Source organism: Lontra canadensis, unplaced genomic scaffold (assembly GCF_010015895.1).
Source record: "Lontra canadensis isolate GAN:19392208 unplaced genomic scaffold, GSC_riverotter_1.0 scaffold57, whole genome shotgun sequence".
In the NCBI taxonomy this organism is placed as follows: Eukaryota; Metazoa; Chordata; class Mammalia; order Carnivora; family Mustelidae; genus Lontra; species Lontra canadensis.
The window spans coordinates 12,885,549-13,121,997 of NW_022631051.1; the positions used below are offsets into that span (position 1 = coordinate 12,885,549).

At 49.4% G+C, this 236,449-nt stretch overlaps 5 protein-coding genes across 55 annotated transcripts in view; 1 reads left to right on the top strand and 4 right to left on the bottom strand.

Moving 5' to 3' along the window:
• BCR (BCR activator of RhoGEF and GTPase) overlaps window positions 1–12,477 on the bottom strand; it is a 114,896-nt gene extending 102,419 nt beyond the window's left edge. The window contains exon 1 of the mRNA XM_032876041.1: window positions 11,134–12,477. Within this exon, the coding sequence (XP_032731932.1) occupies window positions 11,134–12,445 (1,312 nt within the window). The 5' untranslated portion in view covers window positions 12,446–12,477. The remainder of the gene's footprint in view (window positions 1–11,133) is intronic.
• A 5,345-nt stretch (window positions 12,478–17,822) lies between these two features.
• RAB36 (RAB36, member RAS oncogene family) lies at window positions 17,823–38,469 on the bottom strand. Its single transcript, XM_032875661.1, has 13 exons — window positions 38,311–38,469; window positions 38,216–38,267; window positions 37,446–37,528; window positions 34,309–34,400; window positions 32,161–32,226; window positions 31,630–31,731; window positions 29,551–29,615; window positions 27,967–28,018; window positions 27,026–27,107; window positions 26,629–26,719; window positions 24,271–24,390; window positions 23,144–23,769; window positions 17,823–17,837 (listed from the first exon to the last, which is right to left on the bottom strand). The coding sequence occupies exons 1-12, from the start codon at window positions 38,467–38,469 to the stop codon at window positions 23,705–23,707; spliced, it is 1,029 nt and encodes a 342-aa protein (XP_032731552.1). The 3' UTR covers window positions 17,823–17,837; window positions 23,144–23,704.
• On the top strand, window positions 38,455–117,888 carry RSPH14 (radial spoke head 14 homolog). Of its 2 annotated transcripts, none has more exons than XM_032876044.1 (7): window positions 38,455–38,470; window positions 43,850–44,058; window positions 44,724–44,826; window positions 47,369–47,487; window positions 113,686–113,911; window positions 115,684–115,820; window positions 117,597–117,888. In XM_032876044.1, exons 2-7 carry the CDS (start codon window positions 43,860–43,862, stop codon window positions 117,833–117,835), a joined length of 1,023 nt encoding a protein of 340 aa, XP_032731935.1. In that variant the 5' UTR covers window positions 38,455–38,470; window positions 43,850–43,859; the 3' UTR covers window positions 117,836–117,888. The 2 variants fall into 2 exon arrangements, with proteins under 2 accessions (XP_032731935.1, XP_032731934.1); XM_032876043.1 differs by lacking the exon at window positions 38,455–38,470 and adding an exon at window positions 41,943–42,019 and having other exon boundaries at window positions 43,801–44,058.
• GNAZ (G protein subunit alpha z) lies at window positions 56,167–85,300 on the bottom strand. Its single transcript, XM_032876042.1, has 2 exons — window positions 84,476–85,300; window positions 56,167–56,865 (listed from the first exon to the last, which is right to left on the bottom strand). The coding sequence occupies exons 1-2, from the start codon at window positions 85,196–85,198 to the stop codon at window positions 56,521–56,523; spliced, it is 1,068 nt and encodes a 355-aa protein (XP_032731933.1). The 5' UTR covers window positions 85,199–85,300; the 3' UTR covers window positions 56,167–56,520.
• Window positions 117,889–227,543: 109,655 nt separating the features above from the next.
• The window catches only part of LOC116878497 (immunoglobulin lambda-1 light chain-like), a 115,419-nt gene continuing 106,513 nt past the window's right edge, over window positions 227,544–236,449 (bottom strand). For 23 of the 50 annotated variants that reach the window (XM_032876049.1, XM_032876053.1, XM_032876050.1 and 20 more), the window contains 2 exons: window positions 229,267–229,300; window positions 227,544–228,003 (listed from right to left, as the gene is read on the bottom strand). In XM_032876049.1, the coding sequence (XP_032731940.1) occupies window positions 227,684–228,003; window positions 229,267–229,300 (354 nt within the window). In that variant the 3' untranslated portion in view covers window positions 227,544–227,683. Of the gene's footprint in view, window positions 228,004–229,266; window positions 229,307–229,548; window positions 229,556–230,987; window positions 230,996–232,994; window positions 233,005–235,079; window positions 235,085–236,449 lie in introns of all 50 variants that reach the window. The other 27 variants (XM_032876064.1, XM_032876066.1, XM_032876054.1 and 24 more) reach the window with 7 other exon arrangements.

The window sequence follows — 236,449 nt, forward strand, 5'->3', positions numbered from 1 at the left end:
AGCCTGCCTCCCCCCCCCCCCCCCCCCCCCCCCCCCCCCCCCCCCCCGCCACCATCTGCCTCTCTGACTACTTGTGATCTCTGTCAAATAAATAATTAAAATCTTTAAAAAAAAATACATTTCCAGTAACAATCCCATACCTCCAAATATGAATATAGACACATTCACCCATGTTCCCACAGGAAAGTAGAAAGCTTTCAGAAATCAACATTCATGAAAGAATCACATTTTCTGGTCTAGGGTCTAAGATTTAGGCAAACACAAAGACCATTTTTGCACACGACGGCTGGCATGCTCCCACTCCCCCGCCCCCAAGAGAGTGAATGTGATATGCTGAGGATCAGCCTAAGATAACTTACAAGTCAGGCCACTGGGACTTCCAGCCGACTGGAGGATGGTCAAGTCCACTGTGGCGACCACCTCTCTTTGGAGGAGTCCAAGCATTGCTAGTCCAGCCTTTGCATTCCCCTGCCTTGCATCACAGCCGCTCTGTGACACCAGGCAGGGTCACGAGACAAAGATCCCCCTAACTATTCAAGTACAGAAGAAGTCCAAACAAGCAGATGGTCTTGAGTCTTTCACCTAAAACCTCAGCCATGGGGGTCCCTGCTACTTGTCCACAGGGGCCCCTATGAGAGAAAAATGCAAAACTCGGCAAATGCAGCAGATCCCAGAGCACCGGCTGCTCTTCTCCCTTGAGCGGAGGCCTCAGTCAGCTCAGTCTCTGGGGGGCTTGCTGTCTGTCCAGCTGCCACCCAGGCCTGGCACCAAAAGGCTTAAGGAAGAAACTGAAAACACTGTGCTCTGTGAAACAAACCAGACACAAAAAGACAAGTGCTGTATGAGTCCTCGTATATGACATCCTGGAGCAGAATACTTTCTGAATGATGGGTGCCAGGGTTTGGGGGTTGGAGGGGGTGGGAAGCTATTGTTTAATGGGGACAGAATTTCAGCCTGGGATGATGAGAAAGTTCTGAAGATGGATGGCAGTGATTATTGAACAGTGTGAAAGTGCTCAATGCCAATGAACTGGACACTTAATGGTTTAAATGATACACTGTATGTTCTAATATTTCACCACAATAAAAGGGAGGGGCACCTAGGGGAAGACCACAATCTTCAAGGTCTTTGAATGGAAAATACTGCCTCTGAACAAGCAGGTTCCTGATTGACAGACTATGACATGGAGCCTCAGGCTGGAGGTTGAATCAAGTTCTGGTGAGGCCAGCCAACTCAGCCACAGCTTGGCTTCTGGCATCCCATCCCCCCAGGGCCCTCCCCCAAGGAAAAGGAGGCTCCACCCATCCCTCCAGAACCTCCACACACAGGCCTCTCAGGCCTCAAGGTCTGACCGGGACCCCCATGAGCCAGTAGAGTGTGCCAGGTACCAAAATACCTTCTGGAATATTATTCGGCTACCAAAAGGAAGGAGGTGTTGATGCATGCTACAACAGAGATGAGCCCTGATACCTTATTCTAAGTGAAAGAAGCCAGATAAAAAGGCGACATGTTATACAATTCCATTCATGTGAAATGTCCAGAAAAGGCAAATCTAGGGATGCCAGGGGGGCTCAGTTGGTTAAGCATCCAACTCCTGGTTTTGGCTCAGGTCATAGTCCCAGGGTTGTGACATCGAGCCCTAAGTCCGGCTCTGTGCTCAGTGGGGAGTCTGCCTGAGATTCTCTCTCTCTCCCTGCACGCACGCTCTCTCTCTCTCTCTCCCTCTAAATAAATAAACAATAAAATAAAATCTTAAAAAAAAAATAAAGGCAAATCTACAGAAAGTAGACTACTGGATGCCAGAGGCTGTGGGAGAGAGGGGGTCATGGTACCTGATGGGAGCAGTCTCCTTTTGAGGTGATGAAAAATTTTTCTAAAATTAGACAATGGTGATGCTTGCATAACCCTATGACTATGCTAAAAAAACACTAAGTCGTACACTTTAAATGAGTGAATTCTGTGGTGTGAATTCTACCTCAGCCATTTTTTTTAAAAGACTTTAAGTGCGGAGCCCCATGCAGGGCTTGATCTCACGACCCTGAGACCATGACCTGAGCCGAAATCACAAGTTGGATGCTCAACCAGCTGAACCACCCAGGCACCCCTCTACCTTGGTCATTTAAGAACCACCCCCACAAGGTGGGAATGCAGCTCCTGGTTTACAGGGGGTCAGTGAGGGAAACCAGACAACCACGTGCCCACCATCCCAGGCACCAGATGGGATGGAAACTGCATTTGCCCCCAGGTCTTCAAGCAAAAGACTTTCTGGAGCTCTCAAAAGGAGCATGTCCCCAGTCATGCTGCAGGTCTGATGGCCCCAGCCTCTCAGGGATGGGGTGAGGTGTAGCTGGGGAACATCGTGGGCCACCCTGATTCCCCTGACGCTCTGGGGAAACCTCACACAGTTCTTCCCCACGTCCCATTGCTCACCATGGGGGCCAGCTCCTCACCCCGCCCACCTGCCCCAGGAGCTGCCCCCCCACCTCAGAGGCACCCTGCTGGGGCCATGCCCAGCTCTCCAATATCCTCCCCAACTATATACACCAGGCAACGCCCTCTGGTCTGTAAAGCCTTAGGAAATCTGCAGACAGAGCCTGTATATGCCAAAGCATTAGTAATTTCCAGAGCTTCCCATCTTCCTCCTTTTTTTCCTATTAAAATAAGAAAGTCTGCAGTTTTTATTTCCTCTCTTGAGGCTTTACAATCACTAAAAGTGAGAGCGATGTGGTTCTAAGCCTTCCCTCCACAAACTTGATGAGGGGGGTACTCTAGGAGAAAAATCAAGAGGTCTCACTTTTCCTCCAGTCTCTAGCTTTGAGGGCCCCCAAAGTCACAAGGCCTTGCAATGGGGAACACTGCAAGGGGAAGTCATTCTATCCACCATGGGGGTAGATATGTCCCAGAAAGGAGGGCTCAGCAACATGGGTGTGCAGCCCCAGGTTCTCTGGGCTGATGGAACCTCACACCTGGGGCCTTGAGGCAGAAAAATACATGCTGCATATTGCATATGCAAGAACTCCACTCAACCCCAGACGACACACTATGAGAAGGAACAGAGGGGGCTCACGGCCATGGCAGACCCCTGGGACCCCTGGAACTCATATTGGGCACTCTTGCTGAGCCAAGTGGGTAAAATGGCCTGCCCCTCCTGAATTATGCATTTCTCCTTTAGAATCTCTTGCTAAGTGGTATGCAATCAACCAGCATTAGATGCCTGAGGGGGCAACTCCATAAGACCAGACAGGGGGCCAGACCCCCGGGGACCATCCACTCTGTGCACTCAAGTTCCCTCAGAGCCTTCAAAGGAGGGGGGTCATAGTCTTCGGGCCACAGAATCAATGCCCTGCACAGGACCACACCCTGGGTCTACCTTTATCGTCTGCATTCTTGCCCCAAACTAGGCTGCCGTATGTTGCCTCTAGATTGCTTCTAGAATATCCACTTTGTCACTTACAAGGATATGTGCGTAAATATCATTCCTGCTCTACTGGCATTCCAACTAATTCCAGCAGCATACATTAAAAGGAATAGGTCAGGCCATTAAAATGAGGTGAATCTTCAAAGGCTCTTCTTAAACCAAAAGAGGGAACTTGAGTGAAGGATCCTCCTTGGGCTCCTCCAACCCTGACTGCAGCAGCAAGTCTTTCTCCCTCTTCTTCCACGGTCCCCTGGAGCCTCCTGGCCAGCCAGAGACAATTCCTTCCTCGTGCTCCCTGGGCCATGTACTGACCCTCCGTGCATGTGGCCAGCCGTCTCTGTCCCATCCTCCCAGCTGGGCCTTGTCCCTCTGTACCTCCTGGAACCTGCTCCCAGCAGAGCATCCTCCAGGCTCCCCCCCTCAGCTCTTGACCACTGGGTGGAAAAGGCAGACAGATGAGCAGCGTCCTCCAACGTATTTGTCCTCTTGGTCCCCTGCTGATACCTTCCTGGACCTGCCCAGAGGCTGGAACCGGATGATGCCTATCACAACATTAAGGTTTATGTGGCTGTCTCCCCAGCAGACCGAAAATGACCTGCTGGGAAGCCTGTCTCCCGACACTCCGTACCATTCCTGTCTGAAACGTATTTGCTGAACGTCCCTCCACCTACTGGGGGTGGAGATCACTCTGTGCCCACACTCCTGTGATTGGCATCACTCTACGGTCTGAGGAGAAAGGCCAGCACCAGCCCCTCCACCAACTGCCTGATCTTGGGCGGGCGTGTCTGTCTCACACCCGCTCAGACCCAGTCAGCTGATGGCATATAATTAAGTTAATGATCTTGCTCTAGCCATGTCATAAGAATGTTTCAAGGGCACATGAACCAGTCTCCACCAAAGTTGTAGTTACCACACAAGTGGGGCCTCAGTCTTCCAGCAACAGCACACCTTGGCAGGCAGGCGCAGCTCTGAACCAGCCAGCCATGTCTCCCTTGGGCACCAGCAGCCATCCCTGTGCACAGTCATTTTGCAAGGTCACCATTGCAAGTGCTAGAAGCCAACACAGCTAATTAGCAGGCCCCCGTCTGAGGACTCGGGAAGCTCACTAAGGTTGAGCCTGGGAAGACCAAGGCTCGGCAAAGAAGGAAAAACAATCTTCAGATAATTTCCTTCCTGGGCAAGTGGTATCACTGGGACCCCGAAAATCTGATGTTGATTATCTGATGGGGTTGGGGGAAGCAGGATTAAAAAGAACCAGAGAAGGGTCTGAGCAAACAGAGACCCCAGAAATGGGGTCTCATCCTGTCTTTGACCCACAAACATCCACAATACCCAAGACACGGGCAGACCCACATGTGCTCAGGACACCGCACCTCACACATGGTTAAGAACCTAGAGTGAGGCACATCCTAGGACACCGAGGAAGGTAGGATCCTGTCTTAAGGCTCTCACTTCCCTGGAGAAGGAAGCCAGTCAGACACAGGATTAACAGGAAATCGCTGCAAAAATACAATGAAAGGAAGATACATAGGGAAGATACCAGGACATCATAAAGGTTTTTTATTTTTGTGTGTTAGTTTTTATTTTACTTTTTTTCTTAATTAAACAAATTATTATTATTACTATTATTATTATGGTGCAGGTGTGTTAGTTTAAAGACAAGGCCCTTTGGAGATTAGCCTCTCCACAAATCCACGAATAAAGGCAAGAGAGAACTTCCACGGAGACGAGGTCTGGCACACAGTAGATACTCAATGAACACTGCTGGGTGACTGAATGGGGAGAGGTGGTTGCCTTGCTAACAGAAAAGTAGGTAAAGATGAAAAATATGGAAAGCACCATGTTCCTAACCTAGAATTTTAAAGGGAAAAAAAAAATCAAAGAATTGAAGAAAAGAATCCTAGCAATGACAGGGTCCAACCGCTAACTTCTTCGGCAAGGCGTGATGTATGGTAACCGTGAAGCAGGAAGACACAGTCCTCCTGATGCCAGGCTTTGTTTTCTTGGCTCCGCGAGGCTGCCGTAGCACCAAACAACATATCCCTCAAGTACTTCCTAAAACATGGCTGGTGAGGCCAGCACAAGCACCATCTCTCTCGGTCACAGCAGCCTTTCCGCAGCTGCCCAATGAGGGACTCACTGAGTGTTGTGGGCTTAACTGTATTCCCCCCAACTCCAGATCCATATGCTGAAGCCCCAATCACCAAGTACCTCAAAACATGACTGTATTTGGAGATGGCAGGGTCTTTAAGGAGGTGATAAAGTTAAAATGGGGTCATTATGGTAGGCCCTAACTCAATATGCCTTGTGTCCTTATAAAAGGAGGACATCTGGGACAGAGAGACACGAGGGGAGCAGGAACACAGAGGGATGACCATGGAAAGAGGCAATGGGGGAGGAGGGGACAAGCAGGGAGGCATCTGCAAGTCAAGCCAAGGAGAGAGACCTCCGAGGAAACCAACCCTGCCGACATCTTGATCTTGGACTACTAGCCTCTAGAAACAAAGGAAAAATAAATTCCTGTTATTTAAATCACTCCGCCTGTTGTGTTTTGTCATAGCAGCCCTAGCAAACTAATACCTGGGGCCACTTCAAAACATGGGTGTGAAAGCCAAGGAAGTAGCACCATGACTAACAGGTGTTTTCCTAAACATACCTATTAAGGACCAGAAATGGGAATTAAGGATGAGAACACTGCTCCTGGCAACTTCAAAACCCTACTTGAGTGAAATCAACCAGACACGGAAGGACAGCTATTATGTGACTCCACTGACATGAGGCACCTAGAATAAGCCAACTCACAGGGACAGAGAGAAGAGCGGTGGCTGCCAGGGACTGAGGTAGAAGGAAGATGAGTTAGCGCTGAGTTCAGTTTCCCAAGACGAAAAAGTTCCGGCCATGGACGGTGGTGATGGTTGCATAACCATGTGAATGTACTTAATGACACTGAATTATAAATTTAACAACAGTTAAAATGACACATCTGGTTATGTATGTTATACCCCAGTAAAGAAACACAAACCTATCATGTTACATAAGTAACATTTTAACTTAATTTACTCCATTGTTTTCAAAGCAAAACAAAACAAAATAAACAAAAAACAAAAATCCCCAAAACAAAATCCTATGTCATAGTATCCTAGTCAAGGTGAGGGACCCTAGTGGGACTATAATTTAATTAAACGCACCACCACTACCTCCTGAACCTTGATCTAAAAGGCAGCCGTGGGGCGCCTGGGTGGCTCAGTGGGTTAAGCCTCTGCCTTCGGCTCAGGTCATGATCCTGGGGTCCTGGGATCAAGCCCCGCATCGGGCTCTCTGCTCTGCGGGAAGCCTGCCTCCACCTCTCTCTCTGCCTGCCTCTCTGCCTACTTGTGATCTCTGTCAAATAAATAAATAAAATCTTAAAAAATAAATAAATAAATAAATAAATAAATGGCAGCCGTGGAGGTGCCTGGGTGGCTCAATCAGTTAAGCATCTGACTCTTGGTTTTGGCCTGGGTCATGATCTCAGGGTCATGGGATCGAGCCCTCTGTCTGGCTCTGCACGCAACTGGGAGTCTACTTGACATTCTCTCTCTCCCTCTCCCTGTGCCCCTCCCCCCACTCGTGCACCTGTGCTCTCTCTCCAAAATAAATAAATAGATCTAAAAAAACCCCAAAAACCCGGGGCAGCTGCGTCAAAACTCAGGCCTGTTGTTTGACAACCTGAGTACACCTGAAAATGCCTATCCATTCACTGTGAATGAGGAAGCCCCCCAAACCACAATAGTCAGCTGCACCCTGGGCCTCAAGCATTGCCATGTCCTCTCCGGACTGGACCAAGAATATGGCTCACACAAATGCTTTGTCCTAGTGAGGGCCGCAGTCACATAAACAGGCCCACAGGACTCCCAGTCAAGGAGGGGAGGTGGCTACTGAAGTCAGAAGCAACAAATGAGGTAAAAAGGAGGAATGGGGAAGGCACGTTGTCCTGGACCCACACAAAGCAACAGCACTCCCAGCTAGCTCCTTCCTTAGTGAAGGGTTCCAGAATATTTCATTCTGTTCCCCAAACAAGGAAGCCATCCATTCTGGAATCAGAAAACCCTCGTAAAATTTGAACTAGACTCCACTTCCACCCTGTTGATGACTTAACGGTCTCAGACTCCACTTGGTTGGTTCTGTCCACCCTGCGTCTGTTTATGGAAAGGAGACTATAGTCAGTTCAAAGGGGACCACAGGGTCTGATTTAAAGAGATGATCATCAAGCCAGTGCAAGGCCTGAGTGACCTTTTCTTGGCCCAGAATTACTCAGTCTAACTGGTGGCTGGTCCATTCAATCACCCAAGGGAGAAACAAAGCACTGATCATTCTGGTCACTACACACTGGCGGAATTCAAAGACCAAATTAAAGTGCTTAACAGAGATGTGAAAACACAGGGCAGCAACTTGTATGAGAGCCCATAAAGTAACACAGGATCTGGGGTCCGGTCTCATGACTGATACTTGGAAAGGGACCGAGGGACAGCTGGGACACTGAGCGTTCAGATCAAGAATTTCTCAGACCTGTAGGGCACCTGGCTGGCTCAGTCAGTGGAGCACAGGACTCTTGAACTCGGGACTGTAAGTTTGAGGCCCATCATCCTGCCTTCAAAACTTGCAGAGCCTGTGCTACCATGTGGCTAACCTTGGGGAGATGCTGCTAAGTGAAATAAGCCAGATACAGAGAGACAGATCCTGTATGACTCTGTTTATAAGAAGTACTAAGAGTAGTCAAATTAGGAAACAGCACAGTGGCAGTTTTCAGGAACTCAAGGAGAGGAAATGGGAAGCTGCTGTTCAGTGGGGACAGTTTCAGTTGAAGAGGAAAAAAAGAGTTCTGGAGACGAGGGTGGCGATGGGCACACAACGGTGCGAATGTACTTAATGCCACCGAGCTGCACATTAAAAATGGCTCAAATGGGTTAAAATGGTGAATTTTGTTACATATTTTTTATTACAAAAAAAAAAAAAAAAAAGCAGTTCAGAGCCACAGGAGCCTGACATGGGCGCCCCCTGAGCCTTTGCTCACACCAATCTCAGGGCGTTCAGCTTCCCCTGCCTGCTGCCGCTGGACGTGTGCTGACAGGCAAGCCCTCTCTCCAGCACAGCTGCCTCCGGAAGCTTCCCTGATCTCACTCCCTCTGAACACATAAGTGCTGTGTGTGTTCCTGTCTCCCATCAACGTGGAAGGTCCCAGATGGCAAGAACCATACTCCCCTTCTATGTAGCCCGCAATGTAGAAAGGGAAGGGCTTGCACACAGCAGGGCTCACAGCTGATGGATCCTGAGTGTGCGGAGGGGAAGGACCCCCGGGCCAACCCAGTCAGGATTTTCAGGTGCAATGCAGGGCGATTCAGAGTACTCTCAGGTGGCCATACTTGGGAAGGAATGGATCTGCACTCCCACAGGGACTTGGAACCCCTGGAATCCCAGCTCTGCTACTTCCTGGTTTTGTCCTTACCTATGGTTGGGCAGACCCACCACGGGGTGATGGAAGAACCTGTGAGGGGCCCTGCATGAAGGCACGCTGCCACCATGCCTGGCACACAGAGGTCATTCCAGCTTCTTCCCTCCAACGCCAGGGGCCCTCAACTGAAATACACGAGAGCACCTCATCCAAAGGGATTCTGAAGCCATGAGAGCTGGGCCTCCATGTCTGCTGCTGTGAAAAATTAGGGTGCTTCCACTCCCTCCCACACTGTGGTTTTCCTTACTGTTCCTCTGCAGGGCACAGCCCTGGCCAGCAGGTCCCACAGCCGTCTAAAGAACATCAGGAAACAGTCCAGAAAGAGACAGAAGGCTTTGCCAGCACAGACTCCCTTCCTTCACCTCCAGCCACAACGCTCAGAAGAGTGCTGAGTACAGAGCTGAAAACCAGTTTTTAAAACCTAACAGGAGAGAGAACATGGGGCCTTGAGGACATTCAGAGAAAGATCCAGAAAATCCTAAGAGTGGGGTCCAAGTTGTAAAATTCACCCCTGGGCCATTTCCTGAGAGCTTGCCCTGAGTTACACACAGATCCAGGGTCCCACGCCTGCAGCAGCTTTATGAGAGGCTGGATGGAGCTGCTGATGAGAAGGGAAGAGGGACTGAAGGGCAACCTACCAGAACACATTTGGTCTGACCAGCCCCCACTTTCTGGAAACTCAGAATTCACAATCAGCAAGAGAATACCATTTCAGATTCTAGGTCTCCAGGAAAACCTCTCATTTTCTCTATTTTAATAATGCTCTCCCACGTCCCAGCATTGAGGGCCAGTTCAAGCTGGCTCACTCAGTCGACAGCTGGCCAGGCAAGGATGGTGCCCAGTGACCACAGGGCAATCCTCCAGACCCCAGGGGAGCTAATGTGCCTGTAAAGCAGGCTTCTAAATACTACAGCCTTCCACCCCCCAGTGAGGGACCTAAGGGATGCAGCTGGGTCAGGCCACAGGTCTGAGCAGCAAGCCATAGCCACCCCCAGCTGGAAACATAAATCAGTAACTGGATGTCTCTAAAACACACACAAAAGACCACCAATCACAAAAAGGCCACTTGACAGAGCCAAAAATAGCCTTACTTGTTTCAAGAGGATTCTGATGATGGAAGCACGTACAACTCCATCAGCAGAAAAAGAAAAATCAATGGAGCAGAAAACTGGATCAGCCCAAAAGGGACCAGGACTCCAAGAGTCCTCCCACAGCCTCACATCCAACCCCTGACCAGCCCACCGAAGCCCCACACCCACCCACCCTCTCCTTACTCCAATCTTACAAACCATGCCTGGACCCCAAAACCCATCACCCCAGAAGTTCTATACACAACCCCACAGGTTTAATCTTAGGGCCAAGGGTCACACCATGGATTAGGAGGCCAAAATGAGCACCACTGTACACACATCCCTGGGAAGACAAGGAGGCAAGAGTGCATGGAAGGATGAGAAAATGGAGCTGGGGTAAGAGGCACACAGGAGACTACAGGTGAGTAATGATGGGTATGCCTCCCATCAAAGCCAGGCAAATCAGAAGAGGTGTGGCTCTGCTTCAGCCCTGGATAAAATCTTCACCCCCGTGAATTTTCAGGGGCCCACTGAGTCAGAACTGCCTGTCACCTCGCTTCCTCCTAATTCTTATTTTTACCTGCTCTGACTTGCATTTGGGAGGCTGGTTAGCAAGCAAACCTGACACTTCTATGCCTTGGGAGCAGCTACTAACATCTTAGCTTCCCCATTAGTGTCTTCCAGGACAGGAACAGTTGGGGCGGCGGGGAATTCCCGAGACACAGATCAATCCCCACTGAAAGTACCTGATCTAGAAGACAGAGATGGCCCCCTCTTAATACGACCCCCACTGCCTAGATGGAGTGATCAAAGGGTGAGGAGATTACTGCCCAGGGCACCCTGGTCTCAACCCACAGAATCATACAAGAAGCACACCGCTCTAGAACCAAAGGAACAGCCACCTACCATGCCCACACACTGCCCCTCCCAACCCAATCCCAGTCCAAACACTGGGAATCTGCATTCAGGAGGAAGTGGGGGATGGCCGTTTGTTCAGGTGTAGGATCAGCAGGAATCTTTCCCGTTCACAACAGCACATGGACAGTCCAAAGAAGTATCTACCTGTTCCTCCCCGGGTCATCAGACCCCTTTTCTTTTCAATGGTTTCCAGCCAGGGTGCAGGTGTGCCCACCCAAGCTGGTGGAGGTACCCACCTGTGTCTCCATGGAAGGTGCCATCCTGAGGCAGCCTGCCGGACAAGCTGTCCCCATCACTGGGCCAGATCTGCCCCGTCTTGCGAACACCCACGATGGTGGCCTCCGACACGATGACCTGGCCCTGCCGGTGCCGCTTCTGGCACTGCGGGGTCGGGGGACTGCTGCTGTCAAAGGACTGCTGCGAGTTCTGCGAGGGTGAACGGCTCTTGTCTCGAAACATCCGGTAGGTGGTGGGGCTGGGGGACACACGGCTGGACTGGCCGGAGGAGAAGTCCTCCTCACTGGAGGTGAGGTTCTCATTGGAGCTGCAGTCCGGGGTGTAGCCACCTCCACTGTCCTCAAAGCTCCGAGGGGAGTAGGACCTGCGGGGCCAGGTAAGGCGTTTCTCCTGCTCCGAAGTGCTCTGGCTGCGCAGGAGGGGGCCCTTGCCTTCCCCTTCCATCATCATGCCCCCGACGTAGATGCTCTGGTAGGGCTGGTACTCCAGGGGCGGCCAAGGGGGCCTGCTGCCGCCATTGGCGTTGATCAGGTTGTCCTTCAGGAAGTGGGGGTTCAGCTCCGCGTCCTCGTAGTCGCCGTCGAAGCCGCAGTTGCTCTCTGAGGATCGGCCCCGGTAAGAGGGCCTGGGTGCGTCCCCCAGGCCCGGCCCGGGGCCGTGCTGGGACTTCTTACGTTCCATCTGCATCGCCTGGCTGCCTAGGGAGCTGATCCGGTCCGACACCTCTTTGTCGTTGACCTTCACTAGGCCGCGCTCGTGGTGAAACTCGACGTTCACGTAGAAGGGCTTCTCGGCGTCCGCCGCCCCGGGCTGGCCGTGGCCCTTGCGGATTCTCTCAAAGTTGGACCTGAGCGCCGCCACGCTGGTTGGGGGGCCCCGGTCTTCCCGGTCTGCGGCCACGGCGGCCCCTAGCCTGCGAGCGGCCGCGGACCTGGCCTTGCTCGGTGAGCCCTCTCCGTCCGGCCGGGCCTCGGGCTCCTCGGCGGGCGGCGGGTCGGCGCCGTCGGCGGGCGCGGGTAGCGGGCGCTGCGCGGACGCGCGGGGCTCGGCGGCGCCGTCGGGGGGCTGAGCGGCGCGTCGGAAGCCCCAGCGTTGGCGGTCGTAGCTCTTCTTCTCCTTGGCCAGCAGCGTCTGCAGGTAGATCATGCGGAAGCGCTCCTGGTTCACCTCCTGCTCCAGGCGCCGAATGGAGGCCTTGCAGCGCTCCAGCTCCTGCTCAATGTCGCCCACCGAGCGCAGCTCCATGCGCGGCGGCTCGGAGTCCGGGAACTGCGCCCTCCACGCCTCGGCGAAGCCCACCGGGTCCACCATGGCGCGGCCGTCTTCACCTGCGCCGCCCGGCTGCGCACGGGGCCCGCCTCAGCGGCTGAGAGACCACCTCTCCAAGCCCGGCCCAGGGCGCCGGGCGGCCCCCATGGCCCCGCGCGGCAGTGGCGGTGGTGGCGGCAGCGGCGGCGGCCGGCGAACAATGCCCGCCCCCTCCCGGGCGGCAGGTGAGGCGGCGGGCTTGGCTCCCCCCGGCGGCGCGGGGCGCCGAGGAGGGCACGCGCGAGGGGGGCGGGCGCGCGCGAGGACGGGGGAAGGGCGCGGGGCTGCGCGCGTCGCTATTGTGTGCGGGGCTCCTCCGCGCGCCGCGGCGCGGGCGCTGCCCTCCCCTCGGCCCGGCGCCGCTAGCCCATGGCCGCCGCCCGCGCGCTCCTCTGGTCTCTGTCCCGCGCCGCGTCCCGGCCGCCGCCGCCTCCCGGGCGCCGCGCTCTGCCCGGCCCGCTCTCGCCGCACTCCCGCCCGGCCCGCACTCGGCGCCGCAGGAAGGGGAGGGCCGGGGGGCGGTGGCCGCGGCGCGGCTGACGGAGCCGGGCGGGCCTCTTAAAGGGGCCGTGCAGAGGGCTCCGGGTGGGAGCGGGGTGGGGAGGTATGGGGGGAGGGGCCGCCGGGAGGCCGCGCCCCCACCCGGCCACTGCCCTCTCTCGGTCTCCGCGCCCTGGGAAACTCAGTCCCCCGCGGTGGCGAACCCGGCCGTCCGACGCGGAGGCCCTGGCGAGTTCTGCACTCCTGGAACAGGAACACCTGGATCCTCACGTCTCCACAACCCGGCAGCCGCTCTCCAGCGTCAGGGCTGAGAGCTCTAGGGGCCATCCGCCGGGCCACGTCCGCACACGGGAGCCGGGGAGGGGCGGGTGATCCAGGGAGGCAGGGAGGACCAGGCTGGGCCACCAGAGCCAGTAGCGACTGTGTGCCAAGGGCCCCCAGCGCTGTGGTCTTGGAGTGACTGATGCAACAGCTGCCACAGGGCATTGTCGCAGAGATAATTAACAGGAATTTCTCCCGCAGGTCACTGAACACCCGCACCGCCCTCCCTGTGGTCCTGAGCTGTGTTTGTCCACTGGCCTCTCCTGAGCTTCAGAGGCCAGCCTAGTTTTTCCCGATTGCCTGACTCAGAACTTAGGTGTTTAGTCTCCCGCTGAGACGGTGGCCAGTCTCCACCATAAGCCTCAGGACTGGGTGGAAGACAGGACAGCCCAGGGCCGGCAGTAAAACAAAATTATCTCTTGTACCCAGGGAAGCCCAGAGATGGTAGGCACACAGCAGAAACGAAATACCCAAACGAAAATGCCCAAACCAGGCTGCTGGATGAGGAAACAGGAAACAGGATTTGTCAGCCAAAGAACTGGGCCTGAGTCCTGACCACCTCTGCCTCTGTGCCTCAGTTTCCTTTGGCACTGAAATGAGAACAAGGATACCTCTCTCCAAGGGCTCTTGTCCCTGCATGGATGTAAGGGGTTATATTGACCTCCTCCCTGGGTCCAGTCCCACCCAGAACAGATGCCCCAGCATCTAATCTAGAAGGAACAGAGCCCAGAGCTATCAGCCAGGCCAGTCTGGCTCTGGTTCAGGTCTTCCCCACTCCAGGTTTTGTGACCTGGACACTTCCCTTTCCTGCTCTGAGCCTCAGTTTTACCCTTGTATCTAAAAATGTGAGTACCATCTCTAAAGCACCCAGTTGGGGCAGACATGAATCACATTATGATAAATGGCATGGGATGTTCCTCCCTTGATTGCGTGTTAAGGTCGTGCTCTGAAAGGTTCCCTGGGAGGGTCACAGGAAAACTCTTGGGTCCCTGAGCCAGACACTTCCAGGCACAGCTCACTGCCGCCCTCTGCAGGCCTCTCCTCCCTCCTGATGCCCAGTGTTGCCAGTATCCCAGCTCCCTTATGTTGCAGACGCCCCCCCCCCCCCACCACTTAAGGCAGGCAAGCCTACCCCACCCCACCCTTCAAAACCTGTTTGGCAGGCGAAGAAACAGAATGAGTTGATGCCCTGACTTTGAAGGTGGACAGCTGAAGCTGGAATCCCAGCACATCCTCAGTGACCTTTTCTTTAAAAAGGGTGTAAAGTCCTGACCTCACAGGGTGTGGCATGTAGCGGCCTGTGACCAGTATTAGCTGCCTTCCTCAGATGACCCGCTCAGGTCACCCAGTGGGTTGGGACAGGCAGGCTTCCAGAATTCCATTGTCTGGTTGTCTCCAGAGAGAATTCCAAAAGCACAAACTGCTTTTTTCCCTTGCTGATGGAACCCCTCCACTCCCAGGGCAGGGAATTATGGGCTCATCCGGGATATCATCATTAATCACCTGGGAAAGAAAAGGATACTTTGGGAGGGGAGGCTTTAACTGTTAGAGAGGTTTCCCTGGTTCACTGGCCCCAGTTTAGCCCCACCTCAAATGTATACATAAGCGAACTTAATTCAGAAACCGGAAGATAGTGGCTATCTCCCCTGTGAGATAACTTCTTCTGGCCCCAAGGACACTCCTCTCATCCTTGGTGCTTTCCTAAAAACAATCCCACCCTGGGTCTCTGGTCTTTTCCTGCGGAGTTTTCTTATCATCCATCCCTCCCCCAGGGAGGAAGGAATGAGGAGGAACCTGGGGACCAGATACATAACACTCTCAATCCCCCATTAGGTGTGTGTCCCCAGCTAGATCTAAACTCCCAAGGGATTGGGGCAGCTGTTTGTCTCGTTCCTGACTGACTCCCCAGTGCTCAGCACATAGTAGGTGCTCAGCCAGTGCTGGCTGAAAGAAGAATCGGACGTGTGTGTGGCCCGGAGGAGCACACAACCCAGAGAGAAAGATGGACATGAGTGGGGGGAGGAAAGGATAAAGCTCTGGGTGTGTTTCAAGCACAGTTGGGTTAGGAGATGAGGCTGGCGTGGGTGGCAGGAGGTGACATCAGAGGCAAGGGAGGGCCTTGTAAGAAGGCTTGTAAGACGTTTGGCTTTTATTCTAAATGCAAGGAGAAGCCTCTGGAAGGTTCCAAGCTTGCATTGTCGGATAGAACCCTCCGCCATGATGGACATGTTCTACACTCCGCACTGAACCAAACAGTAGCCACTAGCTTCCTCATGCGACTCCCAGGCACTCAAAATGTGTGTGGCTGCTGCAACCAAAGAACTGGAAAAATCTAGTTGGATTTAAAATTCGGTTTGGGTCGGGGCGCCTGGGTGGCTCAGTGGGTCAAAGCCTCTGCCTTCGGCTCAGGTCATGGTCCCGGGTCCTGGGATCAAGCCCCGAGTCGGGCTCTCTGCTCAGCGGGGAGCCTGCTTCCCCGTCTCTCTCTCTGCCTGCCTCTCTGCCTACTTGTGATCTCTGTCTGTCAAATAAAAAAGTCTTAAAAAATAAATAAATAAAAATTTAAAATTCAGTTTTGGGGTGCCTGGCTGGTTCAGTCAGTGGAGTATGCGACTCTTGGTCTTTGGGTTGTGAGTTGGAGCCCCGCTTTGGGTGTAGAAATTACTTTAAAATCTTTCAACGTTGAATAAATAAATAAATTTTAGTTTGCTTTAACTTTAATTAATTTAAATTCAAATAGCCCACAGTATCTGCCATAAGCAGTGGGGTGACTTGCTCAGATTTGTTTTGTGGACAGGTGGGAAGTAGGGGGTGGGAGCAGGGTAAGTAGGCGGGGACTGTGCCCCCGGTCCAGAAGAGGGCCACTGATATCCCAGAACTAGACTAGGGTGGAAGCGAGGCAGTAGAGAGAGGGGGTCGTATTCCAGGTTTGTTCTGGACATATAGATGGATCAGCTGTTGAAGGAGGAAGGATCAACTATGACATGGACAGTGGGTCATTGAGTGTGATGGGGAAACTGGGGTGCCCATGTGAGAAGGTTCAGGTGCCCATAGCCCATCCACAGAGAGTGGGATTGGGGCACCAAGGAGCTGTCAAGACCAGAGACCGAAATGGGAGCATTCTTAGTGAATAGCTGGTATTTATGGCCATAGGGTTGGAGATTCTTCCTGGCTTCCCAGTGGTACTGAGTGAGGAAGGGTTAGGGGCTGGACTAGGAGGGAAGTAGAGGCAGAGAGACTGAGAGGCATTGGCCAGAGAAATGACAGGGACCCAAGAGTCCTGAGGGATGCAGACACAGTGAGGATGGCAGGGCCCCTGTGAATGACAGCCAGACTTCACCAGGGCCTCCATGAGCCCTGAAGAACAAGTGACATTCATTTTCTTTGTCGTTATGCTTTTCTGAATTCTTTATAATGAAAATGCCTATCTTTTGTGATGTAAAAATATTATTTTTTATTTTTTTACAGCTTCATTGAGATAGAATTCATGTGCAATAAACTCCACATATTCGAAGTGAGCAATTTGATGAGTTTTGACATTTGTAACACACTTGTGAAACCATTGTGATGATCAGATAACAGACATTTCCATCACTCCTAAGAGATATTGTTGTTGTTGTTCTTCATCTAAGAACTAAAGGGGGAAAAAGAAATAAGATTATTGGTGATGTCTCCCTCAATTTCTTACGTTTTCTGGGATGTAGTTATATGGGTCTAAAGTTTATTTAGAAATCAAACACACACAAAACATTTATCGTGTTTAAAAAAAAATCACACACACACACACACACACACACCACCACCACCACCACCACCACCACCACCAACCGCCCCCCCCCCCTCAGGCAACCTCAGCCATCCCTGAACCCAGAGAGAGATGCTGGCAAACCCCTCCCCAAGGCTGCCCTTTCCCGTTGTTGGAAGAAGCGGCTGGGACCCAAAGCCCCCTCTCCTGGATAGAATGCAGAACTTCCAATGCGTCGAAACTCGCCCTGTAAACAGCCCAATGTCCAACAAATGAATTGTCAATCGGAATGCGGTATATCCATACAATGGAATATTATTTGGCCACAAAAAGGAATGCAGTACTGATACTATAACATGGATGAACCTTGAAAAACTTCTGCTAAGGGAAAGAAATTTGTCATAAAAGGCCACATACTGTATGATTCCATTTAATGAAATGTCCAGAATGGACTTATCTCTAGAAATAGAAAGTAGGTTGGTGGTTGCCGGGGATAAGGAGGTAGGAGGAATGGGGAATGACTGTTAAAGGTCATTGAGTTTCTTTTTAGAAATGTCCTAGAACTAGATAATTGTTCTAGGTTTTGCACAACTTTGTGAATATACTAAAAATTATTCCATGATACACTTGAAAAGGGTGAATAGTATGGTATGCAAATTATCTTAATAAAGCTGTTCCATTAAAAAACAAAAATCATGGAGGATAAGTTAAGCCAGTCCTTGGGTCCCCGGCCTGAGTGAAAGCAGCCCCTGATCCTACTGACCTAGAGGTAAGGAGGAGCATTTTTCTAGCATCTTCTGAATGCTCCCAAGAGCCCAGGGATTCAACCTCACTCCACACACCACAGATGAGGACATATTTGCATGTCACCCAGCCTTTCAGCTGTGGGCAGGCTCGAGATCATCTTCCAGCTCCATAGCCTCTGTTCTTTCTGTCGTTCTGAAGTCAGAAGGCCCCACTAGTGTGAAACCAGGAAATTTCCATTTGTTCACTATAAAATGGACTGGCCACCCCTTCCCTTGGGGACTTCCTGAGCAGGTCTGCCAGCTACAGTTAGACAGGATGTGCACTGCACGAGGGCACACATCAAAGGAGGCATGGTTCCCCGCTTAGACCTGGTAGATATGAATATTGGTGGTGACAGCAATTGTAAAAAGGTGTCTTTTCTCACAAAATCAGTTTATAAAAGCAGTTTTCTAACATATGGATATCAAATGCCATGAGCAAGAAGGGCTATTTTTAAATTGAGGTGAAATTCACATAACAAAATTAACCATTTTAAAGTGAACAGTTCAGAGAGATCTAGTATATTCACAGTGTTGTGTAACCATAGAGCTTGTATCTAGTTAGAAAATATTTTTGTAACCAGGCGCCTAGGTGGCTCACTAGTTGAGTGTCTGACTCTTGATTTCAGCTCAGGCCATGATGTCAGAGTTGTGGGATCAAGCCCCATGTCAGCCTCTATGCCCTGCATGAAGCCTGATTGAGATTCCCTCTCCTTCTCCCTCCGTCTCCCACCAATATATATGTAACTTTTACATCACCACAAACTAAAAAGAAATGCCACACTCATTACGCAGTGGCTCTCCATTTCTCCCTCCTTCCAACCCTAGACAATCACTAACCTTTCTTTCTGTCTGTATAGATTTACCTATTCTGGACATTTCATATTAATGGATTCAAATAATATGTGGCCTTTTGTGTTTCGCTTCTTTCTTCTAGCATAGGGTTTTCAAGGTTCAACAATGTTGTAGCACGCGTCAGTACTACATTCCTTTTTAAGACTGAATGATATTCCGGGGCGCCTGATTGGCTCAGTGGGTTAAAAGCCTCTGCCTTCAGCTCAGGTCATGATCCCAGGGTCCTGGGATCGAGCCCCACATCGGGCTCTCTGCTCAGCCGGGAGCCTGCTTCCCCCCCGCCCCCCGCCTGTCTCTCTGCCTACTTGTGATCTCCGTCAAATAAATAAATAAAATCTTTAAAAAAAAACCAGACTGAATGATATTCCATTGTATGGCTAGACCACATTGTTTGCCCATTCATCTGTTGGTGGACGTTGGCTTGTATGTATAATGCTGCTCTGAACATGTATAACATGCACTTGAGTCCTTGTTTTAATTCTCTGGTGAATATTCTTAGGAATGGGATTTTCGGATCATATGGTGATTCTATGTTTAACTCTTGAAGGAAGTGCATGGGTACCTGTTTCTAATTAACACAAAGGCACTGCATGGGTGGGCGCAGTGGCATTGCCCATGAGAATTGCACAGCCTTCCATCCACCCAGCCCTCGCCAGCTGCCCAGCCTGGGGCTTAGGGGCTCCATGGATGTGACTTGTTTCCCCCCCTCATAGCTATCATACTGGCAGGAGGAAGAGAGAAGGGCTGAGAGAAAAAGACAGTGACTCCTTAGTCGCACAGCAGAAAGGGGGGGGGCACAGACTTGAGCCCAGCCTGCCCAAGTCCCATATTGGTGTTCCTGACCACTATACCATCAGGTGTGATTGTTAGAGGTGGCATTATAAAGACCTACCTAAGACCAACTTCACTATCTGGGCCTTTTCTTGCTCTTTCCTTTCTCCTGTCTGTACCCTCATCCCCACCCACTTCGGGGCCCGGAGACCAGAGGAAGGCTCCCTTCAAGTGGGATGTGGCCATGTGACCCCTTTCTGACATCTGTCATCCATCATCTGTCATGTATCAGCCCCAGGGAGCTACAGGCAAGATCAGAAAACTAGGGCGATCAATACAGCTTTCTTCAGTCTGCTTGTGTGTGCTGTGCTGGACGGTGCCTGGCTGGGCACCTCCTCCAGGCCGCCAGCCCCAGGCCCAGAATGGGGAGCATGGATCTATCTCAGTGGGATGTCCTTGGCCAAGGGCTCCACATGAGTGAGTGTGTGGGTCTTTTCTCCTAGGGCCCCCTCAGCTGGAACTCCACCTGCCTTCTGCAGGATCAATTATTGATGAGGCCCCTACAGCCAGCAGGAGTGGGGGGGTGGTCCTGGCTGCCATTTCCAGCCCTCACAGAGAGTGAAGGGGTGGGGACAAGATGAACTTCTTCCTGAAGGCATGGCCTGTGAGATGGTCCGGGCTGTGGCTTCTAGTGGTCAGTAGCCCAGAGCACCCTCAGGCCAGGGGGTACCATCCACCCGTGGGGCAAAAGAGAGCCCTGGGGCTGCTTTGCTTCCCAGAACACCCACCATGTGTCCCTGGAGACAGGATGGGGAGCAAGCAGAGTGAAGGGCCTGTAGACAGCAGGCTGGGGCGCAGGCTCAGACAGGTGGCTGGTGGTCCTGAATGCTGGGAAGGCGCCTGGATGTGGGGGTGGAAGCTGGGAAGGATCTAGGCTGCCTGGAAAGAGGTGGAGGCGGTGTGACAGCCACATTTCCCGTCTGCCTATCAACTTCCCTCAGGGGAAGGCCCGACATATGGGAGGTGACATGGAGAGGCCACAGCAGATGGCAGAGGAGCCCAGGAGCTGCTGGGAGGGTGTTATCCTGGGGCAGTGCCTCAAGTCCTGGGCTTCTCTGGCGACTGTGGACCCAGAGGCCCCCAGTCTTCAGGAGCGCCTTCTCCCTCAGAAGGGGAGGGCCCTCTCTGAGCTGTGTGCTGCTTCTTCTGAAGGTTCCCCTCACCCCATGCCTCCTCTCAGTCCCTGCTCTGGGCCTCCATGGTTGCCATATCCCTTTGGCAGGCTTGGACCTGCTTGTGACCCTGGGCCTTTCCTAGGTACCCTAATTCTCATCTGTGTGAATGGAAGTGATCCTCTGTCCATCTCTCTGTTCCAGTTACCTAGATCTTAGGTAACCTTGGGTCTCCCCGCTTAAGACGCCCTAGGTCTCTCTGGAGAGTGAGGTTCATCTGGGGGTGGCTCCCATCTCACTCCACTGCTGAAGTCAGAGTTGAATGGATCCTCAGCCTCCCCTCTCCAGTCTAGGGGCCCAAAGAGGGGCTGGGGCAGGGGGAAGTGAGTTGGTGCCCAGGGCACTAGATTAAGGAGGCTGGGAGCAAGTGGCCCACTCTGGGTCACTGGGGAGTCTTCATCACATGTCACCTGGCTGCAGGGCTGGGGACTACTAAAACCGTGGGGGCTCAGGCAGGAAGGGGTGACAGACGAAGGAATTGAGTTAATTTCCTGACTCTGCTGAGGACTCTGAGGAGGGTTGGGTGTGGTTGGGGCTATGTGAATAAACCTATTTTGGGGTCACAACCCTGGGTGACAGCGCACTGGGACTGCCTGACTGGGGTATAGACATATAAGGGACATAATGTCCCCTGGGCAAAGCTGCTTGGCAGGGATATATGGCTGAGGGACAAGCCTCTTCTGAACCATTTGCATCTAGTCCTGGGTCTCTACCCCAGAAATGACAGCCACATTTTGAGGTGTTTGAAGAGAACCTCTCTGTTGATGTGTTGATTCTGACAGGAGACTTTATCAGCTGGTGGGAAACAACTAAGCATGCACAGTGGACAACACAGGGAGAGTTTAATAAAGGGCTACTTACAGAGAGTGGGTGCACCTGAGACACTGTGTTTCCAGCTCAGCAGCTATTAGCAGGTCCTCATTATTACCCCCTTTAATCCGGGGACCTGAAGGCATGAGGAGAGGGCGCCCTTGGAGAGGCCAGCCCACTGTGGCTGGGCTCCTCCATCCCATGACGTTTCTGTTGTGTGCCACAAACCTGGTCCTGGTGCAGCCTGAACCCCCCGACCTCCCGCTCCAAGACTGTGTCCAGTGGACCAAGCTGGGCCACCAGTCCTCAGAAGGGCCAGCAAGTTCTCTTTGGGAATCCCGAGTGTACACAGCTACAGCCATAAGGATGGTCACCACAGTAACTTCGGTAAAAGGTTGAAGCTGGACACAAACCTCATGTCCCGCTCAGAGGGCAGGGCACTTGGGACTCTGGTCCATCGCCCAAAGGAAAACTGGCAGCTGCTAAAGGAACAAGCCAGGTCCATGTGCGCAGAGGGCTCCTGCAGGTCAACCAGAATGCAGGCTGCCAGGCAGCATGTGTGGTGAGAGATCATTCTGGCCAAACAGCAAATGAGACAACATACGTGGCAATGCTGCTGAGTAATCATCTGGAAGGACTCCCACAGCTGTTAACAACAGTTACTTCCAAGGATGGGAGTTGCGGGGCTGGGGGCGGGGGTCTTTCACTCTGCATACAAAGCCTTGTAGTGTCTTGTTTTGGGTTACAAAAAACAAGCACAGAATTCCTTCAAGAGTGATATTTGTAAAGAAGTGTTTTAGATCTGTAAAAAATGAGCACTAAAATATGGTGAAGGGGGACTGAATAGAAAAAGATGCCGGTGTTTTTCCCCAACCAGCATCTGGCAATTGCTGTGGGCCAACCAGCATGCGCTGGGCCCTCCCAGTGTGCCAGGCACTGTGTGGGGGGGGCACTGACCAGAGGAGCTGTTTGCAAAATTCCTACCATCTCAGAGAAGCAGGTAGGATATGCCCCCAAGGAGCCCACCTCTTTGTGGAACGGGGTGGGTGGGGATAAGTGGGCTCATCCCGCGGCTGCGGGGGAGGGGTGGGGGGGGAGTTCACAGCCCCCACAGAAGAGCAACACGAGGGGCCAGAGATCGCAGGTACTCTGGGTGGGAGCTGGGAGGGGAAGCCTGAATTGTTCTTTCCTGTTCTGGATGAGCAGGACGGGGTGGCATAGATGGGGAACTGGCTAGACTCTGGAGGGCCTCTGACGTCCTCCAAAGATCCACGGATGCCACCATGAAGGTCCTGAGAGGCACACACCTAGCATTTTCTCATTCTCCAGGCCTTTCCTGTGCAGGTCAGAGGGAGAGAGGGGCGGCGAGGCAATGATGGGCACTGGCCCAGAAGCATCTGGGTGACTATTGCCAGTAACCGCACGACAGTGCCATGCACAAGGCATGCAGCAGTAATTCACCCCAGGGGCAGCTGGGCAGCCTCCTTCCCATAGCACAGCTAGAGAAATTCATTGTCCAGCTGGGCCAGAGAGGCATGAATGGCCTGCCTGGTCCATCCTTGTCCACTGACCTATAGGACAGGATCCCAGGAATCAAGGAGAAGCCAAAGATGATCCCTTGGCCAGAAGGAGCCTGAGAGACCCTCTTGTCTATCCTCCACCAGAGGAGCAAGGCTGCCACAAATCTGTGGCAGAGGGACAGTGGACAGTGAGGCCTGGGGCTCTGAGGCCTAGGACTGCAAGTCCTGTTGATTATAGGAAAGGCCCAAGCAGGGATGACAGGTGGGTTTTCCCTCACATGCTGGCTTTTTACAAGTCCTGCTTGCCCTCACCACTGAGAAGACGAGGATCCTGAGGCTGACCCAGGAAAGTTGGCAGAGTGCCTGCGTGGGCAGCTCATGTGTGCCAAGGGCGAGAGAGGCGGGCCATGAGTCACCAGGGTCTCATGTCTGTGGTTCTGAGGACTTTTGAGGCTGGGCGGTGAGTGTCTGGCGACTCTGTAGGCGACACTGGCCTTCCAGAGGATCACTGCAGTGCACCCACCAGCTGGGCTGTGGGGGTGCTCCTGGGCAGCCAGTGTGGGCCTTTCCTGGCTCCCAACCTGCTAAAGAGCAGAGGCTGAGCTCTGGGGCTCAGGATGGTGGGTGGGCAGACACAGATGGCTTCACGTCACCACTCCATGGTCGTGGAAGGCACTGCCCATGTGTGTGCGGCAAGTAGAGGCTTCTGGTGAAGGCTCCAGCTAACAGCAACCCAGGCTGGAGGATGTCGTGCTCTCCTGGGTCTCGGGTGGACTCCCCTCCATTCCTGTAAGGAGAGGAGAAGTCATGTGACCCCAACTAACACCTGCAGCTGACATGAGGCAGCCTCCCTCCCCTGCCACTGGCACCTTCCAGCGACTCTGCTGGTTAGAGCTGAGCTTGACCTCCCAGGCCTCTCAGTCAAGGCCTTGGTGACCTGGCACAGGCCGATTGTCTGGGAAGTATTCCAGATGGTGGAACAGCATGGGGAAAGACAGAGATGGGGAGAGCCAAAGCCGGGACACATTCACGCAGCTAGGGATACCTAGTCTGGCTCATGAGGAAGCTGCCAGGAGGGCAAAGAGAGCCAGGGAGTGAGTCTGAGCTGGCAGGAAGGGTCAGGAAGGCTGAGGGCCTGACATCAGAATCATGACAAAAAGAGTTCCCCAGAGAGGACTGCACGGGAGAACAATTTAAGGGAGTGGCCTCTTGGGACAGGAGGCTGGTGGACTTGAGTTTTAGGGTGCAAGCCTGCTCCCCAGCCCCCGACCCTGCTGTCTGTACGCACGGATGAGGTCTCCATCGCCGACCTGGAGCCGGGTGCTGTTCCTCCTCTCCAAGTCCTGTAGAACCGACTGCTCGAATGCCAGGGCAGCTACGCGGCTGAAGAATGCCTTCACGTTCTCCCCTGTGGGCCCAAGAGATGGCCCTGACCCCACTGCCTCAGCCCTTACCTGGAGATGAATTTGGGAGCCAGTGGGTGTGGATGCCAGGGAGGCCCACCTGTGGGGCTGCCTTGGGTGGCACAGTGCAAGTGATTGGGGCTGGCCAACCTGGCTTCCCACCTCCGGGGGCTCTGGGGCCCCCAGCCCCGGTAGCTCCCTCAAATCTCTGAGCCTTAGTTTCCCAGCGTCTTCTCTTCCAATTAATAAGCACTGAGCATCTCCTGTGGGCCTGGCACTGGGATGTGTGGAGATCAGAAGGGTGTCTGTTTTCCTGTCACTTCTGAGTACCTGTCCAGTGGGCAGCTGCTGTCAACTCCCACATAGAGCCTTTGTGCATCCTCCTTCAGATATAGAAGCCCAAATGATGGAGAATAAAGAAGCTGAGAAAAAGATAAACAACTACTGGATCACGAGGGAAGAATTTGAGAGATAAATGATCCCATTAGATGAAACAATATTAGAATAATTGGGATCCCAGAAGAAGAAAAAGAGAGAGGGTCAGAAGGTATACTGGAGCAAGTTATAGCAGAAGACATCCCTAATTTGGGGAAGGAAACAGGCATCAAAATCCAGGAAGCACAGAGAAAGCCCCTCAAAATCCATAAAAATAGGTCAACATCCCCTTATCTGATAGTAACACAAGTCTCAGAAACAAAGAGAAAATCCTAAAGGTAGCGCTGGACAAGAGGTCTGTAACCTAGAAAGGTAGAAATATTAGATTGGCAGGAGACCTATTCACAGAGGTAGGCCAGAAAGGCCTGGCCTGATATATTCAAGAAATATATGAAAAATCTGCAGCCAAGGATACTATATCCAGGTAGGCTGTCATTGAAAATAGAAGGAGAGATATATCCTTCATATCCCACACATCCTTTGTGCTGAATATGAATGTCCCAAACCAAAGAGAGGTGAAGAGGGCTTTGGTCCATTAGCTGGATGATTCTCAGCAGAAGCAGATGACCTCCCAGAATTGGTCATGTTACCAGCCCCCTTGATCAGGTCTCTGCCCCAGATAGCCCCAGGGCTATCCCTTCAGATAGGGCTGGAGAAGGCCACCCGTCTGGGCACAGGGCTAGGTTCCAGCACCCGACCTGTGTACTACCCTTGGGCAGCTATACAATCTATACAACTGCACAGGGCAATCTTGCTTGGCCCATAGGGAACGCTCAGTGAATCTTCCGTTACTCAAAGCGGGGAGGGGGTGGGTCCATAGGGCATGGGGATTATTTCAGGAAGGAGCAGAGGGAACTGGGTATGGGTGCTGCCATCCATGATGGGCTGGAGGTTGTGCTTCCCCCTTGCCTCATGGTGCCTACCCTTAATACTCCCATCCTTGCCTCCCCTAGTTCTTGGTCAGATGTCTACTGTGGTCCCTTACCTGGGGTAAGGAACACAAGGCATAATTCCAGGGTCCCCAGAGCTGCTGGGTCCTTCTATGAGCCAGAAATAATTGCATGTTATTTCATTTCACATCCCCCACCGCAACCAACAACTTGTGTTTTTTAAGTGCGTCCTTTGTTTCTCTGCATTTTCTAATTTTTATTCAGTGAATACATATGGCTTTTGTAATTTAAAACATGTTTCGTAGTAAAAAATGAAATGATATGGACAGCATCACCCCATTTCCCAAATAAGGATACTGAGGCGGAGACATTAGGCATCTTGCCAGGGCTGGAGTAAGCAATGGCCCGTGGGTGAGGGCAGCTCAGGGCCTGGGGACTTCGTGTGGCTGGGGGCCCCATGTGGCTGGAGGACAGACTGGTGGGCTATGAATGAAGGTCAGGGGGTCACAAGCCATGTTGCAGTGTTCTCCACGATGACATCAGGCAAGGTATGGGAGACCCCAGTTACTGGGTCTTTCTTTGTGCCAGGAGGTGCCTCTTACCCAGCTACCTTAGGATGGGTGGGCAGGATGGTACAGTGGTTACAGGAGAGGGCTATATTCCAAACCCAGCTCTGCTGCTCCCTGGCTCTGCCTCAAGGAGGAAGGGGGATGTGTCAGAGAACACGGGCATAGGGCCAGGTGTTGCTCTTCCTGCTGGCCATGCTTCTGGTCTCCCCCTAGAGATGAGAAGACTCCTCTCAGGCAGTGGAAGGCCCTGCATGGTCACCAGCATAGCTGGCTGTGACTCAAGCATGCCACAGAGCCGCCGAAGGAAACTGCCAGTGCCCACTGGGGCACCAACCCCGCACCCACTCACCCGTCTTAGCTGACACCGACCAGTACTCCGCCTTCATCTCGTTGGCCAGATGCACAGCCTCCACTTCTGCCTGCTCACATGCAGCCCCTGACTGGGAGAAGCAGCCCTCTTGACCCAGCTTTTCAGGCCCTCCTGTTGGGGGCACTCCCCACTGTGCCTCTGCCCTCTCCAGCTCATCCCTCCCCAGCACATGGGCAGAGGGTATTCCTTCCCCAGGGGTGAGATCCCAGTGATTCCTCTCTGATGAGGTGAGCATGGGTGCCCCTTACTTTCAGCTCTGGGTCTTCCAATTTCCATCTAGGCACATCAGCACCTCCCCCTCCCTCCCCAAGCTTGGGCTGAAAGCGGCTGCATTTTCCCGAGGGCCATGCCAGGCCTCTAGCTCTGGTGTGCTCACCAGAAGGTCCTTCTTTGTTCCCACAAGGAACACGAAGCAGGAGCCCGGCTCATTCTCTCTTAGTGCGTCCTCCAGCCACTGCCTAGAAGGCACAGAAGGGAGACAGGCTGATGGCATCCATCCACCTAGAGAGGTCTGAGGAAGACCAGAGGATGGGGGATGCAGATGTGGGTCTGCTCCAGGGCTGGGAGCACTGAGTCTTGAGTTGCAGGGAGGGCAGAGTGGGTTGACCAGCTGGCTGAGTGGGGCGCTGGTCCTGCTACCAGCTGAGCTCTGGCTGGACTGCAGGTGGGCAGGGACACAAAAGTACCGGTCAGGGGAGGTAAGGACTCTGCCCTGGTTCTGCCCTCACCCTGTGTCACCTTGGGGGAGTCCTGCCCTTTCATCCACTTGAACGATCACCCCAACCTCCCTCACAGGGCTTGGGAGAAATGGGATATGAATGTCCCAAAGAGAGGTAAAGAGGACTTTGGTCCATTAACTGGGTGATCCCCAGCAGAAGCAGATGACCCCCCAGAACTGGTCATGTTACCAGCTCCCATGATCAGGTCTCTGCACCAGATAGCCCCAGGGCTATTCCTTCAGACAGGACTGGATGTATATATAATTTGTAGGACCCAGAGCAAAGTGAAAATGTGAGGCCCCTCAACCAGCAATGATTAAAGCTTTCAAGATGGTGACAGCAGAACTTTAAAGCAAATGCAGGCCCTCCTGAGTCCCAGCTCCTGTGTGACGGGCCTGGCTGTGTACCCTGAGCTGGTCCCGCCTTCAGCAGGTGGGTGCAAATCTTAAGGGATAATACGGTAACTGGACAGTATGTGGTCTTTGGGCAATCAGTTCTGACAAGCAAGTATGGTCCCTTGCACTGCCCACGGGGGGCCCAGCTCATGGGAGATCCCGAACCAAAGGGGACCAAAAAGGCCACAGAGTCTCAGACTTGCCTGGTGTGCTCCAGGGTCTGCACGTCAGTGAGGTCAAAGGCTGTGATGATCACTGGACATAGGGAGAAGCCAAGAACCGGTCAGCAATAGGTGAGACAAACATGGTGTACAAGGAGGGGCTCCCCTCAGGCAGCTCCCTGCTCCCAAAGAGAAACCCAGAGAGGAGCCTGGCTCCCGCAGAACTGCTGGAGTGGTCCTCCCAGGCAATCAGCCCTAATCCCCAGTATGGAGGCTAGGAAGGACACACCCCATGGCTGTCTCTTGGGACCTCCCACCCACCACTCTCTCTGACCCATATCCAGAGGCCCAGCCCCAGAGGACATCCAGGGACGCAAGATGAGCTCATGGGCTTCTGTGTTCAACTCTCCCTTCTGCCACTTACAGCCAAGAGAGCTCAGGTGAGGGCCTTAACTGCTGAGAGCCTCAGTTTCCCCATCTGTGAAATGGTGAGAACAATACCTTAGGCTTTCAGGGGTGCTGTGAAGTTTAAGCAAGAACAGCTATTTTTACAAGCTCGGGTCTAGAGCCTGACATAGGACTTTCGACCAACAGCAGCTATGGTTATGAGGGCAATTAGCAACAACCAGCTTTAGGGGAACAATGGCTGAGGAGCTGGGTGGTTCTCATCTCTGGCTCCACCCAGGTTCTGTGGTGTCCAGGATCCTGCTGGAGTCCTGAGGGGAGTCCCATGTGGCTCAGAAAGGCCGGCTCTCTACTAGGCCTGGGGATGTGAGCAGAGCCAGGCAGAACTTTACCTGCAGCTTGGCTGAAAGCTGCAAGAGGCCCCCTGAGGCAGAGGGGAATGAAGCTAAGGAGGATACTGAGAATAGTGACAGTGGCAGGCCAGGCTGCAGTTCCCAGGGTTGTACCAGGTGCCTAACACCTCATCTTCAAGGGGTGTTGTCCCCGTTAGAAGACAGGCCAGAGCTGGAACTCCAACCCAAGGCCAAGGGACTCACGGTTTATTTCCTGGTTTTGCTTTTTTCCCAAACCTCAAATGGCAATGTTATGATTTCTTTTTACCAGTATCGAGTAGATGTAAATGGGTCTCATAACGTGAGCCTGGTTTTGGATACTGTGAATGGCTCTCATGTCTCCCACTGAAACCCCTGGGGGAGCTGGGTTGGAGTGGGGAGCTTGTCTGCAAGGCCTGTCCAGTACCTGGGCCACCCCTTGGCCCCCCACTGGCAGGTGCAGTCCTTCTGTGGCCCCTCTGCTCCTCCCCTCCAGCCTCGCCTCCTTGCACCTCCTCCAGGAGTCGACTATGCTCTTCTTTTCTGGGGTCTCTGGACATGCACCTCCCCCTCTGAGCATCCTTCTGAGCTGAAACTGGCTGAGACTCCCAGGGAGCATCGACCAGCACAGGGTCCCTGAAGGATGTGACTGTCGAGGCCAACCCCAGGCCCGGCTGGCTCAAAGGCAGTCTCCTCAGCCCCGAGGACTGGCCAGGGATTTTCTTAGTGGTTCCTGGAGGGCAGATTTGGTACCCGTGTAGAGGACCCGGACTTCTTGCTATGAGCCCAGTGGGAGCCTCCTGCTGTACGCGGCTGAGGGCCCCACCATTGCTATCACCCGGATGCTCACCCTGGGCACCCCGGTAGTAGGCAGATGCAATGCACTTGAACTTCTCCTGCCCTGCTGTGTCCCAGCTGTGTGGTGGCAGAGACAGAAAGGGAAAAAGAGAGGGGGCAGATTAAGCAATTGCAGTGGTCTGAGCCAGCAGGCTGGTGGGGCTGTGGGCAGGCAGGCCTGAAGGCTTGTGCCAACTACCAGCCAGAGGTCCCCACCCACAATTCCTCACGATTTCCTTCCTAAGGTGCCCTATGGGGCAATTCCCTGACTGGATTCACCGTGGGGGAGGGCCATGCCCTAGTTCTACTGCCTAGATGAATGGAGGGGTGGCGGTGTCTAACAGGGACCTGGTTTGTATCTCCTGGGTGACTCTGATCAGGTAGCTCTGGCTCTCTGGAGAAAGGGAGCCCTGGTTCTATGGAAAAGAATGCAACAACTGGTTAATGATATCTGCCATTGGCACAGTATAGGACAGGGGACACACATACTGAGATCTACTGGCTCTGCTTTAGAACCAGGCAGGTGGTCACTGTGCAGAGCTGAGTCTGAAAACCCATCCCTTTTTTAAAATTAACAGATCAGAATTAAACTTTCTGCCATAAATGGAAAAGCAGACAAGTCATGAATAAGAGCTCAATAGTCTGCAATTTTTTTGAAGTGATTCAGCATGACGCAGAACTTTTTGGCCCTATTCTGTCATTAATTCATTCATACTGTCTTTTGCTTCTGAAGATCACGCTGAGTGGGAAGCTGGGAGGGTGGCTTGGAGATGGTGCCAACTGGGTAGCTGGCAGTGGAGGGACAATGAGAAGGTAAGCCAGGACAGTGTATCTGTTCTAGTTAGATAAGGCTGGTGGCCACAAGGAGGAGCCCAGCACAGGCCGTTCTCTGCCCGGCTCCACCTTGGCTGTCCCATCAGCTCTGTGTGCCTTGTTCTCTTGGCTTCAGAGCCCCTCGGTCCTGCAGCCCTGCAGCCCTGCATTTTCACGGCCTCTTCTGCTCTGGTCTGGCCCTGACTCTCCCTCGGGCAAGATTCGGTGGTGCCATCTGTGTCTAGGACTGCACTGGAGCTGTTCTCAGAGAAGCAGGCATTATCATGACAGAGTTAAGAGCTGAGGCCATGAGAAGGTGAACTCCATTCTGATGACCATGGATCCCCAGGGTAAGCCCAGGCAGAGCTTAGAGGATTGAGGAATGAAACCAGAGGAGCAGGTGTGACCCCCCAGAGAGAGAGAAAAGAGAAGGGGAGGGATCAGGACAGAGGCAGCAAGCAAGAAGGGTATAGGGGCAGCTAGGAGGAGAGCCTAGGAAAGGGAGGAGGCCACACAGGAGAACCTGGAAGGGCTAGTGACACACAGACAGACCTGCTGTAACTTCCAGGTGCCAGAGGAGATGGACAGCTGGGTCCAGGGCCCTGGTGGGAAAGTGTGAGCCTGGAGGAAAGACTCTGGGTTGTTCTGAGGAAAACAAGAGGGGAGGGGCTGAAGCCAGCAGGCTACCAAGAGGCAAAGACATGGGGTCTGGCAGGGAAGCAAACAGAGGGAGAGAGACAGGGGGAATGGAGTCAGAGCAGAGGGGTGAGGAGGAGGAGGAGGGGTATGTCAAGCCTGGGGAAGGCACGTGGACTAGGTGGTCTCCACCAGGCCTTAGCATGCAGGGACCATTTTGGGCTCCACTTTCCAGATGAGAACAGATGCTCAGAGGTCTGAAGTGACTTGCCAGAAGCGACCCTGCTGGCCTGATGAATGGGATCACTGAGGGCCAGGCAGGCCAGGGGCAGAGACCTGAAGCCAAAACGTGAGCGGCAGGTATCGGGGAGGACAAAGGTGGATGGGCACATCAGGCTGTGAGGACTTCCCCAGGTCTGATGACCAACGTGAGACACCCATGGGGGTGAGGGAGTATACAGGGCTTTGAGGAACTGGAAAAGCCCAGGGTCATATACCCATCCCTGTTTGTCCAGACAGGTCCTCACTGAACACCACAGGGCACAGTCCAGAAGGAGCTCACTGCGGCTTTCCCCATGGGTCTCCCTCCGCAGAGCCCACCCATGAGCCACACAGGAAATGGTGTGACATGAGGGCAACTTACATCTGCAGGCTGTAGGGGATGCCAGCGATCTCAAAGCGTTCAATTTCAAAGTCTACCCCGATGGTGGCCTTGTAGTCACGGTCAAAGACATTCTTACAAAACCTGTGGGAGTCGAGGAAGTCATCAGAGAGGCTATGTGTAGAAGCTTTGCTCATGACAGTGCAAGTCGGCAGGCAACAAAAAGGCCACCCATAGGGAATATAAGGAGATGATGATGGTCCACGAAGATACAGAGAAGACAGACAGAGCTGTCATTGAGAACTGTGTTGGGGAAGAGGGGCTGCGGCAGCCTGGAAGGCAAAGGTCAGGGCCAGTGAAGTCTGAGCCCATGGTCCTGGGGGATGGTGTCATGAATGCCAGGGTCCTAGGACGCTGCACCCCTCCGCGCGACCTGCCGCTCCCTGATGCCTTGTATCCCCTCTGAGCTGTGGTTTCCAGAAGCCACACAGTTTTAACTATGACAATGTTAACGGGGCCTCCCCGGGGAAAGGCGTGACAACCAATGCCAAGAGGTGTGGCCAGAGGGCGCACCTGTGGATGAGGCTGGTCTTGCCCACGTAGAGATCGCCAACGACAACCACCTTGGAGAGTCGCAGCCTGTGAGGGATATGGTTGTGTTGCTTACAAGCATGGCCACAGAGCATCTTCACACGTACAGGCCATTCCTTCCCTGAGCTCCCCACTCATGAGCCACGTCTCAATCCATGACAGGGTACGGGGCACTCTGGGATGTCTCTCTCCATCCCTGGCACTCAAGGGGAGGGCAGGAGGGCCTGCATTTGTTCTTGGGACTCTGCTCTCCCTGGGGCTATATACTCTTGACCCCAATGGGCCCAAGCCCTGTTGTGAAGGTCAGAACTGGGCGCGAGGGGAGCCTGAGTCTTGTTCTGATGGAGAAGACGGAGAAGTCCCAGGTGCAGCTGTGTCCAAGCTGGGGGCATGCGCAGTAAGGAACCTGGAGCATACCAAGGGTGCAGACACCTTTGTGTCTGCCAAGGGGATACAGCCACGGGGACAGAGCACCCGCACCCTCCGACACATGCCTGGGGCTGCACGGGCTCCTGCTTTTTGCAAGCAGGATACCTCTGTCACCTATTGCCTTGGAAGTGTCTGCAAGGGCCACGCAGCCCCCACGAGGTGAGCAGTGGACAGGACTCAGGCCAGGACTCAGCTCTGGGCTACGGCTTGAGGTAAACTGGCTGTGAGGTTCTTGGGCTCTCCAGGGACCTTGCTCACTGAGAGTAGCCACCACCCCAATCCCACCCTGTGTGTATCCTGCACTCCCTGTGGCACCATGCCTGGGACTGTGGGTGGAAGTTTCGGCAGCTCATGCCAAAGGAGCTCAATGGGCAAACCTCTGAAAAGGTACTTCCTCTGCCTGCAGACAGCAAGAAGGCACCTGTGTCACCTGGTGACCTGGTACAGCTCCCCTGGCCATGTGTGGGGGCACGGAGGTTGTATCTTCTCTGCTCCCAGGGGGCCTCTGGTCCTGGAGCAGGGTGGACCTGACTCCACCTGCCAAAGTTTTATGGGGGCACCCACTGTGCCTCAGTTTCCCATCTCCCAGAGCCATTGTGAAGGGTCAGAGAGGTAATCTGGGTGAATTACCTTGTACAGAACCAGCCCTCCCTAACTGGGAGCCTGTGTTCTCATTCCGTGACCATGGCTGGGATGGCCATTTTGACCTGAGCCTGGCCTCACTCTGCACCCCCTGGGGAACCTCCGAGCCGGGCTTCCACCGAAAGCTCACCACACCTGTGTGACAGCTGGGAGTTCCTCAGGAAGAGAGGCAAAGCAGGCCCCGGTACATGCGTGTTAAGTGAAGGAGTAACTGAGGTGCCAGGGTGGCTCAGTTGGCTAAGCATCTGCCTTCGGCTCAGGTCATGATCCCAGGGTCCAGGGATCGAGCCCTGTGTCGGGCTCCTTGTTCAGTGGGAAGCCTGCTTCTTCTCCCTCTCCCTCTGCCTGCTACTCTGTCTGCTTGTGCTCTCTCTGTCAAATAAATAAAATCTTTAAAAATTTTCAAGAGAGAGAGAGAGGAGTAACTGCTGCGAGGTCCCTGTGCTGGCAGGGCTAGGTGGCGCCAGGTGCTACTGAGGTGGGATCAGAACAGACACAACCCTTGCCCTCACAGGCTGGGTCTAGTGGGGAATCCAGAGAGGCAAACTCATAATTCTGTGAGATAAGTGTCTGGGACCCAGGGGGGCACCCTGGCCAACCCAGGCTGGGGCATGGGGGTAGCACGGGACTCCCCTTAATGCTCTGTTAGAGAGGGACTGACCTTCCCCATGCTCCTGCTTTATTTCTGGTGATGAATGCAGGTGGGGAAATGTGGGTGTGGACAGGGTGTCTGGAGAGTAGCGTACACGGGAAAGGCTGGTGAGCGGAAGGGTAGGAAAGACATTCCAGACAAAGGAAGCACACATGTGCCGAGCCCTTGGGCTGAAAATCAGCCCCGTGACTTACTGAGAAAAGGGAAAGCTCTTCTCTATGGCAGATGTTCTCTATGGCAGCAAAGCCAGACAAAAACGCCGATCGGCTCCAGGCCCGTACTGGACTGTATGGGTGTGGTCTGGGTAAGTGTTTCACTTGTTCTTCATACATTCATCCATGCATTCACTCCTTGCCGCTGCCTCCCCCTGCCACATTCTGTGTCCCCTGGGTCATGGGGTCACTCACCCCACGGTCCCTGTGTTCCTGCGCTGGCAGGTGGCGCTGACCTGTCCATGGAAGTGCTCCTTGAGCTGCAGGCAGGCATCAGGCGTGTACCACTGGAAGGGACAGACAGATGGGCATTTCATCCTGCGAGGCTGCAACTGCATCACCAAGCGGGGCAGTGAGGTGGTGACTTGCCTCCCAGCATTCCCTCCCTCCTGAAACTTGAAACTCCGGTTCGTTAGTTTTCCCTGACCCCCCCTGTCACATCCAACCTTTGTGCCCTCAGTGGCCCTGACTCCAAGCTCCTATGAGTCCTGAGGACCAGCAGCAGGGGCCGTGCCAGACCAAAGGCCCCAGGTGGCAACTCAGAGAGCGGGGTCTCGCCAGCAGCAGCTGCGTCCTTGCTGTGGGCATGTGGCAGGTCTCTGTCCTCTCTGGACCTCTTTAGGTGAGAAGAGGGGTGGGCTGTACGGGCCCTTTTAACTCCAAGATCCTTCCATGCCTCCGGTGGATCGTGGATGCCATTTTTGCTTTAAAAATGTGTTGTCTGTGTGTATGGAAAATGTCTTGGAGGGCTCTTTGGGGTCTTCCACAGTTCTTGGAAAGCAGGTCTGGGTTATGGTTGAAGAACATGACCGTAGGCTCAGGAAGACCTGTGTCTCCCCTTAGCTGCTGTGTGATCCCAGGCAGCTATCTAATGTCTCTGAACTTTAATTTCCCCATCTGTAAGCCGGGGGCATAAAATGAAATGACGCTTGTAAAGCCATTAGTGCAGACCCAGCCTGGCATATACTAAGCACTCAACAAATGTTCGTGGCTATTAAGATGTTACAACATATGTTGAACACACATTTGTTTTGTAATCGGAAAAGATGATATTAAGGAAACTGAAGGCGACTGCTGTGTTTTGCCCTCAGATTGGTGGAGGCTGGGGGTGGAGTGTGGTAAGGATGTGGGGAAAAGGGCATTGTTAGAAGCTGTTGGTGTGCTCTGCTGTGATATGGCAGTGGTCCCCCGGGGCCACCTGTTCTGTCCTTTGGGGCACTGCTTGAACCCATGGCTCCCCTGTGACAAGGACTCCACCCCCACCCCAAGCCGTAGTGTTTCTTCTGAGTTTCCAGGCACTGAGATGGGCTCTTTCCTGTCCCATCTGCCCCATCAGGCATATGTCCCCCAGGCACGGTGGAGGCAGCAAAGACTAGAAGAAGGAGCTTTACAAAAGGGCAAGTCACAACACCTCAGTGAGCCCATTTCCTCATCTGCAAAATGAGGACACTCATAACAGCAGCTCTTCATGTGGTCGTTGGAAGATCAAATGGGTAATGCAGGTGAAGAGCTTAGCTTCGCAGCCCACATTCGTGTATAACAGTGTCAGCTACCTCATGAGGAAGCAGGCTGCTTTCTCCTGTTAACTTTCATGTCAGCTTCAAACTGGGGATAGCCTGGTCATGGTGGTGGTCATTGGAGGAATCCCACCATTTTGGGTGCACTGAAGAAATGTAGTAGGGAAGACTGGGCAGAAAGTGGGAGCTGATTTTAGAAACAGGGAAACTGAGGCACAGAGTAAGAGAAGGGACTTGCCCCACCTGACCATGCATTTCTCAGGTCTGAAGTGTGTGGCCCTGGGATAGAGGATGAACTGCCACACACAGGATGGGGGAGAATCTCACTCTGGGTGAAAGCACGATGGATGCCCCAGGCTGCCTCTCAGGGTAGGGGAACATTGGAGCCCTGGAGTCAGACCCAGGTCAAGTCCTGGCTCTGCAGCACCCAGCTGTTGACTCCAGGCAGCCCTCCTTACCTCTCTGAGCCTTGCTGATCTGTTCCGGAAATGGAGTCCTCTGTCCCATGAGACTTGAACTCTTTTATGCCGATCACACTTCCCTTCCTTTCAGCTCACTAAACATTAGGATCCATCATCCCTAGTGACCACAGTCAAGCTCTCTAGGGAAGCAATTTGTTTGGTCCTCTGTGGAGATGGAAAATTCTGGGGGAGCTGTCCCCAGGTCCGAGGCACCACTGCTTTCTCTGTGGTGTGTAGAGGCAGAAAAGGTGAGAAGGTATGACTGCAGACCCAGATTACCCAAAGTCTGCAGTCACCTCCTTCCTCCTTACCAGCCTGGGCACAGAATTCACAAGACAGAGAGGTCATTCCATGGAGAGGATTTTTCCCTCTATACCTGTCCCAAGTCACATGGAGGCAACCACTAATGGAAGGATCTTCTGTGTCCTTCCAGAGATATTTTTGGCAAGTATAAACAAACACATACATTTGTTTTCTCCCCTCTCCTTTTTCCACCCATGGGAGTACGCTAGGCACACTGCTCCTTTCCTCGCGTTTTTACTTAATTGACTGGCCTTCACTGCACATCCACTCCTGAAGGGAAGCTTCTGTCTCTTGTGGCAGAAGTAGCATTTTGCTGTTGAAGCAGCCCCCCCAGAGGACATTTACATTGTATCTGACCTGCTTTATGAACTGCTCCAAGGCCTGGCCTTGAATGACTGGATCAGAAGGCAGGGGCATTGCAATGGTGGGAAATATTGTCCCACGCCCCATCTAGGGGTTGGACCAATTTGCATTGCCTGATGCAATTAATACTAGATTTTAATACACATGGAAGAGCCCTGTTTTCAGCAGGAACCGGAGGTGGAATGGTAAGGAGAGAGGAGGCTGGATTTGGTGTCAGGAAACTAGAGTGCTATTTTGATAATAGTAATAATAAGGAAAAAACAGCAGTGAGCACGACTCAGGTAAGGGATTTCCCATTTACCAACAGCTAGGAACCCAATGTGTTTTTATCCTTATGTACCAGCAGGTCTGAGAGGTTGAGTAACTTGCCCACAGTCACACAGCTTAAAGACAGAGTCAGAATTCACACCCAGGACTGTCTGACTGCAAAGTTTGTGCCTTTAATCTCTGTGCAACATTGTCTCCTGCTGTCACCCTTAACTTGCTGGTCCACCTTGGGCAAGTCAGGGCCAAGTGTCCCTGTTTCTAAAGAAGTCTAGTAAGTTCCCAGGGTCTGTTAGAGAGGGACCGACCTCCCCCATGCTCCTGCTTTGTTTCCAGTGATGAATGCAGGTGGGGAAATGTGGGTGTGGACAAGGTGTCTGGAGAGTAGCGTACATGGAAAAGGCTGGCTAATGACCCTCTCTACCTTAGGGAAGCTGGTGATGATGCGGTCCCTGCTCACGGGCGGCCCCAAAGGCGTCAGCGAGGACCTCATCCTTGCAGAGTATCCTGTGGACCAACCAGGGGACAGAGAGTTAGGGAGCTGCACAAATCCCTGGGGACTCAGTAGCTATAAACACTGATCCACACCTCTTTCTCTGTCAGGGAAACTGGCCAGAGGCCATATTTTTCCATCTGCAGGCAGTTTAGCTGGTGTGGGCATGGAGAGGACCCAGCTTTCCCCGCCCTGCCTAGAAGTCAGGGAGACCTGGGTCTCCTCCTGCCAGCTGTTTAACCAGGAGTGGTCCCTCTCCGACCTTACCACAAATGCCAAGCTGTGCATCATCACAGCCCAGGGGGAGGAATCGGAACTGGAGTGGTCCCCTGCTCTTCCTCTTCGAGGTCTGAAGGCTCTGGGTGGGTGAGGGGCCTTAGGTTTCAGCCATCAGGCATTTCCCCCTGTCGCTTTACCGCACCCAACGCCTGGCCCCTTAACCCCTATTGTGCAGCCCTGAGTCTCCTGTCCTCCTCCTCTTCCCACTAGGTTGGACTTGGTCAAGTCCTTAACCAGGCGTACCGTCCTCCCGGACCTGACCCCGTCCTCCTTCAGGACCAACACAGGCCTGACCCAGGGCAGGCGCTCAGGAAATGAGGAGGCCCCAGGGCTGCAGGCCGTGACGCCCACCCAAGCCGGACCTCCGGGACGGGGTCGCAGCGGTGCGGACTAAGGTGGGACAGAGTGGGAGGCGGACTCACCCGCGGAGGTGGCAAAGGCTCTGGAAGCTGAGCGGTCTGGTGGGGCCTGTGGCTGTGATCACCATAGCAACTAGCGCCCCGCGGGACCTGCCGACATCTGACGAATCCCGGGCGTCGGGGACGGGATCTGGGCGGGGCTCGCAGCGGAAAGAGTCCCACACGTAGTTCGGAAGGGCGGTCACCGTAGCAACCGGAGCCTCTTGGGGGAGCAGCAGGGGCTTCCAAGACACTGCGCCACCGCCGGCGATCACCATGGTAACGAAGGCGGGATCCGGCAGGCGGGCGGTGGGCGGGGGCAGGGCGGCCAGGAGGCGGGGCCAGGACCCCAGGAGCGGGGGCGGGGTGGAGAGACTCTCGCACCCAGCTTCCATTAGAAAGGAGGTAGTTTAATCGAACGGGTAGGGATTACGTGAGGTGTTTAAATATTTATTTTCATAATATTAAGTACGATTTTTTCTGGTTACCTAAATAGTTCGTGTTTTTCTTTATATATTGGTATGGAGGGATATCCAAGATCCCTTGACTTCTTTTTCTTACATCCCGTATCTGATTTATCAGAAAATTCAGTAGTTTCTATCCTGAAAATTTGTCCAGTATCCTCTTACCGCCCGCCCCTTCCACTGGTATTGCCCTTGTCCAAACCATCATCTTCTCTCCCTCCAACTGGTCGCCTTGCCTTTACCCTTGCCGTTAAACCTATTCCCAGTTCAGCGCCCCAGGGCTCCTCCTGTTAAAACAGATCAGATCACCGGCAATCTTTGGCTCCAAACCGTCCAATGCCTCCTCATCTCTTTCAGATTAATAAAATCCTTACAATGGCCCAAGAGGTTTCATGTAATTTGCTCTGGCCTTATTTCCTCTTATCTTCCACCGCTTACTCCCCATCCCCACATCCCACACAGGCTCCGCTGGCCTCCTTGTTCCTGCAACACACCAGGCACCGGGGTGTTTGCACTGGCTGTTCTCTAAGCCTGGAATGTTTTTCCCCCAGATCTTCACATTGCTCTCCTCCTTCCCCTTCACATCTGCACAGATAACACCACTAGATAAGGCCTCCCCAAAGCAGCCCATTTACAATAGTAACATCCTCCCAACCCCTTATTCCGCTCTGTTTCTCCCAGGCACCTACTATTTTCTAACATACTGTAAAACTTGTTGTTTATGTTGGTTGTCTATCTCCCCCCACTGGCTGCAGCAAGAGCAGGGGTGTTTGTGTTTATTTCATCCATGTAACACACGGGTTAAACAGTGCCTGGGCATAGCAGACATTGAGTGAATGTTAAGGGAGTGAATGAATATTAAGTGTTTAAAAAGAAGGTAGAGAACACTGAAGTATGCTGCTACAATAAAAAGTAAATGAATCATATTTACTTGCATAAGTTTAGCTTAGCTCTGTAAAGATACCAGTGGTGGTTGTTACAGGTCAGGACAACCTGTTGGCTGGGGACTGAGGAGGGATGGAGACATTTTACTTTCATACTTTCTAGATTTTCCTCTATGGGCATATATTGCTTATTCAATAAATAACTCAAATGAAAATAAACAATTTGGAAAACAGATGATAAATAACATCTCCCTATCTCTGGCCTTGCCAGATCAGCCTTGATGTATTTTGGCGTGCTTTCCTCCTTCAAGTCTCTCCCACAGACACCTCCTCTTCTCAGCAATCATGGCATAAGAACTTTTGCTGCACCATTGGCCTTTGATTGGAGCCCAGTCCCCTGCAGTGGCCTACTGTTCATTAACCTTAATCTGCATAGTTCTGAAACTAATGATGCCTGAATATCATATGTCTGGCTTCTAGAGCTCATTTTATAAAATTAATTTCTGTAATTAATGGCTGTTTAAAAGCTGACCTGTTGCTGAGCTCCTATAAGCTAGTTTCTGTTTGAAGAGTGAGGCGTGTGGGCTAGATGGCCTCTAGAGGCACTTGTAAGACTGTGTAATCATAAAATGAGAGAGTAGTTAGCTTTGGAGAGGAAGATGGACTATAGGATAGGGGAAGAGGATGCAGGCATTCAGAATGTTCTTGGTGGTGAATTCACACATAGTTATTATATTTTTATGTTTCATAATTAACATATATACCTATATAATGTTATGTGTATCATTAAAAGTTAACAAAAAGAGATTGAAAAATAATAAAACTGAAGGGTAATTAAAAAAAAAAGGGGGGGGCGCCTGGGTGGCTCAGTGGGTTAAAGCCTCTGCCTTCGGTTCAGGTCATGATCCCAGATTCCTGGGATCGAGCCCTGCATCGGGCTCTCTGCTCAGCAGGGAGCCTGCTTCTCTGCCTGCCTCTCTGCCTACCTGTGATCTCTGTCTGTCAAATAAATAAATAAAACCTTAAAAAAAAAAAAAAAGGACTCTAACCAGATTCTGAGAGGCCCAGGGTTCCCAGCTTTGAGTATCTACTCGAATCGGCTCCCTAATTTCACAGACAAGGCACTTAAGGCTCACAAAATCAAAAGAATTTGCCTAGTGAGTTAGAACTAGAATTCGAAACCAGATTTCCTGACTCCTACTCCAGCACTCTCCACACCATCTTCCTAAAAAAGCTAGGAGGCTCTGGGTTAGAGATCCTTTATAACTAGGTCCTTTAAAGAACCACAGTAGGGGGCAGATCTCCCCATCACAGTGTGGGATCCTGGGCACACAGATCAGAGTAGTGATCTTCATTCCAAAGCTAATTGTGCTGGAGGCTAATACCTGGTGCCTTTGTTAGTTAAGTTTCAGTGCTAAGGCTGCAGGCTTAGGGGATGGACTTATGTGAGTTGCTCTACCTCTTCCTGTGCCTCAGTTTACTCAGCTATAAAATGGATGTGACTATCAACTTCAAGGTTCTTTGTGAAGATCACACAAGTTGGTGAAAGTGCTTTGTACATTATAAATCTTGATTCAAGTCCATTAACCATTCGTTTATGCTACATTGACTGAAACTTCTAGTATATTCCCGGCACTGGAAAAGCAAGTAAACAGGACTGACAAGGCCTCTCCATCCTCCGGGAAGTTGGAGTGTGCTGGGGGAAACAGAAATAGAGAATTAGAGGAGGAAGTGTGCCTGTGGGATAATTAAATTATGGGGTTATTTACTACTTTGGAGTTGGGGAGAGAACAGGATTCATGGAGGAAGTGTACACTGAGCTGTGTCTTGAAGGGCAAAGAAGTGGTTAGTGTTACAAGCATCTCAGCCGGAAGGAAAGAGTTGACCATTTGGGAAATTAAAAGAATCCAGCATGGCTGAACGAGGCCATGACCCAGGGCCTTGAGTAGCAGGCTAGGAGTTTGGACTCTGTCCTGAGACCAGGTGAAAGTTTTATGCAGGTGATGGCTGGGTCTGGCTTGCTTTCAAGAGCAATTGCTCCAGCCAGCAGTGTGTTTGCTCCACTGCGGGGCTGATCTTTGTCATTAGCAGGTAATCAGATTGCAGATCAAGGAGCATGAGCCAGGGCTAGACAGTTCAGGGATCAGACCAGGGTAATTTAGGGGAAGCTACTGAACCTTTCTGAAGTTTGTCGGTAAACTGGATGTTATCACTTCCCGAGTTTACTCTGAGGATTAAAGTCATGCAGGGTTCAATTCAGAGTACAGTCACTTCGCTTCCCTTCTGTACCATGAACAAAGCTGAGCCGCCTTTGTTCTTCACCGTAACCCTGTAAAGCATCATTGTCCGCACTTTACAGCTGGTCCCGGCCCCGGGGCCCTTCGCGCCTGCGCGATGGGCGCTGCGGACGCCGTGGGGGTAGCCTGGCAACCGGTCGCCGGGCAACGGGCGAGCGCTTCCGGGACCGCGGGCTGAGGCAGGTGAGCCAGCGGCCGCCAGAGGGAACAGGATTGGGGGGGGTCCCCAGATTCTCCCCTCCCTGTTCACACCGGGCTCTCGTCCTCTTACCTCCCTAACCCATGCTCCTTAAAAGAGGGCAGGACCGTGTCCCCAGCACCCACTACTCCTAGCTCGGAGAGCCCAGAAAAGTCCACATCCCTCCTAGCCAGGGCCCCTCTCCTCTTGCCCCAGGCGGTCACTTGGTGCCCAGAATCAGAGTCAGGCTCACCTCCTTTACCAAGCTGAGCATTCCTACAGGGCTGGGACTATCACTGGGACTAATTGCAGGAACCACCATCACCCTAACAGTAGCCACAGAGGAGATATTCAGAGACTGCTGTGCCAGGCTCCTGGGTAGCAGCAGTTCCTATAACCACTCTGGCAGGGAAGGAAGGAGGTGCTCTTATCACTTCCCTTTTGCAGCAGTAGAAAGACACAGATAGAAGAAGTAACTTGTCAAGGGCCACCCATGGCCTAGGTCTGGACCCCGTTCTTAATTACAGTTGACCCTCGAACAACATAGGGGTCAGGAGTGCCAACACTACCCTTCCCCCACAATCTAAAATCCACTTATAACTTTTGACTCCCTCCTTAACTATTACTAAGACCATTGTTGACCAGAAGCCTTACCAATAACATAAACTGTTGATGACCATGTATGTTATATTTATTGTATACTATACTATATTCTCACAATAAAGGAAGCTAGATTTTTAAAAATGTTATTAAGAGAGGTATCAGGGAGAGAACACATTCAATAGTATGTAAAAAATATGTGCAAAGTGTAGTGTGTAAAAAAGGTACCATTTTATAAAAAATCCATGTGTAAGTGGACCCGTGCATTTCACACCCGTGTTGTTCAAGGGTCAGTTATACTGAGCCACACCACCTACAGTCGCTCCAAGTGTGTATGTGTGTAATAAAATTATATCACACTTTAAGCTTAATTCCTTTTTCTGTGGATGTGTCAGAAGAATCTGAATGCTATCCTATACGGTGGCTATCTGAGCATAATAAGAAATACTTAAAAAGAAAAAAAGGAGAAGCAGCATCTGAATATGGGTCCCTGATGGATGAATGAACTAGACCTGGATTTGAACATTGGCTCCTGGTCTTATCAGTTCCATAACCTGAAGCCATCTCTTACCCTCAGCTACTTCCTTTGTAAGACTGGGATAACACAAATCCTGGAGTAGTTGACTTAGATACTAGGTGTTGCTGGCGTAAGATAAGCACCATCTGTGGTGACCTTATTCGTGTTTGCTGGTTTGGTTCGTTTTGTCTTTTTGGTGCTTTTGGCCCAAGGACCAGCCTGTAAAGCATTGGTGGTCCCTCTTTCATTAAGCATGGGAGAGCTCTGGAGTTTGCAATTTGGGCTGCTATTTACCTTTATTGTGACCTTGAGCAGATTCCTTCATTGCTCTCAGCCTCAGTTTGCTAAACCATAAAATGAAAGTAAAGGGGGTGCCTGGGTGGCTCAGTTGGTTGTTTGTCTGCCTTCGGCTCAGGTCATGATCTCAGGGTCCTGGGATCAAGCCCCGCATCGGGCTCCCTGCTCAGCGGGGAGTCTGCTTTTCCCTCTCCTCCTGCTCTCTCTCGCTCTCTCTCCCTCAAATAAATAAATACAATCTTTAAAAAAAAAAAAAAAAGAAAGAACGTAAAGATACCCATCTGACTGCCCTTACAGTTTCAAGGATCAAATGAGAAGTAGCTTCTAAATCCCAGTGGTAATAATGACACCTTTTTGATTTCTCTTAATCAGTGGTTCTGCAGTGCTTTTATTTTGAGAGCTAGAGAGCTGCCCTCTGCAGGCGTGGAAGGATGGCCCATGCCCGGATCTCCATGTACCTGCCCCCTGACATCAACCCTGCCCAGGCCTCCATTGCCTATGGCTGTTGGGCCTTGCCCAAGCTCAACGAAGAGCTGCAGTCGGAGGACCTGCTGACGAGGCAGAAAGCCCTCATGGCTCTTTGTGACCTCATGCACGACCCTGAGCATGTCTACGTGGCCATCGACATAGGTGAGTATGTCACAGCCCAGGTGACCATGACTGGGGTCTGGATGGACAGACACAGTGGCCAGAAGTGGGAGGGGCTGAGGTGACCTGGCCCCTTCACCGTGTCCCTCTGGGTTTGTCAGTCCATCCTTGCTCAGACACACCAGCATCCCACCGAGAGCCACAAGTCTGTCCCCTCTGCTACAGCTCAACCAGGTGGCCACAGATCCACCAAACAGTGCTGTTTATCATCCATGAGACTGTCACAAAAGATAGGCTCGCACCTTACTAAAACCACACATGTATCTGGGAACTATGTCCCTTGTGTCCCACTCTGCTAATTATCAAAATAAGGCTTGAGGTGATTTTCATGACATGGTCACACGTTTCCCAGATGAGGCACATGATGGATGAACTGCAGCTTCTCCTTCCAGCCTTAGTACTGAAGGGTCAGTTGATTCCAGATTTGGCTGTGGTTCCTGGAACCAGGGCCTAGGACAGTGGGTAGAACTTCAGTACTAAGAGTCGCTGTGTAATAAGCCTGACTCTGGGCCAGCACCACCGACACTATTCCCCCAGCCCCCAAAGCAGCAGTAGTCTCTTGTTGCCCAACATTGGCTCACTTGTTGACTTCCAGGTGAGTTGATTTCTGAGACTGGTAAATGTTCAAAGATTTTTGTGCCTTGTAGGCTGCCTGGAGAGTCTGAAAGCTTTGCTGAAGGATAGCAATGACATGGTGCGGATAAAGACCACCGAGGTGCTCCATATCATGGCGACCCATAACGTGGGCAGGTGGGCAGCTGTCTCTGGAAACCCATGTCATGCTTGGGAGCCACACCCCTCCCCTGGGTGGCAGGCCCTTGGATGACCCTGAATCTCTGAATTTTTGTCTGTCAGTCTGTGTGTGTGTTGAGGGGAGGGTGGAGGTGCTTTCCCATATCCGTTCAGTTCACACTCTTGACTTGGGATGACTAGTTTTACTTGGTGCTGCAAACAGCGCGGATAATCACAAACAGCCCTGGAGCCCTGCCCAGGTGCTGCTGCCCTGGGTGCATGCACCCAGAAAGAAGGAATCAAGGGCAGGGTGCTCACTGTCTTCTGGCTGCTTTGATGTAAACAACAGATGTCCCTTTGCAGAAGGTAGAGATCTTTCAGGGGTGTCAGGGCATCTCACGAAATGTAAGGTTGCTCAGTCCCGCCTCTTCCCCAGCTCTCGGTACCTCATTGTCCTCGTCTGCACCTGCTCGTGGGTGCAGGGGGTTAAATGTGTTGCTGTGCTTACCTGAGACAGACCCAGGACAAGTGCTTTAATACTTAGGAGCATCGAGGCCTGAAGAGCCTCTCCTTCCTGCTGCTCTTTTCTCTCTTTGACCTGATGAGGACATTAAATGGTTAGCCCACAAGGGCTGACGGACACTGTGGGGAAAGGTACCTGGAGCTTGGGCAGGTACAAGGAACTTGTGAGCCTAGTGGGGGTGCCTGTCAGTTTGTTTCGTGGCAGTAGGAGGTTGGGGGGGTGCGGATTCCTGGACATGGCCACGGTGGGGTGACACGCAGTGAAGCAAATATCACTGACCAAGGACCTGCTCTGGCCTGGCCTGCATTGTCCTTCAGCGTCTGCCATCCCTCCCACTGCGACCTCTAGGTGTGAGGAGGAGAACCAAGATACCAGGGTCCAGGGTTCCCAAACTGTGGCTTGCTCCACCATAGCACAGTAGATGAAGAATGCAAAGGGCCCAAAGTAACAGAGGCTGATTTCTGGAGTTTGCCTGAGTTCTATGGTGAGCCTATAACTTAAAGCCAGTAGCTTGTGGATCCTGGCAAGCTCTAAGTAACTGGTCATGTGGAAACTTTTGTACCTCTTGTACCCATACAGGCAGCAATAGGAAGAGAGGATGGGGGCAGTAGCCTGGGGCTTGATGTCTTGTCACCTTGAGGAGTCTGTCGGTATAACAGCCCAAAAATGGAAGAGCCTTCCAGGAGGCCTAGCTGCCCTGGCCTACCTCTAGCTCACTTGCGGGTGAGGGAGGCAGATGCCCTCAAGGCAAACACTCCAGCCTTACAAAGCAGGAGTGACAGGGAGTGGGTGACCAGAACTGGCTGAAGAGGCCCTCTCATGATGGGCAGTCAGGGAAGTCCCCTGCAACCTGGGTGCCCCGCTAGGATTTTCTTGTCCCAGAATGACTCAGAACTCACTGTAGGTTAAATCCTGGCCGACAATGGCATGAGCATGATTGGTTGGGCACTTCCTGTGTTAGGTCCTGGGCAAGGGCATCACACTGAGTTCTCACTGAGCTCAGCCCTGAGAGATATGAGCTCAGAAGCCCTCACACCACATGTGCTTGGCCCCAGCAGTGAGTCAGTTATTAAAAAAAAAAAAATTTCATAAAGCCAGCAATTGAAGAAATTGTACATTCCCTTTAAACTGTTCATTTTAACCCCAGACACAAATAATTCGGCATTCACCAATCCTGGTGTGCCACCCAGACCTCTTCTTGGGTGTGGACCCACTGGTTGATGTTTCCCATCATCTTTTTTTTGCTTAAACCACACCTATAATATCATCTAATTTGCAGCTTGAGTTTCTCTCCAATAGAGCAGAGAACTCAAAAGACATTAATGGAGTAATCTGCATGTAAAAGCCTTCTAGAATTTATAGTCATCTCACTTTTTTTTGAGACTCACTTTTGAGTCTTCCCAAAGCAATCAACTTTGTTTTCATAAGGAAATTAAAAAAAAAAAACAAAAACCAACAAACCTCTTCTCACATCTAATTGGCTTATCTAATAGTTAATTAACTTATATAATTATCACAAGCAGCGTAACAGGCATACCCAGGCTTGGAGGCAAGCCCCTGGCTATTGGCAAGCCCCCCATTCAGCTCGGGAGAGAGGCAGGGGCTTCGAGGGACAGGGTTTGCAGAGCCTGGAGCATCGGTGGGTGTGTGCCCTGGTGGGTGGGTCCCTGAAGTTCAGGGTAGGCCAGTTGTGGGATTCTGCTGCCTCATCCCCATTTTACAGATAACAGGACTGACACTCACAAGAGTGAAATGAAGGATCCAGGGGCACGCAGAGCAATTGGAGTCCTAGCTAAGGAAGGCGCAGAGCTGTGTGATTCCAATGTGTGGTTTCTTCAATTGGCACACAAGCCACACTGTTCTCATGGCCTCTAGGGATGGTGTAATGGCTTGCCCACCTCTGGCCTTTCTCTTTTCCCTGGAAGCCAGAGGAACGTGGTCCATGCCTATTGCGGGTGGGCAACTTCTTCCTTGGTCTTACTGGATCCTCTCTGGGCATGGTCTTAACTGTGTCTAAATCTGAATTCTTTTCCCCAGAGAGGGCTTTTTAGAGCACGATGTCCTCCTTGCCTTGTCCTACCTGCTGAACGACCCTCAGGTAGCCTGCCGAGAGAATCTGCACCTGGCTTTGAAGCACGTGGCCCAGCTGCCCTCAGGTAGGCTCTTTGTGGGCACTCAGGTGGCCCCTCGGTCTCCACTCTGGGTCACTCATGCGCCATGCTGCAGGTCACAGTCTAGAGCACGTTTAAAAAAAAAAAGTCATGCTTTTACTAAGGTACAACGTACATATCAAAAAGGCACAAATTGTACATGAACGTTTTATTAAGTTGTACTAAGTGAACATGCCATGGAATCACCACACAGACTGAGAAATTTCTAGAGCATCGCCACCACTCTAAAAACTTCCCACATGCCCCAGACCAGTTACTACTCCTCACCCAAAGGGAAACAGTATCTCCTGTACATGAGATTGTAGGTTGTTTTATGCCTTTTCTTAAATTTTACCTAAGTGGAAACATCCATCCTGTAATATCTGGTTTCTAGCTTTCTTTGTGCTCAGCATTTTATCTCAGAGATCCATGTATGATTTTTGACAATTTGCGCTGGACTATGGTATTCACGTTATATGAGTACACTACAGTTTCTTTACCCACTTTGTTGCCAATGGACACTTGAATTGTTTCTAGCAAATGGCTCCCAAGAACAGTGTCCATAAACATTCTTGTGAGTGTCTTTTGATGGGTGTAGAGATGCGTTTCTTTTGAGACATACCTGGGAGGGGACTTGCTGCGGCTAGGACAGCTTTATGTTCAGCTTTAGAAGCTACCACCGATGGTTTTCTAAAATACTTACACCAGTTTGCACTCCTACCAGCCGCACACGCCCTTGATCCTCACCCAAACTTGATCTTTCCTGGCTCTTTATTTTAGCTATTTTGGGGGGTGGGTGTTTGGTCTCATTTTGGTTTTAATTTGTGTTTCCCTGATGATTATAGCCCTGTAAATGTCCTCATTTGTGAAGTGTGCCATAGCATGTTTAAGGAAAAAAGAAAGCTTGCCCCTCCCGCACCAGGCTTGAGGTCCCCCTTGGTTGAGTGTTCCTGCTTAGATTTAGATGCAGAGTCCAGGGTGACAGCCACCCAGCCACTGCAGCTAAAGGGTTCAGACTTGTGTCAGGTTCACGGCCGCCCTGTCACGTGGTGCAATGAACATGTTTTTAAACAGGGAGCTTATTCAGAGAGGAGTGATATCAAGGCCTTAAGGGGGTGACTTAAGTTAAAGGTGGGCAAAAATGTGTCATAGCCTAGGATTGAGATGGCCCGGGGTTCCCTCTGCCTTTCCCCTGGTTCCTTGCCTGCCCCTGGATAGGGAAGTGAGGGCAAGTGAGAAGATGCTCGCCAAGCGTGTTGCACATCGCCCTGCATGAAACGTGGCATAAACACTCACCTCCATGCGCGAGCTCTCGCTGAGTTGAGGGCCCAGAGAGAACTGACTACTGGGATGAGGTTCAGCGAGGTAGGGCAAAGGAGTGGAGCCCTTGGGGGCCCAGGATTGCTGCCCATCCGGGAAGCAAGACTTCTTCCAGCTGGGCCAAACTGGATGTTAGGAAACACGTTAGGCCAGACCGCAGAACCCTCTGGTGGTCTTTTGAGAGGCCGAGCTTATCCCTGGCCCTATCCCAGGCCAACAGGATCTGTCTCTGGGAGCTGGCACATGTAACTTTCTCAAACGCACCTTGGCTGGTTCTCTCTTGAGGCCATGATTGAGGGCCACTGGGAGAGTGGGGTGTCTGTGAAGCACCGGCGCTCAGGGCTCAGGTGAATGAATGCCCTTTGCTCACCACACGGGAATGCTCCTTCTTGGGGTGTAGAGCTCCCAGCCAGCTCTCTTAAATTATTGCGATCTGTTTAAGCCTTCAGAGAAATACAGAGATAATGAGAGTAAATATCAGGTACCATCACAGATTTGCTAAGTTTTAACATTTCACCATATTTCCCATTTTCTTGTTTTTGTTTTTTTTTTTTTTAAATAATAGTCCAAGCACCCTGTGAACCTCCCCACCCAGCACCTTTTCTCCTGCCCTCCCTGGAGCCCCTAGTAATTTCTGACTATATCCCTAATGTACGTCTTTTATATGTTACCAAGGATGTAGTCATACAGAGATCTCGCCCAGCATGTTTTAAAACTTGATGCCAATGGATCTGGCTGAATGCATCCCTTTGCCACTTAACCTGTTAAATGTTATAATTCTGAGATTTAGCCATGCCGTGTCACAGGCTCTGTTTGACTGTTTTAACTGTTGCATACCTTTCTGCTGTTTGAACGTAATGCTGACATTCAATACACTTACCCCTGGTTGGCTCATGGGTCAGGCTGGTTGTTTCTGATGCCGACTGTTCCTGCTCAGATTTTCCTGGAGTCCCTCCAAGGCCTCTGCTGGAGGACAGCATCCTTGTGGAGGCGGGAGATGCACGGCCTTCAGCTCGGCCAGATACTGCCACTGCTTCCCTGCCCTCCCTCCTCTAGGCAGGATAGAGCCTGCTGTGCATCCTCAACAGCAACCTCAAGGTGTGCTGTGCTGTTGCACTGTTGTATGGCTTTGCCGTCCCCCGTGGCTGGGAGAGGAGGCAATTTTCCTCTGCCTGGCGCCACCCGGATCGCCTCTCCTGCCAGGTGCCTCCCTGGAGCCTGAGAATTCTGTTGAGTTGTTTTTCTATTTCTTATTGATCTGAGGGAACATTTAATTCATCCTGGATTCCAATCCTTCGTTGGCTATGTACACACATTGCAAATGACATTTCCTAGGCTGTTGCATGGCTTTTCACTGTTTTTTTTTTTTTTTTAAAGATTTTATTCATTTATTCATGAGAGACAGAGAGAGAGGCAGAGGCAGACAGAGAAGCAGGGTCCCTGCTTGAGCAGGGAGCCCGATGTGGGACTTGATCCCAGGACCCTGGGATCATGACCTATGCCGAAGGCAGTTGTTCAACTGCCTAAGCCACACAGGCACCCATTTCACTGTTTGTTTGTTCATTAGGCCAGCAGTTTTCCATTTGGATGTAGTCGGTTTCATCAGTCTTTCCCTCTGTGTGTATGTGTTTGTGTGTTCAGTGCTCATGAAGATATTCTGCCCTATTTTGTTCTAGAAGTGTAAGAGTTTTGCTTTTCACATTTCGCTAGTGAAGGTACCTGGCCTGGATTTTTGTTTGTTTGTTTGTTGTTTACAGGTCTTCTTGTCTAGACCTTGCCAGTCTGGTCTTAGCTACAAAAGCTCTATGGTAATCTGTGTTCTGGTGGAGAGGGCCTGGTTCTATCTCTTTCCTGCAAAATTGTTCTGGAAGCCACAAGCACTGGGCACATCACAAAGAGCAGGGGGGCCGTGGTTGGGACAAACCTTACCAGAGGCCCCAGGAGCAACATACCCTGAATCACAGCCTTCCTTAGATGCTGCTCATTGTGAGGTGCTTACAAGGGAGGCCTGGGATACTCTGGTGAGGGATGTGTAGCAGTGGTTGGGGGGGGAGAGAGAGACATAGGCTAGGGCAGATGCCCCAAGAAGTCTGCCTGGGGGAACTCTGAGCACTGTGGCTTCTGGTGTGGTCAGTGTGGATGTGTCCCAGGTGGTGTCCTCACTGGGTCTCAGGGTGGGGTGGGTGCGTCTCCTTCGTGGGTGTACTTGTAACCAGTGTGTGATCTTGGGCAGTAGTTCGGCTTTATCACGGGGCATGGGAGTCTGGGTGCCTGTGTAAGGCATAGCCTGGGCTCAGCTGGCTCTCCAGCTGGTGGTCATCAGTACAGGTTTTCTATCTGCTGCCACTCCAAAAGGCACCCTCTGCACCTAGCTGCGTGCCCGGCACTCAACAGATATTGGTGTGAGCAGCCTTTATGCCATATTTTAAAGGATCATTTTTTTAGTTATTTGTGGCAATTAGCTCCCTCCCTCCTTCATCAATTCAACAACCATGTTGGGCCCTTGATCTGGTCCAGCCACTTTGCCTCAATTGCTCTGTCCGTGTCCCTCTGTAGTATGAGATAGCTGCAGGGGAAGTGGGGAAGGTCCTCCCTCTTGAGTCCTTGGGCCTGGAGGGATCTGGTGAGCTGTGTGGTTTCCCAGAGTAACCAGCAGGGGGTGCCATAGGACCAATGACTGCCTGACCCGGCCTGGCTCTCATCTCAGGCCCTGGGGTGCTGCAAGTCAGGCGAAGGGAAAGCAGGATTATAGAGGCAAATGCCAGGCAGAAGCCTCCAGCCCAGGTTCCCTGCCAGGCGGGCCCTGAGTAACCGCTGGGAATTCTGGGGGAATCTCTGTCGGCTCCCTCATTTTTGCTAACCACACGCAGAAATGGGTCTTGTTTTGTGGCTGGCGTTACAGGAGAGAACTCTGATGTCAAAATTGAGGATTCTTCTGTAACTGGATTTTGGGAGGCAGCCGAATAGCACCAGGCCCTAGAAGTGTCTCCCTACCAGCCCCACTGGCCACTGCCCAGGCCCCTTGGGCCTTCTGATGGTGGCCTGGAACCAGGGTGACTGGGTGCACCTGTGAGTCTGGACCGAACTCTGAGCTGCTGGCCCAGCTGTGGCAACAGCACGGTGCAGGGACTGTTCTGTCTCTGACACACTGTAGGCAGCCTTGGCAGGCCCGAAGCATGTCCTCAGCCTGACAGTCTGTGCCCCCTTCCCAGACTTAGCAAAGGATGATGCCCACAAACGATGACTGTGTCCACCTGGTTCCCAGCCTGGTGCACCTGCCTGAAGCCTTGTCTCCTCTCACCCTCCCCATCTACTGGCCTTCTCCAGACAGGAGAGCCTTTCCCTGTCTGGCCCAGTCAAGGTAGGTCACCATCCCAGCAGCTATCCCTCTGGGCTCTCTTGGAGCAGGCAGTCTTTCTCAGCCCTCTCCACAAGGCTTTCATATTCCCAGGCAGTTGAGGACAGCTCATTACACAAAGCGGGTCAAGTCCTTCTGGTGCCTGCGCTGGGCAGAAGCAGCTGGCCCCTGGCCTTGGACCTACATCAGCACTGAAACCCCTCACCCAGCTCATCTCTTAGGCGAGCGCCCAGGGTGCCGTCCAGCCTTGGTGGAGCCCCCTGTCCTCATGGGGGACTGTGGCCCTTCCCGGCACTTGCCCCTGAGGCAGCAGACCCTCACCCCATCTCCATTTGTCCTAGATGGCCAGGGCCTTGCATGGGCTCCAGGGAGGGTGGACAGACGGAGCACTGGCCCTGGGGACCCAGACCTGGTCAGGTCACTTGTTACACTATGTGATGCTGGGAAGTTATCCCCCCTCCAGGTCTCTGCCTTCCCCTCTATAAAACAGAGCCAGTAATCTTGGCGTCTCAGGAGCTGGGGAGGATTGAATCAGATGACTGCATACCAGGTTCAGCCCAGAGCCATGCGGTGAGCAGTCACCAAGGAGAGCTGGGATTATTGTCAGTGACCCATTGCTCTGTCTCAGGTGACCACAAGAGCTATAGGGGCAGATGGCGATCCCTCAGAGCCCACATGGTAGGTGTGCCCTAGGAGAGGGAGTCTTTGGCTGCATCATGGGACCTGGGCTGTTGTTAGTCACCTGCAGATGGCGAGGCTGGGCCAGCTCCTCCTGCACAGGGTAGACCTCTCCTCTTAGGCTTGCCCTCCTGCCAACTCTGGCCTCCTCTGGCCGACCCCTCTGCTGCTGGTCCCAGAGCTCATTTCCCTCTGACTGATGGTGGACCTTTCCTGGACCTTTAGCTTAGCAGGTGACTTCTCCATACTGGGTATGGTCTGGGCACAGTAGAGGAAGAAGGTGGGCCAAAGCCCCTTCCTACCTTGCCCTGGCATGGGTGCTTCATGCAGGGGAGTGTGGGAGGGAGGGGACATCAAACACCTGGAGGGCTGGGCCCCAAGAGATAGGCCATCTTGGACTCGAGCATGGGGAAGACATACCTGGATCATGAGCAGAGAAAAAGGGGGATGTTGCAGTCCCACCAGAGGAAGAACCAGCACAGACAGAGGGTGACTAGACTTCTCATGGGGATCATTTCATAACACATATTGAAGTACTCAATATGAAGTACTCAAACTAAAAGGATGGGATGTCAATTACACTTCAATAAAAATAGGCAACGTACGACATGAAAAATGAAAGGCACTTGGTCTCCGAAATGTTGTGGAAGTGGAGAGTATGGGAAACATACTTGTCAGAGGGGTCAGTGAAATGAGGCAGGGAGGGGCAGTTCATGTAGCAGATCACAGAGGTGTAAAAGGAAAAAAAAAAAATGGAGTGCAGACAGATTGCAGTGGAGATGGGGCCCTGGGAGAGTCGGCTGACGGACTCCAGGAACTGGGAGCGCTGGCCCAGGGAAGCCACCTCCTACCCCGAGCACATCAGGAGGGAAGGCAGAATCCTCCTATTTTCCTTCTAGCTATGTATTTTTGGGTGAAGGATGCTCATGGTGAAATTACTGCTCTTTTCACAGTTGGCATTAAAAGCGTAAAATAAGTCCCCAAGATTTTAAGTCACACGCTATTTCTTCTTATACAAAAGTCCCCTTGGGTTTTTGCTGTTTGGTGATGTGGGAAGGTGTGAAGGGAATCCCCATGAGGGCTCGGGGTGGGGAAGGGAGAGAGACTGATCTGTACTTGTGTCCCTGTAATGTGTATCTCCCCACCTGCTGGTCCTCACTCAGAGCTTTGTGTAGGTCCCGGATTTGAGGAGGAGGTGCAGAGTGGCTCTGTGCTTCCCTGTGGGACGCTGTCTGGGTGCAAAATGATCAGGAGCAGGGCTAGGCTGTGGGAAACACTCGCCTCTCTGCTCCACCAGTCCCTGACCTTGACTTGAGCGCCTTTTCTCATCTGTAAAACGGGTCACAGCTGACAACCTGCTGTGTGGTACAGGTGTTAAAATAATGTGTAAGGTGCTTGGTGCAGGGTGAACACACTTACTCGACTCCTAATTAGTGCTCTCCAGCACATGGAGATGCCCCTAACCACACAAGTCAGCGCCAGCAGATGGGAAGACGTGGGGGACCCCTCCGCCTTACCCCCTGCAGGACCCCACCCTCATGGCTGGGCATTATTGGCACCCTCCAGGCTGTCTGCCTCCTGTACTCTGGCAGAGGTGTCTTTAGGCTGGGAGGGGTCTGGGGGATGCTGCAGCCTGGGGCAGTGCTGGGTGGGGGTCTTGGAGCCATCATCACCCCCAAACCTCAGCCCCTCCAGACACATGGGCCTGGCAGGGCTCCCTTCTCTTACACTTTCTTTCCTCACTTGAGGTTGTTTATTCTTTTTTTTTTTTTTTTAAGATTTTATTTATTTACTTGAGAGAGAGCAAGAGAGAGAGCATGAGAAGGGGCAGGGTCAGAGGGAGAAGCAGGCTCCCCACTGAGCAAGGAGCTCAATGGGGAACTTGATCCCAGGACTCCAGGATCATGATCTGAGCTGAAGGCAGTCGCTTAACCAACTGAGCCACCCAGGCACCCCAAGGTTGTTTATTCTTGATGTTCATTTCAAAGTGATTGTGCCTGAATGTGTAGATCAGGGGAGAGGAAAATGCAAGCTGGGCCTGGATGGTGTCTCCGGGCACTGTCCTGCAGGTCAGCCGCTCACACTCACAGCACGGCAGCACGAGGCTCAGCTCATTCAGGTTATTTTATTTTCTTAAAGTAGACAATCTTTAACTTTCATACAATCACCAGCTCCTCTTTCCCTCTGTACATCTCTTAAAGTCCTTGGCTGTGATCCTACACACTGACCTTGGACATACGGGTACCGAACAGAGGCTGAGAGAAAAGGAGATTTGGCAAGGGCTCTGGCGGTGCCTTCCCTCTTGATGGCAGGGGTTTCATATTTACATGCAGCCCTGGGCCAAGGTCCTTCCATGGTGGCAGGTGCCACAGGCCCTGGGACAGGCAGGGCCAGAGTGCAAGGTCCCAGCAGGGCCTCCCTCAGGCTACAACGCCGGCTGAGCCTTCACAGGAGTCAAAGTAGCTCTCGGCCCATCTCGGGTGCAGGGCATGCAGGGGCTGGGGCCCCATCTCTCGCTTCCCCTTTCTCCACTTGCAAAGCCACAAATAATTTACTCTTTAAACACCAAGACATTTAGCTACTGTTTGTTCGCTCCTCGGTGAAGAACCTTCTTGAAATACATCACGTTTATTTTCTGAAATAAAAATGAAGCAGAGACCGCACCGGAAACAGGAGGACGCTGCATGGGCTTATGTACAATGCGGCCCTACGAGGCTGCCACAGGGTGGCCGTCAGCCCCAGTGTCGCTCGGGAGCAGAGGGACAGGCTCATCCACGTAACAACTTTTACACTCAGCAAGCCAGACACAAAAAGGACCACCTGAAAAAAAAATATGTTTTGAAAATCTGCATTTTAAAAAAGAATACTCAACTGCATTTGAAATTTTCCGTATTTCTGCGAAACACCACGAGATTTGGCCAAAAAGAAAAAAAAAAAAGGATGTCAGAGAAGAAAAACCAGGGTTTGATTTATAAAACATCAGACTGGTAGAAGAAAAGCTGGAACCCAGCTGGCCGAGTTCGAAACAAATCGTGCCACTCCTGTTATTGTGTGGATTTTTGCTGCATATTCTGAAGCTGTTTAAAAAGAGCTGTGAGTGGCTAGAGGTCTGATTAGTGGTGTCATCTGGCCTCGCACCCTGGTTCCAGAACAAACATGGTACAGAGCAGGCCAGCAGTAGGCGTGGCCAGCAGGGAAGGCGCATGGACCCTGCTCTCGTCCTCCCTTCTGGTCAGTAGCAAGGTCCCCAGTCCGAAGCTTGGGCAGACCTGGTGTTCCTCCAGATGAACCAGCTGCCTCCTCCTAGTCCCACAGGGACACCTCCCCCCCTCCTCCCATGCAGAGCGGGGCTGACTCGGGAAGGCAAGGTGAAGGGGCAGGAAGGGCTTGTAGTGAACTTGGTGACAGCTGCTTAAGTCTTCAAGAGGCTCCAACACTTTGGGGAACTTGGCCATCTCCAGACTGTGTGTGTGCGCATGTGTGTGTGTGTGTCTACCTACCTAGCAATCTATCCATATATATTTATGTTTGCGGAAACGTGGGGGCCAAGGAGGTGGAGGGGCGGGGGGGACATTCATCAGGCCTCCCCCGTTTTCTGCCCCTGGGCTGGGTCTCCCTAGCACGAGTGGGGGTGTGTGACACCCCAGGGGTTTCGCCACAGGCAAACTGGCCAGCCTGGCTCCTCAGCAAAGGCCTATGTACTTGAGATTGTTCTGTATGATGACGTCTGTCACCGCATCAAAAACAAACTGGATGTTACTGGTGTCGGTGGCACAGGTGAAGTGGGAGTAGATCTCCTTGGTCTCCTTGTTGCGGTTCAGGTCCTCGAACTGCCGCTGGATGTAGACAGCGGCCTCCTCGTAGGTGTTCTGGCCCTTGTACTCCGGGAAGCAGATGGTGAGCGGAATACGCCGGATCTTCTCCGCCAGCAGGTCCTTCTTGTTCAGGAAGAGGATGAGTGAGGTGTTGATGAACCAGTTGTTGTTACAGATGGAGTCAAAAAGGCGCAGGCTCTCTGCCATCCGACTCTGTGGGCAGGAAAATGCTGGCGTTAATCAGGGGATGCAGCATGGAAAGGCTCTAGGCTGGCGGCCCTGGTGGGAGGAAGCCCCCCGTGGCAGGCAAGCCCAACCCGGCACTGGCCCCGGAAATACCACCCTCCTGGTGGGAAGTCCTTCCTCTGCCAGGCCAAGTCTGTCTTTGCCTGCCTCCTACAGGCTCTGGGGCCCCTGAAGGGGCTGGTCCCACCTGTGGCACCCTGACATGTCTTTGTAAGGGGATGTTCTGCTTCATCAGACCCTCTTCTGCGGCCTGGGGCTGCTGCACAGCGTCTGTTGGCCGCAGGGACCCGGGCAACTCCGTACTCACAGCTGAGGGCCTCATCTCCTGCTAGCTCAACGCGCCCGAGCTGCCATCACGCCTCCCTCAACCTGAGTGTGGCCAGCCTGCCCGGCCAGCAGCTCTGGCCCATCCTCCAAGCCTCAGTGCTGTCACATGGTACCATCAGTCCTCAGCCAGATCTGTGAGTGGAGAGCCTGTGCTTCCTAACCAAAGGCTCCACAATCTAGAGAGTTGGGGAAGGCTCCGTCCCCTCTGCCCCTGCCAGGACCTTGGGCTCATGTGAGAACAGTGGTCCAGGAGGCTCAGTGACCCCAGTGGCACTGGCCCTTATTTACCCCCATCTGAGGACCTTAAATGGGTTGTAGTGACTGAGTTTTTAATGAACATAACGCATCTGTGTGACTCCCAAACCCACCGTTTCCACAGAGAACCGATGATTCTAGCTTCTAAAAGGACTGCTGGTGAGTTACTATGGCAAAAGCTACCCTTCATTTCAAAATAAAACGAACAAGCCAAATGTCCAAACAAAGCCCGGAACTGGTTTAGTTTAGATCTGAGGTGTCGGATTTCAGGACTCTCTGACCAGATTGTATCACCAGTCGTGTGGGAATGAGGAAGGAAGCCACAGCTGGTGCTGATGGTGTGGCCATGGCATGCCAGCTGGTTCAGACCTTGCACCTTCCTGTTCCCATTTTACAGAAGAAGAAGCTGAGGCTTGGGGAGATGGGAAATGTGCTCCAAGTTCCATGGCCAGGAGCTCAGGCTCATTGCAGCATGGATGGGCAGCACTGTTAGCCTAAGTGAGGTCACCCCAGATGGGGGTGTCCAGGAGGATGCCTCAGTGAAACTCTACTCTCCTGGAGATTTGGAACGGTCTGAGGTACATAATGGAACAGCACCAGTGCTGAGAGGGAACCAGCTCGAGTGGGGAGAGGAAGCTCAGAGGTACTTGTCATGACTCTCCCACCTCAGAGAAGCTGCCCTGGGATTCCATAGACACCTTGGAGTTCCTGTTTTCCAAAACTGATCTTGTGCCTTGTTTAGAATGAGCTCAGGAATACCAGAAACTCTGGAAAGTGAGTGGTTTGGGGTCTTAGGAAAAAGGGGTGGCGGTGACCTTTCTGTAGAAACAAGATACAGGAACCCCAGCCCCAGCAGTGCCTGGAAGGAGCCCCACAATGTTCCCAAATGTGAGATAAGTGGTGGTCTAGGAATGTCACATTCTACTGGGGAGTAATTAGCTCTAATGGATTCTTGGAAGCCACACTGTAAAGCCCAACAGAGCTATCAATTCTCTTAGGAATGATGTCATAATCAGGGGCTGTGCTTCTGACCCCAAATTTCGCATCAGATAAATAACAGATGGAGTCGTTAGCACGCATGCATTAATTCATTGAGCAAACACTGGCTGAGCATGCCCTAAGGACTAGCGATAGGTCCCAGCTTTCATGCAGGTGATAGAGCCCAGACAGAGGTCTAGGACTTGGGTGTGGGGGATGGGTTGGCCACCAGCAGGTGGGACCTAGCAGGCCAGTCCCCAAGGGCTGGGCCCTGGGGGTTGAATTGGGGTTCACGGATTGGGAGCCAGGCAGAGGAGTCAGGACATGGCCAGAATGGGTATCTGCTGGGTCCCTGGGGGTGAAAGCCAGGGGCGCTCTTATATCCGGTCTGAGCCCAGCAACTCTGGGCAGGCTGTGGAGTCCAGGCAGTGGAGGGGCAGAAGGGCATCCCCAACATGCTGAAATAATGCATATGTGCTGGCCAGCGCTCACACTGAGGCCTCCGCTGGTCGGTCCCTTGAGGGCAGGCCCTCTGTGGCACTGGGACAATTAACAGGCCACATGACCCCTCCCACCCCACAGCCACCTCAGCCACTCTTCCTGCTCAGCACACAGCCCGGGTTCCTAACTTCAGCCCCAACTGACCAGTCCTTCCTGTCCCACATGAACCTCTACCTGACTGACAGTTCTTGGCAGGCTTTTTGGACCCTAGACATCTCTCCAAGCCTCATGTTCATTACTTGGGAATCTGGGAACTCAGGCACTTCCTTACAGGCAGTCATACCCTTGGTAGTGCCTTGCAAAATGCTGAGAGAATCGCTACTGCCTAGGATCACAGAACAGGAGACTCCCTCACGTGGGGCCCTTGTCCCGTCCTGGGGCTCTGCTCGATTCCCTGGCATCTGGGGGCTCAGGTTTCCTGCTGCTCTCTCTTTCTTGGGACAAACCACAGGTAACCACACTGGCCATTATTTACACACCTGGGAGATGATGGGCATCAAAGAATAACCACAAAATCTGTCTGTGTAGACACTGTGGCTGTGCGAGTGCTGCCAGGCGGGATTCTGCACTGCCTGGGGGACACACTGACCAGAGACCGGCTTGTGGAAACATACACGAGCTTCAGAGCTTAGGAAGCACTGGGCTAAATGCTTTGCTCCACCAGTTACCCCCTACTGCTGCCTGGGTGCTCGTGGCCTACACGTGTTGACGCTGTGCCAGGCTCCTCTGCTGAGGGGGGCCCAAAGCCAGGAGATGGTGCGTGGGAAGGGTGGGGCCCTGGGGCCTCAGAGCCCATGGTGCTACTGTCACTGCGGCACATGCATTTCTGCATCCCAAGTGGGCAGAGCAGTGTCCTGATACCTCAAAGCACAGAGCATTGCAAAAGGAACATGCTGTTTTGGGCAGTAACTCTTGAAACCACGTGAGTGTGAGTTTGGGAGGAATGAGTGCCATGGGTGCACCTCTCTGCCCCACCTCTGCGTCTTCCTTGTTCCACTCACCCTCTGCAGCTGAGCTGAAGACCCCTTCTTCCCGGAAGCTCCCCTGACTTCTCCCACCCCCATACCCCTGTTCACCTTCCTGCAGCACATGTCTGGCTATGCACCCTGTACCAGGATAAAGTCCCAGCCCCTCAGTCTGGCCTTTAGGGCCTCTCCTGCCCATTCCCCTACCCCCCGGCCCTTGGTGTGTGTGCATGGCTTGGACACCAGCTATGGCCCCATTCTTCTCCTCCTTGGCCTGGATGGGGTTCCCCCTGCCACCCAGTTCCCTTGTGACTCTGCCCACTTGGTGTCATTAGCTGTTGCTGAGGGCCCCAAAGGTGGTAAGCCAGGGTTGGGCACCATCCTGTGCAGTTCAAGCAGGCTGCTGGGCCCCTAGGGCAAATGAAGCCAGGGGCAGCTTTGGAATCATTGCTAGCACATCACCCCCTTGTCCTGTGAAACTTCTGTTAGCCTGACACAAACAACCTCTTAGACCCCGAATCCGAGAAGCCTGCAGGGCATGTCTGTGCTGCAAACAGGGGTGCTACCCATTTTACACATTGGGAGATGGAGGCTTGGAAAGGCCAACTCCCAGGGCTCGGCTAAGAGCCCTGTGTCTCTATCAACATGTTTTCTTCCAGCAAGAAGCCCTCCTTGCCTTTACCACTCTAGCTGCCAGCAAAGCAGTGGTCATAGGTAGCTCCCCTAGAAGAAAGCACACCCACCAGTAGCCCCCAGCAGTCCCAGCCTGGGGCTCTGATACCCAGCCAGCTCTCTCCAGGGCCTGCTCACCAGCAAGATGGCCCTTTCTAAGAGTCTGGGGTTTGTCTGCACATTCATTCATATAAATAACATGGAACAGACAATTCCTATCAGAAGTGTGGGCAATGGTGGGAATCACACAACCCAACGGAGAGAAATCAGTGATCTGTAATAAGCCATGTCAGACAGTGGGGGGGCAGCTGGGTGGCTGGATGTTGTCCCTGGAGTGGTAAAGAAATCATTTCTTGGCCATTTGCCAAAAAAAAACCACCCAAAAACAAAAAAACCCACAACTATTCAGACAGGTCCAAATACACTCAATGCCACTGAATAGGCTTTCCATCAGGTGGCCTGTGGATGTCACTGGGCAGGACCTAATGTAATGACCTGTTCCTTTTCTTTCTTTCTGTCTTTTTTTTTTTTTTTTTTAAGATTTTTATTTATTTATTTGACAGAGAGAGAGAGAGAGTGAGAGAGAGGGAACATAAGCAGGAGGGGTGAGTGGGAGAAGGAGAAGCAGGCTTCTCACTGAGCAGGGAGCTCAATGTGGGGCTCAATCCCAGGACCCTGGGATCATGACCTGAGCCAAAGGCAGATGCTTAACAACCGAGCCACCCAGGTGCCCCCCCCCCACCACTTTAAGGTTTTATTTATTTGAGATAGAGAGAGAGAGGGCACAGCCAGTGGGAGGGGGAAGGGGAGAGGGAGAAGCAGATTCCCCGATGAGCAGGGAGCCTGACATGGGGCTCAATTCCAGGACCCCAGGATCACAGCCTAAGTCGCAGGCAGATGCTCAACTTACTGAGCCACCCAGGTGCCCCTAATGGCCTGTTCCTAAGGAGCTTGCTGGCCTGTGAGTGTGGAGTCTTTGCTTAGTGTTGAACTTGGCAGCAGAGGCCTTCACCTGGCATATGGCTACTGTCAGCACCTCTGGTGGCCTGGAGTGGACCAGCTTCATTTTGACGCCCATGGCCAGGGTGAGCTGGGGTGCGAAAGGGAGCCTGCATTTGGTGAGAGGAATGTTGCCCCTCAGTTCTGATTCTCTACGAAGGCTCTCCTGGTGTCACAAAAGTGCTATCCCTGTCCCTGGTTATAAGCACAGGGTCTGGGGCCAGAGGCCTGGTGTTTGCTGTCACCATCAGTTTTTGATGAACCTTGAATAAGTCGTTTCTCCTCTCTGGGCCTCAGTTTCCTCATGTACAAAATAGGATGGTCATGGCATTCAATGTCAGGACCACTGCGAGGAGAAAGGAAGGTGTTGGTGTGAGGCCGCTGCTGCCCTGTGGGTGCTCTCCCATGCCACTCACTGCCCTTGCCCTGGCACAGGGGGTCTGTCATCTCCTCTCAGCTCTCGGCGGCAGGCCCCCCTCCCTGCACTGCCCACACAGAGCTGCTCTGGGATACCATGGATCCCAGTGCAGGAACAGCTCCTTGGGCTGGAGGGAGAGAGGCCTCTCTGCAGACCTGGGCTCAGCCAGCCAGCCTGACAGGTTCCTGGGCCCTGCAGCACCTCTGTTCCCACCTGGTTCCTCAGATCGCCTCCTGTGACTATTCAGCCTGGAGATTCGATGGCCATCTGGCCCTGCCCTCACTGGCGTGAGGCTTACCTCCTCACAGGAGGTTCCCTTAGCTTTTTAATGGTGCACAGGACAGCCCCAGGTGCCAGGCGGAGCACCTCTAGTGACCACAGCTCCCCGATTTGATAGGTCAAGCCCAGGAGCTATGACATGGCAGGGCTGCCTTTGGTTTCTCTGCACGCTGGCTGGGTGGCAGAGGGCTGGTTCCCAGAGACCCAACTTTGAACCCAAGCACGGACACTCAAGGACAGCCCTTGCACTTTGCAAATGAGTGGAATGGGCCCCACAACAGGCAAAGGGGTTGGTCCAAACGTTTCCTGCATGGCCTCTTCTAGCATGTCTGACTCCCACTGATTTGAGAATTCATTGGCCTGCCTGAGCGAGAGGGGCCAGCAGGTCCATGGTTCTTGGGTCCCTCTCTGAGTGAATTCTGGCTCCCTCCATGACTGGGGGGAGCACTGCTCAGCCCTCCCAAGGCACTGTAGTTTCTAGAGAAAGGTAGGGGAACAGGTAAGGGAGGTGGCTAATGACTCCCAGGCTACCAGCCTGCCGTGGGTCTTTCTAATCTGTCCTTCTTGGGGGCTCATTTCAGTCTGTAACCCTCCTTCCTCCTTCCAAAGCCTGTACCAGCTCCTCGAGCATCATGCAGCTTGCTTCCACAACCTGTAAGAGTATGCAGTCTGGGGTGCAGCGTATCTGCAACTTTACACGACTTTGGGGCGCACTAGGGGCGGTGGCCTGGTTTTGGAGCTGGGGACCCTTCAGCGTCTCTTTACCATAAGCCTAACAAACCTGTACAATAATGTACACGTCACTTTCTGGCAGCCCCGAACTGTGGGCAGGCAGGTGAGAGAAAGACCTCCATCCATTGCACTCCTCCTGAAAGACACCTGTTGCTCAGGGTGCCCAGAGGGCAGGGTCCTTCCTGTTTTCTCCTCACAGGCCACCACGGGTGTTCTGTTAGGACACAGGTCCTATTTGTGGTGACTCACTGACCACCCCTGGACGGAGGGCCAAGCTATGGGGAAGGGGCATGAGCATGCTCTGAAACCCTCTCCATCCTCAAGTTTCTTTACTGAGCTCCTGGGGCAAAATCAGGAACCCCTCACGGGGCACAATGACTCTGCATGATCTGGGTGTTCCCATCCTCCCAGCCCCTGCCTCTATGTGACTCCCTGTTTCTGGCCCTTACCTGCTCTGAGATGCCTTGCACAGACTGCCTCTAGACTGTGTCACTCTGGGCAAAATGCCTGCTTCTTGGCGCCCCAGCCCCGTATCTGTGAGGCGAAGACAGGGATACCAGCCTCACAAAGGCTGCTGGCTTTTTTTTTTTTTTTTTTTAAAGATTTTATTTATTTGTCAGAGAGAGAGGGAGAGAGAGCAAGCACAGGCAGACAGAAAGTCAGGCAGAGGCAGAGGGAGAAGCAGGCTCCCTGCCGAGCAAGGAGCCCGATGTGGGACTCGATCCCAGGACGCTGGGATCATGACCTGAGCCGAAGGCAGCTGCTTAACCAACTGAGCCACCCAGGCGTCCCGTGGCTGCTGGCTTTTAATGGAGAAAATGTACACAAAGACTCACACTCCTGGTTTTTGTCATTTGTTATGGGGCCTGGGTCCTCTACCTACCTCTTGGGCCTTGAGTCCCCATCTGGCACAGGCATGCTATGTGGCACCTGTCCAGGTGTGCCTGGCCTGACGCAGGTGCACAGCCAACCCTGCTGGCCTGTTACCATCACACGGGTCCCCCACTGTCCTATTCTAGGAAAAAGCAGGCTGTGCGGACTCTGCTCCTTGCTCCCTGTGGGGCCCCCAGGAGGCCTGGGCACTCTCCAGATTCCCTTGGTTTCCATACCAGCTCCCGGCTCTGTAGTCCTTATAGAACACTAGTTCAGTCCATCCTGTTCCCAACATCATGTGGACACGCATTCCAAGGGTGATGGGACCAGTACCTGTCTACCCTGCAAGGTCACACTGGTTTTGGGCAGCCGTATGCACATGCCGACTCATGCTGAACACACCATCAACCAGGCCTTTGGAACACAGGAGAGGCCAACCGGGGGGCCTGCCCTCTACTGATGGGCATATTTCATGGAGTGGGGGATGGAGTGGGGGATTGAGTGGGGGATGCCAGGAAGAGGTAGCATGTGATATGTTGCATGGCTGGGCAAGGCTCTGTACTGACCCATTCTGTGTCCCTGTCTGCTCCCTCTCCACCAGGTTCCCACCCCCCAGGGTCCGGTACAGGGCTCACTGTGGTCACAGCACAGGGCAAGGCAGCTGGCCCAACCAGGAGTCCACAGGGGTCTCCAGCCTTAGACCTCACATAAAATGCTGATGACATCAAGGTTTCAACTCCTCCCAGCACCCTGGGGTCCAGGTGACTTGGAATTCCAGCCTGCCAACACTTCCACACTCCTTCCTTGCTGAGCCCCTGCATTCCTCACTCCTTCCTTATCTCCCTGGTAGACCTTCTCCAGGGGCTTTTCTGCATGAGATGCTGTTCTAAGCATAAGGGTTATGGAGAGGTGAGCCAACAGCCCTGTTCTCAGCGAGCCAGTCCTAGGGAGGATGAAACGAATGAGGTGGTGTGGTGGCTGTAGAGTGGCCAATGAGGGTCAGAACCTTGATCTGCCAACCACTGGCTCTTAGCTATCCCAAGCCTGTTTCCCCACCTGCATTGCCCCCTCTCAGGGTGGCTGAGAACTAAAGTGTGATATTCAGGGAAAGCTCAGTCCTCATGGCTGTGGTGGCCATCATGGGTATGACTGAGATAAAAAGGGAGACTTCCTGGAGGGGCCATCTCTCCTGGGCCTTGTGGGGGGTAGGGCAGGGAAAGGCACTAGAGTAAAGATCAGCAAAGGCATGGAGCTTTAGTGTGGACAAGCTGGTAGAGGGGATGGAGGGGATGCAGTGGGGGGCCAGGGCCTTAGCACTGGCTCAGCTGGGGCTCCAAAGCCTGGGGAGGCTCTGTCCTGCCCTGGGACTCAGTTTCCTCATCTTTAGGATGAGGTGTCAGTCTTGTTATAACCTGGGAAGCTCAAGTCTGTGCATTGTAGAAAAGCCTGGAGTGTTTGTTCCTGGGAACTGTGAATTCAGCTTTTCACACTGGAAGCAGGGCTGGGAGGCTGGGCTATGCACATGAATGAGTTCCATTCACAATGGATGGAGCCAGCCCTGTGGCCACCCACCCCATAGCTGGGCCACCGGGCCTGGCCCCGGGCAGCAAAGTGCCAGGTTCCAAGGGCACTGAGAGCAGGACCAGGGCACGGAGGCTGCCTGGCAGCACCATGGTTGGATGGGCCAAAGGGGAAGTTTCATTTGGGGTTGGACCTCAAAACTGGCACCCTTTACGAAGTAACAGCCAAGCCTCTGACCCCTCGGGGCTCCCTCTGTGGTGGAAGCTTGGGGGCACCAAGGTCTGGGAGCTGCCCGTCAGCTGGCGGGGTGTGGTCTGATGGGTGGGGGAGTGCTGACCCACTGAATGGCATGTCCCAGTGGTCAGCCTGGCAGCCACCCTCATTGCAATGCCAACTGCCCCTCCCCCGACCAGGGGAGGCAGGGGAGGCCCAGCATCCTGTACCCTGGGCCTGGTAGGTGGAAGGAGCCTCCAAGACTTCCCCGGCCCATCCTGAGCCCCACTAGGGCTTTGGTGCCCCCAGACTTCGCCAGAGGGAGGAGGGCAAGCGGGCCCCACCCTCAGACCTGTGCCCTGAGTCCCTGGCAGGAAGGAGCGTGGGGTGGGCGGGACCTGTGTTAGACATGTTTGCAGCTGTTGCCCGGGGTGAAGACAGACAGGGTTGTGCCTCGAGAGTAAAATCACTTCAAGGATTATGTCAGTCACCCAGGGAAACAGCTTATTCTTTGTCTCCAAGGAAGTAGGGGGCGGGGGGCAGGTCTTTGGGGGCGAGAGAGGAGTATGTGTATATTTCTCTTCATGTAAAGCTGCAGAGAAGTCTAGGATGGCCTAGGGGTGCTCAGGTGGCCTTGCTGGGTGGCCACGGGAAGCTGGTGGAGGCTGTTTGTGGGGTGCCCCAGCCTAAGGCTCCGGGAGCAAGAGGCCAGGCTGGGCCCAGACTGCAGGTTGCTGGTGGCCCAAAGCCCTTTGCTTCCCCAGCCAGTCCACTGAGGGTCCTCATCCTTCCAGGGTTCAAGTCTCTTTTGGATTCCAGCTTGTCCATGGGGTGCTCAGAGGTACAAAACCCTGGACTGTATCTCCCTGCAGGTAGACAGGGTGGTGGTGGCAAGAAGCAGAGTGCAAGCCCCAGACTGGGCTGGAGGCCTCCTTGAACTGTGCCTTGGGGTGGGGTGGGGGGCAGTTCCCTAGGGGAAGCAGTGGAGGAGGGAGAGGTACTCTGAGGAGCAGGAGACAGGGTAGGATTTGGGTGTGAGAAGGATGCTACGACCAGCAGAGCCTCATCTGGGCTCAGGCCTTGTGCTGTTGTCACAACGTTACGATACCCTGCTCTCCTTTTAGAGCAGCTATGGCCAACAGTGAGGAACTGTGGTCAAGCAGCCTTCTTGGGCTCCAGGACACCCTTTGCCATTCACCTCTGCTGAGAAGCACCTCCTGTCAGCCTACTTCCTGTCCCCTTGTGCCACCACACCCCAGGCAGTGCCTGAGACTTTCTGGGGTTTCCCTGGCTGCTGGGCTGAGTTCACCTTGCCTTGCCTCGCTGGAGACTGGAGATTTGTGGCTGCAAATGCGAGCTGCATCCTGGACCTGTGGACAGATTGCTGTGCTCCAGGGCGGGCCTGCCACTCTCCTTTGAGCTGGAGTTGGGGAGGGGGAAGCACTGTACACACCTGTCTGAATGTGAGGGGCTTGGGACGCATTTGGGAGACAGCAGAAGGGATGGGCAGACAGGCAAAAACCACATAGGGAGCAGCAGTGCTGCTCCTCGGCAGAGGCCCACTGCGGGAGCAGGTGGAGGAGGCCTGAGTCATGTTGGCTTATGCCTGCAGGGACAGGGACAGGATGCTCGGAGCTCCCCAGGCAGCCCCAGCTCAAGGCTGTCGCCTGCTGGAATCTGTGTTTCCCCACTCTCTTCCTCTGCCCCACAGTATGTGTCCCCTCACTGCAAGTGTCTCCCGGAGGGCAGGGCCTGTGTGCTCAGCTCACTCATGCCTGGACAGAAATCACCATAATCCTGTGCAGACAAGAGGGCCGATGTGGTTATGGCCCAGCCACCCACAGGGAGACAGCAGGCAAGGAGTTCTCTGAGTTGCCCTCTGGGCTCACCAGGCTGAGGAGCACCGCAGCCCCTTGGGTCCTTCCAAATGCTGAGCTGCTGAGAGTCTGTCACAGCAGCTGCCGCCCAGGGTGGCTGCTCCCCTCCTGCTGTTGAGCTGAGTACTCAGATGCTCAGCAGACTCACTGCTGTTTCCATGACAACTGAGGAGAAAGCCTCCACCCTCAGAGCCTCACACCGCAACACAGACCAATGGCAGGAGGAGGCTGCTGATCTTGAACTGGGCCAGGCGTCGCTCCACAGGGGCACACAGGCCTGGCCCTGGCTGGCCGGCCTGAGAAATGTTGGCTATAACTACCTCCTTGTTGGGGTGGAGGGGAGGGGAGGGGGTCTGGGAGTTGAGGTGACCCTCAACTGTCCCTTCCTGAGGGACAGGGTAGTGGGCAGTGGAGAAGGGAGGTCCTCCCAGTGACCTGCTCCTGGCTGAAGCACCCCTGGGTGGAGGGGGCCTCCCCATGCAAGAGGAGGTTAGATGCTGGCAGTGTTACTGAGGGACCACTGGATGGTGCCTTGCCCTTGGCAGTGTTAGCCTGTGGCTGTGTTAGCTTCAACTTTTGCCCCTGATGGCTCTGGACCTTGCTTCCTTTGTGTGGAGGGTACCATGGTGCCTGCATGTCCAGCTCCGTTCATCTCAGAAAAGAGGCTATAAGGGGATCTTCCCAATATTCCCATTTTACGGATATAGAAACGGGCTCAGAGGGTTTGCCTGGCCTGCCTAGGCCCAGGTCCTAGGCCTACCACTCCCATCCCAAGGAGAGCCTCAGACAACCACAGCCACCCCTCCACTGCTATTGGTACCCTTCCCACTGCTATTGGCCCCAGGAAAGGGGGACATGTCTGGAGACAGAGCTGGAGACCGGGGTCATTTCCAGACCAATCTGGTTAGCATTTCCCACTTCTTCCTCCCGCAAACCTAAATGCTGCCTTGCCAGACTGGAGAACTGGATTAATGAGGCTAATGAATAGATGAGCCCCTGACTGTCCCTGGAGCCATCTGCAGGGACAGCACAGAAAGGAGAGACACCAAGGCAATGTGGGGGAGCCAGGAAGGACTGTCGCTCACCGTTCACTCCTCCCGGGCATTCAGGGCCTCTGGGGCGAGCAGCATTCTCCCTCAGGACAGCCCCCACTTTCCACTGCTGCCTAGGCCCAGGTCAGCTGCCCATCCTCCAAACCTAGGTCCTCAAGGCCGTGGAGATATGCTGGTCTTGTAGCTGTGGTTAAGCCCTCAGGATGGCCAGGCTGAGAAAGACGGACACAGCGCTGTCCATGCACAGGGACAGCAGCTCCTGCCACTCTCTCCCCTCCATCTGTCACAGCCATGGGGGGCTTCCTCTCCTCTACACCATCCATACTCCCACTCCATGCTTTCCTATCACACTCTGTTCTTGTGGCCCCAGGCCCAGTCCCAGGCCTCCCCAGTGTAGGCCCTGGCTACCCTTGCTCTCTGACCCCTGGTCAGGTGTCCACTCAGATCAGCATCTGACCCCCCTTTTCTCCCTGGCTTATTTCAGCTCTAGGGCTCCCCGGGTGGCATGTGTGGGACAGTCTGGGAGGGTCAGTGGCTGATCCCTTACTGAGGCAGGAAGCAACCCTATAGGGTGGGGGCCTGGGTGCGGGGCTCTCAGACTCCGTTCTGCTTCAACAGGGCTGCCCACCCACTGTTTGACCAGACCCATGGAGGACTGCCTTGGTTCTCCTTGAACTTTGCTCGACAGCCCCGGGTCCAGCTAGCCAGGAGACGGCAGTTACTTTCAGCTCTCATGCAGTGAGTCACAACAGAAATGTGGTCAATAGGCAACAGCGTGAGGAAGCTGGACACCCAGTACCCCCCACTGAGCACCGCTGGCCACAGCACCAAGATGCAGGCCCACCTCCTCCCCGCGGCTTTGGCTGCCCTTCTAGTCCCTTTTCTTTGGACCCCAGTTGGTCACTTGGCTCTACCTTAAGCTCCCACTGAGTGTAGTGCAGACTCCTGCTTCGAGAGAGAAGAGCAAGGGGCAGTCCTGGCTTATGAGAACGGAGCCCCCCTAGGGGAAGGACACATATGACACTAGCTGTCCAGCATCACACCGTGCAAGCTGGAGGACAGGTGGCACAGGGCAGGGGGCATGTCTGGGCTGGGCACTGATGAATGAGCTGACTTCTGCCACCAGAAGTCACCCTAGCTGAGGCTGGGGGAGCAGGTGGCTGTGGCATGCAGAGGACCCCATGCCAGGCTGTGGGCTCTGCCTGCACCCCGTCCCATTGATGGTACCTCCAGACACAACTGGAATCCGTCTACAACTCTCCCTGAAGTGCTCCCCCTTTATCTCTTGCTAGACTGTCTCCGGACTTTCTGCTCTGTGGCTCTCCCCATGACCCTACCACAACCAAGCCTACCCCTTCCAGTTGCTTCTATCGTAGACGGTGATAGGGTGCTTTCCCCCAGCTCCCTGACTCATCCTTCCTCTCCCTGCCTGAGGGCCTCCGCTATGGCTGTGCTGTTCCTTCCCTGGGGTTCTCACAGAGAGGGTCACTCTCCAATGGCCTCCCTGACCCCCCCACTTGAAGCACCCCTAGTCATGACCTTAACTGTCTGTTAATTTGTGACACAGCTTCAAGCGCCATTGGACCTTGTCGTTACTGCTCATCATCTGCTGTGAGCACAGTGCCCTGTCTGTCAGGGGCATTGGTCTCTTCAGCACCCGGCCAGGGCGGTCTGCTGAATGCGGGGTGACGGCAGCAGGGCCAGATGGCGCACGCTGTTGGCGATCGATCGGTGTGACAGCCGTGAATGAGGGGCTCAGGCGGGGTGGGAGGAGCTACTGGCACCAAGGGCCCTGCCCTGCCCTCCTGCACAGGTGCACGGCCCTGGGCCTGGCCCACAGATGGCCTCACCCTGTTCCCAGCCTCCTCCCCAGCCCAGGACGCTGATGGCAGGGGCCACTAAGGATAGCAGGGCCAGGCTTCCCTCCCCAAGACAGGCCTTGCGTGGCCCTGGTCTTTCACTGACAGCTGGCCTGTGTTCTTTCTCACTTGAGCTCTGTTGTTCAGTGGATCAATCCAGCAAAACGGGCTGAAAAGGCATTTGATAAGCAGGAGCTCTTCTGGCTCTCAAATGATCAGCAACTACCTGATCCTGTGTTTTGGTGGATGCAGTCTCAGGTTTTATTTTCCCATTTCCGCCCCCCATGGCTAGCCCCTGGGGGTTTTGCGTAGAGGCGCCAGACCCCAACTCTGCAGGCCGGGGTGGGGGGCCTGCCTGGCTCCTGCTCCTACCTCCTCTCCCCCTACCAGCCTGTGCTGCCACCAGTGGATGAACAGCCCTGAGGCTGCAGGACTCCCTGGCTAGAGTGGAGATTAGCATGTGGCACATAAAGATTAGCAACTCAGGGTGGCACACCTCATGCCCTTGGACAGTCCCAGGTTTTCATGGGGCCCTTGACCTTCCCACCACCTTCTCTCCTTCTTTCTCAGGTCCCTTCTGCCCCAGGCTCCTGCTTGCTGCACGCCTACGCAGGAAGGGAAGGGGACGGGAGGGTTAGGCGTGGCCCATTTTAAAGTGCTCAGCCTTGTAGGCCTCGGGCCAGCAACAGATGGGGCATCTCTGCAGTGGGGGTATGCTCCAACCAGTGCAGAAGTCAGAGTCACTGCCTGCCTGTCCCCTTGTCCCCCAATCCAGTGACAGTTGCAACGTTCATAGTAACAGCACGGGCTAGGCCTGTCATTTAAACAGCAAAGTCTGTTTAAACAAGATAACAGGCTGTTGGTAAAGCTGAAACTCAGGTCCTAATAGCCTAAACCCTTCTGAACGTGCCAGAGACAGGGGAGAGCTACTTCCTGCCTCGGCCAGTTTAGCTTTGGACCACCTGCCTCTGATGCCTCCCACCAGCTTGGCACCCACCTTCTGTGGGCCATTCTGTTTGCTGGTCCCTGGCTTCCCCATGTGTACATGGAGGGTGACTAGGGGGACCCAAAATAATAGCAAGGGTGGCAGCATCTCAGACCCCCTCTACCCCCCATGGCAGGGTAGAGCCAAGGTCCTCCTCAGAAGGTGATGGAGGGACAGGCTGGGCCACCTGGGGAACTTGTTCTTAGAACATGAATTCCCTCATCTGTATAGTGGGCGGCACACCCTGTGACGATGGGGGGCTTAGAGGTTTACACGCAGGGCCCCATGATGGCGTCTGGGGGTCTAGTCTCTGTCCTCTGCCCTCCTTCGTCTTCCCAACCTGGATGCCAGCCCCTGGAGAGGAAGGGCTGAGGCCTGGTTACCACCGACTCTCCCACGGTACCTGGCACAGGGCTGAGAGCCAGGGCACCTCAATACAAGTGTGGTCACTCCAGCTCAGCTTCCACTTGTGGCCAGCCACGGCCCACACAGCCATCTGAGCTCTGAGCTGATGCTGTGCCCCAGCCCTATGGACTGCCTGGACTCCTCAGGAGCTGTGCAAGGGACAAGGGGCCTGGACTTGGGGAGCCCAGGCCACACAACACCCCTGGGGTCCCAGCTGACTAAGCTCTCCCCCCAGGAGTCTGAGTTGGCCAACCAGGACACCAGCACCCCAAGTACACACCTCGCTTGGTTTTGCTTTCTGGTTTTACTGCACCTGAGAATCAATGATGTATAGGATCTTAGAGATGGAAAGGACTATCCCACTCCTACAAGCATCTGCACAGCCCTGGGGAGGCAGAGCCCTGGGGTTAGTGCCACATGGGTGGGGGAGCATCCTGTCACTTGAGAAGGTAGCTTAGGTATTTGGGGCAGCAAATTCTCAGGACAACATGGAAGCATCTGCTTTGAAAGGCCCTGGAGCTCCCATATTCTGCTCCCCCAATTCATGTCCAGGCCCAGAGAGGGCAGGTGCCCCTGGGCCACCCAGCAGGCCACTGGCAGTGTTGGATGGAGTCTAGGCTGTGGCCCCGCCTGCCCTCACCTTAAGCCCCACCCACAATCCACCGCCTCAGGGAGGAATGCTTCTCTCAGAGCCTCAATCAGTTTCTGCTTCTGCTGAAATGAGAACTGTTTCCTATTTGTTTTTATGTTAAAACTTGCCAGCTTGATCCAAGTCCCCCTGCTGTCAGTCACTGACGGGAAATTAGCAAACAGCAGGACACAGGTGCATGCAGACTGGAAGCTGGAAGCTGGCAACACAGATTACAGGCCTGGCCCGGGACTTGCAGACCATCACTGTCACCAAGGGAGGAAATGGTGGTGCAAAAAACTCTCCATATTTTCAGCTCCAGGGAACCCCCCTCCCCCCCAAGAACCCACTAGCCTGACCCTGTTCAGCAAGGAGCATGCTTCTGTATTCCTGGGCACAGCCCTGGGCAACACCTCCAGGAGCAAAGGCTGCTGAAAGCGGTGGCAGCCAGTTCTTTCAGGGACATGGGAAGCTGGGGACAGGGAGGGCAGAGCTATCTTAATGACGAACCTTTGTCTACGGGCCGTTAGTGCCCTGACCCTCGCTTTTCCATCTGCAGGCGGCGAAGGAGGCTAGTGCAATCTTCTGGGGTGTCATCTCCAGTGAGAATCTGATCAGTGGCAGAACCTCTCCCAAGGACTGCCATGTGCATATTGGTGCAGCCACACAATAGGGACATGATTTAGGGAATTCTGCACGCCGTGGGACGCCCCATGGATCCCAGGCACTGCCACGACAGGGACCTCCAGCCTGGGAGTGGCTGTTGCTGGCCCAGTGCCAATCACTGCATTTGCCCAAGGTGGTGGTGCTGGCTTTATCCTGCCCAGGATGCTGGTACTGTCATCGACACACCCCATACCTTGCTAGGTTCTCAGCAGCAGACAGTGCTTTCCTGGTGCTCGCTCTGGCCAGCTCTGTCCCAGCCTCTCAGCCTATTCACAGGCAGGGCTGGGAGGTGAGACAAAGTGGGAAGGGCCCCATTTCTGGCCTCAAGCCCTTGTCTTCACTTGGGAGAAAGCCTTGGGCTTCAGGATGTGCAGCTCAGGAGTCACTGCCTCCTGCGTGGGCCCCCAAACACCTTGACCACCTCTTCCTGTCCCCACCTGGTTCACTAGGGCTGTGCCAGTGCATCATCCCAGATAGGCAGTGTTGGGGGAGAGCATGGGGTGGTTCAGGGTGATGCCCAGGCTGGGCCACAAGTGGGCAGGACACTCTGGGTTGTAGGACTACAGAGCCCCAGCAGCTATGCCTGCAGACAGAGTGCTAGGTGGGAGCAGGAACAAGATTTGGGGGGAGGGTGTGCCAGAGGCCAGCTGATCAGTCATGGCCTCACTGCCTACAGGCTGGACTCACACAGTGGGACAGCCCCGAGGATCACTAGGCCTCCAACCTCCACAGGTTCCTTGCTGGCCAGAAGAGACCTCCTGCCCTCCCCACACCACTGTAGCTGGGGGACTAGAATGCCTCCTGGGAGGAACAGGTCCTGGCCCAGGCCTGGCAGTGCCACAGTGCCTTTGCTCTGAGAGCCCCATGCCAGGTCCCCTGGTCAGCTGGGCTACAAAAAACCAGTGTGTCTGAGTGTCAGAGCAGACCGTGAGAGCCCTGTCCAGCACTGCCTGTGCTCCATGATGTCACATCATAGCCTGCGGGGCACTTACAGCCTGGCCCTGCGAGGCATGTGTGGGACTGGGGCGGGGGGTGCAGTAGGCAGTATGGCTATCGTAGGTTCCCTGGGGAACAGATCACCCTGGGGAATCAGTCTCAGCTTAGGCCAGGCATGGCCCCAGCCTGCTCTGTGGTAGGCTGACCTTGGCCTTGGGGGACCTTAGCTGTGTGCAGGCTCAGCCCACATGCTAGTCCAGGGGGAGCTCATGGCTATCTCCTGTGAGAGGAAAATGAAATGGCAGGAGGGTACCACACTCCTCTTAGGCTTGTGCTGACTCCCGTACCACCTTCCCTGTCACCCACACCAGGCAGGGTCACAGGGGAGGCCATGGGGTCTGGGAGAGGTTCCCCGTCCTACTGATCCGCCCTGGGTCTAAACTCCCAACACCTGTATTCTCTTCCATCAGAGCACTAGCCCCACAGTTCCAGGCCCTGTGGGCACCAAGCACAGGCACAGGTAAAGGCAGAGATGATCAAAACCATGTCTTGTCCTTGAGCTGAGGGACTGCCCCACTTTACAGATGAGGAAGCCAAGACTGGATCCGATCGTCCATGCGGAGGCTGCACAGGACCAGGGGTCCCATGTGGCCAGGTACTGCTCCCTCTCGTCACCTGGGGTCCTGTCCTTGGGCAGTCAAGGCTGAAAGAGGAGCCACAGGGGGTGTGCCAGGGAGCCCGATGGATACTGAATAAAGAGCATTGGAGTAGAAGTCTCCCCTTAGTGCCTTTCCTGCTGGCCCAGGAGTGGGAAGCCATCCAAGACTAAAGGTTGCCTTGGTCAGCCCAGGGCCTTTGGCTGACTGTGATTTTATTAACGAAATTAGAGAAAGCACATGAGCCAGGTGAGATGCCTCACCTGTGGGTGAGGAAGGCAGGATTAGGGGGAGCTGTAGCCTTGGCTCCCAGGCCAGCCAGAGCTTGATTTCAGGGCCTGAGGACACGTGTCCAGTCGGGAGCCATGCACAGGGAGTAAGGGTGCGTTACGCTCTGCTCTGTCCTCAGTGTCCCCCTCAGATGCCCATAGCCCGCCCCTCCCCCAGTTGATGGTTACTCTAATCTTCCCAGAAACACTAGACCGTCAGAGCCAGTGGGGCCTCGGGTACCCTATCGATGGGCAAAGAGGAGTGCCACCTGGAACTGGTTAGCACAGGCCCATTTCTGGTGTTATTCAGGGCAGTTGTGGGACTCCCCTGGATGGCAGACCTCCAATGTCCCCATCTATGCCACTTAATGAAGGTCCCCAAGTCAGCTTGGCCCCCCACTGCTCTTAGTCTCCTCCCTACACTCTGTTCTTGGTAAGTGGACAAGCTGTTTTTCAGTTCTCGGATTATAGAAATCCCTTAAAACAATAATAACCTGTATCTTAAAACCCAGGCCTGTTTTGATGCGTGCGTAAAGAACTAAAGTGCAGGGGAAATTAACTACCCCACTGGCTGGGTGGCTGGGTGGGATGGAGGCTGGCAAGTTCCACTCTGCAGCTCCCAGTGAGCACAGAATGGAGATGTTCTGCGTCAGTGGAAGGGGCACCCTCTAGAGCAGATCAGGTGGCAGAGGGGGAGGTACACAGATGGCAGGAGACACAGCTGCCCCAGCGAACCCCAGTTCTGCTGTCCCCAGGTATGCAGGCACCAATGTCCACCATAGCCTGACGAGGATAGGATGCAGCTCCTGGAATCCTGCCCCTTCGGCAGGGCAGCTGGGGCCCTAGCTTTCCACACCCCGTCCCCCGAGAGCCCCTTGGTCCTGCCTTTGCTGGCTGCTCCAGTGCCCAGAGCCAGGCTGGATTCTGCAAGGTCAATGAGCACAGATCATTACTCCCACCTACATCCTAATCTACTCAGGCCCCTGATACCTGGGCCCCCCCCCCTTCTCTCCTGCAACTTGGTCTCCGGGGCAGAGCATGCCCTCCCAGACAGCTGCTTCACAGGGGTGCCTTGAAGCCGGCCAGAGAGCACGGGGCCAGTGGGTGCTGGCAGAGCCACCCCAGCCCTTTGGGGCTATGTGAGGCCTAGCTCATCTGACGATACGGGAGGAGGAGACATAATCATTTCTGTGCCTAGATGGTGAGCTCGCTGCACACAGGAGGTGTGTGAGAAATGCTTCCTGAATGAGTACCCTAAGGGCCTGTCCTCTCAGGTGGAGAAGAACACAGGACGGGCCCGAGCTTGAGCAGATGGTCTCATGTTAGTCTGCTAACGTGCTGACAGAGAGAAAGCAAAACTACCCAGCTCTGAGTCTGCTTCCCTGTGTAGAAAGGCTTCTCATAAATCTGCTTGGGGAGAGTGGGAGGGGGGACCCAGGATGAGTGTGGAGCCACTCTGGCCAATCACTGTTCTCTAATGGGATGAACGTGAACAGAAAATCACACCTGCGGTCACAGGGCCAGAGCAGGGAACTGCTGAATCTGAGAAAGAGGGACACTGCTCAGCTCTCCAGAAAGATGCAGGCAGCGAATGCTGTAACTCACCTCTCAGTGAGCCTGCCCCGGCACAGGCCCTCCTGGCTAGGGTTTGGGGTCACTGGCTGCAGTAGGGTGCCGAATGTTTAACAGCCAGCCAGGAGGGGGCTGATTTGTAGCATTTGCCAATTTCTGTCATGTGAATACTCTCTCCTGGATGAGTTTAAGCCACCAACACGATGGCGACCAGCTCAGAGTTTCTAAAACTCGAAAACCTGGCACTTGGGAGCTGGTACCCGCCAGCTCCAGCCCTCCAGCCGGCTGGCGGCTGGTGTGCAGACAGGGATGCTCTGCCGCTGCTAACCTGGCTTTCAGCAACCCTGTAGGCAGGTGGGGGGCCGGCTCTGTCAGCACAGTGCAGAGAGCACCTTCCTGCTCCCCTCCCCGCAGGCTTGTCAGCGCTAGGGCAAGAGGCCGACCCCAGCTTGTCTCTGAGGGAGGCCCACACTGGAGCCCGAGCTGGTTGACTTCCTGTTTGGGGAGGGCCACCAGGCTCAGAGATCTGAGGAACACTATGGACATCCCCATGCAGATTCTGCCAAAGCGCGTGGCAAAGTCTGTTGTGGGGGAAGAGGCGAGCGACGGGGATGATGTCCCAGCTGTGCTTAGTGACAGCCTGTGCCTGGGGGGGAAGGGAACTCTAGTGATACAGCAGGAGGTGACTACCATGGAAGGGTGGCTGAGATGCTCCAGACAGTGCTGGGTCCACAGGATGAGGAGGTAGGGCTAAACGGAAAGGCAGTATTAGGATCCTGAAGCTCCCCTATGCAGTGTGGAGCAGGAATGGAAGGGCTGGTCACACTGAGCAGCAGGTGGGCCTGAGCCCAGAGCATGGCCTCATCCTTCTGTTTGGCAGATATCTGATGGAGGACTTACTCAGGGCAAGGAGTTAAGCATAGAGGTAGACAGGAAATGGGAGCCCTTGGAAGCTTCCAGTGCAACAGGGAAGGCGGAACAGAGGAAACTGCTATTGACAATGGCCTCAGTGGCCTCACGTCTCCCTGGGAAGAGAGGGAAGAAGGTCTCAGCCAGAGGAACTGAACTATCAGTTGGCAAGTGCTAGGGGTCACATCTAGGCATCAGGCTGTGCTGTGGGGGAGTGACGGCTGATGGCCACTGCCTTCTCCGCCCTGTCTCCACTCTGCCCTTGCTTATCACAGGCTGGAGCCGACACCGCATGGGAATTCACACCAAGCCCAGGGCCCTGGGGGAGTGAGTACCCATTGCCACTGGCCACTCACTGAGTCGGAGCAATGGGCTCACAGCCAGGGTCCGTTGAGGTGAGAACCAGGTGGCCTTCGCCCTGTTAGTGCTAGGAGAAGGGCTGGGCCACAGAGCAAAGGACCTTGGATGGGCGCAGGGCCTGAGGAGCCCACATGGAGTTGGGGGGCGGGGACTGTTCACAAGTACCGACAGCACCTCTGAGCTGACAGCAACCCGTTTGTGAGTACATGTGTGCCCTCCTCCTTGCAGCCAACCACAGAGAGAAAGAGTTGGTCTACACTGTAAAGGGGATGCCGCTGGGGAAAGTATGTGGCCAGCCGAGCCCCGTGCCCGCCTGTACCTGCACCGTCATGGCCTGACCCTCTTAATGCCTTTGCCTCAGCAGAGCAGCTCAGAACTGTGCCTGGGACTGTCCATTCCAAGGACCGCTGGCCCCTCTGCCGGCCAGGGCCTGCCTCCGGGGTCTGGTCCAGGAGGTTCCTGATATCCCAGGATCATCTGCGATTTGCAGAGGTTGCAACAAACTGGATGTGGCCCTGGCACACCATGAGATCGGAAGGAGAGACTCAGGGAGACCCGTGCTGTGGTGGGGGGCATGTGGGGGGAAAGCTGGCGGCCTCTATGTGGGTCGATGGCATGCCTTCCCGGCACAGACCCAAGTCCCCATGGCACAGTTCCTGGATCTATGCCCTCGACTGGGTCAGGAGCAGGAGGCAGAGTGGGGGTGTACTCTGCTTGGACTGCCTGTGGTCCTGCCACTGATGGGGTGTGGGGGGGCGGTGCCAACCCTGACTCAAGTCCCCTGAGCCCAAGGAGGGGAAGGCAGTCCACCCCATAAGGCTCTCCCCGGAGCACCCCTGTACCTACAGGATGTGGGAGAATCCCTGAGGGAGCAGTGCCAGCTCCCCATCCCCTGAGAGCCAGATTCAGGCCTGGGACACACATATCTCTAGGACACACACATGATCTCTAGGCCCCATTTTCCCCATTTGCAAAGCTGGCTGGTTAGGACACTAAAGGACAAAACTAAGCTGGGGTATCACCCACATCTGGTTGTTGCCCATTCTAATCACCTCCTTTGGCCTAGCTCTGTGATCACCAGCTCTGCTAACCATAGATAAAAGCCTGTCTTACTGCAATCCACTGTATCACCTTCAACATGTCATTTCATGACACCACGCCACCACCAAGCTCCCTTTAGGGCTGAATGACAAAGCAGTGCTAGGGTACGGGGACAGTTTGTAGGACAGCCTTGAGCAGCCCCCTCCTCTGAGGCACACTGCACATGACCCCCACTTAGGGCCCGGCCCTTTCAGGGGCTTCCCAGAAGGGCTGAGTGTCCCAGCAGGTGCATACCCAGAAGATGGCCCTGACCTCTGGCTCTTCCCCTGCCTGCATGCTTCCTGCCCAGTCCAGTTTGCTAAGCACCACTGTGTGCTAGCCCTGTGCCCACAGCACATGCCATAGAGACTAGGAGGATGATGGAGCTTTGGGCCTGGCCTCACGGGGTGGGGGGGCTGGGACCTGTACTGAGGTCAGCTCCCCTGGGAGCTGAGAGTCCCAGGATGAGGAGGGGCCACTGCCCAGGGCTGAGCAGAGGTTACAATCACAGTCTGGAGTCTGGTTATGTAGCACCTGCCAGCTGCAGAACTTGACGCCCTAAGGGGCGGGTCCTTGTGTCCTACCCATAATCCCAGGGACCCTCCTCAACACATGTCAGTCAGGTATCTGTTGGATAAGCAGTGGGGACACCGTGCCTCCCCTAGAGCCTTGCTGTGGCCCAGGCCACACCTAGCTGTGGCCACAGTTGATCCTGCATGAAAGCAAAGCAGGGGACACCCCTGGGAACTGCCAGGTTCTGAAGGAGGGGGCAGGTGTCCCAGGACAGCATAAAGTTTGTAGAAATGATACCACAACCGTGCAGCATGTTTGCCCGCCCCCCAAACCTAGCTCCTTGTGCTGTCGGGAAAGTTGGGTTCACCTCAGTGTCTGGCCTCTAGTCCAGGCCTTGCATCTGCAGAGCAGGTACACAGCAGGTACACAACAGGCCCCTTACAGGGGCGGGAACACCAACAGCTCCACCAGAAAATGGGCAACTAGTGAGCTCCCTGTGGGTTTTCATGTAAGAACACTTTGATACTTTATACTTGGACCTTTTCATCTGTCTTTTCTGAAGAATCTTCTACCTTTAAGCAGCTGCAGAGTCCACTAGCAGATCTGCAGGGGTAGAGGTTGGGGGGCAGGTGCCCACCCTCCTGTGCCTCCCAGGGGTTTGCAGCAGGGTGCTGGGGCCCCACCTGGTGGGGTACTAAAGGGGCGGGGGCAGGGCCTGGGGCACACAGCCTCTTGGGACTGTCACAGTGGGATGGGTGGCTAGCCAGTATGCTTCTGTGCCCGAGTGGGGCAGTGGCCGAGTCTCTGAGTTTAAAGCCCTCTCTCTCTTTACTCCTGGAAGAGGCCATGGGACAGGCCCAAAAGGCAGGCAGAGCTGCCAGGAAATGGCATTGCCACAAAAGGTGGGCCAGAGGCAGGGAGTCCTGGCTTGGCCCCAGGCAGCAGGTGTGGCTAAGGGAGGGACCATGACTGTCCTAAGCCTGGGCACCCCCACCTGTCCCCCGACCCGTGACCAGGACAACAGGCACAGCTCCCGCCGCCCCGCAGGATCAGTCAGGTGACCCCTGGGATGTGGTCTAGCCTCCTGTGCTCTCTGAGGGGGCCCCATGGCGGATAGTAGGGGCCCACCACGGACTCTGGAGCCCCTAGGTGCCTGCCGGGGCTGTATGCGGCGATGGGGCCCCAGGCAGGCCCAGGACCCATTAAATCCTTCCAGGATCAGGGCGGGGAATCATTATGAATGCCGGGCATGGCTCCTTGCATCTGCTCATTGCCGTGGTCCATGGACAGCCCAGAATCTGCCTCCCCTGCCCAGGTGCTGTCCTGTGCTTGCTGCAGCCCTCCACGCCCAGGAACCTAGAGATCCTGACGTTACCCCTGGCAACGTGCTGACGCAGATGCCAGCGGGTGGGGGATGGGGGGAGGTGGTGGTGGTGGCTGTGGCTCGTTTGCCAGGCATGGGGGCGGGGGGCTCTGCCAGCCCACTGACAGAGAGAAGATGAGGACTCAAGAGCCGAGAGGGAGAGAAGACCTCTGAGGAGCTATGTCCAGAGTGTAGCACCAGGCCCCCAGGTTCCCTTAGCTTCTGCAAAAAACAGCACGGCTGGTTCTTGGCTACCTTGCCTTTGCTGGGGCCCAGGGACACTTGTGGGCCCTTGCAAAGAAGGCATGGGGGGCAGCCCTGTCCTGTTACCGATGGCTGCATTCGCCTTGGCTGGCAGGAGGAGGGCAGGGACACAGAGAGGCGGGTCGGCGGTGGTGATAGGAGCTGCCTGCAGGCGCCGGCAGAGGCAGGCTCTGCTCTCTGCCTGGCCCGGCTCTCCCCTGGGCGGCCAGCCCACCGTGGCGGCCAGCCGGCTGGAGGAACCACAGGGGCTATTGTCTTTCCTCGGCAGCCTGTTTGTTTTCCATCCTGAGATAGTGCTGGTAGAGCATGAAAGGTCACAACTATTTGGAATCCAGTGAATTTCCAGCCTCGCTTGAGTTTCTCATGAAGAATTTCCTTTCTGGGGAACAAGCACCTCCCCAGGCCTGTGGAGACAAGGGTGGTGGCAGCGGTGGGGTACAGGCCTGGCTTCTAGCCCCTCCCTTTAGAAAATTCCCTGAGCAGCTCTAGAGCCTGGCTGCCTACGGGGGGCAAATATAGGTCTTCCAGAAACCACGCCCCCAGCCAGGCCAGGGGTTGCCATCCCTGCCCAGGGCTGCTAGCCATGTGCCCCCAAGGCACAGGGCCGGGAGTAGGCTAGAGATGTGAGGGCCTGCGTGGGGCTGCCTGTACAGCCATCTGTCCACCCAGCCCATCTGTGCGGCCATTCACCAGCACATGAGTGGGGACCCATACGTAATGACAGGCTGCAATGGAGGGGTGTGCTGGCGCTGGGTCAGGGAAGGCCTTTCAAAGAGGTGACTCCTGAGATGAGACCTGAAGGACTGAGACAGGCAGAGGCAGGGTGGTCACACTCTTAAGGCTGGACACAGTAGAGCATGTCAGTGAAGCAAGCCCACGGAGGCCAAAGCAGAAAGGAGAGAGACGGTGAAGAGGTAGGGGATTGGCCACGTGGAGCCCGTCAGGCCTCAGGCAGGAGAAGGCCTGGCTTTGGACCCATCTTGGAGGACACTTGGGCCACTTCCTAGTTGATAGGCTCAGGGAGCAGAGATGATAGCCAAATCCCTTCATGAGACTCGGGACCAGCTTAGGGCCCAGGCATCCCGCCTCCCACGTCCTGCCATGCCTTTGGGCACAGGCTTGGCCAACAGAGCCTTCCAGCAGACAGTGTGGGAGCCTGGCCCAGTGCTGAAGGAACCTGCCATGCTTGTGCTGAAGATGACAGATGAAGCAGCCCTGAGATCTAGGCCCCGGGAAGACACCAGAGGACAGGCTGTCACCAGCCTCAGGACACAGCAGAAACAGGCAGAAGCCCAGAGTGCTGACCACGGGAGTACCGTGTGGCTGGCAGACCTGCCAGCCAGACCTGTTCTGGGGCCTCACCTGGGCACCTGACCCTGGTCTTGCATCCTGGCCAGGTCAGCCCCAAGCCGTCTGCCCAGAGCAAAGCCTCATCGAAGAGCCCGACTTCGCCCGCCGTCTGGGATGCTTCCTATGCCCAGAACCACACATGGCACTGAAGTGAGCATAGGCAGAAGAATAAGAGGAGCTAGAACCCCTAGAAACTGCATAGTGCTAGGGGCAAGGCCGCCCTGCCCACAGGGAGCTGCAGGCTTGCCCTGCCCCATGGATGCAGTGTCCTCAGTCCAGACCCCTTACCCTGTCACTGCCTGGCACAGCTCTGGAGAGAACCCTGGATGCACACAGGGCAGATGAGGGGAGCCCTGCTTCCTATCTCCACGACTACTTGAAGCTGTTTATTTCCCCTCCTCCAAGAGGCTGGACTTCCTTGGAAACCTGACGAAAGCCAAAGACCCTCTCTCCGTCCAGAAAAGCGCTCAGACACCCAGCACAGTGGCCACAGCCTGCAGCCACCCACAGGCTTTCTTGGGGCTGCAGGCTCAAGACTCCTGGCTGAACCCAAAGAATAAAGCTGCCACCTGCCTTAGAAAAGACTGAGTGAAGGACCAAGCCCCTACCTTGCCATCACCTGGTCCCTTGAACCCTGGAGGCTGACCCTGCCCCCCATTTCCCAGCATGGTGGGTCCCCCACCATGACCATCACCCCAACCCCTGCTAGCCCACCGCCTCCCAAAGCTGCTGGCACCCACAGTCCTACACCACTTACAGCTGCTTGCAGACCCCTGTTTGCTCCCACGCCCCTCACCCCCAGGATCAAAGGCCTCTTAAGGGCAGATTCCAGGTCTCTGCTCAGTGTTCCTGCCTGGCACAAAGCTTCCTTCACAGGGCAGCCTGGGTGGGGCAGCTCAGGCCTCCCCCATGCTATCCAGCTGCTCGGCCCCTACCACCACTCCTGGGCATCCAAGGACACTATGGTGCCTTGTGACCTGGGCCTTCTGGTTGAGGGCTGAGCTTGCATCGTGTGGCCACCCCCTCCTTGCCAGCGGTCTAGCTTCCTTCCCTGCCCAGCAGCTCCCCCTTGAGCCCCCACTGGCTCAGCACCATCCCTCGTTGCCCCTTGGCCCCTCCTTGCACTGCCCCCACTCTCTGGGGCGTCCACCTACCACCTGCCTTTGACCTCCTCCTCCACACAGTAGTCCTTAGACAGGGCTGAGGGCCTGACAGACTCCCTACACCCACCCAACCCCTGGGGATTAAACCTCAGAAACAGTTCTGAACCCTGTCACCACCAGAATCCCAGGATCCAGTTGGGGTTGTGGGGTTGTGGTTGCAGTTCCCAGGACCCAGCACAGTGCCTGGGATTGGTAGAAGTTCTGTGCATTTAGTGAACTGCTACACGGACCGACACCTGAATGCCTGGCCTGGGCCCTGTTCCCACTCCTGTTTGGCAGAGCTGTCAACCTCCCTCCCAGCCTCCGGGCTTACTCCCCTAATGCACCTGACTGCCCCCCAACCTCATGGGAACAAAGCTCCTCACAGGGCCCAGCTTCCCCTTTCTCCTCCTCAGTGAGCCTCCCTGATACCCAGGTGTCCAAGGGCCCCTCCTCTGGGCTCCAAGCAACTTGCCCTTGTAGCTGAGGAGCAGGCCCCACTCAGCAGAGGGCAGCCCTCCATGCCCTGAGTATTTCAGGCATGGGGTATGGGCTTCTTGTGGCACTGACGTCAGGCCACCTGGGTACCTTGGGGTCTCTGAGCCCCTCGTCAGCAGCTGGGTGAGGGCACCCCTACCTGGTGGAGCCTGAGGGTATGGTGATTACTCAGAGGGCATTCAGAGCGCTGAGGGCCTGCCGGGGCCCCGAGGTCAGAGTGGGAACTGTCCCTGCTAGGGTGGCCACTGAGAGAGCTGACAGCAGGCGCTACCCCAAGGTCCTTGAGTGCCCATGATGGCCACCATGCCCCACACCATGCTCCCTGGACAGTTCCTCACCACCATGGCTCCCCCCTCTGACTGCAGCCTCTCCGGCCGTGCTGGCCCATACCCCCAAGCCCACCCACTTCCAAGGAGCCAGCAGTGGCAGCAACAAGTAGAGGAAAAGCCCGCACACTCACCGTCTGGTTGTCCTCGTAGAGCTTCAGGTCATAGCCACTAAGCTCCACACAGAAGATGATGGCTGTGACGCCCTCGAAACAGTGGATCCATTTTTTGCGCTCCGACCTCTGCCCGCCCACATCTACCATCTTGAAGGTGAGCTCCTTGAAGGTGAACTTGTTCTCCACGATGCCCGTGGTCATGTCCCGGGAGCGCAGAATGTCCTCAACGGTGGGGATGTAGTCGGGTGCTGCGATGCGCTCCAGGTCATTCAGGTAGTAGGCGGCGTTGTCTTCCAGGTGGTACTCGCTGGAACGGCCAAAGCAGGCCTGCGCCCCGGGGTCGGCCCACAGCCGCCGCATGACGCCCAGCAGCTCAGGGGTGATCTCGCCCTTGCTCTCGGCGGGGCCTGTGAGCGCAAAGAGCTGGACGGCGTCGTAGGCACGGTCCGGGTTGTGGAAGTCGATCTTGAGGGCGGCCAGGGCACGGATGATGCGCGTCAGCGAGTCGATGGCGTTGTAGATGATGAGGGGCTTGTACTCCTTGCAGGCCTCCAGATTGAAGCCCCCGCTGTGGATGATCTTCATCTGCTTCACAATGGTGCTCTTGCCGGAGTTGCTGGTGCCCAGCAGGAGCAGCTTGATCTCACGGCGCTGCCGCTGGCTCTCTGAGCGCAGATGGCGGTCAATTCTCCGGGACCGCCGCGCTGCCTCTTTCTCCTCTGAGCTTTGCCGACATCCCATGGTCCGGCAGCGGCGGGCCCAGATACAGAGCACGGGACGGGGTGCCTCTCCCTGTCGCCACCAAGCAGGGGACGCTGAGATGTGAGCCGGGTGTGCCCGGCGGATGGAACCCTGCTGCCCTCGAGGTGCTCAGCGTGCGTGGGGGGGCGAGGCCATGCCACACTGCAGCCCCTGCCCCAGCACCTCTTCTCCAGCTGGCATGGTGATCGCCTGGGGGGAGGAGGTGGCCGGGCCCTCCCTCTAGGGCCACTCCACCTGCCCAGGCCACCGTGGGACCCGATGGGCTGCAGTCATTCCCTGTCCTCCCGGCGGTGGGAAGCTGTACTCTAGCGTCTGCCTAGGCTGCTGCCGTCGGGCTGCCGGTTGCTGCGGCGGGGCTGCTAAGCGTGGCTGCAAGGCCAGCCACCAGTGCCGCGGGCGCTCCCTGCGGCCCCCCTGCCTTGGGCATCCGCCCTTTACCTGCCAACACAGAGAAGAGGGTGAGCCTCCTCCCACCACAGGCCTGGTGGTAAAGGGAGACCTCGGACCTTGTCGGGAAGCAGCCCAGAGAACAGTGAATCAAACCCCCTCCCTTCTTTGGACCTCTGCTGAGTTGTGCCCAAACCCACAGCGAAACAAATGTGCCTGGGAGCCATGCCCCGTACCAGTGTGCCTGGAGCCTGGTGCTTGAGGAAAGCGTGCCCAGAGCCATACAAGGACTTTAACCTTAGGGTTTTCGGAGTGAGGGAGTGAGCCTGGGGCCCTGCCGCTCCTTCCTGCCCACTGGACCCGGCCAACCTCACCCTCTCATAGCCTCAGTCTCTGGGTCTGGTGGTGGTTAGGATTCAATACGACGATCCTACTGTGATGTCCTCCCCCCACCTCCCTCACTCTCTCCTGTAGCTGCAGGGGCTGTACCCACATGGGCCACAGCATCAATGGGGCTCAACTCCTCCTTGGTTTATGGTGGGGTCCCATGCCAGGGTAACTGGGTAATCGCCCTCAGCACCTCTCATGGGAGCTGGGTCATTCCTGCTGTCTTTCAGGGCAGGACATTCACAAGGAGAAGGCTGGCCAGGGCTGGTGTAAGCAGATAGGCAAGGAGCAGAGCAAGGCAGAGGCCCTGGACTGGGAGCCCACAGGGTGGACAGAAGCCTTGCTCTTGGTGGGTGAGGTAGCAGTGCGGGAGGGGAGGGGAGGCATGGGCAGGGTGGGCTGAGTTGGGGTAGCAGGGGCTACAGAGTGCAGGGCAGCAGCCAGGTGTGGGAGGCAAGCCAGGACAGTATATCTGAGGGCACTGGGAATCGCTGAGTCCAAGACAAGGCAAGGGGGCAGTCCACAGGCTCTGAGGTCCCAGGCTGTGTCTTTCATGTCTGTGCTCCCACACTGATGGTCAATAAGGAACAGCTGTGCTCACACCCTGGGCAGGGTGTCAGCACCTCAGCACCCAGCTCTCAGCTGCAAGCTCTTCCCAGGCCTCTCCCAATGACCTATGAGCCGCTGGGCCAGGGCCCTCCCCACCAGGGCAGACCCAGAGCTCAGGCTCTGCCCCCACCTGGCAGCCTGCCCCACACAACTCTTGCCTCTTTCCTGCAACCTCTGCCCTGGCCTGGCTGTCTCTGGCAGCCTCCTCATTCTGCTGTAGCCAGCCTTCACCCCTCCCCTCTAAAGCCCCCACCTGCCTCATGGCAGGCCTTGGATGGGAAGGACCCAAGGCCAACAGACCCTGAGAGCCAGGGGCCTCATCTCGTTTCCTCAACCGTCCATGCTCCCAGATGGCCTCTGTGCCTGTCAGGCCCAGCAGTTCTGCTCTGAAGCAGGCCCTGAGGCCTGTTCTTTCCCTGGACCCACCTGCCTCCATGGCCAGGGGGCCGGCAAGCACCTCTCATGCTACCTTTCCCCCTCAGTCGAACCTTCATGTGCACCCAGTGCTTCCAGGATGATGAGTCTCATCCCAGCTGCGTGGCCTGTGCACTTGACTCCACATTACAGAACCTGCCCTCACCAGTCTCGAGCATCTCTTAGGGGTAGAGCATTCAGTGCAGGGCCTGGAACCCAGCCAGGGGCAGCCAGTACCCCAGTGTCCTCATCACCTGTGACTGTCCCTTAGAACCAAGCATGGCCTGATTGCTCAGCCCTCGTCCCCTGGGGCCTGGGAGCCGTGCAGTATCCTGCACACCACAGGCATGCAGTGAGCACAGGTGGGAGAGAGGCTTAGGCATGAAGAAGCTGAGGAACTCTGCCCTTTATCCACAGTCCCACTAGACCGTGGGTGGGGGACATGCCCGCCATGTACCTGCCATGTGAGCAGAGGTCAGGGAAGGAATTCAAGCAGCAGTGAGTTCTAGGTTGTGAGATCACAAGGGTCTTTTTATTTTTTCTTCCTCTTCTTTGCATTTTACCCTATTTCGTATCTTCTTGAATGAACTTCTATTCTAAGAGAGGTTTGTAAACAAGTATCAGGGCATTAACAAGGCCCTGTCTCTCATGCCACCCATGCTTGCCTCTCTCCATCCTGGACTATGAGAGTGTGGAACAGGGACCCGGTGGCTGCTCCCTGGGTCCTGCTGATGAGCCGGCAGGCCCTCAGGTGTAGAAAGGAGTCCAAAGTCCCGCAGCTGCCCAGGGCGCCTGGGGACACCCCTGCCAGTGCCCTCCCTCCTGAAGGCAAGGCCAGCCGTGCTGGTGGTGCCCCATGTTGTCATTATTGTTTTCCTTAATTTGTGTTTGAGAATCTGAGGTATACTCAGGCCCCAAGTGGCCAGTTCTCCCTGGGCTGGTCAGTGATAGGGACAAAGGTCACACCTGAAATGGTAGGTTCCTACCACTATTCACTGCCACCTAGACAAGCAGCAACCAGGCACCAAGTCTACATGCCTCGAGGCACCCTGCAGTGACCTAACTCTTAGGAAATGGTCTAGCCCAAAGAGGTGACACGGCCTGGGGTTGTGCTGGAAAGTCCCCTGCCTCCATGTGGAGTTACACCCAACTGGACCAAAACATCGGCCACATCCTCCCAGTGCCATGCATGATGGCCCTGTGGCCAGATTCTTCTCAAACCCAAATCCCTCCCCTTGCAGCTTGGGCCTGAGGAGCCTGCCAAGCTGAGCACAGGGCTGTTCTCTGTAGGGCTGTCTCGGCCAGCTGGGGCTGCTGCTCCTCAGTGGCCCCTTGCCTTGCTCCTGTACTGGAACCCCACCTGATCTTCACAGGTCAGCTCACGAGTGCCTGCCACCCCACCAGCAGGGCACCCTGTCCCCACCTGTGGCCTGTGCCTCTCTCCTCTGTGCCCTTCCTTTCTCTGGTTTCTCCTGCCAGGCTGGGGTTTCCTTAGAACAATGGTGATGCCCTTACTGAACACCAAATACAAAAATTAACTTAAAATGGATCAAATACTTAAATGTAAGACCAAAACTATAGCAATCTGAGGAGAAAGCATAGGTCAAGAGCTGCATTGCATTGCATTTGACGATGGTCTCTTGGATATGACACCAAAGGTCATAGACATCAAAAGGAAAAAGAGACAAACTGGACTGCATAAAAATTACAAAATTTTGTTCAAAAAAGGCACTATCAACAGGTAAAAAGGCAAATACAGCCTGGAAGCAAATACCTGCAAATAAAAAATAAAGGGTTAATATCTATAATATACAGAGAAGTAAACCTCAGTAGCAGAACAAGTGCCCTGACTGGAAATTGGGTGAAGGACTTGAACGCACATTTCTACGAAGAAGATAAACACATGGCCAGTAAGCGCATGAAAAGATGCTCGGTAGCACTGAATGTCAGGGCAGTGAAGATCAAAACCACAGTAAGACACCACCACGCACCCAGAAGGATGAGTACTATATTTTTGAAACAACAACAACAAGAAAAGGATGAACAGAAATTGGCTCCCTTATGTACTGTTGGTAGAAATACAAAGTGGTACAGCTGCTACGGAAAACAGGAGGGTGGTTCTTCCTCAAAAAACCTAAAAATAGAATTACCAGCAATTCCACTTCGGGTATACACCCAAGAGAATGGAAATCAGGGTCTTGGAGAGATTTCTGTACACCTGTGTTCACAGCAGCACTAACTGCGACAGCTAAGAGGTGGCAGCAACCCCAGCGCCAGCTGACAGATGAGTGGACACGTAAAGCACACCCACAAAGGAATATTATTCAGCCTTAAAAAGGAAGGACACCTGCTACAAGAGGGATGACCCTTGAGGATTTCACACTCGGTGAAAGAAGCCAGTCACGAAAGGACAAATATTGTGTCATTCCATGTCTAGGAGGTCCTTAGAGTTGTCAAATTCATAGAGACAGATGGTTGCACAGCATTATTAATGTATTTAAAACCATGGAACTGCAAACTTAAAAATGGCTAAAATGGTAAGTATTATATTATGTCTATTTTAACACCAAAAAAAAAAAATGTCTTGTGGGTAAGCTACCCCAAAAATAAAAAGAGCGAGGAGGCCATGTGGTACAAGAGAAAGAGGCAGGCCCCCTGCCTGGTCTTGGCTTCCCCCCACCAGTGGAGGGCTGCTTGGGGACCACATCATCCATTCTGTGGACTGGAATGCCTGACTAATGGCCCCAGCTGGTACCAAGATTCGCCCACCTGGTCTTCAGTCCAAAGCCGCCCTGTCCAAGGAGGTGTGACTTGCGTTTTGGGGAGGTATGCGCTCCACAACCCCAAGGCCGAGAGCGGGGCTTCTGAGAATCAGGAGAGCAGTTTGGGGGCAGTGGGTGGGCAGCCTGGGGCTGGCCATGTGGTCCTTGACCAGTGCAGCCACAAGGCAATGTGGGAGTAAAGGGGAAGGAAACACAGCCGGGAGGCGATTGTGTGCGTCAGCCCAAGTCCAGGAACTTCTGCCATCTGCATGGGGCAGCCACCAACAGTCACATCTGAGGTGGGTCCCTCTTTTAGAGGCACCCTCTTCATTCAGGTCACCAGAACCAAACAAGCAGAAGGCCCACTCAGAATTCTTCCTACAGCTCTGCAGGGCTCAGCTATGTCCCAGGGCATATCAGTCTCTGTGCCTTGGAACTGGTGGCAGGAACTGGGCTGTGCACAGATACAGGGAGGGGAGGCCTGTGAACAAGTGTATGTGCCAAGGTCCAAAAGGGACCTCAGTTTATTCCCATTCTGAGGCTTGGCTTCTTTGCCTTTATGTGAGCTTCCTGCCAGTCCTCTCTCAGTCTGATCCAGAGCTTTACTGGGCCTCCTCAAACTTCCCAGTCAGCCCAGGGAAAAAGGACCAAGGGCTGGATGACCACATTGTTTCCTGGTTCGATAACTGCTCATGGGTCCCCAGTGCCTGATACCCTCAGTCCCCTCACCACAGGGTCTGGCTGGAAATTACTGAGGCTTCTGGGTCTGGCTTCTGGGTCTGGCTGGAAATTACTGAGGAATGGGTGAGTGAAAGACTGTACCAGGCAAAGGAAGGTCGTGTGCAAAGGCTCTGTGGGCAAGGGGGAAGAGAGACCGTGATGTGAATGGGGAGCTGAAGGAAGGTCAGAGTGGCTGGACAGAAAGGAGAAAGTCACAGGTGAGAGGAGGAGGCAAGGTTGGTCAGGGGCACCCACTGTGTGGGTGCATGGTTATGACCATGTGGTTGAGTGTGTGTGTGTGTGTGTCTGGGTTCGCACATAGGCAGTTGTGTATGTGTCTGTTCACAGGACCATGTATGTGCGTGTGCACTGGTCCAGGCATGCGCTTGTGTGCAGGTCCACGGACACGTGTGGGAATGTGTAAGTGTGTGCATGTGCCTGTGTGTGGCTACCTGTGGCATGCAGGGAACAGAGGACATACCACATACAGAGGGCCACAGCGTGGAGCCAGTGAGGTGCATGAGAGGGGCCGAGGGGAGGAGTCGGTGTTCCTTACCAACTTAGCAGAGTTGGGCCTTTGAGTCTGGCACCTGGGCTAGGGCGGGGGGCACTGCTGAATGAAGCAAAGACCCATGCCTGCGTTTACACAGGTGGAGAGAGGTGAGAATTAGATCAAAGGCAGCAAATGATCTGTGATGGAGAAGGGAGCCAAGCTGCACATGAGTAGGGTCAGGGGTGCTGTGGTAAAGGTTGCTGGTCCATGAAGTGGGCAGGGCCTGCTCCCTGACAGGTAATAGAGCAGATGGTGAGGGGAGTGGAACTGCTGGTTCCAAAGGTGAAAATGTGCTAGGCCAGTCTAAGGGACATGAAGGAAGGTGGATAGATGGTGTCAAATGTGAGGGGCTGCCAGTAGAAGGTCACTGTGAGAGCTCCAGCTTTTTCTCTGAGAGAGCTGAATGTCAGCCAGGGTTTGAGCGAGGAGTGCCCTATATGTGAATCAAACGGGATGGACTCCTATGTGCAGCTATCCAGGTGACAGGGCAGCGGCGTGGGCAAGGGCTAGGGGCGGGGGACACACAGGCTGTATGGTAGACGGTGTCTGGTGACAGAGTGGTGGTAGGGTTCAGGGCACCCTGGAGTCTGGCCAGCAGGCTGGGAGTGGGGCCATTCTGGGAGAGGGGACGCTGGGAAGAAGCGACAGGTGTGCCATGGTGGGCTCTGCTCCATTAGGGCCCTTCCCAGGTCTCCCTAACTCACCTACTCACTTGCCTATTACCTAAAGGCTGGCAGGGTGTGAACCCCAAACCCAGAGTCTATTCAGGGACCTCTCGACAGAAAGCTGCTCTGCTGCCCACAGCCTCAAGGCCAGATACTTGGGCACACACACCACGTATTCCCTTTAAGACCTTCCCTGCCCTGCCCCCAGGCCCCTGATCCTGGTTCCTGCTCTCCACCTGACAGGTTCAGCCCGTCCTCATGTCTCACTGCCCCCTTCCCCCAGACATGACCCTCTCCAGTCTCCACTCCCATCACAGATGCTGGGTAACAGCCCTGAGCCAGGGGCTGGGAGTAAGGTATTGCCTCCTCTCTGGGGCCTTTCCACACTCTGGCGCTCTATACCCCAGATACCCACTGCATCAGGTGCCGGCTCTCCCCAGGTGCGCCCCACATGGCCTGGCACAGAGTCATGGCCGCTACTGTCCTCAGTCACAGCTGAGTAAAGGACCAGGTCAGAGCAGGGCAGAGCCAGGCTATGTGACACCAGCCCCTCCCGGGCCCTCCCCCCAGAGGAAAAGAGCCCAGAGTCAAGGTCACCAAGGTGTTGCTGCCCAAGCCAGGCTAAGCCAGAGGGTCGCCAGGGAGAGCAGACGGCTTATCAGCTTACAGGACTGGAGAAGGCCTGGCCTGGCAGGCGGGGCCCGCTCATCACCAGGCACCCACTTCCTTGGACGGAGGTGGAAACAAGAAGCCAAGCCCCTCACTCTGTGGACTCCTCCCTACCCAAGCAAAGCCCACTCCATGCTGAGTCCCGGACCATCAGAAAGGGGTGAGCCAGGGAGGGGAGTTTGGCCCCACTGAGGAGGCAGGCCTGCAGCTAGACTGAACGGAGAGAGAGGCACGGTTGTGTCTGGCGTCCAAGCAGAGGCCACTCAGATGGCCAGCTGTGGGGCGGGGGTAGGGGACGTGGGTAGAACCCCAGAGGCAGAGGGCAGCCCAGGTTTCAGGGCCAGCAGGCAGGGTTAGACCACATACCCAGGGCACGCACGGGCCCCAAGTCTTCCCTCACACACGCCCCCAGCCTGATGCTCCCTAGAGTGCTCAGCCCCCCTCAGTGTGAAGATCGTCAGTTTGAGGTCCTGGCCTTTCCACTGACCCAGAGTTGCCTGCCCATCGCCCCCTGGGGAGGCCAAGCATCAGCCTGCCTGGGCAGGGCTATGACTCAGCACTACTGTCCCCTGGCCCCACCCACCGCCCCAGCTTGCTCAGACACCTTCCGCTTTGGCAGCAGCAGCTCTCCCACCTGCCAGCTCCACCTTGGCACCCAGCAGCTGCTCTGTGGTGACCTGGAGTGGGAGGAGGGTGGAGGCCCATCCCCGGTATCTGTGACCTCAGGCTTTGCCGCACGTCAGGGCCCCTGGGCAGAGCAGTCCCGGTAGGCCCATGGCTCGGCATCTGCAGGCACTGGCAGGAGGACAGGCACATTGGGGCCCACACACCTCTGCTGCTGAGCTTGGCTAGCCTCGGCTGGCAGGTCAGAAGGGGTTCCCATGGCCTCCTGGGGCCAAACTCACCCAGGTCATTCCTATTTTCTTCTTCTAGAGAGTGGGTCCCCCTCTTTGCCCTCCGGAACTGCTGTCCCTGCGTCAGCTCCCACTGTGGCTCTATTTTAGAAACATTAGGTCCGGAAAAGCCTCTGCCTGCACGGTCACTGATTATCAGTTTTCCTCCCCTCTTAGTAAGGAAATGGTTCCCACTGCCCTTTCATGCCTGGCGTCCTGGAATCTGGTGTTCTACTTTTCAGTTGACATTTGTCCTCCCTCTTTCCTGCCTGAGTGTCGTGTGCTGGGTTCCTTCTCAGAGCCCAACCTGGACCTGCGGGGGTCTTCTTGGCGGCTCCTCTGTGGTCTCGGATAAGCCAATGACCTTTCCATGCCCAGTTCTTCTGCTGGGTTGGACTTCCCTTCCCTTCCAACTCCTTGCCTCTTCCCAGTCTGAATGGGGCAAGGCCCGAGCTAGGGCATCTGCCTCTCCAGCACCACTGTACCCACCTGCTAGCCCTCCACAGTATCAGTGGCCCCTTCCATATGCCATGCAGAGGTAGGAAGGAGGGTCCGAGGAGCAGGGGACCTGAGCCTGCAGGGCTCAGCTTTCCCACCATGGGGACCTCTGTCCCCCCAGCACAGCCTGCTCACCCGCTCTGACTTACCGTTGCTCTTTACGTTAACTTGCACTTTTTACTGAAATGGCTGTACTTTCAGAATGACTTCATATTCCTACTTAAGTGGAAAGCTGGAGTCACCACAGGCAGAAGTAACCTAAACTACGAGCTGGTGTCGCCGCGGCTTGCAGGGACGCTGCCTGTGGAAGGGCCTGCAGAGTTCTCGCTGTTTGTTAAACAACCAGGATTAGTGCACTGGAGGGTGCGAGAGTCACACTGGCACCAAACAGGGATTTTCTCCTTGAAGGAAAGGGATCGAGAGCGAAATGAAAAAGGATTACCCTCCTCACGGGGAGGCCGGGTGCTGCTCCCAGCTGTGGCCTCAGGCCACCTCATATGATGTGAGCATCAGGGAACCTGAGCCCAGAGGTCCTCTACCCCTGGGGCAGAGGCAGTGGGGCTGGAGGGTCAGCATTGCATCCCTTGTCCTAACTCAGAGGCTGTCTGTCATCTCAGAAAAGGGTGCCATCCCCACCTGTTGCTCCCTCTTCTGCTTGGTTCCATTTGCCTGTTCATCAGGGCACCCCGTGCTGCTTCTCCTGTCACTAAATGACCTAGCATGAGGTGCACTGGGCATCTGCACCCAGACCCTCTATCCTCAGATCCAGACGGGTAGTCAATCCGTTAACCACTGGGCCCCAAACAAGCATCACTGTGCCCTCTGGGAATGAAGCCTGGTGTGCAGAGGCTCTGCTCTAGACTTGGGGACATGGGTTGGGGAGGGGTGGAATAAGCTGAGTCTGTCCCGAGGAGCACGTGTTCTGGCTGGGGAGACTGTGAGCATGTAAGTCTGCAAGGCTACTTCTGATAAAGGGACAGCACTGTGGAGGCTAGGGGTGTGGAGTCATGTGGCAGGAAGGTCCAGGGAGGTGACACTGGATAAGACACGATCATAAGAAGTTGCTGTTTTGTGAGGGTGGGAGGGGGGCCAGAGCAGGAGGCAGGCAGGATGGGGATACCTAAGGAGACACTGCCCCAGGTGCTTGGTTAGGCAGCAGAAGACCCTGCTGGGCCTGGGCCCAGCTCAGAGCAGGCCCACCCAAGCCTCGTCCTTCCCATGGTTTCCTAGGGAGTGGCTCAGTGATGGCTGCTGTGGCAGGGACCCCTGCCCCCAGGGGCCAGAAGGCAGAAACCGTCCTAATTGAGAACCTCTTTCTCCCATGGAAGTGCCTTTGGTGGGGGTAGAGGGGTGCATCAACCCACCCAGACCTGTGGGCAGTCTGCTGCCACTCCCTGTGTGGGATGCTGGACATGTGGGTTCTCCCGAAAGGCTGGCAAAGCAAGGCCAGCAAGCGAGGCTGAATGCACCATGTCTCCCTCACACATTAGAGCTCGTGGGCCTAACCGACAGCACGTATGGCAGAATCTGGGTCGGCCCATTTCAAATGCCTGGTTGGTTTTTGACACAACACCACATACTTCTGGATGAAAAAGTCATATCTTCCTGAGGAGATAAAAGCCCCTGCTTGCCTTGATGCCAGTAATACTGGATGGGGGCAGGGACAGACCACCCTCCTAGGAGCTACCCTCTAGGGAAAGCCGGGCTCCACACCCCACCTCTTTCTTCCTGGGACCCCTGCCAGAAGCCTGGTCCCCGCCTCCCTGGCTGTGTCTCCTGTTCCCCATGCCACAGTGCTCCACCCCAACCCACCCCACTGAAAACATCTCCCTCTGAGGCCAGGCAAGAGCCTCTCTCCCTGGGAGGGCTCCCTGACTGCTGCAGTGACAGGCGGCCCCCTTAGAGCCTGAAAGGCTCAGTGGTGACTTGCCACCTGGCCTTGTGTGATCTTGAGTGAAGTGTTGTGTGCCATTGGCTCAACGCTGGACTGGACTTCACCCAGTACTGGCCCTTCCTTGGCCTCTGGGCTGCTGGCAGGCCTGCACACACCTATCCTGAGCACACCCACCAAGCCCTCGGGTGGGTCTGGCCTCCTGCTTGAGGCCCACCTTACCCTCCCTCTCCCTCTCCCTTACCAGCTCTGTAAAGATGTGCAGAACAGATGGATGGGTAGATGGACGAAGACCAAAAATTACTGGTTCACAGCTCCAAAGCTTCCCAGAACTCCCTTCTGAGTGCGTTACCTCACATGACCTTAACTGGGGGCCTGCATGGAGGGTCTACTGCTGTCCAAACTGGCCCTCTAGGACCCCAGCAGGGGACTTGGACTCCTCTGCCTGTGCCCACCCTTCCCAAGCTGTAGGCAAGATCCTCCAGAACCCTTCTGCCTTCCCCTCCTACCACCCCTGGCAATTTGCCCTGCCCCTTCCTGCCCTAGCCAGCTTGCGCCCCGCCCCTCCAACTCTATCCCGATCATTTCTCTTCTTGCTGAAAATAAGACAGAAGCCCAGGCAGGGTGTAGGGGGAGACAGTGCATCTCTGCACCCTGGCCCTCCTGCCTGGTGTACCAGCATCTCCTGGTCTCCCTCAGGCTGAGGAACCCAATTGCCTGCAAGTTACTCCTGGCCTCTCCCCTGGGGTGGTCCTGAGGAAGGGGCTTCCAGGTTGGCCTGTCCAGGAGGGAGCTCTCCAGTGAGGTCAAGCAGCCCCTTCCCCAGCCCTTGTCTGTCACAAACAACCTTTCTAAGTAGAAGGATCTACCCCTCCCTGTTCTCTTGTCAACAACAACACCAACACCAACAACACCAACCCTATAGATAATCATATATACCATAATTATGGGTATATTTTTAAGATCCGTTAATGACCAAAAGTTGCCACCGAAGTTGGGACTGCTGGCTGGTTGGCATATTGAAACACGACGTAAAGCAGGGAGTCATAAGAAATGATTCTGAACTTTAAACATTTTAACTTAAAACAGAAAATCATAAACTCCTCTCCCAATTTTGGGGGCAGGCCATCTTTTCTCAGAGCACAGGCTCACTTGCTGGAGTTGCTGTCACTGTTCCTTCTCCAACCACAGCACACTACGGGTGACATCCAGTTGACTTTCTCCATGTGGCATGTGGTGGCACAGTAACCGGGACCCGAATCCTGGGTTATCATGGTTCTCTGTCCCTGTCTTACTGCTGTCTTGCCCTCACCAAACCCAGCCATAGCTTTTACTGAGGCTTTCCAGAGCATCCACTGAGTTTCCACAAAAGTCCCCCTTACATTCATATGTCATCAGCTTGTACAGTATTCAAGGACGTAGTCACAATGCCAAGTATGGATGGCATGCACAGGTTTGGGCCAGACACCACTGACTCTTAAGTGGTGGGCGCCAAAGTGCAGGGCACATTCTCCAGTGAGCACAGAACACCCCTATTCATCCAGTGAGTATTGGTGATGGGGGTAAGAGGGTTTCTGAGTACCATGCTTTCTATACGGTTTGTAAATGATTCATCATTTCATTTATCACAACAGTGTCTTTGAAAAACGGGAGCATGTGCACACGCGAGATACTTTGGAGCTGGGGAAACATGGCTCTGCACAGATGGGTTCTCTGGTGCCTCCCCACAGCCACCAGGGCCCTGGCTAGTGGGTTAGCTTATCCATGTCCCCCCCAGCTGGCCCGACTGGCCTGGCACTGGCACCCTACAGGTGGGCTCCCCTTAAAAGCAGCCCCCCCTTTCTTGGCCCCTTCCTAGCTCCCTGCTTATTTCAGAGTCAGAGGCAGGCGGACAGGAGAAGGACCGAGGTTGAGTGCGCTGTGTCCCCAGCTGCAGAGAGGCCCCGACAAATGGCTCTACCCCAGTGAGGCAGGCTCTTGGCCTCAGGGTACCACTGAAGATGAGCAGGGAGGCCCTTCCCTGCGGCATCATACTGTCCCGTGGCTCCAGATGCCCACAGCGTGAAGGCTGACCAGATGAGATGTGATAGCGTGGCCTGAGGAACACTGACTCAGGAGGAAATCAGGCCAGTGATTTCTCTGGGCCAGGAGCAAATAAATAAATAAAAACGGAAAGGTTCCACATACAAGGGAGAAGGAGGCCCAGATGGGCAGGGAAGACACATAGCCTTTATTGAAAGTTGAGTGGAAGGGGTTGCTGCCTGGGGTAGAGCCTGGCTCCCCGTTTCCGTAGTGAAGGTAACTGGTGACTTTTGGTCAGGCCCAGAAGCACCTGGGTGGAGACTCTGATTTAACCTCACTGAGTCTCTTGCCCTGCAAGTTCTGGCCTCTGACTGTAGTGGCCCAAGATCCCATCCCCCACCCTGGCTACCCCCCAAGGCCAGACCCTCTTTGCTGAGGACTGACTCTATGGGCCAGGCAAGTGCACAGCTCCTTCCCTGAGCCCCTCCTGCCACCCTGCAGCTCCTTTCTTGGCTTTCCCACCTGGAAGGTGAGCACTATCTCCCATCTGTTCCCTTTTTCACCTTGCCCTACCCCACCGTCTGCTTCCCCAGCCTCCTGAACTCATGCGAGCCTGCAGGCTGTGGGTCTGGGGCCCCTGCCCTCTTGCCTATGCCCAGCCACCCCTAGGGGTCTGTAAGCCAGCAGCAGCCTCTGACCTGTTGATGGGGTGCTCAAGAAACAGAGCCTGAAATGGGGATTCTTGGGCCCACGACTGGTGGAGGGAGCACGCTCAGGAGAGAGAGAGGCAGAATGGGGCCAGGGAGGGAACCAGGCGGAGGTGTGGTTTCAGATGCCTTTTTGGTGCAGCCTGATCCCTGGGCGCTCTGGAGCCTGAATGAAATCAAGGCTGTCCCACCTCAAGGGATAGGGCAGAGCCTCCCAGGGCCCAAGGCAGTTCTCCAGCAAGGGGTGCAGCCATGAGCAGGTAGGTAACACTGATATGATGGGGGACAGTGTGCCTGCAGGGAAGGGGATCTGAGGGCACCTGTGGCGTCTACTGCATGCTTGCTTTCCCTCTGCCCACCCCGCTCCCCTTCTGAAAGAATCCAGAGCCTCAGGTCAGGGATGGCCTCAGGAGAGCCCTGTGTCTGCAAATAGCCACCTACCTCCCAGCCCCCAGCCTCTCAATGGAGACTGCTACAGTGACCTCTCAGACACCCCTCCTCTCTCCTGGCCCCGGCACTCTGTTCTCCCAGCAGCCAGGGGGGTCCCTGTCATATTACAAGGCAGAGAATCTGTCTCTCCTGTGCTCAAAACCTTCCCATGGCTGGCCACCTCAATTCTGAGCCAGAGTCTGGGGCCCCAGGGTGCTGGGCTCCCTCCACTCTCCACCCTGCTGCACTAGCCCTCCTGCTGTCTCTCAAGTGTCATCCACACTCTCAATTCAGGGCCTCTTCCCTCACCCTAGAACACTCTTTGTCCAGAGAGCCAATCTATCCTTTCCACAAATGGCGCAGAGGTGCCCTCCTGCCCATCCTATTTATGACTCCCCAAATGTCTCACAACACTGTATTTTCTAACATGGTAGCTGCATAACTCCCTTATCATATTTACTGCCCTCCCCTACTCACATTTACAGAATGCCAGCTTCATAGGGCAGGGGCTGTTGGTCTGTCACTGATGTGTCCCACAGGCCCACAGGTACCTGACAGGGAGCAGGTGCTGAAAAATCCACCTCAGCCCTTTGTACTGAGTGAGGGAAGGGCTAACTCATCACTGGGAGGGGACAGCAGGGACTTCTGGGAAGTTTTCCAGAAAGGCCCTTGGCCTTCCCCCAGATAGACACCACAGATGTGTGGCCTCCTCATCTAGCCTTGGCTAACTCTGATACTGCTCTGCCTCTGAGCCACTGGCCCAAGATGTCCCTTCATCTGCTAAGCCTATCAGGACTGGGCTCCCATTGCTGCCATTGAAAGTTTGCCCCCATCCCGACTCTACCCCAACCTCAAGACCCTGAGGTTCCCTCACAAGCCCTGGTCCCCACTCTTGGCCTCCTCACCCAGCCCCAGCCTTGCTGTGCCAGTGACAAACCAGAGCCTGGGGCTGCAGCTCACCCTCTGCCCCAGGCCTCAGCAGCCACAGTGGCCATTCCCTCCACACTCCCCCTACCTACACTGGTCCTCCATTCTTCACCTGCCACAGGAGAGCCCCAGAACAGCCAGCGAGACAAGACTACCACATACAAGGATGCAGGCCACAGAGGAGCTGAGCCCAGTTGAGGAGCTGGAGGGGCTGGGGCAGGGATGATGGGTGTGGCATGGCTGTGGAGCTTCCTGGAGGGGGCGGGTGGTGTTGGGGCACAGACAGCCCCGTCAGTGCTTCCACGCCCTCCTCCCTGCCATGGCGTGGGGTAGGGCTGGAGATGTGCATGCATACGTGCATGGTGTTATCATAGAGGAAATCGATGCCTGGCACTGGCCCAGTGTTTAAGGGAAATGAATAGATTTTGGCCGAGGACAAAGAGAGTTTGATTAATCAAAAATTGGATAATGGAAGCAACACTCTAATTATTTTTCTTCCCAACATTTTATTGAGAAATATGTTTGCACAGCATATCAGAGGTAATGGAGTGGGTGAGGGAGGGTGACCACGCTGGAGGAAAGATCAGCTTGGAGACAGGGCCACTGCACCTCATATGTGCTGATGGGGGCAGGCTGGTGGTCTGGCTGGCTGGGGTCCTGGTGGTTACTTCACGGGGCCACAGGAAGCGAAAGGGGACATGTGGTACAGGCCAGAGGCTGCACACAGCTGGGACAGCCTGGTTGCAGAAGATAGGGTGGGTAGGGGTGCCTGCTGCCATGGAGGCCAGGGGGTGCAGAGGTAGGGTGTTACTAGCTCAGGTCATCAGGATCTAATGGAGCCAGGGTGAAGGCTGTAGGTGTCAAGTCCTCTAACCTTTGGTCAAGGAAGGTCTTCAGAAGTCCCTCTGGGCAACTGGAGCAATTTCCCATGTTCGCCCTGGTGAAGCTGCGTGAGCCGCCCCATGGCTGAGGTCTGACAGAACCACCTGACCCCACGGGATGGTCCCCTACGCCTCCCTAGTCACGCCCTCCTTCTGCCTGCACTGTCCTCACTGCTACAACACCATTTCTGTGGTCACCCGGGGTCCCAATTCCAGGCAGCCTATGAGCCTGAGGCGCCTTCAATTGCTCATTCATTAGGGGTACAGGAAGAAGCTGCCACAGGAAGAGGCCCACAGCGACCTGAGCTGTCTGTTAGACTCAGAATGCTGGCTGCAGAAGCACTGAAGAGGAGGCGAGTTCTCACCTAATCTGGGGGTCAGAGCTGGGGTCCAGAGGAAGGGGCACAGAAAGATGAAGACCGAGCTGCAGCTTCTAGGCGAGAGTGAGGGTGAGGCGGGTGGGGTTGGCCAGTCCCTGGTGAAGACCTCCAAGTATAAATCCTCCCCCAGTACCCATGGTAGGCGTCACTCACCAACCATGGCCACTTTCCCTCTAAGCCATAACTCAGCCTTGGGAACCTTCTCAACACTGTGTGCCTGGGGCAGCCACTCCAGCGTTGGTACAAGAAATGAGAACTATCTGTACCTCTGACCAAGGCCAATTTAAAGGTGAGGACACCGAGGCTCCGTGAGTGCAGAGAATTTTATCGGCATCAACATTACAGGACTAGAACCCAGGCCTCCCGATTTCCCATCTAGTACTTTTTCCTCTGCACCTGGCTGCTCTGCTGAGCTAATCTTGGGGGCACAGGGGTTATCTGGAAAGGCCACTCAGCCATCACATGGTCACCACAGATCACCGGTCACAGATCACAGATTTCCTACTGCCCGGATCTTGACTTGCTCTCTTAGGACAGCTTCCCGTGGACATGCCTCATGTCACGACCATTTGAAATGCCCGTGTCTGACCAAGGCCTCATCCAGGCACACCTCAACACTGCAGGGCCAGGTGTCAGCCTGAGGCCTCTGATTTCCAGTGGCAGGGACCTGTGTCTGTGATGGCAGTTTGAGAAGCTGGACAGCCACCTGTCTTGGCTTGGGAGTGAACCACAGTGGGGCCTTACTGGCGCCCAGCCAGTGGTGTCCATCTGTAGGTGGTTTGTGTTTGTCCGTCAAACCTAAAGCCCGAACACACATCTCTGGGGACCCAAAAGCATAACCTTTGGGGAGTAGAGGACTGAGCTAGAGCAGTGGTTCTCCAGTGTGAGGGCTACAGCCATCCGGGGGGCCCAGCCTCTGCATGAACATAGCACAAAAGCTCCTGTTCGCCCTGTCTCCTCACCAGTATTTATTTCCCCCTCCAACGGTGATTTGCTGAGACCCTACTGTGGCAAGGCTGGGCTCTGGGGGCTGGATTGACAGTGGCAAACAGCAGACAAAGGTCTTGACCTCCCAGAGCTTACATTCAGATTCAGGAGAGATGGTAAACACAAATAAGACAGGTAGTAGGTTACGTCATGATGAATGCTAAGGGGGCAAACAGACGCAATCACCCACTGGGGAAAGCCACCCCATCTTCTCCCCATGTCTCCATCTCCTCAACTGTGAGGACAAAACTGAGGTAGAATTCAGCCCCCTCTTGGAGAAACTGGTAGTGGAAGCGAGCCGAAGGCGCCTGCCCGCTGTACTCCACAGCAGATCCCGCTGCTGTCCCAGTGAATGGGGGAAAAGTGCACAACTGAGCCCACTGTCCTCTGCTCGAACACCATAACCTTGACCTCCATGACTCATAGTGGCATGGGGCCTTGCTGAGGGTGTTAGGGCTCGGGTCCCGGAAGCTGGTCTGCAGCATTCTCCATCCCAGGGGTTGGGGAAGGCTGTCAGTGGAGGCAGGGTCTCTTTCGGAAAGGTTTGCTCAAACCACTGCCCAGTCTGCCGGGAGAGCCACGGCCAGCCTGGACAAGCCCTCAGGGATGGGTGTGTTTCTGGTTAGAGGCTGCTGGAAGGAATGTGGGGCTTGACACCGTGAGGCTTCTCCCTGCACCGTGGTTTTTAACAGTCTTGCTTCTTAGCACTTTTTGATGGATTCTCCAGGGATGTCTCTAAAAGAGAGTTATACCTTAATTTAGAAGCAAATAACTTAAAACTCTGTGATGTAGCAGGTTCCTTTGGAAAAGAGATGAATTCAAGGAAGCCACTGTTGTGTGAAGCCGCCCGCCATGCTCACCTGGGTCCTGCCAACAGACTGCCCAGCCCTCAGCCCTCAAGTTGTGCCCCCTGCCCAAGGCCACAGGGGGTCAAGGGACAGAGAGGGAGGGAACAACACTCACAGGAGGCCAGGGTTAGGTTCGAAGGCTGGCTCCGACTGACCCTAGTGGCTCCAAGTGCCAAACACAGCCCACCTGCCCCCCTGCCCAAGGGACGCAAGTGAAGGGGAGCCTGGGTGGCGGGCCCATGGCACTGCCCTCCCAGTGCCACAACCAGGCCCCAGGCCTGGTTTAATGCTCTGCTGTCTTGAAAGGTTTAAAAACTTAACAAGGGCCCCACAAATTATGTAGCTGGACCTACCCACCATGTTGCTTATGCACCCCACGCATACCTCGATGTTTGCCTCTAGAGACCTGCCCCCTTGGGAACATCCTCTTCCGCACTGCCCCCACCCCCCTCGGCCGTAACCTGTCCCCCACCATGTTGCCATCATGATTGTGCTTCTACCTTACTTGCTCATCCATCCTTCTAAATCTCTACTTTCTGGAAGCTCCTTCTCAGCGCATCCTCTCAGTGATGAGGGCCTCGAGGCCTGACTCAGTCCCTCTAGACCAACCTACCCTTGATCTCCAAGTGCCCTTGGCCAGTCCCACACACCTGGTGCCAAGGACTCCAGGTTTCTACCTCCAGCCTCACTCTCTCCTCTTTGACTGCCACATAACAGCCATGTCTACCAGGGTCTAAGCCAACCGCCAATTTCCCGCATCTTCCTTCTCTGCCAATGCCACTGCCATCCCTCCAGAGCTGTCCTTGCCTCTTCTCCATCAGCAGGTCCTCTTTAAAATAAATCCTCAACCAATGCTCTTCATGACCCCTACTGTTTCCACTGCCCTGGGTCAGCAGCCTCCTCCCCCTAATTGCTGTAACGGCCCCTCATGGCCCTCTGGTCTGGCCCCCATGCCCATCAGCCACACAAGTCTTTTAACAGTGAAAGCAGTTTGAATCTCTTCTCTGCTCCAAACCACCCCAGGGCTTCCCACCTCACCAGGGCCTGCAGAGTCCTACCTGAGCCACTCCATAAACCACCCCACCCAATGGGGCTCTGGCTACCTGGCTTTCTGGTGGGGCCCCCAGCAGCTCCAGTGCCTTTGCACCTGCCATCTCCCTCCAGATGCTCCTCCCCATCAGTTAGAGCTCACCTGCTGCTCTCCATGGTACTGTGCCAACGGCCCCTCCACACAGCGGCCCCCTGACCCTCCCTCTCTGTACTCTCTTCTTTAGTTCTCTTCATGACACCTACCTTACCTGGCAGTAAGTCACACAGGTGTTGTGCCAGCCTCCCTGAGTTTCCATGAGGGCAGATGCTGTGTATGTCCTGCTCCTTACCTTACCCCGTGCCTGGCACAGCACCTAGCACCCAGCAGGTTCTGGTAAATATTACCCAAAGGAATGAATGTATGCACGAACCATTTCCGTCTCCTCAGGCTCTGTACAGAGGGCTGACATCTCCTGTGTGTTCCAGGAGTGGTCAGACAGTCCCTGTGGTTAGTTCCTGTGAGTTTACTCCTGTGAAGCGTCTCCCCTGCCAGTGTGGACCCGTGTAAAGGGGCGAAATCCATAGGGAGGACCTATGTAGGGACTGGTACAGGGACCAGGCAGGGAACTCTCAACTCTGTTGATGAATGAAGACAAAGGAACTTAGGATGGGGGTGACAGGGCCAGGGCCTGACCCATGTCTTTGGAGGCCTCGAATGGAGGCTCTCCCCTCCCCCAGGGGAGTATGGGCCTTCCCATGTCATTCCCCGGTCTGCCTAAGCTGTATCAGGTCACCACTGTGGGGCTTGTCCTCAGCATCTGCCTTGATGCCTCTATCCATTTCCTTTTGCCCTCTTTCCTGCCAACCACAGTGCCTGCTGGCCTGTGCCTGGAGGCTCAGTTACCCCAGGTTTCCTTCCTGGGGTTGTGGGAGAGCAGTGTGCTAATCTACCTCTTCCAGAGTTCCTGCAAGCCCTGCTATAGTCAGCAGCAATGAGAATGCCCTAGGGCCACGTGTCATTTTAGGTCTTTTGAGGGCTGGCAAGGGCACAGTACAGGGCTGCCTCATCCTCACGTCCAGGGAAGGAAGGCACAGTACACACTGTCATCACATGTGTGTACCCATGAGAAAACCACACAGCTAGGTTGAGGCTGCTGAGGCCACACCCTGAGTGTCAGGCCAGCCTTCCCACCATGCTGTTCTCTATCCCACTAGAGTCCTACAGGGGGCTCTGGGCAGCCTTGCCAAGTCCACCTGGTTACCCAGAAGTTCCTGGAACCACCCTAGAAGCTCCTGAGATCTGGACCAAGGAATCCCTGAGACTCCAGGAAACAGAAGAGCTGAGAAGTTGGGGTCAAAGGGAGGGATTCACTCTGTGTCCCAAATCTAGAATCCCATAGCAGGTGCCCAGAATGTGGCCTGGCAACAGGGAGAAGAGTGAAGCGGCTCTGTCCCTCTTGGCCTGGTCCGTGCCCCTACGAGGGCAGGCAGGCCCTGCTTTCACCACAGCAACATGAGCCTTGGTGAAAAGACGAAAGTAGGTGTGTGTTTGGGGGTTGGGGGGTTGGCTACACAGATAAGTAATAAATAGCCCCATTCAGAGGGAGAGTGAAAACATCCCTGGGAGCAAGCAAGCAAGCAAATCTAGGGCGGAAAGTGACACTGGCCTTCTGAGGGAGAGAGACTATGTCTTATTCACCTCCTGTTGCAGAAGATCAACGTCTGTTAGAGGAACACACCCGAGTTTTAAACCAAATGTCAGAGTCTTGTTCCCAGAGCATGAGGAATGCTGAAGGCACACCACTTCATCCCATGTGATCAGCCCCTAACTGGAGGTTCTCAAGCCTCTTTGATTACTATTCACAAACACCCACACCCCAAAGGGGCAGAGTCACCAGCTAAATCTCATTCTCCATCCAGGGTGTTGGTTAATCCTGTACCCTGACCCTCTCCATGAGGCAAGGTGCATGGAAGAGGAGTCCTAGGCTGCAAGGAGCCTAGGACTGGAGTCTTTCAAGCTCTTCCCCAGGCCCACCCCAGCCCCTAGGTCACAGAGCTGCTCCCCTTTACAGGTGAAGAAACTGTGGCCTCCATCAAATAGCCACTGCTAACAAGAAATGGGATGTTCCATTTCCCCAGCTCCGTCAGCCCCTGTGCATCCCCCACCCACCCTTCCCGCCATACCACCTGTGCTTTCCCAAGCACATCCTATGCTCCTGCCAGACCTAACTGCCTGAGTGCCCTCTTTGCGCTTTGGTTCATTTTCTCCTCTCTGTCCACAGTGCCCACCCCAGCTGTGCTCACATCCTTCAAGCTCCAGTTCAAATGTCATTTTGCCCATAAGCCCATCTAACCCCAGCCCAGGGCATCTCTGAGGTCCCTCCAGAGGCCACCAGCATCCACGCTCAGGTTTGGGTTATCTGAGCAGAGATGTTTCTCCCCTGTGGGGTGGTGAGTCAGTCCCCGGAGGGCAGGCCCAGTCCACTCCCACCTCAGCGCCAGGCTCTGGGGGAGCAAATGCTCAGTAAATATTTGTTTAATTGAATTTGGCCAAGGAGCCTCCTCCAGACAGAACCCAAGGCAGCAGGAGTGAGTCCCCAGGGCAGGGAAATCACTTGGGCAGAAGGGAGCCCATCAGGGGCTGGGCTGCCTCACCAAAACAGGCAGACCTCGCCTACCAGGCGGGTCCTTCCATCCTGAGACAGGGACTCCAGGGAACCCTGGTCGCAGCACTTCCTTCCCATCCTCTTCTCTCTTGTGACAGAGAACCCCAATTCTTGGCCTAGGCGGATTCCTGCCATCATCACCCAGGCAGGCTCAGCACCGCCCTGCAGACAGAGCCCCCTTGGATCTCCTGCAGGATACGGAGCCCCAGCTCCGAGGCCCTTACATCTCTCCCCCCCCAACAAGCCCTAACACCCCCACCGCCTTTTAAGGGAAAAAAATATTGAGCCAGGAACATATCACAATCGCAGCAGGTCGATACTCATCTCTTGCTCTAAATGCCTCCAAGGAACCTGTTCTCTACAAGACCGATGACGGAAAACTGCGAGCCACTCGGCCCCGGGCCCAGGCCTCCGGGGCCCTCTCCTCCGTTTCAGCCAAGGCCACGCGTCGGCGCTCCAGCCGCCCGGGGTCGCCTCCTCCCCGCTCCCCTGGGAGAGAGACCCCGCCTCAGCGCCTCTCCTGCAGGTCGTCTGGCCCCGGCTCCGCACCGGCGGCTGTTCGGGGGGGGGGGGGCGGGGGGCGACGCGGCATCCCTGGCAGCCCCTGCCCACCTCCCGGGCCCGCAGCCGCCCCCTCCCACCGGCTCCTCCGCCGAGTGGCGCCCCTTCCCAGCACCTGCCGGGCCTTTGGTCGCCCCCTTCCCACCTCGCGGACATCTCCGTCCCGGTCGCCCACACCCCGGTCGGGCATCCCTTTCGGGGCTTCCCGGCGCCCCCAGCCCGGGCGGATCCCTAGCACAAAGGCCCGGGCGGGGCCCCGGGTGGGGGTGGGGTGGACGCCCCAGCCGCTCCCCCAGCACCCCAAGGTTCTGCCGCGCGCCGCGGCCGCGGGTCCGCTCACTCACCTCCGGGCCGCCGCACCGTGCATCGGCCGAGCTGCTCCGGGTGGGGCGGGGCAGGGCGGGGCGGCGAGCGCGGGCCGCGGCGCCCTCGTTCCGCACTACGCGGGCGGCGGCACCCGCGCGGGGACGTGACCGGACCACGGGCGGCGCACACCCTTCGGCCGGCTTGGCTCCCTCCGCCCGCTCTCCCGCGCCGCCCGCCGCCCGCCGCCCGCCCGCGGGTCCACCCGCCCCGCGCCGCGCTGCCGCCGGCAGGGGGCGGAGCCGCGAGTGCAGCGCGTTGCCAGGCCAACGGCGGGCGGGGGTGCCGCGCGCCCGCCGGTGACCACGCGCTGGGCGCCGCCGCCCCGCCACAAGCGCCGGCTCTCTTCTCATTGGACAGGAGTGGCTGACGGATGCATATGCGGTCCAATGGCAACGGGTAGGGGCGGGGCCGTGGCTCCGCGCGCCGCAGTCCGGCACCACCGGTGTCTTTGGGAGTCTGCTGCACTGAAGCCGCGGAGCTGACCCAGCGGGACCGCTTCTCGCAGAGCCGGAGACTGAGCCTAAGAGTGGCTGATGGCCCAGGCACCCTCCTCCCACCGCTTGTCTCCCTGGGTTTGAATTCCAACGCAGTTCGGCACTTTATGAGCTCCGCGACCTTGGGCAACCAACTGACCTCTCTGAGCCTGTTTTGCAAAGTGGGGCTAGTGGCACCGGCTTCTTTGAATTGTCTCGACAATCCACTAGAACGCGTGAAAGGCTATGCAAACCCTTAAGGTATACACCGGTGAGGCTGGTGCAGCGATGGGAGGGACATTAGTCATCTTTGCTGCACATTCCCCTAGCGTGTAGCGGCTCTTCAGGGTCCCTGGCAATCCTGGCTACAGAAGGTTGCATTGAAAAGGAGGAGAGGGAGAAGGGCCCAGGATATATCATCCCCCAGATCAGAGAGGCGGGAGGCAGCCGGCTCCGTTAAGGCCAGGATCCCCCATTGCCGCCTTGGAGAAGCTGGTAGAAGGTAGAAGTCATCTCATGTTCAGCAAAATGCACCTGAACCAGTCTGCCAAGTTTTGCTTTCAGTTTCAGCGGGAGCCCATCAGTGGGCCTCAGAGCCAGGAGGGCCCTTCACTCCTGTGCTTAAAAGACTTTGGCCAGAGAGCCAAGATCTTAATGTCTCTGTCTTTTCCATCATTATAACTTGAATCTTTCTGTATTCTAGAGCATCCCTGGTAAAAATGTCAGATTCCCCCAGTTAACATCTTATCACTTTACATCCTCCTGGGCACATTATAAGGATCACTCCACACTGGGCAGAAGCACTGGAATTGACCATTGACAGGGGCAGATTGGGTGGTCATCCTAGTCCAGGTTTGTGGTCAGAGGCAGGGGTGGGGGTCTGGTTCGGCAGGCTGGGCACTGTGGCATTGCAAGATTATTCCGTTACTGCTCTGGGAATGTTTCCTCTGCTGAGGGTGAGATGAGAGACTGTTGAGATGGAGATGTTGAGATGGAGACTGTTGGCTCTACTTGCCCCCCACCCTCACCCTGTGACTGACATACCCACATGTGAATAAGTTACCTAAACTGTCAGGGACAGGACAGATGCTGGTGATGGGCATCATGAGGCGAACTTAGACCTGGCAGAGTGCTTGCTGGAGGGGGCCAGTGAGAACCAAAGGGAGGTGGCCAAAAATGGAGGGGGGCTCCTCTGGATGTGTGCCTTCAACCCCCCTGGTTGGGTCAGGCTGGGCCTCTGCTCACAAGATCACTCAGAGGCCAATAGCTGTGATACCAGTTAGATGGCAGGCACAGGCCCTGCCCTGGTGTGGATCAGAGGTGAGCGGGGGTAGGAGGGAAGCACAGACTGGGCTCTGTTGCCTGTACACCCTTGGGGTGGGGTTATTTCACCTAGATGAGCCTCAGTTTCCTTCCCTGTTAAGGGGGACTCTAGTAAAGGGTCCTTGGAGAGTGATTCTGAGGGGAAATACATGTGGGCACAGGATTAGAGAGGGGCAAGGGCAGTTTCTGTTGTAGGATCAGGGTCCGAATGGAGCTGTTTGCAGGGACAAGCCTAGAGGTCAGTGTAGGATGACTCTCTACCACAGTCCAGGATGAGATCAGCAGCTAGCCCATGAAGTAGCCTCAAAGGGCTGGCTGCTACCTCCCTCACCTGAGTCTGGTGGCCACCAATGATCGCAATTCTTCATATGACAATCATTTACTGTTGACCTCCTCTGCGCAGGCACAGTTCTGGGATTTATACCCCTGCCTGGTAGACCTTCCTGTCTGTGGGGCAATAATCCACCCTTATAGTTGTGTGCAGACTCATAGAGGAGACCCACCAGGGCCCTGGGGACGTGTGGCAGGGGGAGAACTGGGCATTGGGAGACACCAGGATGGAGGTGGCCTATGACCTGGGGCAGGGGAGAAGCATGTTTCAAGGTGGGGAATGCACTGGGTGTGATGGAGCCATGATGCCTGCAGGAACCCATGGAAGATCAGCTGGAGTGGGTTGGAGCCAGCAAAGCAGGTGTGGGTGCCAGAATACAGGGTTGGAGTGGGGACAGTCACACCAGGCTAGTGGCCCTTCTTTGAGATTGGGGATGTCAGCCCAAGAACCACTGGAGAGTTTTAGGATTAGCTTTTTAAATTTGGGTAGGAGGATGACAAGTTTTGTTTCATATTTGTTTGCTGTATGTGCGGTCCCATTAATGTACATTGTCCTAATACGCAGAATCAAATAACAAAATGTCAACTAGTCAGCCCTCAGAAAATAAGAAAGCAGAGATTCTCCATGAAGCTGAGTTCAGCGTAGAGTTGTAGGATCACCGAGCGACAGCGTGTGTCTGGCTGCAGCCAAGAGGGATGGAGTGGGGGGCAGAGTGGGGAGGGCGGGGGCCAAACAGGAGGCCCACATGATAGGAGATGCTGGAGGAAGGATGGTGCTTGCTAAGCAGATGGTGGACCAGTGGGAGAGGTGACTGGGAACCAGCGAGTAGAGGGTCCTGGTACTTTGGGAAGAGAGTGTCTTGAGAGGTGAGATGGGGTCAGCCACATCATGTGCTATGAGAGGCCACATAAGCTAAGGACAGGGATGTGTCCCCAGGAGCAGAGATAGGCACGGGGGGGTGGGTTGGCATGCCACCAATTCAGGGAATGGGGGCCACATGATTCTAACCCTGGATGGGTGGGTTGCAGTGAGGTCTGGATGCCCTGGGGCAGGGGCTGGCACTCTGTCCTCAGTCCTTATTAGCCAGGAAAACAGGACCAGGAGACAACAGCTGGGACCCTTTTGATGGAAAGAGGAAGGCCCTGTTCATTGAGCCTCATACTTCCCCAATCCAGCAGGGACAGATGGCCGAGGAGCGGCCTCTCTAGGTGCTATCAGGCTATCCTCCAGGAAATGACCAAACCTCAACCACAGGGCATTTTGTGCCCTGGGCATCATGTCCCTTCAATTCCAGAGGGATTGGTGGAGCTTTCTGGGCCATCAACCACTGAATCCATCCTGGTGCACCAGCCATGCCAGAACTGGGGCCTTCCCCAAGTACACCTATACCTCATACCTTTGCCCTGCTGCCCCATGGGGTCCAGCCTGCCTGGGCCTCTCTTCCTGCATGTTCAGAATCCCTAGGACCCTGGAATTCCTTATCTACTTGAGTACGAACCTGTGTTGTCATGACGGGTCCTGGCTGACTGCCATTTGTCTCCCCACTACCCAAGGATGGGGGTGGTGGCTTCTTGCTCATCTCTGGATGCCCATAGCACCATCCTCTCTGTCTCTTCTCCCAGCTTAATCTGCTCTCCTAAGCCCCGCTGACAAATTCTCAGGCTGTGGCAGGACTGAGTGGGTTTCTCCACTTTGTTTCCTTGGGGTCTGTGCAGCCCCCCAACCCCAATTTGAACAAGCCATTGCAGATCTGGGTTAGTTATAAATAGCCAGGCCTGCAACTCTCCTTTTAGCTGAAAAGCAAAGTGAACGAGTGGAGAGGCACACCCGGCACGCGTTTTATTTTTAATCTTCTCCCTCTGTCTCAGAATGAACCCGGGTCCTGGTGCTCAGCATTTCTAGGAGTGGAGGCCCAAGACAAATGCCTGCGGAAAAAAAACCCCAAAGTAGCCCAGGGCCCTAGCTTTCCCCGTGTCTGCTGTGTGACCTCAGGCACTTGAATTGCTTCTCTGGGCCTTGGTTTCCTCACCTAGGGAGGGAGCAGTGGAGGTGATGGCCTCCAGCAGTTTGACTTCAACTCTTCCTCACGCCCCTCCTCCAAGCCTGTGCCCAGCAACACCTATGGGAAGAGGGAGTCCCTGGAAAGCCCAGATCCAGGTGCAAGTGAAGCCACAATCAAGCTCCAGTTTGACGATGCACAAATTCCTCATCCCCAGGCCTTTGGTCAACTGTCCCCCAGCTAGGAACTTTCTCCCTCTATGCAAAATCCTTCCAGGCAGCAAAATACTTGGCAAGTCCAACTGTCATCTGCCTGCGGTGAGTTGGGGAGGGGCTGTCTGGGTCAGGTTGTGGTAGAGTCAGACCCAATGGCTGGGGCAGGTAGGGAGCCTATGGGGCAGGTGCCCCAGTGGGCAGTGGAGTTAGAGCAGAAGGCCAGGTGGTCTGGCTGGGGCCTGATGGGGAGGGTGAGGCTGAAGGGGAGAGAGGGGCTGTGTTCCCACAGGGCAAGGGCGGTTCAGCTTTTGTCTTTGCATCCCACTCCTCGACCCTCACCCCCACCCCACAGGCCTTTGCTTGTAGCTGGGTCTCAGTGGTGGTGGAATTACTTATGATGCTAGGTCCAGATGTTCTGGGCTTATGTGATAGTCCCTTCCAGGGAGCATGCTCCCACCAATCACTACCCCTTGGCATTGCACAACTCCTTGCCAGCTAGGCTGGTTTGCATATCGAGGAAAACGGGCTCTGGGAGGTTAGGTAACTTGTCTAAGATCACACAGCAGGATACATTAAGGAGTCTAAGCCAGGCATTTTTTGAAATCTGTGTGTACTGAATTTTAAAAAGTCAGTGCTCTTAAAGCAACGGGCAACTGCTCTTCCTGTGTTGCGAATGCCCTGAGAATAAATGTGGCAGAGCTGGTTGCTGTACTGGGACACCCCAATGAGAAGCTGGTCAGAGGCAGAGGGAGCCACTGGACATGCATCTATGCCCCTCCACCTCCCTCACCCTGGGGCACCTGCCATTTGATGTCCTCAGGAAGTGAGGGAGGAAGGCTGGAGTGATGTCTTCAAAGAGGAAATCCCTGGTGCTAATTGGCACTTAGAGACCTTTAGGCTAATTAACCTGTTGATTTGTCTCTCTAGAGTAAATTAGAGGGTTTAGCTGGGGAGGCGGAAGAGAGAGGTGTTGCTGATGGCCACCTCCATGGGGGCTATATATACATGGCCTCTCAATGGGTGGTGTGGGCCACTGGGGAGGCCAGGAAGAGGGCTGGGGGGAGCGCTGGGAAGAGGGAGTGTGCCCTCCCCAGCATCGCCCTGCTCACTCCCCAGGGAGCAGTTCTGAACACAGGGGAGCTGGGCCCCTCAGGAGTGCTGCCTGGACCTGGTTCTGGGTTCCCCTCCGGACATCCCTCAGGAGGGAGAAGGAACTGAATGGAGGGAAGTGGAACCCATTCTTGAGGAGCCTCGCCTCCCCTTTTCCCAGTCCCAGTGTCCCAGCCACGCTGCCATGTAGAGCCCCCCTTCCTGCGGGTTTTTTAGACGCCCTTGGCCAGAGTCTATGGATTTCCTGCTACCTCTGGTTGGAGGCACAGCTCTTTTTTGTATATAAGATGGTGGCCTGTTCATTTGTGCCTCAGATTTGATTCCAAGCTTTTTCCTTTCCCCAAGGGCTGGCCAGATTGGTCTGGGGTTTCTAGTGGCTTAGAGATGTGGGTAGGAAGGAGGCGGTTGGCTGTTCCCCCCACCTTCCTTCTTGTGCAGGGTAGTTCCTCCTATGCCTAGGCCCTGCAGGGATGGCTGCTGCTTCTCAGGCTCCTGAGCACCTGTTGAAGGCTGATGCTCCCCCCAACCCTGCCCAGTTACAGGTGACCAAAGGACGGCATCTTTGGGGGTCCTCCAGGGCTGTGTGGTTTCCACCCTAGCTTGTCATCCCCAGACTCCTGCTAGGTGCTCAGGGGTCTGGCAGCCAGGGGCATTTGCAAATCTCCTCTCCCCTACCAGCTCTGCAGGCCTTGCCTTCCCCCTCTTGCTGCCCAGAATGGGTCGGGGTGACTGGCCCAGCCTCAGTGCCCTTTCCCACCCTGTAGGAGCCCAGGGCATTGTCAACAGTGGCCTGATCCCGTCCCTGGTGTGGAAGCTGCAGAGGGAGGAGGAAGAGATCCAAGGGCTCCTCCTGGACACACTGGCCGCCTGCCTGATGGTGGATGCCACCGAGGCGCTGAGTAGCAGTGTGGTGCCCTTCCTGAAGCAGAAGCTCCTCAGTGCCAACAACAACATTCGCAGCAAAGCTGCCCGCACGCTCATTGCAGTCAGGTGAGCCTCGGCCTGCGTGGATGGAGTGGGGAGGGCAGGGGCTGCCAGCCTGGAGCCTTCTGCTTAGGCTCAGAGAAGGCACCTGAGCTGCCTCCCGGCCCCCCAGGAAGCCAGCCTGCCCCAGGGCTCCCTGTCCCCTGGGGTAGGAACACTGTCCTATTGGCCTGTGAGCTTACCACTCACGGTACCATATCCCCAGAAGAAGGCCCCAGTCCTGGGCAAAGCTAGATGGTTTGTCCCCCCTCCTTGTGAGGAAGGCAAGCACAGAAGTGTGGTGATGCTCGAAGTTACTAAGTTGTCTATAGATGCCAGGCATTATCTATAAGCTGTTCTCTTGCAAAGGGGGTGATTACCTCTTATAGGTAAGGACACGGAGGGCACATGTGTCCAGCTGTTGGTGACCCAAGGTCACACGGGATCAGAGTCTAAATCCTGGCCTGGAAACTGAGGAAACACAACGCCTCAGAGCAGGGAGTGATGGGGGGCAGGGAGGACATATGTGATCCCAAACAGAGACGTTTTCCGAGGGCAGAGGTCCCTCATCCCCCCAAGTCTATGTCTTAGATATGGCCACTGCCTACATCCTGGCACCTTGTGCCTCCCCTAGCCCTGACTGTCCGTCCAGCTGGCATTCTTTCTAGAGACCTGAGCCAGCATTTTGGCAGGTCTGGCCCCCGATCCAGACCCTGGGGAGCTTGTGAACGTGGAGATTCCGGAGCCCCATCCCATCGGGAGCCCCATCCCGATCGATCACCATCTGGACTTCGCTCAGAGGTCTTGCAGTGAAGCCTCTGAGGACCCTACCTGCTCTAGAAAGTGATGACCTCCACCAGGCCTGCCTGTGTCTTTCACCATGCCCTCCTTTTCGTATGTCACCCCTCAGGGGAGCTCCTGAAGACAGGGCTTTGCTCTGGTTGCTGGTGGAGAGCAGGGCTTCGAAACAGAGGAGCTTTGGTCCCCTGGGAGACAGGCAGCACTGTCTGGAGACATTTCTGGTTGTTCTAACTTGAGGGAGAAGGGCGCTCCTGGCATCGAGTTGGAGGAAGCTGGGGATGCTGGTCAGCATCCCACAACACATGGGACAGCCACCACCACAAAGAATCATCCAGCCCCACAGTCAGTTGTGCTCTTGTCTCCGTGTCCCGGACCAGGTCCCGCCAAGGTGCTCGTCAGTCCTGGCCACGGGAATGAACGAACACACGGAATCCCTGCTGGCGGGGCCCAAGACTCTACATCTTTGATCAAGTTCCCAAAGGGAGCCCGTGGGGAGCCCAGCACATTCATTTTCACAGCATCATACAGTGCCAGGATTAGAAGTGACTTACAGCGTCCTCTCCCCTGAGGGTGGCTCTGCACGGGTGTCTCCCTGGCAGCTCGCCACTTCCGTGCCTTAGCCCATCTCTGGCAGCTCTGGCTCCTGCATGGAGTCAAAATGAGTGTCCCTGGGTCCTGCTGCTCCCCATCTTAGGGCCAGGGGAAACACGTCTGATTTCTTCTTCATGGGATACCTTAGGGCCAGTCTCCGTCACCCCCTGGCTCCTCTGCAGCTTGGCCTTTGGTGGCCGCAGGCTGTGCTCCCAGGTTGTCCCAGCAAGGGGGAAAGACCCAAACTTCACACCAGCACTTGCACCCTGGTACCCCCTGGCCAGGCCCGGATCCCCAGGGGTGGTCCCAACACAAGCTCTCTTGCTGTCCCCTGGGGTGGTCCTAGGCTCCCTAGCCCCCTCCTCTTTGTCAAGTGAAATCACACAGCTGTCCCCTCTCTGACCCAGCATTCCTCTGGACGGCAAGAACCAGGTGTGGCAGCATGACGTCATCCCCATCCTGGTGCACTTGCTGAAGGACAATGTGGAGGAGGTACAGGCCAATGCTGCTGGGGCCCTCATGTATGCCATGGTCACCACCCAAGGTGAGGTGGCCAGCTGCATCCCCTGTGCAGGGGGGTCACTGCAGCCTCCAGCATGCTGGCTGCCCCTGCGAGTTTTCCAGAACTCTCGTTTTGTGCTTAACATCCCGGTAATGCCCTCTCCCTGCCCTACCAAAATACTTTCCCTGGTCTATTGTTGAAGTCTTTCACTTTTGGGCCAAGGCTCCACCCTCCCTCTTCTTCCTGGCCTCAGTGGGTCACCTACCTGTGGCCCTCCCTGGTCACTCCCATTAGGACCTCTGTCCCCTCCTACCAGGCTATTCCCTGGGCCTGGAATTCCTGCCTCCAACCCAGGCCCCTTGTATGCCTCAATTCTGGGATGAATTATGTAGTTTGCCATCCTTGATTTGGTTATCCTAAGGCCTAAACAAACACTGGAGCCCTAGCTTCCATGTTGTTTTTTGATCAAAATTACCTTTTTTTCAATGGGTAGGGGTGGGGAGCAAATAAGAGTATGAAATTACCTCTCCCACCTGGTGACTCCCCCTGCCCCCCACCAGACAGGCTTCCATGCTCAGTCATCCAATCCTGGCCACAGGAGCAGCTGGGGTTGGTTTCCCCACTTGGAGGCCAGGGTGGGTCATCCCACGTGACTGCTGAAAGCTCTCAGTCTTTCCCCATGCATACAATTGCCCACACCAGCCCTGTGCCCTGTGCTTTCTTGGTGTTCCGTGGAGGACTGACTGGGTCTCTGATTCTCAATTAGCAGCAAAGCTCCCCCAGAACTGGGGCTCTCAGCCATTCCCCACTTGATGCTAATTGTGGAATTTGAAACTTACCAGAGGAGGAGAGGTTGGGGACTTCCCCAGAGCCACAGCCTCCTTCCAACTGTGCAGTGAAGACACCAACTACCAAGGCAGGGACTCCCCTTGTGTGTATATCCCTCTGGTGGGGCATCTTCAGTGCAGTGTCTTGCTTGGGCTTCCTGTGGGAGCTCTTGGTGGACCAGAGCTCCCTGTGGGCCCAGGCAACACCTGGAAATTGGGGATGTGAAGCCACTTTTCACTGAGCTGGCACTCCAGCCAAGGGCCCCTAGCCCCTGCCATGTGCCAGGCCCTGTGCTGGGTGGTAGGGACCTAGACCCTGGATCTCAGCCTCCTGCAAACAGTTTGGGGGGGAGTGGCAGAGGGTTGATGACCTAGAGGAGAAGCATAGCATGCAGCAGGCACAGGACAGGGGCCAAGCCTCCTCTGGGAGGGGCGTGGGTATTGACTTAAGGGACAGTGGAAGTCAGCAGGGCTGAGGGTGGCTGTGCAGGTTCTAGCACACAGAGAATAGTACACTGAGCACGGCAGGAAGCCGGGGGGTAGGGGGCAACTACCTGGCCTTTTAGCAGACCAAGACAGCAGAAAGATGTCGATGGTTCAGGAGGGGTGACTCCTTTACAGATTAATGTCTGCATCCTCCACTAGACTGTAAGTACCAGGAGGGAAAGAACTCTGTGAGTTTTTGTGCCTGGAGCAGAGTAGGTGCTCAAGAAATACTTGCCACATAAACAAACAATTGGATTTTAATTTTTGTGTTGCCTTAGAGAACTGGATTGCAGGACAGGCATCAGGGTGGGTGGGGAGAAGCAAGTTGAGGGGCAGGAATGAGGAGGCCAAGACTGGAGGCAGAGGAAGGTGCCACGGCCTGCACTGGAGTGAGGGAAGGTACCTCCCCCGAGGCTGCACAGGCCAGAGGCCAGAGTTGGGCTGGGGTGGGAGGAGGTTGAACAGGATGGCCCCCTGAGGAATGCATGGTGTTGGTGGCCCACAGGAAAGTATGCCGCTCTGGACACAGAAGCCATCCACCCACTCCTGAACCTGCTGTCCTCACCCTTGAGCAAGGCACGTTTGAATGCCACCAAGGCCCTCACCATGCTGGCTGAAGCTCCTGAGGGCCGCAAGTTCCTGCAGTCTCATGTGCCCATCTTCCGCACCCTCGAGGAGGACCCCAGTGAGGCAGTGCGGCGGGCAGCCCAGATCGCCATCAAAGTCATTGAGTGGAAACCCTGAGCCACTTGCTGGGCCAGACCTGATAAGCTGCTTGCCTGAATAAATGGGCTGAATCTCTTTATATTGGGTCTGAATGGCTTTTTATGGTCCTAGAGTGTGGCCACATCTTCCCTCTCTCTTCCAAAGTGGAAATACCTGGCCCCGAAAGACTGGGTCATGGTGGCCAGGCGAGAAGGCATGGGCTAAGTCCAAGGCCCAGAGATGGAAGGATGGCATACCAGCTCTCTGTTGCATCCAAGAGTCCCCTCAGAAGGTAGAGGGCAGGGCTGGGCCTTCCAGGTACAAGGAGGAGCTAGGAGTTATATTGGAGGAAGGAACACAGCTGGATCTGGCCCATCCAAGCTTTAGATACTTGAGCGACCAGGCCCTTGGGTGTGGTTGGGCACTGCACTGCTTAGCCAGTTCTGCCCCCCTCTCTCAGGAGGGAAGGTTGAAGTGCCAGCTCATGTGGGCTCTTTCAGGAGGAGTGTGAGTTGTATGAGGCCCCCTAGGCATGCGTGCCCAGGACAGGGATCTTCCCGGCAGCACAAAGATGTCATAAGGACAAGCTCCCAGCTGGCCTGTAGCCAACCACTCCCTAGCTCCAGGGCAGCCCTCTTGCCAGCCTTCCACCTGAGCCTCCACCTGCCTCTCTTGTTCCCCAGATGAAACTAGCAAAGGAGGCTGGAGAGCTTGAAGGCACTGGAGGAGAAGCCAGGCTGCAGAGGGTAGGAGGCCTGGGTAACATTTAACCACCCATTTAACATTTAACTTCCCTGCCTGGTCTGGCAGGATGATGGTTCTTAAACCAGTTCTGACTCCTATTGGAGAAGCTGCAGGAGGAGAGCTCAGCTTCAAGGGAGCTTTTTGAGGCTCCCTGCCTCAAACAAGGTTTTTCTCATTATAGCACCAACCGGCAGCCATATTTCCTATGGGACAGAGCATCCCAGGCTTATGGGATCCTCAGTCCTTCCAGAATAAACATCAGGAGAACCAGAACCCTCAAGCGAGCACCTTCTTATAGTTCTTTTATTGACTGGGGCCTTCACTTTCCTAGAAGAAACAGAGAAGTTTGCGTCGCTGGAATGAGAGGATTAGCCCAAGGGGACTGGCTGCTGAGCCCAGCTGGTATTTCAAGGGAATATTCTCAAAATAGGCTCCCAAAGAGGAAACCTTTTCTCCTTCAGTAAAACAGGTGCCTGAAGACCTCTACTTCCTCGGGTCTCCATCTCACTTCAATACATAGCATGCTGGTTCCACCTCTACTGCTTCACTGAAGGGCTCTGGCCAAGGCCACTGGCCAAGGTTACTGACCATCTTGCTAGCAAGATCCTGTGCTCTTTGTGCTTGACCCATGCTGTGGCCCAGGTATGGATGTTCCCTTTCTGTAGCAGCTGTTTTGGGCCTCCTTCTAAGGCTCTGGCTGTGCTCTCTTTGGTCTCCTTTGTAATACCCTCTTTCTCCACATGACCAGTAGTGTTCATGTTTCTCAAAGCTCTGTCTAGGCCCTCTCTCCTCCTGTTCTCCCATACAATCTCACCTGCCTGGCTGTGGGCCCCCTCTACCAGGTTCCCTTCTTAACTAGGCCTGCCCACTGCTTTGTCTCCCCCAAATCTGGGTCTGTAGCCCCAGCCTCTCTCCTGAGTTCTGGATCCTTCTATACAACTTAATGTCTACCCTTAAATTTCTCTAGGCAATAATTAATAAGAATACTTCACAAACTCTTCTAAAAAATAGAAGGGGATGGGACACTTCCCAACTTATTCTGAGGTGAACTTTACCCCAAATTAGTTGATACCCAAGCCAGACAAAGACATCATAAGAGAACTATAGACCAATATCCTTTATGAATAGAGACATAAAATCTCAATCAAATGTCATCAAACCAAATACAGCCACATTTAAAAAGCATTATACTGGGGTCCCTGGGTGGCTCAGTCATTAAGCATCTGCTTTTGGCTCAGGTTGTGATATCAGGGTCCTGGGATCAAGCCCTGCATCAGGATCCTTGCTCGGTGGGAAGCCTGCTTTTCCTTCTCCCTCTCCCCCTGCTTGTATTCCCTCTCTTGCTGTCTCTCCCTGTCAAATAAATAAAATCTTAAAAAAAGAAAAAGAGCATTATATTCCATGACCAGCGGAATTTATCCCAGGAATGCAAGGTTGGTTTAACATTTGAAACTGAATCAATGTAATATATATACACATACAATAAAGGATAGAAATCAGATGATCATCTTAATAGATGCAGAAAAAGCATTTGATGAAATCTGATATCCATTTCTTAAAAAAAAAAGAAAATCCAAAAAATCCAATACAGGGTAACTTTTGCAAAAAGTCATAGCTACCATCATTCTCAATGGTGAGAGACTGGATGCAGTCCCTTGAAGATCAGAAACAAGACAAGAATGTCTGCTCTCACTACTTCAATTCAACATTGTACTGAGGGTTCTAGCCAAAGCAATTAGGCAAGAAAATGAAGTCAAAGGCATCCAGATTGGAAGGAAAAAAGTAAACTATCTCTTTTTGCAGATGATGGGAACTTATATATGGAAAATTCCAAGGTATACACTTAAAAGCTGTTAGAACTAGTCAACAACCTTAGCAAAGTTGACAAAGAAAACAACTCCATTTACAATAGCATTGAAAAGAATAAAATACCTAGGAATAACTTTAAAAGGAGAAGTGCAAAATTTGGACACTGAAAACAAAACATTGTTGAAAGAAAGATCTAAATAAATGAAAAGACATAACATGTTCACGGATCAGAAGATGTAAAATTGTCAAGATGACAGTAAGTATCTTCTTGCATCTCAATCTCAACATGTTCCAAGTGGTGCTCAACTTTTCTCCCACATCTGCTCATTTTCCAGTGTGGCCTGTCTTTAGAATTGGTGTACCCTTTGCCCACATGCTTAACTCAGAGAGTCATTCTGGCCTCTCCCTCCACAAATCAAGTTCTATTACTTCTAATTGCTGGCCTCTCCCTTAATCAGTCAAGTTCTATTACTTCTAATTGCTGGCTTCTCTTGATGCCATTTCCTCTCTGACACTAACTTGCCTGGATTGTTCTAAACAGTCTCCTGGTGGGTGTTCCTGCCTCCTTTTCATCATTTCAGCAGTAGCAGAGCAAATCTGATCCTGTCACTTCCCCACTGAAGCTCCCAGGGACTTAAGATCCCAAATTATATAAGGCAAGTCAGGCTCCTGTCCACCTTGCCTCCCCATCTCCCATGGTTCTTCTACGCATGTTTGGCATCCTCAAACATGCTATGTACTCTAACCTCATGTCTTTCTGCATGTTGTCCCTTCTGTTGTCCAGCTAATTGACCTCCTTCTTTGGTCATAAGAGGCCTTCTCTGACTCAGACTAGGTGGGCCTCCCTGCAGTATACACGACACGTGGTGGGGCAGTGTGTGGCCTTGATGTCAGGCAGGGCTGTTCCAGGCCCTAAGCCCATTCCCAGGGTACTTAATTTCCTTGCTGAGTCTCTTTCCTTCCCTGTAAAATGTGGTTAATTTCTAGTACTTCCACAAAGGGTGATTCTGTGTCTTGACTGTGGTAGTGCCCTTACCCCAGGCAGCAAAACCGCAGGCTGCACTAAAAGCTGGCCGTCACAGCTAGTGTTTCACTTTGGTGCCTATGCTCTGTTAGCAGCTATTTTCTTGCAGTGGCTGGCACATAGTAGGCACTCAAAAATCTCAGTTGAAGGGATAAACTAGGGAGGAGAGGCTGCATGTGAATGTGCCTTCAGAATGTGATTTTTGCGATGCCGAATGGGCCACTGCCAAATCACTTCAAGGCACCTGGAACTTTTTCTAAAGACACAGATGGTTTATTTTTGAGAAGAAGGAAGAGGAAGGAGCAGCTTAGGGAGTCCTTGCAGAAACACAGCCTGGGAGTGGCCTATACTTTACAGCTAAGGGAGTCTAGCTCCTGGCCCCAGTGCCCAATAACATGCCAATTGCAGGCAGACTGGGAGGGACTGGAAAGAGCTCTGGAAGGAGGAAGGTTTCCCCTCCACCGGCCTTTCAAGGGTGCAGTGTGTCTGTAGCCAGACAGTGCTGAATTGTTGGAGGCCTGCTCCACTGAGCAGAAACTGCCTCAGCTCCATCAGTGGTCCAGGCAGGAGCTAAAGTCCCACCCATGGGAAACCTTGGCTCCAGCTGGCGTGGGAGGTCATTGGCAGTGGGCACATCACTTGTGGTGGGAACCCCATGTGGGGATGGGGCTTGTACTACATGGGATCTTTGCCAGCAGGGTATACCTTTGAAAAAGAGGAGAGCACAAAGCAAATGGAGGCTGGGTATAGGAAGGAAATGGTTACAGTGAAGTAAACACAAGCAAAAATCCCAAATATATCTAGAAATAAAAAGCCAAAATTAAATTTAAAGTGAAAGTCAGTGTTTATGCAGTAGAGCCATTTGGAGAAAATGACTCATTTCGTAAAGGAACAGATGTTCTCATTTGCATAGTCTCTGGAGTCACAAATGGACTTCACCCTGTCCCCTCAGCACACATGCCCTGCAGCTGGTGGCACTTGACTTGTGACACTGAGGGAGTGTTTACATTAGTATAATCCTTGGTCCCATAGCCACTGGTCCTGGTAGGAAAGACTTTCTCTACTGGATGATGAGGGTGTGGTTTGCCTGCTCTTCCCAGTTGCCCCTGAGCCCCAGCTGCCTTAGTAGTAGTAGATGTTCAATAGGACTTCAGCTGATATCGAGAGGAACCCGTAGGCATTGCAATTTCTCTCCAGAAGGGTATCTCTGACATGTCAGCGTACTTATCCCTACCCACATGTTATTGTGTTCTGTCCCTTTAGATGTGTCACAGCACTCTGTTTCTTCCAATGTGGCACCGTGTTCTGTCCTTTCAGATGTATCATGGCACTTAGTCCCTTCCAACATGAGCTCTATCCTTTCAGATATGGCAGCACACCCCATACTCTCCTTGGCTACCACTTTTGGGGCCAGTTTGGGGCCTGGCTGTGGCTCCAGTCCACAAAACACATCCCAGGCCTTCCAGAGGCAGCCCTGGTCCTCCTTGAATACATCTGGAACAGAGGGAACAGGCAAACATCAGGAGGACACAAGAAGGAAGACTTTCTATGGTGTCACATCTCAGTGGTCAGTCCCACAGAAAGACCAAAAGACTCCAAAATGAAGATCTCTCCTCAGCCCCCGCCACAGAATACCTACCACCATCCTCAGAGACATGGGAGAGGTGGGATAAGGGGCTAAGGTATGTGTGGAGGTGGGAACTACCTGGGGTCATGCTTGCCTTCCACTGTAGAGCCTTCAACTGGGCCCAGATCCTGGAGTGACCACCCTTCTCTGTCTTAGGCACATGCCTGAACACAGCTGAATAGGTCTAGAGCAAGTGACTGCTCCTCTGAATCTGCCTCCCCAGTCACTATTCTCCAGAGGATGGAAGAAATCCCCTGATTTCTGGAATCAGACACTGATCTCCTTGGTAAGCTCTCAGGGAATGTCTTCCTCAGGCAGGTATCAGTCTTGCAGTCTGGCCCAAAATAAGGCACTCTGGGCACTTGAATGGGAAATCACTGATGTTTTCCAGGAGGCAAAGGAGGGAAGTCTAGGAATTATAGGAAAGTTTCTATTTAGATTAGTGAAAACACCTTCTGGGGCTTGCTCAAGTCTGTCGGTTCAGATCTGGCGGTCTGCTCCTTGGGCCTGCTCAGGCGCAGGTCAGCACCACGGCTAGCTCCCACATACCACAGTAGGTGCCGCCGCCGCCTGGAAACAGTTTCCTCCTTGATGACGAGATGAGCACATTTCTGTCTGAGAGCAGGCATCCAGCTGTGTTCTCTGTCTCATTCTGTTGGGCAGCCTCCATGCCAGCTGTGTCCCAAGGCTGAGGCGGCACCAGCGATGATGGAACCCATCAGCTGGGGACAGAGGACTCTCTGTTACAAGGGGAGGGTGGCTGCAGCCAGGGGACCCCAAAGTCAGGGATACAATCTCTGCTGCTAGTGCTGAGAAGTCCATATAACATGGACACCCATGTCATATCATCATGTAGCTGCCAACCCCAAAGAGGCTGCTGTATCTAAAAGGCAACTGATCATTTGATGACAGCCCCCAGGCTATATGATGGGGAGTGGGAGGGCCATTGACCAAGAGCACACATTTTAGAGTCAGACTTGGCTGTGTTCAAGTCCCAGCTCCACCACTGCCTTGTTATCTGTGGAGCCTGGGGCAAGTTAGTTAACTGTTCAGTGCCTCAGTTTCTCCATCTCTAAATGGGGATACTAATTGTACCTATCACACAGGGGTATAATTTTGACACTGCCTGGCACATCCCAAGTGGGCAGTAAATATTAGCCACTGTCATTATCATCATCATCATCATTCCCCCACGACTGTGGAGGGAGAAGAGGAACTGGGAGGGGTACCAAGGACAAGCATCTGGTACACTGTGGGCCCCCAGTAGGCTCGTTTCCCCCACTCAGAGAAGAGAAATTCCCAGGGAGCCCTGCATCCACCAGCTGTGTGGATCAGCCATGCTCAGGAGAGTTTACTCCCTTGCTCTGCACCTATCCAAGGCCTCCTCTACAGATAGCAGGAGGGAGCCCAAGGCCTCTTTGGGCTTTAAAATTCCCTAGCAGTGGTGAAGGGGGCCCCAGATTATTGCCTCCTCCCCTAAACTCACAGCCTCCCCAGGCACTCTCCGCCTGAGACTCAGGACTAATCTCATTAGGCCTTTATCCCTGTTTGCGTCAGGGCTGCAAGAAGCTCAGGTCACCCTACCCGGTGGCCCCAACACTTCTTTTCTGACCCCATCTGCTGAAAACCTTCCTCTGGGCCTTCTGGAGCTCCTCCCTGCAACATTCTCCCTCTTCTTGCCGGGACTGAACTCTGTCTTCAGACTTCTTCCTTGGAGCTCCCCTCCTTCTTCTCCCCCAGACTGCTCTTATTGAGGTACATCACCATCTCTGTGTGGCTAATTCAGTGGCCAGTCCTAAGGCCTCATCTTTCTTTGCCCATCAGTGTTTGTCTTCCTTCTGCTGGCTCCTCCTCATCTCCTGGAGTGCCTTTTGCTTTGTGCCTGTGCCCAAGCCCCAAGCCAGACCCCTTGTCTGCTTCCCCTACCTGCCCCTCTACGGGTGGCTTACTGCATCTGCTGCTTCTCCCCAGCCCAGAAGGCTCCACACAGATGTTTAGAGATATCTCGGCCTCAACAGACACCCCAGAGGGGGCCTCTGCCTGGAAGAGCATTTCTGGAAGGGGAGACCATGGGTGCCAGAGTGGCAGCTTGGGCCACACCTACCTAGAGCACTTTAAACAGGACCCCCTGCAGGGTTTGACTCTTCCTTCTCACCTGGCTATGCTTGGGGCGCTTGAGGCGCAGGTTTCTTCACTTGTATCTCTTCGTCCAGATCTACCCTTGCTTCTTGGCTGTCTCGTAAGCTCCAAAAGAGCTTGTGGAGCTATGGGGAGAGCAGGGCCATGTTACCATGCAGGGCCCTGTCACACAGACAGGACCCAGCCATGGGTCCAGTCTCCAGGGACTGAGAGGAGACCTGGTGGTTCAACTTCAACAAGAGACTGAAGGAACATGGACTGGGGAAAAGCGTGGCACTTAGGAACCCTAGATTTCAATTCTGGCTCTGGTACCATGTGCTTGTGTGGATTTGGCACAGAGTGACACAACCCGCCTGGCCCTGTGCCCTTCAGCTGTACAGTAAGCGGTGGTAGGCAATGTGCTCAGGGCTCAGAGAGTCCAGGAACCTTGCCCTTCAGGGTGGGAGCAGCTGCCCATCCCCCCTGGTCTGCTTCTTTGGGTGGAGGAAGAGGCCCTCTGACCAGATGAGTGGACAGGGCAGACCAGAGAGCAGCTTTCCTTCCAGAATCTCTTCCTAGCTGTCAGAGTTGAGCACTAACCCAGTCCAGAAGAGGCTTTACCTGGTTTACCTGGCCTGCCCTGAGCTGAGTTGCTCAAACTCAACAAGGCATTTGCATATGCAGTAGGCAGCTCCCCTCCCTTCTGCTCTGTGATTTTGTTCCTTTTCTGAAAACTCACATGGAAACTTGGGGAAGTAACAAATCCAGCCAATTGTTGTTGCTTGTTTCTGAAGTGTCAACAAGTGAACATTTCCACCAAACCTATCCTGTAATAGATTTTGATCCATTATATTAGCCTCGTTGTTTTTGAATCCCAGCACCACCAAACCTAACATATGGCAGGGACATGAATGGGCTGGACAGGCCCCTCCCCAGGCAGCCCACTTTAAGACTTGTTTGGAGCCCCACCTCTCAGACTAAAACGTCAGAACTAAAATTCTGTTGTGCTAATGACAGAGATGGGGTTTAGCCTTTAATTGCTTCCTGATGATGCCATATGTATGCATTCTCCTTCCCAACAACACTATCAGTCCCTGTGGAAGAGGTTGCTGGGTGTGCTGGAAGAGCTTGGCTTTGTGTGCAATCCCTGCTGTCCTGCCTCCTCTGGTAGGCAGTGAGGAGAGGGCTAGCCCGCTGACACTGATCCAATTTTCCTGTTCATCTCTCCCTCCCCTCTGGCAGCTGCTTTCTGTACTACAGAGCACCTGGCATACTGGGAGGCAGATAGGAAACACTCAACAAGTACTTGGTTGCCTGAGAAGTGGGCACAACTAAAAAGTTAAGAGGAAGAGAACAGGAGAAAAGAATGCAGACCATCTAAACAACTAAGACCCCAAGCAACAGGAAATCAAGTTCACCACCCACTGCCAGTTTTTCAAGGTGCTGGGACCAGGGAAGTCTCCCTTCTGTCACCGGGGCAGTGGGCGTGCACATCCCAGACTATCCTGGCTGTCTTCCCCATGTGGTCCATCCCTTTCCCAACTGGGCTCTGTGCACAGGAGAGGAATGAATCAAACAGACACTACAGAGCAAGAAGTGTCGCCAGAGAGCAAGCTCAAGGTTAGGGGCGGGGGGGGGGGGACCTGGAGGTAGTCTTCCAAGTTTATGGCTTTTACCCAGACCCCAGGAAAAGCTGCAAGACAGGCATGTAGATCTCACAGACCCATCTCCCTATTGAGCTACCCCCTAAACTTTGGATGCTATGGGGCTTTCTGTCTTGGCCAAGTCCCTGTAGTGCGAAGCCTGCTGGTCATGCTTATGGAGGTGATGTAGTGGAGCCAGGTTGGGGCCCAGCCCTGCCACTTACCCAGTTTTCATACCTTGGACAAGAGACTTAATTTCTCGGAGTCCAGACTTCCAACTGGGGTGACTGATCCCTGCCTCCTAGGAGGTTGGAATGGCCACGCAGGAGGAGGCTGAGAGTCACCTAGCCCTGAGCCAGCCACAGGTGCTGCCCATATTCCTGTCCCCTCCCCCCTCCTGCTGGCTTAATTCCCTGAGGGTAGGTGGCAGGGGGCCGGCCCTGATTACATTAGTTCATACTGAGGTTAAGGAACTTAACACTTCTAAGGAAAATTTGCATTTTAAAAGCCAAACTTCTGAGTGAATACCTAAATGGTGGATTGTTGAAAAGCTTTTCAGTTTAGTTTTGTTTTTGAGGCAGGGCCTATTTCTGACCCATCCCCCACACCCAGCCCCCAGCCCTCCCCTTTCAAAAAGAATGCAGGAATTCAATCACTCTCTCCAAAACTAGTAGAGCCAAATTACTGCTCCCTGGGATGCTGGGACTGAAGGTTGACCCCAAAACACACTTGGGGCAGCACTTACATGTTTATCCGGAATCAGGTCTGTGAATAAGGATATCCCCTAGAATGTGAAACGACTAATTATGAAGAGAATTACAGCAAAGTAGAGGTAGTGCACACCGCAGATGATCAGGGGGGTCTGTAGGGGGATCCAGGGTCCGTAGGCAAACTCAGAGAACATTGGAGAAAAGCCAATCAGAAGTCCTCTGGTCAACCCCCCCGAAGGCACCCTGTCAAAGGAGGAGCCCCAAGGGAGTCACCTGGAGGGAGATGGGTGGTGAGACATACCTTCAGAGCCTCACTTGCCCACTAGTTGAGTTCTGAAGTTAAACTCATCACAGCAAAGGCTTTAAATACCTTGTGGAAGGAAGCAGAATGTAAGCACCAGTGAGGAGGCCATACCTTCCCGTGCTGAACAAAGACCTGAGACACCTGCAGTCTCTCTAAGGTCAATCAGAAAACTTAAAAAACTTTGGAAACACTTCTGTGTAAGATAATGAATAGGTATCTCAAACATTATGTGTCCAAAAGTCTTCCCCCATGACTGTGGGTGACACCTCTATCTCCCTGGTTGCTCAGGTTGAAACCCCAGGAGTCATCCCTGCCCCCTTTCTTTCCATTGGGCACTCCCACCAACCCTTTAGCAAATCTTGTTGGCTCTGCCTCTTAAAATGTGTCAGCATCCCACTACCCTATGGCTACCACCCCAATCCTGAACTGCTATCTACTCCTACATAGTTGGCCTTCCTATCTGGCTTCTTGCTTGCCCACTGTCCCCACAGAAGCCAGAGGGACCTCTTCAAAGCATGTATTAGTGAGTGCTTTGCTTAAACTCTCCCAAAGCTTCTCATGGCCCACCGTCAGAGTCGAATCTCAATCCTGCCCCTCAGTTGACCTCACCTGGCTCTGCCACTATACCCTTGGCCATTCCACTTCAGCCACTGTGTGCAACCTTCCTCCTATATGTTGAATCTGCCCATTTTGCTCTTGGCACAGGACCTTGTGCTTGCCTTTCTCTCTGGGTCTCTGCCTAGATCTTGGTATTGCTGGCTCATCGTTCAGGGTTCAGATTCAAGGTCATTTTCTTAGAAGTCTTCTCCTACCACCTTGGCTAAGGTCCTTGTATAGCCCTTGCCACCAGAGCCTGCCTTGTCACCCTCCACTACCCTTTTTAAACTTTTAAACAACACTGCATCACTATCAGAAACCTTTCTCTGCTTATTGGGTATCATCTGTCTCCTCCAACCAGACTGTCTACTCTTTAAGAGTAAGGACTTCACCTTGGCTCTGGAGCTGTATCTGGAGCCTGACTTAGATGGGGATAAATGTCAGAGGAGACAGTATACGGTATATGGGCAAGTATAGATAGTATATGGTATATGGGCAAGCATCTTGGAGAAAGATCTAAAACCAAAAGCCAGGTGGGGAATCCACAGGAACCATTTATTGAAGGAGATGTGTAGAAAGGGAAGATCTAGAAACAGATGGGCAGCAAAAGCCAGATGAGCACACCGTCTGAAGCAGAGTGGGAGAGAGGGCCTGGAGAAACTCTTTAGGTCAAAGATGGTACCAGCAATGTGCTTGTAACCTTGGACCAAGAGTAGCAGGGAATCGCTGACCAGATCCCCAGTTCTCCTGCAGTAGGCTCCAATAACTCAATGTTGTTGCCATTGATGGAAGGCAGATTCTCATGACAACCTGCCTCTCTTGCCCCTGCCCCTCCCAACAGATCAGAGAGAAGCAGCTTGGGCATCTACAGAGCCCAGCCACCTTCCCCCCACATTCTTGGTGCTAAATTGAGTCTTGAACTGAGCAGAGCAGGGAGCACTAGCAGGTTGGTCTGGAGGACTGGATATCTGAGATGGATTTATAGGGAGCACCAGCCTGGTGGAAAAGGAAAAAGATATTCTTGGCAAAATGAACAGTCTATGCAAGTGAAGGGAGGCCAGAGAAGGCACAGGGCAGTTAGGTAATCAACACTACAGATGCTTAAGAATGCTGGGGCCTGAGGGCTGTGCATGGAGAGGGCAAAGGCCAAAAGTTAGGGGCCAAATCATGTAGCACCTCATACACTGTGCTCAGGAAGTTGTACAAGGCCCAGTTACTCAGTGCTGCTAAGGGAAACAGGTTATGATTCAAAAAACAAATGACAATATTCTGACAAATTATGCTTTCAAAGGCTTATGGATGGGATGCCTGGGTGGCTCAGTTTGTTAAGTGTCCAGCTCTTGATTTCAGCTCATGTCATGATCTTAGGGTTGTGAGATTGAACCCTGTGTAGGGTGCTGTGCTGAGTATGGAGACTGTTTAAGATTCTCTCTCTCCCTCTCTCTGTGCCCCCTCCCCAAACCCTTCCCTCTCTCTAAAAAAAAAAAAAAAGTTATGGATAAAATGATTAAATCATTAATTGGGATCTTTCATTTTTTAAAAAAAATTTATATTCATTTATTTATGAGACACACGGAGAGAAAGCATGAGTGAGGGAGGGGCAAAGGGAGAGAGAGAATCTCAAACAGACTCCCTGCTGAGCAGGGAGCCCAATGCGGGACTCCATCCCGGGAAATTGAGATCATGACCCAAGCTGAAGGCAGACGTTTAATCTACAGAGCCACTCAGGCACCCTGGGATCTTTAGTTTCAAGTATGCTTAGAAGAGATGGTCTTCACTGCAGGAAGGGCAAAAGGAGTTCATGACTGTACATCTCCCTATGAGTATGAAATTTCTGAGTATGACACATCCATGTACAGAGGCAGCAGAATAATATTTTCTTACACCCAGATGTGTGTGAGGGAGAAGGATGCACACTGCATCATCTCTGGCATAGTTGAGTGGATTACACTGCAAAGGGAGGAAAACAGATCAGAGCTTGCCTTTTCCCTGCACTCATGAAGGAATTCAGACCAAATCTGCCCAGGAGGAAATAATTTCTTGAAAATCAAATGATACAATGGTGTGAATCTTGAAGCATAAAAGACCCTTCTAGGGCAGCTCTTGCAACAACAACTATGATATGAAGGCAAGCCCTCACACTGTGTCATGCAGTGGCCCTGCCAACACCTACTTGTTCAGTGACCCTCTTGCAAAATACAGCAAGCAGGAAGATGGCAGCAATGGGTGGGGTCAGGTAACTCATAACTGCATGTGTGTATTCAAACACTTGCTCACTGTATTCTGTTTGTATAACAGAGACCCAGATGATGGTGACAGTAAATAATATTATAACAAAAAAACCTCTAAACTAAATCAATAGTCAATAGCAATTTGATAATCTTCCCTCCCTCCCCTGCCAATAAAATATCTATAAGCCATGCTATTAGCTCAATTATACTTAGGTTAAATTCAGATGCCCATTCATAAGTATGGGACAGACGAGACAGCCACATAAGTCTTCAGATAAAAATCCTTTAAGTTCTGAACAAGTAAAACCAAGTGTCCATTTGTGTGTTCCTGGATCATGGATAGATTTTCACATTTGGAGGCTGTGTTTGGGCAGTTATGCTTAAAATTACATGGAAAAATATTAATTTCTTGAGGGTAACATGTTTTAAGGAATTTTAGACAGATTAGTACAGCACATGATTTTGAAGATTTCAACAAGTTCAGAAACTTATTTAAATTTTACTGAAAATTTTACAAAACTGAGTACAAGCTCCAAATGTTCATTGCTTTTGCTAAGTAAAAGATTTAAAATTATGTGTTCATATATAAAATTACACTAGACCAAATGTCATCCCAAAGATGAATAAATCTTAGTTCTGTGTCAACAAGGGCTTAAAAATTATTATTTAGAGTGAATGATAAGCTACAAAGGACTAATTCCTTGATAGTCAAAGAAGACACAGGATGTGAATTCCCACCTGAGTAATGATGAGATATTTGCCTGGGACTAACCCTCCCACAGATAACAATGACAAATTGTGGGCCAAATATAAAACAACAACACTGAAGGGAGCCAAAAGCAGGCAGAAATGAAAGAGGATTTAATCCTTGAAAAGAATATAATCATATTGGGTGCTATCTACATTACCCAGCTTTTCTTCTGAGGGCCCTCCCTAGTCTGCATGGTGTGGGTGGCTAGAAGTTAGGCATAGAGCCTCACTCTTACTAGGCAGAGGTGTTAGAAGATGGTGGTTGGGAATTTAGATTGGTTGGAAATGTTGGGGGAAAAAATTCTAGAAAAGAGGGAGCCACAGAGCAAGGAGATCCAAGCTGTACATAAACTTTCCTTATGCCCTTGGCTGATCCCTGAACTATGCATGTTTGGGGAAAATAAGACCCTGGTGGTAGGAAAAAATAGTGTCAACCCAAAATTCTATACCCAGCAAAAGTATCCTTCAAAAGCTAAAGACAAAATAAAAACACTTTTGAATAACCAAAAACAGAGAACCTACCAGCAGACCTGAATTATAAGACATGCTGAAGAAAATTCTCCAGAGTGAAGAGAAATGACACATATTGGAAACTCGAACCTAAAAGTTGCAATGATGAGCACCAAAAAGATAAAATATATGGTAAATATAAAATGCTACATATCTTTTTACAGCAAAAATTATATTGTTATCACTGTATTATGGTGTTTATATGCACATAGGTATAAAATATATGACAGCTATAACACAAAAGATGGAAGGAGAAAATATACTATTCTAAGGCATTTATGTTTTACATAGAATAATACAGTATTAACTCTAAGTAGAAAAAGATAAGTTAATCATGCCTATTATGATGCCTAGAGCAACCAAAAGAAATTAAAATCAAATATTAAAAACCATTTCCAATCATATTGATGATATTAATACAAATGAATTTAACTCTTAAATTAAAAGGCAGAGATTGTCAGAGGAAAAAAAATCAAGATCCAACTATGATATGGTCTACAAGGGACTCACTTAAAGTATATTTAAAGGTTAAAAGTAAAAGATATTACAAACACTAAACATAGGAAAGCCAGGGTGGGATACATTATTAACAAAATAAGCCTCAAGACAAGTACTATTATTAGAGACAAAAAGGGACATTTCATGGATAAAGGTGATATGGTACATATACATGTACATATACATATACAGGTGATATGGTATATATACAATGGAATATTAGTCAGCCACAAAAAATGAAATCTTGCCATTTGCAACAACATGGATGGAACTAGAGGGTATTATGTTAAGTGAAGTAAGACAATCAGAGAATGACAGTTATCATATGATCTCACTGATATGTGGAATTTAAGAAGCAAAAGAGAGGATCATGGGGGAAGAGAGAAAAAAATAAAACAAGACAAAACTAGAGAAGGAGACAAACCATAAGAGACTCTTAATCATGGGAAACAAGCTGATGGCTGCTGAAGGGAGGGGGTGGGAAGATGGGGAAATGGGTGATGGGAATTAAGGAGGTCACATGATATATAATATAATGGGCACTGAGTGTTATTAAGACTTTTGAATCACTGACCTCTACCTCTGAAGCCAATAATACATCATATGTTAATTAAATTTAAATTAAAAATAAATTAATTTTAAAAAGGGACATTAAAATAAATTTAATAAAAAATTTATTTAAGCCATATTAAGTTTAATTCTGATATGTGACCATAATTCTAGGTGAATCAAAAATTTATTTAAGCCATATTAAGAAAGCTACAGCTGATGCAAATGATGTGCGATTGGCAATCCACTGTCATGCTGACCACTTTTTTTCTTATAAAAGCTTTATTGTTTGGGGCATCTGGCTGGCTCAGTAGTTTAAGCAGCTGACTCTTGATTTTGGCTCAGGTCATGATCTTAGGGTTGTGGGATCGAAACCCACATCTGGCTCCCTGTTTGGTGGGGAGTCTCCTTGAGATTCTTTCCCTCTGCCCCTCCCCCACTCACATTTGTTCTCTCTTTCTCAAATAAATAGATAAATAAATCCTTAAAAAGACTTTATTATTTTATCTTTCACAATCTGATATACAACAGATACAGATTTTGTGTATGCTGTAAGAGTGAACATTCTTTTTTCCATAAATAGCCAAATAACCCAGGACCATTTATTGAAAATCCTTCTCCCCATCATTTTCCCTACTACATTATACTGAAATCTTTACCATAAGTCAGGTGACTATATACCTATGGGCCTTCTGTATTCTGTACTTTGTTCCTTTGATTTGTCTATATTTGTACCAAAACTATAGTATCTAATTAGTATCACTTTACAATAGATATTGGTATCGCTTAACAAATCCTCCAGCTTTGTTCATCTTGAAACATTGCTTTGGCTTTTCTTTTTTCTTTTCTTTTCTTTTCTTTTCTTTTCTTTTCTTTTCTTTTCTTTTCTTTTCTTTTCTTTTCTTTTCTTTCCTTTCCTTTCCTTTCCTTTCCTTTCCTTCTCCCCCCCCCCCCACCTTTGGCTATTCTTTGCTCTTTGCATTTTCTCTCCTAATTTTAGAACTGGTTTGTCAACTTTTACATACACACAAAAAGCTACTGCAATTCTGACAGGGATTACTCTGAATATATAGAATAACGTAGAGAGAACATCTTGTCAATACTGAAACTTCTAACTGATCAATATAGTATATTCCTTTATATACTTAGGTATATATACTTTCTTAAGTATATACTTACCTATATACTTAGGTATATATTCCTTTATATACTTATGGTATATTCCTTTATATACTTGGGTCTCACTAATTTCTCTCAGCAATGCTTTGTAATTTTCAGCAATTTTCTCATTTTTGTGAGATTTATTCCTAGGTATCTGATATAGTTCAATGACATTATAAATGATAATATGTAAAATATGATTGATTCTTGTACTTTTACCTTGTAACAGTCTTGTTAAATTCACTTTTAAATTTTAACAGTTTGTCTACAAAGTATTTTATGATAATTTTATTTCTATCCTCATGACATTTTTCTCCTTTTCATACCTTTTGTGCAGAATAGCATCTCCAGCATAACGTTGAATAAAAGTGGTTATAGTGGACATATGTGTCTAGTTCCCAATCTCAGGGAAAATGTAAACATTAAGTATGATACATCTAAGCTTTTAAATATATATATGTATATATAAATATATATATATACATATATATATTTAAAAGCCAGTATAAAGAAAATCTTTTAAATTTTCTAAGATTTAAGAAAATAAATAGGTATTAGACTTTCTAAATTCTAAATTCATCTGTTGTGGTGGCTATATGATTTTCTTCTGTTTTCAGTTAATGTGGTCAAGTACATTGATTGATTTTTGAATAAAAATAAATCTATTCTTGCATTTCTGGAATAAGCTCCAGATGGTCAAGATGTATTTTTCTTTTTCTATGTTGTTGGACCTGCTAATATTTTGTTTAAAATTCTGCGTCTATGTTTCTATTGGCATGGTATGTATTTTACCATGTTTTCTGTAAGCTTTCCTTAATCTTATTTTAAAGATGTCTCTTTTCAATGAAGTTTCAGGATACAAAATCAACATACAGTAGTGTACAAAATCAGTAGTATTTCTATACACTAACAGTGAGTCACCTGAAAAAGAAATAAAGAAAATAATTCCATTTACAATAGCATCAAAAACAATAAAATACTTAGGAATAAATTTAAAGAAGTAGGTGTAAGATTTCTACACTGAAAACTGTAACATTGTTGAAAGAAATTGAAAAAGACACAAATAGAGGATATCTTGTGTTCATGGACTAGACTAATCAGTATTATGAAAATGTCTATATTACCCAAAGCCATCTATGGATTCAATGCACTCCTTATCAAGATTCCAATGGCATTTTTTACAGACTTAGAAAAAATAATCTTAAAAATTGTTTGGAATGACAAAAGACTCCGAGTAGCCAAAGCAATCTTGAGGAAGAAAAACAAAGCTGGAGGTATCACACTTCTTGATTTCAAACTATATCACAAAGCTATAGTAATCAAAACAGTATGGCACTGGCCTAAAAACAGATGCATAAACCAATAGAAAAGAATTGTAAAGCCCAGAAATAAACCTATGCATATATAGTCAACTAATACTAGACAAGAGAGCCAAGAATACCCAATGAAGAAAAGACGGTCTCTTTAATAAATGGTTCTGGGAAAATAGGATATTCACAAGAAAAAGAATGAAACTAGACTCTTACCTTACACTACTTATAAAAATTAACTCAAAATGGATTGAAGACTTAAATATGAAATCTGAAATTATAAAACTCTTAGAAGAAAATATAGGGAATAAGCTCTTTGACATGGGTCTTGGTAATGAGTTTTTGGATATGACTCAAAAATCCCAAGCAACAAAAGCAAAAATAAACAAGTGGGACTACATCAAACTAAAAAGTTTCTGTGCAGGGGCGCCTGGGTGGCTCAGTGGGTTAAGCCTCTGCCTTCGGCTCAGGTCATGATCCCAGGATCCTGGGATCGAGCCCCGCATCAGGCTCTCTGCTCAGCAGGGAGCCTGCTTCCCTTCCTCTCTCTCTGCCTGCCTCTCTGCCTACTTGTGATTTCTCTCTGTCAAATAAATCAATAAAAATCTTTAATAAAAAATAAATAAATAAATAAATAAAAAGTTTCTGTGCAACAAAAGAAACAACAAAATGAAAAGGCAACCACAGAATGGGAGAAAATATTTGCAAACCACACATCTGATGAGGGGTTAATATCTAAAATATATAAGGAACTCATATAGAACTTAGGAGCAAAACAAAACAAAACAAAATACCAAATAATCCAATTAAAAACTGGGCAAAGATCTGAATAGACATTTTTCTGAAGAAGTTATTCAGTTGGCCCCAAGGTACATGAGATAGTGCTCAATGTTACTAATTGCCAGGGAAATGCAAATGAAAACCACAGTGGGCTATCATTTCATATTTGATAGCTATTACCCAAAAGGCAAGAGATAACAAATATTGAGTACTAATGAGGATGTAGAAGAACAGGATATACTGTTGATAGGAATGTAAATTGTTGCAGTCATTATGCAAAACAGTATAGAAGTTCCTCAAAATTTAAAAATAGAATTACCACATAATATAGCAACATTACTTTTGAGTATATATGCAAAGGAAACAAAATCACTGTTATGAAAAGATATCTGTAGCTCCAGGTTCACTCCAGCATTATTTACAATAGCTAAGCCATGGAAACAATTTAAGTGTCCTCTGATGGATGTCTGGATAAATAAACTGTGATATGTATTTACCGTGGAATATTATTCAAGCACAAAAAAGAAAGAAATCCTGCCATTTGTGACAACATGGATGGACCTTGCTATCCATGGAGGGCGTTATGCAAAGTAAAATCAATTAGACAGAGGAAGACAAATACTGTCTGATCTCACTTACATGTAGAATCTAAACCAACAAACTCTTAGAAACAGACAGCAGATTGGAGGCTACTAGAGGTGGAGAGGGAATGGAAGAAATGGATAAAGGAGGTTAAAAGGTATAAGCTTCCAATTTTAAGAAAAATAACTTCTGGGGATATAATGTACAGAATGGTAATTATAGTTAGCAACACTGTATTGTATATTTGGAAGTTGCTAAGATGGTCAATTTAAAAAATTCTTATCACAAGAAAAAAGTCTGTAACTATGTGTGGTGATGCATATTAACTAAACTTGTGATCATTTCACAATGTATACATATATCAAAGTATTATGTTATACATCTTAAACTTAATACAATATTATATGTCAATTATATCTCAACAAAACTGGAGAAAAGATGTCTCTTCTAAGGAGGATATAGTTTGGTTTTTTTTTTGAGAGTCTGATAATCTCAACATTTTAACTCAGGTGTTTAGTCTACTTACTATTTATGAAGTTACTGATACAGTTGGGTTTATATGTACCATCCTATTATTATTATTATTTTTTAGTTGACATATCTTTTATGTTCTTTTATATTTTATCCTTTTAATTTCTCGGGGGCTAATCAAATAGTTTACAAGTTATTCCATATTTTTCTTTAAGCAAGTTGTCAGTTAAACATTCTTGAACTATTCTTTTTTGCTCATTCTAGAGATGAGATTACATGCACCCTTGCTATATTATAGTCTGGTACAAGTTTTGTGTTTTACCACATCCGAAATTAAAGTTCCATTTCGCCCCTGCTTATTTTCTCTGCTACTCTTGTTAGTATATTTTGCTTCCACATGTCATAAATCCCACAGACATTTTTTCTTTTTGATATTTTTCAACAGCTAATATGTGTTTATATTTCCCAGGTATTTGCTCTTTCTGGTGCTCTTCATTTTTCTCTGAAGTTCAATTCTTTTATCTGGATTATTTTCCTTCAGCTGGAAGAACTCCCTCCGGTATTTCTTATACTGAAAATCTAATGTAATAAATTCTCACAACTTGTGTTTATCTGAAAATGTGTTACTCCACCTTCATTTTAGAGAATATTTTTTGATGGGTATTGGATTCTATGTTGGCAGTATTCCCCCTAGCACTTGAAAGTGTAATTCCATTGTCTTTTGGCTTTTATAGTTTCTGTTGGAAATTCTGCTATCAGTATCGTTGGTCCTCTCTTGAAGGTAGTGTGATTTATTTTCCTCTGGCTGCTCTACAGATTTTCTCTTTATCTTCAATTTTCAGCAGTTTCACCAAAATGTAGTCCATTTCCTTTGTATTTATCCTACTCATAATTTGTGAAAATTCTTGAATCTCTGAATAACTATCCAACAGTTTTGGAAAATTCTTTGCCATTATCTTTTCAAAATTGCTTCTACCCAAATTGTTCCTCTCTTTCTTTGATCCCAGTGATACATATATATTATTTTTCTGATTGCATTCCACATATATCTTCTTTCTGTGTGTGTGGTTTTTTTTTTTTTTTTTAGAAAAGCAAGTTTTTTTTTTTTTTTTTTTAAGATTTTATTTATTTATGAGAGAGAGAGAGAGAGCGAGCACAGGCAGACAGAATGGCAGGCAGAGGCAGAGGGAGAAGCAGGCTCCCTGCAGAGCAAGGAGCCCGATGTGGGACTCGATCCCAGGACGCTGGGATCATGACCTGAGCCGAAGGCAGCTGCTTAACCAACTGAGCCACCCAGGCGTCCCTGTGTGTGTGTTTTGGTTTTGATATTGTCATTCCATCAGTGCCACTCTATTAATCATGTCATCTGCTATATCCAATCTAGTTGTTAACCCATCCATTGAGTTCTTAATTTCAGATTATTTACTTTTCAATTCTAGAAAAACCGTTTCATTTTTATAAGTTTTAGTTATCTGGCAAAATTCTCAAATTTTTCATCTGTTTTGTACACTTCTCCCTCTGTTTTCTTATATATGTTAGTTATGCTTATTTTAAAGTCCTAGTCAGGGGGTGCCTGGGTGGCTCAGTGGGTTAAAGCCTCTGCCTTCGGCTCGAGTCATGGTCCCAGGATCCTGGGATTGAGCCCTGCATTGGGCTTTCTGCTCAGCAGGGAGCCTGCTTCCCCACCTCACCCCCCACTTCTCTGCCTGCCTCTCTGCCTACTTGTGATCTCTGTCTGTCAAATAAATAAATAAAATCTTTAAAAAAAAGGTCTTAGTCAGCTAACTTCATCTGTTGATCTTCTTATATATATTATTAGTATAAACATAGTGGTAAGGGAGGGCATTCTTGCCTCTTCCTTTCTAGCTCCTTCATTAGGCATGATGCTGGCTTTTAGGGTGATCTAGACATGTTTTACCATGTTGAAAGTTACCTATTTTACCAAATACTTTTTCATCATCTGGGAATAGATACACACGATTTTACTCTTTTGATCTATTAATATGGTGAATTATATTATCCATTTCCCAATATTGAATGATCTTATATTTCTGGAAGAAAGTCCCAGTTGGTAATGAGATATCATTCTTTTAACATTCTTCTAATATATTGTTAGATGTGTGTCTAATATCTTATTTACAATTTTTGCATTGATATATAAAAGTGACATTAGTCTTTAGTTGTAATTTTTGGTGCTATCTTTGTTAGGTTTGGCCACATCCATTTCTTGAGTTTCATAAAATGAATTTAAGTCTTCATTTTTTTCCCCCCATGTTGTAACAATTTAAATAAAACTGGTTCTGTTTCTTAAGATTTCTCAGAAAAGTGATTTTTAAACTATGGAGTGCTAATCACATATAAAAACAAGCTCAAATGCAGGGGTTAGACAGATTAAATAAATGAACACTATGTACCTTGATATGAGATAAAAGAAGTGTTTCAGACATAAGGTAGACCAAGTTAAATGTGTGTGTGCCAGATGTGGTCTGTGGGCAGCCAATGTGAAACCTTATGGAATAAAGACAGGAACCATGTTTTATACATATGCATTCACCACCCTATGCTAGCATGGTGCCATGTGGTATCATGGTTAACAGCATGGCCCTGACATGGACATGTTCTCCTACTTATACTACGTGATCTCAGTTAGACCAATTCTTCTCTGAGCCACTTCCCCCACATTGGTACAGTGAGAATAAGAACAGTGAAACCTACCTTTAAAGATTGTCAGGAGGACTAAATGAGACAATGAGATAATTATGTAAATTTACCTGCAAGGACTATTTTGGGGGGTACATTAAACTATGCTAGCATTTTTTTAAATCATTGTGATTATTACTTGTTTTTTTCCCAAATGGAAACACGTTTCTTTCTGATTAAAAAAACAATACATCTTCATTGCAGAACTGCAGGAAGAAAGTACAACCATATTGTATTTAAACAAGATAATTCTATATACAGTATGATAGCCTAAATTTTTCACATAATTCTGGTGGGCATTGTTTTCATTAACAGCAGTAACTAGTGTGATTAGAGGAGTCCTTCACCTTCCTGTTACCATGAGCTCCTTTTCAGTGGCTATAGGCTGAATCTGGTTACAGATGTCCATTGTGAACAGGGCGCTGGCACAGTTGAAAACAGAAGTCAAGGGGGCGCCTGGGTGGCTCAGTTGGTTGGGCGGCTGCCTTCAGCTCAGGTCATGATCCCAGGGTTCTGGGATCGAGTCCCGCGTCGGGTTCCCTGCTCAGCGGAGAGCCTGTTTCTCCCTCTCCCTCTGCCTGCCTCTCTGCCTACTTGTGTTCTACCTATCTGTCAATTAAATAAATAAAATCTTAAAAAAAAAAAAGAAAATAGAAGTCAGGGAGGACATGAGAGAGGCCCAAAGTGCGGACAGCATCAAGCCTTGTATGCCTGGAAGAGAAGAGATGTTTCTTGGACCTCCAGCTTTCTGGCCATGCCAGGAGATGCCTCAGGCCTCCTAAGGCACTTTTCTACATACTACAAAAACATTCAAATTTTATTTGGAGTGGCATTCCATCTAAGACAGATTAAAGCTTTATATTTGTCCTTGCTTTGTGATGAGACTTACTAGTGTCCTGCTGTGTCTTTATGTAATAAGGAGAGCTGCTAGCTCTTGAGTGGTTACTTTGTGCCAGACTATTTTCTTGGGCGTTATCCTGTAAAATCCTCCCCACAGCCCTGTGAGATGGACACCACTGCTGCTCCACTTGTACAGATGAGAAGTCAGAGGCCCAGAGAAAGTTTGGAATGGAGGCAAGGGATGTGACTCTTTGTGCCTCAGTGTCCTCATCTGTGAAGTGGGCATAAAGGTACCTACCACGCAGGGCTGTTATTAAGATAAATTAAGTAGACAGATTAACATAATGCCTTACAGAGATCAAGCACTCATGAAGTGTGAAGTATAACATAATAATCCAGTATTTTCACCTTTTGAAAGGCTGCCATACTGCAGGGACTTTGCTCCACAGAGAGATTTCTATGTATTGATGGTTGAGGCTGGAGGGTAACTGGGGCCTAAGCTGGAGGCCTACCATAGCAAGGCCCCCACTGTATTCAGTGGGCTACTTGACCAGGCAAAGCCTGGTGTCCTTACAGCTACTTCCTTTCAAGTACTCCACTGCCTACCCTCACTCGAAGTCTTGGGTACTCAAGGACAGACTTAGCTGCAAAACGTGGACAACTTCCTTTCTGAACTGTGGGGATGGTCAGTATTACCCTCAGTCAGATTTCCATCTCTATTGGATTTTTATGGAAATATCTCAATTTTGATCTCTAGAGCTCCTATCACTCTTCAGAGCTACTGTGCGATTTTTAAAAAAATGGTACTATTTGTTTGGCCTTTTTTCTGGGATTTGGGGAGACAGCTGAGATGAATTCATGGGCTCACTGCAGTGAAAGCCATCTCCCTGGTGGTGAGCTACCCATCTCTCTAGTCCCCCCACTGGACCTGAGCTCTGTGAGAGCAGGACTAGGTCTTGTCATCTCTGTGTTCTCATGGCTTAGGACCATGCCTAGCACAGAGTGGAGCCCTCCTGCGGAATGAAAGAGCGAAGGCACGAGCTAAGCTGGTGAAGTGAAAACGTAAATCGTGGGCATAGGCTGTGCCTCTGAGAGCATGTGCACCTTGTGTGAGTGTGTGAGAAGTGAAGAGGGAGGAGGCCTGGCTCCTTCCCTCAGGGCAAGCGAGACTCCCTCTATATACTCTTACTTCACAGTCAATATTTCTACCAAGAAAGATGGGCTGCCTGGTAGATAAGCCATCTTCGGCTCCTTTTCTCCTAACCATCCACTTAAAGACCGAGGGCACATAGGCTCCAATAGGAAAACAGATCATGGGGGTCCATCTCTTACCTTCGGGCAGCAGCTCTACCACCAGCACTGGGTAGGTGATGGAGCTGCACTCAGTTCTGATGCCACAGTACTTCTCACATAATGAAGGTGCAACAACACATGCCACTATCTGTAAGAGAGGTCGCAGTCACACCGATGTGCCAGCCTTAGAGCTCTAAAATCTGAGGGGAGCTAAAGGGAAGCAAACTAGGTAATTCTATATGTATGTCAGATTCTTGATCTACTGGTGACTGCTCCAGTTCATGATCTTACATTCCTTGGGATCTTGGGGCTGGGAATTAGGTGTCTAGGAGCCAGATGAAACAGTGCTTCTACTAATGGACTGCTTGACTCCAATGTTAATGGGACCTAGACAAGACTTTCAGGGACAGCCGCTAGGTGTCAGGAAGGCAGATGGATTATTCATCCACCTATTAATCCATGAGCCACTCCAAACCTTACTTGCTTAGTCTTCATAGGGGTGTTATTTCAGAGTGTTTGGAAGAAATTCTGGACAAAGGGATATAAAGGGAATGAATGTGATGCCCTTCAGGAGCTTAAGTTAGGGATATAAACTTACAATCTGAGATAAAAACCCCAAACGACAAAGCAACTTAGATGACGAAGCAGGGTATTGTCCTGGTTTATGGGTAGAGCTGTTTGACTGGGGATGGCTTTCCAGTTTAAGCACTGGTTACCAAACATCTTGAGGAAGACTAAAAACTCAGGGGCAGCTGCATGCATTTACATCTGCCCATGCTCCTTGTAACAGAACCCCTGTGACACTCAGCATAGTATAAGAAGGGCCCAGGAACCAGGCCTGGCTGTTCTGGAAATTCCTTCTCCTTGGCCGCAATAACTGGTCCTTATCACTCAAGTGAGTTCACTGAGACTCATCTGGGATTTTTGCTGGAACAATTGGGGAAGGAAACACTTGGTGGGAGTTGTTGAGTTGGTGGGATAGAAGCCTGGTGCTGTTGGCAACCACCTTGCCACCAGATGGCCTGAGGGTAACACTTGCTCAGAAGGAAGAGGAGCTAAAAATGTACATATTATGTTCTACCAAGAACTCCAAATAATACAGTGGCCTACACAGAAAACCAGATTTTGAGAATCACACCTTGGCAGCTGGCAGTGTCTGGCCCCCAGCTCTAGCCAGGGGAGAGACTCAGAATCTAGGGCCAAGAGCATTTGGGTTATTGGAAAACCATACTCTTCCAGGAACATGGAAAGGTGCCAAGCTTCCATGATAAATGGCTCCCTGGTTTTACACACCTGGCATGTGCTAATGGATATGTGAATCTGGCCATTTCTGAGGGCTAAAGACAAGTGACTCCAGGTTCTTCTCACCCTAAGGGCTCCCCACCAATGTGTTCCATCAACTCTGTTCACTCCTTGGTCAGAAGGCTAGGGAGAGTCTGGGTTCTGGAAGCCCACTCTAGCTAGAGAGAGAGGCCATTCCCTCATCTTTTTTCTACTTCCCTTAGCAGCTTTCTATCTAGAGTCCAAGATACATGTGATTCTGCTGAGTCTTCTTCCTCAGTGAGTAGGGAAATCTGTGCTGGGAAGTGGGGTAGGGTGGGGAGGGGAGGCAGGTTTGCAAAGCCCAGGGCACTCTGAGTGTCCTAGAGAGCACAATAGTGTATTTCCTAACCTACGAGGAAGGACTACCTATGAGACCCCAAAATGTCACCTGGCAGCCAAAGACCAAAACTGGGAATGTTGAAACAAAGCCTTTCTCTCTGTTAAAGCTGGAAGGGAATTAGGATTAAAAAAAAAAAAAAGAGGGGCGCCCGGGTGGCTCAGTGAGTTAAAGCCTCTGCCTTTGGCTCAGGTCCTGATCCCAGGGTCCTGGGATCGAGCCCCGCATCAGGCTCTCTGCTCAGTGGGGAGCCTGCTTCCCTTCCTCTCTCTGCCTGCCTTTCTGCCTACTTGTGAGCTGTCAAATAAATAAATAAATCTTAAAAAAAAAAAAAGAAGAGGCATGTCTTGGGGAAGACTGAAGGATGAATTAGACTTAGAGAAGTCTCCTACATGTTACTTAGCAATAATTAGTGGTTTGCATTCTGTCTGGCCTTTTCAAAGCTTAGCCACAGAAGACTCCCATGGAAGCCACCTGCTTTGTCCCAGTGGCTGCACCTACCAGAAAAAGCACTCCATGTAGGTTTAATGAATAAACAAACTGGATACCCTGAGAGACAGTACAGATAGTAAAACTAGGTTGAAATGGGAATGAGAGACATCCACAGAGTTATGATAGCTCATTAAGAGAAACAGAGATGTTTTGATAGCATTTATGGGAAAGAACATGGACCTGAGTCAGACCCACTTTGGGGGTTTACATTGAGCTCCCCCTCTGACATTCCTCATCTGTTCACTGAGGCTACAAAAACCTCACGATCTGAGCCAGCATTGACAGCATCTATCAGGTTCCCAGTACAGTGCCTGCCACACAGGCATGTGTGTCATGGTGATGCACATGATTCAGGAGGAGCAAGTGAGCCTTCCTGCAGATTGTGCCTCCAAACCCTGGCCAGGACTGAGCTCTGGCTGCGTGGAGCCTTGGTTGGCTCTTCCCTATCCGAACTTCTCTCATGGAATTTCCCTCTTGCCACCTCCAACCATGGTTTCTGCCAGACTTTTGCTCAGCTGCACTCTTAATTGGAACTCTTTAGCTCCCTAAAAGGCAATTGGGGCATCTCACTCCCCATACTGTGGGAGGCCTGATGACCCCAAATACTCTCTAGGTCTCTTCAGGAAAGAGAAGGTGATCAGCGTGAACACATCAGCATTAAGGATTTACCTGGGAGTAAGACACGGCTAATCACTCCCGGCATCACTATGCTGAACATGGGCAGCAGCTTCAGACACCCACAAGGGACTCAGCCGCCTTTCACATGAGACATGTTCTTCCCTGCCAGGCATCGCTGGACAAAAATCTGCCAAGGAGGGGCACCTGGGTGGCTCAGTGGGTTAAAGCCTCTGCTTTAGGCTCAGGTCATGATCCCAGGGTCCTGGGATCGAGCCCCGCATTGGGCTCTCTGCTCAGCCGGAGGCCTGCTTCCCTTTCTCCTCTCTCTCTGCTTGCCTCTCTGCCTACTTGTGATCTCTGTCTGTCAAATAAATAAATAAAATCTTTTAAAAAAAATCTGCCAAGGAAACACAGAGGGGTGAGAGAGGGGATGATGGCTCTAGCAGAGCGTTTCAAGCCTGGGCCACCTCAGTGTCGCAGAGAGGACAATTGTGACCTGCTGCAGCGGCAGGATGTGCCCTCTGGTGGGTTTTTGCTGAGCTGCTCACCCCAATCATCCAGGCATCTCCAGGGCATCCAGGGCCAGAGGAGGCTCATGTGACCAATGAGCATGTTTTGCTCAGTGCACAGTTGCCTGAAGGGACAGGAATGGTGTGCGCGTGACCTTGGCCTCATTGTCAGCACTGCACACCAATTATGGAGGCACAGTGCTTACAAGCTGTCCCCTGGCAAGGATGAGACTCCCTTCTAGAGACCACAGACTGCCCCTGGCAGTTAGAAGGAAGAGGCCCCTCGTGACATCAAAGCAAAAGTGGGTCCCCAGCATCAAAAGGGTTCTCAGAACTGGGGCCGACTTCATTCATCTAAATTGCAATGAACTAGTATAGACCTTGTAAGGGCAAAAATCTCCTAGGAGATGTTTCACGACCCATTTCATGGTGCTTCTGCCATAAGAAGCAGTGTGCACTCAGGCCAAACAGAATGGTACAGCTGGCAGGTGGAGAAGCATTTAAGAAAGTGCATAAAGACATGGTCCAGTGAATCACAACAATGCAGTATTATATATGTACTGAAAGTATGTTTCTGTAGAACATTAGATAATGGAAAAAATGCTCACAGTGTGATGGTAACTAAGAAGCATACAGGATACAGCAGCAGCATATACACCGTGACTCTACACTGAGAAAAAAGTGTGCAGGAATTAACTGACATGGTAATAGTGATTCATGATAGCGTGGTGAAATTAACAGGCAGTACTGTCATTTTCCTCTTTAGGTTGTCTTTATTTTCCAAATGCATTATTTCAATACCAGGAGGAAGAACCCCAAAGTGGTCCTCTTCAACCAATAGGTACCGCTTCTTGGGAGGTCCACTGGCATCCTGTTGCTAACGTCTCAATGTATGTGGGCTTCTGTGGAGCAGGTGGGGGTGGGCAGCCAGGCTGCACTTCCTGGTCTTTGCTTCATCCCATGCACATAAGAAGGGGTCTCTCAAGGGAGGGGATGAAGGAGTAGGGCAAGGGCAGAAATTCGACTCTCGTTCTGAGGGAAGGGTGATTATAAAGGCAATGCAGAAATCCCATGTAGAAAGCCCTAAGCACTTTTGTTTAGTGTCATATATTACAAAGTGGGGCAAGGAGAGGATTATCATTTAAAAATGATAGTGGGCCAAAGTTAACAATTTTCCTTCCATCAGTTTGTTTGCCTCTCTTTTAATTAACATTTTTTCTTAATTTCAAATTTTCTTTATGAGTTTGAAGGTATATATTCTACTTCTGTGTGTGTGTGTTTTTTTTTTTTAAATATTTATTTAGTTGAGGCAGGGGAGGGGCAGAGCAGGAGGGAGAGAGAGAATCTCAAGCAGACTCTGTGCTGAACTTGGAACTGAATGCGGGGCTAGATCTCATGACCCTGAGATCATGACCTGAGGTAAAATCAAGAGTTGGACACTTAAACAACTGAGCCACCTAGGCACCCGACTACTTCTGTTTTTAATAATGACCCTTAAAATTTTTACATAGATACAATTTCAAGTCTAAAGTAAATCAACATCTCCACCCTTCTGAACAATTTAGAGCCCACAGACAGATTTAACTCCAAATAGTGGTATACTATTTTAGTTTTGTCCTGTTTTTCACTTCTTGTATTTGTGATTCTTATTTTTCAGCTCATTTGCTCTTGTACCTATTAATATCTTTCCTAACTATTCCTTCTTGCTCATGAGTATTTCCTTTTTCTTTATGTACATCTTTCAGTCCTTCTTTAGGGAAGGTTATGTCTTGATTTTGCCCTTGGTCATGAATAATACCTTAGCTGGTCATGTACTTTAGAAGTGATGTCCTTAAAGACTTTGAAAATTTTACACCTCTACCTTTGGGTTACATCGGTGAAGCTGAGAAGTTTGTTGTTGGTATAACTGTCTTCTTTTTATTAGAAATCTTTCCCCTCAGGTGCCCTTCAAATTCTTCTCCTTGTCTTCCATGTTCTGGACTCTCATTATGGTTTCATTACATTTCTTTGTGTGGATTTGTAAATTATCTATGCTTGATTCACTGTGATTCTGGAGTCTGATGCTTCCTGCTCTTTCAGCAATTGTAAAAATTCTCAGCCACTTTCTCTTAAAATATTGCTTCTCTCTCCTTTTCTTTTGGAACTCCGATGAAATATATTTTAATCCTGATTCTCTCTTCCATGTCATTTTGTTTCTCTTTCACACATCCAGTTTTGTGCTTTCAATAGTTTCTTTAGTTCTTGCTTTAAGATGACCATTCTTGGGGCGCCTGGGTGGCTCAGTGGGTTAAAGCCTCTGCCTTTGGCTCAGGTCACGATCTCAGAGTCCTGGGATCGAGCCCCACATCGGGCTCTCTGCTCAGTGGGGAGCCTGCTTCCTCCTCTCTCTCTGCCTACCTCTGCCTACTTATAATCTCTGTCTGTCAAGTAAATAAATAAAATCTTAAAAAAAAATGACCATTCTTTCCTTCAGCTGTGCTTAATCTGCTATTTTTTTAAAAAAGTTTATTTATTTATTTAAGTAGTCTCTACATACCCAAAGTGGGGTTCAAACACATGATGGAAATCAAGACTCATGTGCTCCTCTCACAAAGCCAGTCAGGCGTCCCTTTAATATGCTATTTTAACAGTTACAAATTTTCACATTTCAATGAGCATATTTTTCATTTTTAGAAGTTTGAGTTTTCATATCTGACTGTTTTTGATAGAATGGTGTTAAGGTTTTCAGTTCCATTTTTATTTCTTTATTTTTAAAAAGATTTTATTTTTCAGAGATAGAGAGAAAGAGAGAATGGCAGGGAGAGGGAGAAGCAGTCTTCCCACTGAGCAAGGAGCCCAATGTGGGACTTGATCCCAAGACTTTGGGATCATGATCTGAACCAAAGGCACATGCTTAACTGACTGAGCCACCCAGACATCCCTTTTATTTCTTTATACATACTTTTTAAAAAGTTATGGTATCTAATACCTCAGTTTTCTGAAATTTGGGGTACTAATTCTGCTGTTTCTTGCTCAAGGTGGTTTGATTCTTCTATATTTTCTAATTTTTTTTAAGGGGCTCATGTTGTGCAGGCATTTATGTATGGGAATGCTGCAAGACATTGGTTGAGGGTGCATCCTTCCAGGGAAAATCTGCCATTACTCTTGCCAGGTTGGTATGTAACAAATTTTGGATGAGTTTATGTTCATTTCTTCCCATGGGCTTTCCCTGATAATACAGGGAATTAAGTTAAAGTTTTAATGAAAACCCCAAATGTATAGGAAGGCCAACCTGCCCTTGTGAATCCTTAGGGGAGACTTCTTTCCTTCTCCTGGGACTCGGGTTGGCATATTTTGTTTCTCTTTGCTGGTGGGCAGCTATTTTCCTGGTCTATCTTTTCACTGATGGTACAGCCTTCGCTCTTCACTACTCAGGAACTCAAGGCCTTTCTCCTGTTCTCACCTGGCCAGTTAAATCTAAGCCTTGGAAATCCTGGCTTGGTAAATGCTGTCAGGGCACCATCAGTGTATCTGTCAGCTTAACTCTCTTGAGTTCAGTTCTCCTTGGTTTTTCAGTCCCCAGGGATTTTTTCCTTCTTATGAGCTTTGCTATGACTATAAAAAGATGTTTGTTATATTTTACCCAGTATAGAAAACTTTGTTTTTGGAGGTAGTTTAGGAAATCTAGTTTACCCACTGTCAGATGTGGAAGGTCAGGGGCAACTTTTAAAGTTGTAGAAGAAACTAAAAAGAAAAATGTAGAAAGATTTTTCTTATCTTCTAGGTAAAGAAGCACCATTAAACATAATAAATAGACAAGAATACAAATTTAAAAAACCCAGAGCTACATTATAGAGAATACCCATGTATAGTGCTTTGGATCTCATCTTGTTTCTTGTCTGTCCACTCACTACATTTTAAAGACCTATCAGTTTTGTATCATCTAGCTCCTATGACATCTAGCTCCTATGACAGCATAGTATTCCACAGTATTACTGCCCCTCCTGCCATTTCATCTACCCACGTTGGAGTAACCAGCGCAATCAATGATCACATGGTGATCAATGCCTCATATATAATCCCTCATGAACTTCCATGAGGATATTTTAGGTAGCTTCTGAGGAACACCACTGCTAGCTCAGAGTACAGTATAATTACTCTTATCAAATACTGCTGGATTACCTTCCAGAATAGATTGCACCAGTCTATACTTCCACCAGGAGTTCACCAGGGTTCTTAAACATTCAGTCTCTCCAGCACTTGGCATTATCAGTCTTTCTAATTTTTGCCAGTTTCCTTGTGGTTTTGAGTTGCACTTCCCTCATAACTCCGGTTATATGCTGGTTTTATGCTTGTCTGAATTTCCTTATTTATAAATTGCCTATCATGATCTTTTACCCACATCTCTACTGGACTCCTTTTTTCTTGTGGCTTTGCTATTAGTCTCTTATTCATAATAAACATTTCTAATAATCTCTAATCTGTCATCTGTCAACTTTTTCCACGGTACTTTCTTAAAAAGTACTTATATGTAATGTGATCAAATCAATATCATTTGTACTCTCCCCACTCTGTCTCAAAAATATTCCGTCATCCTCCCTTAAAAATGTCTAGCTTTTCTTTCCACATTTAAGTCTTTAACCCACCCAAAGTCCACCTTTGTACTAAGTATTAGGTGGGGGTGAAGAATTGTTACTCCAAATAGTCCCTTGGTTTTCTAACATCATCAAAGGGTATATGTCTCCCCCATTGATTTCTGAAGCCTGTTGGATACATATTAAATTTCTATAAGTACAAGAATCTGCCTGACCTCTTTATTTTTTTCCACTAGTCTATGTATCTATTCTTGGATGTTTCAAACTGTTTTTATTGCTGCTACTTTGTAGATGTTTAAAATCTGGTTTGGCAAGTTCTCCCCCTTTGTTCTTCAGCTTCAAACTTGGGCTAACAATTTGTAGCATTTTATTCTTCCAGTATCTGGGAACTTCCAAGTAAAACAAGAATTGATATACTTTTTCTTCTTCACTTATTTGGCAGATTTTTAAAATGTCTTGAAACATCAATTATTGGCTGAAAAGTTAGGGAACACATATTCTCACATATATTGCTGAGAATACAAGTTAATACAGCCACTTTGGAGAGGAATTTGGGATATGCCTCAGTAAGCTGGGTTTATTCCAGGAATGCAAGATTGAGTTAACATTCAAAACAATTCACTGTGTTAACAGAATAAAGGAGAAAAATAATATAATCTTTTCAGTAGAAATGGAAAAAACACTTGCTACAATTCAAAACCTGTTCATAATAAACAATTGTAGCAAACTAGGAATAGAAGAGAATTTGTTAGTCTTGCAAAGAGTATCTATAAAACACTGACAGCAAATAATTTATTTAATGGTAAAATATCCAAAGCTTTCCCTCTAAGTTGGAAGTAAGACAAGGATGCCTGTTGTCTCTTCTACTACTCTGTCTTCTACTCAACACTGCCCTAATGGTCCTGGCCAATGTAACAAGGCAAGGAAAATAAACAAAAGCTGTTTGGAAAGCAAGGAAACAAAAAGATAACTTTTTGACTTGGATGCTGGTTACCAGAGTGTGTTCACTTAGAGATATTTCATTTAGCTACATATTTTGTCTTGTGTACTTCTCAATAAAATTTATTAAAAATAGAAAACCAAAAATATGTAGTAGATCTCTATTTAAAGACATAGAAATTTGCCCTAGATATAGTACGAGTAGTGGAAAACAGTCTGCAAAATTTTGTTTTGATTCTACCTATCCATCTCATAGATTAAAAAATGATTATATATATGAAGAATATCTCTGGAAGGATATGCACAAAACTATAATACTGGTTGCCTCTGGAGGTGAACTGAGGAACTGAGGGCAACAAGTATTTCACCATGTACATTTCTATTTGTTTACCTGTGTGAGTTTGTTAAAATGTCTATCCAGCCCCGAGCAATGTACACTTTCAATGCCATCACTATTAAAATACCATTGGCATTTTTCAAAGAGCTAGAACAAACAATCCTAAAATTTGTACAGAAACAGAAAAGACCCCAAATCACCAAGGGAATGATGAAAAAGAAAAACAAAGCTGGGAGCATCATGTTGCCTGATTTGAAGCTATATTACAATGCTGTGATCACCAAGACAGCATTGTATTGGCATAAAAACAGACACATAGATCAGTGGAACAGAATAGAGACTCCAGAAATGGACCCTCAACTCTATGGTCAACTAATCTTTGATAAATCAGGAAAATAATATCCAATGGAGAAAAGACAGTCTTTTCAATAAGTGAAAATACTGGGAAAATTGGGCAGCTACGTATAGAAGAATGAAACTGGACCATTCCTTTACATTCTACACAAAGATAAACTCCAAATGGATGAAAGACCTCAATGAGAGACAGGAATCCATCAAAATCCTAGAGGAGAACATAGGCAGTAACCTCTTAGACATCAGTCACAGTAACTTCCTTCAAGATACACCTCCAAAGGCAAGTAAAGAAAAGCAAAAATGAACTTTTTGGACCTCATCAAGATAAAAAGTTTCTGCAGAGCAAAGGAAACAGTCAACAAAACTAAGGGGAAGCCCATGTAATGGGAGAAGATATTTGTAAATGACATTACAGATGAAGGGCCAATATCTAAGATCTATAAAGAACTTCTCAAATGCAACTCTCAAACACACACACACACACACACACACACACACACACACACTTAAATTAAATAAAAAAAAATCTGGATAGCTGTTACTCCCCCGCCCCCCCAAAAAAGATCCAGTCAAAAAATGAGCAGAAAGCATGAACAGACACTTCTCCAAAGAAGACATACAGATGGGTAACAGACACATGAATAAATGCTCAACATCCCTAGCCATCAGAGAAATTAAAATCAAAACCACAATGAGCTACAACCTCACACCAGTTAGAATGGCAAAAATTAACAAAACAGGAAACAAAAAATGTTGGCGAAGATGTGGAGAAAGGGGAACCCTCTTACACTGTTGGTGGGAATGCAAGCTGGTACAACCACTCTGGAAAACAGTATGGAGGTTCCTCAAGATGTGAAGAATAGAGGTACCCTATGACCTAGCAATTGCACTACTAGGTATTTATCCCAAGGATACAGATGTAGTGAAAAGAAGGGGCACATGTACTCCAATGTTCATAGCAGCAATGTTCACAATAACTAAACTGTGGAAGGAGCCAAGATGCCCTTCAACAGATCAATGGATAAAGAAGATGTGGTACATATACACAATGGAATATTATTCAGCCATCAGAAAAGATGAATACCCACCATTTGTACTGACATGGATCAAACTGGAGAGGATTATGCTAAGTGAAGTAAGTCAAGCAGAGAAAGACAATTATCATATGGTTTCATTCATATATGGAACATAAGCAATAGTTTGGAGGACCATAAAGAGGGAAATTCGAAGGTGGAGAAATCAGAGAGGGAGATGAACCATGAGAGCCTATGGACCCCAGGAAAAAAACTGAGGGTTTCAGAGGAGAGGTGAGTGGGGGGAGGGGGTAACAGGGTGATGGGTATTAAGGAGGGCACATGCTGGGATGAGCATTGGGTGTTATACATAACTAATGAATCATTAAACACTACATCAAAAACTAATGATGTGCTAAACAGTGGCTGACAACATAATAAAAAATAAAAAATCATAATTGTATATACATGGGGTCTCATGGTGACTAGTTTGAACAACATTCATTTGAATGTATAAATTCTTTCATATTTTTAAAAGCAAACAATTATTCCAATACTTTAAAATAGTTTACTTACCAGAAGAACTAATATGAATGCCCCAATTTTAAAAATCCCATTACATTTCTCAGAAAATGTCAGTCTGTTCGGGCCGCTATAACAAAATACCATAGATTGAGTGATTTATAAACTATATATTTGCTTCCCACCATTCCAGAGGCTAGGAAGCCTGAGATCAAGTGCTGGCTGATTGGGTGTCTAGTGAGAATCTCCTTCTTGGCTCACAGATGGCCATCTTCTTAATGTGTCCTCAAATGATAGAAAAGTGAGGGGGTTCTCTAGGGTCTCTTTTATAAGAATATTAATGCCATTCATGAGTGCTCTGCCCTCAAGACTGAATCACTTCCCAAAGGTACCACCTCCCATCACAATTGGGAGTTAGGATTTCAACATATGAATTTTTGTTGGGGGGAGACAAATATTCAGTCTGTAACAGTGAAGAATATATAGTTATTTAGAGATATAATTGCTAACATTAAATGAAATATTCCACCTGCTCTTAAAGTTTAACTGGATGTCATTTTCAACTATTGGGGTGAACTTGGCTGGTTTAAAAAATGTTGATATTTAATACTCATACACAATTAAATACAATGGCTTAGTGTGTTTTATAGTTTAGACAGTTTTGTCACTCAAATTAGTTGTTGCTTCCCAGGTCATTAAAAAATTCCTTGGCTCATGCCTGACATGTATTTTGTATTCCAGCAATAAGGCATTTAGTACCCTTGATGGCATACTAATGCTTACTAAATGGTAAGACTGAGGATTATGTGACTCTGATTCTGTCATTTCTGATTCAGTGGGGCTCAACAATATGCTCTATAGAGCCACAGTTCTTCAACCATATTCACCTATCATTTCAATAATTTTTCAATACCCAAGCCAAGAGTTTTCCCTTCTAGATTTATGTAAGACCAATCTCTGACCCACGGTGCAGTGCGTAACATCAACCTCACTAAGGTCATTATCTCAGCCTAGTGGAAGGAAACTTCTATAGTAAGGTGAGTGTACCAGCCATTATAGATACTATATTATATTAGATCACCTGTTGAGCTTTGGTGCTTAGAGACCAGCTATGGGTTCTGCTCTTGGTGTGTCTCATGAGCAAGTTACTTAACTGACTAACTCCTTTTCCTCATCTGTAAAATGGGGATAACAACAGCAGTTATGCATCATGGTGGCTGTGGTGATTAAATGAGGCAATACCTAGTAGTACCTGACACTTGATTTGTATTAGCCATCATTTTCATACTTACGACTTAATAAGCACCTATCATGTGCCTCAGACTGCACATTATGTGAAGGACACAATGGTTTTTGTTCTTAAGAAGTTTTAGAGCTGGGAGGTATGATTTCTTAAGTGACACAATCAATGAAGAATCAGGATATGTATCACAGAATATTAAGTGGTATGTGGTAGTGATGTGAGTTCACAGGAAAAAAGACATGTGGATGGAATAATCATAGAATCACAGCTTCTGGGGGGAGGTGGGGTGGATCTTCTGTTGACATTGATGGGTGGATTTAACCACATGGATGAAATAGTGAGGGGGTTCTACCTAGAGGGGAAGAGCATGGACAGAGGCATAGAGGTGGGGGGTGAGTGTGTTGGGCCACTTGACACTGTCCCAAAGCACTAGAGTTTGTCATTGCCACTCCTGTTTCTTGACTCTTTGACTCTTCGGTTTTCTGAAGTAAGCAGAAGTTCCTGCCCACTTCCTGCCCCCAACATCTTGGGTGATCTGAGACAATGCTCTTGGGTTCTGAGGGCTTCAGTCTCCTTGTCTGTGAGATGAAGGTGCTGAAGTGGCCCTAGGTGACAATCAGATTCAAAGATTCCGCTTATGGTGCCCAGTTTTCCAAGGTTAACTTACCAAAGCCCATTAATATGATTGATTCCAGGACCATAACAACAGCATGTAAGGTATCAGTAAACCACAGCTGCAAAACCACCTGAATAGGTAGAAGAAAGAGAAACAAAATCTACATTTGAGACTCTCTGCTGAAAGTCATTTCTGTGTCTCCATTCTACAGTGTTGCTTCCTCCCAGATTGCTCCATTCATACCTTTTGTACCTTTATGTCAGTAGGTCTTATAATACAATGTTTAGTCTTTGTACAGCCTGTTTTCTCTCTTTAATACCTCTCATGATCTTTTGCTGGATTCTTATCTTGCCCGTCTATGTCCCAATTTCCCTTTACATTCTCCTTTTTGGATGAATGAAAAGCTGATAGTTTTCCTAAGGAAAAAAAGTACATCTTTAATCACAAAATCTCAGTTTGGAAGCAAAAGTTAGCAGCATCCCTGGCTTCTGCCTGCTAGAAACCAATAGAAACCACCCCCCCCCTTCCCAGTTGTGAAAACTGAAAATGTCTCCAGACATTACCAAATGTCCCCTGGGAAGAAGCCCCCAACTTCCATTCCCTTGTGCATTGACAACCATTGACTGAGTACATTCCATTCCCAGCCTGTTTCTTCCCACTCAGATAGTGGTGGACCGCCGGGGTACTCACCAGCATCTAAGATTTGCGTTGTGGGGGCTCCTGGGTGGCTCAGTGGGTTAAGCCTCTGCCTTCGGCTCAGGTCATGATCCCAGGGTCCTGGGATCGAGCCCCGCATCAGGCTCTCTGCTCAGCGGGGAGCCTGCTTCCCCCCTTCTCTCTATGCCTGCCTCTCTGCCTACTTGTGATCCCTCTCTCTCTGTGAAATAAATAAATAAAATCTTAAAAAAAAAAAGATTTGCGTTGTGGCTGGAAAAAAGAAGTGATGAGATCTCCCACTCTCAAAACCTAGGGGGATACTCTGGGACAGAACCACTTACATAAAAGATCCCATCTGATGGCCCAACCAGGTTACCAGGTGACCGGGATGCCTATAGCTGCTGCATCTCCCTCATTCCAACTCTGTTTCTACTCCATTACCTGGCAGTCTGAAGTGTCAGGCCGTGGCCCACCTCAAACATGATCACTGCCATCCTCGCCAGTGCCCTTGGAAAGCTCCCACAGGCCTGATCTGATTTCTAGAGGTAGGAAACCAATTAGGCACCCCACCACAATTATTTTCACTGTTCCATGCCCTCGGGCCTAGCAATGTGATCTACAGACTTAGCAAAAATACAAAAGCTGGAGACTCCCTGCTTCAATGCCTACTACCACTCCACTATAAGAGGAGAGGTTTTGTATCAATATAAATATGTGCATGGTTATAGTAACCTCATCTGTGATGGTATAAATGCCAGTAACTGTCAGCAAGACTATGGTGGCCAGGTAGACATCTAACCCCCAAACCAGTCTCATGAACATGGCACCAGTACAGATCTCTACCTGAAATAAGTACACAGGCAACAAGCTGCATTTTCATTTCCAGCTCATTCAACAGCGGTATCATAACGACCCTAGAAGCCATCTGCAGGAAGTGGTCTATGGTTAGCACATCTACTTTATTGCTAATGGATAGAGACTAAATCTACCCAAGTTCTGTTGGGTGGAAAGACTTGTGCCCCATGAGTTCAGCAAGGTCAGCCCCTTTAGGGCTTGGGTTAATCCAGTTAATTCAGTTCAGACAAAACTAAGCCTCTTCCTCCCTGGAGCCTCGTAGCAGGGAGTGTGTGTGCAGAGAGAGCCGTTCCTACAGTTCTGCCATTGGGAAAAGGCAAAGGGGTCAGCTCATCCATCAGGGCCTGGCAAGCTTTTTCTCTAAAAGACCAGAGAGTAAATACTGTAGGCTCTGCAGGCCAAATATTTGTCTCTGTTTTTCATAACCATTTAAAATGGTAAAAAAACCATTCTTAGATCAAACAAAGGAGAAGACGAGGTTGATTGGCCTGTAGGCCAGATTTGTTGGTCCTTGGCTTAGCTGGCACTGATTTTAAAGCATGTGCACATCATTTAACGGGCTCTTCTCTTACTTTGTTATTGTGGTCTCCAAAGTAGCGATCCAAAGAACCCAACATTCATCTATCCATTTATTCATCAAATGTTTACTAAGTGCCAATATAGTAGATACTCAACAGGGTTTAGAAGACACAAGAGTTACTAAGACTCGGCTGCTGTCCTCGGGGACCCTATATTTAGTGACAGATACTAAATAGGCAATTCTATGCAGTGTGGTAAGTGACACTCATTTGGTTACTAAGACAAAAACAAAAACAAAACAAAAACCCCAAAACATGAATCAAATGTCTTAAGTGCTAATCATTTTCTCAGCATAGTAGGTAATGTAGTGAAGAAGCCAGGCAAGGCCCTGGACCTACATAAGCTTGCAGTGAAGTGGAGGAGACAGATAATGATCAAGGAAACAACTCACTTTCACATGGTAACAAGTACAACAGAGAATATAAAAACCCAATAATGGAGTAGAGATTGGCTGCACACACCCATGGAAGACCTCACCAAGGAGGTGATATTTGAAAAATCTGGGGGAAGAACATTCCAGACACAATGTAGGGCAAGTGTTGAAGGCTTCAAGTGGGAATAAGCTTGCTGGGTTTGAGAAACAATTAGGCAGGCAGTGTGGCCAGAGCCTGATGACAACGAGGGAGACCAGGAGACAAGGCTGAGAGGCAGGGACAAGAACCCGACATCCTTACAGATCATAACAAGGGGCTTAGGTTTTCTTGTAGAGGTGGTAGAAAACTCTTGAATTGTTTTAAGCAGAGGAATGACATCACCTAATGACATGACACAGGTAAGTCCAATGTTCTCTGGTAATACAAAGGAGGGACATATAACCTAGGCTTGGGGCACAAAGAAGATGCCTCTGTAAGATACCTAGGAATAAACCTAACCAAAGAGACTAAGAATCTATACACAGAAAACTATAAAGTACTCATGAAAGAAACTGAGGAAGACACAAAGAAATGGAAAAATGTTCCATGCTCCTGGATTGGAAGAATAAATATTGTGAAAATGTCTATGCTACCTAAAGCAATCTACACATTTAATGCAATTCCTATCAAAGTACCATCCATTTTTTTCAAAGAAATGGAACAAATAATCCTAAAATTTATATGGAACCAGAAAATACCTCGAATAGCCAAAGGCATATTGAAAAAGAAAGCCAAAGTTGGTGGCATCACAATTCCAGACTTCAAGCTCTACTACAAAGCTGTCATCATCAAGACAGCATGGTACTGGCACAAAAACAGACACATAGCTCAATGGAACAGAATAGAGAGCCCAGAAATAGACCCTCAACTCTACGGTCAACTAATCTTCGACAAAGGAGGAAAGAATGTCCAATGGAAAAAAGACAGCCTCTTCAATAAATGGTGTTGGGAAAGTTGGACAGCCACATGCAGAAAAATGAAATTGGATCATTTCCTTACACCACACACGAAAATAGACTCAAAATGGCTGAAGGACCTCAATGTGAGAAAGGAATCCATCAAAATCCTTGAGGAGAACACAGGCAGCAACCTCTTCGACCTCAGCCGCAGCAACATCTTCCTAGGAACATCGCCAAAGGCAAGGGAAGTAAGGGCAAAAATGAACTATTGGGATTTTATCAAGATCAAAAGCTTTTGCACAGCAAAGGAAACAGTTAACAAAACCAAAAGACAACTGACAGAATGGGAGAAGATATTTGCAAACGACATATCAGATAAAGGGCTAGTGTCCAGAATCTATAAAGAGCTTAGCAAACTCAACACCCAAAGAACAAATAATCCAATCAATAAATCGGCAGAAGACATGAACAGACATTTCTGCAAAGAAGACATCCAGATGGCCAACAGACACATGAAAAAGTGCTCCATATCACTTGACATCAGGGAAATACAAATCAAAACCACAATGAGGTATCACCTCACACCAGTCAGAATGGCTAAAATTAACAAGTCAGGAAATGACAGATGCTGGCGAGGATGCGGAGAAAGGGGAACCCTCCTACACTGTTGGTGGGAATGCAAGCTGGTGCAACCACTCTGGAAAACAGCATGGAGGTTCCTCAAAATGTTGAAAATAGAACTACCCTATGACCCAGCAATTGCACTACTGGGTATTTACCCTAAAGATACAAACGTAGTGATCCGAAGGGGCACGTGCACCCGAATGTTTATAGCAGCAATGTCTACAATAGCCAAACTATGGAAAGAACCTAGATGTCCATCCACAGATGAATGGATAAAGAAGATGTGGTATATATACACAATGGAATACTATTCAGCCATCAAAAGAAATGAAATCTTGCCATTTGCGACGATGTGGATAGAACTAGAGGGTATCATGCTTAGCGAAATAAGTCAATTGGAGAAAGACAACTATCATATGATCTCCCTGATATGAGGGAGAGGAGATGCAACATGGGGGGTTAAGGGGGTAGGAGAAGAGTAAATGAAGCAAGATGGGATTGGGAGGGAGATAAACCATAAGTGACTCTTAATCTCACAAAACAAACTGAGGGTTGCTGGGGGGAGGGGGGTTGGGGGGGTGGGGTTATTATGGACATTGGGGAGAGTATGTGCTATGATGAGTGCGGTGAAGTGTGTAAACCTGGCAATTCACAGACCTGTACCCCTGGGGGGAAAAATATATGTTTATAAAAAATAAAATTAAAAAAAAAAGAAGATGCCTCTGACTTTATTTTTTGTAAGTATTATTCAGTTATTTTTTTCTCTCCTCTCACTTAGACAGCAGAGGCCGTAAGTAACTTGTGGGGTCCCAGAGTGAACTGCTGAGACCAATCTAGCACTCTCCTGCCTACTGAATTTTTGTTTACCTTTGTTTTCTTTCTTGGGCTGACTTTTACACAACTCACCAAGATCTTACTAAAGATATAGAGGAATAAGTACAGAATTTCAAGGAGGAGCTGGATCCAAAAGCCACCAAACCTCTTCCTCAAATATTCTGGCATTGTTACCTGTATAAGCAAAAAAGAAGTCATCACCAGACAGAGTGCCAGAAGAGGCAGACCCACAGGGATGAGTCTTGCTCACAATATGCTGATTGTCACTGAGACACAGCTGATGGTAGGAAAGGCCCAGGAATATAAGGTATAGCAGGGTCACTCACTCTGGCTTTGTTAGGATGGGGGAAATAAGAAAGGAGAGGAAATAGTACTGTCTTCAAGAACCCAGCTTTCTGTATAATCTCCTAAATGCAGAAGGAAATCCTGCTAACCGAACAGGCCTAATGATGACAAATCACCTTCATGAAATACTCCACAGAGAAAAATCAAATGACTTATCACATACTACAAATATAACAAGTGCTCAGGAGAGACAGAACTTGACTCAACAGCTCTCGAACCTAGTCCTCTGTACTCATGCTCTCGTGCATGTGCTGGCTGTCCCCAACAATCCTGTTCATTTTGACTTCCATTGTCTCCGACTGTGGGCACCCCATGGCAGGGAGTGTGCCTCTTTGTTCATTAGATTCCTGGACCCAGGCACAGTGCCTGGCTCATGGTAGGTGAATAAATAATAATTAAATGTAAACTGTCCCACCTGCCCTGAGAATCCTCATGTGCACCTGCTCACATATGTCTATTTTAAGTTCTACCTCAAAATCCATCTGCTTTGTGAAAACTTACCGTGGGCTTCACAGGGACCATGTATCCTCTCTTAAACACCTATGACTTTAATATTTTCACCTTCTGTTTGGTTCTTTTACATATATATATATATATATATATATTTAATTTAAAGATTTAATTAATTAATTTATTTGACAGAGAGATCACAAGTAGGCAGAGAGGCAAACAGAGGGGAAGGGGGTGAAGCAGGCCTCCTGCTGGGCAGAGAGCTCAATGTGGTGCTCGATCCGGGACCTGGGATCATGACCTTAGCTGAAGGCAGAGGCTTAACCCACTAAACTCAGGCTCCCCACCTTCTATTGGGTTCTTAATCATATACTGTCATATATGGCTCTTTCTTGGTGATGTTCTATTTTATACCTGCTGATTGAATTCATTTGCTAGGACTGCTATCCCAGAATGCAACAGACCGAGGGGCTTAAGCAATAGAAATGTTATAGTTTCGGGGCACCTGGGTGGATCAATGGGTTAAAGCCTCTGCCTTTGGCTCAGGCCATGATCCCAGAGTCCTGGGATCGAGCCCCGCATTGGGCTCTCTGCTCAGCAGGGAGCCTGCTTCCCTTCTTCTGTCTGCCTCTCTACTTGTAATCTCTGTAATCAAATAAATAAATAAAATAAATAAATAAAATCTTAAAAAATAAAAAGAAATATTACAGTCTCATAGTTCTGGAGGTTGGAAGTTCTGGAGGCTGTCAGCAGCCTGTTTTCTTCTGGAGCCCATGAAGGAAGGGTCCATTCCTGGCCGCTGTCCTTGGCTTGTTGATGGCTGTTATCTTGTGTCTTCCTACCCTCTTACCTCTGTATATGTCTCTGTCCAAATTTTCTCTTCTTATAAGGTCCTACTGGATTAGGGCCCACGCTAATGACCTCATTTTTAACTTAGTTACTTCTTTAAAGACCTTATCCCAAAATACAGTCACAATCTGAGGTAGTTTTCCTGGGATTATGGCTTCATCATTGCAGACGCTAGGCTGCATGGCAAGTAAGCTTTCCCACATTTTTGATGCCTCTCTACAAATATTTAAAATTTTTCAGTTTTTTTAAACTTAATTTATTTAAATTCAATTAGTTAACTTATAGTGTATCTTTAGCTTCAGATGTGCTCAATAATTCATCAGCTGCATGTAACACGCATTGTTTATCACATGATGTGCCCTCCTTAATGCCCATTACCCAATTATCCCCATCCTTCCTCCACTCCCTTCCAACAGCCTTCGGTTTGTTTCCTATAGTTAAGAGTCTCCCATGGTTTGTCTCCCTCTCTGATTTCATCTTATTTTCCCTCCCTTCCCCTATGATCCTTTGTTTTGTTCCTTTAATTCCACATATGAATGAAACCATCTTTCTTTGATTGATTTATTTCATTCAGCATAATACCCTCCTGTTCCATCCATGTCGATGTAAATGGTAAGATTCCATTCTTTCTGATGGCTGAGTAATATTCCATTGTGTATATATATCACATCTTCTTTATCCATTCATCTGTTGATGGACATCTGGGCTCTTTCCACGGTTTGGCTATTGAAGACACTGCTCTTATAAACACTGGGGTTCAGGTACCCCTTCAGATCATGTTTGTATCCTTTGGCTAAATACCTAGTAGTGTAATTGCTGGGTTGTAGGGTAGCTCTATTCAGTGAAATTCTCCCATTTTAAGCATCAAGTTTGATGAATTTGGGAAAATACATACAGTTATGTGATTACCACCATACTTGAAATATTAAGCACTTTTTAAAAAAATATTTTATTTATTTATTTGACAGACAGAGATCACAAGTAGGCAGAGAGGCAGGCAGAGAGAGAGGGGGAAGCAGGTTCCCCGCGGAGCAGAGAGCCTGATGCAGGGCTCGATCCCAGGAAATATTAAGCATTCTTAACACACCCCACAGAACCCCCTAGGATTTGCAATCAAGGCCTTCACCCCACCCTTGGTCTCAGACAACCAGTATCAGCTTTCCCCACAGATGTTTCCTAGAATTTTAAATAAATGAAATCATATACTATGTACTCTTTTAGTGTCCTGATTCTTTCACTGGCCTAATGTTCTTGAGACTCAGCCACATGGTTGTAGGGTGCCTTTTTAATGCTGCTTGGTATATGATGTTGTGTGCTGTTCGTCCACTCTCCTACTGCAATTTAGATTATTTCAAGATTTGGCTAGTAGAAACATGACCATTATGAAGCTTCATGTACAAATTTATGCGTGGACATGTGTTTTCATTTCTCCAGAGTACATAAAGATCTAGATCTAAGGAAATACTTGGCTGGGTGGTCAGGATTAATTTGTGGGGAAACTGCCAAACTGTCCTCCCTGATGTGGCCATGCCATTCTGCATTTCCTCAAGAAATGTGTGAGTCTCAGTTACCCCACACCTTTCCAACTCTTGCTAGTGTCAGTTGTTCTCCTCTTAGCCATTCTGTCTGGTACAGTGGCATCTTACATAATGTCTTCCTAATGATCAGTTGTAGTGAGGATCGTTTCATGTGATTACTTGCCATTTGTCTGTTTTCTTTGGTGAAACAGCTATTTAAAACTTTTTACTGAGTTTTAAGGTTTTTTTAGAAAAACAAAATACACATTGTGGATATGTCTTTTGTTGTAAATATGTTCTAGAAATATTTCCCCCAAATCTCTTGCTCGACTTTTCACTTTCTTAAAGATATCTTTCAAAGAGTTAAGGTTTAAAATTTTATTTTGAAGTCCTACACATCAATTTCTTCCTCTGTCGTTTATGCTTTTTGTCCTAGTTGAGAAATCTTACTCTACTTAGTCACCCTCTTTTTATTTTTGCACTAAGTTTTTAAAAATTAAGGTAAAATTGATATATAACATTATACTAGTTTTAGGTGTACAAATAATGATTTGATATTTATACACATTTCATCTACATTTTTGAAGAGTACTTTTACTGGATATGGAATTCTTGGTTGACAGATTTTTCTTCCTTTCAGCATTTGAATATGTCATTCAAATATTTCCTGGCTTCCATTATACCTGATATCCATTATACCTTCCATCTAGATCTCATCCATTGACTGTACCATTTCTCCCCTGCATGTAATGTGTTCTTTTTCATTTATTTTTTTCAAAATTTCTTCTTTATCTTTGCTTTTAGCAGTTTGACTATGATGTAAACCCAAGGGTACCTTTTTGTGTTTTTATTGGTGTTTGTTAAGATTTCTATAGCAGTAAATTATCATTTTCCACCAAAATTTGGGATATTTTCAGTTACTATTTCTTCAAAAAATTTTTTTCTTGCCTGTTTCTCTCTCTTTTTTTGGGATATCAAGTAAATGCATGCTGGACTGTTTGATATTGTATCATAGGTCCTGAGGTTTTCTTCCTTTTTCTTCAGATTTTTTCCTCTCTGTTCTTTCTCTTGGGTAATAATAATTCCTATTATCCTCAAGTTTACTGATTCTCTCGTTTCTATCTTATTTGTGCTGTTGAGCTCTCCTTGTGAACTTTTCATTTCAGCTATTGTGCTTTTCAACTCTAGAGTTTCCATTTGGTTCTTTTCTATAGTTTCAGTTTCTCTGTTGAGAGGCCCTATTCGCTTATTCATTGGTATCACAATTTACTTCTTTGAACATATTTATAATTATAGGTTTGAAGTCTTTTGTTTGTTAAATCAATATCTGGACCTGGTCAGAGTCAGTTTCTATTTATTGCTTTTTCTCTTAGAGTCTGGGTCACATTTATAATTCCATTTCTTTATATGTCTAATAATTCTTGGTGGCAGACTGGCCATCATCGATCATATGATACAGCATTCTAGAATCTGTTTTGTTCTGAGGATTGCTGTTTCTTGCTTTTTAGGCAATTAACCTCCCTGGACTCAAACTGCAACATCTTTCATGCTACCCCACCTCCCACCCCCACCCTGCAGTGTGTAGCAGCTGATGTCTCTGCTTGTTTTTTTTAGCTTTTAGCTGCTGCTAATTTAGCCTGGTCTAGAGGTTTTCCTGGCAATTGAGTAGTCTGGCAGTCAGTCAGGGTTTCTTGCAGAATTTATATGCAGATTTGGGGTTTAATCTTCTCTTTGGTACCTTTGGTTTTGGAGCTCTCACATAAATTTCCTGTTGTTTTTTCAGCCCTCTGTTATGAGTAAGATTTCTGCTATCCACTGCCTACATTGGGTGGGCTGGGTAATGAACAGAGTCCTAGGCATTATAAAGTCACAGATCTCAGAGGTGCAGCTCTGTCTATGCAGAGTAGAGCTCCCTCTAGTTTCTTTTTTCGGTTCCCTGGGTTCTCATGCATGCATGTGTACATTGGTGGTCAGCCGGGCTTTGAGCTTTTTCGAACTTAAGTTTAAAATCTTTCTCTGTCTCAAAGACATAAAGTCATGCTGTACTTCCTTATGAAGTTTAAAATCTTTTACCTTTCCTATTTAAGTCTTTCATCAATCTAAAATTATTTTGTGTAGAATAGGCATCCAATTTGATTTTTTTAATATGATAATCAATTAACCCTTTCCTCAGTGGTCTGCAGCACCACTGAGGTCATAAATCAAATGTCCATATATATGAGTATTCCTGGGTTATTTTCCTCTTCCATTTGTTAATGTTTTTATCCTCGTGTCAATATCATAGTGTCTTAATTACTATAGCTTTATAGTAAGTCTTGATATCTGGTAAGAAAAATCCTTATTTTTCTTTGATAGGAGTATCTTTGCTATTCTTATGCTTTTGCCTTTTTACATACATTTAATTCCTTTTTTCCAGCTTTAAGGATATATAATGACATATGACACTGTGTAGGTTTAAGGTGTACAACATGATTTGATATACAAATACTTGTGAAATGATTATCACAGTAAGGTTTGTTAATATCTCCAACACCTCATGTCATTACCTTTTTTTAAATACTGAGTTTCAAGATTTACTCTCTTAGCAACTTTAAATATAAATGCATTAAATTCTTCAATCAAAAGGCATAGAGTGGCTAAATGGATTTTAAAATTAGCATGGTGACTATCATTGACAATGTTGTATTATATAGTTAAAAGTTGCTAAGAGAGTAAATCTTGAAAGTCTCAGTATAAAAAAAAGATAATGACATGAGGTGTTGGAGATATTAACAAACCTTACTTACATAAGGGCTTACTAATGCCATCTTATTAATTGTCTTCTGGTAGTTTTGTAATTCCTTTGTTACTTTCTTTCTCTCTTGCTATCTTCGTTTGTGAACTAATGATTTTCCTTAGCAGTATGCTTTCATTTCCTCCTATTTATCTTTTATATATCTACTGTAACTTTTTGCTTTTTGGTTACCATGGGGTTTACATAACTTCTCATAGTTATAATAGTCTATTTTAAAGCAATAATTTTGATCACATACAAAAACTGTACTCTTTTACTCCCCACCCCAACATTTTGTTTTTGATGCCACAATTTCTTTTAATATTATTTATTTATTAACCAATAATTGTAGCTATAGTCGTTTTTAATACTTTTGTCTTTTAACCTTTAATCTGGAGTTAAGTGATTAACATCCCATCATTTAAAAAATATTAGGCTACTCTGAATTTGACTATATACTTACCTTTATCAGGGTATTGTTTATTTTCATATGTTTTCATGTTACTTAGTAGCACTTCCTTTCAGCTTGAAGAACTTCTTTCAGCACTTTTGTAAGACAGCTGTAGCAGTGATGAACTCTGTCAGCTATTGTCTATTTGGGAAAGCCTTTATTTCTCCTTCATTTCTGAAGGATAACTTTATCACATAAAGTATACTTGGTTGGTAGTTTTTTTTTTTCCTTTTATCACTTTAAATATATCATCCCACTCTCTCTTGGCCTGCAAGGCTTCTGGTAAGAAATCTGCCAATAGCATTATGGGCAGTTCCTTGTATGTGAGGATTTTTTTCTTGTTGTTTTTAATTTTTTCTCTTTGATTTTTAGAAAATTTTATTATGATGTGTCTTGGAAAATATAGTTTTGGGTTGAAATTGGGGACACTTATGATCCTCATGATCTTGGATATCAAAATTTCTCCCCTGATTTTGGAGGTTCTCACTCATTATTTCTTTAAATAAGCTTTCTGTCCCTTTCATCTTTTTTCTCCTTCTGGGAGCCCTATGATGTGTGGGTTGTTTCTCTTAATGGTATCCCATAGTCTCATAGGCTTTCATAACTTTTTTTCATTGTCCCCTTGACCAAATAATTTTAAATGACTTGTCTTCTACTTCATAGATTCTTCTGCTTGATCCAGTCCACTATTTATGTTTTATATTGTACTTTTCATTTCATCCATTGTATTCTCCCACCCCAGAACCTGTTTATTTTCATGATTTCTATCTACTAAATTTCTCATTTCTATCATGTGTCGTTTTCCTTATTTTATTGAATTGTCTTTCTTTGTTTTCTTTTAGCCACCAAACTTCTTTCAAACAACTATTCTGCATTATTTATCAAACAAATCTCAGCTCTCCATTTCTTTGGACTTGGTTACTGGAAAACTGTATTCTTCTGGTGGTGCCATGTTTCCTTGATTTTTCATGTTCTTCAAATTTTGTATTACTGTCTTTGCATTTGAGGAAACAGTCACCTCATCTTTACTGACTGGACTTTGGAGAGAAATACCTTCTGTAAGCCTTGCTAGAAATTCTGAAGCTTTCTCAGACTTTTCTGTGGATACACCTGCTCCACACTTCTTGTTCTTTTTTTCTGGGGGGGGGGGATTTTTAAGATTATATATCTTCTCTTGATTCTGCAAAGCCAGGTCAAGTTCTGACAGCCTCTCCTTTCCTTGTTTTCCCTAGGGCAATGCTAAATACTAAACTTTGTGTGCTTTTTCCCAGTTCCAGAGCTAGTCTTGTTTTCTGTGAATGCTCACTAACTTTCTGCAAAAAAAGACATACTCTTGCCACCATCAGAGGTGCACAAAGGAGCTAGCCATGGGAGGTGTGTGTGGGTGACGTGTGTGGCATGTTGGATGGGTGCCCTTTGGGCCAGCTGGGGGGATCTGTAGGTGAGGAGACCCCGGTGGCTCCCTGGCAGGCTTCCTGATAAGTCTGCAAAGTGGTTAGTAGGATCTGTGTTGCTCTGATGCCATCTGAAAGCCCTGGCTGCTGTTTTCTCAGTCACTCCCTCTCCTACCCCCTGAGATGTGTAGCACACCTCTATATTCTGGATGGGGTGAGAAAGAAGTGGGTCTTCTTGGCAGACTCCTGCACAACTTCATAGCTGGGCATTTACTTCCATGCTATCAATTTCCTCTGTGGGAGAAATCTCAGGCCAGGAAGATCTCTCTTGGCAGTAAGCTGTGCCACTTTGGGGGAGGAGTGACATAGGTACGCTGAAATTGTTTCTCTCACCCTCTTCAATATGTCTAATCTTGGATTTTCTTTTTCTCCAGCAGTGTGCTAGAACTTCTCCAGTGGACTTCTGGACTTCTGCAGAGGCCTTCTTATTTTTATGGGTGATTGTCTAAATTGGTGTCCTTTGAGGGAAGAGAGTAGAAAGCTTTTATTCTACCATGCTGATGATGTCAGTCCACATGTTTTCACAGATGTGCAGCCTAGATGGACTCTGTCTCTCTTAGCTGGACGCTGACATGTCCTTATCCCCTTATCTCCTACATACATTTTAGAATCGCATCAACTTCCTAAAAAATCCTGTTTTGATTTTGTTTGGAATTGCATTCCAAGTACAGACCAATTTGGAAAGAACTAACATTTTTAGGATATTGTCTTCCAGTCATTAACATATTTGTTCTCTTCATTTATTTGGGTCTTATTTTTAGATAAAGTTTAAAACATTTTCTATAAAAGCCCTAAAAAGTGGATCCCTGAATAAGTCCCAGAGTGAAACAACAGGCAGTTACTGGTATCTGCATACCCAAGGCAGAATGATGTTATTTTAGGCACTTCTTAGGATTTAGGGAAGTTAGTGCAAGAATCAAAAGACTGAGAAATTTAACTTGTCCTCCAGGATGCTTTTATGTATACCTGCAATATTTGTAAGAAAAAAATTTTTATGGAGAACAGATTAACTGATTATGGACACTCACCTCAGCTTAATATAAATGGGAGAAAATACCCAACCGAGAATACAGAGAAGAAACGGAGCCTGGAACCAAGAAGAAGAATTAGGCCGAGCTCTTAAATGAGATGCAATCTCAGTGACTATCTGTTTTGAGACTAACAAATGTATCAGCACTGGGGAAACTTACAAACAACAGCCCAAGTGCACACCTTCCCGTGTAACAAACCTATGAAAGAGTGAGTGCATTCTTAATTTTGGAGAGTTAAGTGAGCCAGTTTTCAGGGGATTTATTTTTAATTTATTGTTTGCCTATTTCCAGATCAGAGTAAAGATGGCTTATATATAAAAGATAGTTAAAAAAAATTAGAAACCATTCAGAGAAATGGGGGAGAAACTCTACCAAAATTTCATACAAGTCACTGAAATTAAGGAATAAATTTGGCTCTGGCTTTCTTACAAAGAAGGGGTAAGGTGAGCTGGATATATAAAGCAGATGTTAGTAAATTCTGAGAGGTAAATTGTGGTAAAAGCCAGGCTTCTTGCTAGGTTTGAAACTGACTCTGTTAGAAGTATTCTTTATTTTTGTAGAAAGTCAAAACTCAGAAAGTAGGGAGCTTTCTGATTTATCCAGAAAAGTCAGATGATTTATATAGAGATAAATTAATAAGCCCGAGACTTATAAATTCACTCATATTGAACTTATATAGTGAACAAATTCCATGTCCTATAACAAATATATCCCACAAATTAAATAAATAATCAATTTCATAAGTTTTATAGTTAAAATTTGGTATATTTAGGAGGTCAATTAGGAGTTTTGTCATAATTAGTTAAATATCTCAAAGAGCTCAATCAAGCCCATTCTCAATACATACTGCAAATATATACATACATACACAGATATACACACACACATATACACACATATATGAACATATATTTGTGTGTCTATACACATATACACATGTATGCATATATATCTGTATGTATATTTAAGCACAAATCTATATGTACACATATACTTAAATGTTAATATGATTTCTTCTCTTTTCCCTACCTGATTAGTCTCCTAATTAGTCTCCTCCTGATTAGTTCTTTGTTCACTGTGTTGCTATGACCCTTGGAATGTAGGCATTCTCTGTCTCTTCATTAACTTTAATAACCAAGAACAAAAACTGACACAATCTTTTTGGGAATTCAAAGACTTGGTTCCTTTCTTCCATGTCTTCTCCAGAAGTCTTCAATAATTTTTTACTGGAGATTGAAAGCAAGTTTTTATGTCTGTGAGTTTTATTTGGACAATGGTAAAGAGGGAGGTTAGTGGCTGTAGGAGGTATTACTCATGTTCCACTCAAAGGCCCCAAAAGCAATCCCTGAAGTTTCTCCTATTCCAGCCAGGCCCAGAAAGTGGCCACTGCCAATATTTGAGGCAAAAAGAGAAGCACCTATCTGATAATGAAAAGGTGATCACCTATCAGAACTCTCAGTCCAGCTCCAAGAAATCATTTTCACAAATGTAAACTCAAGTGAAAAGAAAAGGATGGCCATTCTTACGGAACCACCCTTTACCTGCCCCAGCAACTTCCTTATGGTTCCTTACTTCGGAAATGTTAGCAGAATGTGATTTCATCATTGCTTCAAATAAGTTAAAAATATCAACAATTTAACTAATTAGCTGTAAGAGACTGGTTAAAATACTAAGGTACTAGAATATGATGAGATACAACGTAGCATACAGAAAGAATAAAGGAGCTTTTCATTTAACAATAAGGTAAGCGGTATGTATAATACAATCTCATCAAAATTTTATGTGTGCATCTTACACTTGCACAAAATATGCATGGGAGTGATTCTGGCTATATAGATATATACATATAACAAAATATTTCTGGAATTATGGTTATAGAGATGGAATGAGAAAATTTGAAATTCTGTACTTAGACTGCAACTTTCTTTCTTTCTTTCTTTTTTTTTTTTTATAATCAATATCTGTTACTTTCAAAAGAAAAAATCCTAGAGGTATTTAAATGAGCAAAATCCCTCCTAAACCAATGACAGCTTTTTAGTTGAGTAGGGATAGCCACTCCATTCAAAACCAAAGTCCAACTATTATGCTGTTGACATGAGATAGATTTAAAACCAAATTATCAAGAAAGGCTGCAAATAACAAAACCTTTAGGTAAAAACAGACACCCCAGTATTGACAATATTGATGTAAGAAAAACTAGTGTTCAAGACCAAAAGGATTAAACAGATGAAGAAGTTTTTTTTTATAAATATAAAAAGTAAAATACACTAATAAGCACAGTTGAGAACATATAGACACTAAATACCTTAACAGTGACAATTGTAAGGCAAAAAAAAAAAAGTCTTAGAAGTGGCACATATAAATCCTCAAGTATTACTAGTTATTTTTATTGTTAAGAATGTTCACTATAGGGGCACCTTGGTGGCTCAGTTGGTTACGCATCTGCCTTCGGCTTGGTCATAATCCTGGGGTCCTGGGATTGAGTCCCACGTCAGGCTCTCTGCTCAGCGGGAGCCTGCTTCTCCCTCTTCTCCTTACTTGTGCTCTCTCTTGCCACCTCTCTCTCTCAAATAAATAAATAAAATCTAAAAAAAAAAAAGAATGTTCACTACATTTACCATAACAGTGAGAAGTTATATATAATCTAAATTGCTCAACAATATGGTGCATAAATGGTGGAATGTCCAAATGATATAATGCTATGGAACTGCATATAAATATAAAATAAATCCATCTATTTATGTTTTATAGATGTCAGAAGATACTAGCACATTATTAAATTAAAAGATAGGTTTTTTAAAAGATTTTATTTATTTATTTGACAGGCAGAGATCACAAGTAGGCAGAGAGGCAGGAAGAGAGAGGGGGGAAGCAGGCTCCCTGCTGAGCAGAGAGCCTGATGTGGGGCTCAATCCCAGGACCTTGAGATCATGACCTGAACCGAAGGCAGAGGCTTAACCTGATGAGCCACCTAGGCACCCCAAATTAAAAGGTAGGTTTAAAAGGCACCATTCAGGGAGAAGATATTTGCAAACAACATATCAGATAAAGGGCTAGTGTCCAAAATCTATAAAGAACTTAGCAAACTCAACACCCAAAGAACAAATAATCCAATCAATAAATCGGCAGAAGACATGAACAGACATTTCTGCAAAGAAGACATCCAGATGGCCAACAGACACATGAAAAAGTGCTCCACATCACTGGGCATCAGGGAAATACAAATCAAAACCACAATGAGGTATCACCTCACACCAGTCAGAATGGCTAAAATTAACAAGTCAGGAAATGACAGATGCTGGCGAGGATGTGGAGAAAGGGGAACCCTCCTACTCTGTTGGTGGGAATGCAAGCTGGTGCAACCACTCTGGAAAACAGCATGGAGGTTCCTCAAAATGTTGAAAATTGAACTACCCTATGACCCAGCAATTGCCCTACTGGGTATTTACCCTAAAGATACAAACGTAGTGATCCCAAGGGGCACGTGCACCCGAATGTTTATAGCAGCAATGTCCACAATAGCCAAATTATGGAAAGAACCTAGATGTCCATCCACAGACGAATGGATAAAGAAGATGTGGTATATATACACAATGGAATACTATTCAGCCATCAAAAGAAATGAAATCTTGCCATTTGCGACGATGTGGATAGAACTAGAGGGTATCATGCTTAGTGAAATAAGTCAATCGGAGAAAGACAACTATCATATGATCTCCCTGATATGAGGAAGTGGAGATGCAACATGGGGGGTTTAGGGGGTAGGAGAAGAATAAATGAAACAAGATGGGATTGGGAGGGAGAGAAACCATAAGGGACTCTTAATCTCACACAAAAAAACTGAGGGTTGCTGGGGGGAGGGGGGTTGGAAGAGGGGGGTGGGGTTATGGACATTGGGGAGGGTATGTGCTATGGTGAGTGCTGTGATGTGTGTAAACCTGGTGATTCACAGACCTGTACCCCTGGGGATAAAAATATATGTTTATAAAAAATAAAAAATTTAAATAAAAAAAAATAAATAAGTAAAAAAAAAAGCACCATTCATTAATTCAATAACTACTAATAAAAGTCCACTGCCAACTATGTTTAAGCACTGTTCTAGATATTAGGGATACATTAGTGAGTAGAATAGACACAGTAGAACTGTCCTCATGAAGCTAACATTCTTTTGGGGAAAAGAGAATAAACAAAATAAATTAGAGGATTATTTTAAAGCTATCTATCTATTTATTTATTTGAGAGAGTGTGTATGCACACCTTAGTGAGGGGAGGAGCAGAGGGGGAGGGAGAGGGAGAGAGAGGAGGGAAAAGAATCTTAAGCAAACTCCCTCCTAAATATGGAGCCCAATGCAGGGCTCAATCCCAGGAGTCCCAGGACCCCAAGATCATGACCTGAGCTGAAACCAAGAATTGGACACTTATGGGCCACCTGGGTGGCTCAGATGGTTAAACGTCTGCCTTTGGCTTGGGTCATGATCCCGGGGTCCTGGGATCCAGTCCCTCAATGGACTCTCTGCTCGGCGGGGAGTCTGCTTCTCCCTCTGCCTTGGCCTCTCTCTCTGTCTCTCATGAATAAATAAATAAAATCTTTTTTTTTTTTTAATTTTATTTTTTATAAACATATATTTTTTTCCCCCCCAGGGGTACAGGTCTGTGAATCTCCAGGTTTACACACTTCACAGCACTCACCATAGCACATACCCTACCCAAAAATAAATAAAATCTTAAAAAAATTGGACATTTAATGGAATGAACCACCCAGGTGCTCCAAGGATTATTTTATATCATGATATATAGTGATAAACACTATAGACTTTAAAAAAAAAAAGATAAGGCAGTGGATAGGAAGTACTGGGAAATTGGGTGGTCAGGGTGGACTGAGAGAAGAGCTGAGGAGACCAGAAGAGGTGGGGGAGCAAGCCACGGGGATTCTGGGGAAAGCGCTCCAGCTGAATAGAGTAGCAGGGGCAAAGGCCCTGAGGCAGAAGCACAGCTGTGTTGTTCAAGGACACTGGATAGTGCTGGGGACAGGAATCCTGAGAGGCAAGGTCTGAGGTACAGATCATCTGTGCTCTAATACATGCCATTGTAAGTGGCGGGGCTTTCATTCGGGGTAACATGGGAGTCCCAAGAGGGTTTTAACCAGAAAAGTGACATGGTTTTGCTTGATTTTTTAACAGGTTCCCTTTAGCTGCTCTGCTGAGATTGGATATAGAAGGGTCAAGGTAGTTAAAGAGGGAGCCCAAGAAGCCGTTACAATTAATCCAGGTGAGAGACAAAAGCAGCAACTCTGGAGGGAGAGTTGATGTGAAGTGGTCAGATTTGAAAGATATCTTTTAGATCAAGTCACAGAATTTCCTGATGGATGGGATGTCGGGTTTAAGAGAGACTAAAGCATCCATGTTTGTCAACCGGAGCAACTGGAAGGATGGACTTGCTATTCAGGAGGCAGGAAAGATGGTGGGAGGATCCGATTTGTGGAGGAAGGTCTGAAGCTGCCTTTGGGGCTTGTTCTGTTTGGGATACCTGATAGACTTCTCAAGTGCAGGTACTGAATAGTGCAGGCATCACAAGAGAGCCTGGAGTTCATGGGAGAGACCTGGGATTTGTTAGCATGTAACTGGTATTCAACGCCACGAGCTAGAGGAGTTGCCAAGTGTGTGAATGTAATTGGAGAGAAGTGGTCAAGTGTGAGCTCTGGGGACCTTCAGCATCAACAAGCAAGGAGATGGGGGAGAGCCAGCCGGGGAGACTGACCATGAGCGGCTGGGTAGGCAGCTGGAAGAGAGGAGAGAAAGGCGACAAAACAGGGAGGGTAGGAGGACAGAAAGTCTCAGAGTTTCATCACTGTCAAGCCAGCTGACATGAGGGCTGGGAACTGGGCACAAGAATAAGCCATATACAAAAAAAAAAAAAAAAGCCATATACAATTAAAAAAAGAAAGAAGGAAAGAAAAGAAAGAAAGAAAGAAAAGGAAGAAAAGAATAAGTCAAGTGGTGGGCCTTGATGAGAGCAATTGATACCCATCAGATATCTGCTAATTAAAGAAGAATATAAAACAAAAAAGAAAGCCAGGGTGGCAAAAGTCATTCTTTTGATTCAATTTCCTTTAATAATATATTATATTATTAAATGAAATATATGTAAATATATATAAATAAAATATATTATATTAAAATATATTTTGCTCATTAAGTAATAATCCTAACAATGAAAAGAGAAGCCACAGCAAAGAAATTAATAAATCATAATATACATATTTGTATATTATAATATACACCATAATAAATCATAATATACATATTTGGCCTGGAGGCCAAACCATGTTAGTGTTTCCTGAAAACTATTACAAGTGTCAGTTACACAAGATAATGTGGGAAGCAGAGTGCCATTTCTCTGGGTATAGAAAACATGGCTTCAGGTCTAAAAGAGGCTTAGGCAAAAGACTGGGGGCCTCACAGCTCTGGAAGAGACTGTGTTGCTAGAATCTTCTGCAGAAAAATAAACTAAGGGAGGAGGCCAGTTGCAAATATTTCTTTGCTGTATTCAATCTCTTTCTAAATCAGGTTTATATATATAAAAAAGAAGATCCATGTATAATTCAGAGAGTTAACACCAGGAAACTGCTTTTCCCCTTCGCAGCTAAGAGGCGAAGCCATTTCTGCTATGTTGTTGGATCCATCATAGTTAATTGGTGAACTTTCCTTGTTCCTTTGAATAAAGGCACCTTCTCCTCCTGAGACAAGACTTCTTTCTTTGAAGCATTACCCCACTGTGAAAAACCAAATCTTTGCCTTAAGACTGGTTAACATTTGGGGCACCTGGGTGGCTCAGTGGGTTAAGTCTCTGCCTTCGGCTCGGGTCATGATCTCAGGGTCCTGGAATGGAGCCCTGGATCGGGCTCTCTGCTCAACAGGGAGCCTGCTTCCCCCTCTCTGCCTGCTGCTCTGCCTACTTGTGATCTCTCTCTGTCAAATAAATAAAATCTTAAAAAAAAAAAAGACTGGTTAACATTTGAGGGCAAAGAATATTGGAGAAAGGGCCTGCTTCTTATACAATGCTCTTGATATAGCTTACAGTCCTCTGCAGGAAATGAATGTACATTTTTTACAAAATAAGCTATAAAGCAGCCCTAGCTCAGGCTTGGCTTGGGTCCTCAACTCTGGGCCCTGCTGGTTACCTACATCCTTCTCCTCCCTTGGGGCACCCCTCCCCACTCCATCATGGGTACAGGGTCATGGACAGGCAGCTGCCTCTGCTACTGTGGTAGTTTTGAGGCTCTCTTCTAGGATGGAATCACTCTGAATAATGAAAAACTTATTTAATACATAAAAGACAAAAGATGTTTCTACTCTGTCTCCCTCCATCCAACATCAAGCTGTTCCACACCTCCAAGCTTTGCCATGTGCTGTTCCCTCTGCCTGGAATACCCTCACATTCTCCCTGCCAAACACCCACTCCACCTTCAAATCTTGCTCAAACAATCCTACCTCTGTAAGGCATTTCCTGTCTTTCACCACCTCCACCCAGCAAGCCTGAGTGTACCTTTCATCCATACCTGGCCTGTGCACCTCCCACCAGACTCACTGTACAGCACTGTAACATGCTGAGATTTGTGGGATACACATCCAACTCCCATTCTAGAGTGTTTACTTCCAGAGGACAACACTGTCTATTTCCAGCCTGTATCCTGGAACCTAGAACAATGCTTTGTATATACGAGGCACCTAATAAATGGTTAGCAAATTCAACTGAGTTGAATGGAAACATGTTGGTAAGAAACTTCTTCAGAGTTATGCAAACTCTAATGGAATGATTTTCCTGGTTGAGCAACTTCAAATTATTTTGGGGATAAGACATCTACATTAAAGTAATAGACAAGTTAGTGTGCGGCCCCCCACGTGGATTGCCATGTGCAAGGCTTACTCGTTGGCCACCATGCTAGATTGAGGCCAGCCAGGAAGAAGTCTTCTACTGTTCCACAACTGCTTGACAGGATAAAAAAACAAACAAAGGAATACAAGAAACAAACTGCTCCAAAGACACCGATCTCTCAAACAACCACCTTCACTTCTCTTTAGCAGAGATCCTCAAATCTATTCTCCCCTTCTTTCTTTTTAGGAATAGAAGCCCCTACCCACTGAGTTACAGTGAAGGTTCAAGACTGCCTAGCTGGAGGCTAGTCTATTTCAGGTCTGATTGCATGGACATCTTCTGTACACTCTTGGGAAAATAATATTGCTTTAGTCTTTCCCAGCTAGTTAACCAGTGCCATAGTCTCCAGCAAAGTCTGGGAGATAAGTGGTTAGAGAATGTCTGGATCACTCAGGAATGGCAAATCTGAACATGTGCCTAGCTTCTCCCAGGACAGCAGTCTGCCATTACTATGGTGTCCTTCCAACATATCCACGTCCTCTTTACTCAGGCTCCTAGCTCTGATTCCCAGACCCCGATGTGATCAAAAGACAATCCTGCTCTCTTTCTTGAATAATAACACAACCATAGCAGCCAGGTTGGTGGGGAAGAAGATACAGCCAACACTTTCTCAAAGCCCTCCTGGGTGACACTGATAAAAGAGAAAACAAACCAAAAAAAGTTTAAGTTTTCCCCTCTGTACCATCCTGTAAGAGTCGAGGCATCAGCAGCAAAGACAAAGTTCCCAGGTTCCTGGAGGGCTTGGCAGACAGGAATTGATGAATGCTTTCAGAAAGAAGTCCCATCTGTGCGAATGTAGGCTATCAGTTCAGTGAGAAAAGGGGTTTAATAAGTGGAAGAAAATAAAGCTAGACTCATCCATCACATCATACATAAAAATAAATTTTCTATGTTCTAGAGATTTAAATATGAAAAAACTATGAAATATTAGAAGAAAATTTAGGATAATAATTGTATGATCTTGGAATTGGCAGAAAACTTTCCTAAGCAAGGCAGGAAACCTACAAGATACAAAGGAAAAGAGAGATAGTTGACTTCCTCAAAGCTAACAAAAACTCAAATGACAGAAAGATACCATTATAGTTCAGACCAGCAGTTCTCAACCAGAGGTGATTTTTGCCCCATCCACCCAGAGGATGTTTGGCAATGTCTGCACACATTTTTAGTTGTGAATGGGTAGGAGTTGAGGATATTTCCAAGCCTCCTATAACTAACCATAGGACAGACGCCCACAGTGAATTATCTGGTCCCAAATATCCGTAGTAGACACTGATCTGTACAAATGATAGCTTGGGGGGAAACATGAGCAAGTCAAATGACAGAGAAGTTGCTAATAGCAAAGTCAAACAACCCAAATACAAACTGGCAAATAAACTGGCTATTCACGGGAGAAGAAAATTCATGGACAATAAACTCATAAAAAGATGCTCAACCTCACCAGGAGTCTAGGAAGTGCAAATCAAAACCACAATGACAAAGCGCACACACACACACACACACACACACACACGGTAATAACTAAGTCTTAGGGAAAAGAGCATGATCATATCCTGCTTGTGAGAAAATTCAAGTCTCACAAGCTTTGGGGGTTGGCATTAGTAACAGCTACTAAAATTTCAAGTAAACATACACTTCTGAACCAGCAGTTCTAATTTTTGGAATCCATGCTACACAGATTAAAAGCACCAATACATCAAAAACAACACCTGGCAACAATCTAAGTGTCAGTAGGGAAGAGTTGAAGAGTACATGTTTGTAGGACTACGAGACAGCTAATAAAAACACAAGCCGAATCTCTTATCTATTGACCTATAGGACTCTCTCCATATATAGCAAGTGGGGAAAAAAGTGAGCTGCAGCGTAATGTGTATGACATGATCACATCTTCTGTAAAGACAACAGACAAAAACTCTACATATGTATCCTCATGCTTACATAAGCACTGAGAAAGGGGAGGAAGTATACACAACCCATGGTTATCTCAGAAGGATGGGAATGGATGGGGGAAGAATAGTAACATTCCTTATTTATGCATCTTTTTACTTTTTACAATGAGCATGTAATACTTTCCTAATTAAAAACAGTATATGATCTGCAAAAAGAAAAAATGGAAAGATACTAATATAAAGGAGAAAGACTGAAGCATTCTGGATAACCGTGTATATTTTATGGCTCCTAGAACAGAAGGAACAGCAGGTTTCTTTTGGAAATGACCAGATGGCTTACTAGTCCTTTGACCTTGGTCAGACTTAGGCCCCAAACTTAGGCCTGGAAGAAAGCTGGGTGGGGGGTTCCTAATTCAATATGAGCACTAGGGGAAGGATCCCAAAACAAGTACTCATATTCAGCACCCCTGTGTCCACAGGCCACTCAGAAGATGTTTCTTATAATTGAGGCCAATTTTTTAATTAAGATTTAATTTATTTATTTGACAGAGAGAGACACAGTGAAAAAGGGGACATAAGCAGGGGAGTGGGAGAGGGAGAAGCAGGCTTCCCGCTGAGCAGGGAGCCAGATGCTGGGCTCAATCCCAGGACCCTGGAATCATGACCTGAGCTGAAGGCAGACGCTTAACCAACTGAGCCACCCAAGGAGCCCTGAGGCCAATTTAAAAAAATCTTTTGTTTGAATGATCTGGATAAATACCCCGGATTTCTCCTTTATGTTTGGAATAAAGGGCCTATATTTTCTCTTCTGGTACAAAATTCTCTTAATAGGATGGAGACCATGTCTTTATTACTCTATCTGCTTCCTAGCAGCATAATGACTTACTGTAAGCCCTCAAAAAGAGTGTCCAATGATTGCATTTTGAAAGGCCAGACTCTGCACAGTAAAATCCTGTTCATGATCTGATGAAGTGTTTCAAAGTAAAGGTCACATGGGCATGAAAAGCCTCAGCTGGGTGGGGGCCACCCAGAATGAGAACTTTCCCACTGGTTAGTGAATGGTGGCAGTCACCAGATACTCCTGCTTGGTGAAGGAGGCTAGGCAGAAGCTTCTGACCGTTCATAGCTTACAGGAAGGGTGACACCATGACACCAGCCAAAGCTTTTATATCCATCTGATCTTTCACTGGAATGCAGGCAGGCTCGTCCTAGGCAGTATGGTTAAAAGATATGAGTGCTTACATGCTAAGCACTAGTGGGCAGATGGCAGTGAAGGAGATGTGGTCTCTGTCCTCTTAAGAGAACCCTGTAGGAAGAAAAATAAAACAAAACAAAAAAAACAAAAAACAAAACCACTTTTCATTCAAATTCAGAGGGAATGCTTAGAGCCTAACTTACATGTGACCTTTGAGATTCTGCTCACAAGGCAAAGGGGTTAAGCTCATGAGTCAGATCAGGCAGCTCTAGGTTTGAATCTGAACACATTCATTCCCCGGTTGTTACTGAACATCTCCGAACCTCAGATTCTTCAACTGTGAAACTGGACGGAATGACAGTATATTATTCACAGCATGGTTGTGAGGGTTAAAGATGAAGTTAAAGCACTCAGGACAGACCTGGCACTTAAGGGTCTAATCAGCACTAGCTGTCATGATTACCACCATCATCATGATGATCATAACAATGACTGCTTACCAGACACCCTGAGGTTCCAGGGAGTGGGCACAGGGGGATTTGGGCCTGCTTGTTTATTTGAGGGGTGGTGAGGAAACGGGTTAGTCAAGGATGGCTCCATTACTGAGGACCTGCATTTATCTATTCTTGGGTAGGTGGAGGGTGGAGAGGTCTCCGAGGAAGGCTCTGCATAGGCCAGGACAGGGATGAGAGGGTACAGGGGCGGGGCGGGAAGCGAGGTGGGGACTCGGTGACTAGCACGGAGCGGGTCAAACCCAGCCTGGTGTCCAGGGCCCCGCCCTCCCCTCTGGTCCCCGACGTACCCACAGCCCGTTGCCCAGGACCAACAGGAAGTACAAAACCATCACCAGGATGTCTAGGGCGCTGCTGACGCCAGAGCCCAAAGTGCTCCAACTTGAGATATCATTCCACAACAAGCCCATGGTGGCGCTTCTGCCAGGGTAGCAGAGCAGGCTGTCAAAAGGAGGCGGCAAGGGCTTTGACCTTGGCTTGGCTTTGGATGTGGCTCCGCAAAGGCAGGGCATTTTGGGAAGGGCCGCAGGGCAGCCTGGGAGTTCCCGGCAGGCCTCTGGGGCCCAGCACCGCCCAGATCCCCCCAGACTGCGGATGCTTCCTGCCTTAGGGATTAGTCTATAAGGTGAGAACACGAAAAGTCCTTCGTCACTGCTGTTCCAGGCAATGCCTCTTCTGTGTGGACTGTACTCCTTTTATTTGGGGACACTGTGAGTTGGGCTGGGGTGGGGCCAAACGTGAAGCTGCAGAGGCAGGATCAGTTCACAGTGCATCTTTCTTGGATGTCTTGGAGCCTGGGGTAAAGTGAGAAGCCAGTGATCGCGCCTCTGTCTTTATTTACGATTTTCCTATCTGGTTCATTGTAGACTTGTGTTAATTGGGATTTTGTAAAACAAGTACATTGGAATAATATTTCTCCTGAGTCCTGAGTTTTTCAGTGCCCGCTTCAATTTTGCACCAAGGAAAATGCCTCACTCGCCTCACCCTAATCGGGGTCCTGCTTGGACCAACTGATTCCAGAGGGGTCCCCACATTTTGCAATTTGATCTTTTCCTGGTGCTGTGAGCATTTTTAAATCTGGGTCAAGCATTACTCTGCTTGATGTCTCTGTGAAAGGTGTATTTCTACTAAACTGTCTTTTTAGAATTTTTGGTTAATGATACTAACAACACCAAAAAAAAAATGCTTTTAACAATAATAATAGCTAACATAATAGTTCTTGCAAGGTACCAGACCCCCTTCTACTTTGCACATGTTAACCCATTTGATTCTGGCAATAAGCAAATTGAACTTATGACCACAAGGAGGGGGAGACTTGTACCTATCAGTGGTCAGTCACTGATCTATGATCACAGCCTCCAGAGGGGAATTATATAGTTCTAGTTTAACTTCAGTGCTATCCAGAAAAAATGTACTATGAATCACAGATGTTATTTTATTTTATTCCAGCTTTATTGAGGTACGATTGACAAAAATCATACATATTTAAGATATAAGTGATATTTAAGGTGTAGGTGATTTCAATAAATGTATATATTTGAAATAATTATATGCTCTTATTAACATATCAATCACCATTACCACTTTGTGTGTATGTATGTTAAGAACACTTGAGATCTACTCTGTAAGTAAATTTCAAGTATGCAGTACACTATAATGAACTATAGTCACCCTGCTCTATACTAGGTCTCTTGAACTTATTCATCTTATAACTGAAAGTTTGTACCCTTTGATCGATATCTCTCCTTTACCCCCCAGGCCTGCCCTAGCTTCTGGTAATCTGGTAATCACCATTATGTTCTACTTTCTGTTACTATGAGTTTGGCTTTTTTTTTTTTTTTTTTTTTTTTTTTTTTTAGATTTCACATATAAGTGAGATCATATGTCTTTCTGGGCCCGGTTTATTTCACTTAGCATAATGTCCTCCAGGTTTATTCATGTTGTTGCAAATAGCAGGGTTTCCTTCTCTTCTAAGGCTGAATAATATTCTATTGTGTACATATATACCACATTTCCTTTATCCATGCCCCTGTCCATGGACACTTAGGTTGCTTCCTTATCTTGGCTACTGTGTAATGCTGCAGTGAACATGGGAGTGCAGATTTCTCTTTGAGATAATGACTATATTTCCTTTGGATATATACCCAGAAGTGGCATTGCTGGATCGTGTAATCATTCTATTTTTAATGTTTTGCAAAACCTCTATACTGTTTTCCACAAAGGCTGTGCCAGTTTACATTCTCACCAGTAGTGTTTTCCCTTTTCTCTACATCCTAGTCAATACTTGTTATATCCTGTCTTTTTGATAATAGCCATCCTACCAAGTTTGAAGTAATAGCCCATTGTGGTTTTGATTTATATTTCCTTTTTTTAAAAAGACATTTTAAATTTTTTATCTTTATTCTATATTTTTTATTGTTTTTTCATTAATTTTCTTATAGTTTCCAATTCCTTTTTTATCTTTTATTATTTTTCAATTTTTATTTTTACATATATACTGTATGTATTTTTGTTTATGTTAATTTTAGTTTATTTCATTTTGTTTTTTATTTTGGTTATTGATATTCTTTTTTTAAGCTTTTAACATTTTAAAAAATTATTGTTATTTTTTATTATGTTGATTTAGCCACCATATAGTACATCATTAGTTTTTGATGGAGTGTTCAGTGATGCATTATTTGGGTATAACACCCAGTGCTCATCACAACATGTGTTCATCACAACATGTGTTCTTCTTTAAGCTCATCACTGGGCTATCCCCTCCCCCTCCCCCCTCCCCTCTGAAACCCTCAGTTTTTTTCCCAGAGTCCATAGTCTCTCATGGTTTTTCTCCCTCACTGATATCCCCTTTCAGTTTTCCCTCCCTTCCCCTGTAGTCTTCCATGTTATTCCCTATGTTCCACAAATGAGTGAAACAATATGATAGTTGTCTTTCTCTGATGGGCTTACTTCATGTAGCATAAACCCCTCTAGTTCCATACATGTCGATGCAAATGGTGGGTATTCATCGTTTCTGATGGCTGAGTAATATTCTGTATACGTGAACCATATCTTCTTTATCCATTCATCTGTTGAAGGGCATCTCTGCTCCTTCTACAATTTGGCTATTGCTGCTATGAACATTGGGATGCATGTGACCCTTCTTTTCACTACATATGTATCTTTGGGGTAGATATCTAGTAGTACAATTGCTGGGCTGTAGAGTGGCTCTATTTTTACTTTTTGAGAAACCTCCACACTGTTTTCCAAAGTGGCTGTACCAACTTAGATTCCCATCCACAGTGTAAGGGGGTTCTCCTTTCTCCACATTGTTGCCAACATTTGTTGTTTCCTGTTTTGCTAATTTTTGCCATTCTGACTGGTGTAAGGTGGTATCTCATTGTGGATTTTTTAAAAATATTTTATTTATCAGAGAGAGAGAGAGAGAGAGAGAGAGAGAGTGTGTGAGAGAACGTGTGTGTATGCACAGGGAGAGGGGCAGGCAGAGGGAGAACCAGGCTCCCCGTGGAGCAGAGAGCCTGACACAGGACTCGATCCCAGGACCCTGGGATCACAACCTGAGCCAAAGGCAGACATTCAACTGATTGAGGCATCCAAGTGCCCCTCATTGAGGATTTGATTTGTATTTCTAAGATGCCAAGTGATGTTGAACATTTTTTCATGTGTCTGTTAGCCATTTGTATGTCTTCTTTGGAGAAGTGTCTGTTCATGTTTTCTGCCCATTTTTTGACTGGATCATTTGTTTTTTGAGTGTTGAGTTTGAGAGGTTCTTTATAGATCTTGGATACCAGCCCTTTTTCTGTAATGTCATTTGCAAATATCTTCTCCCATTCCCTGGGTTGCCTCTTAGTTTTGTTGACTGTTTCCTTTGCTGTGCAGAAGCTTTTTATCTTGATGAAGTCCCAAAAGTTCATTTTTGCTTTTACTTCCCTCGCCTTTGGAGATGGGTCTTAAAAGAAGTTACTGTGGCCAATGTCTAAGAGGTTACTGCCTACATTCTCCTCTAGGATTTTGACGGATTCCTGTCTCACATTGAGGTCTTTCATCCATTTGGAGTTTGTCTTTGTATATGGTGTAAGAGAATGGTCCAGTTTCATTCTTCTATATGTAGCCACCCAATTTTCCCAGAGAAAATTCTTCTCTATGTAGCTGTACAATTTTCCCATTTTTTGAAGAGACTGTCTTTTTTCCATTGGATATTTTTTCCTGATTTATCAAAAATTAGTTGACCATAGAGTTGAGGGTCTATTTCTGGAGTATCTATTCTGTTCCATTGATCCATGTGTCTGTTTTTATGCCAATACCATGGTGTCTTGGTGATCACAGCTTTGTAATATAGCATGAAGCCAGGCAACGTGATGCCCCCAGCTTTATATGGAACCAGAAAAGACCCTGAATCACCAAGGGAATGTTGAAAGAGATTTATATTTCTTTTGATGATTAGTGATGTTGAGCATCTTTTCATGTGCCAGTTGGCCATTTGTGTCTTCTTTGGAAAACTCTCTATTCAGGGCCTTTGCCCAATATTTAATTGGGTTATTTGTTTTTGTGATATTGAGCTGGATGGATTCCTTATATATTTTGGATATTAGCCCTTTATCAGATATAGGCATACCTTTGGAGATATTGAGGATTTACTCCCAGATCACTGCAATAAAGCAAAAATTGCAATGAAGGAAATCAGATGAATTGTTTGGTTTCTTAGTGCATATGAAAGTTATGTTTGCAACATACCAGAGCCTATTAAGTGTGCAATAATAGCATTATATCTAAAAAATGCAAATAACCTAATCAAAAATACTTTATTGCTAAATAATCCTAACCATCATTTGAGTTTTCAGATTCAAAAAGAATTACTAATCACACATCACCATAACAAATACAATAATAGAGAAAAATTTGAAATATTGTGAGAATTACCAAAATTTGGCAAAGAGACGTGAAGTGCACAAATACTATTGGAAAAAATGGTGTTGATAGACTTATTCAACTCAGGATTGCTGCAGTCCTTCAATCTGCAGTCCTTCCAAATGCAGTGTCTACCAAGTGCAGTAAAGTAGAGTGCAATAAAATGAGGTCTGCTTGTTTAAGATTTGCAAATATTTTCTGCCATTCTGTAGGTTGCTTTTTCATTTTGTTGTTTCCTTTGCTGTGTATCCCAGATATAATTTAAAAATTTCCAGTTGCCACACTAAAAAAAAGTAAACAGATAACAGGTAAAATTAACTTAAATAGTACATTTTATTTAACCCATTATGTCTAAAATATTACCATTTCAATATGTAATCAATGTCAAAATTGTTGAGATATTATATATTCTTTTTGCACATTAAGTCTTCAACATCTGGTATATATTTTACACTTACAGCACATCTCAGTTCACATGCTAACTTTTCACCAGAAGCACTTGATCTGTATTTAGATTTAATAAAATTTACAGTTGAAAAAAAGTAGATTCATATACCAAGTTGTTCTAAACCTACTTAAAAGTTTTACAGTAACTGAATTAAGTAACACAATTTCATTCTTCTTTAAGTTAATTGCAAAACTGATTCATCTTTTTAGAAGAATTTATTTGACTTGGAAGCAAAAGCATATCATTTTCAAAATTATATCTGTCCAAATTAAGTAATTCACTAACTCTGTTGTCAACTCAGTATTATAAACATTGAATTCAAAGAGGCATTACATAGTTTGAAAAACATTTTAAACTGATGAATAGCACAAAGCATTCTTCAAATTTTTTGTAGTTTTGGCTGCCAATTACATAACATAGCCAGTTTACAGTTAAAATCTTTGACAAATCAACTCACATTAGGAGAATGCATAAGGTCATCATCATTATTATTATTTTGAAAGATTTATTTATTTTAAAGGGGGAGGGGCAAAGGGAGAGGGAGAGGAAGAATCTCATGCAGACTCCCTGCTGAGCATAGAGCCTGTTACGGGGCTTGATCTCACAACCCTAAGATCATGACCTGAGCCAAAACCAAGAGTCGGATGCTCAACTGACTGAGCCACCCAGGCACCCCAACATCATTATTATTGACTTGTATCATAGAGCTCCAATTTCAACATAAATTCCAGTACTTGGCTAGCTAGGTTACAAATAAGCTCTTCCTTTCTTTGAGTGTTCAGAATTAGCTAATTCAGGCATAGTACATATTAGTGAAAAATATTAAGTACAGATTGCCATTTTTTGGTCTTCAATTACTGAATATTGACTATAAGCATTCCTTTTGTTTCAAGAAAATCTTGAATTACAGTTGAAATTACAGTAATTCTTGTAAAATTTCTAATACTCAACCAATGACCATTGGCAAAAGCCCATCATTAAATTCATTGCTTCCTATTTCTTCCAACAGTTCTATAAAATGATTACTTATATTATCTGCACATACAAATTGAATGATTTTAACAACTGTATCTAGCCACAATACTTTCCACAGAGTCTGCTACAAAAACTAAGCACAAGTATTTTTAATATATATCACAGAGTGAAATAAAGCAGTAAGGGAAACATCAATCCCTTGTTTAAAAATCCCTTGTTTAAATCTGGAGTTTTGACCTAACTAACATAGCAGGAGCCCTGTCTGTTACAGTAACAGCTTTTTTTTTTCATATTTAGTTGAAATTCTTCTTTGATAAATGTAAAAAGTTAAAAATATGCATGTCTCAAGTTTGATCTTTTGGGTCATGAATTGGCAACATTTCTTATAGGTTTGGATATCCTTTGAGACAAAATGTATTCAAAATATTAATTGAAGGGTATCTTGGTGACTCAGTCGGTTAAGTGTCTCTTGATTTCAGCTCAGGTCTTGATCGAAGAGTTATAAATTCAAGATCTGCATTGGGCTCCATGCTGGGCTCAGAACCTATCTAAAAAAACAAAACAAAACAACTCCTCAAAACACAAAATATAAATTGGGCATTGTCTCATATCACATGATATGAGTCAACTAAAGTCAGTTAAGTCAGCTAAACTTAAGGAAAGTACTTGCAAATTTTCAAAATATGGATCTATTCATTTTTGGCATTGTTAGAAAGGCCTACTATGGGCAATTGTTTCAGGGCTTAATTGAAAAAATCTTTCCCTTTTTGTAAAATATATTTTTAAAAACATTTTTTCATAATTTTCTAACAAATTGATATAACTAAAATAATAATTCCTTTTGTCATCTTTCCATCTAAAATGTTTTTCTTTATAGGGCAGGAATCTAAGCTACTTCAAAGTTGGCAAAAATTACAAACTCAAATTTTGTTAAAAACCATCGCAGGTTTTTTGGACATTTATTTCTGATTTCAGGTAAGTAATTTTATAACTTTTTTTTTAACCATTGAAAGCAAACTTAAAAAAAATCAAATTCACTGCATGGTTATTGAAAATTCCTCTTAATATTGTTTACTCTATTTAAGTTTTTTTGTATATCCAACAAATAGCTCTGCCATAACATGATGCATAAACATTGTGTCCTTAAGGTGAATTGATTCCTTTGTTGTTATGAAATGACCCTGTTTGTGCCAGGTAATATTATTTGCCCTGAAACCTATTTTTATGGTAGTATAATCACTTCCCCTTTCTTTGATTAGTGTTAGCATGGTATATCTTTTTCTTTCATTTTTACTTTTAGCATACTTGTGTCTATATTTAAATGGATTTCTTATGGCCAGCATATATTGGGTCCTGTTTTTTTATTTAATCAGATAATCTGTTTTAATTACCATGTTTAGCCACTTAACATTTAATGTGAGCATGGATGTAGTTGTGTTTAAATATACCATCATGCTATTTGTTTTTTATTTATCTCATATGTTCTTTTTTCTTTTCTTTTGGATTAATTGGTGTGTGTGTGTGTGTGTGTGTGTGTGTGTGTATGGGCGTGCGCACGCAGGCACCCACATGTGCTTTCAACTTATCTCCTTTGTTGGCTTATTGGCTATAACTCCTAGTTATGTTATTTCAGTGGTTGCTTTAGAGCTTATACATTTTTAACTCAACCCAGTATACCTTCAAGTGATATTATTTCACTTCATATCTGGTATAAGAACTACAATTGTATGCTCCTATTTCTCCTCCCCAGTCTTTGTGATATTGTCATACATTGTACTTTATATTTATTATACATTTTAAATTTTAATTTATACATCTTATTTTATTTAAAAAGTTTATTATCCTTGAAAGAGATTTAAATAATAATTAAAAAAAATTTATATTTATTCTCAGTTACCATTTCTTGTACTCTTCATTCCTTTGTGACAATCCAGACTTCTATCTTGTGTCATTTTTCTTCTGCCTGAGTGACTTCCTGTAGCATTTCTTGTGTGCAGTCTGTTGGTGTTACATTCTTTCAGCTTTCATATGTCTGAAAAATCTTTACTTAGCTTTCTTTTTGAAAGACATTTTTACTAGGTGAATTCTAGGAAAACACTTTTTTCTTTCAATATGTTTAAGATCTTGCTCCACCATTTCCTATATTCATTAATTCTGATGAGAAATTTGCTGGCATCCTTATCTTCATTTCTCTGTACATAATATGGTCAGAGAAATTTTTCCTCTGACCACTCTAAAGATTTTCTCTTAAATGAGTTGGTTTAAGAAATGTGATGATTATGATATGCCTTGATAGGGTTTTCTTCATGTTTTTGTGATTAGACTTGTTGAATTTCTTACATGTGTTAGTATATGATTTTCATCAAATTAAGAAAATTTTCTGATTTTTTAAAAAAATGCCTCCCCTCTCCTCTTTCAGAGATGCCAAATACATGCATATTATAATGATCACTTGAAGTTATCCCCCAGGTTACTAATGTTGTTTATTTTTTCAATCCAATTCAATTCACATTTCAATTCATTTCTTCTGCAATTTCTAATCTGACATTAATCTCATCTAGTATATTTTTCAGCACAGATGTTGTAGTTCTTGATATTTGATTTTAAAAAAAGTTCCAGGGGTGCCTGGGTGGCTCAGTGGGTTAAAGCCTCTGCCTTCGGCTCAGGTCATGATCCCAGGGTCCTGGGATCTGCCCGCATCTGGCTCTCTGCTCAGCAGGGAGCCTGCTTCCCTTCCTCTCTCTCTGCCTGCCTCTCTGTCTACTGTGATCTCCGTCCGTCAAATAAATAAATAAAATCTTAAAAAAAAAAAAGTTCCATGTATTTACCTAGAATATTTGATCTCTTCTCTAGCTTCTTGGACATATGAAATAACATTATAACAACTGCTTTAATGTCCTTGTCTATTCAGTTATTTTCAATGCCAATTCTGGGTCAGTTTTGATTAGTTGATTTTCTCCTTATTACAGATCATGTTTTCCTACTTCTTTGTTTGCGTGGTCATTTGTGGTTGAATGTCAGACGTTGTGAATTTTATCTTATTGGGTGCTAGGTATTTTTGTATTCTAACAAACATTCTTGAGTTTTGTTCTGGTATGTGGTTAAATTACTTGGAAATAGCTTAATCAATTCCAGACTTGCTCTTGAGATTTTTTTTTAGGTGAGCATTAAGTTTTAGGTTAATTTTCCCTACTTGTCAAGCAAACTCTTCTGAGTACTCCACCCAAGCTTTATAATTGTGAGGTTTTTCATGCTCACTGGTGAGAACAGACATTATTTTCAGCCCTGCATTTTCTCTGGGTATTGGTCTCTGTAATTATTTTGGGTAGGTTTTCCTTGGCCTCAGGTAGTTTCCTTAAATGCTTGCACTGATGACTACTTAGTTGAATACTTGAGGGTGACCCTCTGAAGATTTGTCAGATTTTCTATTTTTTGGAACTATGTTCAGCTCTCTTTTCTGACCCTATGCCCTATGAACTTTAGCTGTTTTGGATCCCTAAGCACCTTTATGTCTTAACTCAGAAGACCACTGGGCTCTGTCTGCATTCTCCCCACTCTGAGCCTCAACCTGGAAACTCTCTCCATAGAGTGATCTGAGGTATTTACAGGGCTCACCTTATTCTCATTCCTCATGGATTATCTTCTTTCATTGCCTGATGTCCAGTGACTCAACAACCATTTTTTTTCCATTTATTTTGTGTTGTTTTTTTCATTGTTTCATGCAGGAGGGTAAATATGGTTCCTACTACTATATATTGGTCAGAATGTTCTTTTCTTAAGGAAAAAAAAAACTAGCTTTATTGAGATATAATTTACATATCGTATAATCTAATATTTAAAGTATGCAATTCAGTGGTTTTTAGTACATTAACAGAGTTTTGCAGATGTTACCACAATCAATTTTAGAAATTTTCATCACCCCTATACCCCATACCCTTTAGCAGTTATCCCACCTCCCTTAATCCACTGATCCCATCCCAGACCTAGATTTGTAGCTTCTGGACATTTCATGTAAATAGAACCAAAATATGTAGCCTTTTGTGTTTGGCTTTTTTTCACCTAGTATAATGTCTTCAAGTTTGTGAAGTTCTAAAATTGATAAAATGTTCTAAAATTCATAACTTTGGGGGACACCTGGGTGGCTTAATGCTTAAACATCTGCCTTTGGCTCAGGTCATGATCTTAGGGTCCTGGGATCAAGTCCTGCATTGGGCCCACCTTTGCTCAGCAGGGAGTCTGCTTCTCCCTCTCCCTCTGCCTCTCCTCCTGCTTGTGCTTTCTCTCTGTCAAATGAATAAATAAAATCTTAGAAAAGAAAAAAGGCCACTTGGGTATCTCAGTCAGTTAAGTGTCTGTCTTTGGCTAAGGTCATCATCCCAGGGTCCTGGGATGGAGTTCTGCATTGGGCTCCTCGCTCAGCAGGGATCCTGCTTCTCCCTCTGCCTGCAGCTCCCTGTGCTTGTGATCTGTCTCTGTCTCTCTCAAGTAAATAAAATCTTTAAAAAAATAAAAGGTACAACTTTGGGCTATTATAACTAATACTGTTTTGAACATTTGTGTATACATTTCTGTGTGGACACATGGTTTCCTTTCTCTTCAGTATATGCCCGAGTGGGATCACTGAATCATATACATGTATATGTTATGATATGTATATGTTATGTGTATATATATACACACATATACATATATGCATATGTATATGTTACCATATACATGGTAACACTATGTTTTCCTTTTTGAGGGAATTCCAGACTTTTTCAATGTTGCTGCACCAGAGTTGTTCCCACCAGTGGTATATGAGAGTTCTGATTACTCCATAAGTGCACCAACAATTTTTGCTCTTTGTTTTTTTGGTTATAACTATCCTAATGTATTTGAAGTAGTATCTCATTGTAGTTTTAACCTAATGTAAATTAAATGACTAATCATATTGAACGTATTTTCATTTGATTATTGGCTATTTGTATATCTTTCATGGAGAGATGTCTATCTGGATCCATCGCACATTTTTTTTAGTTGGGATGTCTTTTTATTATTGAGTTGTAAGAGTTCTCTATATATTCTGGACCCAAGTTTCTTGTCAAATATATGATTTGTGAATATTTTCCTAAATTGTGAGTTGCCTTTTCATTTTCTTGGTGGTATTTTGGAGCACAAAAGTTTTTAATTTTGATGAAGCCCGATTTATGTATTGTTTTCATTTGTTGTTCATGCTTTCAGTGTTATTTCTAAGAAATCATTGCCTAATCCAAGATCATAAAACTTAATCATATTTTTTTTAATAAAGGTTTTATTTATGTATTTGACAGAGAGAGAGACAGCGAGAGAGGGAACACAAGCAGGGGGAGTGGGAGAGGGAGAAGCAGAGTCCCTGCTGAGCAGAGAGCCCGATGCAGGGCTTGATCCCAGGATCCTGGGATCATGACCTGAGCTGAAGGCAGACACTTAATGACTGAGCCACACAGGTGCCCCAAAATTTTTTAAGGGTGTTATAGCTTTAGTTCTTACATGTAGACTTTTGACTTATTTTGAATTAATTTTTGTATATGGGGCGAGGTAGGGGTCCAGTTGTAATTCATTTACGTGTGGATATAGTTTTCCCACCACCATTTGTTGAGAAGACTATTCTTTCCCCATTGAATGCTCTTGGCAACCTTATCAAATATCATCTGACCATAGAAATATGGGTTTATTTCTAGACTTTTAAATCTGTTACACTGGTCTATATATCTGTCGCTCTGTCACTACGACATTGTCTTGGTTACTGGTTGCTTTGTAGTAAGTTTTAAAATAGGGAATTGTGAGTTCTTCATCCTTGTTTTTTTCAAGATTGTTTGGCTATTTTGGGTCCTTCGAGTTTCCATATTATTTTTAGGATCAGCTTTCTAATTTCTACAAGGAAACCAGATGGGGTTCTTATGAGAATCTGTAGACTTTGGAGAGCATTTCATCTTAAAAATATTGTCTTCTGATCCATGTACATAGGATATATCTCCATTTATTTGGGTCTTCTTTAATTTTTTCCCACAATGTTTAGTGGTTTTCAGAGTATACAATTTCCAGTACGTTTGTTAAGTATAATCCTAAGCATATACCCCCCCCCACTTTTTAAAAAGATTTTGTTTATTTATTTGATAGAGATCACAAGTAGGCAGAGAGGCAGGGGGAGAGAGAGAGAGAGAGGAGGAGGAGGAGGAAGCAGGCTCCCTGCTGAGCAGAGAGCCTGATGTGGGGCTTGATCCCAGGACGCTGGGATTGTGACCTGAGCTGAAGGCAGAGGCTTTAATCCACTTAGCCACCCAGGAGCCCCAGTATATACTCTTTTTGATCTTACTGTAAATAGAATTATTTTCTTACTTTCATTTTTGGATTGTTCATTGCTAGTGAATAGAAATACAATTGAGTTTTCCCAGCTTTATTGTGATAATTGACAAGTAAAAATTTTATATAATTAGGGCATCTGAGTGGGTCAGCTAGTGCTGACCCTTGGTTTTGGTTCAGGTGATGATCTCAGGGTTGTGAGATCAAGCCCTGAGACTGCTTGGAATTCTTTCCCCTTTCCTCTCCTTCCCTCTTTGCATCTTCCCCCTGCTTGCACTCTCTGTCTAAAAATACGTAAATAAATAAATAAAATCTTTACAAAATTGTATATATTTGTGGTGTATAATATATTTTAATACGTGTATACACTGTGAAATAACCATAATCAAGCTAATTAACATATCCATCACCTCACATAGCTGTAATTTTTTTGAGTGTGGTGAGCATTTAAGATACATTTTCTTAGCAAATTGTAAGTATACAATATAGTATACTACAGCTATCATGCTGTATATTAGATCTCCAGAAGTTATTCATCGTGAATAACTGAAACTCTACCCTTTGATCAATATCTCACAACTGATTTTTGTATATTGATCTTATATCCTGCAACTTTGCCCAACTTCTTGTTAGCTTTAGTAGTGTTTTTGTGGATTCCTTAGGATTTTCTATATACAAGGTCATGCAATAGAGATAGGTTTTCTTGTTTTTTTATTTTTTTTTTCCAATCTGGATGCCCCCACCCCCTTTTTCTTGCCTAATTGCCCTGGCTAGAACCTCTTTCCCTGACCATGCCCATCTGATAAACTTCACTCACTGCAGCTGATTGCTTTGCCATTTTCCACAATGACATGCATTGCTTCACAGATCCAATTAAATGTAGGCTTATTTGCCCGGATAGATTTTGAGGTCAGTGTTTGAGATTTGTTCTGACTCCAGGAGGGCTCTTCTTAGTTGTCTCTTCCTGATTTTCCCTGGTAAAATAGCTGGCTTATGGTTTAGGTGATATCTCTAATGAAGTTAACAGACTTCTCTTAATTGTGTTTCACCACAAGCTCCACTGTTGTCAGAGTGCCTTTAGGTTTGGGCTTCCTCATACTCTGTTGCAAATAAAGCCAGTTCACTTGGGAAGGACTTCAGAGATCATTGTTTTGTCCTGCTTTCTCCCTGGGCAGAATCTCTAAGCTGTAGGTCTGAGCCTGGGGCAGGATCAGTGATGGCTTCTCTCTGAACGACAACTCTGCTTTAGGAACCAGGCACTCATCTCGGGGCCTTTGAATTCCTGGCTTGCTGCTCCCACTGTAGAATCTCCACTTCATGAGCAGGCTTCAGCAAGTGTGATGCGCCTCCCAGTCTTTTCAGTGTGCCATCTCCAAGGGAGTGCCTTTGTGTCACAGTGAGCACTGAGCAGGAGAAAGTCTCCGATGTCTTGACACACTCACCTGGAATTTAGCCTCTGCGACAGGTAGGTGGGGGGGTGCATGTGGGGGAAAAATGCTGATGAACTGCCCTTCTCTGGAACATACTATCACTTTTAAGCTGGAGCTTGGTGAGGAGGGTGCCTTGTTTTTCTTGGCTTCACTTGTTAGGAGTGGAGTTTCCATCACACTGGGGGAGGAAGGGAACAGGTTATGATTGGAATGCTACAGACTCTCACTGCTCTTGTCACGTTTTAGTAGATTTTCTTGAATAAATATTTCATTAGCTGTATGCCTTCAGGTCTGTTTCCAGAGACTGACTGACTATCTCTCTATGCATATGTATATATACTTCCGATATTTTTTATATAAAAATGTATATTAATTCTTAAAATGTAGGTATATTTTAAGAATTAACATGTGTATGGGGCGCCTGAGTGGCTCAGTGGGTTAAAGCCTCTGCTTTTGGCTCGGGTCATGGTCCCAGGGTCCTGGTATCGAGCCCCGCATCGGGCTTTCTGCTCAGCGGAGAGCCTGCTTCCTCCTCCCCTCTCTCTTTGCCTACTTGTGATCTCTGTCAAATAAATAAATAAAAATCTTAAAAAAAAAAAGAATTAACATGTGTAACAAATAAATAAATATATAATAAAAGCTTAAAATTTTACCAGTTTTGCTGGGGAATGGATCTGTGGAACTCTTCATATTGGCATTTCCAAATGGTTTTTGAAACTTTCCTCTCCCCCAGTGATTTTTGGAATTCTGGAAGTGGATTCTCAGCCGGATGCTTACACAGCTTCCACTGCAGAAGAGACTTGAGGATAGATGCCCCAGTGAGTCAAACCTCCCACCTTCTTTCTTTAATTTTTAATCAATTTTTTTTGCTAGCCGCACATTAATTTCTAGAATAAAACTCTTGTTATCTTGAATTTTAATTTTTCTATCTCTTCTCGTGTAAAAGGGCACTCATAATCCAGCTAGCTCCTAAGGTAGTCTTTTAGGATTGGATTGGATTCATTTTCTCCACCTTGGCAGGGGACTGGGTAACAGGGGAAATCAGTCTGTTCAGAGTGCCTGGCTTCTTCTGGCATTCACGCCACCTCGTGGGAAAATTTTGTATGGCCCACCTTGAGCCTGGATTAGATTTAGTGGTCTCTGACACCCTCCAGCGATAAAACATGTTAGCACAGTGATTTCTGATTGATAATATTTAATTTGTGGCAAAGTGGGTATGACCCAGTAAATACGATCACCCTTGACAAGGAAGCAAATATGGAGTTAGCCGAGGGCCCCAAGTAAGCAACCTGTATGCATGTCCCCAGACTGCTGGCTGGCATTTCCCTTGCGGGTGGGGTGGGTTTGGACTTATTGGGAGGACATTTAAGACATGTGATTCCCTAAGTCTCTAGTCCAATATTCTTGCCAAGTCAGTGTCCGGAGTTAACCTATGGTTTTGGACTCGGGAAGCTAGCTCAGCAGATTTTTGCAATCCTTACAAAGGATAATGGCAGTGTCATAGTATGGTCTTCCTCCCCATTTTGCTGGCCAGTGGTGAAAAGATGAAGGGAGGCTGGTCTGGGGCTTATTGTTTTACACCTAGACTTTCAAAGGACATAACACATCCACATCCCTCCTTTGTTGGGGTTCCTATTATTCCAGCTCTTTTCTCCCCTATTTCACAGAGCAACCATCTTAATTGTTAAGAACCAATTATTCTCACCCATTATATTTCAGCAGAGAAGGCACCCATTGGGATTGATCTAACAGCAGGTGTCCTACTTGCCCTCCCCACCCCCTGGCCCAGCCTACTCTCTACTGGTTGTCAGGTCAAATTGCCTGGATTTGTGACCCAAAGAATGAGAAGCCTGTTGTCCTCGTGTTTAGTCCAAAACCGTGCTCTGTTTAGCGAAATTGGACAATCAATCCGGGGACTCTGATTCCTTATTTTATTTCTGAAGGCTAGTTTAGGAAAAAACAAAATCCAACCTCTTTGGTAGTAGTTTGTTCTGGAATGTTTGTTTTAATTGTCACTGGCCAAACCTCTTCTGCCTTCTCATCTTCCATGAGATAAAAAGCCCTAAAACCGATTGAGGAATAATCATTTTTGAAAAACATGACACTGGGGGCCATCCTGTGTGAGGCCATCCCTGAAGTCAGAAGTTCTACACTCTGAGACATCATTAAGGGTATGGAGAGATGACAGAATAATTTCCTCCATCCGTGAGACTTGGAAACAGGGAAATGTTTTAAAGAGAAAGAAAGCTGAACATCTAGCCTTGGTCTCATCATATGAAGCCTCTGGGAGGGGCAAGAGTAAAGGAACACAGCGTATTCCTTTATATTCCTGTATAAAATGTGACATAGCCTGTACGTGCTTTCGGACACATGCCCGGCCCATCGTCCTTAACTAGAGTTAGGCCTGAGGCATTTGCAAAAGTGTTTCTATTTTGTTCCAAGCTGCCACAGAATCTGAGTCCATCAGAAATTTCTGATTTGTACACCCCTGGACAGGATGCTCTGACTTAGCTGTCCTGGGATTAAATCTCACAAATCCTAGGAGACATTGTACTCGGTGTTTCTCATCAGTGAGGGGAAGAACACCTGCATCCCTTCTTGGTTCCCTTCCCGCAATGACTGTCCCAAAGAAAGCTGCCTATGTTCTCACTGGGTGATCTGTCCTGTCCTGTTTAACTCCAGCTTTGGGCTGATCAGCGGTTGGGTTGTTCAGTTACCACATTTGCTTTTTGCTGTTCCCTGTGGCATCTGGGTGTTTGCATTCTATTGGACCTGGTGCCTGGAGGCCTCACCCATTAGAACTGAGAGGACATGGAATGCAGTACAGAGGACATGGAATGGGAGGGAGCCCAGAAGTTTTGGGAAAGCCAGATACAAAATATTGGACTGTATCCGGCAGGAAGGTTGTTTTCTCAAGAAGTCTTTGATAAAGATGACCCCAAAATGATCAGCCTTATCTTTGATGAAGTAGATTTCTCTTTTTAGCTAATGATAATTTATTTCTACCTGTACGGGGGGGGTGGTTATATTTGAATTCAAAATCTTTCCCACATGTCCAGGTCCCTTTAGGTTTTATCTGACTACACAGGGTCACAGGTGAGTGAGGGGTCCTTACATACCCTGAACCAGTTCCTTCATGGTACGTCCCCTTTCCCACCTCCCACTTACCTCTGGAAGAAGGTGTTTTTTTATTTTGGTTTTGGCCTTTATACCAGCGATAGCAACAGTTTGGAGATGACCCTCTTTTCAGGCCATCTTCTGATGCTGTGTTGTTGCGTCAGTTAGAGCCGAGTCAGAAGACAAACCGCACTAGTAATTTGATCAGAAAACATTTACTATAAAGAGTTAACTCATCTAAAGGGTGAAAGAAGGTGCCAAGATGTGCCTTCATGTACTTACTACCCACAACCTCTAGGTAAAGCAAGGCTGGCCAATAAATAAACTAAGGGCTTAGGAGAGGGATGCCACACAGGGCTAAGATCCAGACCTTTCCCAATAGGGCATGGCTTTGCAGAGATGTACAGCCTTCCAGAGGGAAAGAAATGTGTCACAGGGTGTGGTCCAGAGCTGGTCCCTAGAAGGGGTTCACCACTGCAGAGGGAATGTGTGTGTGTGTGGGGGGGTGGTGGTGGTGGTATGGGTTGGACAGGTCTGCAGGAGTAGCTCCTGGGGTGGGGAGATAGTTAGCTGCCTGTGGATGCAGCTATAGCAGGCCTGTAGAGCTAGCAGCCAGGGATTTAGGTTTGAATCAATAATCCTGCCCTTCCAGGGATCTAGGGGAAAAAAGGAGTACTGGACTAAGCAGAAGCTTTCTAGAAGAATGCACTATCGGGAAAAAAAAAAAAAGAGTACACTACTGAAGGGATTCAAGTATTGACCTTTAAGGGTCAACAATCTGTTGGGGATTGGGTTGGCCAAGAGTTAGGTGTAATGGTTTTCCTATTCTAGAGGCTACCCTCATTTCTCCAACTATCGTACCACAGGTGGGGATATAAGGTTCTGAGATCTAGGAACCAAGGGTGACACATGAAATCAGGAAAGTCTTGGACCAAAGAAAAACCATGGGGTTCGGGGCCAAATTCCACATCCCAGGAGGAAGACTTGTCATGAACAAATACTTCTGGGTATGCTAGCTGGGTGACTCTTGTTTAGGGATTGTGTGGTGACTGCTTTGACTGATATGCTGTTCTTGAGTTCACCATTGGGGATAGGCTGCTGGTCTGCAGTGGTGATCTGCTGGCATGACATGGGAATTTACTGCCCTATAAGGTCACATCTTATTCCAGCCCTTGGAGCCACTTCCACCCAATAGGGAGGAAGACCTTTATGGGTTCCCATCATGGTTCCTCCTAGGCATTGAGTCTTTTCTGGAGATGGTGGACCCCTGGGCCGAATAAGACAAAGGGGAGAAAACTTTGGGAGGTGTCGGGGCGGGGGCTGTGGAGATGGGGTTTCCATTTCTTTTCCCATACTCGACCCTTCTCTGTGTGGTTTGGGACTTGCTTGGCTCTACCACCAGATGTCGCTGTCTGCTTGTACAGAAGCACAGGAAGCCAACTAGTGCCCAGAACGAAGCACCAGAAGCACCAGCCATTGGCAGTTAGTGGTGTGTCGGAGACTGCTTCTACCAGCTTGTGACCCCCCCCCCCCGCCCACTGGCAACATACACACTCTGAGTTGGTTGTTCAACATTCACCAGCACCCCATTGAGTATATTGACTGCTTAGAGACACGGACGGGGAAACAGGCTTGGGGAGTTTATTAGTGGCAAAACTGGAAAAGAACCCTACTGTGTGTGAAACACCACGTTAGGTGTGCTTGGACAAAACAAGAGTCAATGAGTCCCTCAACTTTGCCCAGTCTGAAGAGGGAAACTCGACATGTTCTTGCAGTGGAGCAAATCATCATTAAATACTTGAATGAATGAACGAGTATTTCAGAAAGGAAAAGACGTAGTCTGAGAGGGGAGGCTGTGTAACATTGGCTGGTCTCAGGCAGTACAAGCCAGAATCTTGGCACAGGGCTTCAGCCAGGGCTGGTGTATGGAAGTGGCCCACCCTAGTTGGAAAGTGTGAGAGGCTGGAGCTGGTCATTCAGGGCTGCTGAGGTGAAACTGGGCCATTTACACATCCATCCACTGACATCTGTACTCGACAGAAAGGAGGAAAGCTGCAAAGTAAGTGAGGTACTCTTTTGTTGCTATGGCCTTGAAATATCCCTCCATCACCCTCAATGTTTAGCATTGCACTAGCTGGCAAAACAACTTTCTATCCAATTAAGATGTAATTACCTCTATACTCTCTCCCAAATGAGGAGACATAAGCTCCCAAGGGACATTGTCTCCACAGCCAATTATATTAATTTCTCCTCAAAATCATTCACAGTTCCACTGAATATTCTGCTAACCTCCAACAACTTGTATATAAAATGTTAATGAGAAGCAGAAAAGAGATAATGGCTAATACAAATACATACATAAAACAAGCAAAAAAACAAGTGAAAGTTTTTTCCATTGGTCATGAATAGGGCTGCCAGATAAGATACAGGATGCCCAAACATTGAATACTTTTTAGTATAAGTATGCTCCAAATATTGCACAGGAGATACTTATCCTCAAAGACTTATTTGTTGTTTACCTGAAATTCAAATTTAACCAGGGATTGACGTTATTTGCTAAGTCTGGTGACCCTAGTCATGAGGCCATAGTTGATATCTATGACTTTTATTCCTCTACCAATTTGATATTTCTCTTGTCTGTAGCTAGAACCTCAGCTGGTGATGGATCTTCACCTGGTGATTGAGGGGGAGATCTAAACCTTCATTCTTAAAGGCTCTGAGTACTAAGCAGTACTAAGACGCTTAGTGATTTGGGTTCTAGACAAAGCCCTCCCTGTCCCCACTGTGTAGCACCAACCTATCTCTCCTTAGAAACCCAGACCAATCCATTCAACTAGTAGAGTAGCCCCTTTTTGTGCCTGTTGGGTTTAAATTTAATGGAAGCATTTAGTGTGCTCTGGTAGAAGCATTATCTTCTTAGGAACTTAATTTTCCAAAGCAGCAGGGCTCAAAGCTTCCAGGACAGGAAGAAAACATTCTTTGAGTAGATTATTAGGATTGATTGTGGGAGAAACCACTCTCACTTTTATCCCTTGATTCTCAGACTTGTGTATTCTGGCTCTGGGGAGAGACTGCATCATATAAGGGTCTTTGATTCAAAGCATAAGCTGAATCTTATAAGACAGAAGCCCATGTTTCATATTTCATGGTGTTATCTCTCAGTGTGCCATAACTGAATCTTTAGTAAACCACCCGCCTCCCGCCCTTTTTTAGGCTCCGTACCCAGCGTGGAGCTCAGCATGGGGCCTGAACTCTTGACCCTGAGATGGAAACCTGAGCCGAAATTGAGCTGGACATCTAACTGACTGAACCACCCAGAATCCCCCAAGGAGCCTGGGCAGCCGCTTCTGGGCAATGGGGTATGATTTAATACCCCATTATTTAATAAATAATGATTTAAGACCAATCATTTCCATGCTACAGTTCTTTTGCTGTGGAATAATTTCCTTGATTAGACAGTGCTGTGGGGGAATACCATGACGGTAGTTAAGATATCCCAAGAATCCAGGGCTGGTATTACTGGAAGAAGGATTACAGACATCGAAGGCAAATACACATCCAAAATTTGTGCCCCTTCCATGAGGGAAGAAGTGCAATGGAATCAACCTGCCACCAGGTGGCTCGTGGGTTCCCCAGGGAAAAGTGCTCTTGGCAAATTAGCCACTAGATGGCAGCAGTAGCCAGTTTGGCCTTGATAGACCATATACCTGAGGAGCTCATGCTCAGCCTCCAAGCCTGTCACCCCCGCCCCTTTGTTCATAAGCCCATTGGGCAAACACTGGGATGGCTGGGAATGAAGCTGACTGACATTGTGAAGTATGCCATTTTGTGACCATGATCCTGAGCTCTCCTCTGCAGAGAGCGTTCACATGTCACTTGGTGGTATGGGATGGGACTGGCTTCACATGCTGTCTACTCCAAGAGGCCTATCCCTATACCTCTTCTCACTCGTTCCTTGTCATTAATTTTCAAATAGTGACCCTTGATCCTTCTGAGTCCCTGACTGTCTCAGTCTGCTTGGGTTGCTATAACAGTCCTGCTCTGCTGGAACTGTTTTGCCATCATAAAGGAAGCCAGCCAATGTGCGGACAGTGCAGAGCAGGGAGAATCCTAGAGGAACAGAGCCAGGACCTTTGGGTTCAGGCAGCCCTGAGTGTCCATGTCTGGATTCCCAGATACGTGAACCAATAATTCTTACCTTGTGTGAGGCCACTTTTTGGTGTGCTCCACAGGATCACTGACTGACACCACCTATAACAGAGGTTTGCACAGATGTTCTGGAAGTATGGAGAGCTACCCATTAATTTTGCCCCAGCCTCAAATATTGCAGGGAAAAGGCCAAGAAATTCCATCATACAAGGGCAACTAAAGTGTTGGAAATGTAAGGAGCCCAGACATTACTCTTGTACAACATAAATGCTTGGTACACATTTCACAAATGAATGTTGCATGAAGAAAGTCATTTAGAGAAGAGCATCCATTTCCAGAAATAGTGGGCTAGGTAATAACTTGAAATAACTAACTTGAGGAAGAAGATAACAGGTCGGAAGACTTAAATGACTTGACCTAATGGACTTATTTATAGGATATGAATCCAAAATTACAGTATGTATACTCCCTCCAATCAGAAAAGGGACACTGACAAAAACTGACCACATACTAGGTCATAAAGCAAGCCTAAATAAATTTTAAATGACTGAAATCATTTGGTGTATGTTCTCTAAGCAAAATACTAGAAATGGCAAGGGGAGACTAGATATCCTTATATGTTTGGGTGCATTTAATTTCTTTTTCTTGTCTGATTGCTTTACCTAGGACTTCCAATACTATGTTGAATGAAAGTGGTTTGAATGGACATCCTTATCTTGTTCCTGATTTTAGGGGAAAAGCTCTCAGTTTTTCACCACTGAGTATGAAGTTTGGACATACTCTATGTCCAGATATAAATAAATATGCTCCCTGTGGTTTAGAGAAGAACTCAAATTTTAAGATGATATTTTGAACTGAACAATAATGAAATCCCTACATAAAAACCTTAAGGGATACAGCTAATGTAGTACACAGAGGGAAATGAATAACCTTAAAATGTATATTGAAATTTGATAGAAAGTAAAAAGCATGAAAATTAGCATATGTTCTGCAAAGCTACAACAGAACAAAATAATCTCAAAGAAGAATAGAATGAAGGCAGACAGAAAGGGGAGAGCAAATCCTGAAGAAATGGATGATAAATATTCACTGGGTATGATGAAACAAGATAGCAGAGAGTTGGTTGGTTTATGATACGACTGAAATTGAAAATGACCTGGTGAATTTATCAAGAACTATAGAAAGAGGGCAAAAATTTCCAACAATAAAAAACCATATAATAAAATGTAGAAAAAGCATTTTTCTTTTGAATAGAATCCAACAAATGACTTTAAAAGACCCATTGCACATAGAATATAACAGAACTTTGTTTTAAGATTTATTTATTCATTTTAGAGAGTAAGAGTTAGAAAGCGAGTGCACACATGAGTGGGGGGAGGGTCAGAGGGAAAGAGAATCTCAAGTAGACTCCCCACTGAGCTGAATGCAGAGTCCAATGTGGGGCTCTATCTCATGATCCTGAGATCATGACTTGAGCAGAAATCAAGAGTTTGATGCTCAACCTACCCAGCCACCCAGGCGTTCCTAGAACTTTTTTGATCTATGAGAGAATCTTTAAAGAAGATTATACCAGGCATCATGTTTCATAATGATATGTTTAAAAACATCCCTTTGTGACAAGACAAGGATGCCTATTCTCCCTGCTGCACCTGTGTTATGGTACCAGCCGAGGGAGTAAGCAGGGCAAAGACATGAAATGTGTAAGAACTGAGAAAACAGTAACAAAATTGTTGTTATTCATAGATGGTATGTTTAGGTATGTAGCAAGTCCCACAAAATGTACAGATAAATTAATAGAACCTATAAAAAAGTATAGCAAATTTACCAGATCCAATTTCAAATATAGAAATGTATTATATCTCTATATATCAGCCAATGAATAGAAAATGACATTTAAGAAGGAGACAATTTACAACTGCATTAAAAATATCAGTTAACTAGGGATTAAGCTAAAGAGATACCCAAGCCATTTGTCTATGGGAAAAAGTCTACATACAACTTCATTGAGAATTATTAAAACCTGTTATTGGAAGAGGGAGAAGGATATTGATGGATTGAAAGATTCAATGTGGAAAGATATCAATTTTTCCTGAATTGGTTGGTAAATTCCCCTGAGAACTGGTTCAAGGTGCAAAACACTTGTACCTTTTTTAGGTGGGGGGAGAAGTCAGGGAAGCTGATTCCAATTAGAAGCTCAGATCCTCTTGCCTGAGATGAATGTTCTTCTTCCCAGCCATCTGGGCAACTTCAGGGTTACAATCAAGGACATTTTCCCCTCCATTGCCCCACTCAGAATTTTCCCTCTTTGTCCCGGATGACCTAGAACCTGGGTCTTCCTTTCCCCGACCCAGGAGGTGACCTGGTGGGGTCCGTGCTATGGGCACACCGCTGGCCCAGCTTCTGCCCAGAGTGTGGGTCCCAGGGAGGCGGTCCAGGGCTCTCTGCTCTCCTGGGGTGGGGGTGGCCGGGCGCCCCATCCCATCCGGCTCTAGCCTCCATCAGTCTCGCCTGGGCTCCTGGACTCGCCTCATCCTCCTCGGCCACCAGGGGTCTCTGACCTATCCTTAGAAGAGCAGGGAGGGGCTCGATCGCGCCTGTGGACCCAAACAAACAAGAGACCAGGATGGTGGAGTGGGCTCAGGACCTCAGAGTGATGCTATAGGAAACTGAGGCTTGAGAGTGCAGGGTCACATTAGGCGGGGGAGAATGGGGACAAGGGTCGGGGGGCTTAGTGACCTCCGATTGATGCAAGCGGGCTTTATCTGGGTTCCCAGTGCCGCGGGGGAATGCTCACTGCGGGGGCAGCAACCTTCGAGCCTCAACAATCCAAGGAAGGGCGCGAACATGGGGCCCTGGGCTGCGGCCTGTCCCTGAGCTGCAAATGAGAGCCAGCTCCAGCTCAGAGTAAAAGTGACCATAGATGCCCCATGTCCCCGCAGTTGCAGGAATACAGACGCCCTCTGCTCCTGCAGTTCTAGGTCTGGTGTGAGCCCCCCCAGAAGCGCTGGTGTGTGCACCGGAGACAGGCCAGGGTTCCCCGGGCCAGTGTTTGTGGAGGAGGAACCAGAACTGCCCCAGTGTTCATCCATCTACTGGGACGGCCAGGACTGTGCTGTCTATTCATACACGGAGCCATCCTGCTCAGTCCGTATCTGTGTAGGAAGTTAGAAGGAGCAAGATATGTCCATGTGATGTTCGGGTACATTTGAGAACCTGGAGTAAAATGCAAGGGGCTCAGCATAAACTGCAGAGCTCCAGGGACACACTGGCTCCCTCTCCTGCCTCCTGCCCTTCCCTGGATGGGGCCACACTGGCCTCCTGTCTGTTCCTGCAATTTGTCAGGTACACCCCACCCCAGGGCCTTTGCACTTCCTTCTGCAGGGAGCACTCTTCCCTAGTCACCTACCTGGGCTGGTCCTCTCACTTTCTTCAGGAGTGCCCCTCCTGACCATCCATAAACCTACAGTTGTCACTCTCTTTCCCTTAACACCTTCCTTTCTCTAAGGAACTCATCACGCCACATATAACAGCAGAACATGTTGGTTGTTCTGGCCTCTGCCACTCGCTGGAACTTTGCTCTGGGACTTGGTCTCTTAGGCCACAGTCCTGTCACCGGGGCATAAAGCAATGTCAGGCTTTGGAGCAGATCAGTTTCTACCTGGGGAATGAATGGTGCTCGTTTTTTTTCCAGGAAGCAGGGAAAGCATGGAACTTAGGGGTGGGGGTAGAAAAGGGGGAGTCCAGGATGTCCAGTTGGTTTTCATCTCTTAGTAAAAGATGGGAGCTAACTGACCACAGGTTAGCGTGTATTGCTTCTGTGTGGCAAGTCTATGTCAGTGTTCTTGGTATTTTTGTGTTTCTGTAAAGTGCAGCCCCCTCCCTTCCCAACTCCCTCCCATTTAGCACAGAGGAGACTGCTCTGAAATTCCTCATCCCCAAGACACTTTCTTCCCTCATGGTGGGTCATGCAACTTATGTTTGAGGGAGGTGGGGGTACAAGACCCTCAACTCCTTTGTCCTAGTTCTTCCTCTGGGAGTAGACCCAGCCTCTGGGCTCTAGCAGGATCCTGGGAACTGGGATGAACTGGAATCTGAGCACCTGGGCCTCAGAGGAGGGGGCGAGAGCACTGGCCTGGGAGCCAGGGGCCAGGGCTCCATGTTACCCACTGTATAGCCTTGGAAAAATCACATCCCTCTGTGTGAAAGGACAGAATGATCTTCCCAGACTTGGGCATCTGAGATTTCTGATGCACATTCCTGTGGTATTACTGGTTTGATTGTGACCTTTTAGAGAAGTGACAACTATAGCCACTAGAGGGAGCTGTCACCTGCGTGACCTTGAATATGAGCACGAATGAGCTTGAGGGTGTGTGACTTGTGCATGCATGCGTGTATGTGTGAGTGTGTGTGTATGTGTGTTTGTGTGTTGCCCTGTACAGGGACACTCGGGATATGTTGACCAGAAATGCAGCCAGGACACCTCCCTTGTGGCCCATGGAGGATGGTCAGGGGAGGTGGTGATGTCCCCCATGTGGGTGATACCTCGGCACTGTGCACGGTGACTGCCTGGCTGGGTTCCCAACCCCTCGGCCATCCCGCTTGTGGGGTCAGCTCCTGGAAGGCCTGAGGTCCTCTCTGTGGGGGCACTGAGGCCCCTCGGATTAGGAGAGTGCTGGGCAGGGAGGGGCTGGCCTGTCAGAAGGAACCTGAGATGTGAGGTGTGAGGCGGTGTGGTCACTCTGCTCCCTGAGGCCTGGAAGGAAGGCCTGTATGAGGGGACTGCTTTTTCTCTCAGGCACCGTGCAGCCTTCATGTTCACAGCAAACAAGCACCAGACACCATTCCTGTGGCCCTCGTGGGCTGGCTGCTTGAGGTGGGACAGAGACCCACTGACAGAAAGATCACACGGGGCCCCCTGTGGACAGTGCCCCTGAGCCAGGATCTTGGCTGGCAGGATCTTGAGCAAGAAGCTGAGAGACTGGGCTGTGATTTTCAGTCTTGAATGTGCCCCAGCGTTGCAGGCCCAGAGGGAGGCAGGCAGGCACGGGGTTTGCATGAGCTAAGCCAGGCTGGAGCCTGTTGACCAGAGAGAAGCCTGAGGCTGGGAGGCCTGGAATGGGGAATGCTGACTTCCTGAACTTGACTGCGGACCTTGAGGGATCTTTATCCCAGAGTAGTTTATGCTGAGGCTCAGGGTATAGGTCACAGAGCTGGAGCCCAGTGGAGAGGGGGACCCCCTCAGGGCCAAGGGCATGTGAGGGCCATGTGGGAGAGAGCACTGACCTTGAGTCTGGTGGCCAGGCTTAAGTGTGACCCGGGCAGGTCCTTTGCCACCTGCAGGCCTCAGTTTCTCCTGTGAAAGCTGGGTGTATGTAGCTCAGTCTCTAAGGTCCTTTCTGGGCTTCCCCAGTAAGCCCCACCCCCCCAATCCTCTCTGGCTCCTGGGTAGCCAGGACCCTGATGGGCCTGACAGCTCAGGTTCTAATACCCTTCCCTACCAGGATGGAGGCACCAGGCCCTGATGCTGGAGGTCTCCCCTCCAACCTCCACATCAAGGGCAGCTGCCCTAAGAAGGCCAGATGGGCCTCTGGCCTCAGAAATGGAGGAACCATATGTTATCTGGGGCAATAGGGATCAAATCCCCTCCCTGGGTCCTGACCATGCGGACCACTAGCAGGGCCTCTGGTACCTTCTCAGAGCCCCACACATGTAGGTTCTACAGCCCCTGGCCCACAGCCCCCATTCCAGTATTCATATCCTCCCAGTCCCCTCAGATCAGCTAGAGGCCAAGCTCACAACGCTGAGCCTTCTCCTCCCACCTGGGGCTCGGTGCTGCTAAGGATTCACAGAGTAATCACTGGGGAGAGGGGTCTGAGACCTCCTGAGGAGGGGTCACCCCATGGTGGGTGCCCCAAGAAGCTGGGAAGGTGTCTCAGAGGCCCCTCTGCTCCCTGCCTCTGGGACAGAACTGAGATCAGAGTGGGACTGGTGGGAGGGCAGTATCCTCAGGTGTGTCTCTGTCCACATCCCAGCTGTCCCTTCCTTAGGATCTAGGCAGGACTTCTGGGCTCTAGGGGGTGGGGGGTTGTGTGTGCTGCCTTTCTGGAAGTCTGTCTGTAACATTCTTCTAAAGCCTTAGACAGGCAGGATCTTCCATCCATGTGGCGATGGTCAACCTAAGGTCTGTGGTGGGACTGATGCACAAAGAAGGAGGCTGGAGCGTTGGGTGCCTTTTGTATGGAACACTGGCACTGGTGGGACCTGGGACAGGCTGCCTAAGTGTCATTAGAGCCTCTGGATCACAAGGGTGATTCACGCCCAGGTTTCCTCACCCGTGTGTGGCTGTGTTGTTCGGTGACAAAAGGTCTCCATCTAGCTCTTGTCTGTTGTCTATCAATCACCTATCATCTGTCTATCGTCTCTTGTCCATCGTCCATCATCTATCTTCTGTCACCTATTTGTTGTCTGTGTGAAATGCAAGGTCAAGCCTTAGAGGATGTACACCAGATAAGACCAGAACCATCTCCAGGCTGTGCTGGCCACTTCTTTATACTTTCCTTCTGTTTTCTTTTAAAAGAATCTTTGAATTTCTTTTTGTAATCAGGAAAAAACTAAGCTGTCTCCATTTTTAAGAAGATAACAAATGAAAACAACACACTGTCCCATGCCAGGGCCCCAGAGAAACCTCACTCCGGGCTCCAGAGGTGTTGGTGGCCGGTTCCAGAGGGGGCAGACCTGCCCAGTGTTGCCCAAGACCAGGCATGGCCAGGTGGTGGCTTGTCAACGCCAGCCCAGATGAACAATGGAGCCTTGTCAGGTCAGCAGGGCGGGAAAGCAAGATGCTGTGTCAAGAGAGAGAGAAAACACACACAGTCACACTGGATCTGTGGGAAGTTCAAAACCAGGTGAAGCTGAGAAATAGTTGGTTCAAGGTCACAGAGAAAACATAGAACTTTGGGAAAGAGTAAAGGGACGGTTGACCCAGGGGCCGCTGAGGTCCTGGGCACGTTCAGAGCCCAAGGCGCTAATTAATGAACAGTCCGCATCATAGAGAGTTCACCATTTAAAATGAACAGGTGGGTCACCTAGACCACTCACCATGTTGTGTAGCTGTCACCACTGCTGTTGTTACTTATTAAATTTAAAGATGCACTTTATTTATTTTGTGGTTGTTATAGTTTACAATGAAGATAGGATTAAAATAGAAGGAGATCCATCAAAATATCAGCTGGGGCTCTTCTGGGTGCAGTGCGAGGGGTGCTTTTTTTCCCCCTCTGGTTTGTTTTTCTGTACTTCTCAGGCTGTTGACAGTGAGCACTTATTATTTTAAAGCTAAAGACCAAGACCAATAAACTATTTTCAGAGGAACTCCGAAAACAAACAAGGTGATTCTTCCTTAGGCCGAGCTGACACCTGTGTCCCTGTTGTGTATCGACATCTTGTTGCCTCCACCCGGGCCTGGAGTTGGCACACCCCCCACCCCTCTAGCCGGAGGTGCCTGAATCTATCTGCTAGGATGGCCCTGAAGTAGGAGAGAAATCTCTTCCAGGCTCAGTGATCCCTTTCCTGGATTCTCCGCTCCACGTCCTCTGGCCGACTTCCCATCACACTCATGTTTGAGAAACTCTTTTCGTTTCAGACTCTGGTTTTGATGGTTTTTGTTAACACGAGCTCATGAACTAGAACTGCAGGTCCCTGGGGAGCAGGTCAAGTTGTTTTTCTACAAGCCACTACCTATTTCTCCCTCAACTTAACTTTGTTGTTCAAACCTTCTTATAACAACTCTGAGAGACAAATTTAAAAAGAAAGTTGAAATTCTCCCACGGTCTTACTGCTCCATCTAAATTGTGGCCCCTGCTGTTTCTATCCCCGCTCCCCCTAAACCTGGAAGCCTCTGCCTGGTGCACGCTGCTTCTGGGTGGCGGTGATACTATCTTAGGCCTGTGTTCCAAGGCAGGGCCTTGTTCCTGGGCAGGGAAGTTCTCACAGTGGACTGAATCCCTGTGGGCTTTGCTGTTCCCTGCCCCACAAAGTGCTCTTGGGTGAGCCTCTGGTCTCAGTTTCCTAAATGAGTGTTATAGATTAGATTAGTATGGTTAACTCTCAGAAGGTCATAACCTCTTTCTGCCCAAAGCCCTGAATCTCTCCCCACATTGCACATTTATACAGATACATTTCAGGGTTTTGTGAACTTCTGAGTTAGATATCCTAGGATATCTCTGGCCTCCAGGGCTTCCTACCTTGGGGAGGGGACAGTTGAGCCTCTTTTTTGGTGACTCCAGACAGCAGATCTCCGATCCATTATTTTATGCCCGCCAGGTGCTGGGCTAAGCAGTTTCCAGAATTATCCCCCTGAATCCTTACATAACCCCGAGGGATGACTGTCACTGTCATCGCTTGCACATCACAGAGGAGGACACAGAGAAGACAGTCACCTGTGCCACGTCATGCACTTAGAAAGTGGTGGAGTCAGGACTGGAACCCAGGCCTGTCTGGGCTCCAAGCTCAGGCTCTTCCCACAAGCTGTGATCCAACTCCGGGGGGAGTTAGCTTAACGACCTGCAAGGTCCTTCCACGCCAATAGTGCACCTGGGAAGCCCTCTAGAGTTCTTAAGGCACTTTCATTCCTGTCTATCCTTTCAATTGACGTCCCAGCAGTTGAGGTGGTAAGTAAGGTGCACAGGGCAGGTACTGACCCACATCTTAGCTGCCTGGGAGGGGACAAGGCTTAGAGACATTAAGGTAATGACAATGCCAAGGTCACCCTCATGTCAGCATCAGCATCAGGACCTAAGTGTTGAGTTCAGACACTGCACAGAGCTGCCAGGAGCCAAAGGTCTGTGTTTCTCATGGTTAGGATCTACCCACCCACCATCTGTTTGTCCATTCACCCATCTAATTACTGACCTATCCATGACCCCTCACTTTGCCTACTCATCTACCCATCCTTCAGTTTTCCAACCACCCATCTACCCATTCATCAATCATTCACCCAGGGCACACATCCATCTCTTCTTTCCTTCTTCCCTCATTCAGATTGTTTGTTGAGAGCCTTGCAGTTCCCAGGCACTGAGCTGGGGATAAGATGAACAGGGATAAGATGAACTGCAGACCAGGGAAGGAGCCACGTCTCTTGGGGGCAACATCTTTCCCTTTGTCAGTGAAGGTCCTGGAAGGGGCAGCTGAGGCACGGGGCAGACAGACTAGACTGGTGGCTGTTGAGTTCCTGCTCTTTGGGCTCTAGGTCACTCTAGGTAATTTTAGCCCTTGACTAAAACGTGGGCTAAAAACTTGTATTTTGGGGGGGAGAAAGGGAGGAGTGAACAGCCAAGAAACAGTGGCTGTCCTTATCGTTACTTATAGAACAGATGGGTGGCAATGACCTTAAGTGGAGAGGTTTTTTAAAAAAGATTTATTTGAGAAAGAGAGAGAGAATGAGTGGGAGGGGTAAAGGGAGAGGGAGAGAGTATTTCATATAGATTCTGAACTGAGTGAGGAGCCTGACGTAAGGGTCGACCTCATGACCCTGAGATCATGACCTTGAGATCACAACCTGAGCTGAAACTAAGAGTCAGATGCTTAACCCACTGAGCCACTCAGGTGCCCCTTAAGTGGAGAGTTTCTTTCGAGATTTTAAGAATTTAAGAGAAATGACATCTATGCAACTCACGATATTACTAATATAAAGAAGATCAGAATTAACCAAGTATGGGTACTAAGAGTGAGGCTCCAGTAGCAATTTCTAACCTGTTTCAATGATTCAGTGATTGAGGCAGACTTTCTGGGAAGGGATTTGTGCACTTTTTCTTTTGCATTCCTCACAATGGACATAGGAGGTAGCAACTAATATGATCAATATTTGACTAGATCACAATACTGGGAGAGGGAGTCATTGCCAAGGTATATTGTCATCTATGTGGCAGAGAAGTTTCTCAACCTAAGTCTTCCCACCTGTGCATACCAAGCTCTGAACTCCCATATAATTCTTTCTGTCCAAGGAACAGATAAAATCTCTCAAAGTTTATTCTGGTCTTCAGAGAGTGTTTCTTTCCTTCATAGCTGTCAATTCTGGACTAACCTTGCCCCACACTAATCTGTTTTATTTGCAGGAAGCTTTTTATTACTATTTGCAGAAATTGCTTAAACTTTTGGATTGAAATTTCTCACTCTTCTGTCTTCAACTTCCTTTAAAAGGCATTGCTTTCCTCCGATCTTCCTTGCCAAATGCCTGCTGCTAATTCTTCACCACCCCTGGAATACCTTCTTTTATTAATGGTCTAGCAACTTCCTTTCTGCTTCCTGTCTCTGTGTGGAGCTGGAGCTAGGACAGAGTTTCATGAATGTGGACAGGACCTGAGGTTTAGGGATGAGAATCCATGTTAGTATTGAAATGACCTCTTTCCATATACATTCCACCCATTGTACCACTGCCTAAGAGGGATGGCTCTCCATCTCTCCATTCATGTCATCCCAAATCGTGTACCTGGCCTATCACGGGTGTAGCAGGTAAGCGGGAAATATTTGCTGGATGTGAAGTGATTGGAATAAACATGCTTATTTAAGAGAGAAAACCCCCCTTTTTTTCAGAATCACACAATAAATGCATAATCTTTGTAGAAAAATCAGAAAAGTCAAATGTGCAAAATGGAAACCAAGCTTATCTGTAGTTTCAGCCACAGTTGGCTCCAGCTCAGAGATACAGATATGGGTGTAATTATGGAAAAAGAGGCAGAGACACATGCTCACATATGTAACATCTTGTCTTGCAACCTCTTTGGGCTAACAGCATGTTCAAGACTTTAGATGCCGTTCAGGTCTTCCAAGACACCATTTTTAGAGGATCATTGATCTTAAAACAGTTTATTGTTTCGTTTTCTGATTATAAAAGTAACACATGTTCTTTGAGAAATCAGAAAATACAGAAAAGAATAAAGAGGAAAATAAAACAAACATCTGCTCTCACTACCAGAGAGGTCTCCTGTTGGTATGTCAGTGTGTATGCCTCCAGATTTTCTCTGGATACAGTCATGTCCTTTTCACAAGGATGGGCTCAGACGAGACCTTTTCTTATCATCAGCCTGTCCCACTGTCCCCCACTGTGGAAGTGGCCCGTGGCACTTATCTGAGGCTGTTTGGAGCTGTGAACATTAGGCTGTCTGAACATAGGACTGTCAGAAACAGGACTCTGGGATCAAATGGAAGCGCTTTAACGGGCCATGGACACAGGGGATGAATTTCCTCCAGAAAGGCTGGACTGTGTCTCCCTGAGTCCCCTTGGAATCATGGGTTCTTGGAAAGTCAGAATGCTTGTGCTCACCCACTGGTCCACTCACCTGTTCATTCTGTTGCTGGGAGGACTTGGGACTGGAGTTCCAGAGCTCTGGCCCTCCTTTGTGTGCTGATTCTCTCTGTGACCCTGGTCATCCCTTCCTCCCTTCCTTGGGGCCCTACTGGCAGTGGAGGACCACCACTGGGGGGTTCTGGCCCTCCAGGATTCCAGGACTCAAGGTAGAGCTCAAGGAGGCAGCCAGGGGGCAGCACCATGACCTGGCCAGGGCTCAAAGGGGGCTGGGTTGGGGAGGGCTCTGCCACCCCCACCTGTGAGCTGCACAAACATCCGGTTACAGCCCTGAAACTGCCCCTGTCCTACTCCCCAGCCACACCTGGCCCTGTTTGTCGCACATCCCACGCCCTGCTGGCTACAGGCTGGGTTTCTCTTCCCCTTACTTCTCTCTTTTGGTTACTCGGAGTTCTGGTTTCAGCCAACGCGGGGTTAACTTTAGCTTGGGGGTTCCCAGGGGTGGCCAGCTGTGGGCAAGGCAGCCACTTGCCTGACTCCCCCCCCCCCCCCCCCCACCAAGCTCCCACTCTGGGCTTCGCTGCCCCTGTAGATCCAGGGCCTCCCTGAGCAAACCCTGCATCCAGAAATCCTAGTTTCCTCCCAGTTTCTGATCCTTGGGGCTCCTCACCAGCTCTCCTTGAGCAGAAAGGAAGGTTGGGGCCCAGCAAGGGGAAGGGAAATGCCCAAGGTCACACAGCATGTCAAAGGTGTCCCCTGGGCAAGAGCCCAGGAGATGACAGCAATAGCTGGGGGTTGCTGAGGGTCACCCTCGCTCAGGCAAGTCACAGGCATCGTCTTGAATCCCTACACCCACCCTGTGGGGGAGAGGTGAGTTATCTCCCCCCTTGTACAGACGAGGAAGCTGAGGCCCACAGAGGGGACGCAAATTGCCCAACGTCAAGGCGGAGAAAGCTTGTCTGTGGGTGGGGACCCCTGCCTGCCTGACCCTGGGGCCTGGCCTTCCACCGCAGAGTTTCCCCGAGGCCTTTTGCCTGCTGGCCCTCCCTCCTCTCAGCCATGGGGTAGAGGGACTCTCACTGGGGTCTGCAGTCCTGGCTCAGCCTGACATCCACTCTTGCCCTCCTTTCTGCACCCCTAAGAGGGAGTTGGGGCTGCAGAATGATAGAAGGAGATCACCCCATGTGAGCATGTCTGGTGCCTGGCAGAGGGCAGCTCTCCACACAGTGCACCCCTGTGTGAGCTCAGGCGGGCCCCAACTTCTGCTGGCCTCAGTCTCCCCATCCATCAGATAGGAGGCCCCAGGCTGGGAGTCGCAGGAGCTGCTCCGACTCACTCTGGGATATTAACCCTTTTGAACCTCAGTTTCCCTACTGGTGAAATGGGATGATGATCCTGGCTGGCAGCTTCACAGAATCCCTGAGGGGCTCAGCTGAATACCATGTGCCCCATGTTTCATAAGTGCTACAGCGACAATAAGCCACTCACTAGGGTCTTAGGGATCAGTTGCTTTTGCAACCAAAGCTCTAGTCAGTGCTGAGGCCTTCAGGGCTCTGCCCCTGCCCTTCTGCTAGGCTCTGGGACTCTGGACACTCCAGCCCACTGGCTGGCTCAGCATGTATGTTTTGTCTCTTGCCCTGTCTGTCCCTGGCCTAAGGCACTGACCACTCCTCCACCCCAGAGAACTCCCGCATGCCCCTGGGACCCTTCCCCAGCCTGTTTCCCAGCATCCTCGGTGCATCCCTTCTCTGCCCAGTGGTCACTGTCTGATTCTCCTTCCTCCCCAGGGCAGAACCCAGCCATGTGGCACAGAATCCAAGGGCTTTCTGGGTGGTGAACAGGATGGCAGGCCAGGTGGCATGGGAGACAGGAGGTTGAGGTCTTCAAGGTGGAGGGGTCAGGGGGCTTCAGTGGAACTGGAGAGCACCAGCTGAGCGGTGCTACTCTTCCCCTCTGCGCCTTTGCTCATGCTGAGCCCCCCAGGATGCTCTTCCTACCTCTGTCCTTCTAGCCCTGGGGTCTAGCTCCCAGGCCCTGTTTTGAGGTTACAGAAGTTGTTGCTGCCACCAGACCACGTTTGCTTACTGTGCATGTCCCCCAGAATCCCCTACTCCCTGCCTTCTCTACTAATGTTTGTAGGGGAGGAGAGTCTCATCTACACTGTGAGTTCCAGGTTGGGCAGGGATGAGTGTCCAATGTCCTAGCTTCACCTCCAGGACCTGACCAGGGCCAGGCATGTATGTGTCTGTTGAGGGGCAGGTGAGGGGTAATGTGAGTGAACAGTGGTTGATGAGCTGATTGGCCATGGCTGGGGTGAGGGCCACACTCCCTTGGTGTCGTCAGCAGGGGCACTTGCCCCAGGGCCTGCCCATGGGACACTTCATATCTCATGTGTCAGGTGACATGGTGTTATGGCTGAGGCCAGTAGGCTTCCCTGGGCTGGGGGAGTTACTGGTGGTGCCCCCCACCAGAATGAGCTGGTGGAACGGATTTGTCATTTTTGGGCATAACTGTGCTGGGTACTGGGTTCCCATCCCCCACTCCCACCAAGACCTCAGAGCCCTGGAATGTCCTGGGAGCCTCTTTGATTATGGAAGGATGGGGCAGGGGCAAGAAGAGAATAGGGGAGGTCAGCCTGGAGGGTAGATCAAGAAGGTCTATAATGGGGGTGGCAGGGAGCTTGGGGAGTTTGGTCACCCACTAGGCAGGGGGCCATCAGGCCTTACCATGCTGGCCCACATTAGCCCTTAACATCTAGCCCTAGCTCCCAGTACAGGGCCGGATTAGGCAGTGAATTGTACCTGAAGCCCCTCTTCCAAAGATGAAGCAAGTACACTCCAGGTCTCACTTTGATCTTGGCTAGACCAGTCCCACCCTTCTTGGGACATGGAAAGCTGAGAACCCCTCACAGACCAGGCCCCAGAAAGCCTTTGTAGATGGATGGGTGGATAGATGATGAATGGATGGACAGATGAACAAATGGATGTGTGGACCGACAGATGAGTGACTGACTGATCTGAGGTCCTGACTACTGAGGAAGGACCCCATGAGTTCTCTTGAGGGGCAGCTGTGCTTCCAGGCTACCCAGACTCGGGGCTCTCAGGACAGCAATCGTGAGGGTCTGTGTCCCGACTTCCCTGTACTTGGCCCAATCCCTAGAGTTCCAGGTCTGGGAGCAGCAGGTGAGGTGTGACCCAGTGTCCCACATCCAGCCCGGACCAGCCAGGCCTACTCAGGCCTCCTCTGAGTGACAAGTGTCTGCCTGTGTCCCATGGTCAGAGGCAGCTCCATGAGTGGCACCTAAGAAGGTTCATGGGGCATCCCAAGACGGGGCAGGATTAACATGAACACAGTATTCTAGAACAGAATACTGCTCCTGACTGTTTACTGTGATCTCAAAACTTGCCCACCTCAGGCCTGGGCACAGGGGCTTGGGTGGCCTTGATACTGGGATGTACGGCCCTTCTCCAGCTGGGCTTGTGGAATCTTCTGGAGCTGGAACCCCTGCCCCCTCTGGGGAGGTAGAGGCAGCTGCTACTGGGGCTAGGGCCGGTCTGGGTTTCCCCAGCTATTTTGGGGATCGGGGACTCTTGGTTTCACCAGGCCAGCTGCACTGGGGTGAGGGCCTGTGGGGAGACCAGCTGCGGGCCTGGGTGCTGGCCTGAGGCTGGCTGGAGTTGGAACAGCCCAGTGATAACGATAATCAACCACAGAGACAAACAAAACACACCCATTTTCCATGATTGTCAAACCCCTCCCTCAGGGGTGAGGTTCCATTATTGTCAACCAGGCTGCACAGAAGGGAAACTGAGGACCCAAGCAGCTAATTCTAACTATAGGGACCCGGCCCCCAGTCAGGGATCCTCCTAGCCCCTGGCCTCTTCCAGCCGCGTGGTTGGGAGACTCCGGCCAGATGCCGCCTGGCTTCTTTCACCCCACTTTATTTTCTCCAAGGCACAAACCCTGTCTCCTGGGCCACACCGTTCATGTACCTGTTAGGCTTGCTTCCATCTCCCCCAAATGTGAGCGCTCCGAGCAGGGCCACGCCTGCCTTGTCCTTGCTGAGGGCCCGCACATAGTAGGTGCTCAGGGAAGAGATGTTGAGCAGGTGAATTTGCTCTGGGTCGTGTCTACACTGAAGCCTCATCCATGCTGGGCCTCGGTCCACACGAGAACTGAGTTGGAGCCCCTGTCTGACTAGGAGCCCTTGAGGATGGGGCCTCCCAGATGGTCTGGGGTCCCACCTTCTCCAGCCTGCTCTGCCCTGCGGCCCCGGGACCAGCACCCCTTCCCTCAGAGAGCTGCACTCTACTGTCTGGCCCATGGCAGTCTTTCTGTCCTCTGCTGGGAGTGAGGCCTGGTCTGGCCGCAGCTTTCTCTGTCCTCCCAGAGTGGTCAGGAGAGCCTATATCTCCCCATGAAGGATGGACACCTAGTGAAGACACATGGCTGGTCCAGTCTCCGGACCACAAAGCACTAGGCACAGTGGTGGCTTGGTGGACCCTCAGTGTCCATTAACCCTGACATCAGATGTCCCTGGGCTGGATGCTGAGGAGCAGGAGGGACCTGGGGTGTCACAGGTCCACCTTGAGCAAGTCAAGAGTGCTCATGTGGCTGCAGGAAGAGGGTGTGACTACAAGGGGGAGGTGGTGCCCCAGTGGGTCATGTTGACCATCAGCTACTCTGTCCCCAGTGTGGACACAGGGGTGTCTGATGACCCTGGCTCTGTGATGCTGGCCACAGAAGCCACCCAGCCCTGTCCCTTGTCCCTGTTCCGGTTTCCCAAGACATTTCTCCTGGATTCCAGGTCTCCTCACAGCCTGGGCTGGTGTGAGCTCACACCCGGGGGCTCTGGGTGGGGCCCACAGAGACCAGGAACCCCATGGTGACCACCGGCTGTGGCCCCTGGTGAGGTCATCCTGGCAACTGCCGGTCCCATCGTGGTGCCCCTGTCAAGGCTGGCTCACAGAGCCCTGGACGGTGCAGAGCTGTGGGTGTGTCTCACGGCTGACTTTGGGGTCTGGAGCTGGCCTTGACCCCCCATTTTAACTCATTATAAGGAGCATCATTCAGTAGTTCAGCAAACAGCTATGAGCTCAGATGATCAAAATTTATCATTCAAACTGGGACATTTCTGGAAGTGGTTGCTATTAATAATCACACGAACACAGATCTGAACTGGGAATGTCCAAGGAAATCCAGGATGCGGGTCCCCCGCACTACCCCACCCCTCACTAGGCACAGGTGTTCTGTTCTTGGGGGTGAGTGTCCCTTATGGGGTTCTTGGGGGTGACTGTTGCTTATGGGGTTCCTGGCCAAATAAGGTTTGCCATAATCCCAAGTGATCAACTAGCTTTTTAGAAAAACTGGCCCTTACCTTCTGTGACATTTGTGGTCATCGGCAATTGCTCAAGGTGTCTGAATGGGAGCAGAGGTGCCCCCAGATCACTCTAGAGGGAGCGAGGCCTCATAAAAGGGTTGTGTGCAAGATGCCTCTGGGGACGTTGCCCAGCAGTGTGTTTGGGAAAGACCCCGCCAGCTCTGCAGATGCTGGTTTGAGACATTCCCGTGTGTGTGGCCAGGGTTACTGTTCCTCCCCAACGAGCTGTTCAGGAGCCACGTGGGGGAGGTTAGATGTGGGATCACACAGGAAGATGCAGAACCAGGGTGGGGGGTGGGAGGGCACAGAGGCCCTGGAGAGGACACTGCTGTGTGGGAAGGGACGGAGGGTGAAGGGGAGCCCACTCTGAGATGTGGACTGTCACTGTGCTATGTTGTGTGTCACTAAGCCAATGGGCTCTCCAGTGGGGAGCTGACTGTTTGACGCCCCTTGAAACTATATTTTCTAGGTGCCTGGAAACCCAGGTTTGGATCTTGTGTTGGGAAATGAGAGTTTCTTGGTAGTGTCTATGTCTCCATAAAACACAGACTGGGGTCACACCATATTCCCACTGCTGCTGGACTCAGTGAATACTGGGGGTCGGAGGAAGAGGGTGTCCTCCTGTCTAAGCTTGGCTGGGCAGCAGTATCTTGGTGCCTGTGCAGGCTCAGAGGGGGGCTGGGCGGATGGGTGAGTCACTTAGCTCAGCTCAGCAGGAGCCCTGGGCTCTCCCCATACTCTGAGCAGTCACCTCTCCTCCCCCTTCCCCAGGGCCCAGATCTGACACCTCTCCTTCTCCTCCCTCCCCTCCCCAAGAGCCCTCAGCAGTCACCTCCCTCTCCTACCCTCCCCCAGGGCCCAGAGCTAACACCTCTCTATCTCCTCCCTCCCCTCCCCCAGGGCCCTCTGCAGTCCTCTCCCTCTCATACCCTACCCTAGGGCCCAGAACTGACACCTCTCTTCCCCCATCCCCCCAGGTCCCTCTGCCCTCCCCAGCCTGAGGCTATTCTGGGCTCTGTCTTTTGGGCTGAGAAGTCACAGCCTCCCTCCCCCATCTGACTTAGTCCCAGTCCTGTCCTTCAGCCCAGGCCTCCAGTAGGAAGGAAGCCCCAAGGGAGGGGGCTGCCCTGGGTCCTACAGCTAGGCAGACAGGGCCAGGTCAAGCCCCCTCCTGGGACCTGTCCCTCTTCTCCATCCTGCGTGGACTTGCCTGCCTGGTGCCCCAGAGCCATCACTCCTTCCAGGGAGGGATGACCCTGCTCTTACCTGGGCAGGGCAGCCCCAGTGCAACCCTCATGCTCAGTGACCTTCAGTGAAATGGGCTATGACAGTCCTAACAGGGACATCAAGTGTCCATGAGGGACTGTGATGGCATCCTGCTGATGTTTCCGTTGGTTCAATCTTAAGTGAGCAGAATCTGCTGTATCAGATCCTCCCTGGGCTGGGAGCTGATGTGGGGGCTCAGGGACGAGGTTGAGGTCAGTGGCAGTCTACACAGCTGTTTCCCCCAGCATATGAGCTCTTCCTGGCCACGGCATCCTGGTCCCTTGCACTCAGCCCTGACCCACAGCAGGGCTCACTGAGGGACTGTTGAATGAAGGAGGGTGTGAATGAATGAATGACATATATTGGGCTGAGCTCCTGTGGAAAGAGCCTGGGGAGCAGGTCAGCAGCAACCAGCCATGTGACCCTGGCAGTGCCCCTGCCCATCCACCACCAGAGCCTCAGTTCTCCCATCTGTGAAATGGGTACATAGCACTTGCCCCTGCTTTGCTTTCTGGATTCAGAGAGTCCTCCCATGACTCTCCTCCTGCCCACTTCCTACCCACCCTCAGTCAATGTAGAACGAAGAATTCAGGTCCCACAGAGCCTTCAGGATGCCTCTGATTTCTGGAGGTTGTGGGGTTCTATATGCTTAGCACCTTTTCCTGGTCTGATGCAGGCATGGCCTCCTCACAAGACACAGTGGCTTCAGGCTGGGGATCCCTGGATATTCGCAGGACCCAGGCAGGCACAGCTTCCTGTCTGGCATGGGGTGGGGGGAGGTATGGTGACCTTGGGTCAGGAGGCCTGGGTATCTTCCATGTGTGTGACCCTGACCAGCTCTGGGAACGTCTGCCTTTTCAACCTTAAGGTGTGTTTGTTGGGGGGGTATTAGCACCTGCCTGGGGGGTGGTCTGGGAATTACACTGGTCACGCATGTCAGACATCAGTGCCAAGCTTCCCCAGAAGCAGCGCTCAGTCAGGGGGTCACCGTCCATATGGCCAGTGGGCTAATATCTCGGGGGGGGCAGTCCCACCACAGGGCAGCAGTCATGGGGAGCCCAGTGACGTTAGCCCGGCATCCAGTTAAGGGTTTGTGGGATGAAGGGAGGTACGGCCCCCACCTCAGGGCATCCCACATCTCTGAGTCCCGCATCACTCTGCTGGAGCAGGCCACCACCATCCAGAGTGAGCTCAGCAGTCCGGTTGTGTGGTTGACCCCAAGGCCAGGCTGGGAGATTGGGTCGGTAAAAAAACGAGACCTTTTTAGATCCATTTCATGGCTTACAGAGAGAAAGAAAGAGTAGCCGCAGGGGCCAGCTCCCCGTGGCCCTGATGGGTGACAGCAGAACAAAGAGGGTGGAAGAGGATGGAAGATAGAAAGGAGGACTCATGAGATGGGCCTTGGTGGCCTGAGGATTTCAAGACAGTAAGAATGGTGGCCAGTCCTCAAGTCCGCCCGGAAGTTCGGCAGAGAGGAGGATGGTGAGGAGACCCTTGGATCAGGGCACTTGAGGGCCATTGGTGCCCTGGCAAATGCAGGGGACAGGTGGGGGTGACAGGAGACCCTGGTTTGAGACAGGGTCAAGGGGTACATGGACCCCTGGAGGTGGGGTCAGGGGAGAGGTAGGTAGCAACAGGACAGAAGGTGGCATCCAAGATGCATTGTGGGGATGGGAGAAAGAGTAGGTTTATGGCCAAGGGGACAGGAGAAGGTGACGGGCAGGTGGATTGGCCCAGCTGTGCCTTCCTGGAGGATCAGAGCATGCATGGGGGTGGGGTGCTTGAGGGGCAGACTGGGGCTCCAGATGGTCTACTCTGGAGTGACCAAGTGCCTTGGAAGCTCCTGGGGGTGCCCGATAACTGAGGGAGGTCAGAGGAGAGAGGCCCTGACGGAGTGCCCAGTGACCCAGCTTTAGGGGGGCTTTCCCACACAATCTGTTAGAGGATGGGTTCACACACAGACGCATCGTTAATTTCTGATTGGGAAATAGAATCCTCAAGAGTCTGTTGGGTCAGAGATGGGCCATCTCTGAGTCCAGGCATTTCATTACTTCCGGCTTACTTCTTCCCCCGGGATCATGTCTGTGGTCCTGTCATGGCCATTGGCAGGGACAGTGGCTCCTTACATGGAGATGTGGAGGCCTGAAAGCTGGTGCTGGGCCTAAGAGATAGCTCGCTGTTGGAGATGGAGCAGGGGGCCCCGAGGTAGCCCTGACTACTGGCCATCTGTGCTGCAGCCAGACTAGGTAGGGCCAGGGGAAGGGGACTGGAGTGACATGCAATTGCAGTGACCTCAGGGAAGAGTGTCAGTAACATTTCATTGAGGGTTGGGTGGGAAAGTTTTTGGGAGGTGGGTCCCACAGGGCAAAGCACCATGCTCCGCTACCCCCATCCCCACCCAGCCCCGTACTTTCTCACAGGGTGTCTGTCCATCCTTGGGTCTGAAGGTTCTAGAAGTCCCGTCTCCTCTGCTGGACGCCCCTCTCCACCTTCCCCTGGAGCTACAAGGACATCTCACATCTCCAGACGTAATCCTGGAAGGCAGCTATGCTCACCACTATACCACCAACGCCCGCTTCCAGACATAATCCTGGAGGAAACGGGAGCTCTGGAAGGTCCTCAGCAGGAAAGAGCAGGGGTGGAAGTGGACTGAGGTGGGGGTGGTGGTCAAGAACCGAATGGAAAAGCAGCCCAGTGACCTCACCTGTCAGGGTGTGTTCTGTCCTGGCCTCCTACCTGGAGAATGCCACTTGAGTCAATGGGGCTTGCCCTGAAGCAGCCACTCTGGTTGGCACCGGACCCCCTTCCCCTGGAACCCCATACCAGGAGTTTTGTGTGTTTTTCCCTCAGGAGATCATCCCTTGACTGAAGGTGTTACAAATCCTGATGGGCAGCAGCTGGGACAAGGGAGTTGGGGGATTGAGCTGGAGAAGTCAACTGCCAAGGACTGATGCTTTTGGTGCTAGGGCAACCAATGTGAGCCCTGCTGTGACCCTCACCTCCCAGAACTGAGCTTGAAGTGGGGCCTCCAGGGGGAGGGGACCCTCTCTTGGCTCCTCCCCCAAGCGCCCTGACCCTGATTTTTGACCCAGAGGAAGGTGAAGGGGCGTGAGGACTCCAGACACTCTGACTCAGGCTCTGTTTTCCTTGGTCCTTCGTTGGCCCCCATAACTCTATCCCCTGAGGCCGTGGGTCCCGGGACAGGGACCTGAGTTCAGAGGGGCTCAGAGCTCTCCAGGGAGGTAGCTGGACAAATCAGGAGGGCCTGGCTGAGGTGGACAGGGAGCTGACAGTGGTCTGTGACCTGGGGTCAGGAGCCGAGATCTGGAGTAGGTAGTGATGGGGTGTCCAGGTTGACTCCCTGCTGTGACCTTGGGCAAGTCACTCAGGGTCTCTGGGCCTTGGTGTCTCCATTCTTAGGACAAGGAGTATAATAGGCTCTTCCTCCAAGGGTAGAAGGCAGTGATAGGTAAGGCCTAGAGAGCATTTAACTGGGGACCACCTGGAAAGAATGCCCCAAAGCCGTAGCTAAAATCAAAGTCCTTTTCCTGTGACCCCAGGAGGAGAAGGGCCTGAAGGAGACCAGAGAAAAGGAGGGGAGAGCCTGGGCTAAGGAGGCCCCAAGAGTGGCCCAGACTGAGCAAGATGCAGGGAGAGAAAGGAATATGGAAGAAAGTTCCCAGACGCCCAGGGAATGGGGCAATGGAGTTATAGTCAGCTGAATAAGGCCCCCAGAGGTGTCTACCTATTAACTCCCAGAATATAGTTTTTTACCTGGCAACAAGGGTTTTGCAGATGTGCTAGAATTAAGGACCTTGTGGTGGGGAGGTGATCCTGGATTATGTGGGTGGCCCCAGGTAGAGTCTTTCTAAAAGAAGAGGGAGGCAGGGAGTCAGAGAGAGAGAGAAGAGTTGTGGCTGTGGAAGCAGAGGTTAGAGAGAAAGGGAGAGAATTGAAGATGCCACTGCAGCTTTGGCAAGAGGGAAGGAGGTGTCACAAGCCCAGGAATATGGTCACAGATTCTCCCCTGGTACCCCCAGAAGGAGCGGCCCAGTGATACCTTGATTTCTGCCTTTGGGACCTGTTTCAGACTTCTGACCTCCAGATCTGTAAGATAATAAGTGTATGTTGTTTTCAGGAGCTAAGATTGTGGTGATTTGTGACAGCAGCCACAGGGAATGGATTCAAGGAGCCAAGGGAGCAACTTACCCAGGACACTTAGTGCGGCCACCACTGAGTGGTGACATGACTGGCCCACCCCCCTTTATGACCCCAGAGTGCAGAGGGGGGAGCGGGAGCCCAGAGGCCCAGCAAAAAGGGCTGTGGGTGCTGGGGCTGGGTCTACTCACCACCCCTCATGTCTGAGAGTGGCCAGAACCCCAGGTCTCCGGAGCCCCACAGCACCACCCAGAACATTCCCAGATGGACTCTGCTTTCCCCAGTGACTTCCAGGGTTGAGTGAAGAGAATTCTGAATAAGTGATGCTTCCCCTGGCCCCCAGAAGATGGTGGGTGACTTTCTGAGCCTCACACTTGGAATAGTACCTCATCTTTCTTTGGCAGAGCTGGGGCACAAATGGGGAGTGGCTCATAGGCCCCGGAGTAGCCAAGGGGCCATCAGGCAGAGTGGGCGTGGGTTGGGCCTGCAGTGGGTGTGGGGCTCTGGGACTTGGCTCCAGGGGGTCCATTCTAGATCCAGGGGCAGGAGCTTGCCTGGCAGGGATGCACTGGGCCAAATCAGGGGACTGTAACTAGGTAACCACTCCCGCCCCACCGGGCTCTGGTGACCTGGTGGTAATGGAGACAGGAACAAAGGGGGTTCTCCATGCAGAGGCAGCGGAATCGTCCTCAAGGTCATTGATGTATCCTGAGGCAGCTGGAGGGTTATCTGTGTGTGTGTCTGAGCCCAAGTACCATCCCTGGGGAGGCCTCAGGTGAAACAGATTTCCACTTTTTATTATGGTACAAGATACTGGCCTTGGCATTGAGACACTGGTTTCCCTTCAGCAGGGTGTCTTTCTCAGAGAAATTGTGGGTTACCTATTTCCCTCCTTGCACCGGTTCCTGGGGAGCTCAGAGCTTTTGCAGATGCCCAAACCTCCCAGCAGGCCTTATGTGCAACACTTTCTTCCTGGCTTCCTTCTATTCCTCTTAAATCTCTGAACCTGCCATCCAGTGAGGAATTCAAGTGGCCCCCAGATTCAAGAGCCTGTGAAACCGAGCTACTGGAGTGTCCTGGACCCTATTGTTGGTCCAGCCTGAGGGAGTGATAGGGAGGGGGTGAAGTGGACAGAAGCTGAGCTGGGCAGGGTGGGCGGAGGAGGGCATAGGGGGACAAAGGCCAGGAGCAGAGGGGGCCCAGATCAGAGCAGGGTTTCCAGATTGAGGAAAGAGATGACACCAGGATGTAGAGGATCCCCACAAGGTCAGGGAGGTAGAGCTTATCTGGAGGTCATAGCCATGGCTCCTCTGACCAGAGGATAGCTAGGAATGGGCATGGTTCTGTGCTGGAGGAGGAATGGTGGAAGGAGAGGACAGAGAGACAGAGGTTCTAGTGACCAGACTCCTCATATCCCGAGAGATGTCCCAAGGAGAGTGTGGGCTGCTCTTCTTGGGCTACTTTCCTACCTCGATCTCATGCACGTCGCCCTGAGAATCCTGGAGACGCTGCTAATCAAGTATGAGACCCAAAGAAATTAGCAGAGAGCATGATTTCTGATTGACAAAAGAACATTTTACTGAGAGCTGATTGGGTGCCTGGAGCAGGGTTGGGGATGACAGGTATGAGCCTTGGCAAAAGCCCTCCAGGCCTGTTGGGAGCATCCCAATGCCTCAGTTGGGGGAGCCCTGGCATCCTCTCTTTAGTCTTAGTCCCTCTACAGGTTCACCTGTCCTCATCCCACCCCTGAGCCATCCCAGCCCTGAGCTGTCCTGTTCCTGGTTTGTATCAGCCTTGAGACCTTAGAGCTCCTTGAGAAATCCATCTGTCCTCCAGCATTGGTCTGCCTGAGATCTCCCCCAGTTAACTCTCCCTAGTGTCTTCATGCAGGGTTTCTGTCTGTCTAGCTTGGTCCTTCTGTCTTTAACATGGTGTCTGTCTTTCAGGCTCTCCTCCCTTCCCAGCCAGTGAGACCCCAGGATTCCAGGGAGTAGCTTAGCCATTAGCCTGAAGACCACTCGGGGTGGGACATGGTCCACACAAGAATGGTAAACATAGGAAGGAGCAGAGGGTGGGCTGTCCTGTCCTGCTGGCCTGTCTTCTATTCTGGAATATTCTCTTGGCCATTCTGGGTAAGAATGAAACTACCCCATGAGGAAAATTGAAGATTCCTTCTATCCCAGAGGCCAGTGGGGATGGTCAACTGGAGAAGCAGATCTGAGTCCCAGCGACGAGGGCAGGAAGGGGTCACAGGAACTGGCTCATCCTGTCCCCACCGGGTGCTGCAGAGCGGGAATAGGCTACAGGGGGTGAGATGGCCAGACAAAAAGTCAACTTTCCAGAATGCCAGAGCAATTCAGACCCCAGTCAGAGTCAGGACAGAAAGGAGAGAAAAATGCCCCCAAATTTGATTCTGGTCACGAAAGAGAGAATGGGGGAGACTCACCTAGGACAATCACCTGGATCCCTCTGCAGAACATATAACACAGTGACACAGCCTGGAACATAAACCCTCTGTCGCCCCTGGCAGCACACGGCCGCCCTGACAAAACCAGGCCCACCTGCAGCTGCTTGGGAGGCTCAAAGTCCAGCCTCCTCCTTGTCGGGGCTGGTCTGGCCCATGGGAGCTTGAGAAGGGGCTCCCTCCCCACCCGCATCTTCAGGTCCTTGTAGGGGGGTGAGCTTCCCCCCCGTCCCGAGCCATGGAGGGGCAGCGGGGAGTGTCTGAGTGACATATCCCATCCCAGGTAGCTTCCCGGAAGGAGCTCTGTGTGTGGCTCAGCTTGCTTGGGGATTGCCACCCGGCAGAGCTGACAGACCTGTTTCCAACACAGACATGATGGGGCCTGTGCCTTTGGCTGAGCAGAGGCCCATGGAAGCTTCTGTATGCCACCACACGTGGCATACACCTAGACACGTGCCCAACCTGGCCATGTGTGCAATAGCAGACATGCGTGTGTACTAGCATGTGCATGTGACCTGACCGTGCGTGTGCACGTGTCCAGTCTGTCTGTGGGACATGGAGCTGGGTCCCGAGGTCCTGAGCTAGCTCCTAGCACAGCAGTCTTCCTGGTTCTCAGGACCCATTGCCAACTCCTAAGAAGATGAGCTGGCTCATGATTCACAGTGTCCAGCACACACTCCAGAATGTAAACTTGACGTTGAACTCATGGCCCCAGTGACTACCCATGGACATTTTGGTTTAGGGCTTGTGGTGGGGTCAGTGGTGGATTGGACTCTAAGGGGTCCCGCCTCCCAGGGACCCTGAATACAGATGGGACCCAATGACACATGTGGGAGGAGGAGGAGTTCTCAGTGGCACTGTGGGATTGAGTGACTAGGGTCCAGGGACTGAGGGTCTAGTACTGAGTGCGACAGAGACGTCTGTAGGTAGGGCACAGGACAGTGTTCCTGGGGAGGCAGGAGCAGGGGGTAACAAGTAAGGGTGAATGCTCTAGGCTGACAATAGGGAATATCTATATGGGGTAGAAAACCAGCAAAAACATGGCAATGAGGGAGTCAAAAAGAAAGGAGAGTGGACATCTCAGGAAGGAGCTAGTCCCTGATGGGGAGGCCTCAGGTCCAGAAAGGAGATCACACATTATCCAGGAGTCAATGGAGAACCAAGAGAAGCAGGCTTTGGTGTTGCTGGTGACTGATGTGCTTAATACAACAAGAACAAGTAAAGAGACATTGGGGAAGGTGGTCTATCTTGGTTCTGTTGTTTGTATCTACTGCTCTGGAATTTCCTATGGCCCTACAGGTGAGAGTGAAACTACCCCTCCCAAAACCAGGAGGACGACTTCTGTAGACCCCTTTCCCTCGAGGCAGAAGAATTAAGTTCACCGCTAAAGACGGTCAAGTTCAGGACACAGAGCTTTGAGACGCAATGAGCAGAGAGGATGATTTCTGATTGAATAAAGGACACTTTATTGAGTGTTGACGGGGTGCAGGGAGAAGGGCTGGGATGACCCTGGGGGGAGGGAAGATCGTCCTGGAGGTCCTGTGGCTCCAGGCCCCGCTGGGTCGGGGAGGGTGTCGGGGACCTAAGAGCACTGTGAGGGGACCACCTTCTTCTCCACGGTTTTGCCCTCGTGCGTGACCAGGCAGCTGAAGCTGCTGTGAGACTTCCACTTGTCGGGCGACAGGCTCAGGTAGCTGCTGGCCGCGTACTTGTTGTTGCTCTGTTTGGAGGGCTTGGTGGTCTCCACGCCCTGGGTGACGGGGCTGCCGTCTGCCTTCCAGGCCACCGTAACGCCGCCGGGGTAGAAGTCACTGATGAGGCACACCAGGGTGGCCTTGCTGGCGGCGAGTTCCTCAGAGGAGGGCGGGAAGAGCGTGACCGAGGGTGCGGACGTGGGCTGACCTGCGGGGCATGGTGGGGGCAGTGGTTCATTGATTCCACTTCCATTTGCGGGAGAGCCTGATGTTAGTGTATCAGGTGGGTGTGGGTCTCTAGGCCCAGGGCATGGGCCCCTGTTTAGGGACCAACCTCTGTCTGAGCAGTTATTCTCAAGAGGGTGGCTTGCATCTTCCCCCAACTATTTCCCATCTCTCATGGGTAGCTGTCACACTGTACACCTGCCATCTCCTGACTTGAGAACCCTCTGGGCCCTGGCCTGTCACACAAATGCCTGACCCTCACTCTCTTGCCCTCTTCCTGTGACATTCTGTCTGTCCCCAGAGTGGATGACAAGAACTCCCTGTGGTCTCCTGTGATCTGGTATTTATGCTCTGGAGGCCTCTGGATCTTTCCTCTGTGGCAATTATATTTACCCAAATGTATCTCTCTTGAAGTCTGTAATGAGCCAAGGACCCCATAAGATCACGGTCTGCCTGAAGGTTCTTGGGTGTCCCCTCTGCCTTGTCCCTTGGTGTTTCGCCCGGCCAATCGGTCAGTTCAGTAGCTATACTGTGCAACGGGATCTGGCTTTCATTTTGTAATTGGTCTTTTCCCATAAGAGCCAGGAGTCCGTCTTTCCCCCACACCCTGTTGTTCCATGACCCTGTTCCAGGCTTCCTGACTGGAGCACCTTGTCCTCCCTGCTCTCTCCTGTCTTGCAGTGTTGTTTGGCTCTCTGCGCACATAGCGCTGGGTGGCAGCCTGGAGAGGCCGGCGGGAGCCACTCCACCCCTGCAACCATCCTTGGATCCTTGTCCCAGAGCCCTGGGGCCTTCTCAGAACCTCTAACCTGTGTGTCCCCAGCCTAGGACCTGAGGGTGCTGGGTCCCTCTAAAGGCACCAAATGGTCATCCCCCCAATGCTCCCTCTGCCCTCTTCCCTTTAGGTTGGCGGACCCCAGTGCTCCCAGAGATAAGGGTGGAGCAACAAGGCCAGAACAGAGCACACGTAGGACCCAGCATGACCCTGGCAGGCAGAGAGAGGAGTTTTTCTTCATCCCAACCATTGCCTGCCTCTTGGTTTGGAGGTAAGGGGCTGGTGATGACCTACGAAGTAAGCAGGAAAATCCATATGGGGAGAGGAGGAGGTCAGGGTCCCAGAGGCTGGGATCCCAGGTGAAAATATGACCAAGGCTAAGACAGTACAGAAAAGAAAAGAAAAAAAGGCAGAAAATCACCCAAACCTCTGGGAGAGCAGGGAAAGAAGGAGGGAGATGAGGAGACTCACCTAGGACGGTCAGCTGGGTCCCTCCGCCGAACACCCAACACTGTGACACAGGCTCATACAAAAACCCCTCCTGGGAGGCCGTGCCCCACCCACTAGCCCCCCACCTGCAGCTGTGGTGGAGGAAGTGGGGGCACTCCTCTAGGCTGGCATCTGCTCAGCATGGAGGAGACACACGGCCCCCACCCCTAGCAGATGATAGGACCAGTGACCCCATGTGTTCTGCAACAGGATCCTTGGAAACAGTTCTTCCAAAGGGAGTTGATATCTTATCTGCTCTTGGTTTTACTATCTGCCAGGATGTAGAATAGTTTGTGGAAGGCCTGTGTGTCCTTTTGAGTTAGGTTCCATGGAGATGAACAGGACATCCCCTCTCAGCATGTTCAAACAACCCCAATTCTTGGTGACACCATGACTTGAGGGCAGAGGGTGTACCCTGCCTCTGAAACCTTTTTTGCAATTAAAAGAAGGTGGGTATGTGTTCATGGGCCATTGGAACGTTCCTATGTCCCCAGCCATCTGTCTAGAAAGCTCAGATTTTTCTTCTTGGGAATGTCCTAGTGAGGAACTGTCCTAAGTCAAGTCTTGGTTGGTCCTGTAGGACATGCCAACCCGTGTCCAGGTGACCTTGGGAGCAGCCCCAGCCAATCGCTTTTCTGGTCTCATGTTGGGAATGGTCTGGTGTGTGAATTCTGCTCTGTTCTTTTCAAAGAGTAGTCAATCCCCACTCCTACTAACTGGAACTAGCGTGAGTGACTGATTTCACGCCCCGGGTGGGTAGGCACAGATGAGCTAGAGTATATCCTCAATCAGCAAATAGGAGCTTAGAAATCTCCTGGGGTCATGTGTGTGTACCTAGGAGTCTTCGAAAGAGGCTCTCACTGGACCGATGTCCATATGTGAAGCCACATTTCCATCATGCACAGAGGATGACCTTTGTGTGAACCCCCAAACTGATCCATAAGATCTAAGAGTTTACCAGGTTATCACGCAGTGATAAATCAATAGGGGAAGATGGAGGTAACTGACCGTCCTTCTATAAAATGGGGAACAATAGGGAATTATTTACATTTCTTCTTTTCCCTAGATATCAAGGTGTCATTGGGAGAATAAAGAGGAGATCGAGGCAGTCCCTTCATGGGCACGTGCTGCCCTGTCCTCATAGGAGAGGGACGACAGAGAGGAAATACTGCCATCATGCACCCTTCCCATCAGATGGAGGAGTCACTAAACCTGCAGGTAGTTAATGCTACCTAAAAAGGTCCACTTGACCTTGGCCCTTTGATGCTATTACCAACCATTCTGGGTGGTGGTTTTGCCAAGTCCAGGCTGGACCTCCTGAAGCCCCTGATGCCAGAAGCCCTTTGCAAGCACAGGAAGCAGACTGAATGGTCTGGGGAGGCTGTGGGTTCATATCCTGGTGGGGGAGACCCATGATCGACCGTTCTGCCCTCCCCGCCACTACCTTTTAAGGGGAAGTAGAATATTTTGGGAGATCTTACTGACCCAAAGGACCAGAAGACACATCCACCAATGACACTGTCAAATCTTATTCCATAGTCATTAAATGAAAAGGAAATTCCACCAAATAATATTTACAACATATACACTTAACCAGGGATTCACATACAAATATATGAAGAGTTTCTATAGATTGATAAAAAAATACAAGGAATCAAATGGAAAAATAGGCAAAAATAGACCGGAAAATTCACAGTAGAAATAAAATCAGTCAAAAAAATATGGAAGGGAAGAATGCTCAACCACGATCACATAAACAATTAAACACAAACACATCCTCATTAATACTCATCAGGGATGAGCAAATAAAAAGGGTCAACAGTATCACAGTATTGGGAAGGATGTAGAGGAAAGGGCACTGTCATTCACTGCAGTGAATATAAGCTGGGACAGCCTTTCAGAAGGACATTTGGGTAGTATATAAAGAACATTTCAAAAGCACATTCTCTCTGGTCCAATAATTCCAGTTTAGTCATTAGTCATTAGTCCAAAGTAGACACTTGAGTGCACTTCAAGCACACACATAACATATGCACACATATGTGGGTATTTCCATGACAGCATCACTTGTAATTTATATTTTAAATGGAAACAACCTAAATTTCCATTAATAAGGTAATGATTACATACCATCTAGCTCATCCAAATTTTGAAGTCTTACAAAGCCATTATAAGAACATGGGAGATCCATACAGATTGAGATAGAAAACATCAGTAGAAAGCTGTTTAAAAAGCTGGTTGCCGGATGATATGCAGAGTATGATTCCATTTTTTTCAAATAATGGATGTATAACCAACTAGATGCGTGTGTGTGTGTTTTCAGGGACATACCCACATGGGAGAAGGATTAGAAATATATAGACCAACCTGACAGCGGTCATCTCTGGAGAATGTGTTTTAGGGTAAGATGTGTGGAAATGGTAAGCAGAAACATTAGACTTTTTCTTTAATATACTTCTTTGCTTAATCTTTTATTTAATTTTTTTTACAAGTACATGTTACTTTTATATTAAAAATTATTTTAGAAGATAAAAACTAAACATATATCTTCCTGTGAGCATTTTCAAAAGTACAGAAAATTAGAAAGCAAAAATTTAAATGAGCTGAAGTCCCATCAGCCAGAGACATACCATTGACATTTTTCTATATTTTTGGACAGTCTTTTGAAAATGTGCACACATTTCAGAAAGAGAAAAAAAAAAAGCCCAATTTCAGAAAGAGAGTTTTGGAGGCTTGTGTAAGATTCCTTATGATGGATGTTCCAAAGGTATTTGGTCACACCCTTTCTGTTGGATATTTAGATTATTTCCAGTTTTCTCCCACCATTAATAACGTTGAGCTAGCCATTCTTTTTTGTAAACCTTTGGTTACATTTCTGATTATTCCTCCCCTACCCTTACCACTCCATGAATTCCTAGAAGTGTAATTACACAATTTAAATATATATATACTTTTAAAAAGTGACCTGCTGCATATTGTTAAGATGGTTATACATTTTAGACTTTCTATAGACAGTCCATGAGAGTGCCCATTCCTCCCTGGTCAAACTCTGGTACTTGCTAATTTTATAGGAGATCTTGGTACTTGGCCTTTCCTCCCCATCCCGAAGGCGCAAGCTTTGGCCGTTATCCATCCTTGGTCCTCTAATCTGGCCTCACACTAGTCTCCTATCCGAAAATAGTTTTCCAAACACGAATCCGACCCTGACAGTCTGCTGCTTAAATCCCTCAACAACTCCCCTGTACCCCAAGATCAAGAATGCACGGAATAAAACACAATGCACAGCACGGCGTGGCGCGCATGCTCACCCCTGCTTCAGGCAGGGAGCTCCCTGCTGCACCTGTGCTCCCCGCACACCTGCGCCCGTGCGCATTTCTCTCCTCTCAGCCCAGGCGTCTCCCAGTGCCTTGAGCGCCAGCCTTATGCTTCAGTTCCCGTGCATCTGTCAGATCAGTGTGATCTGTCCCTGTGCCTGTGACCTCTTTTGTTCAGGTCCACCCTCTTTGGGTCCCCAGTCCTGGCTCCTGTAAGTATTTATGAAAAAGTTGCAGAGTGGACATCCTTGGGGGAGACTCAGCCAAGCCCTTGCTCCCCTAACTGCCTTGCAGACCACCTCTTCTGTTGCACCATTTTGTTTCAACACAGGACACGCTGATGGGATCACAGCGTTTGGGCCTCGGACTTCTAGTCCCCAAACCGTTTGTGCCTGTGCTCTGTGACCTTAGGGAGGTCAATTTACGTCTCTGGACCTCTACCTTCCTCTGCAAGATGGGGATAACAGCAGGATCTAATTTGGGGTACAGAGAGAGACGTTCTGCCCCTAAAACCATTAGTGCCTCTGGGTACATCTTGCTCCTGCCTCCATGTTTCTGCCCTACCCAGAGGACAAGGGTGAGGCAACAGTGGCACTAGTGCAAAATTTAAGGGGTGCCAAAAGTTCAGTCATCAAGATAAATTATATTTTTATGCAATATCAAAAGCTAAAAATCAATGCAAAACAAAATCTGTGGAGGACAAATATCAGCACTTTAATTACAGCCAGTATCTGCCCAGGCCCCTTCTCTCTGACTGATTCTTCCTTCACTCCCTTCTTCCCCTCACTGCTGCTCTCCTCTTTGGATGCCCACTCCTGGCTCCCACCTCAGGGAGCTCCCCATATTCCCACCATAACTCTTTTGGCTCCTTACCTGTCTCATAGGCTTCGAAAGCTGGACAAGCTCCTTCCTGCTGGGGCTGTGCTTGGTGGTGCTGTGTTGGGGACAGCAGGATTTGGGTGCCCACAGCCAGGCTTTGCAGCAGTAGGGGCCAGCGCTGCCTGGGTCAGGGCTCTGCCCTCCCGGGGGCCATCATAGCTCTCTTGGCCTGTCGTGGGCCTCATCTGCCCTCAGGGTGGAAGCTTGGCTTGAACTTCCTGGAGAGGGGCCACCAGTCCCTCTTGCTGACAGGAGCTTTCCCAGTATTCCTGGCCCACATGACCCTGTCTTCTGCCTGGGCCTTCTCTGGTCTTTACACCCGGTGCCCAGCCCTCTCCAGGGCTCATGGCTGTTACCCCTGGGGATCTCCCTCAGAGTGAAATCCGCCAACTGCCCTGCTGTGGTCACATACTGGGCTCCACCTCCTCCCATTGAAGTCTGCCCACAGTTCCTGCTCCTGGGGCCCTGGGTGGGGCCTACCTGACCTACCTTATTTCCCTCTTCCCCAAGGGTGTCCCAGATCTATGGGGCATCTCTCTGGGGCTTGAAGGGGCCACAGGGAGCAGCTGAGTGCCCAGTGGATCAAGAATCACCAAGGCCTGATTCACTGAGGTGGAGCTGGGGCTAGGGATTCTCTTCTGACAAGTCCCCCAGGCTGGGTCCCTTCACACTCCAGTTCCTTGGCAGGTTTGGTCAAGAATGGCTGTTTTGCCTTTGGTCATCTCAGCTTCTCAGCCAGACAAGGGCCCTGCAGGAAGTGATTCTATATCCCTCACTCAAAGAGTAACATGAGGCTCAAGAATGTTGAAGCCTTCCAGACTTAGGTCACTCTGGACCTCAGTTTCCTCATCTGTAAAATGGACAGATTTTAGATTATGATTTAGATTTAGATTATTATTCAGCAGGGCAGTCATGATGAATGAAATCATGTGACTGCTAAGCCCCGATGTAGCAGGTGTTGACTGACTGCCCTTTGGATTTGGGCTTTAGAACAACCGTTGGCACGTCATGGGGGCAAGTGTGCCTGCTTTACAGGTGAAAAAAATAAAGTCTATTGAAAGTGAATGCAGGAGCCAAGGTCATTCTGGGAGTGGGCTGCAGAGTGATTGAGAATCTAGGAGTGAGCTCGTTCCCTGCACTTCAGCCCTCTGTCCACCTGGAAGGCTCATGCTTTGTTTACAAGGGAGCCAAGATATAGGCTCTGTTGGGCAGGGGTGCAGGAGGGATGGGCCGCATAGGTGCTTCGGGTTGGAGTCCGTTGGAAAGCCCAGGAATATAAAACCTAATGCAATGAGACTGATGCAGGAAACGGGGCCAACGGGTGGCTGGGCTGAGATTGTCTTGCCCATTTGAGGATGAGGAAATTGATGTTCAAGCAGATTCTATGCAGAGGTCTGGCCCTGGCATGGCTCCAGAACATGCTTTGTTGATGATGACCCCACTCTCCGGGCCTGGTGAAGTCACACAGCTCAGTGCAGAGCAGGTGACAGAATCCCACCTGTCACCCAGCACCTCCTATCTTGCTTTCCAGTTGCCTTTTCTGCTGCAAGGTCTTTTATACACCTGCTCAAATCTGGGTTTGCAGCTTCTCATTTCTATGTGAGCAGCTCTAAAAGAGGCCTCTCAGGGCCTGCCTAAGTGACTTTCCTTGGAGGTCCCTTTAATAGTTGTCTGGCCCATGTTTTGAGTCAAGCACTCTTTAATTTTCCTGCTACATTTGGCGAAGATTGTCCTTTCCATGGGATGAAGGCCATGCCTCTGACCTTGGCACCATGAGGGCTGGGGAAGGATGTGCTTCAGTGGTCCAGGCTGAAGCTGCTCCCTTCCAGCATCCCTGTGTGGGTGTGAAACTCACTTGCTACCTAAGGCCCAGAAGTTGTGGTCCTCCAGGGGACAGCCCCAAGTCTTGGGAAGAAAAAGGGGCTTTCCCTAAAGGCTGCACCTGCCACAGCCTCTGGGCAGCCACCATCACAGACCACATCCTATTGTGGTGTCTGTGGTCAGAAATCGGGGCCTGGGCTGTTTCCAGGAGGACTCTTGAGGGATGGGCTGGTCTTCCCAGCTGGTGCAGCTGCAGCTCTGGCCCACTCAAGCCTGCCCCTCACATCGTCCCTGGATTGAGATGTGTCAAGGGCTGGATTCACAATGGGCCAGAGGAGTCCAGGTACGGCTGTCCTGGTGGGCTCCGTGCTGAGGGTCCCTGGCTCCTCTGTCTTCTGTCCCAGCCCTCCTCTCATGGAGTGGAAGGGTTGTGCCCCTGTCTAGTCACTTCAGCCCTGCTTCCCATGTCAGAGGGTTCCCCCTGCCTCCTGCTGATCAGTCTCCTGCCCACTCTCTATTCCACAGACCTCAGAGACTGCCTGTGACCAGGTCTCCTCAGCTCCTTGCTCCCTTCCATGCCAAACTCAAGTTGGCTGGGCCTTTTCATCTCACTGTTGTTCTGGGGTGAGTGTGTGTGTGTGTGTGTGTGTGTGTGACAAAGTATCTGTCCGGGGATGTGACAAGTGTTCTGGAATCTCTCAGAATCCTCAGAGTCAGGGTCTGGCTCTGCAGCTCCTGAGCCCCCCCTCCAAAGGGTCCCCGGGAACCCTGAAGACCTCCGCACCTCTGGCGATCCTGAGGGGCAGTCTCACCCCACCCCCAGCTTTCCTCCAGCAAATGGAAAGGGAATTCTACTGCTTCTCTAGATGGCACAGACTCACCATGCTGGTGGGGACCTTCTAGCTCCTTCAACTGATAAAGAAACTGCAGCACAGAGAGGGAGAGTTTCTTTCCCAAGACACACAACAACCTGGTGTAAACATGGTGTTCTGGAACTTACCAGTACCATTCTGAGACCTGGGAGGACCATCCTTTCTCTTTTCTTTCCTTCTTTCTTTTCTTTTCTTTCCTTCCTTCCTTCCTTCCTTCTTTCTCTCTCTCTTCCTTTCTTTCTTTCTTTCTTTCTTTCTTTCTTTCTTTCTTTCTTTCTT

What these genes read in the sequence shown, in the direction of transcription:
- RAB36 (XM_032875661.1), bottom strand. Translation starts at nt 38,469, where the DNA reads ATGGTGATCGCCGGCGGTGGCGCAGTGTCTTGGAAGCCCCTGCTGCTC. An exon ending in AGCCTTTGCCACCTCCGCGG is followed by an intron (nt 37,529 to 38,215) that starts GTGAGTCCGCCT and finishes GTTGGTCCACAG; the next exon opens with GATACTCTGCAAGGATGAGG. An exon ending in GTCGGTGTCAGCTAAGACGG is followed by an intron (nt 24,391 to 26,628) that starts GTGAGTGGGTGC and finishes TTGGGCCCACAG; the next exon opens with GGGAGAACGTGAAGGCATTC.
- RSPH14 (XM_032876044.1), top strand. Translation starts at nt 43,860, where the DNA reads ATGGCCCATGCCCGGATCTCCATGTACCTGCCCCCTGACATCAACCCT. An exon ending in GCGACCCATAACGTGGGCAG is followed by an intron (nt 44,827 to 47,368) that starts GTGGGCAGCTGT and finishes TCTTTTCCCCAG; the next exon opens with AGAGGGCTTTTTAGAGCACG. An exon ending in CGTGGCCCAGCTGCCCTCAG is followed by an intron (nt 47,488 to 113,685) that starts GTAGGCTCTTTG and finishes CCCACCCTGTAG; the next exon opens with GAGCCCAGGGCATTGTCAAC.
- GNAZ (XM_032876042.1), bottom strand. Translation starts at nt 85,198, where the DNA reads ATGGGATGTCGGCAAAGCTCAGAGGAGAAAGAGGCAGCGCGGCGGTCC. An exon ending in TCTACGAGGACAACCAGACG is followed by an intron (nt 56,866 to 84,475) that starts GTGAGTGTGCGG and finishes TCCTGCCCACAG; the next exon opens with AGTCGGATGGCAGAGAGCCT.